This window comes from Nasonia vitripennis, chromosome 1 (genome assembly GCF_009193385.2).
Source record: "Nasonia vitripennis strain AsymCx chromosome 1, Nvit_psr_1.1, whole genome shotgun sequence".
NCBI classification, from domain to species: domain Eukaryota; kingdom Metazoa; phylum Arthropoda; class Insecta; order Hymenoptera; family Pteromalidae; genus Nasonia; species Nasonia vitripennis.
The window spans coordinates 18,129,041-18,357,349 of NC_045757.1; the positions used below are offsets into that span (position 1 = coordinate 18,129,041).

Consider the following 228,309-nt stretch of genomic DNA (forward strand, 5'->3'; position numbering starts at 1 on the left):
AATACTCCAGCTCACCTCTTCCAACGTAAAAACAAAAAAAAACTCGTACGCTGCTAAAATCGATCGCGAAAAGACGAGACGAAACGCGCGATAAGCTAGTGCACGCGCGCAGAACTTCGGCAAAAGGAAAAGCGAAGATTCGAAGATCCGCAGGAGGCGATAGGACGTACGCGGCGTCGCAAGCCGTAAATATAAGGATCGGGATAATCGATCTCGATGAGAGCAGCTGCGTTGATTTATCGGCGCTCATAACGCGAGCTCGCGCGGGCGACATATATCGCGCATCGATCGCATTGTTATGCAAATGAGCTGCGGTGTGAGTGTGAGGGCTCGTGTGGGCAGAGGCAGGAAACTTTCAATTTGGAAATTTTCCAAAGTGGAATTTTTCGTTCATCGTGGTTCCATGGTAAAAATATATAGTTATTTTTATACGTATCATTTGATTTTTTTGCATTAACAAATATTTTAACGCAAGTCTTTCACGCTAACGTTTTAAAATACAACGAAGCAAAACAACAGCGACAGCAGCCAGGTGAAATCAGCATATTCTTTCGTATACGGATGCTGTCACCCAATCAGCCGGCAATTTCACGATCGCGCGACAAACAACCACCTAGCCCGAGAAAGTGTTCGAAAGCTGGACGACATATAATTTGTCCGATACAAAGTCCAGGAGAGGGAAGAGCAGGCATGTGTGGAGACAAGAAAAGGGTACAAATTTAGGCTCGTCAATGTGTATACACATCCCCATGGCGGTGGCCCGCGCGCGCGAGCACATACACAGAGCACAAGCATTCAGGAGAGGTGATTGCTGCGGGAGACTAGCCTGTCATTATCGCTAATAACGGCCGCGTGGATCGGGTGGCGCCTAGGGACATACGGACGAGCCGAGTCCGTGGGAAACGTGCTCTTCGAATGCGTGTAATGCGCTCTTATACTTGCACATGTCTCGTCGAGTTTCGTTCGTTCTTTCTTGATCTGGGATGTTCGGGCTTGTCCGCGCGATGGCCGAAGCTTTGGAATTGCTAGAAAGATGAGTTAATTTGCCGCGGAGGACGATGGTATACGCATGAATATGCTGAATTTTTTGCGCGTTATGGTATTTTGACTTGGAAATTACGTTCGATGCTTTCCGGCATAAAAGCTAGTTGTAGATGTTCATTGTTTGAAAGTTTATTCACATTCAACGATGAATAGCGTTCCGAAAACAGATTTTGAATATTTCGACCGGGGAACCTAACTTTTGTCCCAGCTGCGTGAGGTACCAATTTATCGCGGACCCATTAATGGACCGGATCTGCTCGATTTGCCGCGTGCTACAGTCCCGGTCACGCGTTGTCAAAGAATTTACGGAAAAACTTCATCTTATAATTCCCGCCGGCTGGCTGGCAATAAACGTAAATGCCGCGTTTAAGGTGTAACTGCGACATGTCGTAAAGAATAAGTCGCCGGAGTGCGAGACGCTGCAGTTTTTCCACCCCGAAGTAGAGGAAAAAAGGAGATAAAGAAAAGGATATAGAAAGAGAGTCAACGGCGGCAAGCGGAGAAAGAGCCGGAATAAGTAAAAAGAGACTAAAAACGGATGTGGAAGGTTAAAAAAAGTGGTGAAGAAAGTGCGGCCGGGAGGGGAAGTCGTGCAGTCCCGCTGCCGCTCTGGAATTTACCAATGCCCGTAAAAAAGCCGAGGGCAATAAAAAGGACTATAAAGGACAGCAATTTCCAGCGAGATTGTTTGCGACGTGTGTAATTCACTCATGCGACTCTCTCCCGGCAAAAGTGAAACGCCGGTCCGCGCTTGACGTGTGTTCAACTTTTCCTGTCACGGCCCTGTGCGAGCCTAATGAGCCGTGCCAACGCGACCGAAGGACTTTCGCAAAATCGTCCCCACTATACAACCGGGGCGTAAAACAAACTTTTATTTATTTTTCCCTAGCCCTAATACTTTTTCCTGACTCTGTGATTGTTCGAATTGCATCGACAGCTGCTTAAAATATAGATACGTTACGTCTATACCTACACTGAGAAATATTTGATAGTAGAAATTACTATTTAGGATAGTAATTTTTACTGCTTTTCATAATAAATTAGTAACAGACTTTTAAGGTATTAGATTTTACTATCCAAAGATAGTAATTTTACACCTCTTAGGTACTTCGCGCTGTTAATACTTTATTATTTATTATTTTTATTGATTATTATTATGATGTCTGTTACAATGCCGCTACGCTAAGCGGGTCTTGGGCGTTGTCGTCCAGATCGGACGGATGGGTGCCTATCACCACTACACAGTGCGTCCTTAGGTTGCGGATAGAGGAACAGCCCCTGAGAAAGAGGTTAGCTGCGAATAAATTGAATAAGCAGCCGCGGACAGCCGATAGGAACAGGCGTGGGTGTGATGAGCCCACATTGTCGAACGCATTCATCTAGAAACACTACGCAAGCACCACAACAACAAAAACACTTCACATTATCTCTTATCTCTCAATCAATCTCTTTCATCACACATTACAAAAATGGGCAAAAATCCTGCTGCCGAGGAGGATGCGGGAGCGATGACAACTGCCCCGAAAGGGGATGTGTAGAATGATTCGTCACCTGGTCTTATGCGGTAACGATGCCAGCGAAGGCGCGCTGTCTTGCAGGGGGGCGTTAGGATGCGAGAATGAAACCGTAGTGTGTCTGACGACGAATTGACACTGTCCTCGTCAAAGTCGGAAAGCTCTCATACTTAGTTCTAGAGAGGTATGGGGGTTATCACCTCTAGAACGGTGGACTCACCTGCGATCGGAACAGGATCCAAAGCGCGCGGGTTTAACATAACATCATGGCTCAAAAAAATCAAATCCGAACCAAAAGGGACTTAAGGGTCGGAACTTGGAATGTTCGCAGTCTATACAGAGCAGGTGCGTTTAAAGAACTCGTAAAGGAAGCTGATAGGTACAATCTAGATTTGGTAGCAATACAAGAATCGCGGTGGCCAGATGGCGGAGTACTAGCATCGGGTAACTTCACGTACCTGTATATGGGACCGGGATTGGGGGATCTCTAGGCACCGGATTTCTCGTAAGCAAAAGCATCATACATTCGGTTAAAAGTTTCAAATCCGTCAATGATAGGCTCTCGTACATCATTATCGAAGGGGAATGGTATAGATATGTATTTATTAATGTACACTGTCCTACGGAGGACAAAGAAGAAGAAGCTAAGGATCTCTATTACGAAACTTTAGAGCAGGTAATCGACCAGTTCGCGTCTTACGACACAAGAATAGTATTAGGCGATTTCAATGCTAAAATAGGTAGGGAGGAAATGTTTAGGCCTACTATAGGTAAGGAAAGCCTGCACGAAGCCAGCAATGATAACGGTATTAGGGTCATAAATTTCGCGGCGGCAAAAGATCTTATAATCAAAACTACGTGTTTTAAGCACAAGAACATACACAAGGCAACGTGGACATCGCCGGACGGGGCCACACAGAACCAAATTGATCATTTCCTCATTGAAAAAAGACGTCATACTAATGTTCTTGACGTAAGGGCTTACAGAGGGGCAGATAGCGACTCAGATCACTTCCTAGTAGTAGCCAAATTAAGAGCTAGACTAGTAGCGAATCAAAATAGTAAGCGAGCAAACAAGGTAGAAAGCTTCGATATTGAGAAACTACGAGATAGAACAGAGCGAATTAGGTACCAGATAGAAATTAATAACAGGATTCAGGCACTTGAAGAAGCAAACACATCGCCGGAGGGGAATGACGAACCGAATAGCTTATGGGGGGACATCGATAAAACGGTAAAAGAGGCCGCGAACAAAGTACTGGGTAAAAAGAAAAAGCCAAAGAGCAAACCATGGTTTGACGAAGAGTGCGAACTCTGGTTTGAAAGGCGCAAAAAGGCTAAATTAGATAGCTTACAAAATAGAAGCGATAGGACCGTAAAAGAGTATTCTATCTTAAGGAAACAGACGAGCGCAATCTACAGAAATAAGAAGCGGGAGTATCAAAAGAATCTTATTAGGAGAATAGAAACTAACAGTAAGGAAAATAACCCCCGCGAAATGTACAGAGGGATTAACACCATCAGAAAGGGTTTTAGGAGTAGAGCGCAATTGATGAAGGACGAAAACGGGGACCTCGTAACAAATGACAACGAATTACTGTCGCTGTGGAAAAATTATTTCGATAAATTATTAAACGTGCACGAAAATAGCGAAGAATTAGGGGACGAAATTCACACTGCTGAACCCCACGTGGAGGAACCGAGCTACCAAGAAGTAGAGGCCGCGATTAAAAAACTAAAAAACAATAAAGCCGCGGGAAATGACTCTATACCAGCTGAGTTACTCAAATATGGGGGCGTCGAGCTCACTTTCAAAATCTATAAACTAGTATGTGCCATCTGGAAAAATGAAACAATACCCGAAAATTGGCGACGGGAATCGATCCTGGAGCTGTGGCATGAGAGTCGAGTGCGCTGACCATTTACCTAAACAGATCTGTTAGGTACAAAATTTTAGATCTAGCTGATGTATTAATTGACGTACGAACTAAAGTTAATAACAATTAACGACGATTAATAAATAATAAAGTTAATTCAATAGACACAGAAACTCATTATAATAAAATAAACGTAAAATGTCAACTAAAATACTGATTAGCGCAGAAAAAAAAATTAAATTTAAACCTTACCGTCTGGGAATATTATTATTTTTCCCACATTTGATAGTACATTTTACCATCTTAGGCAGTAACTAGCGCGCCACGCGCGGCCGTACGGCCGCGTTAGCTTGCCGCCTTGCATCGCGAAGCGATGCAAGGCACGCAAAACGCGAAGCGATAAGACACGACGCTGGCGCTCACGCTTCGCGTTCGTAATGCCTGTCGGTGCTTATACTGTATTATCCTGTTTTTTTTTCAATATTGTTGTCAAAGTTTTGATTGGTATTCTTCTGGCGGTCATCAACACTATCATCAAAACTACTGGAAAATTAATAACTTATTTGTATTTGTATCAATTATTTATTTTTGTTTGTAGATATTCTTAAAATATATCTTATTTTAATTTTATTCTATTTTAATTTCAGATAAATAATACAGCACTTTTGTATCGCAGTTTTCAAGAGGAAGTAAACAAAAGGATGATATTTCGTTTGTAGGATTTCAATTAGAAAATTGATTGTTTAGGTATTTAGCATAGTTTAGAGGGATGTAGAAAGCTACTTAGAGTTTTTCTTCAATCTCAGCAATTTTCTTTACTGAGTTTAGATTTTTCTTGTTCAGTATATACACTTGAATTTTGAAAGTGAATTGTACTGATTCAGCTTAAAAGATTTAATTAATATAGCGTACGCCGTTATATGATGCCAAGTTACACGGATTGTATTCGGCGATTACGTATTTCCTAAATTATGCATTTTTTATAATTTAATTTAAAAAGTGGTTTAATTTTGTATATATGTATGAGATAAAGGCCAAAATATAACTTTCAGCTTTTAATAATATAGGAAAATTGCTGAAAATAATTGGGTTAGATGGGGCATGTTGCACCGAAGTTATTATTGAATTTATGTATCAAAAAATCGCTTTTATGGTTGTGTATGTCAAAAAGTGTTTTAAAAAATGTTTGCCAAGGTAAAAAGTTGTATTTTGAAAATGTTTACAACTTTTACATTTAACATTTTCATATAAAACGTAAATCCGTAATGTTTTATGGCAAATAATCTGAGATAGTGAAAATTAATATCTCTTATAGTGAATTTTACTATAAAAGATAGTAATAATTACTAGCTTCCAAGTCTGTTAGCAAATTATTATCCGAGGTGGTAATTTTTACTGTCAAATTTTTCTCAGTGTAATAGTTTAAATACTGAAAATAAATTTCATGAACAAACTGCGCTTTATGAATAAATGTCGTCAATTTCCAATATTGACACGACAAAAAGAACACGAACGCATAGCACCGTTAAATGCATCGAGCCTGCATGTCCGTGTGGCAAAATTTATAAACGTCATCGATTTCCAATACTGCGTACAAAAGCTTTAACACCTACTACTCCCGTCAATATAATTCGTTCGCACATCCAGCCACTCAGAGTACAGCTCGCTCTCGAACTGCGCGATCACCTCTTCGAATTCAGCGCGTACGATAACTCCGCGATAAACCAATTTGGCGTAGGGCCTATGTGCGCACGTACACGCCAGGACGAATCGAACAGCTATACACATAATCCAGCCAAAATATGGCTCTTCCATCAAAAAGCTCGGCTCCTCGTCGTCCCGGCATTACATCGACTACTCTGCTCTCGCGAGCTGAAAAAAGACCGAGAACGTGAAAATGGAAAAAAGAAGGGGCGACGTTGTGCACGTCTATCATACCGGATTGGCACGTCATTCTGTACTTTTGATTCGCGGGATGGATTTGCGAGCGCGAGAGCGGATTGGCGTCTATCCACTTCATTGAGATCAATGGCGAGATCAATGCCTTTTGAAAACGCCCCACCGCCGACTAGTGCACCACTGTACGGCGAGCCGCTCTTTTATCTAGACCCTGATGTAGACTGGTTGCCTATATCCAAGCTTTCTCTCCGAGCTTCGAAGAACCTTTTCAAACTTACAAAAATGTAAAAATAGCATGAAATTCAATTCCACTTAATACGCTCACAGTAAACGTTTTCAAAGTTTCTTCTAGAAAGAGCATAAACATCAACCCTGTACACTCTACGATTTTCTTATTGCTCCATTTCCCAACTCCTGCAACTCTTCTCTCTCATACTTCGTCGCTCTCTTTCTCGGCTCCCTCGTCGCTTTGTCCTCCCTTATTGCTTCTGTAATATTTGCCTCTCTGTCGAGATTCGATTTGAAAAGCTTCCCTCCCTGGCGCAGCTTTTCTCTTTAGGTGACTGCTCTCGAATACTTGCGCCCTCGCGCGCGCGTGCTCGCACTCCTATTGGCATCTCCGCAAAGGAAAGGCGCCATTTTAATTAAACCGCGCTTTGTGTACGGAAAGAGACAGAGGGAAAGAGCCGCCGCGGCTCTATAGACGCGCGCACCTATAAGCCTGTCGTCGTCGTCGCCTTCCACTAGAAGGGGTGAGCCTGGATAGTATAGCGAGAGAGGCGATATTGAGCTCATTAACGAGTTTCAAATTGGTTATTGATCGGGCCTTAACGACTCGGGCGCGCGACCGGAACGGTAACTAAATATTGCCCTGCAGGGGAAAACTTGGGAACTGCTCTGTTCGTCTTGTTTTCCTTTTTTTGTGCGCGTGCGCGCGCGTCGAAGTTTTGAGGGATTCCTCTGTGCGCGAGTTCGTTCGCGGAGGATATTGCTTTTTTCCTTTGGGAATGAGACAAGCGACGAGATGAGACTACGTTCGCGGATTCGTAATTGGAGGAGAAATTTTAATTATTGCAAGGCGAGAGTTTGATTGTTTTTGTTGGGACAATGCCGGATGTAATATACATTGCCAAGCGCATTAACAGGGATTCGAGGAGGCGCTGCTGATGTGCTGATAAGTTTCATTCGAGTGCGCGGAATAATGGAAATTCAATACTATAGGAACAACTCGTATGTGTTGTGTGTATATATATATATATATATATATATTGAAATGCGCCTTTCCATATTTTACGTTGAGAATGATTTTTCCGATTTTAATTGTTTTTTCTCGTGATAAAGGAGGGTATTTGAAGCCAATTAACAAATACATGGGTTGAATCAGGACAAAAGGTTTCATAAAATCCAGCCGATGATTAGTATTTATAAAATAATTTTATCAATAAGATACTTTCATACAAACCCATTTCTACGCTGACATTTCCAACTTTCACCAGTCCATAATATAAGATTCTTTTATCGTTTTCTACATCGCTTAGTCTCATTCGAAAAACTCCGTAAAAATTCAAGCACTTCTATACGCTCCACAGTTCAGGATTAGATCGTTAAAAGTGACAGGCCAACGAGTAAAGGGCAAAATTTCAGACGACGGTGCGCGCACGTGCGTGTTTCTCCGCACGTATGAGAAATTGGTACGCACGCTGGATCAGCTCTGACAAAAGTCGACGCGGCTCTTTCCAGACAGTCACTCGCGCACACACTCACACGTACACTTATACGGAGACACAGTTTGGCCTATGCGAATCTCACAAGTTTAGTTCTCGTCGATCCGGCCCGTTTCTGAGGATGGAAATCCGGGCGGCTCGTCGCCGGATAAGGGCCAGGAAGCATTCGTCTTTCTGCCACGTGCACTCTATACCTCGCGAAATCTCTGGAAAATCTCCCCTACTACTCCATCCTTCTCGTCTATTATACGCTTTTCGCACCTCATTCATAAACTTATTTTTAAAGGGGCGATGCGAGATCGAGGGGGAGGTCGTTACTGCAGAAACGTTTTCTATTATTCAAGTGCCTGTAACGCTTTTTAAGGTTGACTTTTGAAAGTTGGAGAAACATTAGAACCGTCAATGATATATAATACATGCTCAGCTCGCGTACTATTCTTCAATTTTACCGATTGTTGTCGCAAACAATGTACAAAACTTTCTTCATGTCCTCTGGCAGGGGACAGAAACACCATGGCTCTCGCAAACTTGTGGTTGTTCGGAAATGCGCATAGCGAAGCACGAGGGCACACGTGCCCGTCGCGCACATACGCATTATATGCAAATACTCTATTGCGTGCACACAGTCTCGGCCGTGCCCCTTTCTTTCTACGCCCCAGGCCTAGCTGCAACGGAGTTTGTACGTATAACTGAGTATGTGCGCGAAGAGTTAACGCGTACCAGTTTCCGAATTTTCATAATTAAACGTGCTGAACAAAGTGCTACGCGCACTTGGTCAGAATCACAGCAACGACGTAATGAAAATAAAAAAAATTACTTTCTGCTCATTCATTTACTTGAAAAATGTCATTAAAAATAATGAGATTTTTTTGTTTTTGAAAAAAAAATTCTAATATTTCTCACGCGATTCGCCGCGAAATAAAGCACAGAGCTCGCAGCTTCGCGTCTAATTTCACGGCAGCCAAGGCAGTTATGAAATTGCGCACCATCTTGCGCGCAAGCTGCGCTCATTTGGCGTTCTGGCTGCAAAATCCAGAAAATAAATTTATAAAAATCCAGCCAGCCGTAGATACGAGCCGCGCATGTACATGTTTGCATTAGGGGAATGTATGCAAAGCGCGCACCGGTCGGATGTATAGTTGAGAAAAGGCGGCAAGTTGTTGAAGAATGAAACGGGGGGCGGAGAAGTTAACTTGGAAATGGCAGTAGAGAGAGAGAGAGAGAGAGGAGAGACAGAGCAAGAGAGAAAGGAAGGAAGAAAGAAAGAAAGTACGCGAGCCGGCGTGCGGGGGAGAGTAAATCTTGAAATAACGTATAAAGGCACACCGGGGGCTTTTATTTGCGCATAACACGCGCCGACGGAGACGAATGGCATTGCCGTGAGCTCGACGGATAATAATTCGTCGCCGGCCCCTCTCCTCCCTCATAACTCGCGCTGCTCCCGATGAGTTATGGATTTCTTTTCAGCCATCCTATACACTGTCACCTCTTTCGCGTAATGTCTTATCAAAAATATAACGACTCTCTGGCTTGCGGAGATACAGTTCACATCGAGGCAGGAGAGTTTTCCTTGTTTTGAAGAACGAAAATAATTAGAAAATAAAGGAGAGTTTTCCTTGTTTTGAAGAATGAAAATAATTCACACTGTTTGCAGGTATTTTGTTAACCTTATCTGAAAATAATTTTAGGTTGTGCACGGGACGTGTGCTCGAAGCTCTGATGGATCGTTTAAATTTTAGCGGCGTGCTCTTAAACGAGATTTTGTTGTTAATAAAAATTGAGTTAAAAACTTTATCGCAAACTTTTTAAAAGTTGATAACTTCGTGAAAATATCGGCGCTAGAGATTCCTAATTGTGCTCTTGTCGTAATCTGATAAAGTAGCTTCCATCATCATTTACTTGCCTGACGTTTACTTTCCCGCTGCGTAAAATTACATCTTGATCATAAAAAAGTCAGTTTTTCATCTTACTGCACCTCGCGAATTAAAAGTTAAAGCAGGTCATGTCTGAATTTTATATGGAGAAAAATCGAAGTATGAAAATTACCTCATTAAAAGTTACGTTTAACAATGCATGTTTGCGAGAATATTTTATTTCTGTACATCGCAAATCAAAATCGTTGCTTTTCAGTCGTTCTCGCACTTCCCAACGGCAAAATGAACTTAATTTATATCAACCCTTTTATATGCAGAAAGCTCGCCCCCTATACCCTCCAAAACATAATTGCGTTTCTCCGACCTCTGTCATCCTCTCGATAAATGATATAGCAGTCCGAGTTGGATGATTTAGTTAGCGCCTTGGCAATAATCTTTCATCACGGCATTCGGAAAAGCTCTCTCCCCGTGTATATAGGTATACTCGTTCCTCTGCGTTATTCGTTCGCTCGCACTTTCCTTTCGCTCGAGCCCACTCCGCAGTCTTGTGTATTATTCAGACTTGATCTTTCTCGTGTCAACTATTTCGCGTGAGATACTTGCAACGTGATTGCTATACCTGTACGTATATGTTCAAAGAGTTGAGGTGTTTACGTTTGTTTTATTACACTTTGCAAGGTATACATTTTCCATTGAACATAGTTAATGTATGAGGCCCGGATTATCGAGGGATCGATCGGTTGTCAATTTGAAAGTTAAGTAAAGTATCGGCGATAGATAGTCAGGAAAGAGAGTGTGAGGCGGAGGGGAATCTGCAAAGCATTTGGCGCCTTTTGGACGGTTTCCCGATGAAACTTGTATCGCTCTTAAGAGCTTACAGGAGGAGGCGCGGAACTTTTAATGGGCTTGAAGCTTCGGCTTACGGTCTATAACCATCCAGCTTCCATACCCTTTCTATCTTTAGCAGACAATGTCCGATAATGTCGCTACGTTTAAAGTCACTTGCCTCGCTTGCTCGTGGAATGACGCGGTGTATGTATATAGAACGTCCCTGCACTTGCGATGTTGTAATCACCTTTAAATGTCCTGAGACGCTCAACACTTCTGATAATTACAACATTTACTTGATTATGAGTCGCTAATGGAGTCGAATGGAGTTGAGTTCTGTCAAGTGCTGGGATGTAAGATGAAAGCACGGACGATTGTTCTCTTGCGATCGCCCGTGCAATTCTCCGTGCAAGACGTGCCTCGTTGACGATACAAGATTACAGGGAAATAGTTGAAATGATTTTTGCATAAAAATAACGTGAGCCAGCTCATGGTAGAAGATGCGGGCGGGTATGCTTTGTACCAGAAATTAAAACTCCCCATTTAGTCCAGCGTTGAACGCAAAAAGCTCGCAAGCTCTGCGCTAAGCGATTCTCTAGTGAAAAAAAGAAAGTGTGAGCAGGTACCTGCGAGAGTGGCCGCGAATTATTATGCAAATTCGCGTCGCTCAAAGCGAAAATTCCAGCGCTAGCGCGTACTGGCAAATCGCGAAACAAAAGCGCGTTGAGAATGCAGCTGAGGCAAGCGGAAGTTCGCGAGCTTTCATTCGCGAATGCAGCCGGCAGGCGGAACTGCATCGTTCGCTGAATTCGTCGCGGCAGCTGCGCGACTAAACGAAAGGACGACGAGAATATAAAATTCATCAATTAGAATATTCGTCATAAACTTATTACCCCTTATTCGACGATATTCGTTGAAAAATTTCGCCGTTTTGCCGGGAATTGTATAGCAAAGGGATTATGTATTTGCAGGCTTTCCAGGTATTAGTTATCATGCTAAAAATTTTGCTTCTCGTAAAATGTTCCTCGAAAAATCAAATTTATACGTTTGCAATACAATACGGCTTATGTATTTTTAAGCAATTTTCTGCACTGTTTTCAATTATTCATGAAGTTTAATAAAAGCTGTAGATTTCAACGAATCTCGGCCAAATCATTGCTAAAAATTAAAATAAAAGTAAAGAACGCATACGTGTTATTACGTTCCCAGTGTTATAGTTAATTAGAGTACGTCTCATACTTTTTTCTCAACTGCTCCGCGCGTATAAGACAACATCGTTATCGGCATATCGAACTTCTTTATTTAGTGCGTAATAAATAACATTTTGCTCGTTTAATTTGTAACGACGGGTTTTCTCGGTTTCTTGTTCATCGCTCAATATCTACATCTTTCCGTTACAGCGTCTTCCTATCTTATTTCTAGTTTAAGGTCTTGTTATATTTGAGCTGAGGCCTCATGTTAAAAAAGTTATTATTGATTAACATATACATAGATACGAAAACACCCAACTTTGTTGCCACATAAATAACATATTATATGTTTTCATTTAAATAGTATAGTCGTGCAATGGCCATTTCCGATAAGCTACCGGTCTCTTAGATTAATTTAAAGCAACTATTTCATCAATATTCTCCGTCGTCGTCTTGATATCTCGAGCCACAGTCTTATGCGCGCGAATCTCGAGAGGATGAAGCTGCAGCAATGAGAAGAAGGGAGGAAGGGGATGGTAGACTGCCAGAGGTAGACGGGCCAGGGTACCAAAAACGCCTAATCCAGCCACCTTCTTGCACGTTTCTCAGAAATCTAACCTCTATAAGCTTAAAGAGGACCGAGAAGAGCGCAAAATTACATAGGCGAGAACTGCAGACGACAGCTACTGCTGAGAGTTGAAAAATCACTTCATACGGAACCATATAAAACGCGTACCTCTTCGAATCCAGCCACCTTTTCGTATCTTCGAAACTCTGTTTATTCGGTCTTTGTCAAATCCACTTCATCTTCCCTTCTCCCTTTATACACGCAGTCTTCCTCACCTCCCTCCCTTCTTCTCATTGCTGCAGCTTCATCCTCTCGGGATTCGCGCGCATAAGACTGTAGCACGAGCTTCCGCCGCGAGAGCTCGGTAAATTACTTCGTATCTCGATGCTCGGCTCGTGCTCTGCTGCTCTGCAGTGCCACAGTAAGTTAGTAATGCGCTTCTCGCAGAGTGACTGGGCTTGCGCGCGCGCGAGCGAGTCGGAAAAAATGAGGAAAAGAGATAAATAGGACTTTTTAAAACGATCAAGCTCGCGCGTCTCAGATTTCTTTATTCGATAGCTGGCAAAAAGTTGCCTCTCGCTCTTTTGTATACAGCTATAGTAGTGACAAGGAGCGCTTGATTCATCGCTGCAATTACGCATGGCGCTTTCTTCGTTGGTACCTACTTTCGCGCGCAACTGTGCGCGCGTGCGCAGAGGATTTATGAGCGCTCCACTTTTTCGATCTTGTTTCGTCTCTCGAGCACTGCTCCTGCTTTGCATTCAAAGACAAAATGTATCGGTGATAGCGCGTCCGTTGGCCGAGTGATTAAGCTTTCTAATTCAACCTTCTCCTGAGCTCTGAAGAATCGCAGCGGCGTAAAAGAAATAGATTAGAAAAACCAACAGACGCTAGAGTCAGAAGCTATCGAGAGTCACCCGATTTATACCCAGGTCTCACGGTATACAGCCGATGCTATTGCGCGCAGCCTCTCGCGAGCGTTTTCCAGCAGACTGACCTTTCGAAAATTGTTTTGTCCTCCAGGAGGCGACAGCCGATGTGTCAGTGCCATGCAACGCGAGACAGAGTGCGAGTAGTCGCAAGGGAGACGTTCTTTACGGCCGAGGACTCGCTCGCGGAAAACGAGTTTACCGCCGGCTCAGCGAGATATCGCACCGCTGAGAAAACGTCGCCGCGTTTTCTCAACTGTGCAGGCGGCGGGATATTTGGCACTGCGCTCTCTGCTGCAGTCGACGTTTTATCGCTCTGCGGCGATGTCTCGTCGGCTCCGATCGAGCACAGGTGATGAGCGCTCTAGAAGAATACCACGCGTGTTCATGCTTCACAGCTCTTTATCGAATCCGTCTGGAAAAATTTAATTCAGTTTTACGAGGCCAGTCATTTCCAAGCAGTCGCAAATTAGCCGGTATACAGGAGCGTAAACCGAGCGCGAAATTCGGCCGCAGCAGGCGCCGTCGCGAGTTGCACTCGTTGCGGATTCACGAGAAAGATAGAAAGAGCCAGGGCCCAGCCTGTGTATAACGCAGGTAAATTGCCGTGTGTTTAACTATCGACCCAGGAGAGAGAAATAGTTGGAAAGTTCACGGTACAGCGAGGGAGAGTGAGAGAGAAAGACGGAGTCTAAACTGCACTTGCCGCTGCTACTGCTGTTTCTGTTCTGCCGCTGCTACGTCCCGTATTCTCTCTCTCTCTCGCTCTCTCTCTCTCTCTCTCTCTCTCTCTCTCTCTCTCTCTCTCTCTCCCTTGGCTCTTTCCAGCTCGAACAGCGCGCGCTGCGGCCGCCGTCTGTTGAAGTTTGCGCTACGCTAAGCTAACTACTGATCTAATTAGTTGCTGTAATTAGTATTATCAGCGACGGTTATATAACTTTCGCTCGCGTCTTGCGTGATATTCCTGTTTGCCTTGGCTTGTTGAAGCGGAACATCGCGCGGATGTGTTCTTGATTCTGTAACTTTGTTTTTTCCCCCTTTCGACGCTTGTAGAGGGGCTGAAAAGTGTTGGGACTATAGACACAGGGAACGTCTGAGATGTGTTTGAGGTGATACGCAACACCGTAGAATAACGTTAACTAATAGCGATTTTTCGACTCGAAAGATCTACAGTGTGTATGGGTATGAAGTGTCTTCTCGCTTATTTCTGCGGTTCGACGATAAATCAAAGACAGGCGGAGGTTGTATAACTCCTTGAGCACTAGCGTTTGCGATAAGAAGAAACTTCCGGCAATTTATAGACGACCAAGTTTTCGTCGCTGACGTTTATTACTTCGCACCGCGCGCCGGACGAAGCCTATACTCATCCGAGACGCTATGCACATGAGACGGGCAATGGCGAGTATGCGGTGTAAATTTACAGGCTTCTTCCTGTGTTTATGTGTATAGAGCGATATCTAGTAGCATAATTATGTGAACTGCGTGTAACATTTATTTAAGTTTTTACTACGAGAATACCTTGGCTATTCGTTTGCACACGTTCTTAATGATATCATACGGTCATGCATGAGAAGTTATTTTTATCTTGGAAGGCTGATCAAAATAAAAATAGACTCATCGCAACAGTATAGTTTAGTAAAAAAATAGCCTAGAGCTTGAGTACGTAATTTTTTTATTTTTGCATTTTCATTACGAAAAATGCAAATCATTATAATTTTTAATGGTATTTTTCGCGCGATTTTGAAATATGAGTTGTGCAGGCGCTTTAACTTTGCAGATTTCCAACATGAAAACGACAAGTGCTGAAAACTGTACTGCTAGCGCCATCTGTTGCGTAGAGCGTGAACTTGGCCGAATATCTTGTGAGCTCGAAAGTAAAAGTAACTCGCTCAGTCGCTTTCGCTTACCAAAAATAATCACTACATTCGAGATCGTACAATTTTAAAATTGTTCTTGCAATACCGAGTGTCAAATATAAAATCAGGCTATAAGTATAAGTAAAATATTTACAGTTTTTAAGCATGCATAGTTTATACAAAAATGTTCCGTTTCATAAAGACACGTTAATGATTTATGAGACCGAAGGTACCCTGAGATTTCTCGCCCCGTCTAAAGAAAAAGAAAATCGAGAACCCGTCTTGTTTTGAGAAAAATATTAATGATTACAACAGTCAATTATCAAACGCGAATCTCTACTGCATCAGATTTTTCGACGAATTTTAGTAAAACAGATTTAGAAGGCAGGCCACTTGGAAATAAATGCAGCAATGTACTTTGGCGTATCGCGTAGACTTTTAATTTCATTATGCCGAAACACGGCTACCTATTGTTGATTCGCTGTCGAAGAATTTCGACCGTATTATTTTTCTGTTGATTATGTTTCTCGTTTCTCTGGATTATGAGCTTTTGGGTCGTTCGTATCTTATCTTTAAAAAAATTTTAAGTCCTTTGCGAAACCCGAGGCAAAAACACTACGTGAGACTAACAATTTTTCAGCTAGACCAAAACGTATTTTTAAATATCGTACGCACGCTTTGATATTTTGAAATTATATTATTTCACTTTATCTTTTCAGATATACCGAAGCTTTCAATTATACGAAATTCTTCGACGGGATCTCGCTCATCTCGAAAAAATTGTCGATATAAATCTCGATTCATCTCGAACCTGGTCTCGCACACCCTTATCGCAAAGAGTCTATCGTAGAGCTTAACAAGTACAAACATTCATCAATCGACACGAAATGCGTAAAAATTTGAATCCGCAGCAGCCAATAACGTCGCAAGTGCGTGCAAGCACATATCTCGCGTGCATTATCCAAATAAGCTCGAGCAGGTAAAATTCCCTCAATGCGGATCTGCGAAAGCGCCTTCGCTTACAGGCATGCATAACGCACACATTCGAAGGGGAGATTGCGCAGCGAGGCACCAGGGGAGATTCTCGCGGAGAAGAAGAAGGAGCGGGTGAGCTTATACGTTCTAGCTTATAGGCGCGGAGCGCACATCCCGTTCCGGTATGCCGTCGCCGGCTGCTGCCGCCGCTGCTGCAGTCGCTCCAAGAAGTTTCGAGACTCTATCTCTCGCTCAGCTTGGCCGCGCGTCTATACATATAGCTAGACGCACATGGAGGTGCCGGGCTCGTATCTCGCGCAAGCCGCGGAGAATTATGTCGGCCGGGCGAGCTAAGGGTGTGCGGCGCAGCCGCTCCCTCGGGAAGCGAGTATACCGTCCCGTCTGTACCTACACTTCCCAGTAGCAGCCCTCTCCCCGGAACGCGTATGTATATACCTATATAGAGAGCGCGTGTATTTGCCCTCCCGCGTCTGCTTCATCACACTGATGCACGCGCGCCTGTTGACAGTCTTATAGTCAAATACGCAATCACACCTGCGCGCAGCTTGCGGAAGAGTCAATATCCGCGTGCATCGGAAAACGCGCAATCGCGCTCGAATGCAGTATGTATCAATTATAATATGTACCTTCAAATCGATGTTTTGTCGTTGTAATACCGGCGAACTTTTCCTCTTCGTCCTGATACATACCATACGTCTACGCGCTGTGCATTATACACACGCATGAATAAACATCCTTATATAAATACAGCGCTGTATGTCAACGGCTCGTTTGAGCGTGTGTGCATACGTCGCCGGAATGCATAATCACAAATAAACAAGCCGCTATATGCAGATACATTCGAATGGCGCACGGGAGACAGATGGCAATCGATCCTGTCCGACTGTCGGCCGACGAGGGGGTGCAGGCCATCGGAAATCAGACGCTTCCGAGCAATGCTTTGACCCTACGCACTCGAGCTGCAAGTAGTGGATCTGCATCGCTAGAGGAGAACAGTGTAGAGGCTCCGTTGCATCAATCAGTAGAACAGAAATAAGATAATCCTCTCTAGCTCGTCTCTTTCGATAACTATATACAAGGGTGCGACTTGCTCTTTGAAAATTACGACGGTTCGAAGCAGTCCATGCCAGCCTTGCCACGATTCTTTTGCACTTAAGCGCTCGTCGCTAATTCTATCTATTGTTCTCTCTTCACGTCGCCCCCATCCCTTTGTGCGCAGCTCCGGCGACAGTCTTGAACTACCCATTAGAGCCCGGCTCTCTGTGCGCTCGATTTTACGTAAAATTGCAGATAAAACGCTTTTCTACTAATTATCGCTGCTTTAGCGCCCTCGCTTTACGCTCTTTATTTCGAAGTGAAATTCGAGCTGGTAAAAAGTCGCGATAAATGTAACATTAACAACTTTTGGAAAGTCGCGCGATCGTAAAAAGCGTCGCCTTAGAGAAGGACAAAGTAAATAATGCGTTATTACCCTGAAATAGAAATTCTTATAACTTCGCCGTAAAACATAAGTTTAGAAAAAGGTATGTGTGAGGAAGCAAGTCCGTGAAAAATGTGAACAAAGTAGAAACTCTCCTTACGAAGTATCGCGTTCGAGCAAGTGTTAGAGCCGTAAAAACTTTTCATTATTCAGTAACGTTTTAAGAAACGCACGGACTGCAGAGTTTTCGCTGCATTTAAATTTTCCCTCTCACCATACAGCAGCGGTCAAATTTTAAATAACTCGATTTCACGACGCTTATTATTAACCTCACGCGGTTTGCAGACGTAATTACGTACGAGATTTTACGCGTGAATATTTCATTTTGCAGTCGTGTTAATTTGCATGATAAGTACGAAAGAGAATAAACTCTCTTTCTCGTCGCCTTCGGCGAAACAGACATTCGATTTTCCCTCGTTCGCTACAATTAATTTCGACTCCGCTCTAAACAGGTAGTCCTCAATGAAGAACCAATTATAATAAAGAAAAACCTGCGAGTACCCACCTGGAAAAGCAGCCAACGTCGTACAAAGCTCGAAAGAGAGAGAGAGAGAGAGAGAGAGAGAGAGAGAGAGAGAGAGAGAGAGAGAGAGAGAGAGAGAGAGAGAGAGAGAGAGAGAGAGAGAGAGAGAGAGAGAGAGAGAGAGAGAGAGAGAGAGAGAGAGAAAGAGACACAGACAGAGCGAAAGAGAAGATATTTGCCGCCGCGGATGGCGCAGCTCGTAATAGAGTCTTTAATGAGTTTTCCGACTGTTCACTAGCAATGTTATCGCGAGCCTTAAAGCCCATTGTGACAAGAGTTATTATCGTATTTGCCCGAGAAATTGCGCGAGACGAACGCTGCCCGTGCTTTCTTGCACACCTTCGCGCGCGGGCGCGATAACCAGGAGTGGTGGGGGCACACGGGAAATTCGGGAGACTATATGCTATGTAGACGCTGCGCGCTGCCGAGCTGGCGCACGTGGAGAGGGAACCCGACGGGATAAACGCAATTACGAGATAAGCGCACCGCCGCCGCTGCGCAGCCCCGTATATAAGGAGAACTTTGCATGAATTATTCAGAAAAATGCTGTGTTTATTTTACCGGAGTCTTTTCGGCGCTCGGTACGGCTGGAATGTTTTCGAGTTGAGGGCAAGTCGCTCGATGGGTCGTGTGTGGGAGGTAATTGTTTTCGGACGCGGAATAATAGATTTTTTTTAAAGGTACGGGTCTGAAACTAAGGAGGAAAGTCATAATACCTCGTTGAATCGCTAATATGCGGAAGATTCATTCGTCAAAGATTGAGCGAGCAGTCATTTTCTGCTTGAGAAGCAATTAATTTTAAAGCGCGTTAATAAGTGTGCTCATCTTAATCCGCACCGCAGCTTTTGTGCGCTCGAAACGCTATAATACAGGGTTCCACGAGAAGAAAAGATTATAGATTATTTACGTACCATTCACTATGAAATTTCCATTCGGAGATAAATGTATATAGGAATTAGGAAGAGTGAACTCTCCAGTTTTCTATAGTCTCTGGCCAGTGTCGTTAGACGGTGCATAGGGTCTTTCGCCTAAACTTTTATCAAAATCTGCACGTACCAGTGCATAACATAGCGGTTTGCCAACCATAAGTCGAAACTGCCTTGATAGACCTGCTCAAGCCACTCATGCTGTAACTTCATGGTTCTAAATACTTGTCAGTATAACTCTATAGCATACAGTTCTGAATGACTTAACGCAAATATCAAGTACACACGACCCTGTAAAAATAGAATAGCAAGTCGGTCACGTATAATTAAGCGACGGATAGAAACCTATAAGACCGAGAGATAGCAGAAACCGACGAATGAATGCTCGGGTAGTGCCGAAGGATTACGACCGGGTTCTCTTTCTTTGCCGATTCTTCCTCGTCGATTTGAGTTTTGCATAATAAGCGACGTCTCGCTTCTCGTTCTTCGTCTGCAGACGTTCGTTATAATTGTCGCGGAGGCAAAGGATTTTCGGGGATTCGATTATTTTCGGATCCCTTGCTCTCTGATTGCGGACAAACGAATCAGCGATGCGTGCGGGGGTGGAGTCGACACGGCGAGACCCTTGTAATGAAATCATTTTTGAAAGTCAAATATTTTTTAAGACGTAGATTGACGTTTGCCTACAGTCGCTTGGATTCTTGGATTCTGGAAACTGCAATTGATGGGGATGAATCTTTAATGAGAGGTTTGTGTATTTAGCGAATCGTCAAATTGAATCAGCGATTCGCGTATTTACGCGTGAATCGAACCGGAGAATTCATTTGTTGCTTGGGATTCTTGTGTGGTTATTCCTGATGCTTGTTTTAGCGCTTATGGTTAAAAAATTAATGTCTCAATGAAGTAGTATATGTAATTCAATCAAATTATCTACAATATTTTGCCAATTCACTTAAAACCTGGCAGCCCTTCCTTCGATTTCCACGGAAATACGAAGCTTCTCGTTATTCATTCGCTAATTAAGCATTCATCAGATTGATACCAATCAGAGCGCAGACAAAACTGCAGGATATAATGGCATGTGGAAGGGTTGCAGCCGCATCTTCCGCCCCCCAACGCCAACGGGGGTAACGGATAAGAAAAGAAGATGTGTGCATGGTGTGCATTTACGCGCAGTCCTCGAAGGCATCAAGTTGCCCCGTGTATATCAAGGGGTTCAGCTCGAGACATCGGACATTGAATAATGCAGTCTGCTGCATTCATGGGACTAGCGAGTGCAACCCCTTCGGTGCATCGGCCCGACAACGCTTGCATTGTAACTCCCTTGCGTCTATGTATGGCTTGTTCCGTGTCTTTTGCGGTTCTAAACAAATACTGTAAGCTTATGAATTTCTTTGTGAATAACGTTTTTTGTACATAATTTTGTAATTTGATTTTATTTTCTTTCGTTGCTTATGTTATGTATTCTCAATTAAGCAGTTCTTCATACACCACGTTACAAATAAAGCAGTTGAATTATGTTCAAGAGGCACATTATTAAAACAATTTCATTTATACCTTTTGCCCTTTCACTTCTTTTCTTCGCATTTTCTCCCCATAACGAGGAGGTATAATATAAATGATTCTGCAGTGAAAGAAGGGCTTTCGCGAGCGTAAGGAGAAAAGTGACGTTTTCTGCAATTATGATCCGAGGGTAAGACGGAGGGATGACAGTCTACGTGAGAGCTGAGCACAGAGACGCGACAATTAGCAGGCCGCGCAGCGCTACGTCATGTGAAGGTGGTCGGCGAGGAGCCGCCACAGAGGGCATTTTTGTTCTCGTAGGCTTGATGATTTCTTTATTGAATTCTTGATTAATCACAAAAGTCGCAGCGAAGCAGCAGAGAGGCCGGCAAACCAGAGAAACATTCGAATTTCAACGCTAATAGTCGAGCGCGGTTCGCGGCTCTCTAACCAAATAAAGGACGGCTGAAATTCCCCTCGTCGTTTCCGCCTATATTGATTAAGCGTCTCCATTATTCTGTCGACGCACAATCCGATCGAGGCTTGACTAAACTCAGAAAATAAAAAAATACCCATAGCTAGCGTCCATTGAGCGCGCATTCTGGCACAAGTGCGAAAAAGCAGGAAAATCGACGAGCTGTTGATCCAATGGATTTTCCCCCCTTTCGGACATAGCTCTATATTTGTGCTAGTGCCAAAACATGAAATAGCGAAACGTCACTTCACTCGGATTTTTTTTCGCGATTTTTCGAATTGTTTGGTCCTTATGTAGTCCCGGAAACATTCAGAGCTTTTTTTACAGTGGGCCTTCGCTCAAGCGCATGTCCAGTGCTGTTTTATGACATGTGCATATGCGTACTGCCGCGCCGGTGACGGGAAATGGGAAAGTCACTCGACCGTTGACAAAGTCGTTATTGCAGAAAATTCATGAGACGTTGATTAAACGGTCGCTTTTAATTCCGAGGCGATTGTGCACGTTTTTGCACGCTAAAGGGTAAAGTAAGGGATTAGAAGATCATTTCCCACGCACTGACTCTTCCTTTTTAATGAACTTTTGCATCAACATCACGAATGTATAAATAATCGAACTTTAAATCAACTTATCCCTTGGTAACTTATTCGCAAAACTGTGTATGCATGGGCCGTGGCAAATGAGCCCTTTCCGAATAGACTCAACAATCGCTGCAATTTCACGACAAAAAAAATAGACCAGCAAAAATAACATTAGAGCACGCGGAAGCAGGGGGGAAATAGTTTCGCTGAAACACGCGTAATCTCCGGCGGGACAAAGTGTTTTGAAGGAAGCCTAGCCTCGTCCAACGTCCGTCTTGATCAACAAGAGCTTAGCCGTGTGTAGGTCGTTGTCCGTTAAAATTAGCGCGTGTTTCGCTTTCCCCGGCGTACAGACGAGCCAGCAGCGGCGGCGGCAGCGGCGGCTGGATTTGCAACTTCGTCAATGTACAGAGCTATACATAGAGCAAGAGAAGCGGGAGCGCGGAGACGGGAAACGAAGGGCAAGCTATATACGGTTCTCTCTATTTGCATGTAATCCCATCGATCGTCGAAGCCGTCGCCCGGCTTACATGGACGCTCTCGCAAATTATGCAGTATTCGTCGGGCACACGCGTCGCCTTGCTCGTCGGTCGTCTCGTTCTGAGATCGAGGGAAAGCGACTATAAGCGAGAAGCCGACATAGGATAATCGCTTGGAAAAAGAAACTACTGACTAGTCGCGAATAACACAGACGTTCCGCGCGATAAAACGAACGAACGGAAAATCGTTCGACTCACACGTAGAGCTCGATAAACCAATGTTATTGGAAAGCTGTCTTCTGTATAACACATTATCATGCCCTGGTATTTAAAATGATAATCCGATTATATGGCGTACGTATAGCTGATACGCGATGATGACGAAGTAACAATCATTAATGAAGCGTTAATTTCAAGCTATACGGCTTATCGCTTATTAAATCCGCTTATAGAGTTTGAGCTGGAAAGAGCAACAACCTTATAAGTTAAACAAATACATCGGCCTGTACTCGCATCGATTCGGGTCAGCTACTCGAGAGTCACCAGGCGGAAAGCTCATAAAGACCGCGACACTTAGCGCCGACCACACGTTATACCCTATTCTTCCTCTTGCGAAAAGCCTCCTTACACGATTCGTATGTACGGCGCTGCACGTGACACTGAACATCCTGCCAAAGGTCATTATGCCAACTTTAGTGCGACGTTACTGCGTTCATTAGGAAGCTCAAAAAGGAAAAGGAAAGCATACGCTTCCTAGGTGTATGCGTGGTGGGACAGGCTTAAGTGCCTACATCGACGGCTTTCTCTTAGACTAATAGGATTTTCAGAGGGCTTTGAGCTTAACAAGGTTTATTCGCGACATTTTGTCGTTTTCTTTTTTTTTGGAGAAAATGTTGGTCCATCGTCATTGATGAGATTTCGCTCACTAACAAATCGTTCGGTTCAATGCAGCGAAGATGTTTGTTTTTAAGTTTGTTTTTAAGATCTGAGAGGCGAAATGAAAAAGTCATACCCGCGGTCCCAAAGAAGTAGTGGGTGCAGTTCGCACTATGGCATTTTGTTAAAGTAGAGATTCACAGCGGGTCTTGTTGGCAGTCGTAAAGTGAGAAACGTTCATATAAATGCAGTTTGAAAAAGGAATCGATAGTACGACCTCGTACATTTTATATTTTCATGCGTGCTTCGCTTTCCAGAAGATTAAGCATCGGAAGCTCATGCCGTTCGTGTACCAAATCTTATTTTATTTAAAAAATCTTTAAGTTTATAATAACCATAAGAAACCAACAAAACGAAAACAGCATTCTCTTCGATGAAATACCATCACATCCATTGCTTATCTAGATCGCGAGCATTAAAAGGCAGAACCATATTTGGCTACCAATTTCGCCGAACAATGAGTATTCCTCAGAAAAATTGCTCAACACAGCGAGGTGGCCTCTGATTACGAGCGGCGCAATCGCGCTAATTTCCACAGAATAAAGTACCGTGCCATTATCCCCCGGCGATAAGAATCGGCGCCGGCCCCACACGAGAAGCTTTTTGCGATCGCAGCGCGACAACGCACACGATGAACAATACATACGTCGGGGCTCGCGTGCAGCCCCATATAAGACCAGGTTATTCGGACAATCGCATATACGCGCGTTATGAGAAGAGAAATTATGTTAATGCGCGCAGGCAGAAATGGACTTGCGGGCGGGAAGAAACAAATAGACCAAGGGGCAGAGGAGTTACAGCTGATATTTGCGGAAGACAAATGTTTAGTATGTATTATACGTAGGCAATTATTGGACTGATGTACGTGTATAAGCAAATAATCGCAACTCGTGCAGTACCTCTTTATGATGATTATAAATTGTCGGTCAAGATTTTTTCCCTCATACCAAACCTTCTATTAATATACTTATAATCTATAATAACCATTGCTTGACATTAAATTGGAGGCGCGAACAGAACGGGTTTCACGCAGTGGTCTATATTTAATTGAAATTGACGTATTTGGGCATCGACGCGAGGAGCTTAATATTTCTGCTTTGCGCGGATGCGTGTCCACGCAAATCGATAGTGAGAAGCTTATAGTAATTATTAAGTTATGATGAATTTATCGCGATACGCTTAACTTAGTAATGCTTGTTAATGAAGACATGCTAATAATGCATCCTATATACAACTTCGTATACAAATTATACCGAACGAAAATTCATACATAACCGCACTTAATTTATTCGTTATTATAATAACGAATAAATTAAGTGCGGTTATGTATGAATTTTATTATAATCATCTAATCAACTCGCATGAAATGTCAAAGAGCATATACACGGCAGCGGACGCTCCCCTTGAAAATTGCCGCGATGATCGATAATCACCTCGTCGAGCTGAAATGGTAGCACTTCAGCAAGAGGAAGTGTTCGCATTACCGGCGGGCGATTAGTCCTCGCGCGAGCACAGTTCAAATTTCAAATCAAGATAATTGAATGCATTCTATCTGTGCAAGCCGGGTCATCTATAACCCAATTTGCAAATAATTATATGCGACGCGCGCCGCATAGAAAGCGATGATTAGAATCAGCATCCTTCTCGGAATATGTCATGGCTGCGTCCCGTTCAATTTCCCGAAGATCTTTCCTGGAACAATTTCAGCGTCAACTATTTGACATGCCAGCACTTCTGCAGAGGACATGTTTCTCGCACGAGAGAAACAGAAGTTTGACATACTAGTTCGGAAATACAGGTACAGCGCGTCGGCAAGTCATAAAGATATATACCCATCAGTTATAATTGCTGATGTGCGGTATTATGTGTTTAGAGCTATTATATCTATTGCGTTTGTGCATGATTATATCCATACTACTGTATGGGAATCTATATAATAACATTATACAGGTTCGCCCGCACTAGCTACTGCGAATAGTATAATGCGACCAGTAATACGGAACTCTTCTATACAATGGTAATTATTTATATATAATAAAGCGTAAGTGCATTTTATGGGTACGCAATGATGACATCCGCGAATATTGTTTGTAATATGCAGGTCGATGCGCACTTTCGCGGAGAGATACGTATTCAAATGTGTACATAAGATATAGGTGCACCTTTGCTCAATGCGTTACTCCGTTAGTGCAGCCGACGCTGCACATAAATGTATGGCGCTTATGCAAATACATAGTTATTAATACGAGTACATGCTCATATCTATGTATAATTCATCCTCGGACTTGTAAATGCAATGCACTCTGCTTCTGATATTCGAATTCTCTCTGGCTCTCTTACTTTTCATCTCCATCGCTTGATATTTATGCGTTTAAATTTATCTACCTAGCCCCTTTGCTCCTGGCTATGCATTAATACATGTATATTATTAATCTCTTCGCAATGTACGTATATAAACTGCAATAAGTGGAGTTTTTAATTAACCTTACTTCACGAAAAATTATCATGTTTTCTTTAAAACTTGTTTCCCTCTATTATCCGAACAACCATTCCAACATTTCATTACAATGCTGAAGGCAAGCTTGTAAGCGATTACACCGAGGGCAGGGTCAAAAGTTATAGCGCACAACAAGGCAGCAGCAGGCGTAACACCGCTTAAGATTCATACTTTACAGCAGCGCGTCCCCCTTTACCTTCCGCGAGGCCTATGCTTGCGTCTCTGGTATAAACGTGTTCCAAATTTTGCGCATTTAGGAGCCAGTTAGGAGCTCGCTTTTTCGCCTTAGCGCCTCTCTGCTTTGTGTACTTCCTGTACACGTGCGACTGCAAACGCACGTATACCACAAGCAACAGCTGCGCGAGAAACACTGCATCCTCCGCCCGAATAGGAAATCGCTTCGCGGCCTGGTTTATCTCTTAATGCCGCGCGCAACTAGGTAGGTGTCGCCAATGGAATAATTTAGTAGCTGGAGATTCCGCGAGCTTTTTAAGGACTTCCCTTTAGCTCGTTCGCGTTGTCGGCAAAGTTTCGTGGAATGAGCGTTTGTTTGGTAATTTCATGGAAAATCTACGATCTGTGCGAAAAGGGTAGGAGATAGACGATGCGAGCTGAGGCTGTCGATTGTCGAGTAAGTGTGCAGTTGCTCGGAGATGGAGTTGCATACGCTAATATGGGTATTTGGTTTAGCAACGTTTAAGACGTTCGGGATACATTATGTTTTTTTTTATCGACGTTAAAGACAATCTTATAAGTATACAGTTGAGGGACGTCCCAAAGCTCAAAGCCGGCTCTTTCATACAGACAGAACATGCCGCACGCGCGCATTGTTCACGAGATCGAGCGGCGCGATAGTCGGTATATTTATGCCATGCAAATCCGCGCGATTTATGCCCGTGAATTCTAATTCGAGCGTCGCGGCTCCTTATCTTCAGTATATACCCACACGAGCTTCTCTCTCTAGAGGCTTAATTGCAAGCGTCCCAAAAGGGTCTCGCAATGTTACAGGGCGAGATGCCCTTTCTAGAAAGATATAATGCGCGAGAAGTTGCCGTCATTTTCGTCCCCCTATGGGCTCGGATACTGCTGCGTGGACTACAATCTTGTTGACTCTTTATAGATTTGCTTTTGGTGCGAGAATAAACTTTGTGTGCGTGTGCTTGTGCGTGTTCGATGGATTAATGACATTTTCAGATTGGTTATTAAATCAGAATTCAAGCATGTCCAAAGTGTTATAATTTATTCTTGTTCGTGAACCAATAAATATCATATATTGAACATTAGCATGACTGTTTCTAATATATTCACTAAGATTTCAAAGAATTAATTTAAGTTTTTAAATTAGATAAATAAAATCTGCCCAAAACCTTAGCCTGTTCTTCATTAAATTCTTCAAAACCATCATTTTTCATGACTTTTTTGCAGAGATTATACCATGCTACAATTTGATCGTATTGAGCAATTTCGAAACCAAATCCCTGAAATGAAATTGTTTTTTAAAAGTATAGATTAAGACTTAATAGGGTATTGAAAAGATGAGAAACTCACCATCAATGTGCAAATATTAACTACAATGTAATAATCAGCAATAGTCGATCGATCGCCAGCAACGTATTTTCCATTTTTAAGAAAGTCGTTAAGCAATTTCAAAGCCTTTTCCAAGGCTGGCAACTGTTCCTTAGGTGGTTCCTCCGTCTGGCCTAATAGTACTGGAGACTGTGTTTTTACCAAAAATAGCAAAGATGAAAGTAAAATACGTGGCTGAATTGGTGGTTTAACTGATTAAAATTGGCTCTTCTTATTTACTTACGAAATAAGACACGATGCTTTTATACAATACATCAATATCGTAGTACAAACGTTGATCTACAGTTGCACGCTTTTTCAGATCCTTGGGATAGAGGGCATCATTTTTTCCGTATTTTGATACTATGTATGGAAGTATAACACGACTTAAATAATTAAAATATACTGCTAAAGTATTTCAAAAACATTTATCAAATGATGAATATTTTTCAGAATATTACCTTTCCCATAGTATGAAACCATCATCATCCATGGTTGGTACTGTATGTTGCGGATTCATCTAATAAGAGATGATATAATTTGCTATCATTTGCTTCGTTTTATAATTTTTTCTACAAATAGGATTCTAAACATGTTTAAAACTCTATTTTTATTAACGCAATAAATCGTATTACCTCGAGAAAAGAAGGCTTTAATTGTTCCAATTGTGGTATGCTGATGAACTTCAAATTCAACTGCACTCCAAGATGTTTCGCTACCATCATTACGGAACGACATGATGGACTATGCGGCTTGTAATATAGCACAACCGTCATGCTTTTCTATGAGTGCTGAGAATAAATTTACTATGAGTAAACCGGAATTTTTTAAGTTTTTACGGATTTTTGTTCGATTAGAAAAAGATCTTATGACTCAAATTGTTCGGAAAGAGCTTAAGTCAAGTTAGATTGATTATACCTTGTTGTTAGCTTTTTCTTTCAATGCATATATTTTAAAATATATTCAAATATAGTTGGGAATGTATTGCAAATATAGCTTTTACATTCCAAGCTGTTGACGATGTTGTTCAGTAAAAGGATCTTTCTGTTGTGTAGTAATTTCCAAAACTTAGCAGTAGATGCCTTCAGTAAAAAGTCAATACGATGATGGTGAGTATGCATAGCAAACAATAATATGTAACGGAGACTAACTAATTATTTCAAAATATAAGGTTATATGCTTTATGTAGAAAACTGATAGCTTTATAATTACTGTTCTAGATTAATATTTTAATCCTGGTCATTAGGCTGTAGTGAACCAATACTCTTCTTATAGAAGTAGAGTAAAAATCAATTACTTACGTTTTCATTTTTAAATTACTTCTTTAAATATAAACTTAAATTGGAATCCCTGTACTTAATTCGATTTGAATTGAGAAACTTATAATATAAAAGTTTCGATCACCCTTTTCTCTGTTTTTATAAACTACTATTATTCATAAAAATAAAAAGTACGCTCTTGGTTGAGCTATAAATATTTCCAAAAAAAGAAAAAGAATTTTTCATTTGTGAAAGTCGCTCAATAAAACATGTATCTGAATTTGATATTCCATTATATGCTTGTGAAAAAAATTGTTTGTCATATTCATAAAGCTTTTAATATTCATAGATATTTTACACGATCCAAAGTTTAATCTAGAAAGCCGAAAAGTACAGGTATTTCATTTCATGCAAGACTGCGATTAACTTGAGACTCGCGTGTGAATTCCAAGAGTTTCCACCATGATTAAGAAATTATTATTTAATGTTTCGTAATTTTTTGTTTGAATCTTCTGTGAAAACTTAAAATTGTTTGCAAGATTAAGGTTCGCCTCGTGACTTCGAAAAAACTTCATTCTCTTTGGGTAAAACTGAAGCAACTTGAATTGAAACCCTCGTTTACTTTAATTTTCTATGCGAAATAACGTATAATACTAGCAGCCCAGAGACGGGGAAGCAAAGTACGTGACTTCTACAAGAGAAGACAGTCTATCTATATCTTTATTCTCGTGTTTCAAATAGGGAGGAAAATGTAAAAGGGGTAAAGAAAAAGAGAGTCGCAGGCGCCCTCGATCCCGACTCGCTTTTCTACCCTTAGTTCCACAATTGTATACTATTAGAATTGTATATTTATACTCATAGTCGTTGACAAGCTGAATGATACAAGTATTCGTAAAATGCCTTCGAATTCGCGCAGCTATACAATCGCGTGGAATGAAGTAAAAGGAAAAGCCGTGTAGAAAGAAACGGAATTCTGAGTTGGGTCTTTTGAAGTCAAGCTGTAATTATAACATCAGAGACCTTTCAGAAACTTAATTCGATCCATTAGTCCTGCCCGTTACGGTACAGCCGAAGAAGCTCCCGTTGGACCAAAGAAGACACTATATATATATATATATATATATATATATATATATATATATATATATATATATATATATCAGCTTTATGCTTTCCTTCTAGCTATCTACTCTTAAATCAACGAATCCTTTGCTCCGCACTGCTTATATAATTATATATTTCACTATTATAAATGTGTATTGTATGTTCCTTCAGCTTTTTGTCCTGTAAAAAAATATAATATTCTCTTTTTATCAATCGTTAGCTTCTCTTTATTAAATTTTTTTTCTTGAAATAGTTAAACGGATTTGGACCAATTTCATTACATGGAGTAAATGGAGAAACAAAAGAAAGATAGAAGTAGATAGATGGATCCAATCCGTCAAAAGGAGATTCCTCACTTAGGTACAATTAGCTACGTTGTCTAATGGCCAGAAAGTAAAGTACAGAATCATATTTATGTATAATTATTTGTATGGAGAAATAAGTTCAAGCCACTTTTGTCTTTCTCAACATATTTATTTTATATACTTCCCTCGTTAAATTTCTTTACAATTCTACACGCTCTTCGCGAAATGTACAGTCTTGTATCGGCAACGCCACTCATTCATGTATCTATAATATATTATCATGTTTTGTATCTTATTTACAATAATAATGACCTTGAAATATCAACTCATTTAACTGACAAAATCTTGAATTCGCGTTAAGCTTATATTTTCACATTTTTTTTGCTATAATTAGATTTGTATATTAATCTGATTCATGTTATAATATTTATATCAGGGTAGAATCATGATATTCCTGAAGTTTGCATTACAATTGTTTCGGTTTAATGATTTAATAATTTATTATTTTGCATAAGGCATAATAGTACATTACGATACGTGTGACTTAAATGGTACTTTTTTACACGGCGCAGTTAGCACCCGAGCGTAGCGAGGGCACTAAGCGCCGTGTAAAACTGAACCATTTAAGCCAAGAGTATCGTATAAAATTTTATAGCACAGACTGCTAAAGTCCGCAAGTCTCGCCTATTCGTGACTAAAGTAGTCCTTATTTGCACCGTGAGGTACGAGCGTAGCGAGTGTGATAAACACGGTGCAAAAAAGGACTACTTTAGTCACAGATAGGCGTGACTTAACAGCGGATTTTAGCCACACTGTACTATAAAAAATAATACTAAACCGAACTAAGAAAAAATCAAAGTTCTTGCGCCTATATTTTTAAAAATTATCTGAATACTGTATATTGCTTATATTTAATTGTCTTAACAACTTTTTATTATAAATAGCGTAACTATATCCATTATCGTTAAATGGATATAAATGTGCGAAAAATTCCATAGTTTGTCATACACTCAACATATTAAACTTAAATGTCTTAAAATCTAAAACGGCACATGTTATATTTGCATATTAATATATTAATATAAGCTATACAGGATAATTCAATTTTAAAAAGTATTCAAGTAAAACACTAAACCGAAACATTTTGTTGTGCAAACTTTGCTTCAATACAAGCGACTTTAGTGTCGCGATACTTTCATCATATGATTTCCAACTTGAAATGTCGATCAAACGGAAAGAAACAGGAAAGTGCAAGTATTATTAAATGTGCATTTTAAGGTGATGTATATAATATTCAACGTACATATGGCTAGAAAGAGTAATTGCATTTTATGTTTTTAAAAAGACTCCGATGTTTCGTTCCTATTCCTCATTTCGACGTTTGCGTTCATTTACTTATTGTCGGATACAAAAATTACAAAACTTTGTTCAAAACAAACGCACCTGTTATTTATAAATTGCACGCAAACCACTAGTAACTTCTGCTTTATTGAAGCTCTATACATGATGACACAAGATTATAATTATTTTATGTCGAAGTAGATTTTAATGGAATAAATCTGTAGAATATACACACAGTCTCAATGAAAGAATATTTATAATATTTCACAAAGTGAGCGAGAGCCTAACATTTTCGTTTCAGTGACAAATGTTTGAATATGTGATATTTCAAAAATATACACAAAATAACATTTTTACAAGTAAAAGCACAAGATTTTTTATATCGTCGAATCCATTTATGTTACGATAGTATGTATATCATATTTATTCCACGACAATCACTGAGAACTGAACATTTGCATTTTTACCAATTGAACGAGAAAAAATTCTAAACTGTATGAAATATCGATGGATGAGAAAAATGATGAAAATTAAACCAAAAAATATTACGAATGTACAAAATTGTAGATTTTACAGCAACTTCATGGCTTCCGATCGAACAAGTATTGATTTTCTATTGACTGATAAATAAAGTATTTACATTGTCAAACTGAATTTTACAATCTTTTGCACTATCGTATTATCGGGTGTACAATTTTTGTATAAGCGTTGATTTATTTTATAAATAAGCGAACATGTAGCGATTTTAAAAATCCATTTATGTAAAGTATTAAAAGTTTACTTTTAACGTTTATATCCTAAAAATTCATTTTGTGAAAATCGGTTTTTGCTATGCATCAAATCAAGAATAGCTTGGTGAAGCTTGGGGCATGAGATTAGAGGTAGTATAAAAGATACTATTAAGTCTTTGCGAACTAGAGATATTTCTTATTGGTTTTGATCAAGCAAATAAAGCCTAAATGACTGAAGAAAAGCTCAGGGACGATTCAGCCTCTAAAATTCATACATATTTTTCCCCCAATGAGTTGAAAATTAAGTCATTACAATTAGTAATATCTAAAAATATTTCATTCTATTATCATTATTATTTACAATTTCAAATGCAATATCATAAACTCACTAGAATAGTTCGCCCCTGACTTTCTGTATCTATAAATAATATTCATAGTGCATGAATATTAATTTACCCTCATTCAAACAAGTAAGATATCTCGTACTCATTTCAATACTTAGTTCTACGAACCTGACAACAACATATGAATTCTTCTGACATTCATTCTTCATTTAACAATCCTTTACAACAATTTAGGCCCATGTCTACAACGTTGACTAACAAAAGATATTATTTAAGAATTCGTATTAAAAATAATTCGCAATGACTTATTATAGTACTTTAGATTTTATCTCAAAATGTATGTACACGCTCTTATGTAAGTTCATATTAAACTTTTTACGAATTATTTTTAATGTGATTTAAATCAAAAAAGTATGCATTGATTCGGTTTCAAATTTCAATCTATAAATGCCGCGATTGCTCTAAAGCTTTAACAATCACTATTTTTGTAATTTTAACGGAATTGTATATAGCTGTTTCTGACAATTGCAAAAAAATAGGCTCTCATACAAGCAATAGCAACACACGCAATTGTCTGCGTTTTATATAAAAAAATGACATTGTCGATAGTTTTTCTTATAACTTCGTGCGTTACAAAGCATAAAGAAATACCATTTCCTCTAAATAGAGTTGCAGTAGGTCAATATGTGAGGAAAAAATTGAATCTCCGTAGTTGTGCTTTCTTCGCTTGAATTTAAAGTTATTACTATAACATATTATAGAACTAAGACCGCTTTGACTGAGCCGAATTAGTTGGCGAATACAATCCCAACTTCAAGCCAAGCTCCTTAGGCTTCCTTTGAGCGTTTCTTACTGGAAAAGGACTAAATCCAAGCGACTTTGGACTTGGACTGCCATCGAATGTACACTTCATGTCAGTGTTACCCACTTGTTTAGTTTCTCCAACATTTCCAAGGACCAGTGTTGTCTTCTTGTAACTCATGGTATCTGTAGGCGTCACATCTGCGTAAGTGTTCTTTAATTTCGGTACCGACGTTGCCGATGTCAGCGAATTATCAAAACTGGGTGAAACTGTCGTATACGAACTGGCTACTGGTTTTGTATAATCGCTCGGCTGATAATGGGGTGAGAGTGCATACGTATCTCGATGTCGACTTGATGATGTAACCGTACTATTTGTTAAATATGTAAATATTTCTGACGATTCAGGCTCTAAAGTTGTTACCTTGTAAGGCTGTCGAGGAACGTCGTAATTCGTGCTATAAGCAGGATATTTATCCGCTGGGGAAACATTGTCGTATTTTCTGCGTTGGTATGTTGGCTCATATGCACTATGTTCCAAAGCCAAATTCATAGACACCTTATCATCCTTATTTGACGCGTATTTGTTCGTTGGAGTGATGGCTGTCTTGTTAGAGTAATAAGAGGCACCCTTGTCTAATTCAACGATGTCAGTTTGAAATGGACTTAGTTTCAGACTGATGTCCCGTGTTGCTGGCTTAGCGGGTCCCATTAATTCACCTTCTTGATCATACTTGACGCGAAATTCTAAGTGTTCCTTTGATAAGATATGTTTTTTAGGTCCGTATTCATAATTGAGGGTTGTAGGTACAATTGCTGTCTTTGCTGTCAATTCAAAGGTAGAATTTTCAAAACCAGTATCTAGAGTGCTTTTAGTATCATAAGATCTAACTGAGTATGGATTGCTTGGAGTTTTTCTCGGTGATATCCTGGACTTGTAATCGTAAGATGGTTGTAAAATCGTAGAAGAATAAGGGCTATCGTAAGGACTTTTTAAAGGGGATATATCGTAGGTGGGCTGTTTTTCAATAACTATACTGGAATAATCAATTTTCGGTGATCGTATTACGTCAGATATGTACGGAATCGATGGCTGAATGATTTCTGGATGTACTACTTCTGCGCTAACTGCAGGTAAAGCTTGCGCATATGAGATCTGATCTAATTTCTCTAATTCTCTATATATGTCGACGTCACTCTTTGCTGAGATATCACGCGGTGCTGTATAGTTGTTGCGAGGAACGTATGGAATCGGTTTTTCTGGATAAGTGAGAGAATGCACGGGATCCTTTGAGCTGTGGTCGCTCTTCATGTCTAAAGAATCGTTGGATGACTTGTAGGAGTAGACGTTCGTTGAACACGTTGACAAATCATCGCTGGCGTTAAGACTAGACGAGCCTTTCTGAAGAGTCATAGGCGACTCTTGTTCGTAGTTGGCGAGTAGTTTTGATAATTCCTCGTTTATCTGTCGATCGATAAATGCATCCCTCGCAACCAAGTAGTCAGAGGATATGTCATCTACGTCAGGTAGATAAGCCACTTCTTCGTTATCACCAATTAAAGAAAGTTTTGACAGTTCGTCATTGATCTTGGCGTCGAATTCCGAGGCGGTGGTAGTGGTGGTATTACGATCAAGATCCTTGAAATTTATCCTAGCCAGCTCCTCGTTGATTTCGTGCTCGTTGAGTCCCATTTTCTCGAGAATAGGACTGAAGATTTTTGATATTTCCTCATTTATAGGACTGATTGTAATTTCTTTCGAGATCTCTTCCAAATCCGGTAATCGCTTCCTAGCTTGACAGGTCAAAATCTTCTGAAGTATTGCCGAATTTTCCTGGATTATTTTCAAAGCCCTATCGCTACTTCTGCGGCCACTATCATTGCGTTTGCGCGGTTTAACTTTCGTCCAGACTCCAAGCTTTGATTCCGAGCCATCGTCATCGTCATCATGGTTTATGCCATTTGAACTTTTGTAGGTGACACATTTCAGTATACTGTCACTGTTTTCGTCGATATTAATTTTGGGCTCAACGATATACGTTTTCCGACCTTCTGACGAGATACTGATACCTGGAACGTCTATTCTTTGTCTGGAGAAACCACTAGCCGAATCGCTGAATGTGTCCTGTCTACGGGCTTCTAAGCTCTTCAGATCTTCCCAAATGAAGCTTGTCTTTCTCGTAAGCATACTAGGGTCTATTTCTCCATCTGTTGTTTTTGCTTCCAGGTGCCTTAAATCTTCCAAAACGTCGCTCGATCGCTTCTTGACGCTATTAGCAAAATCTTCCATTGACGGCGATAGCAGCATATCCGGAAATCGTTTCTCCAAGCTACTGCTACTGCGTTCATGGGACTTTCCTGTAATCTCTAGAGTATCAAGCTTGCCGTCTAGTGATTTTCCTCGAGTGCGTTCGAAGACGTCGTTGCGGGTTTCGAATTGACCATGTGGTAACGGTGAAAGCATATCAGTTTCTTGAAGTTCATCGTCCAATTTATTTTTATGATAAAGTTCAAATGCTGAAATTGATAATTTAGCAATAATCACGTACAGATATACAAATAGCGTAGTGTAAATTTAGCTACAAAGATTTATGCTATTCATTTACCTGATGTGCGACCCTTGTCCTTATCGCTAATTCCGTCGTTTACTACGGCCGATTCCTCCTCTGGTTCATAAGAGTATAATTTTCTCAAACTACCTTTAAAAGAGTCATTGTCCGATGACAATTTAATACTTATGTTTTCTTCTGACGTACTAATTTGCGATACGTCAAATGCGTTAGTAGGAGTTTTCGATTCAATGTAGATATTTTCATGTAGTTCTTGAACGTCTCGAAATTCATCAATTCCGATCCCGTCCCGGTTTGTTCTACTCTTATCTTTACTATATGGTGACGGGGTTTTTTGATTAGGATACAAAATCGGATAAAATGGCGATGTAACAGGGCCAATTTCTAAAAACACCAAAAAAGTAATTGATTAGTGAGACTGTACACATAAGGAATTAACATATATATTTTTTTATTTTTCAAATAAATTAATTAATTCACTTTCAAGTAGAACTATCAGCTGTAAAAAACTTACCCGTCGATGGCTTCTGCAAATCGTCATCTAACTTGTAACTATAATTCGCGGTGAACTTAATCGAGTTGGCACTGACGGGTGACTGCAAATCTGAGCTAAAAGACCTCTCGGAAGACTTGAGCTTGCTGGGGCTGCAGAAAGACTCGGTTGAACTGCAAGGCGGCTCCGTCGATTTGAGCTGCACGAGTGAGTCCGTCGAGGGCGTCACTGACTTGTCGCCTGGCGTCTCGCACGGCTTCTTCGCCGCCTCCGACTCAACCGAACGCATCGTGAGCGTCTTCGAATCCGAGCTTGCGGACGAAGCGACAGACTTATCGCTGAGGACGAAATCACGCGAGTCCGAGCGCATGGGCGTTTTTGGACTGACGGCGAGGCTTGATGTTATCGAGTCGGGGCCCATCGTCTCGCCCGAACTGAAGGACTTGGTGCTTTCCGGTGTCTTCGGACTGCGTTTATCCTCCAGCTGAAATATTTTTTATTCCAATTAATGTCGAGTCTTAGGTAAAGTCTCATATCAGGTCAGAAAAAAAATTTGTATCTGAGTTATTAAGTAAGGACAGCGTTATGTCATTGGTATTCAAAAGCTTAATTATACAAGATCACGAAGTTACCTATATTTTTTATTCATGGCTGGAAGCAAATAAACTAGTCTATAATTAAACTATCCAAAAATATTAAAACACAATTTCATACTCTAACGAAAAAGGATTCAACTCATTTGAATACTCACCTGTATCTTAAAACTACTGAATTTCGTGTCAGGATTGATGATGGAAGCATCGAGACTGCTCGCAAAATTATCTCGGGCTAATCTGTCCCTCAATGAGACGCCGACTTCATCTCTAGAAACAAGAACTTCCGGCGACGAAGCTATCCTGCTCACAGCTTTTCTCGTTTCGAAGTTCATCGGTGCGATGGGCAGGTGTCCTATCACATAGGACGTCTTCTTTAAGCCGCCGTCGCCATCGCCTCTCGCGACAATAGGAACTGATACGTCAACATCCGCACTACTCCTGTCCGCGAGTAAGTTTGTTGTATCGATCCCCACTCTATTCGCACTTGAAGCTAAAAACTCATCGGCGCTCAAAGTCGCACTTGTATCAGTCTCGTCTTTAGTTCGTGCGTCCTCGAGATTCGCGGGCATGTTGCAACTCGTTAACACTGTACTATTGTCATCAAAGGACCGATTTGTCTCGAATTGAGTTAACTTATCGTTGATGTCGAACGAGCTCAGAAGGCTCGATTTGTTTACGCCAACGTCACACGGTTCCAGAATCGTCGGTTTGCTCTTCTCCTCATTGGGGCGGCCGATGTCGAGGAAGGCAGCTGACGTCGTCGTCTTTTTGTCGTCGAGGGAGAGAGCGCTGTTTAACGAGGTCTTAAAATCTGCGTCATCGGCTGATAGTCTCCGTATCTGATCCGTAATCTCGGCGATTGATGTCTCCTCCCTGGAGACTTTGAGGTGGTCGCTAAAATCGAGTTTACCGAGTTTAGAAATGAGTTGTTGAGAGTATTGGTATAGTGTTTACTAATTTACGTGGAGGATCTTTTTTACGTTGAGAGAGATTTTATGATGAATGAGAGATTGTACGTATTAAAAAAATGCAGATCTTTACGTAAATTCTACTTACACTAAAAAAAAAACTCAGCCATTTTAACTGAAATCGCACCAGTAATCCGTCATTGTACGAAGACTCCCCAAAATTACTGTAGAGTTCAGTAGTCTTAAAGAATCAGTTCGGTCGTTTTTGATGGTGTCCCGCGTAAGCGACCAATTTTACGAGTCGCGACTCGCCAAAACTACCAGTGGCACACCGTTGTTCTTACTGAACAGTCGTTACGGTGGTAGAACGGTTAAAACTACCGGACTTTACGGCAGAAATGACTGTGTTTTTTTTCAGTGTATTTAAAGGGTTAAGTACGGTTTTTAAGAATTGATGACAACATTGAGGGAAGTTTTGTATAGGATGGTTAAAGATAATCTAGCTTAGTCTCGCTGTGAAGCAGTTAAAATTTATGCTCAACCAGATTATTTTCAACTTGGGTGTAACAGAGAAATGCGGCATAGCTTATTTCTAACATTCGTAATCCTAGATGATTTCTAAAACAAATGACAGGTTTCACCAAAACAAACGGATCTCACACTTTAAATATTTATCTCATTGGTTGTAGATTACATTTTTGTTAGTTCCCGCAGTTGATAATTTTGTGATGAATGTTTTTGGGCATCAAAAATAATTTTTTTTTTCTATTGAAACTCCAAGGTTTTTTTGGTTACACTCTACTTGCAAACTTTTATCGCATACCGTCACCTTTCTTCGGATGAAGTTTTCTACTTTCAATACATTCAGTGCAGTTTCTACTCGCAAAGATTATAAAAAATTAAAATATATAATATTCTGCAAAAGCAGGCGAAGATACATCGTAAGTACTGATTGCATTGAAATCTAGATGTTTTCATTCTATCTAATTATCATTATCAAATGGTTCCACTTACAATCGTCAATTATCTTTCGAGTCGATCTTCAACGATTCTAACTCATAACTGAAAAATTGATTGAAAATGACTTTATCGACTTAGTCTTTCAGTCACGGCATTATTCAAGTTTTAATTTATATTCATCAGTCATAACATCTTTTTTATATTTCACAGTAAGATCTCACTTTAACAGAGTGCTTAAAGGACTGTCATCAAGTTCTAAGTGATAAATAAGTGAAATTTTACACAGAGAATAAAGTATCGAAAAAACACAAACTGAACACAATAATTAATAATCAAAAAAGACATTTCAAACAGCATTGATGTTTTTACCCATTCAGACGAACAAGCTTTCTAATGCTCAGTATAACCAAGCAAAAACAAACGCTCGTCATCCAATGGGCGAAGACATAAACAACACATCGAGCCATCAAGCTCCCGAGCGCTATCTCACCTCGTACTCGCAACGCTCTTCTCAGCTGCTTTCGTAGCCCCAGCGGCCGTAGCGGGCGCCGTCCCGTCCTCATCGGCACTCGCCATGACGTAGCACTCGGAGGTCGAGGTCAGCTCCTCGCTGTCGACGTCGCTGAGCCGGTCCGGCTCGTCGCACAGCTCGGTCGAGGTACTGTCGCTGTCGCTGTCGAAGGCGGCCGCGCCGCCGGAGGATCCCAAGGAGGCGCGCCTCGTCGACGCAACGACCGCCGCCGTCGTCATCCCCTCGGCCGCTGGCGCTACTGACCTGCTGCTGGCGCCGTCGACCTCGGACTCCGCCGACGCCGCCACCGCCAGTGCTGCTTCAGCTGCTGCTGCTGATGGGGAGAACAGAAAACAGATCGATAGGTGCGAGAGCGAGCGAGACGCAGCGAGAGGAGGTGAATGGCCCGCGCATGCCGAGACCCTTCTTTGCTCGGGAATGGTGGGGGCCTGGATTTTTTCTCCCGAGGACGAGGGGAAAGACGATGGAAATGTAGGCCGATTTTCGAGCAAGCGGAAGGAGGGAGAAGTCTGTGTGGGTGTGCGTGTCACAGGGAATTGTTACGTTTTTGAGCTTTGAAAGGAAGGCCGATGAAAGCTGCATGACTGTTGCATATATACGACGCTCGAATATTCGGGTCGAGCGTAGAATGCGGAGGAAGAGCACTTCGGGAGGGATGAGCTTGTAAAAATGCTGATTAAATGAGTTATTCAAGTTGGAAGATTCGTAGGGCCAACGTATGCTCCAGTTCTATTTTTTGTGGGAGACACAGTACTGCTCTCTAAATCTGAAAGAGTGAAAAATGACTCATTTCGGGTCAAAATTGAGTCTCTCTTTGCAAAGAGTGACTCAATTTTGCCTCTAATTCGAGTGATTTTTCATTCTTTAGAGTCATTTTTCACTCTTTCAGATTTAGAGAGTGTACGATTAAATCTAGTTGTGATACTTTCATCTGAATTGACGAGTCTTGCGAACGTTAATTTTCGATTTCATGTTAACGGATTAATCTTTGGGGAAAATAGTGAATTTAAAAACGGGAGAATAATAAAAAACCGTATAGTAAGTTGCAGCGACGTACAGATCCATTCAAAGCGCTATTATCATCGCAAGCGCATTAAGTCGTATGAATCTATTATAGTAAGACAAGCTTGTTAGAAAGTTTTACGTTATTCATTAAACTGTCAACCTCGTTCACGTATAAACTTCATCTTCGCGTAGGACGAGAGAGAGAGAGAGAGAGAGAGAGAGAGAGAGAGAGAGAGAGAGAGAGAGAGAGAGAGAGCGAGAGCGAAGCTTTTTATCAAAACTATTGACTTTTTACGCTCTACATAACGTTATTCATTACAATAGCTTTCTTTTAATCTCATTGTATATACTTGAAATATCCGACTTTCTTTGCATATCAAAACGAAAAACTCACTGCATTAACTATATAGTATCGACGGTACGCACGTAATTCACCGCAAATTAACACCGCAACAGATGAATAATAAAAGCAAACGAACTTGGCAAAGGTCATCATTGATTTCACATCAGTCCAGTACGCTCGCTGCGCAAACTGCAGAGCAAAGTCTTACACCAGCAGTGGCAAAAATCAAGTAACAGCGAGCACGCGATTCCAACGGAAACTTCACCTACATCCGAACTTCGCCTAATCCAGATCCACTGAATCGACGTTAGCATACGGATCTCACCTCTCGCATATCGATGAACTGCACTTTTTAAAAATTAACAGCAACAGCGACGAGCATCTTCAACAGCACGACCACTGCAGCAGACTGACGAGGACTCGCAGTCGGGTTTTACACGAGACTAGGCTCTACTGGAAGGAGCTGCTGCAGCAGAGGGTGGGAAGCCTTTGTGGGTAATCAGGACGATCCGAGCGGAGGGAGAGAAAGGACGCACGCAGCGGAGCGTCGGATATTGACCCTCGCGCAAGCCAACACCGAGCTATAGGCCACACCTGCGTCAATACTCGAGCGCGAGCCGATGTGTGTATACCTGCTGGACTACTGAGTAAAGCAACAGGTGGTTTGAAGCTAGCACGAGGCGAGAACGCACGAGCCTAACCGAAGGTAAGGTGAGCGTGCGGGTCAATATTTTCCAGGCTCGAACGAAGTCAAACAGGGAGAGGAGAAGGGATGACTGTTGAAGCTTCGAGGGCTTGCTTTATCGGTCGATGGTATTATAGTGCGCGCTGGATAACACAGCGCTGAATATGAATTTGCAACTTTGTTAGGTTTGATTTGCAACAGTTTGGCTTGTAATTGTGAAAAAGTGAATTGATAAGAAAATATGGGTAGTCTACTATGTAGCGCATGCCTGACAGTGTTCGACCTTTTCTACTTGGAGCATCGATCGATTTAGCCAACTGAATACTTACATTCTGGAACCTCTCGCTCGTCCTTCCGCTTCTTCATGTCTTTCCAATGGATGGTGACACCCTGTTGCTGACGTTCCTTGCGAACCGGGGTCCTCGGACTGGGATGCATTACAGTGATAGTCTTGGCTCGCGCTGCTGGGACAATCGTCCTATTCTTGCCGCTTACCAGTGCGCTCTTACCCACTAGCAGATGGTTCATAGCCAGACTTGTCGATGGAGTTGGCACTGCCGACTGTCTTGCGCAGGCGGCTTTTTTTGGAAGAACATAAGATGAGTTATAGAGGCCGAAAATTAAAAAAAAAATGAAACGAATTTTCTAACGATCATACCTGAAAGGATGATGTGAGCTTGTCTCTGGCGTTCTCGTAATTTTGCGTAATGCTGTTTCAATGTACTTATATCCAAGGCTAGCCTTTCTCGATCATTAGCTGGTTGAACGGACAAAGCGTTTGTGGACGAAGAATTTCGGTCTAAAGAATTTTCAAGACACACAAATTAGATTTTATTAAATATTTGGTTCTATCGAACAATGGTTCTGTCACTAAAAATTTTTTGTTATAAGGTACCAGATTTTTTCATACGAGGCATCGCAAATATTGCTGCGGCTGCTGCCACCGCAAGTCTTTCATCGTCTTCTGTATCAGAATCGTCATCATCGCTCAACCTTCTGGCCCAAGGTGTTATGTTGAAACGGTGCTTTTCCCTCAAACTCGTAACTCCATTAAGAGGTCCCATACTCACAATAGTCTGTAATAGAGTTGACAAAATTGATAATTTTATTTTGTTTCACTTAAAAAAAGGTTTTTATAACAAGCATTTTAGCCCTCACCTTTACGAGATGATTAGTGTCTGTGAATTCAAGCATTTCCCTCGTCAACACTCCCATTATACTATAAAACTCATCAGCAGATGTGACCGTCATGATGCGACTATAAAACAATGAATGAAATGTTTATTGCAGTTGTAGAATACACCTGCTCATAATGATTATTTTTCACTATAACTATACACACTCTGATAATCCTTCCCAGATGGCAAGAGCGGTGCGTAACAGTACGTCGTCACCCTCGAGGAAAATCAAATCCCAAACTCGAAGTACAGCGTCCTGAGGCAGACAGTGGCAAAAAAGGGTGAGAAACCATTGCATTGTAAAAACGTTCGTGAGCGGGGGTTCGTAACTGCTTCCTGAAAGAACTATTAAAACCATAATTAATTCAATGAAACAAGTACATACATTAACTTATTTAAATGTATTGAATAGATTAAGTGGTATTCCAGCCAACCTGTAGCCTTATCCTTCGCGTCGTTTTGGAGGGACTCGAGATGCCTGGACAGCCTCGGTAATCGCATGCGTAGTAAATCACGAAAGACAGCCATGTCGATGGAGAGACCCCTGAGACTGTCTGCGAAATAGCCTTCAGGTAGGACGCCCTCTATCAGATAGATCATCACTTTGACAGCGGCAGCCTCGTCTCGGTCGACTACCTGGAGGATGAGCGCCGCAAGAACGTTCAAACCCTGGCAGTAGCCGACCGACTTGTTCCAGCGGGCGAAGCCCAGGAGCACGCGGCGCAGCACTGCCTGATTGTCCCGGCCGGCAGCACCGCAGAACAGACTGCATCCTGTTCGATGAAGATCCTGAAAAGATTTCATTTGTTATAGTTTCGTTACATAATCATCGTCGCTGAAGATTTCTAATAATCTCATAGGATAATAAGTTTTCATGAGAATTTATGTCATTTATTGAGTGTAAAAAACAAAACAATAGACATCTTCACGAAATAGTAGAAAAAGAGAGTAAGACACACACACGCGCGCGCGCGCGCGCGTAATATTATCAAGGGCGAGGGTTACACGTATACCTTGACGATCTGAATGCCGAGTTCCTCGTCATCAGGATTGCTCCACTCGTTGAAGCAGAGCTTCTCCGCTTGCTTCCAGTCGACGCCGCGCTGCTCCAGATGCCTTTCCGCTAGAGTCAACCACAGCTGCTCGTGCCGTAATCAGCGGCACCCGAGAACACAATGAGAGAAAAAAAGAGATCACAAAAGGCGCTCGAGAAAAATGGGCCGAGGCGCACGCAAGGCAGAGAGCTCGACTAAGAGAGCGAGAGACCGAGAGAATACAGTAACAAAAGGAGAATCTGCTTTTTTTCAAATTTGTGTCATGACTCCCTTTTTTCTTCTTCCGCGCTCGGCTGCTGCTGACGACCGACGAGAATTATTTAGTTACTGTTCACTGACTTCTCTCGCTCGCTTTTACATACGTCTTGACGTGAAGCTGCTATCGCGGTCATATTCATTGGCTGATCGCAAAAGACAATGCTCGCAATCATACTTATTCACGACGCTGGAAATCTCGACCACGCCATCGGCCACCTATGCGAGCGTTTAATGGAAAATCTGATAGGAGAACTATAGCTGGCTCGGCGCCAGGAGACGACACCGATGTAAAAACAATTCCGGAGCTTCAGCGCGTCGCTGCACAATCTCCCGTGTGCGCTGCTACGTTTCCGGTTTTACGCTGATTCGATTTCCGCGACTTCGGCTTGAGCGTAACTCGATCAGAGAATTCGAAGAGCTCGCGACGATGTCGCTTCGATGCATTCAATTTATTGATTTTATTCCGAGTTTGTTGAGGCTCGCTTATTGAACATGCAGTTTAAGCAATGGGAAACGAGCACGAGGAAAAGCTTCAAGAAAGTTACGCCGTGGCTGTTTCATAATTGTGGTAAAAGCTGGTAAAAACAGAAAAGTGGATACGATCAAGTTGGCTGGATTATTACTGCTCGATCGAGGAGATAAATTGAAGTTTTCAGGAATTTATGCAAGGCTTTCATAATTAAAGGCAACAGGGCTTATTATTGGCAATCAATGCCGGTAATCAAAGCCAATCACAAAGCTGTGTGCATAATCAATGATACGAAATATTATGAATTCCTTGTGGATATAGTATAAATTTTGATGTAAAGCATCGAAAGTCAGCGCAAATATTATTTAACGGAGCATTATAATTTAACTGCAGGTGTTTATCCGAACCTTTCTGCGAAATTCAGCTGGAATGCCACCCTGTAGTTTGGCCACCATTTTCATAGCATCAAGCCACTGTATAAAACCACTTTCTCCCGGTTGAGGAGTCAGGCTGAATTTCATCCTCGTGTCTTCACCTGTAAAGATACATTGTTTTGTTATTATAATCGCAGTTCGTCTTTGTAAATGAAAATCAAACGATGCATGTACTTTTAAAAAAATGCAAAAAGTTAAAAATATTAACCTTTTTTTATTTTATCATTTTTCTCTGGAGTTTTCTTTTTCCAAAAAATGTTAAAAAATGTCCTGAGTATAATAGTGAATAATTATTTTGGGAGAATTCAACGGGTGGGAGTCAAAATTTCATATAACATTTTATCCATACAGATATTCTTGCTATGTGTCTAATTTGAAAGAAAGTCTAGTAAAAATATTTCAGACCTTACGCTTTTTCTTGACAAGAGACTAAATTTTGAATACAAATAAAGTATACGTATCTTTTGAACTTTGGCATTCTATTGCGTCAGTTTAAAAACTACTTTTTGAACATATCGTGAAAGCATCTTATACGTCTATCGCTATAACTCTGTTCTTTAAATTAAAGATTACTTCATACACTAAACAAAAATGCTACACTGCGTCAACGTAACAACTTTACAGAAGCAAAAAACAAGCAATCAGAAACTTTAAACGATTCCACAATAATCCCAACGCAAAACGCATCGGAACTACATAGACAAACAAATGTATTCACGAGAGACCGCGACTAATGTTCCCAACAGTCTCCTTCGTTCTCCTAATCTGCGATTGTCCTAATGCACCGAGAGAAGGGCTTGAATAGCGAATTTCGGCGAGGCGAATATAGAAGCCTGCAAACAAACGGGTCGCGTGTATAATACAGTGTGTTTTCAACCAGTCCTCGGCAAATAATAGAACTCGCCATGTGAGTCACGATGGAGGTATCTACACGTGTACGTATGGGTAGGCGATAAATCGCGAGACCCCGTTTCCGAAGTGTGTTTACGCGCGCATACGTGCACGACAAACTGGCTGTGATTAAATATCAATTATACGAAGCGACCAAATAAGGAGTTGAGGTAAACGCGTCCGTATGAAGGTATGTTGTATACGTTTATTTGCAAAATTGGATTACTCTGTGGTGGTATGGCATCACGATATAATATTTTGTCGATTACAAATGGGGTTAATGCGTAGGGAGCAAGATCATCAGAATAGCTTTACATCAAAATGTAAAAAAAGGAAGCTGGTATAAATTTTTAAGCGTACATCTTGTACGTGTGTGTATAAAAATAGGGAGAATATCGAGGAACAACGTCTTGAAGGAATGTGTCATCAATCGCTATAAAAGTAATTGAGACAAAGTTTCAAATTGATTTATTCCAGTTACTTTTATAGAAGGTGTTGAAATATTTACTCGAAAGTATCTTTGAAAATTGTATGTAAACTGTATGTAAACGTTAGCAAGAACGTCTCAGATAACTTTCGGTGATTTAAGTTTTAAAAATGTCATCGACCTATGCTGCTATTAAATTAATCCAAACGCGTTTGGATTATGTACTCTGCTGTTTTAAATTTATAATCGAGAGTCAGCGTTCTTAACCCACTAAAAAAGCTTCAAAATGTCCCTTATCACAGAGCGATAATGGTGCCTAACTTGTTTTAGTACCGGAAAGTGATATTCTCATGCGTTCGTTTTTGTCAGGCTAAAGTTAATTTTATGATAGCTACAATCCAAACAAATTTTAAAACCAAACAATCTTTATAAATGCAATTTTTATGTAGATACAGCAGATTTTGAAATAAAGCAAAAGCAGACTAGCAGTATAGCAATGAATAATGCAGAAAAACTCAACTGGTTCAATTTACGCGATCTACGACAGAACAAATACGTGGTCACTTTTTATCAAACAATATACGCGATACATACATAATAAAGGCTGCCCATTGGAGGTACCAACAAGAGCCGACAATAAATAAAAGAGGGCCCCAACTCTCCCCCCGTCCCTGGACAATCAGCTTGACATAACAAATAACGCGTTTCATTGAAAGTAACGTACGTCAGTTACGCAGACGCGAATTACCTTTTCGAAAGATGTCAGGGTACCGACATGTTAGAGAATCCGTCGATCGTGAAATTGGAAGCATTGTGCTTCGCCGGCTTTATCTACTTAACGCGAAGACAAAGCGAACGTGTACCGTATACCGACGTAATACAATGATTTCATCTGCTTCGAGCAACATAATCCTTTTTTCTCGTTAAACGCGAGACACGCGCTCGGATTGATCCGCAACTCTGTGCACACGCGAGAGCTGAGCTTACAGTAGGTCAAACTAATCTGTTTCATAATTAAAATTAAATAGCTTTTTTTACACGTACTTGCTATCGTCGTAAAAAGTGCAGTTTCCTCGAGCAAAGGTACGTGGGTGTTTAGATACGTTATCGCGATTCTGTTGGGTAAGGCTTTAAGTCAAGAGAAATTGTTATTATAATCGATTTAACAACTGTCACTACTTTAGCGAGCTATAAATAAGTATATAAAAAGCATGTTTATAAAGTTTAAAAGCCTATCAGGGAGTATGATTCAAGATAAGTTGTGTAGACTTATGCTGCTAAATAATCGATAGCATAATTGTTATCATCTATTTTCAAACCATGCAAAGAAAACATCGTAAAAGGACTAATTTTAGCAAATTTAACTGATTTGTCTACGTCGTATTCGGATCTTATTTTCTATAATTATTACACTTGTGATGTAATTCATAATTCTGTCACACCCCAGACATGTCACTGAGATGAGCTTTTATCCGTTTTCTCCAAGTCACGGATCATGTCGTTTGATTGATGGGTGTACGTCTGGGATTATAGCAGAGCTCAAATTACTCATAATTGATGTCGTTTTGAGATAAGGCCATTTAAATTATGTGCAAGACGCACTCAGTCCTACGCTTTCTCGGTGTCTCGTTTCTAATTGTAAGCTTATATAGTTGAGCGACGTTTACGTACTAACTCGGTGCATCCTACACAATACGCATGCATAACATACTATGCGCTTTCGAAAAGTGAACGAACACAGCATTGATGACAGAAATGTACCAGCTCCAAAAGTAAAATCGTTACATTTGTATGACATCGAAATCAAAATGAAAATAATGTTTGCAAACTTTCTAGAGATGCCATCAAAACCCTCCAGCAAGCCATGCTTTTCTTCAGACATATATAGCCTATCTAAACCCCACAAAGGACTCCTTTCACTGCGGACGTTGAAAAACGTCCAACAGCTAGACACAAAAACTGTCTCGCATCATTCACTCGCGTCGCTCAAACCGCAAAGCTACACTCCTCCTAAATAATTTACTCAGCTGCATCCTCTGCGTGCTTTTCATTGACCGCGCTTGCGCAGCTGTAACACGCCGAGAAAGGGTTCAAGAGCGAGATCAAAGAAGACACACCGTCGGGTGTAGTGGCGCTTTTCAGGCGAATCGATTTTTCGTCTCCTAAAGCGGAAAGTACCTCGCACGTATTTTGTCGAACTTTTCTCCGAATTATAACTTTGTCTGCACGTGTGCTTATGCAGATGTACACGTGGACTCGTTTGAATATCTAGAAATATAATTGTTTTAAAAAAGATCGAGGATTATTCTCTGATATGATAATTCAACCTTGCAGTACGTGGAAGTCGAAAATCATGAATCTCCGAAGAAAACAAAGAAAAATCCGATATGCAGTTACAGACAGCAAACGTATAAAGCTGCCCACACATTTCACTAGTCCACCGCGCCATTTCGCACGCTCGTAAATTTGATTGCCTCGGAACCGCGCGTGACTGAAGCATACTTAACTATACGCGCTCGCAGCAAATTAACAATGAATCTTTTATCTTCCGAACGTTGTTGTATAACAGCGGTATCGTTCTAAAAATAACGGGGTTTCTTTTACGCGTCCGAGCCCAACCCTCGTAATGGTTACTGATTGATTTACAGCGCTGGCTCGTGGTACATTATTATTAGAGACTCTAAATTTTTTCTGGATATTGCTTCCTTGAGACATTGTCAAGATAATGATATTAAATAGCTCATTTGCACCTGAGTTTTTTTTTTAATGTTTTTTATTCGTACGAAAAAACACGCGTTTTATTAAAATTTCTGCATTTACGCATGAATATACCATTGATTTAAAAAGTGGAGCTTTATTTATAAATATTCAAATGATCGAGTCAATGTTTCATAAAGGCTATGAGTGTATACGAAGCATCAAATTTAAATATACGCAGTACATGCGCAGTAAAAGTGAATCATATATAGGCACTATCAGCTTTACGCAAATTTATTCCTTCAGCGATACGAGACTATATTTATATACTTAAAACCAGAATAATATCATTGTTTTACCAGTATTTATTCAGCTTTCTCGCTATTTTTATAAATAAGAAAATGCTTTGTAATTTTATAATCAATAATGAACACAACAACGAAAATAAAAGAGTAACACACGTTCGCCTCTGCGATACGTTTTCCAAGAATATTGCGATTACTTTTTATTCATTCTCTGCGATAATCCTATGACAGGCTTTTCGATACTAATACACGACTGTTCTATCCAATTTGTCAAAGCGTATATCGAATAAAAAAAATGAAAATTCATCGTCCCAGCATATCGAGTGACTTTTCATCCTTTGAAAAACCACCACGGACAAGTCTCGATCACTTTGGGTGAGCTTTTACGATTAAATTCCCTTTACTGCGATTTCTTGGTATACAAAATTTAACGACTCAAATTGCCCACTTCAAAAATCAAGAAGGCAAAGTTGCTTTTTCAAGTTTTATCCTTACGGAACTCCATTGCTCTTTCGTCATGTCTAATTGAGCTCAAGATGCCGTATAAGCACCGGTAAACTTTAAGAAGTGCTTGAAAACTGGCTTTTGGCGGTCAGTTATGCCTGCATCATACAACAGAAAAGAATTCAAAAACCAGCTGCGGGGACACTTTGCTCAAATGTCGAGATACATCTGCCAAAGAGCTGCTAATGGATTTCGACTGAAGAATATGTCGCCCACTCGAGGATTCCGTCCCGCACAATACCGCAAGCTCGAGCTTTAGCTTCGGCAGACACTCGCATGGAACTTTCCGTGTGTCCGTCTGATTTTTTGTTCAGATTTGCAAAGGATCAGTATTCGATTAGATTAGGGATTAGCGGGACTCTGAGAGATTTATAGTTTTACTTTGCGCCTGTTTCAGAGCGGAAAGTCAGCGGATACCTTCTTTGTAAACCTAGGTTCAGTGAAACTCGAATACAATCTTTTTTCCGAGTAATATTACACAAATGCGTAAGCATGAACTAGATATTTTAACGCGGCAAACTGCCCACTTGAGCTACTTTATTCAAATTACTGGTGTTTCTTACTTCAATGTATAATTGAATAGTAACTTTTTACGTAAATTATAGCCACAGTTCTAAATTTGATATAAGCTGATATTGAAAAATACGCAAACGAAGATTGCGACTTCAGACTCATGAAATTTCATTATCTATATGTGGAAGCTCAAAAAGTAAAATAAGATAACTGATAAAACAAATATTTTCTATTTTTAAATTCCATTACGACATTTTTTGGTTCATGCAATTTTTTAGCTAATCCACTTTTAAATATTTTGCTACGTTATTCTACTATTGTGAATATATTGTTCACAGTGTAGATAAATGAACTCGTATTCCCTCCTAATAACTGTTTAGCAAATTATCGTGATTTAAATTCTTGAGACTAATTCAACAGCTTAAAAATTAAATTGATCTAAACTTAGGCACAACAAAGTATATAAGCAAATAAAGGGGATGCGAACGCTAATGTACATAAAACATATTCTGTGCTGTTATCAATCTTTCACAGCAAAAATCGTTATCATTTATTCCGTTATAATACAACATCAACAACCACATATTGTGACTCGGCGTTTACAAATAAACATGCCAGTACATTGACGAACAAAACGAGAAAATATAAGTAAACGCAGTAACGTATCATCAATAAAAGACTTCACAACTCGATCAGCAACAAAAAATTTCGACAAAACACTACACGTTTTGTCAGCACAGTAGTATACACGAGAAGCCAAACAAAGAGAAAATAGTCCGGTAGAGCAAAGCACTTGAACATGAGCACATCGCGACAGCGAGTCATCGTCACCTTCATCGTCATCGAATCTCGAAGCAGCATTGCCGGCAGCGTTGGCGGCTCCAGACGCGAGGTTCCTCAGCGAGTTGAAAAATCCGCTCATCCTCTGATTATGGCTGCTGTCATCCTGGGCGTAGTTCGCTCACTGGCGCGGCTCTTCCTCTACCTCTATCCGTTTTCGAACCTCATTTTCACCGACTCATCTTTGTCCTGGGCTCGATTTGTTACGCAAGCTCCTCACAAGACTCGATGCAGCTGATGCTAAGGCCGAGTTAGAAAGAGTCTTTGAGAATTAGAAACTCATCACTTGGTCGAAAAGGCTCAGGTTTTAAGGTGGTATTCAAGGAGTATCAAAGGCAATTATTATTATTTTATTAGAATATCGTTGATCCAATATATATTTACCTATAATACCTTTCTCGCGATTAAAGACATTTACGATGAATCAATATTATACCATCTCCCTTTTTTCGCATTTAACTATAATTATAGGCATAAAAATTATGTATATTGAATAAAGGGGAAATTAAGCAGCTTATCCCTTTTCTCATGCAGTCCCTTCCCCATACAAGGCGGGATCAGCGCATCGCTACCGCGTATATTTAGGTTCCGTCATCGATTTTCGATAGCTCTCGATACGTCGCCAAGTGCCCATCACCTTTGGCAAAACGTCGTGTACAGCTGCCGCACGCGCTCGCGTATTCTGCATATTCAGCTCATCTCGCAGCGCTTTAATACAGCACGCGCCTTGCAGACATTGAGTATCTTTTTCAGTTCTGATGCGCAATTGTAACGTGAAAGTAAATACTGGCGGCTGTTTTCAGTTCGAACTTTGAAATAAAGAGTTGCTAAACGAAGGTACAATAATAATAAGGATTTTCTCATTAATCTAAAAATATAAAAGACCGCTTTTTTAAACAAGTATATTAATAAAGTGCAAACGTCAAGTTAGTTCCACTCATTGAAATTCTATGCTTATATAAGATGAAAGCTGTTGTTTTAAACGAATTTTATTATAGCCTCGCCTTTAATTACAAACATTGTCTTTGATGTGAATCTTGTCTTTCTTTTAAAAACGTCTTTCAAATGAATATAAAAAGGAAACTTAAAGTTCCTCATAAAAAAGTTTATATAGCTCTCACAAAGCATTTTAGTTAATTTGATTCATGAATGAACGGAGCTCGTGCATCAATATTCAGAGTGACGATCAAATCATGTCACAACAGGATTCGATTCTCGGTTTTTTCCTTCGACACTAAAATTTAAAGTATTTTTATTTCTGTTCCAAGAGGAGCAAGGAAAATACTTGAGAAGGAAAATCGTTTTGTTATAGAAAGGGATTTGCCCACGTGTATAAACGTGATACACACATATACGTGTGGGTAGGAAAGTCTGACGCGGATCGGACGTGTCCTTAGAAGATGAAGTGGCTACTCGTACCGCCCACCATTTTCCATCTCCTTTTTTTTGTACCTTCGTGTCACTGGTATATACATAGACGTTTATACAATAATCTCCGCGGACAATAGGAATACCTAAATACTTGAACAAATGGATTTTTTCACAACGAATAGGTTATTACTATCAATGATGGTGATACGTATTTTAAGGCTTTGTACGCAGGATTGAAGCTTTTCTTCTCTGAAAGAGGCATAATGGTAAATGTACGAACAACGAAAATTGAAAAAATATGATAGCATGGGGTGTAATTTAAAACTTTTGAATCTGGTATAATAAGATAGGTATGTACAGAAATACTCCTCAATTTTCTAGTCTCCCAACAATACTATATAATTTGTGGATAGCAATACATAAAAGAATGCAACAGTAGAATACTTTGAATGCGCATAAGTAATAAGATATAAGATTGATTTTACATATTTAATGCATACTCGTGATTCAGTACTTATGAATATTCTTGAGAGTAATTGAAGAATGCTCAAGTCTTTTAACTGTACCTGTTTGCGAGCATGTTGCTTAAGGCAAAATATTAATGATTCTTGAATAATTATTCCATATTTATAAGTTTGAAGAAAAATCTGATTTTCATCGTTTTTGATTCGAGAAATTTTTAATGAGAAATGTTTAATGATTGTACATTTTGGTCTTATAATATATTTTAACTTCAAGAGATGTTGCAGAAGTAATTCTTCCAATCACTATATGGAAAAACACCCAAATTGTTGATACAAATCAATTAACGTAATAATTACATTATGATATTTAAAGGTCTGATTTCTAATAAAAAAAATTGAAGGTTCCAATGTTTTCAACTGTATCTTATCTGCATTTTATAGCATACAGAAATCTTATCAATTTGTAGCGTTAAAAATTACTATACTGAACAGTAAAATTTACTCCTATATTAAAGTAAAATGACGCTCTATAAACTATTTTAAATGCTACTTTCGACTTTATATCCCGAAGCAATCTGTGCCGGTAAAAAAGATACATACTCGGCGTATCAAGCATGGTATCCCTAACTCAATTAGCCTAAAAAATGAGCTTAGCCGGGCTTGAACACAGAGCCAACGCACTGTCTAGAGCGTATACCTTCTCGCTATACGTCCAGATAACTCGCCAACTATGAGTCTACAACCGGTGAAATTCAGTTCCTCGCCAACTGGTTGCCTATACACATATACACTCATCTATAGCACCAGCCCACACGTATACCTACATTCACTCGCACGCGTATGAGATTTCACACAGCGTGTATACGAGTGCAGACGCAAGCTGGCAAGTGAGACGGGGGCATGTGGGGAGCTGCGGACCTTAGAGCGGCGGCAAGTCTGGCATACCTTGCTCGCTAACTGAAAATCCATAAGCCGAGCGGGTGATCAGCAGCTGCGGCAGTAGTGATCGGCGCGCTCGGGGCCGTCGCTGCATCGTCCCCGGCGTCGCTGGATGATGTGCAAGCCGCCACACTTCATCCCTCGCACTAGCCGTCCGCGCACACAGCCCTTCCTGCTGCTGCGCTATATTCTTAGTTAGGACTCGCGAGCGAACCCGAGACGGCACACAGCTCTCGCGCACTCCAGCACGATTCGCGCTATTTGTTCTCTTTGGACGCGCACACCGTCGACACCACCGGAGGAACCGAGAGAAACGAGTCACCGCAGCTCTTCGCTGGAGGCACGAGAGAGTCGCTACTGAGCCCGACACGACTCGGGCGAGACAGAGGCGGCCAGCACGGGGCACGCGCACTGTCCGGACTGGCGGCGCGCGCATCCCCCGACGACGATCAGCTGAGCCCGGAAGCTCGCAAGCCTCAAAGCTCCGATCTGCGCGCGCAGCCCACGCATGCGGCTGCTGCGGTGTGCGGGCTACCCTTGAAACTAGAGCCGCACGCATTCGCTTGTGTGTCTATGTAGGTATACGAGAGAATAACCCACCGACTGCGTGGCACTGCAGCCTCTACTGTGTATGTACGTGTCGATACCCGGAATCCATTATTTTTTCCCTCTTTTTCATTTTCATCGGGTTCGTAGAAATTGATGAATGAATGAATTTACGATCGACTGCTGAATTTGAAATTTTTTAGCCTCGGGGATGAAGCGTCGTTGCGTATGCTATTGCTTCGTGATGAATTGCGATTCAGCTGCACTTTTTCTGGGTTATTTTTAACTGTATGGAAATAAAAATTGAATGATTACTATTACACTGGCCTTGAATTCTTTATATGGGTGAAACGGCAAGCGCTCGAAGTAGACCCACGCAAAATTTTCGCATCAAAAAGTAAAAATATCGCAGAGAGGGCTATCTTATTGACTCAGCAAAGTCAACCATAATATCGTCGTGAAACTTTAAGCACTTCACCCTTATCAGTCACCGCTAATCAAAATCGATAGAAATCCTCGAAAAACTCGGTTCGGCCAGAAGCACATCGAAGCTTGCTCTCTTCTTCAAAGTCGTGCCTTCGGGTGTGAGAGCACGTATGCGTCGACAGTAGCGCGTCTGACAAAAGAGCGGATGGGGTGTCGTTTTTGAGAATGCACGCCCCTGGCCTAGACGCAGCGCACGCGATTCAGCTACACGAGAGATTGTACCTCGTTTAGGGGAAGGGAGTGTCGCATGTCCCCTTGGGTATAACAACGTGGTTTCTGTCGCTGTTAGGGTACTTTTGAAGTTATGTCTCTCGTTTCCCCTGTGCTCTGTGCTGCGCAAACGAACAATTGGGGCCGATTCCGGATGCCTGCCACGAGAGAATTCGACGGGTGACTTGGGAAAAATTTGTAAACCCTAATGAATCCAAAATGACGTCGCTGTGCAGTACGTTCCGTTTTCGTGCTGAAAGTGTATAGAGTTAAAGACAACCGACGATTTTACCCAACGAATTTGTTTTTAGTCTATGTGAGGACTCTATGCGTATAGCCATTCTATACTAGGAAATTAAGTATGAATAATAACACAGCGATGACTTTCGTCGCACAATTAACTAGACAAACGTCATAAAAGCTTGCTCCACGCAAACATCATCAGTAAAGTCATATCAAGCGGAGCGACACGTATTGCGAAAGAATAAAATTTAAGCGGTTCTGCGTCACGCCTCACCACACTGTTACCGTTTCCGCTTCTATCTATATATATATATATATATATATATATATATATATATATCTGAGTTAACTCAATCAAATCAAGCAACGCTTTCGAAACTCGCCCTGGTCGCCTCTGTATCGCGTACGCATTTTCACGACGCGTCGTGTTACAATTGCCCGAAAAGTAAACACTTCCTCTTACGTATTGTCGCGAGTTCCCATTGTTTGCGCGAAGTCATTATCTACTTTGTGCGCACCGGCAGATCGGTATAATGGCACCCTTGGCGCGATAGATGCTCGATCCGATAATTTGCGCTTTGCCAAGGTGAGGTATTTTGTACATTTTCACGCGTTTGTTAGAAAGCGATACCGATCGCGAGGATCAGTCGAGCATTAAATCGTCGAGCTATCTTTAAAGGTTGGAATTATTTAAAACGTTTTGTGATTTTACATCTATGTTTGCAAAAGAGACGGGTAATTAGTTCAAGGACAGGTGGACTAATTAAAATATACTGCGACTGTTTCATACATCACGGCGGGTCAGAGCTGGAGTAGTGCTTATATACACTCCACATCTGTTATAGAATTTTTAACAAGCAGATTGAAAATAAAAATGTACATCAGAGAAAGGTATAAATTCAGAATGTACAAATTAAAACAACGAAAAGCAAACTATAACGTTAAATGTCAGCTAAGGGATTATAGTTAGGGCTAAGTCGCAGTGTAAAATAAAATTGCACAATAAGCGACGTGAGCGAGTAAATGCGAATGCTGCGTTGGTATTTTTTTTTTATTTTCAGGCTATCCTCGTAGTACGTAGTTAAAGAAAGAGCCTCGTTGGCTGTCGAATTACACATCCGGAATTAGTCCAGGTAATTCGTAAAATAACGTTCTGGAAAAAATCCAACTCATCTCGAATTTGCCGAAAGATCTGAAATTTATGTAGAAAGTTAGCGCGATCTCAACTAAAGAAATCTTTCTAGCTTTTAAAGTCACGATCGAATAAAAACTTCCCACCCGTACCTGACTCACGACTTCTCTATAAACTTCAAACTTCGAACTGTTTCAGTAGCACGCTCGCGCAATAGTCGGACGCGCTCCGAGGGCGGTGATGATGAGCGGCAGTTTCCTGCCCACGGAGCAATATCACTGCGAAGCACATATCACCCTATAAATTAGCGGGACACTCGCTTTATTATAGCACGAAGACGTGAAATCCACGTACAACTTGCGACTGTAATCTCGAGCTAATGCACTTTCTGCTTCACTTGAAGCGTCAAATGATGGAGTATGACGCACGTTACGTAATAATATAAACGTAACGTCTCGAAGTGCATTATTATTTAGATTTAGCTTCAAATTGTAGTTTAAACGTATATCTATATAAGAATCGAGTGCATTATTCAATGCTGAAAATCCATCTCGAGCCGCTTTGTTAAAGCAGCAATTTCATATTTTAATTTTAAGATTGTTCCAGTTTCGTTTTATTTCCCAAAGAGTACGAGATGTTTCTTTTCGAAGTTATAAAGTAGAGGTCAAGATAGTAAAACTTTATTGCCTAGCTAGGACTCTCTCTCTCTCTCTCTCTCTCTCTCTCTCTCTCTCTCTCTCTCTCTCTCTCTCTCTCTCTCTCTCTCTCTCTCTTACTCGGTGCATGCGGCGCGGCTAGATGCCGCACACGTGAGAGGTAGAAATGTTTCAATCGTAAACTTAGGCTATAAGGCTCAACGAAATTGTACTTATTCTGCCATTCAATGTTTAACTCTGCTTATTCACTTTATTTTTGCTCAATTTATATTATCATTGATCAAAAAATTCCAGTAAATTCAGTTCGAAATAAGGCTTGATTATTCATCGAAATTACACTAGGTCACATTTGCGAAGATCTCTTTTTGAAAAATATTTATTTTCGATCGTCGTCCCTTAATTAAGGATGAAGCATAAAGGCGCAGCGAAGTACTAGTTCGACCCTGGGCTATGAGCAAGCGCACTAGCCGGCATCGTGCCAGAGCGGCATCGCATAGCGACTCTATTATTGATCAAAGTCCCCCGCTCTCCCGACACCGAGAGCGCCGGTGATTTCTCCAAACTGTCGATCGCTACGTACGATTTCATTATTGCAAATCGAATTAGGCGGGGGGTGGTACGCGATGCCTCAACGTTGTTTTCATCTCGATCCAAGCTAATTTGATCGAGGGAAACTTCAATAAAAGTTGTACGCGTCTGGTATACAGAAATATCTTATACCTTGGTGTGTGCATTTGATCGATTTTGCGATCTAAAGCAAAGAGGGATCGTGTATTTCAGTAATTTTGAAACAAACTAAGTTTACGACAGTTGTATGTTAATTAATTGAATAAAATAATTTAAGTGAGGTAAAAATAAGTAGGGAAACTGTTTTTCAAATTAGCCTTATACTTATAGAATTCCAGAAGACTTATCGTTTAATTACTTACTGCGTTTGCTACTATGCGCCTGCAGGTGAGCAGTAATAACATTGTAGAGCTTCTCGCGTCTTGCCAGCAAGTAATCCCGTCGTCGCAACTGGCGTACCAGCAGACTGCCCGTGTGACTCACGTGGTCGCGCAGCGTTCCGAGCACTACTCGAAGCTCGCCCTTGCCTGTGCAGAAATATACAAATTTAAAAAGCATACTTTTAATTTCTATTCTAATAAAATACATAGTCCATCAATTATTGCTAGTCGCATGTGTGCGCAAACGCAGAGACACACCTGTTTGCATCTGCGTGAAAGTTCAACCCATATTTTTATCTTTTTCAATAAAAACGAAATAACGTCATGCAGTTAAAACCAAACGCGGCAAAAGTAAAGCACAGCTTTACTTCTGGAATGCCGGACAAGAACGAGCCTCGCAATCAGAAAAACGGAGACACAAGCGATTCGAGCAGTCCTGGTGTTCCGTTTTTGATTAGGAAAAAAAAACTAGCGCGGGAGGGCACGAGAGTTGCGTAATTACACGATCGTAGCAGAATGTGTAATTCTGATTTCCCCCGGCGGCACCGAAGAAGCTCGTGGTGCTTGTTTGAACAGGTGCGCGATGTTGAAAGGGGAGTAGATTCCCGTGCGCTGAATAAATGTCGCTCGGCTATAGCTTACAGGCATCGAATGAACGTTGTGCAAATTTACTTAATTAGCGAAGCGCCGTGTAAATATTTAGTCCGAGCGTCGGATTGGTGTCGAAGTGAAGAAGGCGCATAGATAGCTGCCAAATTGAAACTGAGCATACAGACCGTTATGAAGACCGTTAAAGAGGTATTGGAGCCGTCTCGTCTGTACAGGAAGGAACAGCAATCCTGACGACGGTGGGTTTGAAAAACAGGTGATTAAAACTTAATGGCAGTAGAGTATCCAATTTTTCGGAGCTAATAAAATTGTCGAAATGCACAAGTTGGTACAAATGACTATTCCTGAATACTCAGTGAGTCACGCGCCTAACCGGTCTTTGACCTATCAGAGTAATCGCTGTGTGTTTAATACATCAACGTCCATTCGGTTCGTTCATCTTCGTCCACGCGAGAATCGCCTGGCCGTTTCGCGCTGTTTTACCGAAGAAATCGTAACAAACGACAGATAAGTCTGTGCAGTTGCTCAAAATGCCAATTTACCTTAGGTTATTTATTCCCATTAAGCTGTTTCGCAGAAAAAAAATATTTTACATAACAACTGCAACCGTCGTTTGTCTTCCGAAAGCTGCCAGTATAAACTTCAGGAAATACACGTGAGAGGATAAATAAAGAGCCACGTGATAAAAGCCTAGCTGAACCACACACTAGCATCATCGTCTTCTACGTTGAGCAAGAAAAGCGTGTGCAAGCACTGCGTCGCCGCATCGTCAGATGAAGAAAATGAAGAAGGCCGCATGACCTCGTTGACTCTGCCGGCGGCGCTTGCAGCGAGTTTTCCGACGTCTCGGCCGGAAGCTCTTGCTTTATCTCGTCTCACGAGCGCCGAACCACTTCAATTTGCCGACGGGGATGTATAGACGCTGCCGCAAGGGGCGTCTATCATTTTTTTTACACCGGCCTCAAATGTGCTGAGGTGCTTTTCGGGTGAAGCTGAGCGCTTTGCTTTTTTTACGCGAGAACGTGCGTGTGTATCGAGAGCCTGATCGTCTTTTCAGGGAAGTTTTGCTATCTTTTGGCTGAATTGATTTTGCGACGAGAGGAGAATTGCTGTAGCGGTTCGTGTTTCTTTTATAATTTATAATTGTTATCACGAAGATATAGAACTCGATTGCGTAAGCGTTCGATATCCACGTTTCATTAATTAAGCCGAAGCCTTCGACGCTCGGTACGTGTATGATATCGTGAAAAGCGATTCATTCGATCACAATTAGCCTCGCAATGACGAAAATAATGCCTGCCACGCTCGACATCGCGTTATATCACTTGCTCCGATAGAAATCCGTGCCAGCACATGATTGCCGCGGGCTAATGAAGTTTATTGTCATCCCAGTAACGAATGATGCCGCAGGTACTTTGAAAATGACATCCCGACAAAGCAGCTCTCGTACGCGGTAAGCAATTCTAATACGTCGATATATAGCTGCGCTTCTCTTTGCCGTCAAACGCACTCGAAACGTGACGCAATCGGTCGCCTTGACGATAGTTCACTGTACATTATGGATGCCGAGAGTGGAAAAATATTCAAGAAGAAATATCGCGGAGTTGCTAATAAATGTTAGATTAGATTACCCTGTCTGCCCAGTATAATATACGATGCCAAGATGAAAGAAATACGACGAGCGTAGTATTATTGCATTACACCGCAAAGCGCGGATAAAGAATAAAGTGCCTTAACAACGGCAATAAACATCGGAGATGATTTAAAAATCACCATCGTGACGAGCAGCGCCCAATCCGAAAAGCATAGAGCAGCTCGATTAAGGTCTCTTCGAGACCAAAAACGCCCTCTTATATTGCATTCACAAACGAGGACAAGCTTCTTTTGGCGGCCGATGAAGCCGAGTAGTCCAAACATCTCTTGCATCAATTATGAATTCTGCGAGATATCTATAAAGGCGAGGGAATACACGTGCGGACCGGGTATAATACATGACGTGCGTGAGCGGACCACTTTGGATTTTCGACTCAGATACTTTCGCATTTCTCCAGGGGCTCGTGCTACTGCCGATCTTATATTCCTCTCGAGAAATATCCCTTGTACAAGATTTCCGGCGACGCGATCTTCTCGAGATTTTTTTGTACCTGGATTCGCGTGTGAAGCGTGCGATTTTTTTCATAAAGCTGAAAGCACGACCTTCGCCAATTCCCGCATCTGTTTTGTTTCCAAAAAATAGCAGAAAACACTTCGCTATGCGATTCCCCAAAAGCGTCTCGTTTGTCTTATCAACAACATCACTCAAAACATCCCGCCCGTAAAGCCCTTACTCACGAAGAAAAAATATTATCCCCCAACTCCATTAGCAAACATCCGCCATCATGACTGCACATAATTTCCAACTTGTTCCCGCCTGCTTACTCCCTGGCGGCTATAACAAGGCAGCAAAGCTTACAGAGAAAGTCAAACAGCGTTGTTCTTACTTTTCAGCTCGAGCCGCGTCCTCTGCAAATAAGGCCGCTGATGTTGGCGCGACTTCCAGGACGAGTTGGTCGACTCGCTCTCGGACCTGGTGCGCCATTCGCTTCCACAAAGGCTCGCCGCGGCCGGTCCGTAGATGTCCACCAGCAGCTGGTCCACCAGAGAGGATACCACAATTTCCTTAGTAGCCGGATATTGAGGTGGTAGAGGTGCAGCTGGGTACGTCTGTGTGGAATGCAATGGCTGTGTTGGTGTGCGAGCGTTTGCTGAATTATTCCGTTGGATATAGGGATACGACTGGAGTTCGAGCAATTGATTTGCATTCTTGCTTCTCTCAATCTATGTTTGTATGACGCATCGTAAAGTTTGAAGCTTAATGAGCTTAATGATGTTTCCGGTGCTCCTCGTCAAATTTACGCACCGTTAGGCTGACTCGGCTATATTATCGCGATTCCCGACTCGTTTTTCTGGGTTATAAACTGTATACGCTTATCATGCTTGTTTGGAGTTAATTTATGGAACACTATTAGTTTTGCGGAAAAAAGAAGATTGAAACAAAGAGGTTTACCGTGTTTGCGTAGATTGCCATAGGCTTTTGAAATTGCTTTGGTAAACTTATTCGTCTTATTCATTCATTGAAAAAAAAAAGAATTGAATACCTTTAGGGTCCTGTCGTGCTCAGTCAGATCGGGACCAAGCCACGTGCCTTGCAAATTCAGCGACTTGGACCTGGTGCTCCTAGCGACCAACTTGAGTTCGGAATCCCGCTTGCCTTCCTCTGCAACAGCAGCGCTCTGTCTTCTCATCGGCCGCCGTCGGTTCAGCTCGAGGAAGTTCGGACCCTCGAGGTACTGCTGCACGAGGTTCTGCCGGCTACGTTGATAGGCAGCCGGTAGCTCGGCAGCACTGCTGCGACGAGTCACCACCACATCGCCGAAGACTCGCTCGCTCTCCACTGCTACGCATTTCACGCAGTAGCTGAGCTCCGCTGCCGGGAGCACTTGGCACTTCATTTCGCTGAGAATCTCACTTCATTAAGTTGAACGAGATTTTTGTGCGGCAGTTGATTCATGCTGAAAGCCCTGATGCGTATTAAAACGTTCAGTTATGTTTTTTCGTGTGGGGATCAGAAAAAAAATCGTTGATTTTATAATAAGAATACTCACGATGTGTGGCTGCGATCGACTGTTTCTACTCGGGAATAAATAGATCATTGAAAGAAAAATTATTGTAGATTAACGAAGATAAATTTTACTGTATTTATGGTGGACTTACTTCTTAAAATACGCGTGGTTCTTGCGATACATTTCTTATCCCATAATTTTGAATTATTTTATTGCCGTTGCACGAAATATCTCTTCATATTTGTTAGAAACTGTAGTTTCTTTAGCCATTCAAATGATCTTATGCGTTCCAATTCTTCTTGACATAGTTCAGTAAAGTGCACTTATATACTGGTTCAAGCAAATCTTCTTGGGACATCGTTAATTCTTGAAATACCCAATAAAATTTTCATGGTTGCTTTTGTTATGTGTGTTGATAGAACGATGATAAGTATTTCCTGAAAATAAAAAAAAGCTATAATAATTGTTGTAATTCATAGCGTAAGCACTATGCTTTTCATATCTTATGTAAAGTTAATATAGTTATAATAGATCATCATAGTTCGAGAATAAAAATCAAATAATTCATCGTTATCTTCTGGGTTTGCATTAATTTTATAACAGTATTTTTTAAATTCAAAACTTCCGAAGTTTACCTTATGATTATCTGTATGTTCTGTGTGTATTTACTATTTATTTTAATTTTATTGGCCTTTTTCATTATCAAAAATAGTAAAATAAATTATAAAAAATAACACATAGAAATCTAAATAAGCTGTTAAAAAGCCATAAAAAATAAAAGAAAAGTTTATTTAAAGGTTACGAGGACCAGGAGCTTGTATGTACAAAACCAACTACCTTCACGCTATGGCTTTACGACATTATTTAAGAACGTAATCTATATCTTATATGATATTGTTATATAAGAATTTCAAAGTAAAAAGTTAATGTAAAACTTTTTTTAGAAATAGCATAAGTACGAATTATAATAACTCCTAAATAGCAAGAGTTCCATACAATGACACATTCCGTAATTAAGTGGGTGCTGATAAAAACAATCAATTGTCGTGTTAATTAATCGACATTAGATGAGCATATTGTCAGATCACGGATCAATATGGGATTTTTTCATGACTTTTTGTAATCGTGAGTCTAACAGTACACAATTTTGTGTAAAATTTGATTATATAGTTATCAAAACTAATTATTAAATGTATACGTTGCTTTTTTCTTACAACGTTATTTCTATTTCTTGAAATTGCAATATTTATTTTATTATTTTACTCGATTCTAGAAACAACAAGCGTCTTCTTTACACTTCTCTTATCAGTTATCAATTAGTAGTTACCTAGAAATAGACATATAATTATGCGCTGGAATATGCACACAGTTGTATTTGCTTTTTCGCTTACCAGGTATTTGTGCCGAGACGCATTTCCAACGTTAATGTTTTTCATGTGCATATGCATTATTCGCAGTTATTGCATGGTTATGCAGCGGTTGCTCTTAGATATTTTCATACTTTTTCCGAAATATTAATGGACTTTTTTGCAATTGAAACTCAAACTTTTCAATTCTCGTCAATTATTCATGGACTTTTGATGTTAAGAGATATCTAATTTTTCAGAAATCGCTTCTCGACCATAATTATTCTGCGTGAATTATATGCACATACACCAATATATAATAATCTTTGTTACTCACATTCTGTATTTAGATATGTATTGTTGTTGGCCTTAATTTTTCAATCATTTGTCCTATAAAATTCTAAAAACGAGAAATCCTAACAATCCACAGTATCACACAGTCACTCAAAAAATTTAACGATATAAATTTATGTGGAGGACAAGCTTAAACAGCCGGATTTAAATTCAGCGCACGAAATAACACAAGGACTTATCACTGAGCTAATTTCACAAAAAATCAACATACATGTACAGCGTGCATCAACGCGGAACCGCAACAAGAAGGTCTGCGAGCACTCCCGGCCGTTACTTACAAAAGTCGTTATCGTGCGAGCGGTAATGCCCTTGCGTCGCGCTGCGCCGTTGGCGAACCTCAAACTGGAACCGCCGGTGATGATAATACATTTTATTGAGCCCGCTGTACACACACACATCGTTGACTAGTTCGAAAAGAAATAGTGGGGGACGACGCTGCGTGTACTCGGCGTCTATAGAGCGCGTATGCCAGGACTTATCGTAGAGTCGGGTGATTAACAAGTCTTTCTTGCTCTCTGTTAGGCAGGAAATTATATTTTTTTTCAGAGTATGTGTTCATAATAAAAAAAAGTATTGTAAGATAATAAAATAAGTTGTGACTAATCTAAACAAGCAGAATTTTTCAAATTATGCGAAAGTGAATAACTTTAATTTTTTATTAAAAATAGCGAATAACATTTGGTTTTAAATTGAAAGATCATAGCAAGCACATAATGACCTTAAAATAAACACAAATAAAACAGTTTATAGAAGCCCCTATATGAATAAAGTCAAACGCCAACTCGAACACATAGAAAAGCAGGTTCTTTAGATTTTTACCACTAACTAGTTTATCGACAAGTTTGTTCCACTTATACATTTGAAAGTAAAACTGTGTGATCTTTCTAAAAATCTTTATTTGATAAAGACAGAAATAATTTCAAAACGTGAAATGAAAATTATATGTATAGCTCGTTCTGATTACATATTGCCTTTTTTCGACGAGTAATGATCATTTGCAATCTTCATAGAGAAATGGAGATTTATATTAAAACGTTGGTCTAAACTGTTTGAAATTATGACATCAAATCAAAATTAAGGAATGCATTTGAATAGAACCTATTATTTTCATAGATCATCTTTGATTTGTTAAAAGAAAAAACAAAATGATACCATTATGAACAAAGTAGAGAAAGATATACAGAAATCGAAGAAACAAACTATGTTGCAACGCATTATTACAAATATAGATATCATTGAGTAAACCTAAACAAACAATTTATTAAGAATAATCTTTGTTAAAATAAATGGGTATCCTACTTAAATACGACGTAACTATATGACTATGCTTCCTTTGTATGATCCTCGCTCGTCTTATTTCGTATAATTCATCTTCTCATTTACGTTAAATTTTTTTTTTAAAATGATAACAGTAACAATGTCTTATACTTTGTACAAAATATAAATAAGTCTTCCCGACGCCGTCGCAGTATTTTGACTGCTGCAGCTCCGGCGTTGGAGAGACGATTGTATGTATCGTTATTATATTGTAATCTTTGTCTGCTGCTATAGCGCTTTACGCTGAACATGTCGACTAAGGACGGAATTGCAAATCTTTCTTCTATCAGGTGAGCTCGGTGTACTCGGTAAAACCATGATTTGGCGGCCCGAGCAAAAGCACTCCAACGCTTCGATCTTTTGAAGCGGTTACAATATCTAGTCGAACTATTATTAAGGAATAAATGCTTCTAATCATAAGCCTTTAACCTTTACGAAATCATATGGTTATCTTCAGAGTTTTTGAAAACGCAAGTAAAATCTACAGTAATCATTACTGAAGATTTAAAATCAAAAATAATTTCATAAAAAAGGATACATTCATCATAAGGTGAAATGTCCAAGTCTTGAATGTCGCCTTTATGTCGGTATACCTCACCAAGGTATTCATGCCTATCAGGATATCGCCTATATCTTCTTAAAATACCGCCGTCGCACACGGAATACAAAGTGCTACCATTTGAAGTGTAGCGGAGTTTCCATACCGGAGAGTCCTTGTGTTCTTTTAAAAGTTCCTGAATCCCGGAGTCTGGGACATAGGCCGAAACAAGATCGCCTCCACTCATGATCAAACCTAGTACAAGAAAAATTAAAGTGTAAATACATGTATATGGTTACTTTTTGTATGGGATAACTGATAAAACACCAAAATAGCACCCCATCACGATTAATTAGAGATAATTCATTTAATGAAGATGAATTAAATTGATTCAAAAGAAATATATTTAGAAAATAGAGGGTGATACCTAGATTGATTTTAATGACCGAAGTACAGGTGCATACGGCGGCTTTAAAAAAAATATAAACCTAAGATATTCAAGAATTATTTACTGTAAAACCCATCTTCGGCACTTCGGCAGTATGGTTCAGGAGTTATACAGACTGAGTTCACAGAGTGTCCAGTTTGAAAAGCATACAGAACTCGACCGTCTGGTGAAGAGATTTTACAAGTACCATCAGTTCCCCCTGTCAGTATCGAGTTTTGCCAGGGCCATGTTGCAGGTAAAAAACAAATGTCTCTGATAATGGATCCATGTAACTAAAACCACACAAAATGACAACTTTTTAGTGTCGTGTATACATGCACGAAGTTTTACCAGTATCAGATTTAATTGTAAATTTTTATTTATACACGCACGTCATAAACAAAATCTAAAGGCAGTGGCATCCGTAGGTCGATGAGAGTCAAACCTTTACCATTGGCAGCTACAGAGACAGCTAGATTTGGTCCAGAAGGATCAGTCGCCAGACCCGTTCTGTCCCTTCCTCCAAACGCGCAGTTGTCGTAGGACAAAAGCTGTTCGCCTCGTTCCACGTCAACCACGACCAGCCTCCGAGTGTTCGTCGCTGCTAATATCTTCAAGATTTTAAAAATTTTGTATTTATAGCAAACTATTTATAGTTTAATCAAACTAATTCGCAAAAAATAATATAATTTGAAAATCATTACCCTTGAACCATCCGAGGTGAAACGCACAGCGTTAACATTCTTAACTTGTGTCATCGGTGTTATTTGATAGCACATAAGCAATTCCATACGAAGTGCCGAGTATAAGTTGACTTTTCCATCGTAGCCGCCCGAGCAGAAGAGGTATCTATCCTGTATAATAAAATCGGATATCAATTTAGATGCATTGCTTTTTGTACGGAGAGCGTTTATGCTATGTGTGCTTAAAAAAATGGAGTAAAATGTTTTGAATATAAGAATATTAAAAAAGAATCAAGTTTGGTTTTACTTTGATACGTATTATATGCACAATAGTTAATCCAACAAACAAAAAATTCACCCGTATAAAAATCTTGCATAACATTTTTCATAGATAATCGCATCAATTGAAACAATTGAATTTACAACGCCATCGATTTTCAATTTCTTTGAAAAACAGCATACAACGACGTAAACAAAGACGATTATAACTCCTTCGTTATTATTTAATACAACGTCGTTATAATATATCTATATAACGCGTAACGTAAAAAAAGCTTCCGCAGAGCAGCGCGTGCAGTATATATAGTGTAATTGTCTCTCCGCTGCATAAGTATTACCGAAGGCCGGCGCATCATAGCGCTCTTGAGAAAAAAAAAGAGAACGCGCTCTCGTGACATAACACTCGCCGAGTGCAGGAGCGTTGATATATAAACGTATCTGCGCTATATATGCGTAAATGTAAAGTCACATAAGTATACCCGGGGACTGAACGCAACGCCCCTGACGCTGCCCTGGTGAAACTTGAGGAACTTCGGAGTTCCTTCCTGTTGCATGTTGCGGCAGGCCTGCTGTGGCGGCGCTCACTCGGTTCTGCATCAAGCGAGTACTTCTCAGCTGTGGATATCCCCAGAAAACGAAGCGTGTGCAGCTGGATGGCCGAGCCCTGATGCAAGTGACTCTAGCCTTTAGAGCCGTCGAGGCTGCTGCTGCTGCTACGGTTGGCTCTGAAAAATGGGACAATGTACTTATTAGCTTTTCAGTTTTATTTTTTTAATCTGAATTCTGGGCATCACTATAGTATTTTCAGCATGTTTTATTAACGGTTTTAAAAAAGAATCATTTTTATACCCAAATTTTAAGCAACAAATAAACCATTTCGCGTTTTCCTATTAAAATCTCATTCAAAGTCAAACTCTTTTAACTGAGTAGAAGAATCTAAACATAATAAAACTTGGATGATACTTAGATAGTATATCAATAAAGCTCGAATAATAGGACGATCTACCATTATCTGATAAAAACTTTTGATGCGACATTCGTTAAATAGACTGCGGTAATGTATGTGCGAAAACGTGTATTGTCTCATAATAAATTAATTTTTGAAAGTTTTGGTAAGAAACTATAAAGGGTGCTTGAATCATAGAAATCATCAATATAGAAAATCGGCATACAAATTAATACTATCTAAATAAGGTATTGGCCACAGTTTCTGTTATAATACAGGTACGTTAATTTCGCGGCCTGCCAAAACAATTGACTGATCTGGTCTAACCCCAAACTCACACGTAGAAATTCGTATACTTATAAATATCTATCTTTATGAGTCTGTAAAGATAGTACGGAAATTACAATTTGTAACTTTTTGAGTGTCAGAAAAGTAGCCGATTTTCTCTACAATTGAAATAAAGAGGGGGCAAATTTATCGTTTTTATAGAAGATCTGCGTATAAAAAGTCATAGTTGATCTTCAAATTTTACTGTATTTGTTTGTTTTCCACGTACATACTTATAAAACACTATATGCGTAATATTTAGTCTCTCTCAGAAAATTAGCTAAAAGAAACAAGCTAATTATCGAGCAATTAACCTCATTGAGAATTGCTTGATCCTATGTAATATGAATTAAAAGCAAAAACAACAACTTTTTCATAACTTCCGCAATAACTAGCCATACATAAAAATATACACGGTCGAAAACGTAGGCATGAAAACAACCTCATCGCGGAGATTTTCCTCTTCGTCTTCGTCTTGGCGCGGATCTTCTTCAGCGTGCATTCGACCCTTGGCTGCATATAGCAATTAAGCAATACGCATACAGTGCAAAATTCTGGAAATCCAGGAAAAAGAACGACTCGCAAGACCGTGCAAGAAACAGCAAAACACCTCTGCTTCACAATGCGTTTTTAGCGACCTTCTTCTCACTCAGCCGTTTCCTCCACCTCCACCACCCGCTGCGCTATTGCTGTACAGCCAACTATACAGCTATATTCTTCCTCTCCACGCGCATTTCCCGCACTGTTTACATCGCCTTTTCTGTTTCGGAGGCGCTGTCTTCTTCCTTTTTTCGCACTGTTTTCACTGATGGACAAGTGAGTAGGTAGCTTGTACAGATATACGCAAGCATCAGTCTGTGTATATATGTGTGTGTGTGTGTGTGTGTGTGTGTGTACACGAGAACGGCTGATATGCTTGTTCGACTGCGCGCGCGCGCGACGTGCGCAGCTGAGCTGCTCCGGATGTGTTTTTCTCCCGACTGTTGCGGCTTGGCCCTGGGGGGATACTTATTTTGTTTTGCCTTTTAATCCCCTCTTCGACGTTGCTCTGAATTACAGTCGTCAGGATTACATGGGTGACGGTCAGAGTGGAAAGGACCGATATATATATGCTTATAGTGAGTATCTGTGACGGTTTTCAAGACGGTTTTATGAGTTACAAATTACAATCACACACAAACAGTCATGCATGCGCTGACTTTATAGATACTTCAAATTTTGTAAAATAAATGATAGACTTATTGGAAAATTGAATCATGATGTATTAATGTGTAGCCGAAGTATTGCTACCTTTGATAGGTATTATTGTTTTAAAACATGTAAGTATAGTTTTTTGAAAAAATCAATTTATTGTTGAAAATATATTTCCTTTTCAACGACGCTGCTTTTGAGATCCAATTAACAATATTTATAAATATAGAGTGATTTGCACGCATAATCTTGCGATTCGATACAAATTTTAACAGAGAAATTTTAGCAACATTTTTGTATAAAATTATTTCAATACTTTGAGTGCTATAAAATCAAATAACTTGTACCGGATGCTGAAGTAAAAATAGTGCATTTTGAATAAAATATTCAATTCATTATGTAAGCTGCACGTTTGAACTCTGTTCTATATTATAATATTTTTGTCATTTTTATATTTTGTTGTTAATAAACATCGCGTATCTTACCGGCAGATCATATTTACACGGTTGCTTATTAAAATCAATGACCCGTAGATGGGTAATGTAGCACTCAAAGTGTTAAAGCCAATATTTGTATAAAATTAATTATGGTAATAATTCGATATTACTTTGTACAATGCTCCGACATTGATTAATGTAAAAACTTGCCTTTGCTGTATAAAAATATTATGCCAAGCATATAAATAACAGTATAAAAAATACTTTACGATAATATCCTATAATATCCTATCTTTTTTTACAATATCTAACGACGATTTACTTTTTACTTCTGTTTGAGTTTTATTTTGCTGATTTTCTACTTCCAATTTTTCTATTTTATTCAATTTTCTATCACTAAGCTCGTTCATCTCATCTTCAAGTTTCTCCTTGGATATTTTTTCAAACTCTCGTGTTTCTGGACATTCATCGCTGTTTGTGTCACTGTCTTGCTCGGGTTTGTCAGCCTTTTTAGTTTCAACTTTTGCACTTTGAACAGTTTCTTTGACTTTTTGCGGTGAATTCTTTTTATCAGTTAGGGCTGGCTTTACTTCAGCTAAGGTGGAGGAAACTTCCCGAATTTCCTACAAATCAATATTAATGTTTAACATTTTATTTAAAACTATTTTTTGTTTGTAAACGAAATGATTAATGACAAATAACGTACGGATCGAAGGATTTCAATTGCCTGTCTGTCACTGTTAGCTAAAGACTCAGGTGGTGTTGCTGATTGTCTTCCATGGAGATATAAATGAAGAAAAGGTCCTAATCTGATTCCCATTGATCCTCCAATAGAAACAAAAAGTAGTGTAGCCAGAATACATGGCATGAATAAAACTAGTAATAGTTTTGCAATATGATTGACTGGGAAAGGCAATGGACCTATAATTTTCAAAAGAAAATTAATGTTAAAATTAAATAATTTTAAATTAATTTCTTTTCCATTAATGTTAACATCTTTTAAAACTTACGAGTAATATTTTCAATAAAGTCAGATAAGTAATGACCAGCCATAGCGAGTGGATGGAAGAAAAATTTAGTAGCCATTACAGAAAAAGCATGTAATGGCATGACTTTTAAATTTGGATCAGTCATGACTGCTTCAAGGTGTTTAAGGCAATCGCCTTTACCAAAGCCTGAAATATATTATGTCATGTTTTAAATTGAATTAAACTTCTTTGCTTTGCAAAAATATTATTGTGGAAATTCATATTAATAATACTCACCAAAAAATAACCATACCGAATTCAAAAATCCAATTTCGTTTTGACGACATTCATCAGGAATCGCTGAATATACACGTTGTTGAGCTGCTAATTTAATTTCAGCTTCCTAAAGATGAAAGTCAAACATTTAGTAAATGTTCATAATAAAACTGTACATAATTAGAAATAAGATATATTGCTACCTGAAGAAGTTCCCACCAGGTAAGCATAAAGCTTATTGTAATTATGATGTCAAATAGTAAGACCATTATTCTGAGTCGTGTCCATCGCACTTTCAGAGCAATAATTGTGACAAATATAATTAAAAGTATTGATGCAAATATTATCCTCTGAAAAAACCAATAAACATGTGAATAGAAGATTATTATTTTGGATGAAATATAGTAAACAAATGTACAATTTGTTTAAACCTACATGTTGATAAAAGTATATGGCAATTTTGTCTGTAAAGTTCATAGCCTCATCAAATAAGCTTATTTGTGGGGCTCGTATGGCATTAGCAATGATAGCGTCGACTTTTCTGATTGAACAATAGCCCTCTCCAAAGCTTCTAAGAAGTTCTAATTCTTCAACAGTTGCTTCTATGTCTAATTGTCCAATAGCCATACCATTCTCTATCTATGAATAAAAATATATTTAAAACCTTGTTATCAAAAAATATTGTTTATATTTAGCGTAGAAGGGATTACCTTTAAATTAGCTTTTGAGATCAGTATATTTATAATTCTTCTAGCAAAAACTTGATAAGACCTATCTTCACAGTGACGATAGTGATCATCTGTGCTCCTTACAACTCTAGATATTGCATAAATAGATTCATAAATATGCATAAACTAACATTTATTCCTGGCTTTTAATGTATCTTTGGTACTCACATTTCATTTTCATGACTGTGTCCATGGCTCAAATGATGCATTTTTGGTGCTTTAACAGTTTGTGATTGTCTGTCATAGTACAATGAACTTGGATCAACGTACTCTGAATCTTGTCTGTATTTAAATAGATAGATGCATACAAATAAGAGGGTATATAATTAGAAGAAACTATTTATATAGAGCTATTTGTGTAACTCAATATAAAAACGTTATATGGAACTTCAAAATCAACATAAATGCAGAAAGATACTCACACATAGCTTGAGATTTGTTCGTAAACATTGTCAGTGCACAGGACACCACTAATCACATGTAAAAAGTAAAATAAACTAAAGCACCCATGCAGACTAAAATACTTCATGATGTAAAGCTGTTCCTCTTTCAATTAGCTCCTTATTGTCAACTACTTCATAGCGTTCTAAAAAAGAAATCCAGCAAAGAAAACAGTCTTCTGATGCAATTTTAGTGATTCCCACCTTTGCAAATACTCTGCGGCACGTCAGGACCGTCTGAGATTTTTCGCCAACAAGTATTTTCAGCACATAGTGTATCTGCACTGTTTTATCTTCGTCTTTGTCAGATGCACGAAATTAACGCAATATTTTTGTCTCTCTCCTCTGACACTTCATTGAGAATCCACCTTCAGCGTTGAATATTGCGCGCCACCAGGCAGCAGCCAGCAAGGCGCACAGCTATGTCTATACATATACAGACGTACATACATATATATATATATATATATATATATATATATATGTGTGTGTGTGTGTGTATATATATATATATATATATAGCGCACAAGAACAAAATAAGTTCGCTGCATTATGTCCAAATACTTAGTCCAAAAGCCATTGACGCTATCGGACCAATGGCGGACGAGCATCATATGCTGCTACGTCATTGGCTCATGAAAACTGACTTTACTCCGGCCCCCGGCGGCGGCGCCGGAGAACCCAAATGGACTCTCGAAAGGATTCTCGTCAGTCGTCACTCGTCAGTCAGTTCCCGATGTGTTTATATCTAGTACACGCTATGCAGTAAGACCTTGGCAATATTGAAGTTATTTAGTCGAAAAAGCATCATCTCGAGCGAGAAGTATTGAGCAACTCGAATCATTCCACGTGATTGTTATAAGCAATTTGAACTCGTGTATATATTCGCTGTGTGCACGAAAAGTGCAGCAACACTGTCGGCTTTATCGATTGGTCCCGCCAAGCGTCGCCCCCATATAACAACTCGGCGGCTTCCACGAAGTGACCAGTTGTCTTGTGTGATTGTTTGTTCTCGAGGAGCGGAGGAGAACCGTGTGCTTCTTTCTTCTACTTATCGTGCAGACGCACAAGTGCATATTCTCGAGGAGTCATACTTTGTTTTGAATACAAGGTAGTCAAAGTTTATCTGAAGGCTCAAAAGAATAATTGTCAGAATGGCTGATTCGTCGTACGAGAAAAATTTGACCGAGCTTTCTAAAATGAAGGTGAGTTTATGGGCTTCTTTTCGGAGCTAACCTCAAAATTCGATGCATGTGCTTAGCGGCTTACGGCGATTGATAGTTTGTTGTTGCAGTAGCATGGAAATGTTGTTTTAGAATAATGAATTATTATATGCTTGATTATAAAACTGTAAGCATCATTGTTATTCCGTAGGTGGCTGATCTGAAAGCTGAATTGAAACAAAGGGGACTGCCAATTACTGGAAACAAGAATGAGTTAGTAGAACGTCTTCAGTTAGCAATTCATGGTATGTATTTTATATACTCTGTATATTTATAGCATAATCTGTCAAAGTCAATTTTTGAGACCGTGTTGCTTTCTAGATTCATCACTTTCTCTTGATGAAACAACCGATGAAATCTTGGATGAAGATGCAGTATTGGGGGTGAGTTTATTCAAATGCTTGAATTTATGTCATTTATTCCAAGAAATCCTTAACCATTAAAAGCATGAATTCCAATTTTTAGGATGAAGAAATAGAGACTGAAGAACTGGCTACAAAACCCGATTCACAAGCTACTCCAGAGAAGAGAAAACTATCCACTGATGAGAACAATACTGCTACAAAGAAAATTATACTAAACAGAAAGAATATCATCGAGGAGATCAAAGTTGATACGGAGAAAAAAATTGAAGCAAGTAAAGAAGAAACTGAAAAAGAAGAACCTGAGAAAAAGGTTATAAAATTATCTGAACTTAGCACCAATGAGGTAATATAGATTTTTTCAATTTTGAATAATATAAATATTCACTTAAGAATTTTTAATAATTTGTATTATTAATTCTGTTTAGCGGTTAGAAATGAGGGCAAAAAAATTTGGTGTACCCTTGTCAGAAACTGCAAAGAAGGAAGCTCGCGCAGCAAGATTTAACATTACTTCAGATAATACAACTAATAATAGCAGTAAGTCAGCAGCATCAATCAAAAGCGCACCAGTACATACATCCTATGAAGTACTGAAGAAAAGAGCAGAAAGGTTTGGTACTAATGTTTCAACAATTTTGGACAAGGTAATATATGTTAATTGTTAAAATATTTTAAATAAATTAAGATGAATGTTCTAAATATATTAACTATATTGTATTTAATTTTTAGGCGGAACTAGAAGACAAAATTGAAAAGCGCAAACAGAGATTTGGAGAAGTGAAACCTATTGAGAAAGTAGTTCCAACGAAAATCAAACTTGTTAAATGATACTCAGTTATATACACTAAGTCAGTACTTTAGATTATGATCCATTTACGTTTAAGTTGTTCATTTTTTTTTTTTTTTCAATAAATTGACACATGATATGTACATATTACAATTTTTATGTAATAAGAGACCAAAAAGGCATAAGGTACAAAATACAATACGTAAAACAACTTTCATTTAAAAAATCATAAGACTTTTATTTCATCATCAAATAATTCTTGTTTGTCGGCATTTAAAATACATAAATTAATTCATCGCAATATTTTGTTTTATCAAAAGACGCAAAAGCTGAAGAGTGTACGAACTAAAAAAATAATAAATTAGATCATAAACATCACGATTTCTAAATAATAAAATATAACAACGCGATCGTTTTTCTCGAACTACAATTAGAATGAACAGAATATTTCCGAGTTCCTAAACAAATAAAAATTGTTATGCATACTTGTAAAACTATCAACGACCTAACGCTTTATTCAATTTTTATACGCAAATTTTGTGTGCAAAACAGTTTTTAAGATCTTGAAAAATATCCCGATAGACTCAAACACCAAACTTTTCAAAAGTACTGGAATTATTCTGTATCATTAAAATTATTACACTATTTAAGTATAAATGCAATTACTGCACGTGATATTTTTTATGTGGAATTTGAAAATTTAGAAACTCATTCAATTTTTCAAGATTTTAAAAGTATTTGTTTTATATTTAATTTCTTAAGATACTTTGCAAATATTAATTGTACATTTTTGGCTTCATTATTATTTTTCAACGATTCCCATCATATCGACGTGCTATTTTCGAAAGAGCAATCGTCCACTCTCCGTTCTAAAACTAATATCCTTTTTATTATTATTATTTTTTTTTTGATTCTCACGACACCAGTGACAGTCCGCCAGCGACGTGCTATATCTTCACAGCTTCCGAAAGGCTCATTGCACCGATTGTGACGTTATCAAGAAGTGCAATGTTCTGAACTTTAGCTCAGTGCGATCACTTCCTCATATAAATGATATATATATATATATTTTTATATTTATACGATATTTTAATATATTATGCGACCACATGCAGGATCAACCCTGGATAGAATATTTGACTGAAAACCATTTATTATCCAATCAAAGATTAATTACTTAATAGAAGTTTTTGGTTAGTGCTAACAGGTATTGTTACACACCATGGTAGCTATATTGTTAATAATAAAAATAAAAAAATTTTGCTTTGAGATAGCATTTAGATTATAGTCTGCTGTTTTAATGTAAAATCTATTTCAATCAAATTTAAAACTGCCTATGTTAGATACTGTTCAATTCAACCATGCGTAATGGATGGTCTAAAAAAATGTAAGTTAACATTCTCTTAACAATTGATTAATTTTTAAATTTCTCATTTATATAATAGGTATAATTTAACTTTACCAGAAAACAATCAAAAAAGCTAAAAAAATTAATTATACAAATTTCTTGACTGTTCTCAATAGAATTTTCTAACTAGGGAAGACCATTATCGTCATTATAATAAATTTCGGGTGACACAGAGTTTATAAAAAGGAATAAAATCTTTTTCCATCCTCTTCATATAACATTCGAATTTCTTGTTTTTCATTATTTAAAAAAAGGCATTTCGTACGTAAGTTTTTCACAAGATTTTTGTCTTACACGCTTTCCTTAAATAGAAGAAACGTACGTAAAAGCTCATTAAATTAGCTAATATCTTTGAGTATCAAAAGGAAATAACTTATCACTTGAAGACAACTTAGGCCTGTGTTCCCTTGAAACCAGAGTTTTAGGACTGGCAGACATTTTTCGATACGCAGTTATTGTGCCTCTACGGGTTAGGTTTAGGCCTAAGAAAAGCGCATAGCTAAGAATAGTCGTAGAGGATTCTCACTTTTGGAACGACGCACGCGCACACAAACATACACAGTTGACAGTTCAATTACTTCGGCCTCATGCCGCTAACCGGTGCGGGGAGAGTGAAGCTTGTTGAAATTGCAGCTGGATTCGGCGTTGAGAGTGGAGTCTCACTTGAGTTGATAGCTTCACTCTTGTACCGAATGTTGGTGTACTCTCGTCCCATTTGAAGAGATTTCTGGGATAGGAAAAGACTTGGTTTTGTATACATATTGAAAATAAATTACTTATGATTTAGAAATCAATAAATCTACCTGTTCAGCTTGCATCCGCTGTGAGACAGTTTCTATGTAGTGCAAAACAGCTAAATAGACAAATTTATACTGTGCTTCAGTCTGTACCATTCCTGATCTCTGGGATCGTACCCTTTGGATTGTTCTTTGAATATCAATTTCACAATCTAGCCCTGGAATTTAAACGATTATAATAAATCAGAGTTTAGCTTCAACCAGCTGTATTTTGACAACAAACTAGATTATTACCGTGTCTCTTGATCTGATCGAGGATCATGTCTATAACTATAAATGTACCAGTTCTACCAATGCCAGCACTGCAGTGAACAAGTATGGGACCGACACTAGATGAATTTTGACCACCAGGTGAGGTAGCTCCCGAGATGGATTCTTGCCTTGCATTAACGTCGTGCAGGAAATTCAAAACACAACCGGGATCAGCAGGTACTCCGTGGTCGGGCCACGCCTAGAAGAATCACATATTTATTACATTGAAATGAAGTCTTGCGCTGAAGCACGAAACTCAACAAATTAATTCTCACTTGAAAATGATAATGGTATATCCGCCTAGGCTCCATAACACTGGGTTTAGTTCCTTGCAATAAGAATTCTCTCAAAGTGTAATCGGCTGTTGATGTGCGTCCCAGTGCGCGTACCTTCCATTCACCTCCGTATTCGCTAACTTCTCCCTCTTCAGGCCAATACCGTGCACATTTGTTCTACAATAAATATTAGTCACGAAAATTAATAATATAACAGAACGTACAAAATGATCGCAGCATAATCTGATTATTTATCGTCTTACTTTTCCCCTCTCCATTTCTTTTGTGGTCATGACAATTACTCGAGTATTTTCTTGATAAACCATGTGCCAGAAGTCAGCTATGGTATTTTGTAAACATCCTTGTGTAGCGATATAGCATTTGTTAAACAGACCATTGTCTGTGCTGCCTACTGAGTTCGTCTCCTCTTCATTCTGCAAAAATTTAAATTTACATTTGTTTAAGTAGAGTATAATTTTGAGCTATATCAAAACTACGTTGCCATGTAATACCTTGATATAATTGGCATTTATGTAATCAGATCCCGGAATGCTGGGATTGACGTCTTTCAATTTTACCCTCGTGTGGTCGACTGTAAATTTTTTGAACGAACGTGTTAAAATCCTGGATTGTGAAATAATGCAGTGATAGGTGTAATAACGAGTTTTCTTTTCATCTTACAAGGTAAAATATTCTTATATCGATTCTTGGCTCGGTTTTCGGGCCGAAGACCCTCTTTCCTCGAGAACAAATGCCGGCACTCCAACTGCTGAAGCGATTCGAATTCCTCCCAAAATCCAGCTTTTCCCTTTCCTCGACCGGCTTCTTCGTCATCCACACCATTCACCCCGTTCCAGCAGAGCCATCCATTCGAACAGCCGTTTTCCTTGTGCAATTGCCTAACTCTACTTTCTATGCCGCTCGCGTTTATTCTGGTGGCATTGAATGGTTGCCTGCAGTAATAACTTTAAATTAATCGACAACATTTTGACGTTCTTACAAATTGAATGAGCGATTATACCGACCTCAAGTGCACCACGCTTCCGCTTGTCTCAACCATTGGATTTCTTTTGTAATACTCAATCAGGTCACTTAAGCTGTCGAATTTATCTCCTCCGCCGACGTCGTACTTACTGTCCTGCGAATAAGGAAGAAAATAGCTTGCATTCGCGAAGAGAATACCGAGCGAGGAACCGATTCATCGTACACTGGAAAGCTCACCTGAAATCTAATTATCACATGCGTGACGCGATCTTCAGTGCGCACCGACAGAACAAAGTCTCCAGGTTTGCTTTGGGATTCACGAACGAGAAACGAGCCGTTCTTGCCACGCTCCAGCATCAGTCTTTCTGCATCTTTAGCCGATAAGTGGCCATGAAACCATCTGGAAAGAAGCAGTATATCCGCTTGTTAAACACCAGAGAAACTTTTCCTCAGCAGCTAGCGTCATCGTTTGAAAATGTCTGACGATGGATATACATCGCTCGACTCACCTCTCTGTCGTCGGGTCGGCGCAGTTCAGGGGGTACTTCAACTCGATGACTTCGCCGTTCTTTTCGCGCAGTTGTCCGCCGTTTTCCATATAAAATTGCACCAGTTCCGAGAGCGTCGCGAACTTCTCGCCCCCATAAAGGTCGTAGAAGTCTCCTGTGTTTTGAATCTTTATGTGCGTCACTTCACCATTGCGTCTGCGAACAGCAACAAAGGATGAGTCATGCGTATACGTGCTCTTTTATAATATACGCGAGAATAATATAACACAATGGATATGCGGCTGCTGGCTGCTACTCACCTGACGGACAGGGTAAAGTCGCCGGGATTAGAAGAACTAGGCCGTGCGAGGAACGAGCTGTCGTATCCTCGTTCCAACAAAAGACGCTCCGCTTCCAAGCCCGTGATGTTTGGGTGAAACCATCTGAAAAAGAGACGCCGAGAGTTTTCATATACAACAGTTAATCATGTGCACTGCCGACACTTGAACAATTAATATTATTACGACGCCGTTGTCAATAGAGCGCATTTTATAACTCGGGAAACTCATTTAGCGCGCGGCGGCAGACGGAAGTGTCGTTATTATCCGCAACTGCGTCCCGCACGAGTGTGTATACACTCCAAAGAGTTATCGGCGTGTCGCTAAAAAAAAACGCGAAAACGGCCAATTTATTTCTCAAGGTAACTCTTCCCGGAAATCTCCGCACCGCATCAGCGCAAAAAAAATAAATTCATCTTCACCAAAAGCCGGAGGAGAGGGAGAAGGAAAAAAATTAGAAAAAATAAAAGAAAAACAGGCGGCAGCAATCATCATTTGATGCATGTGCATGCCATCAGCCGTTACATAAAAAAAATTATACACTGTATTACGCGCATTGCAAATACCTATGTACATATACGTATTCGATCCATCAACGCATCGGTCGACCAGTTTTCTAATCAGGCGCGTGAATCGTCGACTCGCGCTCGAAATAATAAGAATCGCGCGCGCGCGTGTATGACACTGAAAAATGGAAATCCAGCGCCGAGTCCTTTTGCAGCTGCGGCGGCGGCTCAATGTCACACACGCACGCGCGACTGTATACACACTTGTAAGTATATATATATATATATATATATATATATATATATATATATATATATATGCGTGTGCGTGTGTGTGTGTGTGTGTGTGTGCCCGTGCCGCGCCCAGTAAAAACCGAGAGCGAGTACATAGAGGGAAATTTTGTTTTTCGATCTCGAAATCCCGGAGAAGCGAGCGAGTGACCAACACCTATAGTCGAGCTGTGTATTATGCGCAGAGGACAAGAAAGGGACGAGCTGCGTGGGATTTGCGCGCTGCTGCTCGTACGTTTTGTAGGTAAACAGCCGGATTGGAATATTGATTGACGTCTCCGGAGCCGCGCGGAGAGTTGGCCGTGGCTTATGGACTGATTGCCGCCGCCGTATAATGAAAAAGCAATGAGATCCTTTGTGCGATTCGATACTGTTGTATTATTATGTATCTATAGCTAGGTATACAGTACACTATGCGCATCGATTGTGCGGATAGCGTTGTATGAGATGCGACGTTCGCGCTTTGTAATGTTATTTAGACGCGTTTTGAGAAGGAGAATCGCTGCGCTTCTTTCGGGTACTCAAAATATGGCACTGTCGCCGAAAAACTCACGCTGACAGAAAAAGAAAAATGCGAGGCCAGGAGAAAAGAAAGGGATAAGTTCGCAAACCTTCGCTTCACGGATACAGGAGGCCAGAGAAAAGTCGTCTATCTATAACGCAGAGCGAGTTCCAATCAGAGATGAACCTGCAGAGATGCGCCAGCAGAAATCATCCGTCCGCAGCAGCAACAGCCCGCGACTGGAGCATCGATTAGGACTATCGCCTGCGTGTGCACACCACACGCACACCTATACACAAACTGCGCACGAGGTCAGAGGGAGCGCGAAAAGCAGCAGTAGCAACAGCAGAGAATGCTGGTGTAGTATATAGGTATACGTCACTCGCGAAGAGCCGTAAAAGGCTGGGTCAGCTCAGAGAGCTGTCCGAACTCGGCGAGCGCACTGCGGCAAAGGAAGAGAGATTTTCCGCGCGCAGAGACGAGAGAGAAAAATCTCCAGCACTCACAGACTGCCGCGCGCGCGAAAGTGGAACTGCTATGCGCGCGCGGAGATGGGCATGTGTGTGCTGCTGCTGCGCGAGGAGCCTTCGCGCGCGTCCGCCGAATGAAAGGAGTATGAGTGCGCAGGTATATATGGATGGGATACCGCGCGTGGTTTCGCGGAAGGAAGGAGAAGGAGGCGCGCACATCATCGCGAGTATGTAGGTGGACTGATGCGATGTGCGCCTCTGTCCAAGGGCGCACGCGAGAGCGAGGAAATCATTGCTCGCTTATTGTTGGTTCGGCGATCGTTTCATTCGATGTACTTAGTTATGCGCGCGATGGACTTGTAGACGTATTATTATTACGCCCCGAGCGTCATCGGATCTGGAATTTTTTTTACTCTATTACGCGCGTTCCGACGTTTAGTCATTCGCGGAGAATGGGAGATTTTTATTTATTAGATACTTTTCCGATGGTTGAAACTATGCTGTGATTCGTGGATAAAATTACGAGGAGAAAGAAAGGAAGAGTAGAAATCTGATTTACAACACTTGGAATTGTTATATTCTATAACCGCGAAACGTGAAAAAATCGCGATGATCTCTAGACTTTTTCTCATCGTAAAAGCAGTGAGAAGCCGTAAATAGCATTAATTATGATTAACGCGAGAAAGTGTATTTATTAAGTAGAAAAAGTACCGCGTATAAACCTTATCAAACATTTATACAATATTTATATACCAAAGTGACGGGTTCGGTAGCGCCGCGTGGCAGACGCGTAGGCAACTACAATTTCCAGATAGCTCACCATTGGTCGGTGCGTTGACATTTTGGAGCCACGAGAGGAACCGGTCCTTTTAAAACACAATGTTACGCGCGCCATTAAGAGTGCTCCACGATTATTTCGGAAGTCAGAATCGAGTGCAGCGCTTTGCAGACAAAATGTGCAAAATATTGAAAAATGAGTTACATTGAGCCGGATAACTATGGGACAAGTGTCTCCTAACGCTGAGTGAAAATAAGCGCGCTCTACTGGCATATACTAAAATTAAAAACCGAAAATATTCTTTCTGATTTTGCTTGACAGATTGTAGTTTTTAGAATAATTATACAAATCGGAATTGAGTTTTAATCGATTCATTATTTCATACTACACGTGGGGAAACTTTGTTTTAGTATAAATTTTTATATAACTAGTCCTAATAAACCGTTTTCTCTGAGTAACTCACAAACAGCTGATTTTATGCCGAGCATACGACAATTGAGGTCTCATTTTCTTTCTATTTTTTAACAAACTTGTAAATTGATGAACACTATAAGGAGAGTTTCCCCACGTGAACAACGGCTTAAACTTTTGTTTCCAAACTTTTTGTTTTATCTCAATCATATTATAAACCCGTATTTTGTCAAGCAAATTTGATCAAAATCACTTCCGGTCTGATAGTTTGGAGTGGCGCGTCGATCGAGGTGTGGAGCACTCTTAATACGAGTACTTACATCAAGAGGATGAGAATCTAGTTTTGTTGCGCTGCTGCATCACCGTAATAAAGTGTAACCAGAAAGTTGGTGTTATGTATACAGTATTGAAGACGTAACAAAGTTATTTAACAATTCTCGCGATTCTTTTCCCATGGGAACGCATTGTACTCATTGTTTATTGTTGAGTGGGAAAGATGTACAATTTTACTCGATAAGGTTTGGAAAAATTAATCCTTTCATTGGGAAGTATACTTGTTGCTAAAATTTCTATCCTTTTACTTGACTTTATAGTTTTAAATCTGTATGGGCTAATAAAGAATTTCGCGGGGAGTTGCATATCAACGCGTGTTTACAAAACCGCTCGCTGGCATAACACGTCCAGGTTCGCATTTCGACCACATGGCTCACGTGCTGTTACCTGGTAGAATTCGCCAGCCATGTTGAACTGATTGTCCTACAGGACTGGGGCCTTATATATACTTATTCTCTCCTGCATCGAGCATGTTGCGCGCGATATACACTAGTTTGGAATATATAAAACTTACTGACCAAACTAAAAATATCAGCCCGCGCATGCGCATCGCTGACCATTTGAGCCGATATCACAGTCGTGTGTGTGTCACTTATCTATACCTGCTATATAAGTATAGTGTCGCGTGCGACACGCTCAAAGAATAAGAAAGTCCCAAACTCCGCGGTATACATGTATACACAAACCTAACCACTCTCGCGGCTGCTCTCTGCGCGAGCCCGATCACCGCCGAGCACATGAGAGAGTATCAGTAGGATGAGGAAAGCCGCGACTCTGTTCCCTCGACTTCCGAGAAATCCCACGAACGATTCTCGTCGAGCAAAGCTCTGCCTCGCGAGTCCCAATACGAAAAAAAGCACGAGCGAAGCTCACTCACCTGCGAGATGCCATGTTGCGGCCGAGAGCAACGCTGCTGCTGCGAGCAGACACACGCACTGAACTCGACGATGTACACTGATGGGAGCCGACCGGAGAAAGCACCTAAAGTTGACTTCGTCCGAGGAGATGATCCTCCTGTAGCACTCGGAGGGGCAGTTCTTCGGCCGAATCAATAATTCATCGTGCCACGCAGAGAGCCGCGAGAGAAAGCTGATCGAGAGAGAGAGAGAGAGAACAGGTCAGCTCAGCGGCGAGACATTGGACACAAAACCGTCGTCCGCGCGCACCAGACACTCGTCCACGGCGCCGCTGTTGTCCGTACGCCTTCGCGTCCGCCTGCCGGAATTCGGGCTCCGTGCAGATGTTGCACGAGGAGGCTCCCCCGAGACCGCCGCGGTGTTTATTGTGAGAGAGAGAGAGAGAACACCACCTTGGAGAGAACCGTCGGTGTGTTCTCCTTCTATCTCTCTCTCTCTTCTGCTCTGTCTGTCTCTTTCGCACAGTCCGCGCTCCTCTCGGCGAAGGCTCGCGGAAGCAACTGCGTGGAGTGCCAGGGGTGCGCGAGGGGGAGGAAAGAGCGTTGTCCAGGAAATGACGGTCATTTTGCGCGCTGGTACGGAGACGCGTTATTCGCGAGTGAGGTTGCTCGCGAAATTGCTGGTATCTGGTCACGACAGGTTCTTCTCTGTGACTCACGTGTTGACGTGTGTGCGATTCTGTTCTCGCGCTACTCGATCGATCCATCAGAGCGCTGTGATGTCGCTGTAATCTGTAGGCCAGAGTCACGTGGTGTGTGGAGGCAAGTTTAAACTGGGTATTTATCCGATTGGGTTTTATAACAAACTGTGCTTCTGCTTGGAAATTTTGAGCATGAGTATTTCTGAAGTGATGAGTTATAAATTATATTGAATATGGTTGTAATGTAGAATACGTATTCTGTGATCCATTACAATTACAATGTCTAAAAAATTATCTTCATTCCGTTCTCGTTTCGGATCAATACAACTTGAAAATAGTCCTCGAAATTATTGTCGCCATGCATGTAACGAGCTGGATAAATAATTAGGAAATATATAGTAAAATGACAGCACAAATTTTTGCACAGTAACTGTGGCGTCTATTTACCGTCAGCACGAAGGTTTATTACGTTCTGCTAAGCGAATGTTCTCGCTTTATCAGTTCGCTTATCGACTGATGGTGGAAACAAAGAGCAGGATTTTCGAATAAATATTATATTTGAAAACGGCTGATGTATTTTAACATTTGATATAGTTCCACAACAAGGCCTTGCTGATATGATTATAGAATATTAGAAATTGGAAAACCGTTTTGAATTGCATAATAATTACATGAGAATGAAATTATAAAATTATGCATGTTTCCATTAATGAAATGTAATTCGTCATATTATTTCTTGTCTATATTATACAGTCAACCTTTACTAAATTTTAAATTTAATTGACTTATACTTATAGAAAAACTGGTTTTCGCTCAATGTATCCGGATAGAGTCCTAAATAGTAACGCAAAGCTGTATCATTTTATTACAGTATCTCTAATTTCGCTAATAGAATACTCAAAATTATTGCCGTACATGCACGACAGTATTTAAGGAGATAAGTACATAGACGCATAGATATAGGTATACTCAATTCGTCATATATTCAGTACATTAGAGGGACCGTGACCTTGTTGGATTTTCAAAACGTCACGAGGTATCATTTATGCTTTCGATTTTCAGGTTTGAACTTGCTATTAGCGATTGCTGTTGGATGTCAGTGTAACAGTATCAGTGTTTAAACACGGTTTTGTGGAATAATATGTATGTTATTGAAAATAGCACAAATAAAGTTTCTTTGTCGTGTTTTTTTTACACCAGTAAGGTACCATCAAAATAGTAAGATCACGACTTTCAAGTAAAAAAAATTCTTCGTTTTCAGAAGAGAAATTCTTCACTATATTTACTAATACAATTTGGAAAAATAGCAACAAATCCATAAAAAAGTCAGAAATTCAAGTTAATATTCGTAAACATTACTCGGAAACCCTATTAAAATATTATAACGATCAAGATAAAAGAAAAAACTGTATGAGCATCTCAATGATCGATGAACCATTACTAATTTCGATTGTCCATCCTATAACTTTCTAGCCGCTCCAACAAATAAAATTTCTCAAATCATCTTCCCAAATCGAATCAGATAGAAACAGAAGAGAGTCGCGAAGTGGTCACGGCAGCTTCGCGACGCCAATGTTTCTAACCCGCGCCCATTTCCACGGGCAGCATTTAAAACCGAGGAGAGAGTGTCGCGGATTTGTCCTTCTCCGTTTCTCTATCTAAAGAGACACGCGATCGGGTCGTTAGAAAAATGCTCCACTTGGACTCGCCACCGCTGAGCAGCAGAGAGATGCAGCAGCAGCGAATGCAGCAGGCAGCCGACGATTTCCAGGTTGGTCGAGTGGGTCTCGAGGGATGGCTGACTTCGCCCGACGATGCTAAGGAAAAGAAGATTTTTCGTAGGAACCGTATTTTCGACGCTGTTTACAAGGTTACCACAGTTGACGGGTGAGTCGGTGATTTTTCAGAAAATCGATGACTTACATGCGTCTTTTGAATACTTATCCTTATCTGGAAATCAGGTATATCGTATGCGATACATAAGTTATAATTGTTTACGGGTTTAACCTCTCTCTACAACAATGTCGGATGTTTTGATTCGATATATCAGGTAACACACTTGTGTAGCACCCGTCCCATTAAACTGTAAATGACGATCAATGGCTTGCTCAAAAAGTGTACCAAACGCGCTCTGCTACGTATTACACACAGGCGTTCGCGAACCCAAGTAAAAGTACACGTCGTCCGGTAAAAGTGCTCCATAAGCCTTCATAAACCTCCTAATACCTCCATAAACCGGCACCGCGCGGTTAAGTAATAATTCTCCTGCGAGTCGATGCCCCTTCGCGTAAAATATGCGCGCGGCAAACCCGACTAAAGAGAGCACATGCATGCGTAAATTACAAAAAGCCCGCGTGCTCTTTTTCCCTCATGCTAAGCGCGCACACCATGCCTCCGCCTCTTATATTGGGGCCCATATAACGGAACAGTCGCGCGGCTATACGGCTTATATCCATACATTTCTTATGCGCTCAATGCTTTCCTCGACTCTCCTTGCCTCTTTCCACTATCTCTAGGCATTTGTCTCTGCAGCTCGTAAAAATCTGCGAGGCGCTTTGCGGCACTACGTGCTCGGAATAGTGATATGACCTTGCGAGGTCAGTATGGAGCGCACTTGGCGGATATGGAGCCGTCGTTCTGGGATCGTTCGCGGGGATCCGATTTTTTCATGGAAATATGCCTGGCACGCCGCGGATGTTTGACTGTGGAGATCTTGTTTTATTATGTTCTGCACTTTGAACTTATGGGCGATTGCGTGATAAAGGTTATTATGTGGGTGATTTTCCTATTTTGGTGCAGATGCAAGGTTCTGGATTACCTATTATGCATTATTCTTGGACAGTAGAAATTATGGCTTGATTATCTATGTAAATGCTTTGAAAGTTCACTTATGAGTGCTCGAAAGTATTTCGAGTTCATAAAACGGCGAGAGTGGAAAAAATTCGAAATAATACATTTTTGCCAGTATTACGTGGGTGAAAACAAGGAAATTTCGTAGAAAACCACTTAACTAACCTGGACCTCGGAAGTAATTATTAGGGTATTGTGGATGGAAAATACGCCTGTTATTACCGAAGGCGGTTTCGAATGAAAGTTGTTTATTTTGTATGGTGCAAAAACGTATTTTTTTTTGTGAACAACTCAGGTACAACAAACGATTATTTTTATTGGAGTAAAAGTTAATTTAATTCAAATCTGAGAAAAAAACCTGCATTTCGCGATAATGTGCGGTTCCAGCTCAACATTCACGGCTAATTTTAATGGTCTGGGAGACAATTTACCAAACATGTTGGGAGATTTCAAGTTACCTTATGTTTGGACTTTCGAAGATTTCTAACAACAATTTCTAAATTTCTCTCAAAAATACTTTCCATACCGATGTGTCAATGCGTTAAAAATACAATCGAAAATAAATGTAAACATCAGTTGATGAGGTATACCCGCACGTGTAGCAAGTTACTTTTGAATTTTTATTTCCTGTTTTGATATGATGCAAAAGGAAGCTGCAATCATTTTCAAAGCTTCCAAATCCACATACGCCTGAAAAAAAAAACGAATAAAATCTCTCCAAAATAAAATTTGAAATTCAAGCCAAATACGTCTAATGAAAAGCGTCAAAAGTAAAGTAAAAAGAAAACTGGCGTCAAACCGCTTTCACCGCGGGCACAACGTTAGCCTCTCAATGTACGATTCAGCTATCGACGCGGTGTGCTTTTTTTCACCCGGCGCAATTCGCAAGGCAGTTTAAGCGTCTCTCCTGCAGTAACTACAGTGTTACATAGGTATATACACTTTAGAAAGTCCCCGCGGCGTTACAGCGGAGACTCTCGTATCTATACACGTTCCTCGTTAGCCTATTCTCTAGCCATCGGTTTTGCGTGAAACGTTTAATTGTCATCGTTACCAGGAATGCGTGATTCGAGCTTTGTCTTCATATACTGGAGCTGTATAATAGCATGGGATACTCTTTTGTTAATTTTGTTTATTGAGGAATGTCCATTTAAACGAATGAAACGCATGTATAGCTCTTCTCACAAGGTTAGACTAGTCGTGGATTCATAGTTCCGAAGGGGAAGAATTCTTGGATTTTCTATTTTCTACATTGTCTATGTTATTTTTAGTAACTCGAGTGTAGAGCTATGGTGGACCGAATTAAGAGCGGCGTCAATCATAAAATCGGCGACTGGTTGCGAGTAGCGAAAGCGAAAGATCGGTCGGGTGACGCGTAACGACGAAAGTGAATCAAGCGCGAAACCGGCGCAACCCGACGATTCGATGCAGTTAATCAATCGCCTCTCTATGCATACATATAGCTCATTGTTAATCATATCGCGAGATTTTTATAATTTTCACTTCTTCAGAGGAGAAGTTTAAACTGCCTTTTCGTTGAAGGAAATTGAGCGACAGATGTGCTTGCGAGGGATTTCATTGTTTTATTTCATACGGGTCGTTAATTAATTGTGTCCCTCGTTGATTGTCCAGACGGATTTATTAAAACAATGAGCAGCTGCTCTTTCAATGTCGGCGGCACAACTCCTTTTCTCGAACTGCTTATCAAACGTCAGTTTTACAAGTAGGATGATTTGAAAGGAGCACTGTAGTGGACATCTGGGACATCCTGGCTATTGTCGTCGTTTTATCGGTTCCAGTGCTAATTAGACACGTGTTTAAGTATATAATAGATTAGCCTGTATACTTATAGATAACTTAATTCATGAATAGCGTATATTTTGCTGGGTTCGCAAACAAAAGTGGCACCATGCAAAATACACGTACCTTATGGCATATTTGTCCTTTCATAATTCATTTACAGTCTGTTATTTATAACTTCATACATATATTCCGTAGCAATTATTGACTCAGAAGATTCGTATATTAAGTATGACGTTCGTCATCGGACGGCTATTTTCGTCAATTAGTTAATGTAGATAGGGATGAAGATAAATTTGAATAATTGTATTGAATAAGTGCGTCCTCGAATGTCACTGTCCACATTATTGAAATAAAAATACATTTAAAATGATCCGATATATGTGAAAAGCCTTAAGACATAAATTATTTGTGTCAAATTAGAAGTCGTTATGCGAAGATTAATCGAACGAGGAAAGAGATCTTTATCGTACGGTGAGAAAACTGTAAAAGCTACACTAAGAAGAATTCATGGTTGATGCTTCGGCAAAAAAAATTACAGCACAATTTTTCAGTGTGGTGTTATTTGTCGTTAAACATAAATCTTTGTACTTAGACTATTATTGGTTTACTGTGTCATAACTGCAAGAGAATTCTGAGACAGTATAAAAGTTTTACTTTCTTTTTAGTGTACTAAATAACATATGAATCATTTGCCGATGCAATATCTGCTTGTACAACATTTCATAATACATCTGTTGTATATACTGTTCATATTCTATATTAAAGTAGGGAGGTATTTGACATTACCATATTCGTTAAAAAATATACATGGTAAAAAACGTTTTTCATTAAAAACAAAAGTGTAAGAAATATATGTTAAAAGAGTTTGATAAGCATGCTCAGTTGTAACTGTATCAGTCTTCATTTGACTTTCATACATTCAAGATCGGAAATTCAGAAGACGTTATTTTATTTACGTTTTAATCACATAATAAATCTTTTAATAGTGTAAAGTCCCATTAATGAGTGAGAGATATCGTCGATAAGCTGTAATATAACGGTATACTATTATGGACCCAATAAGAAGCATTATCGGATGCAGTATAAATTTTCATCATACAAGTTATAAACTTCAGCTCCAAAACAATAGCAGTTTTTAAAGATTCATACATTATCAGTCTATTTGTATTACAAAATGTGTTTATTGTGACCTATAACCTGTAATCTTATATTACAAATTAATAGAAAGGTGATGAAACTCTATACTGTGACAAAATATTCCCCGTTGAATCGCTTTATAAACCGGTTAAGTGTGTTAATGAACTTGAATGCGAATGTATCGCTTGAAATAAAGCTTGTCTGACCCAATTTCTAATTTTCGTTAAAATTCATTAAATACAAACCATAGCAGGAGTTTAAACAAGTAACCTTTTTTTTTAAACGTATATTTATGTGGATTCTAGTTCACAGTTTTTGTACTATGCGTACCGTTTACTTGTATAACTGTTAAGAATGAAAAATACACGTATGCATACAACATATTCTTCCTAGGTCGCAAGAGACTATAAATTTCTATGATAACAAGTAGTATTTAGCTAGATAATATATGAGCAATCAATACGCAGGTATAGAAAGCAAATATAAGATAAGAATAAATTTTAGTATATACTGAAAAAATCGACAATTAAAAGATAAAACATATAAAAATGTTTGTCTCTTATTCACACTTATAGAGAAAAACTATCTCGCAGTTTTGATACACAGATCAGCTGCAAAATAACACTGCCATATCCGGAGTCAACGTTCGAACTCGCTGGCACATAAACTTACTGACCACTTCAGTGTGTCTTCCGATGTCTCGTACTACACTCCGGAACTGGACGTGTATGTGTACGTCCTTATTATCGATATATAGCCTCGCCGAAAGCAAAGCAGAAATTATAATATACAAGTACCCGGAGATCTAGTTCATCCCCACCGATATCGAGGATCGAAAACGTAAACAAACGGAAGAACCGTGATACGGCCGTCGATGCTGTATCTTTTTACCTTTCTTCTTGGCTGCTGCTCTTTTCTGCTATTTGCACGGTAAGAGCAGTGGCTATTTCCCTAATTAGTATACTGACTGACACACTTTGAATCGTTCGTCGACGTTGGTTCGTTAAACTGTGACTATAGTTCGGAGATCGACTGTACAGTGTTATTTAATTGATCTCTTTTTTTTTGTTTGATTTTCCAATTCGTAAAATAAAACCAACCATTTCTCTCTTATAAATATTCGAATTTTATTTTCCCTGGTTCATTCAACTGTTCCAGTTCTCTCAACAACTTTTTGCATTACATAAGTTTCTTGTTTGCATCTCCCCGTATCATTTGTTTCTTATTTTCAACAATGGCACACTTACGGTCGTCCGAGTGAGTTCGCCGACCTCTAGATCGCGAGAAAATCGCTTATCACAGTATAACACGGAGGCAGTTTTACGTCAAGAGCTCAAGGTTGAGCACTTTGCCTCGAGCATTTGTGCATCGCCGCTGAGCGAAAGGTCTCCTCTTTTTGTTCTTTAGAATCATCGTTCTCTAGAAGTAAGCGCGATCTCCTTGTTTATAGAAAATTGCTTCTGAAAAATATACTGTACTGACAGTTTTGGCAGCCAAGCGCAGTTATAATAACAACATTTGGGCGACCTATTGTCTAGTTTCTATATTTAGCAGTCGGAAGATTCCTTGAGAGTTTTGTTTTGTTTTCTCGGTGTACTCTATATTATTTTACGAGACAGAACGAGATCGTTACTTGGGATATTTATGTGGATTTTAAAATATGCGAGGTCGCTTCAAATAATGAGAAAAGGGTAATATTTTTAAAATATATATCTACAGGCAGGTTGTAGTGAAACAATTATGATTTTCAATTGGGAAACTTTGTTAGAAGGGCAATTTATGAAATCTGGTAATTAATAAAATCTAAAGTATCCTATATTGTTTATTATGTCTGTCAGAATATCAATAAAGTATATACTCTCAGAGGATACGGTATAGGAAGCGTCAATATTTAAATAGTGCAACGACCATTTATAATTGCAGTTACAATTTACACATGAGCACGTATTTACCTGCAGAGTCGAAGTATACAATTTTCTTCTAAAATGTACTATACTGTATATTCAAACTCGCAATTACATCTCCCAGGCACGTTCGATGAGCAAAGAATATACAAGACATAGAACTCAACCGCGAGTGTAAAAGTCCTTCGGCAGTTGTACTATACACAACCGTCATTTTGTTACGTACGTTGTACATAACTAGTGCAATTACACATTCTAGAGATTTCCTGTGATTTCAAATGAACTCCTGTGCTCCTCCTTTGCGACACAGGCTTTTTTTATGGGAGACTGCTCTTTGCAAAAGGTAACGATGCCGAGTATTAATAAACTCTTTGTGGTCTGGCTCAAGCAGGAATGAAATGTTGTTTTTATAAAATTTTAATTGCCCGATGACGCGCACTAATTGTCGAATTCCATTGTTGGCGGTTTTTATTGTACGTTCTTTGAATCTAGTATGATAGATTTTTACACACAATCATGAATCATGCGTTTCCGTATTTAAAGTAACTTTGAATCTAATTCCGATTCTGAACAATGACAAACCACACTCAAGTAACTATTGAATTTTATACTAATATCGCTGAAACTGTATCTTTAGCTATAATCGATTTTACTGTATCCGTCATATCGGAGTATCCACCAAATATATTCTCAGAAGGGTCAATGGATTGAAATACGAAGTTACAAAATAAAAATTAGCGCAAAAAGCAGAGGACGACAAAATAATCAGGTTGCTTTTTTTTATTCCTTCTTACTTGTCCTCTGGCACTTTTATGTTACAATCGCTGATGAGCATCGCTAAGTAATTATCGCTTGAATTACTCGATTCAACTATTGTGTGCTTGCTCGAGGTCTCTTTTCTTATTGCAGTGTCTTTCACGCGCTGAACTCTATATACATACATATATAGAGCATATCGACTTTCATCGATCGGTATTGAATTTGATCGTGATCGCGCCTTATCTGAGTGTGCTAAACCTTCATTTCTCGGCTAAATGAAAGTGCGAAGGCGAGGGAGATTGCAAGCGAGAAAATCCGTCTGGCCTTTTTGCGCAAGATTTTCTTTGTCCGATTGTTTCGGTCCGTTTATATAGACGCGATCGAAGCTGGTCTGTTTGGTATCTACCGTTCATTCAAGTACCTCCTATATTTGAAACATGATTTCACGTTCTATCATAGTACACCAGTGAATAATCCTCGCAGGAGTTGAATTGTCATGATTTTGGCGTGCGCAGTACAATGAACATTTTTGGAACAAAAAATTATCAATTTGTATATTTGGTTGTCCGTCAAGCCTTAAGAGACACTCTACTGTTATAACATTATAATAACCAGCTCATTTCCTTACTCACTATTTATTCTTTTCATCGAGCAATGCATCATCTATACCCGAGAATTTTCTCTATGAGCTCGCAAGCAAACACTCCAAAGAATTCCATACACCAAAAAAGGGAGCGTGGGAGACTTCAAGTAACATTCGCACGCGGTGTTAACAGGCTCGTGATAAAGCTGTTTTGCATGCGGTACTCAAGTGCCTACAGGCCAAATAAAGCTCTCTTCAAGCTACATCTATATGGCAACTTTAATCGATACTTTTCTTGAATCTCTATAGGAGAGCTATCGCATGGACTTAAACGAACCGCGATTCTTTGTCAGTTTATTGAAATTGATTTCGTAATAATAATATTCCTATGATAAACTTATGCGAGAATCTTGTCGAATCTTTGCAGCTTGTTTTTAGAAGAACCTTCGTAATAGCGAAAACCGGATAAAAACTTGTTTTGAGAAGATTGGATATTCAAAATCTTGATGTGTTTTTAGAAAAAATCTGTAAGAGTGTGTGCGCGCGCTTACTGTGATATCCCAGTGAAATTTAGACTTTAGCATATTTCAAAATGATAACTCTATTAATATTAGTGGGAATATCCCAAAACGACAAATACTTACGCTGCCGCGAGTCCGTGTTCAATCTTCAATATTCAAAAGTTTTATCATCATAAGTTTCCAGAAGATTTAGCATATTGTTTTTAAAATGGACAAAACTGTACAATAAACATCACTATTAAGAAGAGAGAGAAATATACGCATTCAGAGCGTGTGCACCCCATGGTGCCTCTTTCGGTTAGTCCGGTTTCTCATTTATCGTAGCCGTTGTCACATACCGAGATATCGGCGTCTCTTTCCATTATAGCTGTTTAACTTATCCACGCACTGAAAAAACACAGTCGTTTCTGCTATAAAGTCCGGTAGTTTTAACCGTCCTGCCACCGTAACGACTGTTCAGTAAGAACAACTGGCCACTGGTAGTTTTGGCGAGTCGGGACTCGTAAAATTGATCGCTTACGCGGGACACCAGCAAAAACGACCGAACTGATTCTTTAAAACTGCTGAACTCTACGGTAATTTTGGCGAGTCTTCGTACAATGACGGATTACTGGTGCGAGTTCAGTTAAAATGGCTGTGTTTTTTTTAGTGCGGGTGATCTGTTCTGCCCTCAGGACAAGATATTAGTCGAGACTGGCCGAGACCAGCTTCTCTATAGCGAGCAAGAGCAGTTCTGCTAAGACGAACGCATCGCTTACATTTATCTTTCTATTATCTATATTTGGGGGTGAGGTGGCGCAGGAGAGTGAAGGAGAATGTGAGGTGAAGAAATCGTGAATAACGCAGAACTTGATGTTTCGGAGTGGTCGTTTATTCGTCGTTGATATTCGGGTGACAAAGGACTGGGTGTGATGCGCCTCGTGTCGTGTCTACAGTTGAACTGTACTTTTGGTCGGCTCCAGCGTCGACCGTCGAAGGTCTCGATCGTTCCGCCTTCTGTACCGAACACCAATCGGATTCGCAGGAACGGAGCGTGCGCGGTCCGGATAGCGCGTTGGTGGCGAGGGCGGCTGGCCCAAACGGCCGGCCGTTTACTGTTTTATGACGCCAGGGATTCCCCGCGCCGGCGAGCTTTAGCCGCCCGCATCGAGGTGCGGATGACCGCAATAAAAGGGTTCGAGCGCGGGCCCGAGCGTTTTACTGCTTTCTCGATGCGGAGGACTTAATTGTCCTAATGCGCTCGGCCGGGCCGGAAAAACCGAGTCCTAATCCGGGCCGCGTCATTCGAGGCACGAACGCTGGAGTCTTCGCGTGTGCGTGCGAATAAGGTTTGTATGTGTGTGCGCGCGTGCGAGTGTGTGAGCGCGCGTGTTTCTGTCTGTGTGTGCGAGTGGGTGCTGTGTGGCCACCACATATATGATCTTTTTACTTTTCAAAAAAAGACTTTGTTCATATTTTGTCTTGCTTTATACTTTTTCATAATATATTTGCAAATAGTTGCGTTAAGAATTACACAAACGTCGCAAATCGTCAAGACGAACGCAAAGTTGGTTCACGCAGCTATAAGAAATGACATACAGCATCGATATAATATGTCTTCCGTTCTACTAACAAGTTCAATGTCGCGGGCTTGACAACTGCACCCTACAAGTAAATCACAATTGAAGTATAAGATTGTGCAGAGGAGTACAGTACATCGAGAGGCTCACGTGCGCTTTTCACGTGGCAGCAGCATGAATGATGATATCCGTGTTCGTCGCTCTCGATTGGTCGTCGTTTAAGCTGCACGAGTGCACTTGTTTGCCTGTTTTCGATGTCGATCGTCGCGTGGAAAAGTTGCACAACCCGATCAGCTTCGCACTTTCGTTGTTGTCGGTTCGAAACATTTATTGTGTCTTCCTTGGTGGTCAGTCGCATCCGCGAAAGTTCCGCCTTAAACACGCGGAAGTGCAGAAGATTTTTGGGCGTTGATCTATTGCTCCGAGGCGAAACTTCCTTATCCTCGCAAAGTAAAGTTTACGGAGACGTCGAAAATGTTTTATTTTCACCCGCTTATGCCTCGGACACACTTTCTCCTGAGAAAGCAAAACTGACTAAGTGACTTAAGTCGTTGCTCTGTTTTTGAAATAAGATTATTTGATTAAATTCTATTTTTATGTAGAATCTCTTTGAGCTATCAATCGAAATTTTTTACTTCTGATTGCTATCGGAATAATTTACTGCGTATGAAAAATCGTAATGACCCATATCTATTGATGCTGCTGACAATTCCGTAAAATTATTATGCTTCAGAATTTCGAGGAAACCGCAAGAATAATACTCAGCGCATTTCATAGACTCAGATTAGTTAGCTTGATTTCACCAGCGGATGTTAATAACGCAGATCGTATACTGCCGACGAGAATTAAGAAGCTACTTAAAGCTAGTAAAAGTTAGTGCAAACGATCGCCATTATAAGTTCCCCTACGTTTTGCGTATGCTTTCCATTTCTTTATATGGATATGCGCAGTGTTAGGAACTTTTACGATGTTTATTTTAGAGAAACGCAATTAGCCAACTGGACGAATAAAGTAAATTTTTCAGATCAAAATGTTTGCAATTGTCATATAAGTAGAAAGTGTAAATAGTTTCGGGAATGTACTGAATGCTTTATTACTCTGACACATATTTTCATAGAAATTTTATATACTCTAGATATATTTGCTCACTAAATCACTACTCGAGCAATCAGATGAAGTTATGTCACAGCATGGATACAGCTATAATGTCTTAAAAATCGAATCAACTTTCTTGATGCCAAGGACCTCGCGGATAAAAAATTGACCTCTGTAAAAATTAAATTTCTAAGGCCTTTGTATTGTCGGTACGCAGGTAATGTTATTTTAAGAAAACCTTGAACGAGTCTTCAATGAACTAGACGTTAACCTGGTCAATTTTCCTGTGAAATCAAAACAATAAATTGCGGAATATCTTAAACTTTATAGAGTAAATTCGTCAAGAGCAACTTTCTTGCATACCGATAAGATCGTCTAAAGTTTAGAGTTGACGTTCAGCACCGATAGTCCACGTTTCTCTTCAAGACACAAAAAAAAGCAGAAAACAGAAAATCTACATACGAAGTCCAAGTTTCTCGAGCAACTGCTCGTATACGGCAACCTCACACACTATACACTCTCTATAAACTGAATTGACACATGCGCACAGCAGCACAATTCCATCGCGTACATTACAGCTTCCATACAGCTCTATACTATAACTCCGCAGTCATTGCGCATTTTTCTCAGCACTCGCATATAGGCGGATCTAGCAGAGAAGAGTATAGAAACGCGTGCAGCGTGACTGCTCGTTATACGCACACGCTCGGCCGCGCGTAAACTGTCCGGCTTATGATTCCGGACACACTCGCGTTTTCTGGGCTACCGCGCGCGCATACGAATATTATAGGTGCGGGTCGACAATCCCTCTGTCTTTTTTCGTCCACCGATATCGCGCTGTACGAATATCGGTCGTTCGATAGTCCGTGTCGTGCAGTTTTTTTCCTGCTTTTTTCTCCCCCTGATCGATCGGCGATATATTCCAGAGACAAGTTATACAGCCGCGAGGGAAATCGCGCAAAGGATACGTACAAGTGTCCTTTGTGGCGAGCATCGCCGGCGCGTGACTTAGCTATGAGGACTTGTTATGGAGAGGAGAGCTTGATGGTTGACCGAAGGCTGCAGTGCTCTACGCGAGGAGAATTTTTTCGCTTTGAGATTTACATTGACCCGTGCGGCAAGTGCTGCGCGTAACGAGGGAGTCACTCGTTGGTGTACATTATAGTATGTGACACTGATGCAGCCCCGGCTTAGCGAAAAACTTCGAAGGTCTGCTGTCGTCGGGCAATTGTGTCGATGTTTTCAAACGAAGTCAATGAGCAGTATAATTAATCTAGAAATGTAAAAACTGAAATTTCACAAGAAGTATAGAACTACAGCCAAAGGTCCAACCAACAGCATGCTTGTGCATCGTCAAAACGCTCGGAAAATCCAGTGAAATTCCGAGCTTTTAACTCGCAGGGCAGCCCACTACCCCAGAGTGCCAGATAGCGTGCACTTGAATCTCAGCCATCCTGCCGCATAGTTCAGACAGCAATACAACCCCGTCTACCCACCTGCGGACAGGAGAATTTATCGAGAAAGAGACGCGGCTGTATCATCGCGGAGAGTAGACGAGCTCGTCCGGAAAAGGAGGGAGAAGTAGGCGCCAGCCGCACGGCGCGCCGCGCGCGCGAAGAGAGTAGGTATACGCGTAGCTACCTCCAGCGGCGGCACTACTATACGAGAGGGCGAGAGAAAGAGGCTCACGCCGCTGCAGACACGGAGAGGGAGAGCGAGAGAGAGAGAGAGAGAGAGAGAGAGAGAGAGAGAGAGAGAGAGAGAGAGAGAGAGAGAGAGAGCGACGAGACGAGCGGCAGTCCGAGAGGGAGAGCCCGTTTAAATACGACGAGAAGCTCGCGCGCTCCTTCAGTCCGGCAGCAACAGTCCAACCGATTCCTCCGGACCGAAGACCGATTTTTTCTCTCGCTGCTTTTCCTCCCTGCTGCTCTCGATACGCACAGAGCCAAACTCATCCCCTCTCCCCCCACTCGCTCTGCTGACTCTATCTCAGGGCGTGTGCGCGAGCGCGACGCGACGCATTTGCCCTCGCGCGACAGCCGTGGCTGCTTTTGAAAAGCCCGCCGAAACTTCGATTGGCCGAGCAGTGCGCGCTTTTCTCTGTGATATGTGCTCTCAGCAGTGATCCCCGGAGGTAAACACAGAGCAAGAGAGAGAGAGAGAGAGAGAGAGAGAGAGAGAGAGAGAGAGAGAGAGAGAGAGAGAGAGACAGAGAGAGAGAGAGAGAGAGAAAGCTGGAAGAGGCTCGCTGAGACGCCGGACGGATAGACTCGCGATAAGGCTTTCGTCGGAGATACGCAAGCCGGCAGGATGACCAACAGCATGAAGCAGACTGTTATCAAGTGAGTTTCGGACTTCTTTTTTAACGAAATATCTTTTTGGTTTTCGATTTGGGACTTTTCGATGGCGCACGGGATGTGGCTTTTTTTGTCGTTAATTAAGTCCTCGTATCTTGTGCTCCTGGTTTGAGTTGCTAAAAAGTTGCACGAGTCTCGCGAGGCGTGCGCAACTGTCTGTATAAAAAGTGCGGATTTTTCTGCCGTTGCGAAACGTGTTTCTTGCTACTCTATACTCGTAGCTATTAGTAACCCGGTTGCAAAATGCGTAGGATGTAATTGTTTTACGGCTGTTTTTGCATTCTCGGAGCGCGTAATAAATTCGATTGAAAAGTATGAGAGCTATCGTCTTGTCACGATGAAAATTGCGCTATTGTCATTTGGCAGGTAAACGACTCGGGCTTGAGTGTGAAGCTTTTTTTCTTGCGACGTGATTAAATAACGATACTGCGTTGTATATTACATAAACTTTGGGAATAATTTAAATTTGGAAGACGAGTTGTGTAAATTGATCCAAGTTCTTGAATCTCCATTCGAGATTGTCAGCCGGCTGAAGTTTCCGGAATCAATATACCTGCATAAAAACACTTTGAATCATCGAGTAACTTTTTAAATTCTAAACTTCAACGTGCACAAAGCACTGAAAAATGTAAACAATGTTCCAAAGCAGCGTTTCACTGAAATCACAATTAAGTTGTCGTTCTCATTAATCACAGAAACTGCAATCACAGTAGTGCTCAGTCACTGCACTGTTACGTTCACTTTTAATGAAAACTCTCTGTCAAATCTGATTATCCTGTCAAAGCATAAATCAGGAACAATCAGACGTTGAAAAAATGCTAATGTCCTCATTCAGCCTTAAATTTTCATGCATTAAACTTTCTCACAAAGTACCACCATTAACGACGTTCGCTCTGAAATATTTTTTCTAATCATCATGTGAAAAAAAAGGAAATCACGGCGTCGAGCTTGCAATCCCGCAAATCACTGTGCAATCGCTGCAGTAAATCTCTGCGCCAACTCCCATGATATAAATCATCGCATTATGCATACACGTACACCTGAAATTCCCAAACAAATTCGTCTACCCCAATAACAACGCTTGCGCACACCCATTCGAAGAATCCGATCCCAAACCCGCACAATACGTAGTCCACTCCTTTCACCAAGCCCACATGGGGATCCTGTGTATAAGTAGTGCTTCAAACCCATAAGTATAATATCTTCGGCGAATCGACCGCCGTCGTGGGAAGATTCGCGATCAGACACGAGTGCAGCAGGTTTCGCGGGTGCGTCACGATCGGTCTCTATTTTTTTTCTAATCCGCCCGGGTTTCGCTTTTATACTTTTGCGCCGCGCACGATCGTGTATAGGTATATATAGATCCCAAAGAGAGAATTGCTCCTGCGCGTCGGTTTCACCGATAACGCGTGCGGTTGTTCGATATTCCCTTGGTAGTTTGCATATAGTTGGTACAGAACAACGACGTATAAGAGGCCAATTAAGTTTCTTGTATTGGGTACATGAGTGTTGTGTAATTCGGGGTAAGTCTTGGGAATGGAAATATTGTACGAATAGTTGTTAGCATTGTTTATCTGATGAGTTCTTTTATTTTGAATTTTGATGATTATAACATTTTTGAACGATTGCACTCGCGTGAAGTTTAAATAAAAAATCTTTCTAACATTGAAAAGCTTCTTATTCCGTACGTGAGTCTGTTTAATTTTGGGTATGACATATTTTACGAAAATTTTATTAGGTATCGTTATAAAATACATTGGAGTTATTTTTTAACATAAAAAACAATGTGACTTCAACGCGTGTAATATATATTTTAAGTGTATTTCGTCCAGGCATTGATGTTCCGAAAAATTTTAACAAAAGATCTTATATTATGTTAACATCGTAATTGATTCTTTGCAATTAGTCCTTCGCTCGTGCGAAACTCGTGAAATTAGTTTGTGTCGATATTGCATTGCGAAAACCGTATGATAGAAATCACCGCAAAATTCGCGGCAATTTTGTGTCGAAAGTCCTTGATCGGAAATATTCAAATCCGGAATTGATTGAATATTGCGCAAACATTTTCGATCATGGACTATCGTCTATATGATCACCGCAAAATGCAAAGTATCATCAAAATAACTAAGTTATTGATCACGAGAACAGGTGCAGAGTTTATTAGCGAATCTGTATTAAACTGAGCGTCGCCAACCACAGCTTCATATAATAAGCATTCCTAATCTCGGATGGGTTGTAAAATATGCAATATAAAACGATAACGATTATTCTGAAAAGCTACTAAAAATTTCATTTTACTTTTCGTCAACAGCTTTAGTTGTCAAACGATTGTATCTTTCAAGGCAATGCGCTGTTACTGTGTTGTAATTATTCCTGTAAAATCATTCTACAGTTAAATTTTAAAAAGAGGATCGCCATTTCGAGTTGGTCACAAAGCCGAGCGTAATTTTTCCACGTGTCCACACTACGATGCATATAGAGTCTGTGTGATGTATACTTGTAATTACCTACCATATAGCCTCAGACCACATAGAGTAGGAAAAATAATGACCCGTTGCGCAACTTAAACGAACTCGACAGTTTCCTCGCTCAATTCCCCGAATAGCCGTGGCCACGACAAAACAGCCGAAATATAATAAATGAAGGACGTGCTAAACCACTTTTCTGATGCTCGGTTATAATAAATGTATTCCCTATCGTAATATGTACCCATTCCGACATAAAATCTGCGGAGGCAGCGCAGGTTGATCCACTGTACCTTAAAGGGCTGCAGTTTAGAACCAGAGTAATGGAGGTGCTCGGTAGAACCAAAGCCGCTGTAGGGTTATTAATGAAAGCGTCCGTCGAGTTCACGATGCATTTTTACGAACGACAGAGAGGATAATAAATGCGTGGATACGAGCTTTACGTGCCTGAGCTTTTTTGTGCCCCATAACGTCTAGATATAGGGCTGCAGTTATGTACAATATTTATTGAGTCTGATGATTGAAAGATATTGCACGGAAGGGATTTTGCTGCTTTACGTTTAAGTGAAAATGAATGAGTGTACTAGCGAGTTGTTTTACAAAAATGAATGAATATAATCTGCAAAAGAAAAGCTGATGCGAGATTCTGTAAGCTTCTTGTGATTTAGCACGTAATCGTGGGAATTTTACACAGACTAAGGGAATTGATTTCGAGCAAGCGCGAAATCCCTATAATTCGGATTAATTGCTCGTCGTGAATAGCACATTTTATCGTGTCAAGGTTTGAGTTACATAGGTAGTTCTTAATAATGAATCTTTATCGGCACCAATCGAAATTTAAAACCGACGTACTCATACCTATTTGTGTTATATTATGAGGAAATAATTATTACGAATATAGATGCGTGTATACGTATTTAAATAAGTTCATTAGTAAACGGAAAGTACACGGTTTTAAAACAGCAGACAGACAAATACTCGCAAACCTTATAACCCAAGATAGATACACCACTTCCGTAATTAATCGCTAACGAACTGCGCACCGACCAGACAAAAACACGAAACGCGCGACCAATCGCCGAAAATATTTTTTTTCAGCGTATGACGTACAAACTCACTCAGCTACATGGCCATCACTCTAGAATTAAAAGTTTTACGTATTGCGGATATTAAAATTTCTTCATCAGTAGAAAAATAGAATAGTAAATTATTAGGAATGTTGCAGATTCTATCTAAACAAATATCATCGACCGCCAAGCAAAAAGTGGCGTAAAATTAAAAAAAATATCCAAGCTTCCTGTACGTACAATAAAATGAAAAATATGACTTTCAATTAAGCGGAAGCCTTTACTGTCGTTCCGAAAACTACCAGCCCGCTAATTACGAACCCGTAAAAAATCATCCTTAATTTCGAGCCTTCTTTTTCGTTCAAACGAGTTTGGGTTTGCGGTACAAGCCAAGTCATTTTCACTCTCAGACCGCTAACCCACAAAAGTTTCCCGCCCGGCATCGTTTACGTGCAAAAAAAGTGGGTCAACCTGCAGCAGCGCACAGCCGAATTGACTAAGGTCGTGCCGCACATACACACGTGCGTCTCTACATCTTTTTCTCAAAGATCCGGAAAGCTCAATGCCCGCGTGTAATTAATGGCGGCGACGCTCATGTGAACGGGAGAGAGAACAAATATCGAAAGCCCGCCTCGTCGTTTACCGTTACGCACTTTCCCGGCGTGATTCGCGTAAATAACGGTGTGTCTTATGGGTCCGTATAAAGTATACGCATACACCGAGAGAAAAGAGCTGATAAAACGAGGAGAGCGTCTCTCCCAGTGATGGAGTGGAGCTGAGAGAGAAAGGGAGAGAGGCGAGTCGATGTCCCTCTTCTCGTACGGCGTCGAGGTGCGTGTCACTGTATAATGCTTTTTGAATTTTTCGGCGGTCAACGCACGCTCGTAACCTCCTAGGAACTTGTTTGGCTTTTGAGTAATCGACTTGATAAATACAATGCTGTATAGCTACGGATTCTGTATTCAACGGTACAAGCCGAACAATTCGTAAACTTATAATTTTTCATCAATTCTTGAATTGAAGATGAAGATGTATCCTCAATAAGTTTGCAACCATCAGATATTCTTTTTGATTCATCAATACCACTTTGATCCCCGAAGGATCGTCAAGAGTTCACCCAGTGAGAGAGAGAGAGAGAGAGAGAGAGAGAGAGAGAGAGAGAGAGAGAGAGAGAGAGAGACAAGAATTATCAGCAACTGTGTCGCTGTGGCGTTATCATCATTAATCGGGCGCCTAAGTGCATTAAGCGGCGTAATCGAGCCTCGCGCGTGCCCCTCGCGTGTCTGGATCTCTCATCTTGAAAATGAGATAGAGAGGAAGCGCACGCGCGGATCATCAGCCCGTTGCAGCTGGGAAACCGATTGTGCAACGCGCTAACAGATTTTCGCACGCGACCAACGAGACTTGCCAGACGTACGCCTATATTATGAGATTCTTTCGTAGAATTATGAGTGCTATTACGCGACGAGACTTTCAGTGACCCGTCGTCCGCGAGGTAATGGCTTACTTAGGAGGTAGACGGATATAATTGGTGGGAAACGGAGATGATTTCTGGTTATGGCCCGTTTTTCGAGTGAACTGGAAATTTCGCTGAGACACGTGTGCGAAGTTTGAATTGGAGCTTGTAATTGGTCAATGCTTGGGAATCACTGAATTTTCAAGTGGATTGGCAGGATTAATTTTCTCGAATTGTGACAGATCTTACGGCGGTAAACATTTATCCGTGTTTGAGCGCGAGAAGCATACTGATGTGGCTCTGATGTCCTGTAATTCTCAGAGTCCTTACTAATTCAATCATGAGAATGAAGTTGTTAAAGAAGAATGTTTCAATAATTCGATTCACGTTACTAGACACTCAATCAGTAAGTACTTAACCGGTTCTAACTGGTTATAGTTTTCAAAACTGAACAATCTGGAATCACGTAGCTCTTCTGATTCCTATTTCATAACTATTTCAATGATTCAACATAAATTTAATTTCGAGACCTTGAGAAATGTGATTTAACCAAACAATGTCTGAATCAGCTTCCATTAAACTCTACAACCCAACTTACTCTCTCGAAAGTAGAGAAAAAAACCGCTTCTCGTCTATAAAACGATGCTTTCGATCCACTCAGCGAGAGTGGAAATTTTGCTAGAGTAATAAATCGAGCTCCCGCGTATACTACGAACTCGTGTCATCGTCGCGGGCAATTGCACAGCCTCGCGCGAGCGCTTCCTCACTGTTTGCCTGCGAAACACGTGAGGTAAACAGGCGTGTATACGCGCGCGGCGAGGTTGCGCAAAAGGGAAAAAGGAGGCCGCTGTTCTCGTTTCTGACGCCGTTTATTATGCAAAATCTTTCAAAACTCTTTCGAAAAACAAGCCGCGATGAGCCGTGGAATCGGAAAGAGATGTGGCGTCTGGCGCTTCCTCTGTTGCTACCGCTTCATTTCGACTTTTTTTTTCGAGTGTTTGACTTGTATTTGGCGCAGGTGGGTATTCATCGTGGTGTTCCATGTTCGTACACGAGAAGATTCGGGTCATTGCACAATTGCGCGGAATTATTACCGATGATCCGCGTCTGCTTTCTTTTTTGGGAAAGTTCAGATTGTTAGGGATCGTCCAATTATTTGTACAAGTCTATTATAGTGTTAGCTTTTCGTTTTCAACCTATAGGTCGATTCGTAAATACTACCTTCGAGGCTTAATTTTAATATTTGCTTACGTATATTCACCACATAATCATTTATAATACTCGAACTGTGTTGGTTGTCATTATTCAAGCCTCATAATTTACTGGTTATATGGGTAACCGAGCTAATGGCATAGTACACGGTCGCATTAACTACGTAAATAGGGAGAAATATCCGCGCAATTTTTTCTTCTCGTTCTCGCGAAAAAAAAGGAATTGATACCTCCATACGATGTGTTTTTATTCCTCTTCACAATTTCCACCGTAGAGGTATTTTGAAATTCAAAAAGTACATACAACTACAAAGTACTACTACGAGCTGCGGAATTCCTTTCTATTAATATTCCTGTTTCTAGAGAATCCTGTTCCTCGCTATTCCGACTTATCAGCTGTGAAACGTGGCTTTGGATCATCAGCCACGAGAGTATCACAGCGTCACTAATAGATACCGATTCGAATCATCGTTCAATCCTGCCTCCGAAACTTTTAACGAGTCAACTCGATCCTGTGCGGAAAAAAATCACGACCGCGAGAACAAAGGCTATCCTGCGCGTCCCGTTGCACCTGGTACCGATAGATAACACTGACAATATGCGAAGGCACAAAGCACCGCGAGAAATAAAAGAGGAAAGGGGAACATTTTTACTTTGTTTGTCTAGCTTCGATGCTTGCATATTTCGCAAATTGGGTTATCCGTCGCGCTATGGGCTTATTGAGAGTCGATCTCGAACTTCCGGCCACAAAGCCAATGGCCAATTATCATTCCGTACTGTTAGGCAGGAAGCGGATTCAACAAATCAGCTGGCTTCGTTCGTCAGAAGAATAACTCACACAGGATCGCGAAAGAGAGAATGCGCAGAGAAACCATGAGAACGTTAGCATTGAATTTTGCGTGCTTGGTTTGACGACGCATTCATCAGCCTACTTGATTAACAACTTTGGTTATACGCTCGCTGTGAAAATTGAAAAATGTTGACTAACACACTTGATACTCTCCGATAATCGATTTCACGGAGATCTCGTACTCTGCAAACTCTGCTGTGCAGCAAAACTCGTTATTATAATCCAAAATCGTATACGGCGAGGGAACACTTTCGAATGTTCATACTCTATGGATAATGTTGATAGGTTGTAGCACGGCTGATAGCAAACTCGATTAAAACACGTTGCACTGATAAAGTGATTATACTCACTATAACTACATAATCTAAAATCGATCACGCACTCGATCATTGTCGAGGAATAAATTTCCCTATGAAACGTTCGAAATTTTTTCTACCAAAAAATCCGGATCTCCCAACGAGCGCGTATAATTCAATCACCCCTCCCCTCGCGCACGAAAACAGTAATTAGTCGGGTCTCGCGGCGCTAATCCCGTCAATTGGCGGAAAGAAGCGCTTTCGAGATGATAACGTCGGGAGAGCTCGCCTATACATGATTCCCGGAAATGAGACGAGAGCCGCATGCGTGGGAGGATGCGCAGGCCGTCGATGAAGAGAGATATAAGTTTCGAATCCTTTATCGCGATCCTCCGCGCGACTCGAGGGCGAGAAGCATCGAACAATGGACTCGAGGCTGATGCGGCGTATACAAGAGGAAGTATGGCTGTTTTGCAGATGAGGAGGCTGGCGCACGCCAAAGCAATGCTTAATCATAAGATGGGAGGAATTGAGATTTTAAGCGCGAGCCGAGATTCGCGCAAGCGCAAGCGTGACTAAATTGATTGCTCGAGGTTTTTCCGGATTCGTCGCTCGAGCTAGCTCTGAGTTATTAAATTTGCATAGAAATGGCTCGGCTCGCCGTGGAGCGGTTTTGCTTCTTTCTTTATTGTATAACTGCGAGAGAGGATGATAGAAAAGCTGCTGCTGCTGCGCACGACGAAATCATTGCATTTGATATACTCTGCATAATAAATGCGCCTGCTGTGTCTCATCCAGTGGAATAATAACGTAACGTCGGTACTACCCGTGTGTGATAGTTTTTGTAATGCCCGTTTTGCAGCACTTTTTAAAATTTTAACGATTCTTAAAACCGAGAGGCAATAAAAAGTCGACGGATGAAAGTACATCCCCCCGTATGCTTACAATATACTTGTAACGTTTATATCTCGCCGCGCTACTCTCGCTGTATTTTATACACCTCCTTCGAATTATACCGTGCGCGCACGTGCAGCACTTTCCCCGTCCAATTTCCAACGGTATTCATAAAGCTAATTAACGAAAAATTATACACCTCATCGAACGCAAAAAGGCGAGCGCAAAAGAGAAAACGAGGTGACCGCGACGAAAGTAAAAGTTGACGGGGTGTGTGTGTGTGTGTGTGTGTAGGATAATAATATGAAGCTTTTCGGACGACTCGTACACCGCGCAATTAGAATGCAGCTCACGAAGAGGCGTCGAGGAGGAGCCATACGGCAACACAGTTTCGACTGACACGCTTTTCACAAAGATTCGGTGGGGCCGAACACGACGACATCCAGAGAAAAAAAAACAACGTGTCACGTATCGTGGATGTGTAGCTCATTGCCTTTCAAACGCTTCTGTTTAGCTGTGATTTTTTTGGCTATATAAGTAATATTGACCAAATTTGGGATTCGCGCAGACCTCTTTTGTGACATTATTTTTCAATATTTTTCAAAGATAACAGTATCGCTGTTCATTATTAGTATATCGAATGAATACACTTTTTTTTCTTCTAACAAATAGACCACTAATCGAAGTGAATCAAGTTAATTGACGAATTTGCATGATGATAATTTCTAGTTGTAGAATAGGTTTCGTTTATTTATTAACGTGTTAAGAGAAAAAAATGACACTTATATCCATACTAAGTCCACGTGAGAAGGACCGCTTCACATGTTTATTTCATAAAGCTCCGCGCGATGCATCGATATTTCTCATTGGACTTGATGCGATTGGTGGATCAATGAAGCGATAAACTCGAAAATGGACGTGATCTGGGGGCAAAGTGATTTCCCGGCAGAACGTAAACAACGCGTCTCGACGCGAATGCGATCAGCGACCTCGCAACTCGCTATACCGCAGGAATTTCGCCCTCGACCGCCATAATCCAATTCGAAAGTTATTTCGCGCGTTATGGGAATTTCATTGTAACGTTTTTCAACGAAATATGCATCGAATACAATTTTTTATACAACCTTCATTTTCAATTAGGTACTCTTCTTTGTTTCCAACCTAATCGAAATGGTATAAGCTTACTCCGGCGCGATTACAACCATACACACCGTTACTATCAGTTGTTTGCAAACAAAACGCCTCCGGCGAATCTCCACCTACTCCAGCGCCGGCATCGCGATATAATTCGCCTCCAGCGTTCGGCATTATCATTCCCAGCAATTCAAATCTCCTCTCTCCGCTCGGTCGCTCTTTCTCTCGCGTTGCACTCTCGCCTCGAAACGACATCAATATCTTTGTCACGCGTACAGCTCAGTCGCCACAATAACGAGCTTTTGATACTGCACGAGCTGTGTGTACGAGCGAGAGGTAGTATAATAGAAATCCTCGGCTGTACAGGTACTGGAAACGGCTGTAGTCTGTATACGTTGGTGTATTGACCTCAAAGAGGAGCATCGTGGTGCGTGTGCACTGTTGCAGAGGTTTCCATGTTGATGGCGAGAGCTCGCATCAGGAGCTTTGGATCGAAGAACGGAGGAGGTCTCCGCGACAGCTGCGCGAATTGTGTCCAGAGCGATAGAATTGCACGTATATAGCCTTTGCTAGTGTGACTTTTGTATGAATTTGAGGACGATATAGGAATTTTGAAAAATATAGTCTTTATTGTCAGACGCCTGCTATAGCATGAATTTCTAATAATACCTGTTCGTTTGAATAATTTCGTTAAAGGTATACTGCACAACAACAAGGATCGCGTAGCTAATCAAATCACCGGCTTCGTCCTTTTCAGAATCATCTTGCATTATACTCTCCGAAATTGCTCAAGCGCGAATTCACGCAATATTTGCCCGTATCCATCACAGAGATACCGCAAATAAATAAACACGTCCTTCGAATTTTCGAATGTGCAATTCTTTCAGAGCGTCGCGATTGTTTACTCAAGTACATATTATAACGGTAAACAAGCTTCATCGCCTCGACCTTTTGTCTGGCGCATGCAAACAGCGTACGTGAGTTTGTATAGACTGACCGCACGACTTTCTGTATATAGGTGCGCATTCATATAGATATCTCCTCTCGTATTATATTACGTATTATATAGACACAGCACAAGAGAGAGAGAGAGAGAGAGAGAGAGAGAGAGAGAGAGAGAGAGAGAGAGAGAGAGAGAGAGAGAGAGAGAGAGAGAGAGAGAGAGAGAGAGAGAGAGAGAGAGAGAGAGAGAGAGAGAGAGAGAGAGAGACTAGGATCAACTGCGAGCATACGCTGCATATTAGAAAGTCAAAGATCGATGCATGTGTACTGTATACGCACACTTTGCGTCCTCTAAGATTCGAAAGGCTGGATCTCTGTATTATATACTCGTGCGTTTTCTCTCGCGCGGATTGATACGCAATGGGCTTTGCTCGATGATCACTCGCACGCATATAGCAAAGTTCTATCGTTTTGTTTACAATGGATTTCCAAGCGATGCGCTTTTATTGAATCGAATGATCAATAATTAAGAGCACTTACTCTTCGATTGCTCCTCTCACCAGAGTAAAATAAGCTATAAATAGGATACAGCGGGTAAAGACACTCGTGGCTCAAAGGTTAATCGCCCACGCCGATTTCATTCGATCTCCCTCGCTTCGATTAAAATCCAGAAAGGGCAACTCGCCTCTCTATACTATCAGTTCCTCGAGCACATAATCGACGAACGATTTCGATCTCGCACAGGTGCATCGACGCGTCGCGCCGATAAATATCGCATACGCGCTACTTTTATACCAGATAGCCGACCCAGTTACACGTGTCGCAGACGCTGCAGTATGCCATTTCAATGAAGCCCTATCACGTGAGAAATCTCGATGCGAGCGCCGCGCTGCATTATGGATCTGAGAGCTGTATTGAGAAGTTGCGCGCGCGCATACACTCGACTCGATATACCTATATATGATATATGTATACAACAAGCATAGACACTACCTCTTCTCGTGCTGCGCTGCAGGCGCATGTCTGTTGCCTGTCTGAGGGAACAAAAACGAGGTAAACGTCCCGGGGCTTCACGAAATGAAGCGGTGATATACTCTGCATAGAAGCGGATAATGCAGATTCGTATACATTCTATAAGAGAACAATACCGAGGAGTATACTTGAAAGGACGTCGTGTGCCGGCTATGTCCACGTGATTGAATTAGTGGAGTATAATAATTATGAGTTTGAATTTGATTTAAAAAATTAAAGGCAAGATGGCAATGAAGCTGTTGATATTGGTAGTCGTGGCGATTTTCTCCGCGATCAAAACAATGACGACCAAGACAAAAATGAAGCTGATGATTGCGTCGGTTAAATTATTGCTCAAAAAGATAAGAAAGCCAGTTTTAACAACGCTAATAATAACGCTGCTGGCTGCGATAATCGTGAAAGCTCTCTGACGTACAGCTGGTAAATCGCGCTCGAATCACTACAAAAAGCTTATCGATTTCCCAATTACCGGTCAACGACTCGCAGCCAGCGGGACGCGACGAAATCGAAAGTGGAGTGGCGCAAAAAGCCGATCGACCCGCGGGCGTGAAATTATGCGACTGTTTACGAATGTGTGTAACCAGGTACGTATGTTTTGTGGAAGTTTATATAGGAATAAGTGAACTCTGGGGTTACAATCGCGTGGAATCGTTATGCTTTATTTTTGCGACGATAGCGCCGTGTATATATATATATATATATATATATCAAGAGTATTGCGTGAGCTCTGACTCGTAGCTTTTTGCCAATCGGCTATTGACATGGAATTGAGTTAGGTCGTGGTATACATGCGAGTATGTATTATATTTGATTGTGCGCGGGAGATGAATGAATAAAAAAGCCATCTATCTTGGCTCGATCGGAGTCGCCAGTTGAGGTAACGAAATGGATGCTGCAGCGAGTTATTGGATAGACTCGTTTGTTGTCGTTCATTGTGCGCTATTTATGAGTGGACGTAGGCGTTACGAACGTGCATGGGTGTTTACGAGTCGTACACGTATAGAGCTTGATGATTGTACAGCCGCGTGATTTATCGTTGCTTATGTAATTTTTGTTGACGATTAGCGAGAAAAATATATTAATTTTACCGCCACTATCCGAGTATCCAAAGTATCTTTCAAAACGTGCGAGAAAAGAAATCTCATATCGTTCTGTAGGAACACGTGGTAAACAAGATACGGCCGTGCTTGAATCCAAGTCGGAGAGAATATAATGAAAAGCAATTGAAAATAAAGCTCGCTCCCCGCAGTCCAGTAAAACCAGCTCTCGCAACGATATATGAAAAGTCAATTCGCGATTCTATAAACGCGCGGCACGTGCTCCTCTGCTACAACCGGGAAGTTATCCGGGAAGGTCACATGACCGCTATAGCGATTCGCGCCGGAAACGAGCGGTCCATAAATTTTCCAGCGAGCCACATATGAACTCGGCTGCGCCCCGGAGTAGCCGACTTTTACTACCCGAAGCGCGAGTGGGACGCGATAACGCGAGGAAAGTATCGCGCCCCTGCAGTGCGCGATAACGCGCCGGATATGGGAGGAAGAAAGAGAGAGAGAGAGAGAGAGAGAGAGAGAGAGAGAGAGAGAGAGAGAGAGAGAGAGAGGGACGATCGATCGCGCGCGCGGACCATCAGGCAAGGTCGTCGCGCGACTGCGTCGCACCTTGGAGAACGCAGTTTCCTTCGGAGCAATTGGATGGGCTGTTTAGTTAGATTGAGGGGTAGAGAGATTGGCTTGGTTTTTATCAGGGCCTTCTAAATTTAGTTCATTTTTTCTTTAATCAAAGGTCGGAGCGATCAATCCTCGCAGTGTTAGAAAGTCGAAGGGTGTATGGTTTGAAATTATTTAGAGTGCACTAAAAACATGAATTATAAAAATTCATCAGCGTTTTCCTCAATCGCCGCGTCGCCGGGAAAAAGGAAGATCGTTATCGAGGATCGCGTAAATTTGTATTTGTCCGAAGTCCCGAACAAGTTTACGACAAAAAACGCAAATGAATATTTATCGTCGCATAAATCAACGTCAAAATGTAGTCATTTATACTGTTTAGTCGTACAGTGCTTACGTTAATTTCCAATTCTGCGTATCGCAGAAAGGTGAAAATTAACGACCACGATAAGATCGCTGTTTTCAAAATCATTTCGATAAAGTCCAGTCAACTTTGAGAACTAGAAATGATTTTCAACTGCTTCGTCTTCGAAAAGTTGCTGATCAATGATTTTATTCTGTTTCAGAAATCCAACTTGGTGGAAGAGACGCTCGGCACTGGAACGCGGGCTGACAATCATTGCGGTATGTTCAGTCTTGGTCGCCATAGCCCTTGCCATTGGTCTTGGGGTTCTCGCGCGCAATGCCGAACCTTGCGAGTCAAGCCTCATGAGCGGTAAGCTTTTATGAATTCAATGTGGGCTTTGATAGAATTTTGTATACGAGTAGCGAAACTTTTATGTTGCGTTGTTGCGTACCATCATATTGCTAACGTAGTGCTCTCTCGTAAATCATTCATTAAATTTCAAAAATATAATTTCGCTAGTATGAAGCATTTATTTTAAATAACTATAAGTCTGAAATATTTAACTCATTCATTTCGATGCACAGCCACATTTAGTATAATATCATACCACATTATTATTGCCAATACCTCATTAAAATAACATCACATTGTTGCACTCATTGAAAAATGTTGAATCGCCGCACGTAAACCATTCACGTTCTGCTCGCCCCGATCACAACCACCACTGCCACCACTGCACGGTTTACCATTCGCACTTGTCACCGTAACGCTGCATCGCTGGCATATAAAGCTCCGGCTAATGCGGAAATGCTACCGTCCACAGCGGAAGCCCTCATCGGTGCGCCGCTTGCCAAGAAGGTGCCTCAAGTTGTCGAGAAGTCGCCGGAAGGAGATATTTGCTTGTCGCCCGGCTGCATCCACACAGGTACGTCCTCGAGTTTCTTATTTTATTCGTCTGACGATATCGCCCTCCATATCTATCTCTCACGCTCTCAATCTTTTTCCACGTTGGTTACTCGATTTGCCTTGAGCGAATAGCTGAGCGGGAAATCGTTTCTCGTTCTGTTACTTTTATTTCTGGTTATTCCTCAGATTTCCATTTCCGACCGTGCGGTTATTTCAGGAATCGAAATCTGTGAACGAAAGAGTTAACATGTAACATATTTCAAAAGGTACGAAGTGAGCGATCACGTTTGCGGTTAATACACAGTTCTTGATACCTCTATTGTCGCCTGATAATCATGTTATGAAATAGAGAAAGTAGACCTTCTAGGGGAATCCCGTCCATTATGGCACTGACTTTTTTTGCGTTTCTTAATTTTGGTTTCACGTAATTTTCCGCCGTGATGTAACACTTGTTGTACAGTTGTTGATTGGAGGTATATTATTGTCTAGCTTCCTCGATTTTGGAAAATATGGACCAGAACGTGGAGCCGTGCGATGACTTTTATCGATTCGCTTGCGGTAGTTTTCTGAAGAACACGATAATCCCCGATGACAAGACGAGCGTCAACACGTTCAGTATCATCAGTGACAAGCTGCAGAAGCAGCTCAGGAGCAGCATCGAAGAGGAGAGCAAACCCAACGACCCAAGGCCATTTAGGCTATTGAAGACTCTGTATAAGACATGCATGAACAAGAGTAAGTTTACGAATAATGATCATTAAATATTCGTATTAAAACACGTGAGTAAATAATATAACAATCATTAAATTTTAAAGCTCTTATCGAAGAGGAGGGTCTGAATCCACTCCATAAGATCCTCAAAGAGCTGGGTGGATGGCCAGTTTTGGTAGGAGACAAATGGAGCGATGGCGACTTCAACTGGAAAGAATCTGTTTACAAATTCGGTAAAAAAGGTTATTCCGTGGACTATTTCATCGATTTCAGTATTGGAGTTGATCTGAAAAACAGTACCAAGCGTGTTATCGATGTAAGTTAACGAAGCGCTAAACGTACTATTAATTTACTGTATGGCAAAAATTATTCGAATAATTCATTTGAACGATTTATAATTGACTGATCAATTTGTTCTTCTAGTTGGACCAAGCCTCCTTGGGTCTGTCGCGTGAATACTTGTCGAAAGGAATGGACGACAAAATCGTGAGCGCATATTACAACTACATGGTGGACATTGCTGAGATTCTGGGCGCGGACAGAGAACAAGCTAAGATCGAGCTTAAGGAATCGCTCGAGTTTGAAATCAAACTCGCCAACGTAAGTGAATCGAAAATCAATATCAAAATTTAACATTCAAAATGTCAAGCGTGTTCATTTTCGTATAATAATTTCAGATTTCTCTACCGAGCGAAAAGAGGCGAAACGCCACAGCTCTGTACAATCCCATGACGGTACGCCAGCTGACGCAAAAGTTTCCGACGATTCCCTGGCTGGAGTACTTCAGCACTCTTCTGCCATCGAGTATCACCGTAACCGAGGATGAGATGGTCATCGTCAATGTACCGAGCTTCATTACCGATCTCGAGAAATTGCTCGAGCAGACTCCCAAGCGCATACAGGCCAACTATGTTATGTGGAGGGCGGCAGCGACATCCGTCAGCTATCTCAACGATGAAATCCGCAAGCGTCAGCTCGCTTACTCGACCGTCATTAGTGGTGAGTATTTGATTGTATACATAAGACTTGTCGCATTAAAGCTGAAATCTTAAAGCTCTGCGAAAATCAACTTGTATAATTCCATGTAGGAACGTTTTTTGACTTTAATGATTCAGAATGAAATTTGGCAATCGACGAATAATTGTATGAAAATATTCAAATTTCAGGTAGGACGGAGCGAGAGCCAAGGTGGAAGGAATGCGTGGACATTGTTTCCGGTAGTTTCTCGATCAGCGTAGGCGCACTCTACGTCAGAAAATACTTCAACGAAGACGCTAAAAAGAACGCCGTCGAAATGGTTTCAAATATCAGGGGTGAATTCAAGAAAATTCTGGACCAGGTGAGGATTCATTTATGCAAATAATTTGACATATACATTACTGTGATTCTTAGATTTTAAAGTTAAACAAATGAGCACTGCCGTGAGAAATTGATTACATTGAACTGAATAATGCAAATACTGGTCTCTCTTATTCATCGAAGGTCGACTGGATGGACGACGAGACAAGGAAAGCCGCGCTGGACAAGGCCGACTCGATGAGCACGCACATCGCATATCCAGATGAGTTGCTCGACGACACAAAGCTCGAGCAGTTCTACGAAAAACTGGAGATCACGCCGGGCAACTATCTCGAGAGTATCCTGAACCTTACGCTCTTCGGTACCCAGTACTCGTTTGAGAAGCTCAGAAAGCCGGTAAACAAGAGCGACTGGGTAACTCACGGCAGACCCGCCATCGTTAACGCCTTCTACTCGTCTATAGAGAACAGCATTCGTAAGTTGACAAATTGACTGGTTTTCCACGTATCTTGTATGAAAAAAGTCACGATGCTTTTGTCATTGTAGAAATTTAGATCATGCGTATGGGTATGAATATGAATACGTAAATTAAATTTTAACTGATTACATTTTTCGTTTCCAGAATTCCCAGCTGGAATCCTGCAGGGTGCGTTCTTTAGTAATGATAGGCCCAAGTATATGAACTACGGTGCCATCGGCTTTGTCATGGGTCACGAGATCACCCACGGATTCGATGATCAAGGTCGGCAGTTCGACAAGAACGGTAATCTCGTCGAATGGTGGGCCGCTGAAACCAAAGAGAAGTACCTGAAGAGAGCGCAATGCATTATCAATCAGTACGGCAACTATACCGCACCGGAAGTATCACTGAACGTAAGTCACAAATTCGTGATAACGTGAATATCAATTAATTTTCAAAACTCTTTTTTTTAGTTGAACGGCATCAACACGCAGGGTGAAAACATCGCGGACAACGGTGGAATCAAGGAGGCCTACTTGGCTTACAACGAGTGGGTTCGTCGTAACGGAGCCGAACCGCGACTGCCAGGTCTCGATTACAGTGGCCAGCAAATGTTCTGGATCAGCGCAGCCAACACCTGGTGCAGCAAGTACCGACCAGAGACCCTCAAGTTGCGCATCACCACCGGTGTCCACAGTCCTGGCGAGTTCCGTGTCCTGGGACCTCTTTCGAACATGGATGAATTCGCCAAGGACTTCAAATGCCCTGTCGGCTCCAGGATGAACCCGGAAAAGAAGTGCGCCGTCTGGTAGACAACAGCAGCAAACATAGTCTGCTGAAAGAACCTTTATTTGAAGGAAAGCGACTACTTTTTTTTTTTAATTTTGATGCAGGGGACTGAATAGATCATCCGAGCAGAAGGTTGATGTTTATGAGGATATAGGATACTTTCATTTTTATTCGAAACTGATATATCTTACTTTTGAACTTTCTTCAAGCATTTCGACAAAGCTTGCCCTAATGCTATGTATAGCTGACTTTGACTTGAATGTGCATTTTGGTGAGCGACAAAAAACTTCTGCTCGGACCATAACGAATATGTAAATCGTTCGGTGATGGGTTTCCGGTGATTATCTTTTCAAGGGAGATGTAGGTCGAAAACCGGAAGTGCCTTGATCCGTAAAAAAAACGACTAATTCGACCAGGTAAAAAATTAATGTTAGCCAATCGGAAAAATATGATGCGACGCGAAAAGAAAAAAAAACTTGAACATTAAATGACTATGAAACTCATTTAACTATAAAATTTGAGAATAAATGAAGCTTACACACTCTTCGAACATAGTGAATGTATGTACGACTATATTGTACGAAAAGTAGGGAATTAAGTAACTTATTAAGAAACTTTGATAACCCATTCTTCGCAACTGTTCTCCGAATATTGTAAATGTTCGGCGTTGCACAGGAAAACTAATTGTCACTTGTTTGTGATGTCAAGATCTGAAATAATTTTGCACATTGCAGACATGGACTGTTGCGTACTGCAACAAAAAGACGCTACGTGCTTTACTCACGCGAACGCACGTCTGCGCTTGCGCGAACGCGATTTTCAGAAATATCAACGCGATTTCGGCATCGTATGATTTCGTCGACGTGTCAATTTTTTGTGATAATAATAAACATTCGATGCGAAGATTTAAAATCTATTAAGTGTAGAAGTAAGACCTACCGTGTATATTACATTCTTATTAATCATCACATTCGACACGAGTAAATTGCCGTTATTGTGTGTGCTAATATGGATTCAAAAATTGACTTGTCCCATATTCTGGATTGACCTATTGTTCATGACTGTAAGATATAATACATTGATGCGCTCGCGTGAAATTACTTTTTCGTATGCGAAAATACTGCACAATTAGGCAGACGTGATATACCTTTAAGATGTTATCGGTATACGAGATTATCATTATTATAATATTATTCGTGGCTTATTTCCGTTACTTGAAAAACTTGCTTAAAATCAATAACTCTCGGTATAATAATGTTTTTGAGTTGGTTTTTCAAGTATAGCTTGCTTTGTCAATAAGAGCAAAAATAATTGATTTTTTACAACATAGCTGTAGAGTCCGGTGCTTAGATTTTTTTTCATCGAAAATTGGAATAACAATTCGTATGGTTCAGCTGCCAACTTATAGATTTTCTTGCGACGTATAATCTATGTAGGATTTATAAATCAATGATGTTAGCCATAAGCCCCATTCGTAAAATATACAGGAGGTGGTTTGACAAGACAAAAGCGAGAACAGATAACAACACTTTGATGTTTATGAATAGAGCGACCGTGTGGAAGTACTTGTAGGAATAGCCTCCTTTCTAGTATTAATCGTTAGTAGTTCGTTATACCGTGTACATTTGACAGAATAATCTCGCTTCATTGATGAGCTCCATCACTTATGCTTTGCCATAGACAAGCAAGCCACAACTGCGATTCGTAATTTATTATTGATATTGTGTAATTACATAGGTAGTAAAAGTTGACGTATTGTTTTACAAGTTATTTTTTTAAGGAGGCGACTAAGAATCTTACATGTTTAATCATAATATATTTGTTGAACGTCAAATTTTAATATTAAACAGATAATAGTACTTTTCGGCTATTCACTTGTTCAACTTTATCTGATCCTGTATTAGGTATTGAGAAGTCTTGTAAAATGTAAAGCTTGCTCGCAGTGATGATTTTGACTTGCACTTTCGAGTACAGGTATTATTAAAAACTTGTTTTTAAAACTGCAGCGTAAGAATGAAACTACCTGCAATTTTCTGTATTAAAAATAAATTCTGAGAATTTTCCGAATCATCGGCTTAAATTAATGCATGGGTAATAGATCAGATGGAATCTGTTAAATTTAGCATCTCGACGATATGCAATATAATATAGTTAAGGTAAAATTTTATTCAATCCGAGATTATTTCCTCAGCGAAAAAATTCACTCAAACAGCAGCCGTACCCAACTACGCTTACCTGTATCGCACTGCAAAGACGTACTCTCATCTCAGTTGCGAGCATCTCGCACGGGAATCCTTCCCCTCCTGCGCGTGTCACCAGCTCTCCGGCAGAGATTCAATGACTTTCATAGTACAGTGACCGCGCGGGCGGCGCGAGGCTCATAGAGATGACAATGCATAGTGCGCGCGCGCGCGCCCACGTCAAGTCCAAACTGCACTCGGGCAGTTTCTGATGCGACTACGACGGAGACAACAGCGGTAGCAACACCATAGGTTTGCATTCTCCGACTAGTTGCTGCCGCGATTATAACGCGCCAGCGTTATTCCGGCCGTTGGACTTCAAGAGATTACTTCAATCAAGTAAGACAAGGCGCTGTGTGATCTTACACGGCTCGCGTAAGTATGAGTTTCGTGTGTTTTTGTTTTAGTTCTAGAAGTTCGGAATTGCGTAGTTTAAAGTTTTCTTTGTTTTAGCTTTGCTTTGAGGCATGTGTATAGTTTGACTTAATTGAAGTCGCTAATATGTATGTTTTCTCATTTCTTTTGAATAATATAAGTCCTATATACAAAGCTTTTTTGATTGAAAATATCTTATGTCAAATGCCACTTTGATGGATTCGTGTTTCATTTTTTTCAACATCAGTTATTAATGTGTATTGTGAGAGTATAACATATTCTTTCCTAGATACTTCGGAAAATACTTTGAATAATAATGACGTGTTCTTTAGTATTGTTTGGTATACAAGAACCAAGGATTGCCTTGATAGCCAAGGCATGAAAAGAAATTGAGCGTTGGTTGGTTTTCACTTTTAAACTATAGTTAGCTAATGACACAAAAACAAATTTTTCAAACGCTGAAATTTTCACTTATTATAGGTAATTTTTGAATGTTTATAAAATAGCAGCTATTTATAATATTAAAACTTTTAGCCTAGTTTGAATATATTCAAAAGTACTTTTGATATACGATAAGCACGAAAAACTAAAATTCTCAGAAAACAAAGTTGTCAAGTATCTGGTAATTCATCAAATTGTATGATCAATATTCGGAAGAATACGGAAAAATACTCCAGTGAGGACGGTATATCACAGTACTAATAGACGCTTTTTATTACATCAATCAACGACCGCATCATTTTTAATAATTTTATACTTTTTAACCAATAATTTTTCGACTTTTGTTAAGTAATTTTTGACACGCTTAAAGTCAATAAATAATTTTTCTCATCTTTTTTTCGATTCACTACCCTGAATGACCCTAAAAATAATTACATTAAACCTATAACGATCCACCAACCGTCGAATCTATACAAAATGACGCTTTGAAAAATAACAAATAAGACTCCAGCGCCGCGACGCTCAATTGCGGCTTTAGCCAGGAGAAGGAGTACCTTATAGTTATACATATATAGAAGTTGCGGCCGGCGTTTTAAATACTGAGAGATACGCGCGCGGGCTTTCAGTCTCGCCGCGATGATGCCGACGTCGCGAACGCGCTCCTGCTCGCGTCGCAAAGCTTCGCGTTGAGATTCGCAACACACGTCAGCCTGGTTCATAGCTGATTGGCTGTGTCTTGTGAAAACTGCAAAATGACGACGAGCGCTCATCAGATCATCAGCAAGTTAGTTATAGTATATTATTGTTTATGTTTACTGACTGCTTGCATTCGTTGTATTTTTTTAAAATTAATTTGCCATAAGCCAATCTTCAAAGAATCGATGGGTATTATTTTTAATTAATTATAAATGTAGGTTATTATAATTCTTCAAGATCAACATTTATTAAAGGATCTTATTTTAATTATTCGCTTAGCTCCCTTATCATTTGCTAAATGCAGACATTCATATCTGTACAGCAGGTTTTTTTCTTCAAGTAAAACTAATAAAACTTAATGAGCTCCAAGTACAGTTTTCAATTAAACACTATGAAGTAGAATTCTACATTAAACCGCCAGGTTTTTTTTTTAATTAGTAGAATACAGTTTATCTTTTAAAGTTTTATGATAAATTCATTATTATAAATTACAATACCATTGGGGCAAATCATATAATAGAAACTCAACTTGGTGGAAAAGACGAACCTCCTTGGAACGAGCTCTGGCGGTCATGTCCGTATGCGGCGTCCTTTTATCCATTGGTCTCATTATCGGGATCGAAGTCATTGCCACCAAAATCAGGACCTGCGACAGGGCGTTGGCTGATGGTGAGGAACTTTATGAACTTGTATTACTTGATTTCTGTGTGTGTTTAATAAAAGCGAAAATGATTTGAGACAACTATTCGACTGATAAGCGCGGAGAACGATGTATACCAATTCATTCTTATTCGCAGCTAACGGATGTGTATGTGGCGATGTCTAGTGTGCAGATAAAGCAAGCTGAAGGCAATTATGGCAACACATATGTGTGTCAATTTTCTGTTTGAATATTGTTCGTTCCGTCAGTATTTTATTTAACGCAAAATAGCGAATTCTAATGCGATTACAATTATTAAATGTATCTGTATTACCGAATCGGTTGAAAGGTAGTTATAATCTTTAAAATGTCGATTTTTTATTGACTATAACTTTTCATTATAAGACTTGGATCGTTGAGGATTTAAAAGTGGAAAAATAAAAACTAGAATAGAACGATACAAATTATAAAGTTTTTAAACTCAGTTGTTAATTTTTTGCTCGGAAAATAAACGTTGACTATAGGATGAGGAAACTAACTATTAATGAATCGTTAAAAAACTAAAGTTTACATTTCTCAATGCCTTAGTATAATATTAAAAGTATAAATTGCTCGAGAAGTCATTATTGTTTTGTAACCAAAATTATTAGGCTTTTCTCCAAGCGTATGCAATTAATTATAATTGTTTTCGTCATGCATGGCGTATACATTACACGTAATAACTTGCCTTTTTTGAATGTCACGATAGTCAATGAGCAAGCAGAAATTTCAATTACTTGTTATTGTATTGTAATTCGAAAAACGATTCGACTCATAGTTTCATAAATTCACAAGTTTAATAGATTGAAATTTGTTCTTGCATTTGTACTACCTTGGAGTACAAACATTTTTGTACATGCTAATAAAACAATAACCTATAAATTGAATAAGCGATTTCACTTTATAAAGATAAACAGGCGATAATGGTAATATCGCTGCTAGTAGCCATTGATGTATAGATGATTTTTATTAAACTTATCCAAGAACTTGTTAACAAAATACAAGTATGCTCTGCTACCTAAGCATTTTATAAATTTTGTGTTATGATTTTGGAATTAATTTGTGCTCACAACTTTACAAATTCAGTAAAAAACGTATAAGTAGTATTCCATCGCGATTGTTCAATAACCAGAAGATGAGCCAAACAATAGCTCAAATAGCTTCACAATATAGCAAATACAAACCAGCACGCGCTGCCATCCTCCGCAGTTTTGCGGAAAAGGGCGCTGGCATTGTCAACTGGGCAAGCCTGACATTATACATCGCGGCAACACACGACCACGCGAAATTGCACGTGTGCTCTACCGGCGCTTACGTAAGTACGAGCGCGCGCATAGATACGCGCAGGCGGACGTGTACCGGACGATCCCGAGGTTTTCGAGCACCGAGACTAGATACTGTAGACATTAATTACGCGCTAGCGTGTCTAAGTAGTTTGCGGCTGTAGCCGCAAAATTTGCATTGTTTTGTGATCAAGCGCCGTCAAGCTGTTCTTTCTGAAGAGTAGCAATCACTTTTCTTTCTTGCATGATACAAGAGCTTGATTTTTTCTCAGATTTATTTTTGTTGTCGGTTAGAAAAGAGACTCAGGTGTATTGCCTTGAACTGCACCTCTGAACTGAAAAATTGAGGCCGGATTAGATTGGTTTGACAAAGGAGATAGAGATTTCCTTCGACGAGGCCTTGGAGAAGTCTGTAATTGTCTGTCATGCACTTTATGTTTTTCAGTAAATTGATCATGCTGATGAAAAACAAATGGTTTGGAAAGGCAGCGCGTACTTTGTCTGTCAATAAATCCATTTAAGATCATGGTATTATAATTTTCAATATTTCGTATCGAAGAGTATATTATAATAAAAACTACATGTATGCATAAGGAATAATTTTTAATTCATCGTTATTATTTTTAAACTATTAATAATGATTCACGTCCAGAATTTTTTTTTTCAAGTTACATCAAATAGTGACAGGTCTCGGGGCGGAAAGGCTTCTAAACTAGTCGGAAAAGATAGTATTTGTTTATCATCGGAATGCGTACATACGGGTTGGTATTCTTACAACATATGTTATATAAATTAGGTCTTTTAGTAATGTACATACGCTGACACGATAATTTTTGTTGTATGCAATATTCTGTAGCATCGGCAATCTTGGGAAACATGGACCCGGACGTCGACCCCTGTCACAACTTCTACGAGTTCGCATGCGGGAGCTTCGTAAAGAACACAGCCATACCCGATGACCAGCCAAGCGTTGACACTTTCAGCATGATTGACGACGACTTGCAAATGCAGCTAAGATCCAGCATAGAAGAAGGAATAAAACCCAATGAAAAAATTCCTTTTAGATTGACGAAAAACCTTTATCAAAGCTGCATGAATAAATGTCAGTAATTTGTGCAGCACAAATTTATTATTACGAATTTTTAATATTTTTGTATACGTCGTGTCCAAATTAGGAAGCTAATATCAATTTGCATGAACGTACTTACAGTGCATGTAAATATGCACTAATCAGTAATCTTGGGACAAAGTGCTATGACATAAAAATTCACAGAACTTTACTTGTTTTAAAATTACTGGAAATTCAGTCGTAACTTTTATATCAGTACAGTTTTTTAAGTGTAGAAGAAAAGATGAATCAAAATAAAATTCAATAACAAAAATGAACAACCGGAAAATGTAATTTTAAACCAAGTATATTTCAGCCCTGATTGAAGAGATGGGCCTGGAGCCATTATTCAAAATTTTACGAAAATTACGAGGTTGGCCTGTCCTTACATCCTCTTGGAATGACGAAGATTTTGACTGGAAGGAGGCTGTCTATCGAAACCGAAAGATAGGCTTCTCAGTCGATCATTTCATAAGTTTCGATATCGACGTGGATCCAAAAAATAGTTCGCAACGCATGATCACTGTAAGTAAAGGAATGCGAGCATTTTTCTCAACTGGCTTTTGAAATGCAAATTTTGTCACGCTAGATCAACTATGCAATTCATTCGCAAGTTATATAAAGATGCTTCTCAAAGCTCTCGTGTTACATGCTATTAAGACTGTAGAATCTGATATAATATTTCATACTAGTATAGCGTAGCGTTTAATTTACTAAACGCTTGATCCGATAATTCAACTACATGCAGATATTTAATTATTTTTGACTTATTGCTAATGATTCGAATTGATTTTTTCCAGTTGGATCAGGCTTGGCTGGCGCTTCCGCGAGAATATCTGTCCAAAGGTTTGGGAAACGATGTTGTAAGGTCTTACTACAATTACATGGTTGATATCTCCGTAATTCTCGGGGGAGATAGAGATCGCGTAACCAAAGAACTTCGAGAGTCTCTTGATTTTGAAATTAGCCTCGCCAACGTGAGTACACAATTTCACTGTTCGACAACGCTGCAATTGCAGTGAACTTCTCTTCATAATTTGTATCTAATTTAGTGCACATAAATGCTGAGATAATTTGTTTTTTCCTTAGTTTTTTCCATATATATACTTCAAATAACTGTGACATAATTCGATTTTGAGTATGCTATTAAGCCAGAATTAGACAAGATCATAATTACGGAAATAAGTATATTATTTTTAATATCGAAAATAAAGGTCTTGATTGTATAGCTTCATTACAAGCCTTCCATGAATTTTCTTTTAAATTTGAATTTCAATTAACTCAATTGTTTGAGATGACTTCAGACATACCCATAGTGAACTACAATATAATTCGCAAGTAGGTTAGAACGTATAGCTAAATGATGAATAGAGCTTGTCTAAAAACTATTCCAAAAACTATACGATGAGAACTAATAACTCATTCATCTAGAATTAATTCAACATATATTGTCTAGTTAATTTTTTTACTGGTAGAAATGACTGTTAATATCATATAATAAATACATGTATTTTCTTTTTACCGAAGATATCAATGCCAAGCGAAAAACGTCGCAACGCCTCGGAGCTGTACAATCCGATGACCATCGAGGACCTCTCGAGGGTTTACCCGAGTATCCCTTGGCTAACTTACTTAAACCGCATAATGGAACCATTCGTACGGCTAGAACCAAACGAGATGATCAATGTCAAGGAGCCCAAGTTCATCGCTGCACTGGAGAAGCTGATGCGCGTCACACCAAAGCGCGTCCAAGCGAATTACGCTATCTGGAGGGTAGTACGTGACTCCGTCGATTACTTGGATGAAGAGATCAGGAAGCGACAACTTACTTACTGGACTGAAGTCACCGGTGAGACCGAGAGAGAACCCAGGTAGATATTAATGTTATTTAAATTATAAAATAAAGTATGATAAATAGATAGTTGACAGTTTGGTTCAGTAATTTGTCAAAGCAAATAGCAAATTGTAATAAGAATATTGCAACAGGTGGCAGGAATGTGTGGGTGTTGTCTCGGGTGGGCTGTCCTTGAGCGTTGGCGCACTCTACGTACGAAAGTACTTCGATGAGGAGGCTAAGAAAAACGTCGTTGAGATGGTCTCGGATATTCGCCGAGAGTTTAGGAAGATTATAGAGAAGGTCAGTTGATTGTCATAACTCTACTGTTTCCGCTGCAAATTGGCAGTGTTCCACATATTGAGCCAAGAATGGATGTCTATAGACACCTATCGTCTATATTTCTTGATAAATTAATAAATAAAATGATTCTATTAGGTCGATTGGATGGACGAAGAAACGAGGCGAGCCGCGTTGGACAAGGCCGACGCGATGAGTAGCTTCATTGCTTATCCAGACGAGCTGCTGGATGATTCAAAGCTCGAGAGCTTTTACGCGCCGCTTGAAATAACGCCAGGAAATTACCTTGAAAGTGTTCTTAATCTTACGCTATTCTCCACTGAGTATTCCCTTAGCCAGCTTAGACTGCCGGTCAACAAGAGCGATTGGATCACCTACGGAGATTCGGCAGTAGTCAATGCATATTACTCGCCGAACGATAATAGCATACGTAAGGGGGTTTCCGTACGAGTTATATCGAGATTCTTAAGATGTGTACGAATATTAATCTATTTTTTATTGTAGAATTCCCAGCTGGCATACTACAGGGCGAATTCTTCAGTAAAGATAGGCCACAGTACATGAATTATGGTGCTATTGGTTTTGTCATGGGCCACGAAATTACTCACGGATTCGACGATCAAGGCAGTCAATACGATAAGTATGGAAACCTAGTTGAGTGGTGGAAAGAGGAAACGAAAGAAAAGTTTCTTCAGAAAGCACAATGCATTATAAATCAGTATGGAAACTACACGGACAAAGAAGTCGGACTTAACGTAAGTATTGCTATTAATTTTGAATTTTAAGTTTGTCGGTGATCTAACAATCTACCATGTCGACACTGAATACTCCACATTTTCATCTGTTTCCAGTTAAACGGCATCAACACGCAGGGTGAGAACATCGCAGACAACGGTGGTATCAAAGAAGCCTACCTAGCCTACAACGAGTGGGTGCACCGGAACGGACCAGAGCCGCTGCTACCAGGTCTCGACTACACAGCCCAGCAGATGTTCTGGATCAGTGCAGCCAACACTTGGTGCAGCAAGCAGCGCGCCGAGATGCTCAGGCTTGATATACTAACGGATGAACACAGTCCTGGTGAATTTAGAGTTATCGGACCGTTTTCCAATATGCCCGAGTTTGCAAAGGATTTCAAGTGCCCCCTCGGCTCGAAAATGAACCCAGAAAAGAAGTGCGTGATCTGGTGAAAAAAGTGAAATGAGGCTAAGCAATGTGGTTGTTATTACTTATCGTCCGATTCGCATGTTTTAAGAGATACTGATAATTTAACATTGACGACTGAGTAGAGGCTTGTATTTGAGTGTTAGGCTGATGTATACAGTAGACCTTGACAATTAGACAGAACCAGTGACAAATTATCAATTTATTTTATAGCTCTACGACAAAAAAATGTTATTATTTTATAGATTTTAAGACAAATTTTGTTTAATAAGTTTTATACAAAATTTATATTTTGTTGATATAATAAAATATGATTTGCACGTGTGCTCCAGGTCCATCTCCCATACCTAAGCGATTAAATTTATATCTGCAAATAAGTAAAGCCTTTATTCAAGGTAGAATTATACTACAAAAATGAAACGCAAAAATTGCTATTGTGCGCATCTTTATTTATTTATGTTCCTTATTTAATGATATTTACGCGTTTTGTTGGGAGTGATTGTTAACTAAACGATACTTGCAGAGTTACAAGCTTTGAGTGAAACATGTATATTTTTTTCCAAGCAACAACTTGATTTTAAAATAAAAGTTTGCATGTTATAAACTGAATGTTATATTGGATAGGTTTTGTACAGATGATGCGATATGTATGATAAAAAAATGTAAATGCGACGATAACTTGTTGAGATACTTATAGTTTGCACACAGATAAAAGTAATGAGTTGTGAATTGATCAAAGAGCTATGTATGAGAATGAAGTCTGTAAAAGGAATTTGGGTAACATTTTATAAAATGCATTCTTATATTAAAATATGAATATATTTATAATGTTTCCGTCCTAAAAGACGAGTAAAAGAAAGATAGTTTACCTTATTTTTTATCAAGTTTCGAGGTGGCCAACATACTAAAGATACGCCAATAAATTTTTATTTTAATAATACTATAGGTATATTTATGCGCGCTCCTCACGCGTTGTACTGTAAGGACTTTTAAAATTTAGTGCCATTTCAGAGACGACCAATCATATCTCGTTTTGGTTTTAGTTGGCTTCTCTTTTCATAGATCACTTTTCATCTTTGAAGAAAAATAAATAAAAAATAAATAAAAGAAAATAAAAAAGAAAAATTAAACTATATATTACTTTATAGAGTAAATTAAAATTTATGATCGACTCAAAAGTTGCTAGACTTGTTTTTAGTACTTTTATTATTATTCCTATAGATCTTCAAAGCCTTATTTTTGTGTACTCCTAGGTACCATCCTTGCTGAAAATATTCATGCATTTTTAAACCGTGCCTTAGAGTATTAATGAACATTGTTTTTCAATTACAACACGCATATCATATTTGACACGTGCTTTAGTAATAAATATTGTTGTGACCGAGCCTGAACGTTGCGCGCTTCGACCACCAAGAATCGCGCATAGCGACCTTAGCAACGAGATCAACGACGTCGCGGATGTTGTTGTTTATGTTTAGTCTGGTTCTGTCAGCTGTTGAGAACAGTTGTGTTTACGTTCGAATAAAGAGTCCTAGTTAAAGAGTGATTTTCTATAAATAACGTGTTGTTATTTTTATTACCCGAACCCGATCATAACATTTTGGGGGCTCGTCCGGAATACTAGTGTTTTTTTTTTGAGTGATTATTTTATGCATCTTCGATCTGGCAAGATTCTTCCAAGAACACCACACAAGCCGGACGCACCAGCACAATCCATTGATGATTCACGAGAAGTGGATTTATTGAATGCGCTTATCTCAACGTTCTGTGGAAGAAGTAAACCTTTCCGACCAGCTTCGACGACGGGATCAGGATTTTCTATCCGAGAGACGGCTTCGCGAGAACTATGAGGAGAAAATGAAGCATCTGGTTGAAGACAACGAGAGACTGCAACGGTCAAACGAGGCATTACTCGCAGAACGGTCAGAGTGGACAAGTAAACAACAGGATCTCGAACGTCGATTAATTGAGCTAAGTCGTTCAAATATTTCTAACACAAACATGAACACAAATTCTGCTATAGCAGCTGGTACATCCGATAGGTTAAGGTTTAATAACGTAGACCCACTGGACACTACACAATCAACACAAAGTATTAATTTAGGTTATAATCTCAAACCGGATACTTATGATGGTACCTGCGTGATTTTGAATCAATTTCAATTAATTGCTAGAACAAATAATTGGGATAGTGCTAAGATGATGGTTGCTTTAGCTGCTTCTTTACGGGGAAAAGCTAAATCTGTTCTTGATAGCTATAAAGATACTGATCCAATAGATTTTGATAAGTTAAAATCAAGTTTAGAGTTACGTTTTGGTGATGTACATTTTGCACCAATGTATTATTTCCAATTTCCGAACAGGCGTCAACAACGGGGTGAAGATTTTCCAACATTAGCTGTTGATCTTATGAGATTAGCTGGTTTAATTTATCCTGATTGTCCTTTTAAAACTCAAGATAAAATCGCCTGTGCTCAATTTGTAATTGCTATTTTCAACAATTCAATTCGGAAAATTCTTAAATTAGAAAGAATTGATTCGCTTCAAATTGCTCTGGCAAGAGCTATGGAAGTTAAAGTTATCGAAGATCAGGACAAACGACTTCAAGATCTAGCTCAGAGAAATAATTATACCTCTTCATCATTTCCAAAGAGTGTTAGTTCATCTAAGCCGTCATCTCAGCCGTCAGACAGACAGAATTTTCAAGATTTTGTAAAAGGAATAGAGTGTTGGAATTGTGGTAAAAAAGGACATTTCAAGTCTAATTGTCCGACTTTGTCAACACATCAGGGAAACTAGATTATGTTAAACTTTCTGGAGCGAGTTTAACTGAACTTGACAAGACTCCAACAAACTCTCACTCTTATCGGATTGATTGCCATGTTGGAAGAATTAATAGGAACTCTAATAAATTTTATTTTGATGGTTTAATTAATGACAAAGGTTGTATTTTTAAAGTAGATTCTGGTTCTGATGTGACTATTATATCCAAAATTTGTTGAATCAAAAGATATGGGAATTCCTATTAATTTTACAACACTTAAGTATCCAACTGGATAAAAGGTACCAGTTGAATTTTTGATTTCAGCGTCGTTAAAATTGGGTGATCATGTAGCTAATTTAGATGTTTTTGTCGGAAATATTATTGATGATTGTATACTTGGAAGTGATTTTCTTGATGCAACTGCTATTACAGATTTAATTACTAATATTATTTTAAATACTCCAAGTTCAATCATTAATAAACAAATTTCAAGAATAGTCGATTCTAGTAAGGTTCTACCAGACTCATTACAAGACATTTTTGACAAGAACTCTGAGAACTTGGATCAAGATCAACGTCGGGAGTTTGCGGATCTTCTACACGAATTTGAAGAAATTTTTCAAGACGATGACGTTACTGGAAAATGTAATTTGGGTGAACACAGAATTCAATTACTCCATAATCAACCAATTAAACAACCTTTTCGAAGACCCCCTATTCATCAAATTAAGGAATTAGATGAATGTATTACTGAGATGCATTCTCAAGGAGTCATTGAAGAATCAAATAGTTCGTATTGCTCACCTGTAGTTCCCAAGAAGAAGAAGGATGGAAAAATTCGTTTTTGTATTAACTTCCAAAAAATTAATGCAATTACGATTAAAGATTCGTACCCTTTACCAAGAGTTGATGATACTCTTGATAAACTTACAGGATATTCGTGGTTTTGTACATTGGACTTGAAGAGTGGATACTGGCAGATCAAGATTCGGGAAGAGGATAGGAAAATCACGGCTTTCTCAATTGGAAAAGATTTATGGCAATTTAAGATTATGCCATTCGGATTATGCAATGCATCGGCGACTTTTCAACGTTTGATGGAAAAGTTACTCAGAGATTATCTCTCAAAATTCTGTTTAGTTTATTTAGATGATGTCATGGTATTAGGAAAGTCATTTAATGAGATGATATCCAATTTAAAAAAGGTATTTGTTCGTTTTCAAGAAGCAAGTTTACGTCTAAATAAGAAGAAATGTGTTTTCTTCAGCAGGCAAGTCGAATATTTAGGATATATTATTTCTGAAAAAGGAAAATATAGCAAAACCTTTATATAAATTAACTGAAAAATCGACTAAGTTCTTATGGTCAGAAGATTGTCAAAAAGCCTTATCAAAATTAAAAGAGGTTCTTACAAAACCTCCAATTTTGGCATTTCCTTCTCTTTATTCTGAATTTATTTTAGATACTGATGCTTCTGATCATGGAATTGGGTCGGTTCTTTCTCAGAAGCAAGATGGAATCTAACGAGTCATAGGTTATTATAGTAGAGTCCTTTCTAAACCGGAGAGAAATTATTGCGTCACTCGACGTGAACTCCTCGCTATTATAGAATCGTTAAAACATTTTTATTATTACCTTATCGGTAAACCTTTCATCATTAAGACTGATCATTCCTCTTTGACTTGGTTATTATCGTTTAAAGAACTAGATGGACAATTAGCTCATTGGTTAGGGAAATTAGATCAGTATGACTACAAAATTATTCACAGGAAAGGTGATTTACATGGAAATGCTGATGGACGCCCTTATGAAGATTTTTTATGTAAATATTGTTCCAGACTAGAAGGAAAATTCAATGAAGACACTATTTGCCGTATTATTTTTGAAAAAAATACATCGGAAGATTGGAAGAAGAGTCAAGCTAAAGATGAGGCTATTTCTTTTATTTGTCAAACGAAGGGATTACAGAAAACAGTTTCTGACTCGGGCATTGCTTATTATTCTGTTTATAATATTGGATTTCATTTTTGTTCTCAAGATATTTGATAATCATTATTTCGAATTGATTTCCAAATTTTGTATCAATTCATTTCACAAGAATGCATTTATATTTAATATCAGTAGAATATTTGCATGTGTACTGAATCAGTCTGTATGTGCTTCTTTACATAAAGAATAGAGTAAGAAAATAGAATATTGATCTCTTTTTCTTAACTAAATAATTCTATTTTAATCTCACAAATAATCAAAATAAGCAAGAAAGAAATGCTAACAAACGGCGGGGAGAGGGGGCGGTTAAAAACTACCTGCGTATAACACAAGAAGTCCAAGATTTACTCCCACTTTACGATAGGTTAAAAATAGTCTAAAAGCAGCGTTCGAACGTAGAATTCTGTATGGGCTATACAAATCTCAAGTTCGAAGCATGAGGCACGCACAAAAACCTATTTTAAAATCCAGTCCGACAAGAGTCGAAAGAGCTAAGAGATATCTGATTATTGCGGGAATACCAAAACGCCGGTGGCGCCTGAAAGTTCCCGTGGCCTTGTGTTTCTTTTTCTTTTGGTGCGATTCTTTGTCGAGCCGTCAATTTCTCAGTACTCTCTCTCTCTCTCTCTCTCTCTTTCGCGAAATTTCTAACGAGTTTGAGGTCGAGTGTGGATTTTTTCTACAGCTTGAACGATTGTGTGATAAAGTTAGTAATGATGCAGCGTGAGCAAAGACCAATAATTTGTGTAGTGTATTAGATAAAGTACTTGGTAAAATTAACGTAAGCTATAGGCAAGAACACTGCATTAAGTATAAGCGTTAATTACCATACATTTATCATCTAATCTTATATGATTTAAATAACGAGTTAAAGTTAAACTTAATGCTCGAATTAATTATTTTTTGTGAACATTTACCATAAACTGCCTAGAATTATTGAAACAATGGCTAATTCTGAACATGAATCGGATCACAAGGAGATAAGGTAAGTTTTTTATTCGTTATTTATACTTCTATGCATGCATAGAATTATATCAATCATTCAAATAAATTATATTTTCCATTCGTAATCGTGCAAATGAGCACATTGTTTGGTAGATACAAGTTTTATTGTAATATCACCTAGATAAATTTGTATATTTTATAGCATAAAGAATTTCTATTTAAATGCGCATTTAGAATACTATTTTTTATACCCGCAAAGTTTATTTAGTACAAATCTTTTCTCATTTTAACTTCTAGGAAATCATCAGGGTGGAGAAGGTTTACGACTGCAGAAAAACTGCTATTAGTTGTGGTCGTATGCGGCTTTGTAGCTTGTGTTACTCTTCTTATTGGCCTCGGAATATTGGTTAGCCATCACACAAGTTGCAACAAAACTACTTCTGGTAAATATAATATTATCTTTTTATTTTAAAATATTTGAAAGAAATTGAGAAAAATGTTTTTATAGATAATTTAAAAAAGAGAGAGATTTCAGTTGCTCCCATCGCAGGTATGTCTGCTTCTATTTTTAAGTAGTAAATATAAAGCCAATCATATGAGTATGTAAATAAAAAACGATATTTTATTACCCACTCGTAGTAAAACCAGATGATGCGTTAACTCAGGACAATAACACAAGAAACCAGAATGCGTGCCATGAATTCTGTTCATCTTTGAGCTGCCAAAATGAAGGTTACTTATAAACGAAATTTCACCCCATAAATATATTTTGTAGATGACATGCAAGGCATCATGAATATAAAATTCATATCTATAGATCGATTTCAATTTTCAAAATTAAAGAAATTCAGATTGCTTTAGTTTTTATAATTATTTGAAATATTTAAAAAAATAATAATTTAGATATAAAAACTTAAATTAATATATTTGAAATATCTTTTGCAGCATCTTTTTTCATTAATAATATTGATCAAAATATTGATCCCTGTGAGGATTTCTATCAGTTTGCATGCGGAAATTTTATAAAAAATGCAATCATCCCTGATGATGAAAACAAAATTGATATGATGAGTATTACTCAAAAAAAGGTATTGTCCGAATTAGTTGATGAAATAAAGAAAGAAATACAACCTAATGAAATAAGTGCTTTTAAAAAATTGAAAATTTACTATCACAATTGCATGAATAAATGTAAGTACAACAATTATAATATAACAATACATATGATTATAACTAATTATTTCAACTAATGTTAACGACACGATTGCAGCTCGAATTCAAGAAGAGGGTACATACACATTGTTACGTATATTAGATGAACTTGGTGATTGGCCAGTCTTACTAGGTGAAAGCTGGACAGACAATAATTATAATTGGCCTGAAATAGTTTTTAGAATTAAAGATCATGGTTATCCCGTTCTGTTTCCGGTTACATTTTATGTTGGAATTGATCCAAAAAATACTACTAAAAATATTTTAAAAGTATGAAATTAACGTTATAGTTCCTCGCTTTGAATGTTTTTCCACTGATAGCATTTTATGGTGTTTTGATATATTTTCTTCACAAAGATTTTAGGTGCTACTACCAGAGTAAGTCCAACGTATTTATTAGATGGTCCGTCCGGTAAGATCCCGAATGCTTACTATGATTACATGGTTGATATTGCAGTAATGCTAGGCGCAGACAAAGATTTTGCAACTAAAGATATGCAAAAGTGTCTTGATTTTGAAGTTGAACTTTTTAATGTATGTTTAATAATTCAATTTTTATAAATTTTAGTGGATTTATATATTTTCCATACATTTACGAAACTATAAATATAATTAATAAATACAAAAATTATTTTAATAGATACAAAGCTCTTTAGAAATACTAATGAATATAACGGCAACTCATAACCCAATCACCATTATAGGGCTGTCAGAAAAATATCCTAGTATCCCATGGTTGGAACTTATCAGCGAGGTTCTAAATCTGAGCAACGTGTCAGTTGATGAGAATGAGGTCGTAATTGTCAATGACCTCAACTTTTTCTCCAAAATAGAAAAACTTATCGCTCGAACCCCTAAACGAGTGATTGCAAACTATCTGATATGGCAGGTAGTCTATGACTCCATAGACTATTTGCCGGATGCCTTTCTTGATAGAAAATTGATGTTCTCAAGAGTCGTCCGTGGGGTCAAGGAGCGCAAACATAGATCCTACTCCTGTATTCAAGATGTTATGGAAGGTTTTTCTATCAGTCTCAGCGCACTGTATGTGCGTAGGTATTTCAACAAGGAGATCCAAGAGAATGTGCTGGCACTGGTGCAGAATGTAAAAAATCAATTCAGGAAGATGTTAGAGGAGGTTTGAATTCATTATTGCATGCAATCGTATGCCAGTATTATACTCATAATCATTGTTCATATAAATTGAAAAAAAAACAATGGCTTATAATTAATAAAGCTTTAATTGAATTTTAGGTTGATTGGATGGATAATGACACTAAAGAAACTGCACTTGATAAAATTGACGCAATGGATGTATTTGTGGGATACTCTGACGAACTTTTTGATGATCTAAAAATTGACAAGTATTATGAGGATCTTGACATCAATTATGGGAGTTATTTGAAAAGTGCCTTTAATATTTCATTATTTTTTACAAAACAATATTATGCAAGTTTGAGGGGTCCTGTAAACAAGAAAGACTGGAAAGATAATAAAAACGCAGCTATAATAAATGCATATTATTATTTACAGAAGAACACTTTCGGTATTTCATATTTGAAGCTTTGATCTCATAAAATATGATTATCACAAGCCATGTTTTTTTCAGAGATACCAGCTGGCTTTTTGAGAGGATCTTTCTATCGCTATGATAGGCCGAAATATTTGAATTACGGCGCGATTGGCTCCATAATCGGCCATGAGATCACACATGGCTTTGACAGTGAAGGACGGAAAAGTGATAAAAATGGTAACCAAATTGACTGGTGGCAAGCGAGTACCAAGATTAAATATCTGGAGAAAGCAAATTGTTTTGTACAACAGTATAACAATTACACTGTTAAAGAAACAAGTCTCAAAGTAAGTAACCATCAATATTTTTGAATCCTATCAATTTATATTATTAAAAGAAGAATAATGCCTTAATTAATAAATTGGTTTTTATCAGATAAACGGCGAGCGTACACAAAGCGAGAATATTGCAGACAATGGTGGCTTCAAGGCTGCTTACTATGCGTACAACGCATGGATAAATCACACAGCTGTCTTCGAGCCCTGCTTGCCTGGACTAAATTACACAGCGCAACAAATGTTTTGGATTAGCGCAGCCAATAACTGGTGCCGTAAGCAGAATCCCGAGAAGATTAGGGATGCAATCGCTCGAGACTGGCATAGTCCACCAGTGGCCCGGATCAACGTGCCATTCTCTAATATTCACGAGTTTGCAGAGGACTTTATGTGTCCAATTGGCACAAATATGAATCCTGAGAAGAAATGTATTATCTGGTAGACTGTACAAAATTTTAAAAGTTAATAAAATCAAATTCGTTAAATACAATGTCTTATTAATTAGATGATTGCTTATGATTTTGGATAAGTGCTACAAGTAACTGGTGTACTAAAATCAAAGATAAATCTTTGCATGCAGTTTATCACAGTCCAATTAAACTCCGAATAACAGTGGCCTTTTCATATATTTATGAATTTACTAATTATTTCAAATGTAAAGTCGGTTCTGAACTTAATCGAATAAGTAAGTGTAATGTGTGGTTATTAAAAATGAATAACTTTATATTAATATATCTTCCTATATTATATAGTTATTATATTATTATACTATACTTATTATATTATTATACTATACTCCCCCTGTACAAATCACACGCAAAAATTCTACATTATTACAACAACCCACGTAAAAAACTATGTATTGATTATATATAAGTTATATATAATCAAATAAAAAAAAGAATTTGATATATAATTGATATATAAATTATATAAAGTTTATATATTTATTACTTGAATATACACATTTTTTTTTGTATACCATATTTACATACGGTATTTAATCTCGCCATATTGATCTGTTGTTGTTGCACTTAGCCGCGCCTTAGGCGATTAGCGGGAGAGGCCGAAAAGACAATAATGTATCAAAGACAGAAGAAAAAGAAAAATTTGATCATAAGTTAGGATAGAAGATCTTTTTATGGAGAGATTTGGTTTTTTATTGTAGTTGATAATAATGTGCTTCATTTAGTGCGCCAATTAATTTGTAATTCGACTGAATTGCAAATTTGCAAATACAGACTGCAATAACTATAGGGGTATTTCACTTTTAGCAACGTGCTACAAAGTTCTGTCAAACGTAATACAAGCTAGACTCACTCCATTCGCAGAAGATATAGTAGGAGATTATCAGTGCGGATTTCGGCGCAATAGATCGACGAGCGATCAAATGTTTACCATGAGACAGTTGTTAGAGAAAAAGTGAGAATTTTGCGAAACCATACACCAACTATTTATAGATTTTAAAAAAGCGTACGACTCTATTAAGCGAAGCAAAATGTATCAAATTCTAGTACTTCTCGGTGTATCAAAAAAACTCGTGAGATTAATGCAAATATGTCTGAATGGAAGCACGGGAAAGGTCCGAGTAGGCGGTAATGTATCAGAACCCTTCACGATACGCGATATGGTTTAAAACAAGGGGATGGGCTCTCTACGGTGCTATTCAGCTTAACATTAGAGTATATATGTCGTTAGAAAAATGCAGGTTAGCCAGCTGGGCGCAACGCTTAATGGAACAACGCAGATACTAGGCTACGCAGATGTTTGGGATATACTGGGGGATTGTAGGGAAACAGTAGCAAGAAACACGGAAATTCTCATAAAAGCGGCGGAATATACAGGGTTAGAAGTGAGTGAATCAAAAACAAAGTACATTATTGTGGATAAACTAGGCATCTGCAGAGGGGAGGGAGATCTCAGAGTTGGAAATTTTACTTTTGAAAAGGTTAGCGAATTCAGGTATCTGGGTACGACCATAAATGATAGAAACGAGACTAATGTCGAAATAAATAAGAGATTCCATTCGGGTAATACTTGCTTCTACGCCGTGAGTAATTTACTTAAGTCAAGGCTGTTATCTAAAAACGTTAAAATAAGAATATACAGGACAATAATACTGCCGGTGGTTCTGTACGGGTGCGAAACGTAGGCTCTCACTAAACATGCGGATAACCGTTTTAGGGTATTTGAAAATAAAGTCTTGCGAAAAATATACGGGCCGAAGAAAGATGAGGAAACCGGGGAATGGAGGAGACTACATAATGATAAGTTGCACAATCTGTACGCGTCACCAAATATTAACAGAATAATAAAATCACGCAGATTGGGATGGGCAGGGCACGTAGAGAGAATGGGAGATGACCGTACGGCAGCGTGTGTCATGAAGGGCAGGCCTATGGTAACGCTACCTCTAGGTAGACCTAGACTTAGATGGGAGGACAACGTAAAAGCGGATCTAGTAGAAATAGGGCGGGTGGGTGTCGATCGGAGGGGTTTTTATTACTTTGATTAAAAATATTATTTATAGCATAGTGTGGCTAAAATCCGCTGACAAGTCATACCTATCTGTGACTAAAGTAGTCCTTTTTTGCACCGTGTTTATCACACTCGCTACGCTCGTGCGCTAACCTCACGGTGCAAATAAGGACTAATTTAGTCACGAATAGGCAAGACTTGCGGATTTTAGCTGTTTATGCTATAAAATTTTATACGATACTCTTGACAAATGGTTCAGTGTTACACGGCGCTTAGCGCCCTCGCTGCGCTCGGCTGCTAACTGCGCCGTTTAAAAAAGAACCATTTAAGTCACACGTATCGTAATGTACTATTATAGCACAGTGTGGCTAAAATCCGTCATGTGCATCAGGGCATGGACAGAAATATTAGTTAGGTTTCCCCTTCATAAAACATTTTTTTTAATTTTAACTTCGGGATTTTTCAATACAGAGGATTGGTTCAAAATTTATTTATCTACAATGTTACCGCAGAATATAAATGAAAAAATCTTTCTATCAATAATGGCATTACAATAATTGGAAAAAAGCATGTTCGTGATCAAATATATTTTCCAAAAAATCACACAGAAACTAAAATGGGAGGTTGGCGAGCGAAGCGAGCAGGAGGGCGTAACCCCGTTAGTAATAATATATGTGTAAATCCAGAAAAAAACCTGACACTTTTGGGGGTCTGAGTGAACGAAATTGAAATTTGAGGGCACCTCCCAGACCAACTTTTTTGGGTTCCTTAGGCCCCCCAGAACCCGAAAAACCTTGGGTTCCCTGCGATTACGAAATACTTATTCTTTTGGCGGGCACTTTAAATTCTCTTATGGGAATTTAACATGGGAAAAATAAACGAAAATTAGCCATGGTTCAACTTTGCCCACTCAGCGTCTGAAGGTATACCTATATATATATATATATATATATATATATATATATATATATATATATATATATATATACTGATCAGACAATTAAAAGGTTGATCTAAATTTTTAAAACAAAAGTAGAAGTAATAAGCTTTAATTTGAGTCCAGATGGTTGAAATTGACGGCTGGGATCAAAAGTTATAAGGATTTTAAAAATGGGAAAAATCGCTGATTTTCGTAAAAAATCCAAGTTTTCATGATTTTTCGCCATTTTTAAGCCTAGACAACTTTTTACCTAGGCAATTATTTTTAACTCACCAGCCCTCAAATTAAAGCTCTCTTCTAATACTTCGTTCCTAGTAATACACATTTTTGGATTGCACCTTCAGAGTGGGCAAAGTTGAAGTACCTGGTGCCCAAGGTGGACATTATCAACGTCCTTTTCTGCAATTATCTTGAGTATTACCATTTTTACCTCAATTAAAGTATGTTATTCTTAATTATTTATTTAAATATGGTAAGAAAGGTGTGAAGTGAAACAATGTTTTGAAAAATAATGTAAAAAAGTTTAAGTATATTTTCAATCTTTTTACATATTTTATTGTTTAAACAAATATCAAAAACTTGTAACAAAAGTATTCTCAATCGATATGTGTTTTCTGCTCTCAGTTATCGGTCTCTTCTTCGGTCTCTTCCTCTGTGCATTCAGTTTCAGCTGCTGATGGTTTTTCCGAATAATTTTCAATATTAAAGGCGCCAAATTAAAAAAAAAATTAACTCCAGAAGACAAAGTCTATACTTCTTGTCACCACAATCTACACAATTCTTATAATATTTCAATAAATAATTAAGAACAACATACTTTAATTGAGGTAAAAATGATAATGCTCAAGATAATTCCAGAAAAAGACGTTGATACGTCCACCCTGGGCACCAGGTACCTCGGAGACGGTTGCCGTGGCGATATTCGTGTTCAGAGACTCCAAAAACCACCGAGTAACGAGTTTCGACTGATGCGATCACAATTTTCGCCAAAACTGTAGGAGAAGATGTTGATAATGTCCACCCTGGGCCCCAGGTACCTCGGAGACGGTTGCCGTGGCGATTTTCGTGTGCAGCAACCCCGAAAACCCCCGAGTAACGAGTTTCGACTCATTCGGTCACAATTTACGCCAAAACTCTAGGAGAAGACGTTGATAATGTCCACTCTGGGCACCAGGTACCCCGGAGACTGTTGCCGTCGCTATATTCGTATTCAGCGACCTCAAAAACCCTCGAGTAGCAAAATTGGACTCATTTCCATCAATATTTACCGAGTTGCAAATTTTTTATTTAGTGTCTCTTGGAAGTGCACTTCCAAAATGCATATTATTAATGCAATAATGCATTTAAAAAAAATTCATTAATCAATTTAGTTCACAAAGTTTGTAGGCGCTCTCACGAATCGAATGCAAAAAACCGCATTAAAATCCGTCTTACTGCGCAAAAAATCGACAGCTGGGTCGTTTTCAGTGCTTTATTTCCTCGACTAAATCGTTAATAGAAAACGCAGCAGACAATGGAGGTCTGAAATTAGCTTATTACGCATACCAAGAATGGGACAAGCATAACAGTAAAGTGTAGCGTCTTCCTGGTGTAAACTATAAGCTGCAGCAGATGTTCTAGATCAGTGCAGCAAGTACTTTTTGTTCCAAAAGGACTGATCGATGATTGAAAGGTATTTCTAGTTCTGCAGAAGTTAAAGTAAAAGTTGCTTTCTACTGTAACATTGGTTTTAAAATGCATCCCCATCAGACTAAATATAATGTTTGTTAATATTCCTAATAAAAGTTTGTTTATACACTAATTAATTATAAAATGTGTTTCTGATTTAAAAATAAAAATTTCAAGTTACTAATTTATCATTGTTTATTATTGATAATATTACCAAGTTTCATTTAATCATGTCGCAATATAACACTATTTATAAAGTTATAGTTTAATGACGTACTGATAAATAACGAATCGCATTTTTTTATTTGATTTCAACGATACTTTCTCTGGTTTATTAAACGTTACTAAGACCAGTTCAATTTACTCTATGGCTTGTGTAATATAATAGCATATTTGATTTCATAAGAGGTGGAACTCGATAATTAACATGGAAATGGCATTTGCTGATAAAGTCAGTGCGATGCTGCTTCAACGATTCCAGTTTGAATTCAACCAAGTTTGATTCATGATTCAGTACCCTTCTTCCGAGTATATGTATTATCATTGTCTATAATTTACTAAGGCAAGTGTCTGCGGTGAATTTATTCTGTCTGCATTCGTACTCGGTATTTATATCAAATAAGTTCTATGGATCGCGTAATCTCAACACTTACTGATTTAAATTAATTTGACTTGACTTAAATGTTATCATTTTTTCATTACGAAGTTGTATTCGTTTACAGTAAAAGAGGAATATTTTCTAACAAACTTCAGTAATCGTGTAGTACGATAAAAAGATCAATTTTTAGGTATAATTTGCATGCTCAAGTCAAAAATGATTAATTTTAAGAGCAAAAAATTTGAGTAAGTTTTCTATTTTTGACTTAGTATGGTTTACAATTATAATTATTAAATAAATGTGGAAATGTAAACAGAAATATGATACAAGCAATAATATTTTGTATTAACTTAATACTATCTTTACAATGTAATTTGGCTAAAGGAGCAACCATAAACTTTCGTAAGTAGAAATAATTTATAACTATTTGTATCTAAAATAAAAAAGAATTCAGAGCAAAATTCTTTGTACAAAAATAGATAAAGCCAGTTTAAATGTTGATCAAACATGTCAAGATGCATGTACAACAAGCAGTTGCGCTTTAGAAGGTATTTAATATTTAATTATGTCAACAATAACTTTATAATTTTTTTTAACTGTGATCACTGAAATAATAATGTTCAATGATTTTCTAAAATTATCATCAGCAAACCATTTTTTAAGTATCATGAATCAAAATATAAACCCATGTGATGATTTTTATCAATTTGTATGTGGAAATTTTATCAAAGAAAAAAGTATTATTGACGAAGCAACGATCATAAACACATTTAGCATTGCACAGAGAGAGGTATCTACTCAAATATACAATGAAATTAGAACGAACGTAAATTCGAAAGATCTGTCAGCGTTTGCCAAACCGAAAATTTATTATCAGAATTGCATGAATGAATGTGAGTTCAATAATAAAAACTATATTATAATATTGTTAATGCATACCTAGTTGATAATACAAATCATACATTTTCCTGCAGCTCGTATAGAAAATGAAGGAACAAAACCTCTTTTTGAGATATTAAACAAAATTGGCGGTTGGCCCGTATTAGATGGTCAAAAATGGAATGAAAGTATCTTTAGTTGGGAAAATACAACATATCAAATTAGAGATCAGAATTTTTTGATTACTTTTCCAGTAATTGCCACGGTTCATATTGATAGTAAAAATACTTCAAAGCATATTATAAAGGTGAACAAGGATTAATACGTATTTAAAACATTAATTGGCATCAAGTGTCTATGTTTCACATTTATCTATTCATATTATTTATTTGATATTCAAATTATTATTGTTATTATATAGATTGATAATGGTTTTACTACTATCAGTCGAACTTTTTTATTGGATGGCCTTAATAGTAAACTGCTTAAAGCCTATTATGAAGAAATGATAAATGTTACTGTAGCACTTGGAGCGGATCGAGAGGCAGCATTAAAAGAAATGAGGAAAGTTCTTGAATTTGAAATTAATCTTTATAAGGTGTGTATAAAAATGATAAAAAAAGTTATAAAATTAAAAAATCAGCAATCTATACTTCTAGTCAAAATCTGTATTTATGACCTGACAAAGAACTTTGATTATATTACTTTGATAATACATAGTAAACATAAACTTACAGATAAAAACACCACCAGAAAAAATGTTAGATGTTCCAAAAATCAATACTCAAATCACAATCGAAGAACTATCTAAAAAATATCCTCGAATTCCCTGGTTAAAATTAATAAACAAAGTATTTAATTTGAGTAGTATACTTATCAATAATAATGAGACAGTTACTGTTGTTGATTTAAATTATCTATCAGCCGTAGAAAAATTAATACAAACAACACCAAAAAGAGATCTCGCTAACTTTTTGTCATGGAAACTGGTTGAGCAAGCTCTTGCGTACATGCCTCGAACATTACGACAAATAGCATCAGCATTTACTAAAGAAGTGTCAGGAACTACTAGAATAATGAATAGAGAATCTTGGTGTTTAAATGAAATAATGGAAGCTTTTCCTATTAGCTTAAGTGCTATGTATGTTAGAAAATATTTTAACAACGATATAAATGAGAAGGTTACTGAAATTCTGCATAATGTTAAAAATCAAATAAAAAAAAATTTAGAACAGGTATATGAAAATTTTGAATGAATAATGTATACATTTTGTCTAATATGCATGTAATTATAATATTTGGTGAAACTCCATACATAGATTGATTGGATGGATAATACAACGCGAACAGCTGCAATAGAAAAATTACAGGCAATGGAAGCTTCAATTGGCCATGCTGATGAATTATTGGACAATGAAAAAATCAATGATTACTACAGTGAACTTGAAATAAATGTAGGAAATTACTTAGAAAGTGCATTTAATATAACAAGATTTTTGGAAAATAAAAATTACAGAGCTCTACGAAAATCAGCTGGTATAGGCGATTGGATATTTAGCAAAAATGCAGCCATTATTAATGCATTTTATATTCTACAAAAAAATACTTTGGGTAAGAGATTTAAATTTTGATAAATTTCGAGCAAATATTGAAAAACTCATATTTTCAGAGATACCAGCTGGTTTTTTAAGATCTTTTTTTCGGTCTGCTAGCCCCCAATACATAAATTATGGCATTATTGGTTCTATCATCGGTCATGAAATCACGCACGCTTTTGATAATCAGGGTCGAAGATATGATAAAAATGGAAATGAAAATAATTGGTGGTTACCTTCAACGGAAGAAAAATTTTTTCAAAAATCAAGATGTATTATAGACCAGTATAATAATTTTACTGTCGCGGAAATTGGACTGCAAGTGAGACGAACTCTAAAATCAGAATCATGATAATTTATATTTTATAAAAGTTATGCATAATGATATTAATGGTGATAATTTAACAGGTGAATGGCATTCTTACACAAGGCGAAAATATTGCTGACAATGGAGGCTTTAAGATAGCTTATCATGCCTACAATGAATGGATAAAAAATAAGAATGCCACTGAGCCTTGTCTTTCATCTCTTTCTTACACCCCACGTCAAATGTTCTGGATTAGTGCCGCAAGTGCTTGGTGCAGTAAGCAACGACCAGAATATTTAAAAGATTTAATTTCTACTGACGAACATAGCCCCGAAAACGCTCGAGTTACAATTTCTTTCTCAAATATACCGGAGTTCGCAAAAGATTTTAATTGTCAAATTGGTTCTAAAATGAATCCGAAAAATAAATGTACAGTATGGTAATTAAATATAAGACAGAAATAAAAATATGTATTATTATATTGTGCGGTAAACGTAATAAGATGTCTATTCAGCTTACTATTGCTACAAACTCAAATAAAATAGATACTTTAGACGTAAGTCTTTATAGTTTCACGCTCATTTAGAAATCGTATGATAATATTCGATTCCATCGGCCGTTCTTTTATTTGTGAGATTTGATGAATGTCAAACCATCTAAATATTAATCATTCATTCATTGAGTTCAAATTTATTCTTAACAGTTTTTAATAATCTGCTTTATTTCATTGTACAGAAATACCTGCGTATTCATATACATTTGCATAATGTTCACATATTGCCGCTAAAAGTAAATTATGTTTTAAAATAATCATACGCATCGCTATTTAGATTAAATTTTATGAGGTACGGAATGTACTACAAAATTTTCCAAATAAAAAAATTAGCATTTCAAATAACTTACTTTATAAAGTAAATTTTAAGCTTAATTATTCAGTTAAAACTTTCTTGTCCTACATAAAGATTTAAGATCTAGAAATAATTATTATAATTATTCTTTTGAGTGGAATATCATTTATTTGTAATAACCTATTATTTTCAAACTAAAATATTGATCATTTTCGCAGTTGCTGCGCAAGGATATCATTATATTTTGGTTGTAAAGTATTACTGATAAAACATTCAAATATAATTGATGAACACTTTATTCTATTGAAACAGTTATGTCTACATGACTTTCTTGTAATTATGCGTCAGTTAAAGTTCTAATTAACATAATTTTGAATTTGACTGATAACAAAATAGTTAAAAACACGGATGTAGATTGATACACTTTACAATGTGAAAAACATCTACTGGAGGCAAGGCTGGTGCACAAATTTTATCATTTTGTAAAGACTTATTTTAAGAATACATACTTTTTGTGATATTCAAAAGATCATCACAATGAGTATAAGTTGCCAAAACGTCAGGTAAATTCAATAGCATAACGAAGGTCTTTAATGATACAATCATTAACTTACATTTATTCCATAGATTTTCAACACTCAAAATATCAGTGATTTTAATTAGTCTGATTGTTCTGCAACAATGTGACTTTTCAAAAACAGCAACTTTATATAAATCGCGTACGTTCAAAAACAGTTTAAAGAAAACAATGTGTATATCGAATGAAATATAATTAATGTATATTTCGCCTTTTTCTTTTATAGAAGGTGCAAGTGAATCTTGTCAAAATGTTTGCACATCGCTGAGTTGCTTTCAAAATGGTAATATAACAAAAGTTTTAAATTAATATTTCAAATCGTAAATTATATGTATTTCTTACCATGAATCTCTTTTCAGCTGCGTTTTACCGTGAAATTATGAAGCCTTCTCTAGATCCTTGTGATGATTTTTATCAATTCGTTTGTGGTAACTTTATGGACAATGTAAATATTTCAAAGCAGGCGAATTCAATCAACATTTTTGCTTTGGCACAATCTCAGATTTCAGTAAAATTATATTTAATGATCAAAGAGAATGTTAAACCCAATGATATAAGCGCTGTCAGAAAATTGAAAAACTACTATCAGAACTGTATAGATGAAAGTGAGTCTAAATTAGTTTAAAGATGCGAACCTTATTCATTAGAATTCGATTTTTTTTTTGATTTCATACTAATTTTTTTAATGATAATTTTTTTATAAACTTAAATTAATTGTTGGTTATATTAACTTTTCATGTAATATGGATTAAAGTAAAATTTTGTTAGAAATGATATACTTTTCTAATATTTTAATAAATTTAAAATGTTATCAGCTCGTATGGAAGCAGACGGCACAGAACCTGTTTTAAAAATCTTGGAAAATATCGGTGGCTGGCCCTTATTGAATGGTGATGATTGGGATGAAAATGATTTTGATTGGATAGATACTGTTTACAAAATTCACAATGAAAAATTCCCGGTCTTTTTCCCGACTATAAGTGTCACTCTTGATAAAGATAACTCTACAAAAGTTTTACCTAAAGTAAACTAAAGACTATTTTATTGTATATTAGTACCTAATATTCCTCTAAATTTTTATCAAATTGATATTATAGATACTGACTGCTGCGACGGAAATAGAAAAAACGTTCTTTTTGGTCGATTCGGGGAAAAAGTTGAAAAAAGCTTATTTTAACTTCATAGTCAATATCGCTGCAACACTAGGTGTAGATAAAGATCAAATTTACGAGGAAGTAAAAGATATCTTCGATTTTGAAATTAATTTATATAAGGTCAGTTGAAATATGTATAGATTAAGAATTATTAAATCAGTTGAACTAAAATTTTACTAAAATGAGAAGTGCTACATGAATCCGTTTGCAACATAGATCGAAACAGAAGATTCGCAGAAGCAATCGCAAGAACAAACTAAAATGACACTCAAGGAATTATCTAAAAATTATCCAAGTATTCCATGGCTGGAATTATTAAATCATGTTTTTAATCCAAGTGGTGTTATTATCGATGAAACTGAGGTTGTTATTATTGAAGATCTTGAGTACATCACAAAACTTGAGAAATTGATAGAAATTACACCTAAACGCGTAATAGCAAACTATTTGGTGTGGAAAGTAGTTCAGTCTAGTCTTGGATATATGCCAAGCGAATTCCGAGTATTAGAAGCAGATTATTTAAACCAAGTAAATGGAAGAACGCAAACACCTGATAGAGCTAGTAAATGTTTAACTGATGTTATGAAGGCCTTTCCTATTGCTGTTAGTGCAATGTATGTAAGAGAAAATTTCGATCAAAGCATCAAAGATGATGTAAGCGAAATTGTCAGTAATATTAAAAAACAAACTAAAAGAAATTTAGAAAAGGTATAAAATTATTGGTTAATTTTTTTTCACTACAATAACAAAATAATATAATATATTAGAAATAATAATGAAATTTATTAAAAACATTTTAGATAAGCTGGATGGACGATCAAACTCGGAAATCTGCAATTGAAAAATTAGAGGCTATGGGCGTTACGGTTGGTCATGCTGACGAGTTAATGGAAGACGATAAAGTTGATGGATACTACAAAGATCTTGTGATTAACCCAGGAAGTTATTTTCACAGTGCTTTTAATCTTAGTATGTTTCTCCAAAATGAAAATTACAAAATGTTAAGAAAACCTCTAAATTTGAGTGATTGGACTATGCGTCAAAGTGCTGTTATTATAAATGCGTATTATATGTTACAAAAAAATTCTATAGGTGAGTTATTTGAATAAAACTATTTTAAAAATTCATCATTATTATCTAGTATAAAATAATATTTTGTTTTTCTAGAAATACCAGCTGGATTTTTGCAAGGAACGTTTTTCCAAAGACATAGGCCACAGTATTTAAATTATGGCGCAATGGGAACAATAATCGGTCACGAAGTTACTCACGCATTTGATAGCAATGGAAGAAAATTTGACAAAAATGGCAACCTAAAGAATTGGTGGAAATCTAACACTGAAAAGGAATTCTTGAAAAAAGCTCAATGCATAATCGATCAATATAGCAATTTTACTGTTAACCAAATTCAGCTTCATGTAAGCACAGGCAGTTATTTATTTTTAATAACTATGTATATGAAAAAAAAAAAACATTTTATATATTTTGTCTGTTTGAATTTTTTTAAGGTAAATGGAGATAAGACGCAGAGTGAAAATATTGCTGACAACGGAGGCTTCAAAGCTGCTTACCTAGCGTACAAGGAATGGGCAAAAACTCAAAGAGTTTCTGAAGGCTGTCTTCCGGCTCTCAATTATACTCCAGAACAGATGTTCTGGATAAGCGCTGCCAGCTCTTGGTGTAGCAAACACAGTTCTGAATATTTGAAAAATCTCGTAACGACTGATGTACATAGTCCTGATATGTCTCGTGTCATTATTTCATTTTCAAACATTAAGGAGTTTGCAGAGGACTTTCAGTGTAAACCAAACTCAAGAATGAATCCTAAAGAGAAATGTGTTTTGTGGTAAATCCAAAATAAAATAATTAGAATTATAATTGTAAGAATGCGAAACAAGGACGGTCGATTTATTTTTCATATATTACTAAAGAAATAAGATATATTCATTTTTACAATTATATTTTGTTTCTATTAATTGTAGCTTAGGTATATTGCAAAATATGTATCATAACATCATCAATAAATATGAACATCTTAACATGAAATAAAGCATAAACAATTTTATGTTTTTTTCATGATTTAATTAATATTGATATTTTCCGCCCCGCGGTTCTTCTTATGCTAAGAAAGTACATAACTTATATGAAAAACTGAATAATAAATTACAGAATTTACACATTTTCAATTTAATTTATCTTTCTTTACAAATACTTGTGGTTTACATTTTAGAATAATTAGCAGTAAAAGAAATTTGATTTCTTGTAGAAGCGTGTACGCATTTTCACTTTGAACACATGTAATCTCAACGTAGAAACTTGTTAATTAGAAAATATACAATACAACTCAAAAGTAGAATAAATATTACAACAGCTTTTTTCAATGATAGAATCAGCTCTTTAAATATTGATTTATGCCCGGAAAACTATGATTATACGTCAATGAATATTATCGTAGACACATGCTTCATCAGATACAGCTTCTCGTACATTTACTACCTCCTGTCACATTCTAAACGCGTTTTTAGTTTCTTGATAATTTTATGTTTTATATGTTTGATGTATTTATATAGCTAATTTTTTCGTGATGACATAAAAACGTTATTTTTAATCTTAAAAAAATATATATGTGTATTAAAAACCGCTGCCAATTCATTGGCACGTAGCTTCCTCCAACTAAATTTATAAGTCCAATAAATAAAATATTGTTTTAATATATCTATATCTGCTTGCTATTGTATGAGGCGATTTTTATACACAATTTAATAAAAGTTTTGGATAGTTCATTGTCCAAAAGTTTGCAGACCCCTCTGTTTTCTTATTATAGAATACGAACACTGTCGTCTTTTTTTTCAAAGAAATTATCGCATGTTTACATGTGTTCGTAACCAACCTAACCATCAAAACAGCAGGTTATTCATTAGATAGATCGCTCAGGCAATTTTCAAGAAAACGATTTTTACATTTTAGCTCTTTAGTTAAAAACCGCTGGATGGAATCGTTTAAAATTTTATCAGCAGATAGCTTATTTTATAGTGAATCACCAAATAAAATTTTGAAGCATTTGACTACATAGGTTTAGAGATATAAGAAATCAAAAAATTAAAAAAAAAATTTAAACCTTGATATCTTACGAACCATAGGGGTTTGAAAGCTGTGCAATAAACTTAGCCAAAACACATAAAATATCTACTTTTTCCCGAATTCTCAAGTGCAATAAGGTCTTTATGCGTCCGTAATCGAGGCACAAAAAAAACTCATTATTTTCGATTTATTACTGAAAAAATAAGTAGTCAAATCACTTAGGTAATTTTATTCTCTTTCAAATGCATTATAGCTGAATTGTTTGTAACAATGGGATGATTGAAAAAAAACGCAAAATAGTGTTTTTTAAAAATCAAAAAATGGCCATAAAAAATATAGTTAAGAAATTAAAAAATAACTATTTCCCCGAATTCAGAATCCAAAAATATATATGCATGTCAAATTTTATTGATATTGACGGAGTAGTTCCAGAAATATTACGGTATACATACACACATACATCCATACGGACATTTTCTAAAAACACTTGATTTAAACTTCTAACACACGAAAAAGTATTTTCTAGAAGTTTTGAAAAAACTCTAAATTTTACTATTACAAAGCTTCCTCTACGAGGAAGCAAAAAAAAAATTAAAAATTATACGAGTTTTTGAAATTGTCATATTTTTATTACTACAGCACGTTTAAAAGGATTTATTCTATGCGCGAACTACACTGCACATAAATATTATCCATACAAAATATATTTCGAACATCAGAAATATTCAGAACATCAGAATGTATAGCTCGAGGTAAGTTTTAAGTAAAAAAACTAATACAAATAATACAAAAAAGTATCAACTTTATCATAAATTTTACAACAGTTATTTCATTTAATTATATACTAAACAAAATACAACATTATAGATGTATAAGATGTCCAATCAAATTAAATTGCGGTTTCATAATAACCGTAATATTATTAATCAACTATTTGGCACTATCTGTTCAATCTTCACAAGATATTTCACCAATGGAAGTAGATTATGAAGATTCATCTAAAATGGACATTGATGGTAAAGAAATATAAATCTTATCTTTAAATAAAAAAGCCATATTATATTAAAAATAAAATTTATTTTTTATTTATTTTAGATAGTTCGGCTCTTGATGATATTTGTTTAACAGAGGGATGCTATAATGCAGGTGTGCGTACGATTTTGTATTCTTAGAAGTTTCAAAGTTTTACCATTTTAAAGTATATTGCGATACAAGTGTTGCTGTACAAGTGTAAATGCTAGTGTATGACATAGAAAGTTAAGCGCTTCCGCTTTGACAGAAAATAAGCATTACTTAAGACATCTCGGAAACGCGGCTTAAATCCGGATTTAAGTCATGGAGTACTGCACATATAATTTGTAAAAGTTTACATATTGTTTATTGTTGATTTCTATTTGATTTTTAGCGCAATTGATTCGTAATAATATAAATGAAACAGCTGATCCGTGTAACAACTTTTTTGACTTCGCCTGCGGTGGCTTCGTTAGCAAAGCAGTAGTATCGGATAGTAAGCCGGCAACAGGGTATTTGCATGTAGTTCAAGAAAAAGTTATGAAGGAAGTTTCAGAACTTCTTCAGGAAATAATTGATTTAACAGAACCCAGAATCTTTGAGTTAGCTAAACAATATTTTAAAACCTGTTTAGATCAAAGTAAGTTGATATAAGGTATTTATTTATCTAATATATTAGAATAAATACACTGCGTAACGATTTTTTTTATTTGTACATAAAAATGCTTTAGAATCTAGGATTGTACCTTAATTTCCGCTAATGAAATAAATTTTTTTCAAATATATATTTTTTATTTATTTTGCAAGCATCCAATGAAAATATTGGATTATTGTCTCTAAGTGAGATTGTTGGACAACAAGGCGGTTGGCCTCTAATACTCGGGGACAGTTGGCAAGAAAACGAATTCGATTGGGCAGAAACGGATATTAAGCTTCGACGAATTGGGTTTATTTCACAATACCTAATGAAATTTTATGTATTCAACGACCTCTATAATAGTTCGAGAAATCTTTTGCATGTAACATTTTTTATTTTACTCATAAATTTACACCAATTTCTTATTTTTTAAAAACTATAAGTTGTATTCTCGTTGATACATTATTAACTCAATTTTATACAGCTGCATATTTTATTTTATTTAGATTGCTCCAGCTACTCTGGAATTTCATCCTATCTTTTTAAAACTTGGCTTTAATCACCAAAGTATACAAATATTCTACAACTTTATGGTAAACGTTGCTGTTTACTTGGGTGCCCATAGAGTACGGGCAGCGGCAGAGTTAGCTGATGTCCTTACTTTTGAAATGCAACTTGCCAACGTAAGTAGAACATTACTATCGACAATTATGCATTTACGCATACTTAGTTATAATGAAGTAAGATCTTACGTCAATATTTTTAATTTTAAAATTATTTACGTAGGCAGCATCTACAACATATTCAGAACCTACTAACAATTTCACTATTCAAAATTTAGAAACCCACATACCCATTGTATCATGGCTTAAATACTTAAATGGATTAATCGAGCCAGCTGCCCATCTTGAAATAAATGATATAGTCCACGTTGAAAATCCCAACTATCTGAATCAGTTGGCTTTTCTTATGACAACAACGCGTAAAAGAACAATAGCAAATTACATAATTTGGAGAATAACCTACGAATCTATACCCCACTTAAACACCGTACTTCGTGATATGTATACACAATTCTTAACAGTGTTTAATGGCAAAAACCTGAGCCGATACCAAGATGGAAGGAATGTGCTGCCTTGCTAGTCGACAAAACCAAGGGCATACCTGTAGGTGTTAGTTCTCTTTACATCAGAAGATTTTTTAACGAGGAAACAAGAAGAGATGTAAGGGATATTGTGCATGCTATCGGAGATGAATTCAAACTTGTGGTTCTGAAGGTACCGTTTGAACTCACATAATCATATTTATTCATGCAGCACATATATGATAATTACTTGCTTATTTGTAATATTCAATTTTTACAATAATTATTGTTAACATTTTAGCTTCCATGGTTGGACGATGCCGCGAAAATCAATGCTATTAAAAAAAGTTTATTTATGAAACAAATCGTTGGCTATCCCGATCAGTTGAAAAACAACAAAATGATTGAAGATTACAGCCGTAGTTTGGAAATATTTTCAGATCATTTTTTAAAAAACATTCTGAATGTACAAAGATTTCATTACGAACACTCAATGTTAGGATTTAAAGAATCAATCGATAAGAGAGCATGGCTTTCGTTTACAGACTCAACAACGATTAATGCATATTACTATTCCGTTTTTAATTCATTTGGTAATAATTATATTTTGATATTCTATAACAAGGTATTTAATATTTATTTATTTTCGATATCGATCCTTAATTAACAAAACATATTCGATATTTAGTGTTGTTAGCTGCCTTTCTACAACCACCATTATTCAATCACAATTGGCCCACTTATGTAAAATATGGAAGCATTGGATTTATAATTGGTCATGAAACTATGCATGCTTATGATGCAGGAATAATTTTTTATGATGAAACAGGAAGTTTTAACCCACAATTGTCACGTGCCCATCAAATGGAATATGCCAAGAGGATTACTTGCTACATACAACAATATGAACAATTTAAAGATGATGAGCTTGGTTTACATGTTAGTTTGATGTTGAATATTAAAACTGACCAATTCAATAAGATAATTAATTTCTGTGTGCTCTTCACAGGTGGACGGAAAGCTTACTATAAATGAAAATTTAGCTGATAATGTTGGAATAAAAGTTGCATATAATGCCTATAAGAAATGGGAACAGGAGCACATAGTTGAAGAAAAACTTCCTGGTCTCAACTACACACAAGAGCAAATTTTCTGGATCAGTTCTGTCAATTTTCTTTGCAGCAAAGATACACCGGAATATCGTATGAATCTTTTATTAACTGAAGAGCATACGCCAGATAAATTTCGAGCCCAAGGGCATGTATCAAATTTAGAAGAGTTTGCTAAGGCCTTTAACTGTCCGAAAAACTCACCGATGAATCCTACGCTGAAGTGTAATCTTTCATAAAGTTTACTCATTATTTATCAAGTTATGACAATTGTTTCTATCTCAAATATTATATTTTTACCCATTTTTTAAATACAGAATAAAGAACTAAACATGATAAATTTATGATTATTATGCGTTCCAAAAATTAGTTTTTCACCCTTGGTTTTAGATATCTATTCTAGAGTAGTGAAAAATGTTTCTTCCCTTCTATTTCGAAAAGTTTATATTAATAGCTGTAATAGATAGATTATACAGTTAGTTGAAATTAATCATTTTGCATAAAACGAAGATAAGTATAAAATATATAAGTATATAATCCAGCGAAATTCTCATTTCACCAAAAATAACCACCAGAAACAAAATAATATTGAAATTTTGTTTATTTTGTAGCATTTTAAGCATTAGTTGCGAACATTTATGTTTGTTAACATATCGTGAATAGTAAAATATTAAGTATTAATAAAAATGCAAGGAAAATGGCTAGAGCTTTGACACTTAAGTTTGCAAAAATCATGTTAGAAGCGGATGTATGTTTTCTTTACTTGCATACAAGGAGAAGTCACTAACAGTTATATACTTTAATACGTAGGCGGATAAATAAATATGCATTTTTATGGTGTTTCGTATACAATTTCATCAACTATAACTGAACTTTTATTTTCAGCTATTATGAATTAAAAACCGCTGCTTTGGCACGTAGCTTCCTCCAACAAAATGTATAGTTCCAATAGAGAAAATATTGTTCAAATATACAGTACTTATATAAATGATTTTTAAAATACTTTCAATCTTAATTATTTTACTGAACCCGTCACAATATCAAATCATAAAATTTTCATTAAAAAATTTAAACCTCATTATTTTAAATACCATAGGGTCCTCATAACCTCATAAAATCATAAATTTTCTCAAAACATTCTGAACTTTAGTTAGCAAGTTATAAGGTTTAACAAAAATAGTAATTTTCAGTTATACAGGGTATACAGGGTGAGATACAAAGAATTTGAATCCTGATATCTTTTAAACTAAACGGTTTAATAAGCTGCAAAATGAACCTAGCCGAGGTGATCAAAAGATCGATATTTTCCAAAATTTCAACTTAATTAAAGTATTTTTAATCCCATAATCGTACGACACAGAAAACCAATTTTTTCGATTTTTAGCTTGAATACTAGTGATCCAAATGGCTTACAATTTTTACAGCAAATAGATATAATCATTTTTTATTGCCATACATTTTTTCTAAACGTTTAACGATTTAGTTTTAGAGTTATTGAATTTTTTTTAAAAATCATAGGGAAAAACTGGCAATAAAATGGTCAGGGTTATAAAAAAAAATTTTCCCGAATTTATAATCAAAAAACATATATGCATGTCAAATTTTAATAGGATTAGGCGCGTGGTTCCAGCACTAAAGAGTAAATTCCACTCGAAAGAGTAAATTAATGCGGCAAATAGTTGGATATCCTTATGAATTTTTAAACGACAAAAAACTTGATTTTTACAGTTCTAATTTAAGGGGATGTGGGAGCTAAAAACCCTGTTTTTTTACTTCATGTAACTTTTTAAATAAAGCTTGCCACGAAAAACCAAGACCAGAGCGCCATAGTGTTGAGTTTAATGAATCATTCTACCGAAAGAAAATGTCAATCGGACTTTTAGATTTTCTAGATGTTGTGAAATACGAGCAGGTGCTTACGTGTGTTTACGCGATTGCAGCGTCAACCTCAAACCCCAATTTTACTTTAATAAGTTAATACTTTTTTTAATTTGAAATTTCATCAACATAATGAGTGCAGCGCCATAGGGTTAAGATCAGTGAATCATTCTACTGAAAGAAAAGGGCAGTTCGACTTTTAGTTTTTTTTGGCATTTGAAATACTAAATACCCCGTGTGGCGCATCTGCGAAGCTTTAGCTCCCACTCCCCCTTAACATACACCCAAAAACTTGCAAAATTTTTTTAACTGAGCGCGGTTTAATTATGACTATTCTTTAACTGGTTTCAGAGAATCGAACGACAAAAGAATGTGGGTTACATTTTCAGATTCTACATCAGTGAATGCATATTATTATAGTTTAGCTAACACTTTTGAAAAGATTCGTATATTTTATTGCCTTCTCTACGTATTATTTTTATCACGCTTCTTACTTATTAATATTATAAATTAATTTTTGTTAGTAATATTGGCAGCTATATTACAGCTACAAATATTTATTCATAATTGGCCATGTTACGCAAAATATGGTAGTGTGGATTATTATTGGACATGAAATGATGCATGCCTTTGATACAGAAATGTTTATTTTTGATGAAATGGGTAGTTTAAATATTGGTAAAAATCAAAGTGCAAACGAATATGCTACTTTTGCTGAATTCTATATAAAGCAATATCAAAATTTTTCAGATCAGCAACTCCGATTACACGTAGGTATAAACAATAAACTAGAATTTTAAATAATTGAAATGGTAACATTTTTGCGCAGTTTGTTTTTACTGAAAAGTCAACGCATTCTCTTGGAGGATTCTCACATTTATATTTTTACATTTATGTTGATAATTCATTATGTTTACTTCTTCTAAACTAATATAGTAATATTTTTATGTGAAAGGTTGACGAAGAACTAACCCTTGATGAAAATCTAGCTGATAACGTAGGTTTACAGATTGCTTATTCCAGCTTTAAAAACTGGGCCAAAGAAAATAAAAAAGAATTCCGACTCCCAGGACTAAAATAAACGCTGGATCAAATCTTTTGGATAAGTTTGGTTAATGTTTTGTGTAGTAAATCAATCGATGACTTTCAAAAAATAATGTTATTAACTGCAAAACATACACTAGATAATTTTCGAGTACTTGGTATGATGTCTAACTCTCAGGATTTTCGAAAGCTTTTAACTGTTCTGTGGGTTCACCGATGAATCCAAAAAATTAATGTAGAAAATTATTTTTCTGTAGAAAATTATTTTTCATAAAACAATAAATAATATGTTCAAATGCTAGAACTATTAAATAAGTGTAAAGTTGCTATTCTAGTTCGATACCTTTGTATTTATAATTAATTGTTTAAAAGCAATATGTACGAGGAAATTATAAATGACCTACTTCTCTCTACATGACGAAGGATGCTAGTAAACGCAATAAAAATAAAAGTAGGTATTATTACAATTATTCAAATTTACTAGTTTTTAAATTTTTAATCACATCTACAGTCAATAAGGTAGATAGCTACTATTACCTCTGTTGATATATTATCTATTGTCACACTTCCAACATATGTACCGGCTATGGATAAATGATTACGGCATCATATCAGTATCTTATTAGAAAACACGCGGCCAGTGGAGCAGCACTAAGCTTCATTCAGGAAGCGCATGCGCATCAAGTAGATTCGGACGGTATCGAGCCAGCCACAGCTGGCAGTCTTGCCGAGGCAAAGCGCGCATTGACGCCGTTGGCGACGACTTCACAGAGTGGAGGTTTACGTCTTGTTTTTGATCTGACGTCATGCATCAGTCGAGCATAGTTCTGCAAGCGGATAAGTCCAACAATTGGTGTCTCCTCGTTTTGTTGTTAGCAGCAATCAATTGTGTGTGATCGAAACAGCTAGCAGATAATTAACAATTAAAGGGGGTGGGGGGGGGGGGATCAAACTCGAGAGTCTCGGCTACTAGTGTATGTGAGCAACTTTGTCGAAGATGCGATAACGAAGAACTGAGAAGAGCGGCCAGGCCGGTAAGTTTGCTTTTGTGTATTAAATGTTGTCTTGGAAGGGTGAGCTGTTATTTGGCGTGATGCACGTCACGTTGTGCAGGACGTGTAGTATGGGTAGTCAGGATCGTAGTTGCTAAACTGTACTGGGTACTCAGTGTCTTATTAATGGTGCTACTGAGGATGCTCAAACGATTATACGGATACAAGTTTGTTAGTTTTTTTTAGAAAATTGCAATTAAAATTCAAAATTCATTTATTTCTATCTCGAGTTTTATACGTTACTTCTCTAGCGTATACTTATGAATAGAAATAAATAATAGAATACTTATAAATGGATAAAGGAATACGTATGAAGATAAATGGATAAATAAAGAGACAATGAAATATCGATGTATGTAAATGTGAATCTATTGATTTTTCAAGTATTCGACTCTCTATATAATACAATAAGAAAACAGATTTGTAAGAAAAATAAAAAATATGTGTATTGCCATTAATATATGAAGTCTTACGTATTTCAGTTTTGTACTAACATATTATCGTTCTTTATCAAGTTGTAAACAAATCAAAGTTTAAATACAAATACATACTATTTGCTTATAAACAAAGTCTTATAATATATAGATTATAAATTTAAAATATATGGTATTGAGTTATGAGTTTATAATATTAAGATTACCCCCTCCCCCCACTCACACACACACGCACACACACGCACATTATGATAGTACATTCACAAATTTATTTATAAGCATAACTACAGTAATAATTAAAGCTATTTTTCATTTAATTTGTGTAATATAATTTTTTTAAACATGCAATAAAGTTTCGGAAATAAACGTATTTTCATTCTGTATTCTGTACTACTGTAAAATATGATTATTTCCTGATATTTCAAGGATGTTATGCGCTGATAGCATCTTGCTATTTGAAAATTACTTAGGGTACATTGGATTTTCAGCAGTTCCACCAAGCGTTACTGAAAATTCGGTCAAAATTATTTTTAGGATCCTATCAACATACTGTACGAACATGTATACACACATGATGTGTAAGCATGCTGAAATACGGATTTCCGCAAGCCGATTGGAAAAAGGGAATAAAAGGGAATAAAAGGGAATCAATTGTAACAAAAAGTAACATGGTTTTATTATCTTCAAAATAAATAATTAATACATCTATAAAAAAATAGAAAAAAGAATGTTATTGCTCTAAATACATAATAATTGGCGTTATAGCAGTTTATATATTTACTAGATACCAACTTTTATGGCAAAAAAACTTTGCTATGAAAGTTTGAATATTTTAAATTAATGTAATTATTATTTAAGGTTGTCTAAACTTTAAATTCATTAAAAAAGGTTCACAGATAAAATAAATATACACAGTAATGTATTTTTAGTGCTCTTTAAGTTCTTTAAATTATGTATTGGATTCAAAATGCACACACATAATTACACGCAATTAGACATTTTAAATTATATATTACCACCATTTAGAGAAAAAAGAAAAATATAAATTCAATACACTGTAAAATTAGCGGTATCAAAACTTTATACAATCGCACGTAGCTGGAAGCGCACAGGCATTTAATACCAGGCGATTTATTAATTGAGAGAGCCGTGATAATAATCAGACAACACGCTCTCTCGGTCAACTAACTCAAGCAAATTACGAATATGAATACAGTTAGGGTGGGGCTATTACTGCAATGCATTCAAGAATTAAAGTTTAAGACTATTTTATTACAAAACAATGCATTGTTTAAACACTTGGTTAAATTAGATTTCAGAGTAGAATGTAACTAGCGCGCTCGATTCTTGATATGAAATATGTAAGTATTCAATCAATCTTTTCTTAATTGGTCTTTTGACTATTTAATCAGTTCGGTTATAAATAATTTAAACTCTAACTATATGAAACCTTATGAAAGTAAGAAAAAAAAACGGCTACCAATTCATTGGCACGTAGCTTCCTCTAATTAAATGTATAGGTCCAATAAATAAAATATTGTTTGAATATATCTATATATCTGCTTGCTAATGTATGAATCGGTTTTTGATACATAATTTAATGTAAGTTTTGGATGGTTCATTGTCCAAAAGTTTGCAGATCCCTCTGTTTTTTTATGATAGAATATGAACCCTAACCAACCTAACAATCAAAACAACAGGCTATTCGTTAGATAGGTCGCTCGCGCAATTTTCAAGAAAACGATTTTTACATTTTAGCTCTTTAGTTGAAAACCGCTTGATGGAATCGTTTAAAATTTTATCAGCAGATAGCTTTTTTTATAGTGAATCACCAAATAAAATTTTGAAGCATTTGACTACATAGGTTTAGAGATATAAGAAATCAAAAAATTAAAAAAAAAATTTAAACCTTGATATCTTACGAACCATAGGGGTTTGAAAGCTGTGCAATAAACTTAGCCAAAACACATAAAATATCTACTTTTTCCCGAATTCTCAAGTGCAATAAGGCCTTTATGCGTCTCAAAATACTTATTTTTTTCAGTTTTCGATTTATTACTGAAAAAATAAGTAGTCAAATCACTTAAAATTTTAATCAAATATAGTTTGACACGTGACCCATTGACGTAATTTTTTTCGTGAGGTTATGATGTTTAGTTTCAGAGATATGAATTTAAAAAAAAATAGCCTTTTTCATTTTATCTGCCGAACAAGGCGGTCGATCCCGAGCACCAAATGAGGAAAAGTAGGCAATTTTATTCTCTTTCAAATGCATTATAGCTGAATTGTTTGTAACAATGAGATGATTGAAAAAAACGCAAAATAGTGTTTTTAAAAAATAAAAAAATGTCCATAAAAAATATAGTTGGGAAAATAAAAAAAAAATGTTTTTCCCGAATTCAGAATTCAAAAATATATATGCATGTCAAATTTTATTAATATTGACGAAGTAGTTCCAGAAATATTACGGTATACATACACACACATCCATACGGACATTTTCTAAAAACACTTGATTTAAACTTCTAACACACCAAAAAGTATTTTCTAGAAGTTTTGAAAAAACTCAAAATTTTACTATTACAAAGCTTCCTCTACGAGGAAGCAATTTTTGCTGGAATAGCAAAAACTTTGTTATTCCATTATGAAAGTTACTTTCAATGAATTTTTTGTTCGTAACAAACTTACAACGAAACTCCAAGTTGGGTTTTATTAATTTTTTACGGAATTCCTTTTTTCTTGTTCTGACTACAAGCTATGATATTTTGTTTACAAATTGAAGAACCTTCTTATCAATGGTAGCGGTGGCGCCTTGATGGCAAGTGCGTGTGTATTAGAACACATACACATACATGTACGCGCATACATCGATACCTAATTATTAATAATTTATAATTACAAATAATTTTTATATTTAAAATAAGCATGATAAACGGTATAGCATTCCAAATATGCGTGAACATTTTTTATCATGACTTTTTATGCCAAGGATATTCAAAAATTTTGCTATTATTCTTATACCATACAGTTTTCTCACTTAATTAACAATTTCAAGCATACTCATTATGATAATATTTTTGATACTCGTAACGGGACATCCGCGTTAAATACGAATAATGCGGATGTCCCGTCAGCACGTAACAGAAGTTAAAATACAATACGATTTAAATAATGAGTTTGGGTCATAAATTGAAAATATTTGAAAATTTTGAATTTTTTTGAATTTTGATCAATTGTGTGATTTTAGTTGTTGACTTTATTTATATACATTTCAATTCTCAGTGGTATAAATATATTTTTTTCCGTGGTCGAACAATTCCTATTCTAAACAATTAAAACTAAATGTGTGACCCGTAGGGCGTGGATTCTTCTTGTAAGTTGTTATGTTACACACCTAATTTAATTCCCTTGCTGCCTCATTAACCTGGGAGCTCCCACAAATGAACTCTAATGACTATATCCAAGCACGCACGAGGAATTGCATACACACATATTATGAATCATGCATAAAGAATTTTTTTATTTTATAGCACCCTTAAATACTCACAACTAAATGGGGAATTCATTGCTAACGTGATTTCTTCAGTATACATTTAATACACGCATATGCGAAGAGAATAAACGAACGTGTGCATACAGTTCGTGACCTTCACTTCTCTCCATCGCGCACAGCGTTAGAGCTCTAGTCTACGTGTATACACGTATTTCGCAGTCGCATTAAAGCTTATTCGCTGTTAGGCTATTTCGATCGTAATGGTCAGTTAGAAACGACGTACTTTGTACAGTTTTTTTGGTCATTATTATCTTCTCATCTTTTTTTATCCGTTCGCGCTCTTTGTATATGCGTATAGCTAGGTTACGAGACTTTGCTATGTTAGTAGATATTCATGTTTATATTTATTTCTCATATGCGTGCTTATATAGCAAAGGCATTAAGTATTTATTTAATTTTTTTATACATTCGCTTTTCTTAGAATGTGCGAACATAAGATGGAACGGATTCTCTTAAATTTTAATTGCTCATATTCTTATTCATTTTCAATCAGCACTGAAGCCGTATTCAAAAAAGGAAAATAGGATAAAGAGGCAACCGAACAAACACGTACAAATATTACATGAATAATTTCAAATAACTATTGAATGAAGTTATTTATTTTAATGCTCTGATAAGAATTTCGTGCTTTTTCTTAACTGCACTACGTGATACAGAGATAAAAAAGTCGCAACAGAACTCATTCATACATTGTTATTACGTTGCAAAGATACGATATTTTAGAACAATTTTCTGGCATTCTTAAGCGCCATGACTGCAGTGAGCATCTATCGAAATATTTCTACAAACCGAACTTACCGAAACGCGGTGATAAAGCAATAGTGAATAGGAAGCCTAGAAAATTGAGAGGGTAAGAAAATCGTAACGTTTCCTTGAGCCGACCTTAGTCTGGGACGGGCCAAGGAAAGCTTCGCAGCAACAGCTATAAGCTGGTGGTGATCAAAGTTTATAACAACCGTGTGCAGGTATCCTACCCTAAGTGAGAATTTTTGTGAATGTGGGTCGAGTCGGTCAAGAATACAATGCGTGGGCCAATGCGCGCCACACTGTTGTCGACATCGAGCGGTGCGTCAACCCATCGCGCTCTGAAAAAGGAACAGAAATTGTGTTTTTCTCTTGCTTCGTCCGAGACGACTTTTATCGGGATTCCTCGTCAACGTAATCCCTCTTCCGCATTTCTCGCGGCTGGCTGACTATAGGGAACGTTTGTTCCCGTGTGTATGTGTGTGATATACTCGAAGGCCTGCAGGGAAGCAGCCAAGCATGTACACAGATCCACGTTGTATGGCATACTTTACTCTTGCGCGAACTTACCGTGGGTTAATGCCCGATTGGCTGACTAGAAGCGGTCAAGCCTATTAGGGGATACTCCAAGACTGCTGTACCATGAGGCAAATTAAATAATATCGGACTAAGAAGTAACAACCTTCATTTCTCAGAATTATACGCCTATATCATACGTCTTGTCTTTGCGCCTATATGTTATTTTTCTATTGTGTGAGTTGCTTTATATTCTTGAATAGATCACTCAATTGATCGATCACTTATGAAACAGGTGGATGAAAACGTTATATAAAGCTAATGTTAGATAACGAGTATTCATTTGAAAATAAAAATTTATTGCAGGTTCTGAAACGATCAAATACTTCAAATAATATCAATAATAATAATAGTAATAATAATAATGCGTTGTGAAAGTACTTTCTTTGAAGTCATAATGACAGAGTATTTGCGTAGCTTATCGATGCAATATTGTGTGCGTGATAGAGACCAAAAGTTAGATACTGGGTTAGGACGAGCTTTTACAAATGCATCGATGTGTCTTTTCACTGTGAAGTAACTCTATTGGCACATGTTCTAGCATATCATGACATTTTTATCTGTTTCCAACATACGATATAATGTTCGAGGTACTGCAAGAAACTGTTCTGTTAGTGTTATTAGGATATTGGTACTTACAATGTGTTAATTCTTTACTTTCTGTAACGGTTATCCCTTGAAATTATCAGAAGTAGAATGATTGGTACTCGTGCATTTTATTCTTCTCACTAAGTTTCTCCCCTAAAAAAAAGGATAAATAAAATAATCAGCCTATGACGTTTAATGATGAACACTTTTGTTTCAAATTGCAGCGAGTGTCAGAAGCCATAGCCGAAAGAATAATCGCGTCGACCCTGGCAGCAGCAGCTACAACAGCCGCAGCTGAAAATGACGAAGCGGTTCGAGTTCAACTGGCAAATCGAGGTGCCGGAGGCGCTTCGGGCCGGATGCGTCTTCGATCGATGGACCGAGGAGAAGGATAACACGGAAATTGAGTTAAACTGCGTGTTCAAGGTCGACGAGTACGGTTTCTTTATCTATTGGCAGAGCGAGGGAAAGGTAATTATTAATTTCTTTGATGCTCGATTTTACTAGTATAGTGGTATGCAATAGTCCCTCAGGAATACCTACTATACAAGTTCGGGTATACTTGGGGTGACTGATTAGAGTAGTGCTGCCATTGGGTTTGATCTAGTTTTGAAATGAGGGTTCCAATTCTCGAGGGAAAAAGGTGAAACGATAAAAAATATGATAGTACGCCAAAAGTATTGTTGAGATTATACATTTTTATGGTTACACAAAAAAATGGAATTTACCTACTATTTAGTACGTAACTTCCATTATCTTGAATAATACTTAATACGTATATATGTGTGGATATGTGTGTATTGGAGAGCGTGTAATGGGTATTTGCAACTGGTCTGTGCAGTTTTCCAAAATACTATTTCAACATCATCCTTAGAATTTATTATCTAAGTGAAGTTGAAGTGCCTGAAAGAACGAAGATAAAGAAGAAAAGCTGCTTGGTAGCATATCATTTACACTTTTTACGCGAGTCAGATTTTCTATTATTTTCTCATTGTTGAGCTATTGTCTTACAATAAAGAGTTAAAAAGCATTTTTAATGAAACGCATTTATTTAGACTGATGCTCCCAGTTTCCTGTACTTTCTTCGGTCGGGGAAATTTTTTGCTGAATACAGTGAAGAATCTCTTTTCAACTAGCTAAATTTTTCTCTCGGTCTGGCTTTGAAAGCTATACGTAAAACTCTCCATTATCAATGTGACCGATCGATTAACTCTCGGTTCACTGACGGGCCATCAGCTTCGCCTATAGTATGTGTACATACACGCGGGCTACATTTTGTCTATTGTTTTGTTGAATAATTGAAATGCATAAAAAGGAAGAGAGCACAAGAGAGGAGAGAAAAGCTTTCGTAGAGAAAACCGAAATCAATATTGACCAGTATTATGTTGGAGTGTGTTTATTCTGTAATTGTTTTATTGATCAACGTTGATTTATTCATTAAATGAACAGTCGTACGGGTTATGTAAGTTATAATTTACTGAATTATTTATTCATAATAGATGAATAATTAGTACTGATAAATGAAGTTTATTGTTTTTATATTACTGTCAATATCACGACTGAAACATATGAATGAAAACGACCTCACTTCATTACGTAATCTTCTTACATAGACTGATTAAAAGCAAACACTCAATGAAATTGGATAACGTGCGACATTTTCTCTGTCGTATTCCTCTTCTTTTTTCACTTTTCTTGCTGTTAAAGATTTGACCTAGTGACCTGTATATTTAGTAGCTTTGCGAAAATAAATCTCAATCCCAAAATTAAAGAAGAACGTTAAAAATAACTACGTGAGTTTACCATGTAGTAAACTAATATGGTTTTTGTATAGCAACCAGAGATCAACAATAGTACATTTCGATACGGGTTTGGGGGGTGGATCTTTACCTCATGTGACGTTTTTCGCTCCAGCGAAGCAAATAAGAGAACTATCACGTAAGGTAAAGATCACCTTAATTGTCAGTATTTCTTTCCCTACTTACATGCAGTAAATTCACAGCCCAATTTTTCCACGTTAGTGTAGAATACTTGGGATACGTACTAATTTTCTCTTGTGTGCATTCAATACTCTGGTTTAGAAGATTTACTTCAAGCCAATATTTTACTATTACTTTTTCTCTTTCTGATGATCTACTAATGAAAAAAAAAAAAAAAAAAAAAAAAAAACTGAGATGCTAATCTGTTACTTTGCTTTTTTTTCTCTTAGGATGGTGACGTAATTGAGTTGTGTCAAGTGAGTGACATACGCGCTGGCGGAATACCCAAGGTAATTTAATAACTTATAGCATGCTTATACTAAAAAATGGTAGGACGCGAAAAATAATGGACGAATTAAAGAAGAAATTGTGATGTTCTTTCATAAAATATAAATTCTTTCTTTCTACCACCACGTGGTTCTACTTTTTTCCTCTAATAAAGCAATTTTAAATTGTTGTTTTTTTTTCAAAGATAAAACAAACGCTGATATTTTTTGTGTATTAGGACTTAAAGCTGTACGATAAACTGTGTACAAAAGATGGCGAGCAGCTGGAAGAAAGGAGCCTAACGATATGCTCCGGCGTGGACTACACCAATATCAATTATCAGCACGTCGTCTGTCCAGATGCCGTCACCGCCAAGGTTTGTGATTGTATCAATAAACTGTCATATCCAGAGTTGTCAATTTCATTTACTAGTTTTTTTGGAGGATACATTTGGCCTGGTTGTCAGATGCGCTCAACGGACATAATATTAACGCTACAGGTGTTTCTAAAATACATTCTTTTTCCGTAAATCGCGTTTGTAGTCTCGCAATATCCTTTATGCATTACCTACTAATTAATGTGAATGAGGCTAACTTAATAAATTAATAATAATACGAGTTAGTTAGTTTACTTAATCTTAAATAACTTTTAGTTCAAGAGCTTTCAAATTGAAAGCTTTTATTAAAAGAATCAATACTTTCGTATCGATATCAATATTAGTATTTATTTTGAAATTTCTAGACGGGAAGTTTATAAGTAATTAGTTTAAATGCCTTTCCATCATAAAATATTCACGTATGTATCTATAGTTATGCTGTTACATAAAGCAGTGCACTTTTAAAATTTAAACAATTTTTCAAAGCCGTTGTATAACAAGTTCATTACAAAAGAATTATATAATATTTTATTATATTTAAAATTATATTACTCTAAATGTGACTAGTGGGCGTAAGTTAATAATATATACATTCTTTTGCCATTTAAAACCATCGAGTTAACTTATTATTCACTATTAATTATTTTGTATAAATATTGAGTATACCCTTGGTAGAAAATTGGTAGACTGGCCAGTACGAAGTACATGTCACTGGCTAAGAACTGCCAAGTATAATTTATACAGATCTATTATACGAATAAACTGGTATAATAAGAAAAATCAAAACATATTTAATAACGATAATTATATTTATGACGATAATCTACTTAAATCTACCGTTTACCCAAATAATTGTTATAATTTTTCAAATGTACGTGTTAAAGAGGCAAAAAGTAACAACTTAACATAGTATGCTACGTAGTGTATACTACAGGTGGTACAGGCTGTCTGCTTATATCTTCCTTATATTTATATAGCAGCACAATCAGTACCTAACCATACACACATACATATAAGAGTATATTCCAGATATAGTATACAGGTTGTATATGTTGTCTACTATGTTATACAGCAGAATAACAGATAACATCACACACAGTTCTCACATTCTCAGTCAATGTTAAAAATGATATGGTATTCACTGACTCAATCATTGATGATTAAGTGTAAATTATAAAAAAGTGTCATCTATGTGCCCAAAGTCACCAATGATGAAGTCTGCAAAGTGAATTGAACAGATATTTTTATCTCATCAGTATGCGAGCCAGTTACTGTGAATGTCCAAATCTGTCATTATCATGCTAAATCCATGGTATTAAAGTTAGATGTCTGTTCTTTTGTGTGAAGACTTGTTAAATTATTTAAAAATTGACTGTCATGTTAGTTTTTACTTAACTATCTTGGTTCGGCTTTTGATCTTGAACCCTTGGCTTTGACGGCAAAATATACAGGTGGGTCTATACATGAAAGACAAATTCGTATCAGCTAGAATGAATTCAACTAAATATGTTGTTTCAACATGCCAATACAAATTAATATGCCAATTTTTAGTTCAATTCAATTCAATAAAATACCCGTAAAAATATTAAGCCCATTACTCTTTTTTATGGTAACGAACTATTTTATTGTCAAATGATCTACGGAGTGGATTACGCTTCCGCTTCTCCGATGTTGATGGTAGATCTCTTTTTAACGACCAACAGTAATCTGCTAACATATTTACGTCCCATCTTCCTTGGTAACTGCGCTCCATTTCCTTGATATCTTGGTGAAATCTCTCTCCCTGCTCTTCGCTGTAATCACCTAGGTTTTCTGGAAAATCATCAACATGCGAATATAAAAAGTGTAATTTTAGATTCATTAGGCAGTCTTCATTATCGGGTGTCTCTCTCAATGTAAGTCCCAAGACGATTGATGTTGACTATCTTGGGTTTGTGTTAAGGTCTTCTTTCCCAAAAGGTTTCCAAAGTCATGTTACAGTAATCTTCATCTCACTTGTATCACTTGTATTTCCTACTTGATACAAACGGATATGAATATGCTGTTTGTTTGCCCCCAGGGTACTTCCACGTAGTGGCGGTGGGAAACGACCGATTCTTTTTTTCGGTCGGCTAAACCCCTGGTGAAGGCTTTAGAGCCGTCATGGCAGACAAACAGCAAAAAATTACGATGCAGGGATTCGGAACCCCAGTATTGGCGGCTGGTCAGGGTGAGCAAGCGGGCCCGCAGGCGTCGTCATCGAGCGACCGCAGCTCTTTGTTAGTGGGAAACTTGGCTTTCGAAGAGTATAATACTACAAGAATTTATCACTTGAGGTCTGGTGACCAAGAATGCCTTATAGCAAAACGGGATAGTTTTTGTTACATTTGTGGCAAGTATGAGACCCCAAAAAATAGAAGAAAAATCAATCAAAATATTAAAGAGCAGTACAAGAACATGTTTGACTTAGAAATGAAAATTGACGAATTTGATTGGGTTCCTAAAATCATATGCGGAATATGTAGAAAAATGCTACAGAAAGGCAAAAATGGTAAAACTGATGTAAAAATGAAAGTGCCTACGATATGGAAGGAACCTTTAAGGAAAGAAGACTGTTATTTTTGTAATACGAATTTGCATGGAGTTAATAGTAACATCAAGTCGCACATTAATTACGCTAACGTTGAAAGTGTCACGAAACCTATATATGAATCGTCAATTGATAAAAGAGAAGATCCACTGGGTACGTACGTAAGTGGAAGTATGGATCTTGAGGAAAATTGAGAAAGACATGATAAATATGAAATTATAGAAGAAGAAATGGAGGAAGGAGATGTTATTGCGGAAGAAGAAAAATCGCCTCATGAAGACAACGACGTTGCTAGTACAAGTGATACAAGTGACGAGGAATACATCCCCTATAATGCTAAGAAGGAGAAAGGTCCACTTACACAAGAAAAAGTGAATGATCTCATACACGATTTGGGCCTACCAAAGGATGGGGCGGAGTACTTGGCTTCATGGCTAAAAGAAAATACTAATGAAGCTGGAAAAATTCAAATTTCTTACTACCGAGACAGAGATAAGAAATATCGTGATTATTTCGCTAAAGATGAAGAATTTTCCTTAGTTTACTGCAAAGATATAGTTGGGTTGATGAATTGCTTTAAACATGGATGTTACAACCCCAACGAGTGGAGATTGTTCATCGATTCGTCGACGAGAAGTTTAAAAGCCGTTCTGTTACACAATACAAATGTTTATGCAGCCATTCCCATAGGATATTTGGTAATACTGAATGAAGAGTACTGTAACATGAAAGTAATATTAGACCGAATAAAATACAATGATCATAAATGGCAAATATGTGGGGATCTTAAAATCATAACAATACTTCTGGGGCAACAATTGGGATTCACGAAATATCCTTGCTATTTATGTGAATGGGATAGTAGGGATAGAAAGAATCATTACATAAAGAGTGTCTGGCCCCCTAGAAAAAGTTCGAACCGGGTTCTAAGAATATAAAAGAAAAGCCACTTGTTGATCCATCAAAAATTCTTATACCACCTCTGCACATTAAATTGGGACTTATGAAACAATGGGTAAAATCTTTAGACAAAGATGGTAGCTGGTTTATGTATCTGCGAAATCAGTTTCCCAAATTAAGTAATGCTAAAGTAAATCAAGGAATTTTCGATGTCCCTCAGATTCGTAAGATGATAAATGATGAAATTTTTGTTACGAAAATGAATAATACAGAGAGAGAAGCATGGTTATGTTTAGAGGACGTAATTACAAATTTTCTTGGAAATCATAAGAGCCCAAATTACGAACAAATAGTTTTAAATTTGGTAAATAGTTACAAAAATCAAGACTGCCTAATGAATCTAAAATTACACTTTTTATATTCACATGTTGATGAGTTTCCAGAAAACCTAGGTGATTACAGCGAAGAGCAGGGAGAGAGATTTCACCAAGATATCAAGGAAATGGAGCGCAGGTACCAAGGAAGATGGGACGTAAATATGTTAGCAGATTACTGTTGGTCGTTAAAAAGAGATCTACCATCAACATCGGAGAAGCGGAAGCGTAATCCACTCCGTAGATCATTTGACAATAAAATAGTTCGTTACCATAAAAAAGAGTAATGGGCTTAATATTTTTACGGGTATTTTATTGAATTGCATATACTTCTAACAAATTTAAAGTAAATGAAGGAGCAGCAAACTATGATATAGTTTTAAAGGATACGATTGTACTTGCATATATATTGTTCTTTGCTTTATGGTTTACATTACCTTTTGCATTGTTTCAGTTTATAACTATTTTTTTCACTCTCTTTACGTCCATGACCTTGAACTAACTTTGAACTGACCATAAATATAACCTTATGGGACTATACTGACCCTGGATTCGGATTCAGCGACCCCAAAAACCCCTAAATGTCATGGTTTGATTTTACTTTTTATGAATCTTTATGATTTGACCTTCAACTGACCTTGACCATGACCTGATAGGGTTGTAATAAGCCCGGATTCGGATTCAGCGAACCCAAAAATCCCAAGATACCATGGTTTTAGTGTATTTTTCATGTATTTCGATAATTTGACCTTCAACTGACCTTGAGAAAGTTCTGATGGGGTTAAACTGACCCCGGATTCGCATTCAGCGACCCCAAAAACCCCAAGATACCATGGTTTAGTCTTTTCTTAATGTATTTCGATAATTTGACTTTCAACTGACCTTGAGAAAGTTCTGATGGGGTTAAACTGACCTCGGATTCGCATTCAGCGACCCCAAAAACCCCAAGATACCATGGTTTAGTCTTTTCTTAATGTATTTTGATAATTTGACCCCTATTTGACCTTGACTTAAGATCTGATGGGGTTAAAATGATCCTGGATTCGGATTTAGCGATCCCAAAAACATATAAGTACCGTGGTCACGTTTTTGGGACTTACAATTTTTTTTTATTGTGGGGCTGTGTAATTTAACAAGTCTTCACACAAAAGAACAAACATCCAACTTTAATATCATGGATTTAGCATGATAATGATAGTACTTGGACATTGACAGAAACTGGCTCGCATACTGATGAGGTTGAAATATCTGTTCAAACCTCATCGTTGGTGACTTTGAGCACATTGATGACACTTTTTACACAGTACTTGCACTTACACAACACAAAGTCAGTCAGTACTGCATACTTGTACATACTTTCATGTATGAGTGTATGCATCTGTAGGGTTAGGTTGATCCTTTTGACACATACTTTTTATACTAAAAGTTGACATTGAAAAATTGTCAAAAAACATATTTTTAATTATTTCTTTTGATTCTAAGTCATTTTTATTAATTTCCAATGCTAAAAATAGTAAGAAACGCACAATTGTTATTAGTTCTATTTTCAAGTCTGATTCCCCAGTCTTTGGCCAGTGACTGTGTAAAAAATCTGACGAAATAGGTACAGCGACTGGCGAGTCACTGCTGAATGCACTGGTCAGTTCAATCTGAACTGGGCAGTGACTGCTAATAAACTGCTGAACATTTCTACCAGGGACAATATAATTGTTATTATAATTTTGCGCGGCATTGATAACCTAGAGCTCTTTAGCCTTTTCATGATGACCATCGACCAGGTAGACCATCGACTTATTTTCGAAATTTATTGGAAGTTATAAACATATACAGAAACTATCAGCTTGTAAGAATAAATAATTAATGATGTAAATTCTGAATATTGCTATCAGAAATGTGTTAATATTGACGATTAAGAATAAGATGAGAGCAACTTATCATGTTTATTAGTAGTCCTATTTAGACTAATAAATATAATAAACTGCTCTTTACTTTATAATAACGTGACTACGTTATTGCAGACGTGGCTGGATGGCATACGATCTATTACGCATAATGTGAAAGCCAACAATGTCTGCCCGCTGACGTGCCTAAAGAAACAGTGAGTTTACATACGTAATCCAATTTATTATCCACGTGCACGCACGATGCTATTCCCTTCCTTTTTCGCTTTTGTCTTTTTGTCCCTCCTCCCTATGTAACCACACCTGTGTATATCTCCTTCTCGCCTGTAGTTCGTTTCTATATAGAGAGCTGTCTTTCTATACATCTACCTTTTACGTATTTCCCATATATCACTTTATTTAGAAAGAGGGAGGAGCATATGTATATTTATACACAGTTATTTTTAAGAAGTACTTTATTATTTCGTTTGATTATTGTGAGCTTGCAGTTGTATAATCCTTACACTTAAATATTTATAAAATAATAAAAGGCATAGCGTAAATGAGGTAATACTAGGATTGAAATCCTTAATAGCTTTTATTGGAAGTTTTTTATAAATTAAATACTTAGATTTTGCTTGTGAATAAATCTAATTTTACATGCTCGTTAAAATAAAAGTTTACTGCCCTAATAAATGAAAGAAAAATTGTAATAAAATTCAAAACACTTGCGCATCTATAAGCATATTGTCTAAAACGACTATTATAAATTTTATACGCGTGTCAAGACAAATTTCTAATATTTTAAACTGCTTCAAATATAAGATGATACCCGGATAGCTGTGTTTTAGTGTAATCTTGTATATAACTTGGTTTTAATCTCGTTTATGTCTTAATTTCGTTTAATGTAACAAACTTTCAATAGTCAAAATTAGAAAATTATATTTCGTAAATATTGATTAGTTCATTGTGAAGATACTGCTATAGAATAAGATTTTGTAATTTTATTTAACACGCCCCATCGTAAAGTGCATACCTTTATCGCTGCCACGCGGAAAAATAGATTGGCTTTTAAAAATAAATATTTAGTACAAACTTTACAGCGGGCATGTTAAAAAATCCCGTACTGCACCCGGGAATAAAGGTGGTATGTATCCCTGCGTGTATATTGCCCTTGCTTCGCTCGGGACAACTCATTCACTCGCAGGGTAGCAGCTTGCTTCATACCTTAAGTTTAGAAGATAATAAAATTACAATTCGTTTCATTATAATTAAATTATTTTGATTATACTTACATCAAATAAATACCATTTCCTTATTTCTTAGTTGGATGCGACTTCGGATGCTGGTCGATCCAAATGGAAAAGTTCCCGTTAAGGTGGTAGCAAGGACATTTGCATCAGGGAAAACGGAGAAATTGGTTTATCAGTGCCTTTCTGATCTGGGCCTACCGAGTGGCAAGGTAATTTTTTGATTATAACGAAGCATTAGAACAAATAATTTAGAAGAAAAAAGAATAAACATATATCAATATTTCTAATATTTATATATCAATTGCATTTTTAGAATGATGTGATAGAGCCGGATGATTTCACGTTTGATGCATTTTATGCGCTGTATCATAAGATCTGCCCGAGAAACGATATCGAGGAGCTTTTTCAATCAATGTACGTAATTTTGAATCATTTATAAACATCATGTTCTTATTTTATCTATTTATTAACATTATTTACATTATATATTTATTTTACAGAACACAAGGCAAAGCCGATACTATTAATTTGGATCAATTGATAACCTTTTTGAATGAAAAGCAACGTGATCCAACGTTGAATGAAATCTTATATCCTTTGTACGATGAAAAGAGGGCGACAGAAATAATTAACGATTATGAACGAAATGAAAAAGTTAGAAATCAAAGTAAGCAGTACAAATTATTGATTTATCCGAATTAGAAAATATATAGTTTAATAATGCATCGTACAACTGGAGGTGAAAGCGTTTATTTACGTTACTTGTCATTTCTGATGGCCCGAGAGCGTTATTATCGTTCTACTATATGGAAGCTAATAACGGATTTTATTTATACATTGTTATGCGCGTATTATGAATATTTTCTTTTATTTATGAAGTTCACGGAAAGTTCTATTTTTGTTTGAATTTATAGGCATTACTTTTTAGATTTATTTTGTAAATTTCGTATTATTATTTTAAGGGCGAATGAGCAAAGATGGATTTATAAGGTACCTGATGTCTGATGAAAATGCGCCAGTATTTTTGGATCGTTTGGATGTTTATATGGACATGGATCAACCATTAGCGCATTATTATATAAATTCAAGTCACAATACATACCTCAGTGGGCGGCAATTTGGAGGAAAAAGCAGTGTAGAAATGTATAGACAAGTGCTGTTAGCGGGTTGCAGGTTTTTATACAATAATTTGATACTATTTTTTACTAAATAATTCTGTTTTACAACTTTCTATCATTTTACAAAATTCAAAGTTTATATAGTTAGCGATATTTGGTTTAATTCTTTAGTGATATTGTGGAATATAACATGTGGTATAGTTATATAATTTTATATTTATCCATTATTTTTTATTCTCATAAGGTGTATCGAATTAGATTGTTGGGACGGTAAAGGAGAAGATGAAGAACCAATTATTACTCATGGCAAAGCTATGTGTACTGTTATTTTATTCAAAGATGTCATTTATGCTATACGAGATACTGCGTTTGTAACAACGGATTTTCCACTGATTTTGAGTTTCGAAAATCATTGCAGTAAAGCTCAACAGTACAAACTTGCTAAATACTGTGACGAAGTACTTGGGGATTTGCTTTTGAAAGAACCTTTAAAAGATTATCCGGTAATACCTTTTTTTTCAAAAAATTCAAATAGATATATGTGGGCATGTATAAAACTTTTATACGTAATTTTAGTTGGAACCAGGTGTACCACTTCCACCGCCTAGTGCTTTGAAGAGAAAAATTTTAATAAAGAACAAGCGTCTAAAACTTGAAGTTGAAAAACAAGAATTAGAACTTTTTAAACAAGGCCAATTCGTAATAGAAGATGATTTTAAGGAAGATGCAAGTGCACCTCCAACTATTACACCAATAGTCGAACAGCAATCGGTAAAGGTAGCCTTTAAGTCACTCCCTAGCATGGTGACCCTTTTAATCTCACGTATATAACAAACATTACTAGGATTACAAGACACAGTTCAAATGTTCGAAAGCATATCGATATATTTTATTTAAAATAAAAGAATCAATTGTTTTAAAGACTCTTAGTTCTGGATAATCATTGAAACCTTATTTATGCTTTTGAAGTCTGAAGAGTATCTTGGCTCCTACATTGAATATTTTTATTAAAATTTTTGTAACAATTGAATTGTATAGGACGATGTAGCTAATGATCCGGTGGCTGCTGTAGCTACGGGTCAATTAAAACTGTCCCAGCAAGGCGAAAGTCTGGAACTGGCAGCCGTGCAACCATACACAGGTAGTACGACAAACGTACATCCTTGGCTTTCCTCTATGGTGAATTACGCACAGCCCATAAAATTTCAAGGTTTCGACGTCGCAGAACGTAAGTTTTATACGGAACTGATTTAGTTGTTAGAGAGCTTAGGAAATTCATTGATTATCCTTGTTTTTTATTTTTTCACTACATTACATTATTATTTTGATCGCGACAGTAGCTGCCTTTATTTATACACAAAGTAAATTTTTATATTTCAGAAAAAAATATTCACTACAACATGTCTTCCTTCTCGGAAGCTACTGGACTAAATCATTTAAAAACTTCAGCCATAGAATTTGTCAATTACAATAAACGCCAAATGAGTCGAATTTATCCAAAAGGTACAAGAGCTGATTCATCAAATTATATGCCACAAGTACGTCTAATATCATAGTTTAATTTTTCAATATTAATAAATATCTGTATAATATATAATCGTGAAAGCGTCCTAATGGCAAGTATAAGTGTTGTACACTGTGTTGCCGGGAGCGCGCCGCGACCTATATACTTTGAATATAATGTAAGCATTTTCATTACTAATTTTATTGGTAATATCGCAGGTGTTTTGGAATGCTGGTTGTCAAATGGTTTCGTTAAACTTTCAAACTTCTGACTTACCAATGCAACTAAACCAAGGGAAATTTGAATACAATGGGTCTTCAGGTTATTTATTAAAACCAGATTTTATGAGAAGGTCTGACAGAAGTTTTGATCCTTTTGCGGAAAGTCCTGTCGATGGAGTAATAGCAACGCAATGTAGTGTACAAGTAAGTATAGTTTAGATCATGCGATACTATTGCTACGATTCTGTGAATGCAGGACACAACAAAATTTCGTTTTTATAGGTTATAGCTGGACAGTTTTTGTCAGACAAAAAAGTTGGCACATACGTGGAAGTAGAAATGTACGGACTTCCAACAGATACCATTCGTAAAGAGTTTCGTACTCGTACTGTTCCGGCAAACGGGTTAAATCCTGTTTATAATGAAGAACCATTTTTGTTCCGAAAAGTAGTACTACCAGATCTTGCAGCTTTACGATTTGCGGTGTACGACGAATCAAATGGAAAGCTTCTTGGTCAGAGGATCGTACCTTTGGATGGACTTCAGTCTGGCTATCGACACATTTCGCTTAGAACTGAGGCCAATTTTCCCATGTCTCTACCTATGCTTTTCTGCAATATTGACATCAAGATTTATGTTCCTGATGGATTTGAAGGTGTGAGACTACTGCTACGAATGTTATGAACCATTCATTTAATAATTTCATCAAAGGGCAAAATAAATCGATGCAACAAATTTATCAACTAGCCGAATAAACTCATGCAATACATTTATTAACAACTTCTAAAATAAAAAGAGCTTGACATGTGCTATATATCTATTTGCAGAACTGATGGATGCATTATCAGCGCCAAGAGCTTCAAGAAAAACCGAAACGCCTCAGCAAACGAAAATGCGAGGTCTAGGCATAGAAGAAAGTGATCTCAAAATGAATACTGAATCCGCACCTTCTCGTTTTCCTGAAGCGGTTAAACCTAGAGGTAAAGCATAGAAGTCAGGAATTTAGATTTGATTTTGATTTGTATAATATATTAATTTTGATATTTACACCTGCAGAGGAATTAAATTTTGAACCAATAACAATCGAAGTACTGCGCCATGAAAAAGGATATGTGAAAGTTACAAGGAAGCAGCAAAAAGAATTGGAATCCTTAAAGAAAAAACACCAGAAAGAACGATTCTCAATTCAAAAACAACAATGCGGAGCAATAGAAAAACTTATAAAAGGCAAAAAGTGAGTATGCGAGTATAATTTTCATTATATTTTAGAACATATAAGATTTCAAGAAATATTTTTTCGATAACTGTACTTATATTATTATTTAAAGTAATAATACTAATAATAATAATAATGATAGTATTACAATAGAACATTAGCTCTTTAGCACGCCCCTTTAGGACATAAATTTATTGCACTGACCATTATAATATAACAAAAATAAATAAGCAAAGGCCATTAAAGTTCACTGTCGAACCACTAATGTATGAAGCCTTCGGCATTGCAGTCAGACGGAGCTTTCGCGAGATCCGACCGTCCGGCAAGCAGTATCGGAACAAACATCACAGTGGTCTCGTCTGGCAGAACGTCAACGCCGTGAAGAGCGCGATCTCATGCAGGCACATCTTGAGGAGCGCAAATCTCAACTCCGCAAGCTATGTACCTTAGCACAGCTAGCGCAACAAAAGCAGCTGAATATAAGACACGAGAAAGAGATTAAAGAAATGAATGCAAGGCAGGCAAGACTATCAGTTGAGAGTATGAGAGAAGTAATGAATGATAAAACATTGAAGACACGTGGTATCAAAGAAGGCAGACTCAGAGAGAAGCAACAGAACAACACTAAAAAGTTTATGGAGGAAAGAAAGGTAGCACAGATGGTACAAAATAGAGAAAAGGAAAAACTCAAGCTTATACATGAGAAGCAGCTGGAAGAAGTACAAAAAGAAATGAACGGGGTACATACATATTTTGGTTATAAACTTTATCGTGTAATTTTATGCACTAACATAAAATGATGTTATTATTTTTTTCTTCAGATTATGGATATGTATAAAAATGAAGAAATGGAGTACGAATTAGGACCAAAAAAAGAGTTCTATGCATAATGCTGCAATGTTTTATATTTATACAACAAAACATCAAAATTTTCTTTTCTAGAGAAATTAATTATATAAATAAATGTTGGTTTATAACGTAATGGGATCAAGATTTCTGGGAACCTATAAAAAATGTGCATTTTAAAGATGCGCAATGCGAGGAGCCAAACCAGTCGAAGTACCTACGAACACTTATATTTGTTCCACGTACTATTTTTTATAAAACTTTCTTTCTTCGATTCTGGTAGAGGAGAAACATAGAAAATTAAAGGACATAAATCAATTATAAAAAGTCGTTTCCATAAGCGAAATAATTGGACGGCTATAAAAGATATATTAAAGTGATCTAGTCAAGTGTTATTTTCTCAGATGAAGTCGTACGTAAATTAGCATATAGAAAATCGATATTTCAATACTATAAGAAATATATTATATATTAAAATGTATATAGTATATTTCTACGTATCAGATTAGTTATAGTAATAAACATTCTATATTAACGGTTTAAATCTCAATCGCCTTATCGACGATTACAGCGTATGTTTCTCGATTTTTTATGGTATTGACGATTGCTTCGGCGTATTTCTTATACAAATTTTATGCCTGTAAAGTCGCCTGGGGTAGGAAAATGGTATAAGAAGGAATTCCGCTAAGTGTTTTTGCGACTATCAGGATAAGTTTATAGACTCCATATATGTAGCTAGCTATTAAATTTTGTTAATACGTTTCCATTTTAGTGTTTACTGTTCAGATTGACTCGATATGTATGGTTGACTTGACCTCGGTTATTCTATGATTAGATATGGGCACTTTTTGTGATTTTAAAATAAGCTTATGATCTTTGCATATGTATATACGACTTTGTTCTGGTGTCAAACATAAATATTTGTTTAAGTTGATGAAAAAAAAAAAAAAAACGGTGAATCAATTGTCATGCGAAATTTAAAAAAAGTATGTTTACTAATCACAAGCGCGAGATTATTCCACATTTAGCAGAGATATATGAAGCTTCAGGTTGCATTTTTCTTTTAAATAAAATTTGTTATTCCAAGATGCTATGCGAACGAAATAAATTAATCATTGAGTATATGCATCTAATATAATTAAAATTACGCCGTACTTAAGTTAGTTGAAGGAATAACAGACAATGTCTTAATTTAAGCATCATTTGCTAAAAATTATAATTTATTAGGAAGTGCTCATGTCTACCTGCTATTGATGTAAGTGAAATCTACGTGTATGTGATTTTTAATAGAAAGAGTATAGCTCAAAAATGCCAAACTTTTAAAATTAAATTTAAATCTTAGCATTTTTTCAAATATAAAAATTTATCAATGTAGATTCATTCAATATTGTTGATATTTACTTCACATTTTTTAAAAGATGCTCTTTTATGAAGTTCGAAATAAAGAAATTCGTAGTATTTCAAATTGATAACATGTCATACCTTAGAACATCCATGTTAGTTGTTATAACTTTTATGAAAATCGGTATAGATTATATTATGTATACTACTGCTTAATATTCAACTTTCATTATGAACATTGCTTTTCCTTTATTATACAAAATAGTTAACAATCAAGTAGAAACGTCGCAATCCTGTGAATTAAGAAATCCACTACAAATTCGTTGAGCGTTTTTGAAAAAAAAAAAAAAAATAAAAATGTTAACAAGTTATAACGAGTATTTGGATTTTGTCTGTTTACAAATGTGTCAAATGAATTTCTATTTATTTTACAAAAGCTTAAGTAAAAATGTTAAATGTATAATTATTTTTACTACATTATCTAAAAACTTATTTTAATGTAACTATACACAAATGCAAAATTAACCTACTCCATGCACTTGTGACGCAATATATCATTATATATTATGCAGTTTTGTGTCTTAGAATGGACTTTTGTTTATGCGGCTCGCTTTTTTATTCATATATAAGACGATGACTTTTTTATAAAACAATATATATTCTAAATTATTAGATATATATACAACGCTTAAAGATGAAAACAAATTAAATAAGTACATAATTTAACTTAAGAAAATCATCCTAAGTTTTATTAGTTGAAGACTATAGTTAATCTTAACCTGTCTGTGTCAAAATAGTTCACGATGAAGCGAGCTGCAACGAGAAATAAAAAAAAGTTGAAATGTGTATTCTTGTAATTTACTATACCTTTCCTAAATGCGTCAATAAATTACTATATATAGGCCTTTGAAAATTACGATATATATCATAGCCTATATTTCCGTGCCGTATTTTTCAGATTTGTTAGTTGAACTACTTGGAAGCTTATATTTTGTTCTCACTTCGAAAATTTCAAAAGAATTATTATTTTTGAAACGTAAAATAAATGTTAATACTATAAATATAGTTATTTTGTAGTTCAAATCATTTTTGCATCTTAAATTTGAACTTATTTTATATTATCTGAGGTCATCAAGTTATTGACAAGATGGCATTAAAAATATTGTCAAAGTAAAGAAATTAAATGTAAAATAGTACAAATTATATAAATATACTTCGTCACTATGATGTGACTCTTGTGCGAGATCTTGTTCATAGATATCCGATATGTTCATATTGAGGATGCTGCTCTATGTCTTGTTGTGCGGTTTCGCGATATTCATCACCTGGATATGGAACTGAAAAATATTAATCAAATACTATGACGACCTCACATAATGAATATATAAATTTTTTATTTGAATTATCAGAAGCAATTTAAAAACACTAAAATATATTAGAGAATTAAGGGACGGTCGGAGGAAAACAAACTTTTTAAAAAATCTTTAGCTATACTACGAATAGGTATATCTGGTATGTTAAAAATAAACACAAAAATAACAACCTTCTTTCAAAATGTAATATTGTAAGTTGTCATAATTTTCATCCGTGGAATGGATCTTATATGGATCTATAATATAATACATAAATATTTAGATAACAAAATACAGGATTATAATAAAATTTAGCTAAATACTAGACATCTATTCTATACATAGTTTGTTGTAAAAGAGTAGGTTCGTATTGATTATCGTGATTCTCAGTAGCAAGAAGAGTATTTTCAGCATGTTCATCATTATTATCTGTTAAATAAATGATTATAATAGAAATTATTTCATAGAGCATTATTGTAAGTATACAAAGGATATATTACAATAATTTGTTACTCGGTGCAAGATTCTTTTTAGTTGTTAATTACTAATAACATTTTGCCAACTACTCACTCTATTATTGATAGTAATGTTTGAAACTTTGCATGAACTTGATATTATGCTACTGATGACGATCGATATAAATTAATCGACTTATTTTCAGTTAGAGCTTAAAGATTTTTTGGAAGTATAAATATATAAATACCTTCTTTGTTATGATGATTTAAATCTTCGTGATGTTTATTATGATCCTTAAGAAGAATAGGAACAGAACCATAACTCTCCATGTGCACATTTTGATAGCTTATTGCACCATGCCCATGATATACAGTGTGAAAATTTGGAAAATGATCGACACCTCCTCGGGGTATCCTGGCAGATTCGCTCAGAAACACTGTCGCCGAGAGACACAATTTAAAAAAAAAAGGAAAGAGACGGAGTTACGTGAAATTATTTGCCAAGCTCATGGATAGACGCATTTTTCCAAGAGTTTGCGACGCAATCTTTTGCAATACGTGAGAAAAAAAGAGTTAGAAAAGCTATGCAACAGCGATAGAGATCTCGTTAGTGGCTTGGTTTTGGTCTACTACTGCCTTCGTCAAAGTACAATTAATTATTTTCCCGACGCTGGGTAACGAATACTCTCAATTATACCTATGTGGTGCAACAATCTATTATAAATGTATTTGACAATAATGCAGATTTACATAACAAGATTTTTAATGTTAAATAATCTATCACCATACTATGATTAACAAAACATATTTAGCTTTGATTTTGGTATCAACAAAACGAATTGAACTTTGCGACATAAAAGATGAAATAAAAAAATGCATAAAAATATTGTAGTTAAAAGTTAAAAGTAAAAATCACTTTTATCCTATACAATCTTCATCGTATATTCGAAATTGAGTATCCATATTGGTTGAAAATTTTCAATCACACTTCGAAAAATATTATAGCTGATTATAAATTCACTCAATACACTATAAAGAATACTCACTAATAGCCTCATGGCGTGCTCTATCCTATTGTGCACTTCAACTGAATCATGCGTCCCAAAGATTAGTAGTTATATAGCCTACGTACATTCATCCAGCTCCTACTTTCTTCATGTCATGGGAACGATAAGGAGAAGGATGGATACATGTTGGGGATCCACTAACAATCAAGAATTATGAGACTCACGCGTATAATATATCTTACATAGAATATACAGGCCCAGCAATAATCTCACCTTCCTCTTAAAAATGCGGATGGGAAAAAGTCACTCGTCCGAGTAGTAAGAATTCAGATGTGAATACACTTTTTTGCGCAACTATGCCATATATGCATCAAGTTAAGACGTGAAACTAGTTTGGTTCATTGACGTAATGATATTATAGGATCTATGTTTGTTACGGTTCAGTTATAGAACTTCAAAAATATGTGTGAATTGTGCTCGCCATACTATATAATAAATCCTTTAAAAGAGTCATTATTTATAAAACCATTTAATTTACGAATTTTTATTCAAGATTTTCAAATATTTGAGCTTGTGTTTTATGATTCTCATGCATGTCTAATTTCTTAAAAATCTTGTATTACTTAAGTTGTTCATTAACTGCATATTAACTTTAGATATTTAGATAAGCCAAATCATTATCATTACTAATATATTTTGAGAAATTGGTAGGATTCATAAAAAATCATTGTATCTGCTTCTAATGCAGAAGTAAATATTAAGAAATAAAAATATTCTTCGATATAAAAAACAGGTCTATTTCAAAGATTGTCTAATTTTATTTACAAAATTATATGTGTACAGCAAACCACGTGTATAAAAAATGTCACAAACGTAATTGAATAAATGATTTTACAAAAGTTACATCGTAATCACAAGTCAATGATATTCTATTCGAAATTTCTTTAAGCTGCTCTTCGCACGAATTACTTGTCGCAAATCTCAACTTTTGGTACATGTACTGGGTGATACGAAGGTACACTGTGATGATTATATACAGGCGCGGGGTGATGATAAGCCGGTGCTGGGCGATGATACACCGGTGCTGGTTGATGATAAACTGGTGTTGGGTGATGATAAACTGGTGCTGGGTGATGATAATCTGGCTTTACCACTTTTACGATTTGCGGCTGATGATGCTGATGTTGAGGAGCATAAATGATTCCTGTGTGATGGGGATTATGGTGTTGGTAAGGTGGACAATCAGGTTTTACTACAACGGCTGGCTTGAATATAGGGTGATGATAGCTGGGTACATGATAAGCGGGTTTATGATATTGTGGTGCATAGGAGTAGACTGGCTTTTGGACCACAACTTTGGGTTGCCAGCCAGGAGATTGCCAACCCGAAGACATGGGCCATCCATAAGATGGTTTGTTCCAGCCATATTTATTCCAACCAATGTTTTGTTGCCAAGGGTCCGGAGAATGCCAGCTCTGCAAATAATAAACAAGAATATTGGTTTAGAAGCCGTAGTATTACATGGTAGATTTACAAGACCAAGCGGGGTGAATCATTCACCCCGCCGCTAAACTTCACTTTTGTCATTCATGAATGAAGATCGATAATTTTATTCAGAGGTATTAAATTAACATATAATCTTTTAAAGAAATTCGCACATAAGAATAATACTATTATATTGTAAAATGTAAAGTGTATTTTTGTAAACAATTTTATCATGGCATAACACAAAATTAGTCTTTTTTAAATTGATTGGTTGTAAAGTAGGAAAATAAATGTACAAAGGCAAATTATATAGGTGTTAAGAATAATTTTAATTGATTATCGATGCCGGTACTCAAAATTACGTTAAAATGCATGATACTTAGGTTAAAACTAAAGTTATTACGTTATCGCTCAACAATAATCTAGTAATAAGAGCAATGATACAACAAAAAGTTATGCTTTTAATTACTGCTACTATCACCATATCGTCGCTCCCTAGGAAGAGTATCACTGTTCAAATTTTGCAGCGAAAAGTAGCACAATTCAGATTCTTTTTATAAAAAAAGATTCTTTATTAAGAAAAAAAAAAAAATATTATTAAGGCAAAAATAATAAAATGGCAAGATTAATGAAATTGCTGAAAATTTTTTCAAAATTTTAACATTTTAAAAATGTTTATAGGAAATACAATTTTTTAATTTCTTAATTAATTTAAACTTCTTATAAAAATGCCATTATTAGTTTTACCTCAATAATATTTATTTTTATTTAAAAAATAACAACATTTTTCTTATAAAAAGAGTCTGAATTGTGCTAGTCTTCGCGGCAAATCTGAATTGTGCTACTTTTCGCTGGAAAATTTGAACAGTGTTACTCTTCGTAGGGAGCGACGATATTGCGTTGTTCCCAACTAATATAATTCTTTAATGTTTAAAAATCGAAAAATTACATCTGTCTATTTTGTTTATTTAACAGAATCTCTGCGTGTTAATTGACTAGAATAATGAAGAGCTTTTAGTGCCTGTTAGTATTCTATTACAGTTATAAAAAAAAACTTAACTTACATTATGGTAAGAGGGCGCATGTGGCTTAACGACGGTGACTGCCGGTTTATGAACGTAGCTTGGTTGGTGCACTAACTGAACCTTCGGATGCTCGGGTATCCAACCCTTTTGATAATGTGGCCAAGAAGGTGGGCATGGTGTTGAGTGAACTGGCCACGAATCTCTTTTTAGCTTTGCCGATTCTACCATTGTTGCATCTTCCATTGGCTTCGATAATATATCTGTCTTTATCTCAGTGTCCGCCCAGACACTCGAGAGATAAAGAAAGAAAATCATCTGAAAATAATTATTGTAGACGTAATTTGAATATTTAACATTCATTTTTAAATTAGAAAAGAATAATAAAAATGTTAAGTAATAAGTAAGTTGCATAAATCATTCGCATTAGCAAGCCTTATAAGGTCCTAAAAATATTTAAGATTACTTACAAACATTTTAGCCATGATTGAAAATTTATCTTCGTCTTATTGACGAAGCTATGGAGTTAAATAAACTAGCCTAGCGATGTTACAAACGCACCACGGATGGATAATGATAAAAGAGTCAACAGCAAAAAACTATACAGTAAGTCGACTCGGGCGCGTTGACAACCCGGGCGAAAACTAAGAACGCATCTAACACATCACTCGGTTTTATAAACTTCTGCCCCAGTTGTAGGCTTCGCAAGTGAGTTTTACCTAACTTAAACGAGTAAGCGCACCACATAGGCCCGAAGAGAGGAGAGAGAAAAAATGTGCGCAGCAAACGCCAGAACGAATAAGATTCCCTTAAGCGGCGCAAAAACCAGCAGTAGTTGGCATTGCGCTCCGAGCGATCTTGCAATTGCGGGTCTCGCCCAGATATTTTCACAATATATGCGACCGCGCTAGCGAAGCTGAGGGGTGAAGTAAGGAGTTCATCAAAAAAGGAGACAATATAAGTGGAAAATATTAATGTCACTCAGAAAATTATTTACGAGCATGTGCTCTAAAATATGCACGATATCTTAATAAATGCTTTTAACGTTAAATGATCTTTTAAAAAACGCATTTAAATTCAAACATTAATTCAATCACATATTTTATAAATAAAAATAAACCCTCGATAAAACAACTTTCTTTTCGATTTCATACAATATGTATATATATATGTTATATTGTTGCAATCAATCTCGTCGACAACCTTCCACCACATTCCAAAGCTGGTTGCAGGGCTGTCCAAACTAGCTAACTTTGCGGGTAAGTTAATAGGCTTGTAATCGCCCCAGGAATACCAATTGAACTCGTAGTGAACGTGCAATAATCTAAATTTGGTAGCAAACGTTGTCGCAAAACATTGAATCCCACTATCGTGTTCAGATCTTGGAGGGATAATTACTGCTAGGAACGGATATTTTTTGTTGCATACAATAATTGACAAGCTATTGATTCTTTCAAGTTTTTTTTTCGTATAAATCATTCTACGTAATACAAAAACTGCATTTTTGTTTTAAAAGGTTTGCGTGATCGTTAATGACAACCTTAATCTACACAATTGCAAAAATACATTTGTTCATAGAACTACATATTTTTTTAAATTGGCATCAGAATAAATTTAATTTATATATAAGGTACACATTGGATATAAGAAAATCAGTATAGGATTTTATGTATAGCTATTAAGTAGATTAAATGAATCTTTTATTCGCAACACTGCTTTAGTTGCGATTAAATAATATCATCAAAACATAATGTGCGACACTAAGAAGTAAATAATCTAGTTCGCAAGTTCATGTCACAGAAACAATAGATAAATGAGCAAAGTTTGTTATGGACTTTGCGTCAGATTATACACTTGAAAGTTCGATAATACAAAATTATAAAGTTAAGCCTTTTTTCTGCTTATCAAATTCTGTCAGAGTCCTCTGCTTTTACGGATGTCATTAGGCGTTATATGTGTACTCTCTGTTGAACACTACCTCGTGGTCAAACCGTTTTAATTTTTTGCAATTATTACTCACAGATACAAATGTTGCTTTTTTTATACTAGTCGAGTATCAGCTTCAAACATTTGGATTCTTTTTCTCTTTTCTATTAAGTTAGATGCAGTCATAACAAACACTTTTTGTGCTTAAAGAATTTTTATAAAATATGTAGGCATGTTTCAATGATTATAGATATAATTTTAAACATGCGTAATTTTTTGGCAATTGGCCTAATAGATAATTGTTTAATATAAATAATCATTCTAAGGACTTTGAACAGCATCGAGTATATAAATAAATACACTAAAAACTATATTATAAGAAGAAATATTTATTTATCATTATCTCTTAGTTGTGTCCAATTTCAGCGATCTCAACCTTTACTTTGATGATGGAATACGTGTTTATAAATAGGTACGTGCACTGGGTACGGTTTTGGAATGGGCACTGGAAAGTGTTTTTCTACGGTCACAGCGTAAGGCTTCTCGACTACGTATGGCACCTACAACACATGTGAAAATACAGATAATTATTTTTCTAACATATCAATAGAATCGACAATTAATATACGTATTTAAGTTTTATTCGAAATATTTAATTTATTTAATATGCTTTTTATGGTCTTATGAACTGCGATGTCACATAGAATTGATTCGATTAAATTATCTTGCTATAGGTTGAGTATTGATATACAAAGCTTGAGTAGATATTTAATTTGTTCACATTCTTAATCTTAATTTCTATGTTACAATAAAGTTGTTATTTATACATACCTTTTTCTCAACAACATAGGGTTCATGTTTTTCTACAGGGATCTCAACGTGTTTTACAACTTCAACTGGTACCGGATGAGGCACTGGAACCTGCACCTGGTAAGGCTGGGGAATTGGCACTTTGATTTGTTGGGCCACTGATACTGGGATTGGATGCGGAATAGGAATAGCGTACTTCTTATAAATTGGGATTTCTACTGGCTTTTGAGTTTCATGATATGTTGAATCTCCGTGATTTTCTTCGTAGCTTGCTGCTACCATGCCGATGGCTGCAATTAAAATCTACAAAAAATAGGATTCGGATTTATGAATGTTCTTTCATATATGATTTGTAAATACGTAACATGCCTTTTTTTATTAAAAGCACAAGTTAACTTAAAAATTAAACAAACTTAATTGTTTTGAATAATCATTATTTTCATGTATAACTGATATTAATTTAGATTTCAAATTAAACTATAAATTATTTATATATTTTATTATATGGAGTAACTATTGAATCAAACTTGTGAAGCAAGTAGTAATTGCAGTATTCGTAAAAAGACTGTGCACGTAAATATATTGGTATTGGTATAAATATATTGCACGTAAACGTATTGGTACTAAAATGCAAAAAAATAAAATATTAACAGATTCAAACTTACGATAATATGCATTGCAACGGTTTAAGTTTCAAACTGCATATGAGTTTAAGTGATTGTTTTCATCCGGATTAGAATAATCTGCAAGCCTGTGTTACCTGACGTTGTGACGCTCTCAAAGTCACGGTCATGTCTTTTATATACCGATGCTAAACTTTCTCCCTTCCTCCGGTAAAATTGCGGAGCAACGCCGACGTTCTCTTCAGTCATTCGTCTGTATATCCATCGGTCAACAGCCTATTCTTGTTCTATTTTCTATAGTACTACTGTCATCTTGAAAACAATATTACTACAGCTATTCCTAATAATATGCTTAAGACGGTATATTAAAGCCAATTACCTTTGCGTTAAACAGCGCTGTATATAAGAGGGTCTTTTATTTTACGTATGGGAATATGTTAGTCGTCATTCTAAAAGAGTTAACCCCGTGAATACAATTTTGTACAATTAATTAGTTAGCTAGAAACTTTGCGAATACATATCATTTCTCGTTGTGTGATCCTGTCGATCTAAAAAGAGACAAGCAATCAAGAGACGTACAAAAAATGTACAAATTTGAAACCAAATATTCAAGAAGAAGTGATTGTGGTCTTTGCAATGGAAATGTTTCAGTGTGCATTTTACTTCTCGAAACAAACTAGATCAGTTTTTTAGTTAGACTGCCAATTCAGTTTCATGTTTCGAAAGCGTATACTCCTAAAAGGGTATTTTCCTCAAAGAATCTTTACTTTCGATCAATACGCTTTAAGCATTATGCTACCCAATGCATCATTACAACGACGACACTTCGATGTTAGCGGGCATCGGTCAAGAGCCGTCGTTTCGCGTTTAGACCTTGCAATTTTAATCTCTAATAGTCTTGCGCACAGTGAAAGTGCACGCTCACGGGTAAAAGTGGTTGCAAACGGCCGCAAGAGCGCGGTTCTGGCTGATTATGGTGAATCGAGATCGCGACCGAACGAATCATGACGCGCGCGTTCGCCCAGTTGTCATACGATAAACTTTATAAGAGGTCTATGTACGATGCTGACGCTAACCGAAGCAAGAAATAAAACAATACTTATAGCTTGTCTGTTGTCTACACGATAAAAATTGAATAGAGGATTGACTAGCGTTCGGTAGCATACAATGCAATTTTGCTTTCTCAAGTGAAAGTTTTATTATCTTTTTGAGATATATACCTTACCTGCTATTGCAGGTTTGTAGTTTTTACTTTTTTACGCATGCAGCATTCATGTATAACTGCATTAAAGCATACACACTTACTAAAATTTCGAATCAATAAACTTTTCTACAAATGTATTTAACGAAATAATTTTGATGGTTAATGGGATATTTCTTGGTTTAATATACCTATTATATTTATGAAAAAATAAACGTTTAACAGCTAGTGTTAGGTCGATTTAAAATTGTTCACTTAAGCTAGTCTTATTAAATGATTTTCGTATTAAAATCTGATCAATTCTAGAATTCTATTCTATTAGCATTTAGATTTCTCCAAATAGAATTGGCTCCGGATTGAGTAATATATTGTTCGCATAAAAAGTACACTATGCATTTTTTCAATACGTCTATTTTGTCATAATAATACATTGCGCCAGTATAATACGCAGAGGAGATTATTCCTAATGAGGCAATGTTTGTTGTCCAAACGAAGCGAGGGTCATATTAATCATGCGAGTTGAGATAACCCGACATACATATTAAATACCTTATTTTGTTATAGGTAATATGCGTGCTTCGAATCAAATTCTTCGAACACTATGTTACGTATATCGTTTGTTTTTAAATTTAGTTTTAGAATATGTAGGTATGCCAGCTGACACTTATAGTTTCAGCAATTAAAACTACAATCTTGACTCAGTAAATAAATTTATTAAACATTAACATAGAAAAATTAGTATTAGATTAGCTAATAATACAAATAAATAGAAAAATAAAAAACGCATGAAATATAACAAACAATGTCTTCTTATATTATTGGAAACTGCTATCGTTTTCTTTTTTATGAAACGATTATCAGCAGTAGCAAATTTATGATGAAATTGCATTAACAATAAACATACAAGTAATTTAACAAAAAATAAGTAAACATCAAGTATATACAAAATTAATCTCATCCTGTACGGTGTGTTACGAATAAAACACTTATTTACATTTAAAAACCCTACAAATAATTATGGCAGCTAATTAGTGCAAAAAACGAGCATCGTTATTTTAATTATTCAAAAGCAAACATAAATTTTTGATTTTTAATTAAGACCTGACTTTTTTAAATATTCATAATACATGGCATCATGTTTTAGTATATTGATCTTGATTAAAGCTAAGAAATTCAACATTATTATTCAACAATAAAAAGGCAGCAAAATATTTAAGTAACGAGAAAAGTTAAATATATGAACTAAAGCTTACGAGTTCTGATATACAATTTACTAAAAATTGATAAAAAACCGCTTTCAATTAAAAGCTTGATCACACATCGTACACCCCTACGCCAACAGTTAAGTCAATGTTTCCGGTGTTTATCCAAACAAAGCTTAGTGCCATCCCTTTCCTTTAGAGCTGTGGACGATTACGTGCTTATAGACAGGTACATGGACCGGATACGGTTTTGCAACTGGAACGGGAAACTTCTTTTCTACATAGACAGGATAAGGCTTTTCCACTACGAAAGGCACCTGCGGACATAATGAAAAAAAACGGCATTAATCAATTTACGCAATATGACGACTTCTTTCTACAGTAGTTAATCAAGCTTGCTTGTAGAGTCTCGACTTTTTTAACTGACTCGGGTAGTGCTCATGAAACTGAATCAGAGCCTGCGCACTGCCGTCATAATTGCCGCTGGCGTATAGTGGGTTGCCACCTGTTTAGGCAAACTTTTGTCATCAACTTCTATTTTTGTTGCTTTTTTATATTGGCGTAGCGTAAACACAAACTTCTTGTTTATACGCTACTGCCACTAAAAACGACTCAGTACTGGATAATTTAAGTAAAATTTTTACTTAATTGCAAGTTGTTTCATAACATTCATCAATTCATACAAATAAGGTACTATATTTAATGATGTAGGAATCACCAAACAGTTTATCACTTGCAAGCTGCTGTATCTATGATTGCTAAAATTCACCACAAAAGGGAGCCTTTAATTTAAATAAACACAAGATAGGTAGTTAAAATTTTGAATTAAACACAGAAATACTTCTTGAATCGCAAATGGACAATAAATAAAGAAATAAAGTTAACAACCTACGCAGTCATACCTTATGGTTGCATCGTTTTAGTTTTTATAACAGCTTTCTGCTAGAATTTGTATCATTTTTACTTGGAAACGAAGCAATACTTATGGTAAGATGAAAGGGGACTCTCCGATATTTCTCGCGCAATCATATAGTTAATTAAATAGAATCTATATTATAGAATAATTAATAAATTTACCTGCTTTTCCACAAAATATGGCTCTGGTTTTTCTACTGGTATTTCAATGTGTTTAATAACCTCAACAGGATGAGGGTGAGGAATTTTTATTGGCACTTGGTATGGCTGTGGTATCGGAATTCTAATTTCTTGTGGCACTTTTACGGGTACGGGATGCGGAATCGGTATTGCTATAAAATATAAAACACATTAGCTTGATGTATGACATCGTGTATATGAATTCTACAAAAGTAAAATACAAATTGTACGTAATATAAAATTAACGCTCAATTTGGAAAGTCAAGAGTTTGAAAAGTGGTAATTTCCTTAATTCTTGCAATGCTCAAAGTAAAACAACAACGACAAATGTTTTTTTTTTCAAATTTGAAAGCTTACGTTTTTATTCAAACTTATTTTATTATACTTAATTCATTTTCTAATAAATTAAAATAAACAAGATGTATTCTACAATAAAAATTCATTGATAATAATACTTTGCATGCATCAAATTTGTAACGACATTAATGAATTAATTTCAATAAAAGATTAAAGCCAATTTTAGAAAAAAATATATTTAGCTCACCATATTTTTTGTAAATTGGTATTTCTACGGTATGTGTTTTTTCTTCATATGTATGATGATCGTGGCCTCCATAGTCGCTTGCCATTACTAAGGTTAAGCAAGCTCCCAGATTCAAAACCCATATCTGAAAATTAATATTTGGTTACAGTTTAGTTTGAGTTTAAATAGTATTTTTTTTTATTTTTATTATTATTTTTGATAGTTTGTTGCAAAAAAGGTAGCAGCATACTCAAGATAATTATGAAGCAAACTTTAGATACGAATTTTCGAGGCAAGTTTAAAATACCTCTTGTTAAAGATACAATTATACAGTGGCTTATACAATATTTAAAATCTGTAATTATCAGTAAGCACAACATGAACAGATATAAAAAAAATTATGTAAAAAATATAAAAAATCATACGATTATTGCTTACAGTTTTATACATGGTGACAAGCATCGCTAAATATTTAACAATGCGGAAGAAGGACGTGTGTTTGAGTGTTCTGAGCTAGTCGTGCCAGAAGCTTATATACTTTCAACGTTTCCACCACCTTTCTCTTAGATCTACTTTTGTAATCGCTTCTCCTACTCCAAATGTTTTGTTGATTATCCGTTACCGGAAATAAAATGATGCTAGAATGTTTTTTACTATTTTTAAATGTATTATGCTAATTATGTAAACTGACTTAAATCATTATTTTGTTTTAGCTGTTCATTTAATACAAATAAATATTTTGTAAATTTGTGCTTAATTTTTTCCATTAAATAAATTTTTATGCACTCGTACGTTTTGCTTACATGAAATAAATTTATAAGTTCTGTCGGCATAACTTGTGTATAAATTTGAATGCTATAACTTTTCTTATATTGTAAAATTATTCAATATGCTATAAATTAGCGTATCAAAGAATTGATATTGTATATATTACCTAAGCGTAGGTATTCTGGATTATTCGTATTCCTGCAAAAATTATTTCATGCTTCTTGTTGCATAATGTACTAATATATTATTAATGTTTCATTTGAGCATTACTATACAATTTTAAATTTTATAATCATAGTTATTTGTTTCAGAAATATCGTGTAATTCTATGGGGATTTCAGTTACTACTTGTTTTCTAAATTTCTCGCACAACTTCCTACAATTCGCAAGAAACGATCAATTAAGCTTTATCTATATAACTGTGTGTTGCGATACCTATAGGTGTTTTTACATGTTTTCTCTACTTTTTTGTGCACCCCAATGTTTTAGGAACGGAAGTAGGATCAAGTCGAATTGGTATAATTTCGGCGTATGAGGTAGTGAAAAAGATATCCATTAAAAACGCCCCAAATCTCATAAAAACAGTTTTGAGGAACATTCTCCTAACTTTTACATTTACCGGAAGCGGATCACCTTTCTTTCTTAGGACCAAATGTTGATTAATTACGATTGCATAATATGTAATCTGTTATTTGAAAATCTTCAATCATCATCAGCATTAAATTTTATAATAATAGTAAAATAATATTACTTTTTTTATTGCCTAATATGTTCACCACATATACTCGAATTGATTAATATACAAACTGTTTTATTGTAGATTCAAGTATACATTATTATCTTAACTAAACGGAAATACGTTATTCTACTAAAAAACATTTCTAATTTACTTTTTTGATTCATTAAAAAAATTAAATTTAATGTAAATGAAATTTTATGATATTTTTTCGAGTATTAATCCTGACTTTGTTTAAAATGCTGCAATCAAACATTATCTTCCGCACAATCAACCTTCGTTTTTGTAAGAAATTGCCATGAAAGTGTTCGATGCATTCCCTTTCAAGAAAACCGATTGTCATGCCGGTTACTTATGCCATCAGTATATAGATACCTTTTGTCTTTCTCTGTGGGAAGCGGAAAAGACCAAACTCCTTAATACCTCAAACAATAGTTGATCCTTAGTACCCTTTTCTCCGTTTCTCTTCTTTCCTCTATACTTTGATATCCAACGATAGACTTTCGCTATTTCCTTTTTATTTAACATCTCCCTCAACCGATGATATACGTCCAAGATTAGCAACTCAGAGCTCCAGGCCCTCTCACCTACCTATTTCGTATTTATGCGTATATCCATCAATTACGGCCGTTCACCTATACAAGGCATGTTTTCGTGTAAAAATTTAACCAGCATTTCCGGTGTTTATTGTACGCGGGACTTTCGTATTTGATTTTCTCATTATGCGGCAGGCGAAATTAATAACGTTTTTATTAAAAGATCAACGGTCTCGTGATGAATTGCGGAAAGACTACACGGAAAAAAATGGTTAGTAACAGTAACAAACCGCTTGGCAAAATACGTACCAACTATTTTTTTGGTTAACCTTACCAAGTACTTGGTAAGTATAATAAAATAATTGATAAGTTACCTGCTTTTTTAGTAACATTTATCAAGTTATTGGTTAGGTTAACCAAAAAAATAGTTGGTGCATATTTTGCCAAGCGATTTGTTACCGTTACCAACTATTTTTTTCCATGTAATTTTAAAATAGTTGATAAATTATTATCTTGTGGTGATGTTAATTTTTTAGATGTTCAGAGAGAAAAATGTTGATAATCAGACGATGAAGTAATCTAGAAAAATTATATTAGTATTATATTCTTAAGAAAGTAATATAGTGAAAGTTAAGCAAGAAGCATTAAGAGATGCAAATGCAATTTGATTGACTCATGGGTTCCTAGATATCAAATTTGTATGGCATCAAAATTAATTTTTTTTTCTAATAACTCAACATCTTTATTCGAACATCAAACAAATCAGAACTTGTTCAATTTAATTAGCTGGGCATAACTTGAAAAGATAGTTACTAACTTCAAAGTAAAAAGTCATAATCCATTGTTAGTTATAATTCTTTATTAAATTACACTTTGATTTCATAATCTTTAATGACAAATATTTTATTAAGATTTCGATCTCTTAATAGAATACAGTAATATATATGTATATATTAGACAAAATTGTATATTATATTTCTACTATAATGAAATAAACAAACTTATTCTTAAATAGAATTTCTATTTTTAATAAAATGTCATCATAACTATACAACCATTGATCTCTATATTTTAATTAAATACAAAAATATAATACATACAAATCTATACGTTTAATTGTACACCTTATGATGTATCGTCTTGTAGACTGGAATTTTTATGGGGATTTTCTTTTCGACGAACATTGGAATATGCTTAACTACTTCATACGGTACTGGTTTTTCTACTGGCACAGGAACTATTTTCTCGACTGGCGTTGGAACCTTTTTTTCGACGGTTTTGACGACCGTCTTAATGACCTATAATATTTATATGTATATAGTATTTTCTGAAATTTTGTATTATAAATGTAATTATTTGAAACTTATATATTCTTCTATGTTATTTACTTTTTCTTCATGTATATAATTTTTATATATTATTATTAAATTTAGAATAATCACACAAATATTTTTATTGTACTTGAAGTATATGAATGTATCACCTCATATGGAACTGGATGTAACATCGGAACTAATACAGGATATGGTTGATTTACTTGTTGAACTTGTGGATAAGGAATTTTGATTTCAACATTTTTATATACTGGATATGCTGTAAATACATTATTGAATTTTATTATTCACTTTTTATTTAATATATAAGTAAGCTCTGAATTAACAAAAAGAAAAAAAGAGTGAATAAGGGCAATTTCAAAGTTAAAAGAAAGTTAAATGTTACAAAAAATAAAGTATTCATATAATCGGTCTCTGCGCATTAGAGAACAATGGAAAATGTTTGAGGATGCTAACGAAAATGTTATGCAACTAAACGTTTCTAACGTTCTTTCTCACAAGAACTGCTTAAATCTGACCACTTTTTCTCTGGGTTTTTACTTAGGATTCGTTTTTAAAATACTTTTTAAAATTTTCCTTCGCGTCCCGACGTGTTAAGTGTTTTTAAATGACTTCTTTTTGTCAATTTCCCTGAGAAATTTCTACAAGAATCTGATTAGCCGTGACAGCAAGATATTCAGATTAATTTTACAAAAAAATCATATTGTTTCCTGCTCTGCATAAGCATGGGAAAAAACACTGACTAATAGATATACTTTTGTAGAACTTCTCACAGACACACATTTTTTTCACTTTACTCTTACCTATTTCTTTTATAATTGGTTTTACAAGGCCCTTATGATCTTTGCCAATAACAACATCTTGCAACCATGCTTCTAATCCAGAAATAGGTTTCTTGTTGTCAGATAAATCATGGATTTGATTCCAACCGTGTAGATCTAGATTACAGTGTATACATTTAACACATTTTTCTTGCATAGGTAAAATTGAATGGCAGATTTATATTATCTAATAAGCTTAATAAAAAATTTTTTTTTCCATTAAATGAAGCTTGATTTACTGCAGCTAATTCTTTAATAGCAAATAAGATAATTCATTTATTACCATGACTTATTGAATTGTGATCCAAAGAAATTTCACCAAAACTATGACCTTCGCCATATCCATATCCTAACCCCCATCCAGAAGCTTGACAAGTTTTTGTGATGCCTAAAATCAATAACTATCCAAAAGGTTGGTTCTAGATTTCAATTTTATTTTGCGCTCTTATCAAAGATAGCTAAAATTGATTAATCATTATAATTACTGATAATAATATTTTTATAAATAATGTAAAATCGAAAAATGTATTTTTTTAATAAGTTGACAACACTTATATATTACAAGTTTTTAATACGCAAACTGATTTTATCAATTGAGTTTAAATTGTAGTGCTGCTGCTAAACCATAATCAATACTACTTCACAATTACTAAACGATATAAGCCGCTATATTATAAATAAATATGCAAAATTATTTGTTAACATACAAAGTAAATCATAGTTATGTATACGTTTACGCGCATGAGGCACTCTGATGACTAAAGCAATTTTCGACATTTCCGCTTTTATATCGGATTGCAGAGAGGGAAAGAGCCCCACTCCGTTGCTCTTAATAGTGCAGTAAACTTCTATTTTTATTATTATCCTGGCTTGCGTAATCATAGTTTAGTTTACTTGAAGCACATTTTCAGCAATCCTATCAACTGGAAAACATATCATTTACACATCTAAATAATGAGGTTTATCCACGTAGATTCCTCGATTAATCTTTTCAGTAAAAATTTGAAATCCTTTAAGCATGCTAATAACACTGTGTAATTCGCTTTGCTTTAATAAAATTCTCATCATTAAGTGGACATATATTGGGTATTTATAATTTCAATTCAACAAGACATTTGATTTAGATATCTTATAGTTTCCGAACTCAGATTTTTACATCGATTGTATAGGAAAAATTATTGTATTATTACTACTAATGATTATCAAATCATGCATTGTAAATTTCAGATACTTTATTTTTTTTTTTTTTTTAATAACACTATAAAACATTACACAGTAAAAATTAAGTTTTCGAATCAAATTTCGTTAAAGTTGCAGAGTTTAGTAGAAATTATTCTTAATCAAGCGTTCTGATGAAAATCATTTTGGAAGCTTGAAAGATAAAAAACACTTTGTGCACACTTAACAGCTATTATACTCTAGATTAACTCACGAACGATCAGCCTTCTTGACCGATATAAACCTCTTCATGATCCAATTACACTTTTATCTAATCTTGCTAATCTCTACTTTCTACGGCGATTTACGAACTACTTATATTGAAAATCGTGGCGAAAGCCTCGTACACTTTGTAATTATGAGTCGTAAATACATATACGTTTTCCACTTGAAACCCGTATGTAGAAGTAGATGCATGCAATGTTTCGTTATGCACAATTAGCAAATAATTCCCTGACCGTGAACACCAAAAGCATTACGCGAACACGCATTTTTCTTGGTTACTTAAATATGCAAGTAAATTCAGATTACCAGTGGCCAAGGTATATCATAGATATTTTTTTTAAATATAATAAAAATGTTTTTTTATAGCACAGTGTGGCTTAAATCCGCGTTTAAGTCACGCCTATCCGTGACCCTTGGCAGACTTTAGCAGCTGTGCTATAAAATTGTATACGATACTTGTGAACTATAAGCAGCCCATTAGCGCACGGCGTTTCATCACCCTCGCTGCGCTCGGGCGCTAATACATGCCGTACAATGACCGGCTACTTAGGTCACTTTATATACTAGTTAATCAGCTATAAAACATTTCAACTACGCTTGAATTACATTTCAAGATTATTTTATAATGCCTTTTTCATTAAATTTGTTAATACAATTTTTTAAAGCTTTGTAATTTATTTATTTGACTGTAAGCATTTTATATCAACTATTTTTTGTATTAAAATTAAATTTTCTTTGCTTCAAACACTTCATGTTTTGCAATAAATAATGCTGCTTTGCAATTCCACGAACCATCAAAGCTTTGTTCTGCTTTTCATTGAAAACTTTCAGCATCGTTTAGTTTTATGCTGGAATTACAGATTAGTTTATGGAAGCTACATGCCAATATTATATTAACTTTGTATTAAAGTATTATCTTTTATTCAAAGAACTATCTACGATATTTTTCGGTAATATATTTTTTTAAATGACATCGAAATATAGTTTTTCTTACATATTACTATATTTCTTAGAATTCTTGTGCATTTGATAGAAAATAATTTATCCTATTAGTTGGCAAACAGAATATAGGGCTTGTTGTTCATTTTTAAAATGCCAGAAGAGCAATGTTTTGTAATAATATATTATGCCACGTATACGCGTAAATAAGTAGAAATCAGTGTCACCCAGTTATGCTATTTAGCATCACTGAATACTTATAACGTGTACACGTTCATTGTTAGATTAAATATAAATTAAAAATTATAGAAAAAATTTTAACATATATCATGTTTGTGATCAGGTCAATTATTTTACATACTATTCAAGAACATTTTTAAGGATAGATGAGTTGCAGTGTGCATACTTTCTCTATGAACAGGATAATAAAACATTTATTTAGAGTTTTTTTTATTTCGTTTATTGCAAAATATGTTTAGGTACAAAAAACAACAGCTTAATAAGGTGACTACCGCAGTACGTAAATACTTATATATTATTTACAAGTTTAAACGTACTAAAGATTTTAAACTACGTACAGCGATTCATGCAAATCCGAAGAGTCATGACTTCTTTTGCATCGGATATAGAATACTTTCTCCCGTTGACCGATTCGCTTCAACTTACTTAGGTTTTGTGTACAAATATTTCTTCCCGATACTATGAGAAGCATTAGCTATTCGGTTATTTATATTTTATAAGCTTTTTTGCTTGTTCATACGAGGTTCAAGTCATGGTATGTTATTTTACTTTTTGATACAATATAACTTGCTGAAAATCGATGTGTCTATCAATCATTTTTTGATGTATACTAGTTAGTGATATTTACACATTTTTTCAAATTTATAAGTTTCTATCAAGAGTATTTAAAATATGAGTCTTTTTTATGATTAATGCTTGATCAGAGAATTTTCTGGTAATATTAGATATTGTTTAAATTCATTTTAAAACCGAACAACATAATACAAAATTAGATTTTTTGTAGTAGACAAATTTTTCTCCAATAAAACGTTATAGAAACTTAAATTAAAAGAAATGATTTATTAAATTACGACTAGTGATTCAATTTGGACGGTTCTTAATAATGTACGAAATTTTGATTATTATTTAAAAATTGTTATAAAATGATATTTTTCCACGCAACAATCTGCTTAACTAAAAAATGTTCAAGCTCCAGTTATCGCTTAAATTTTTGTTAATTTATCTGATAATAACAGTAACTTCTATCTCGCTTTATTTTCGATTATTACGCACGAGATGTTAATAGCCATGACCATGACCATGACCATAGCTGTGGTGATGACCATGACTGTGACCACCGCCATGTCCTTTAGCATGATGGTAAATAGTTTTGTACACAGGGATCTTAATAGGATACGGCTTGTAAACAGGCACTGGTATGTGCTTTTCAATAGTAATCGGTACGGGCTTTTCCACTGGAACTGGCACATGTTTCTCCACTGGATAAGGAACCTTTTTTTCAACTGGTACAGCAATAGTTTTTATAATTTGTATAGGCACGGGCTGTGACACGGGAACTGCTACTGGATATGGCTGAGGCACACCTACTGTCACTGGATGTGGCACGTTAATTTTTACTGGATGTGGTACTGGGATTCCTGAAAATTATTCATTTTTACTCATGTATTACTACTAATGAAATTGCTTCGATTCTTATGAAGTCTATAACTCTAGCGGTCTCTTCTGGTCAATTAATAGTCTTAAGCCCTTATGTTGAATTGAGAAATCAATGCATGACCCATATTCCATCAAAAAACTGAATCTGAAGCTTAAATGACGCGTCGCTGCGCTAGTCTACCTTACAAAACAAGCTCTTTGAATTACCAATTTCCTTGTAAACGGGTACAGCAACTGGCCTTGTCACTTCGACGTGCTCGGACACTGGTACGCTATGTACGTAATGTGGCTGGTGGTGATGCTGCGGCTCGAACCCGGAGTCGTGTCGGCCTTCAGGATTGCTTTCAATCTCATGACTACCACCACCGTTAAAATCTCCAAAAGAAGAGTAATCATGCTGTTGATGTTGTTCGCCAAAGTTATGATTGCCTTGACTCTCTTCCTCGTGAGGTACGTCATTTTGAGAATTGTCTTGTCCATCATAAGCACTGTTATAGTTGCCATAGTCAGAGCCATTGTTCTGGTGTTGAATCTCTTGGTCAGAGCGCTCGACTGCTTGGTCTTGGGGCTGTTGGTAGAATTGTTGCTGCTGTTGGTTGTATTGTTGAGCTCGAAAAAACGGAAAATATATTTGCCCGTGGAAATTCGGCACGATAATAGGGTTTGCTGTTGTCAGCGACAACAGAGCCGAAAGCAGGATCTGAAATTTTAATTTGCTAATAATAACCGTATCTTCAGGAACCTTCAGTAAAGTAAAGAGAAACTGAATTAAACGATCAAGATACAGTACTTCTATTGCAAAAATGTCTCTATTTTTAAATTAAAAAAATAGTTTTATGCAAAAATACTACTAAAGTGTGCTATCAAAATTATATGATAAATAATGTTCTTTTATAACTTTTTACAAATGATTTCAATAAAACACAAACTTTTAATTGGTTGGTTGATATTGATTTATAATTAAAATCATAAATATTTTAACATGAAACGAACGCTTATTTGTATTTGTATTAAATCATTAATTGATTAACATCTAATCTCAAAGTAACCATTTAATTTCGCCTTTTCAATAATTTATCAATATAAGCACTCACAAACTTAGCCATGGCTATTAAACCGCGTATGAAATTTTCGGCTTGAGCACAGAAGGCTCCACTATGTATTGTGATACCCCGGCGTACCCAAGCTCTGTCTAGGACGGAGCTAACAAGACTGATACATCTTCTACCGTTCCACTTCTTAAATATAGCGTTCAACGAGGCTTATAACGTCCGGTCTCCCTTTCACTGCCAACACTTTGATATTGTCCGTGAACCTTTCGCTAGGAGTGCAACTAGGAACCTCTCAATTGTTTGCTTGCAACAATCGGTGGCACCGGTCGACTAGCCATCCATGATTTGGGAAAAGCGGAAAGTATGACACCATTAATTATCTGTACGAGATTCAAATGTGCATTGAGTCATACGGAAATGATGCATGGCAAATCGATATAGCAGTTTTTCGTTAAGAACCGCACAAACGTTCGTGATTGGAAACAATACGCCTAGTTTGCTTTCACCTTACAAGTATGCAGCTTATAAGTTTGTATACCTATATGAGAAAGAGTAAAGTTATAGATGGATTTGGTGTTCAATAACTGTATAGTGCTTAAATTAGTTCGATTCTTCATAAATAACACATAGTTATAGTGTGGATGGTACAAATTACAGTAATTTATTTCAAATTATTCAAATAATTTTTAGATACAAAGAATCATATACAAAGGTATTTAAATGAAAGTAAAAGCCATTCTATGATTTTTGTATCATCCATATCATGACACGTTCAAAATAAAATAGCTACTGAGTTCCTATTTCATGAGAGATCGTATGAACTTTTCATACGAATATTTTATCAATACCGTGTAACCAAATTGCCACACAATTCAATTTTTTTTATTCCAAAGGAAAGCTCTCACTTCTGATTATAGGCTGTATAACTTCCTGCTTTGAAAACTAAAAAAGTTACTTCCCACGAAGTGAGTTACGTGGAAAAAAGGACAATATTCTTTGTAACGGTCACGAGCTATATTAACGTATTCAAAATAAAATCTGCTGTATATATGTATACAGCGTAAATCATTTTCGCGTACATAAGGGTGTATACTTATCTACAGAGTATATCAGAATATATGAAAATAAACCTCAAACTTACTACATTTTACATTTCTCATACATTTATTATATAATAATAATAATAATAATAATAATAAGAATTAAAATAATAATAAAATAATTCGTAAAAAATAAAACATTACAGAATCACATATAAAGTTCTTTATATGTGTAAGATATGTATATATAAAGTTTATATTTACATTAAAAAATATTTACAAATTATTTACGTATATTAGTATAATACAAAGCTATCATAACATAATTCTTTACGCTTGGCAAATATCTATCTATGAAAATAGCTTGTACGTAATAATATTATCCTAACAACGTAATAATATAATTTTACAACTATTTAACAAACACTAGAAAGTCTTATGGATACAATTTGAAAAGCAATAAAAAATGTCAATTTTTAGTAAAAGAGTAATTTGTTGGTAGTTTTTGAATCGAAGGAAAATTATTGGTTAGAAATAATTAAGCTTATTCATTACTCTTGTTCGGATTACTAAAGCTAAGCTTCCGGAATCAGTGATCAGCTTTTTGTTTTGTTGACTTTCCTTCTCGGTCAAATACTCTTCCTGAACTTTTTCAGGTAGACTTCAGTGAGATTATAGCTCTAGCGACGCCAACCATGACTCTTGCGATGATGGAAAACGTGTTTGTAAACAGGCACATGCACTGGGTAAGGTTTTTCTACTGGTACAGGGATATGTTTTTCGATGTGGATTGGTATCGGTTTTTCTACTGGGACGGGTATAACTTTTTCTATTGGGTATGGAACCTTTTTCGCAATTATTGTAGCCACAGTTTTTATTACAGGTATAGCAACCGGATGAGCTATTGGCACGTGAATAGGATAGGGCTGTGGAACTCCAACTGCTGTGACGTGAGCAACAGGAATGCCGATTGGTTGGGCTAAAGGAATACCTATTAAATTAAAACATTTTATCTTTTATTATTTTGGTATCATTTTGTTATTATACTATTTATTTTATACTTGGAGATGATCAACTTATTATTTACGTTTTACATATCACTTACCGATGTTTTTAATGACAGGAATAGCTATTGGCTTCGTTATTTCAATATGTTCTCCAATTGGAATCCCAGCTGTATGGTGATCATTATGCTGATTGTGATTCCAACCGGAACTACTAATGCCGATGTGACCATTCCATCCTCCAGCGCCACTCCAACCTCCACCATTGTGCCAACCTCCTCCATGTGACCCTAGAATACTGAAATCCTGCCTCTGTCCTCCATAGTTTAAGTCGTTTCTACCAAAGTTACTGATGCCTTGCGATGCATATTGTCTAAGAACGATTTATGAACTGATAAATAATTGTTTATATATGCATGTGTATATTAAAATTTATTTTATAATTACGATATAATAAGGTTGGTAGATTATTGATTTAAGTTTAAATAATGTCATTTGTTAGAGAATTAATAAACATCCTCTTGCATCGCTTTAAAGTAAAATGTTATTTTATCTATGTACAGTTATTTCAATTGATTGATTGGAGTTTTAAGAATTACAATGAGTAAATACATTCAGTTTTTCACTTAGTTACAAACAATAAGAGCGACTTACTGCCACCCTGAATTTGCACTACTTCCATATTCTGCTGATATGCATTTCAATAGTAGAAGCGTGATGGTAGCCTAGAAAAGAAAAAAGGTTTGATAATCATTCGCTCTTGTACTTAAACGTATGATTTTATGACTATACTTTATACTGTGGTATATTATACACTTTATACTACGGTATAAAAAATAATATTATTATATATTTATAAACTTCCGATTTATGTTGGATATAAACTTCCGATTTTGTTAGATTAACTGAAAATTTGGTTGTGGGTTTTGAACAGATTTAAGGCTTTCATGAATATTCCAGTAAAACGTGTAGTTAGGAAAAAAGTTAAAAGCAACATTATTTTATAAATTCAGTACATATTATGCAGAACGTAATTTATCGCAAGGTTGACCTTCAAACTTCAAGCTCTCGTGTAATTTATCTATATTATCACGCTGTCTCTATAAAATCTTGGGCCGTAAAAGAAAATTAAAAATCCTTTCTGCCTCTTTAATCCTGCTACCGAACTTTGCGATACAAATTTCCATTTTATATTGTAGGCTCCTATATCTTACTTACACACAATATCATTGTACGACTTAGCAACTCAGCAACCGATTAAATCGTTCAACGAGTCACCGTACACTACGCGAAACCATGAGGTACCGGTACGTTTTTATAGGGTCGACCAACCGACGAACTTACACATGGCTACGCCAACGTCCTGCCCACTCCTTCGATTACTCCAAACAACCTTCTAGATTTGCCGTACATGGAAAACCGGAAGATCCGACGCACCAAACGAGTTAGTTAGCCATAGACGAGGTACATAGGTACTTGGAGCATGTTACGTATACAAGGGTTGTATTTAGCGATTAGCGAATAGTTCGTGTAAATTTGCGCACGCGATCGAAGGGGAGGAGACGGAAGGACGGAGTCACGGGCAATTTGAACGAAGAACTGATGAACCGTATAAGCTGATTGATCAATACACTCGTCCCCCCTTCCTTAAAGGGGAAACGACTCAGTATGCACCTATACTCGACTGGTTGTATTTGTGCGTAAACTGGTTGACAGCACGATTCACTTACATTTCTTCATTCATATGAATATTTTGTGTTTAAACTTTCATTGCTTTGTCAAATATAATAATTAAATCAACTTAATAAAACTCTTCTTTTACCATACCAAATTTATTCACGACGTATCGTATGAAAAGTTAACTTAATCGGAGTTACTTTAATCGGAGAGAAGGTATCTGTCGGTGTTTTAATAATTCATTTGATGACTCGAAATTGTCATAATTTTGCTATCGGGAAAGTGACTAGACTCGCGCATTTTTTATTTTAGTTTATATACAGTTTTAGTAAATGTAAATTGATATTATAATTTTGTCGTTTTATCTATCTACTAATAGCTTAGTCTACGTAAAAGTTGTATTCATTTTTCAAATCAAATGAATTGAAGTGAGGAACAAATAGACTAAGTGAAAGGTTTCCGGCTTACATATTTATCGCTTTCGTTTGCTATTATATTGGAACGATATATCTAACTAGATTTTTACCTTGACATACGTATTTTTTATCTCTAAATATTGAACAATCGATGTGGCGAGCTGACTTTAGCCGTTGTTGTTAATTTTTCGCGAAAACGATAAAGTCATTGTATGTAATTTAGACAGCTAATATTTTTGATTAATGAAACTTCTACTTGAGTTTGTTATCATCGACATGAACTAGTGGTTCGAAAAATGCATTTCGAGATTTAATATTAATACAAGTTTTGAATCGAATATCAAAGCACGGATGGTTCATAACATGTATTTATATTACAATAATTTATTAGTATCGTCCTATACAAAGGCTTCATAATATATAGTTGTAGAATGAAGGCGAACACTTTTTAATTAATGCAGAACTTTTTATTAATGTTAACTTTTACAAGGTCTTCACCGTATGCAAGTCAAAAGTAATCTCCCAGACCGTGCACGCCAATCACACGATATTTTTTCAAAACAAATGAAATTTGTTATTTTACGCTTGCTCCTTAACGACCTGTCGAGCATCGCGAGAATCCCGTGTTTTCTAGCTCCTTCGGCCCCAGAGACACCCTTGTATCTCTGCACACGAGGCGACCGGCCCCGAAATAGTATTTACTATACTAAATCGTGCACGGGGCAGCACAAATCGACAAAGAGCAATTAATAATTAATAAGGAATGTTAGAAGTCTTGCACATGGCTTACATAGGTTTAACTCATACAATAGTGTTTTATAAATTTGAGAAGAACAGTCGTCACTAATGTAAAGAATTTTATTTATTAATGTTTTAGTAAGTACAGTTTAACTCTTAAAAAATATTTATTATTGCATTTAAGAAGCATCGCCTCATAATATTACATTTACAAAAAATGTTTGAATAACAATTAACGACGGTTTGTTTTATACCAACACCGAGTATATCATTTTATGACAATTCACTCCGCTTCTTTTCAAATAATTTTAGACATTTTAGATTTCTGCTGAACTATGGTTATTATGCTGATGTGTCTATACTAATAGAAGAATTCAATGCGTGAACGTCAACTCCATGGATGGTGAGCAGGAGCTTGCTTTTGAACAGCGTTATTGTGTAATGCTTGCGAGATAGCATTTTCTTTCGCAGCAACCAAATCCCTTGCCTAAAAACAACACAAAATATAAATTTATTTATATATTTAAATTGTTTAAAATAAAGTGAAGTTTGAAAATATTTAAGAAAATTCAAAATTCAAGCTTTTAACGCTTGCAAAGCTAATAAATTAACTTTTTATCCTATTTATCATTTTTTAAAATTTTGGTGTTTATTTGCTTGCGAAATAGGTACAACAAAATCAACTTGAAATTATAATTATATTTTTATAGTATATTGTGTACCAAGGGCGTAAAGTGGGCTTTTTTAGGCCGAGTGTGGAGTTTGCAGTACGAGTCAAGGCGAGTTAGCCCGAGCCGAAGGCGGGGGCGTTTATGAGCCGCAGACGAGTACTGTAACCACACCAGGCCAAAAAGCCCGCTTAGCCCTTGGTGCACACCATATTTTTTGTAACGCATGTACTGATTTTCGCATTTTTAGAAGATTTGCTAATGAATTGAGTAGCGGGCGCAAAAGTACTTTTACGCCCACTACTCGAAATTAATGGGCGTAAAAATACTTTTGCGCCCGCTGCTGCATTTTTTCGCCCGCTGGTCGGAAAACGACTACTTTAGTCCCTAATTTTAGGTCAAAAAAAACGCGAAAATCGTGCATGTGTTACGAAAAGTATTTTATTATACCTATTCCATAATAATGAAATAAGATCTGTTTTCATAGATCGATGCCCAATACTTATATGATAAAAATGAAAGAAAAGTGCACAAACCCTAGCTTCACGCTCGCTCTGGGTAATTTGCTTGTCGACGTCCTGCTTTCGAAGTTCAGCCGCGGTATCGGCAGCACTGCGCTGTATAGCAGCGGCAGCCGCCGTTTCCCGAGCTGCGGCTACCCTTTGTGCTGCTGCAACGGCATCCTTCAAAGTGGCTAGTCGTTGCTGCAGTGCGACCAGATGCTTGGCTGAAGCCCTTGCCTCTGCCTCTGCGTGAGCCGCTATTTCCGCTGATCTGCACAGAGAACAGTTGAGATTTCGTTAGTTGCCGGAAATAAAGACTATTAAACGCTTTTCTAGAACTAAGCTTACAAAGGAAACTACATGCTTGTCATCAAATTCACAGGAGATTGTTCGCAGCCCACGGAAACGCGATGTGACAGAACACAGATTGCCGCAAAATTGGGCGGATGAGAATTATTCTGAAAAATGTATGGGTCGTTCATAGAACTAAGAAGACTCTACTAAGAAAAAATCATGGTTAAAATAATGTGTTATTATTGCTAAGTAATAGTAGTGGGTTTGCAGAACATCAAAATATGAACATCAGGCAATTTCGATTTCTAAGCTAATAATAGTTCCAAATTTCTGAAATATGTTTATTCTAACAAATTAGTAATATGTATGAATATAGCCATGCGCGGTAATGCACGCGGTCGAGCGTGGTGACCACGTGATAAAACCTCATACTATATGTCATGTAGTTATTTGTGATAGGAACAGCTACCTGTGTGCAGCTTCGCGGGCAGCTGCTTCCTTTGCTAGAGCAATTCTCTGTTGAAGAATCGCAGCTTGTTTAGCTTCATCAACCCGATGCTGGGCTAAATGTACGTGATGATTGGCTTCTTTAGCATGTTGTATAGCTCTTAATACTTCAGGCGAATATGCTATACTTGGAGTTCCTTGATGATGATCTTGCAAAGTCTAGAAAAATTGATTCTTTGCATTAATTTGTTTCAGTTTAACGTTATACTTTTAATGTAGATTATATTGTGGTATTTACGAAAACTAATTAAACAAATTATTTAATACAAATTTTTATTCAATCTTTATTAAATTCACATTTTGTTTTATTTGAACTATCTTACTATTCGATTCGCCATAATTTAAAGATTTACCTGGAGAGCAAGATTATGTGTAGCCTGCAGCTGCACTCGTCCAAGAGCAAGATCAGACGTAATGGCTGAGTCCCAGATAGGGTGTGCAATGTTGACTGGATTCCAGAGTGAAGCATCATAGCTCGATAATCCATTAAAAGGATCTAAATTAAGAGGGTTCGATCCATAATTACTGATGCCTCGCTTGTCTTTGTGAGATTGCTTTTCCCTTGCGTTTTCAGCCAAAACGACGGACACTGTGAAAATTATCTTTCCGTGCATAGATTATTAATAAAAGTTTCTTAGAATGTTATTATCTTGAATAAAGATTAAAAAAGTATAAAGTAGCATAGTATATAAATGAAATATATTTTACTGTTATTATAAATTTAAAAGTTACTTATTTATAATCTGATTCATTTGTATAACATCGGCTTTTGAAAGTAACACTTTCAATATTAGTTATTTCAAAATTTGAAATCTTCCCATTATTATTATTATTATTATTAGAAAATAATTAAGTTTTATTTTACACTTTTTGTCTATACTCATAGCAAATTTCAATAAATGAATATAAATAGCGTTACATACAGATATTTTTAAAATAAGTAATATATTGACTTACAGCTATAAAAGCCTTCATGTTGTCTCGTTCGTATAAGTTTCAACTGTACCTTCCAAGATTTTGGAAGCCGTTATATATCTGAAAAGCATCAAGTGAAGTGATACGGTATCATTATTATTAGAGATGAAGAGGACAATCACATAATTAAACCCATAATACTGATACATTACAATATAACAAAAGAAATTGGATAGATTGACGACGTAACCATAATTTATCTAATCGAAAAGGTAAACTCACGGAAGTAATCATTTCATACATCAGTACTTTATATCTAAAAAGTTTTCCGGCTCTATTGTATTCTACAGAAAGAAATTTTGCTATCCAGTGAAAACACACAAAATGAAAATATATAGGTATAAAGAAAGACTCCTATTATAGAACACTGCTCTCTTTTTTCTAAGGTCCCGATGTATTTTTCGTTATCATATTAAAAATAATAACATTAACATATCCAATTAATATAAACACTCAAGAATATGATTGTAGTTGAATTAGAGAGTAGATGCAAGGATATGCGATTGATTGCATGATTAACATAACGTGTGAATAAGGGAAAAAGGATGCAAAAATATAATTAAGAATACAAACAATCTAGTTATAAGTGATCTGAAAAACTTCAAATGCCGACTGTGAAGCAACATCGCACGTCGGCAAATAGTAAAAGTGATTTTCCGTCGGACATTCAATTAATATATACCGTTTTTGGGTTTTATACAGCCCGATTTAGTAAATTAATAGCTAACGATTTGCTTTTGATACGTCACTTACGCCGAGTGATTTGATGGAAACAGATTTTGGTTGTGATGAACGAAAGTTATAATAAATTTGACAGAATGTGCATATCAGAGTAGTACAAAATAACAAAGTAAAAAATACCCTGAAATTGGAAATTTTCGTCTTCTACAATTATATTCTGAAATAATAATTCAAATATATTAGAGACATATTAAATTTTACATTCCATGAAAATATTATTTTTATAACTTTGAAGTTTAAAAAATGTTTAACTACTTTTAACTATCTTTTATAATATAATTTCAGTGTATTTTCGTCTTTTAACTATAAAAGCGTAGAAAATAATATGTTTAATTACACATATTACATAATTAATTTTAATTTTCTCACAGTACTAACTTAATAACAAAGATTACAACATTGTAAGATACAAAAATATAAGTTTCAACAATGTAACATAAAATATCGGTATCAAAACTTCGAATTACTTATAACTAAATTCAAGCTCTAAAATTCTACAACAATACAATGACAAGTATAAACGTTGAGATTTTTTCTACCTATTTATAAAAAATAGTTTTTTTTAATATAACTTATTTTTGCAACTAAGCTCTTGTTCTTGAAACATAATATTTTACAAGAAAGATTTTACTGCGCAACAACTCAACTAATCGCAATCAACAGATATTTAATATTTCAATATTTTCAAATAAGATGACACGCTTGTTACAATAAATAACTATCATGTCTTCTGTTTAAAATTTGTATTTATCAAAATTCTAATGATTTTTAATGCTAAATTTTATTTGTGGTATTATTCTATTATTTATAGCTTATTTATATTTTTTCAAACTCGAAGTATATAAAAATATAAAAAATAATTTTATACAATTATAACCTTTACTTTTACTAATTTTTAATCATTATGTGATTTCATTTTTAACTTTCCAAATTTATACTTTTGATCGTAATAAACATGTACATGAATAAGCTTATCACTTATAATTGTATTGTGTTTCTTTTAAATACTTTTTTGTCAAAAATCTAAATTAAATGATACTTTGAAGTTAGGCTTGAGTTTGATTTAATATAGACATACAAGTGATAAATTTATCTGCAAGAATCATTTGCTAGACTATGTATTATTTAATATTAACATATGATTTGATATTTTAAAACAATTCTAATTTTTCTTCTGTTTTTCTTTGAGAAAATATCTTTATGAAGTATTTTATCTACTGAAAATATAAATTAGCAGATATTAAAATTGTTGATCTATTAACGTTCATACTTTTTAGAAAAATATAGTTTATGTAAAACAGCTAAAACTTATTGTATAAGAGTGATCTGGTAGCGCACTCCACTGAAAGTTAAGATAGTACATTTTTTACTCTCATCACTGTGAGGTTTACCTATATATTCTCATAGTCCACTTTAATAAATTTACGAAACTTTGAATACTCTGTGAATAATTAAATAAACACGTCATACACCTTTAAGAGTACGAAAAATCTCTCCTCGACCAAGAAGCGGACTGAAGTAATTTTGCTTTGGGTTTACAAGAGCTTTCAATCCTGATCCTGATGGTTTGCTGTAGCTTTCGTTAGAAATCGGCTTGATTTTTATTCCTGCAGATTTCCAACTACCACGTCTACTGAACGTTGAGGAACCAAGTTTATCATCATTTTGGGAAGGCAGTGTTGTACTTTTGTGCGGTAGTTTTGTTGTTAATTCTTGGCTGGAAGTTGTGGATGGCTTTCTCGTACTTCCATAACTGTCGATCACTAAGACAGTGAAGTATAATCAATTAAAGTATAAGTAGTAAATAAAGCTATACAAAATTGAATTTAAAATGGATTAAAAAAAAGTGAAAAGTTAATTGAAAGGAATAAGGTATGTTAAACTCAGTTATTAGCATAGCATAGAATAACAAAGTATTTTGAAAAATTTTATTTGTAATTTTTTATGAAAAATATAAAAAAAAAATAGTCGATAAAATACAAAACTGATAATACATTCGTGCAGGCTGTTTATGCAGTATCAACGTCTATATATTAACAAGTACTTTCGAAATATCTGCAAATACGCCTGCATGATAAAATAAATTTATTAAACTAACTACTTTACTTCTTAATAATCAAACAGTTCAAGATTATCAAAGATGTGTCGTTCTGCAGATTCCTCACCAGCAGCTTCTTCCTTTGAATAACTGGAACGTAACGCTTCGTCCTCAGGATTGTTCACTCTCATTCCATAGGAATCTTGCCAAACAACCTGTGGTAAAGTTTTTCTGTTAATGTCCTTCTTAGGCTTATCAGATTCTTCCAATCTATAATCTCTTTTAAATGTTTGTCTTGTCGGTCCTGACAGAGATGATGGCCGACTAGATGGTTCACCACTTTCATCGCGGTAAGCACGATGACGATTTTTTTTCAGCGATGCTGATGCAGAGTAACTTGCAGATATTCGAGGTCTTTCGTTGGATTCTTTTGAGGCTTTGGAACCTTTTGAACGACGATGAGAATGTTCTGAAAATGAAAGTATAAAAATAAAAAAAAGTAACAGTTTTAAAAATGCATGTAACTTAGTCTTAATTTGTGGTTTTTATAATAAACATATAATGATACCAATTTTGAAAATTATTCGTCGACACTTTCAAATATTTGTGATGATAAAAAAAATTAATAATTTCATGATAAATAATTAAATAATGAAATGATATTGCTGGTAAGACAAACAATTTAATTGAAGCGATTCAATTTCATAGTTTTAATCATATTCTTCTATAATATTAGGTAATATTACTAAAAGTTTTTGGTATAATACTAATTCTTACTAAGTTTGTTAGGTTTCCTTCTAAATGTTTCTTCAAATTCATCAGCATAACTCTTACTACGTCCCTTATGACCTTTACTTTTCCTTCGGCCATGCTGTTCACGATCCAGAATTTTTTCTCGTTTCTCTTGTTTCTGAGTTTCTTCTTCATCTTCGTCATCTTCAATGTTTTTATTTTTACGGAAGTTTTTATGCAAAGGATAAACTTTATACTTAGATTTGGGTTTATCTTCTGCACTTGCATTCTCGTCATTATCGTCATCATCGTCGTCGTCTTCTGATTTAGCTAGATATCGATATTTAGCGGCTAGATTTACATTCGCATCGTCGTCATCGTCATCGTCGTCATCTTCATCATTAATATTTACTTTTTTTTGCTTGCCAAATTTACCATCATATTCATCAAATGGATAAGATTTGGAAGGCTGGAAGTCGCCTTCCAATTCTGACTGTTTAAAGTATTTTTTCGGTAACGTTTCGACGTCATCATCGTCATCGTTTTTAGGGAAATAACTGTCGGTCTTTTTGAAACCTGAATCATACGGTAATATTGAAAATCTTTATGCGTGTTTTAGTTATTATAGTACAAAGTCTTGAAAATGTATAATTTTATACATTATTTGAAAGATAATTAATAAAGTTTTTTTCATAAGAATGAAATGAAAAATTTATGCAAAAATAAATCAGCTATTCAAGCAAATTTTTTTTAATTATGTACACTTTATGAACAAAACGTCCAAGAAGAACAATTTAAAAATTTGTAAGTTTAATGCGGCCTTTTCGCAGGTTAGGTTAGGCTAACATCGGTTTCTACTTGCTTACCTTTTGGCAGCCAAACTTACCTTATGTAAAAGCCGTATTACTCCTTCTTAGATTTTTTGACGGTTAAGTGTACCAAATAATAAACGATGTGACTTTAAATAATATATAATGTAATACTAACCTTCTCCACTATCATCATCAGCAGTTTCATCATCATCATCATCTGTTTTAGGTAGAGGGGGAATAGGCTTTATTTTGTCTATAACCTCCACGTCAGTTCTAATTTCTTCTAATGGTTTCGTATAAAATGCAGACTGATGATAGCTTTTTGGATTAGTATTTGCATTTGCATTAAAGTGTAACTGTGGCTGTGATTTAAATTCCTGATAATCATTTGGTATCTTTGAAAAACCTCTACTAGGGAACTGCCCAATACTAGCTCCTTTGAATTTCGGAAATTGAGCAGTACTACTAGCAGTTTGTACAGGCAAAACTTGAATTGGGCTTGCAACACCTAAGAATGGCGAATTAGTACCAGATCTTTGATTAGGATGATTATGTTTTGGTTTGGCGAATTCATAAGATAGTCTAAACCCTGGATCTGCTTTGTACTGTAGACCGGTTTCACTACTAAAAATCAGTGGTGTTGTTTCTAGCGTTTGTATATAACCTGGATAATTCTGTGCTGTTTGTAATTGTATGACTGGAAGCTCAAGTTTTTTATTACTTATTTCTAGTCCTGGAGTAGTAGTGTACTGAACATTATCATAAGGATTATGTGCATAATTTTGAAATTGAGGGTCATATTGCTGCTGTTGATTATGAGCATGCAATGGGGCATAGACTTTGGTCGTAGGGTGAATATTCTTAAAATTGTGAGCTATTGGTGCCTTGTAGGCAGTATTTTGTGAAGCCGATTGTTGAACCTGATGATGATTATTTGGGACAATAGAATGTAATGAAACTTGAGCGATTGGACCGTAGACGGGAACATTAGGTGCAAGTTCAGACAATGTAGGATAAGAGTTAAATTGTACCTTAGCTGGGACTTTATACTGGTTTTCACTTGGAAAAGCGCTAGACTTAGTCGCAGCATACTTCGGATGAGTAACATAACTATCAATGTACAATGGTGTTGTTACTTGATTATTATATGATGTCTCAGTTTGGCGTACCTGACTTAATGCTTCTGAATCTTCATTAGAGTAGAGATTGGCTTGGGAATTAGTTGCTTGCGAAGCTACTTGTGGAGAAGAATGATAATTTGGAGCAGGAGGATTAGGAGACTCATAATTTTCCCCATGCGTACCAAGACTTTCAGAGTTGCTTCGTGTAACTTTAAACGAGGCGGAAGGTATAAATCCACTAATATCTTCGATTTCATCATCATTAAAAGTACTTAGACTGGTGATTTCTTTAGCGGGAAATATACTCGGTAAATCGTCGAATGTACTTGAATCAAAGTCAAACTCGTCGAGCTGGCGTTTGGGCTTAATACTTTGCTGTAAATCGTTATTCAGTGTTGACAAATTCGTTGTACTATTCTGGGGCGTGGCAGTAGAATTATTTTCCAGCGTCAGACATGATCCTACACTTACTCCGAAGAGAACGATTATCCATCGAATCTGCAATTATAATATAGCTATTTTTATTTGTAGCTTGATTAAATAAGTTGTTTGTAATTTAAAAATCTATCAATCGTTTTAAGGAGGATAAAAAGCTTTTTTTTTAACAGGCCGTATTATCATTAGTCAAGAATTGATCATTGACTTACTGAACAGATTGGCTTGATTTTGTCATGTACTTAAATTCTGGAATTAGTATAAGAAAGCTGTTCAAGTACGTCATTTAGATGTTAAAGTACGAAGAAAGCTGTTAAAGTATGTCATTTAGATTCATTGAAAAATCATTGCAAATGTTTCACAACATTTAACTATACAATTTATATTTAGTTTTATCTATTATCTCATTTAATACCTTGAGCAATTTTCAATAAAACATTAAACTCGCTATCAGTTTCACAAAAAAAAAAACTTTTTAAAAAGCAATACTTATTAGTAAAGCATCGCACAATAAAAATGCATATTATATTCGTAAAACATAATCATCAACGTATTTACAAGTCAAATAAATTATAGATCTGAAAATATCGAACACTCAATTTTTTAGAAAAAGTTTGTATTAAAAATAAATAAACTAAGTTATAAGAAGATTAGATGGTACAGTTATACTTAAATCATTTAAAATTACTCAAAATTTTATATTTATAGGAATAAGACTTGGATTTGTAACTATTTATCTGTTAAAATTTGTATAATAGTACAAGAACAAAGATTTCCACTAATCACTGGAACACTGAACACATTTTCACAAAAATTGTAATTATGTTACTGTATTTAAGTTTTATTATTTTATTTATTATGTTGGTTAAACATTAACAAATGAGTTTAGTTATTTAAAATCGATCCCCACGTACCAGCATGATATCCATCTGACAGACGCCAGATTATGAACTGCCGCGGCAGCGGTATTCCAGCCTCTTTTATATTCTGCGTTAAGCGGTGCGAGACAACGGAACGGATTACACTTTTCTAAAAGCGATAAAAAGCGCGCTAAGAAAAAGCAAGTTAAATCTCTTCGCTATCCCGCGATACCGTCGCCCACCACTACTCACCTCTGATGTTGTAGCGACGTGGTTCAGCGCGTCATTGACATTCTTACCAATAGTGCTGACTTGCTACAAGTGTCCGAATTTCTTCTTTCTTTACTGTAAGTTCACGACTGCCAAGGTTTTTGATAGACATTTATTTAGCAAAAACGCGTCTTCTTCATCACTCCGTTTCTTTTATTTTATTATTCTTGATTGAAGCTTTATACTTTTAATAGATTTTTATATTTATTTGAAGATGATTTTAAAGTTGTAATACTGTGATTTTTAATTCTGATTAGGAAAGTAAACGAGCACACATAAGCATCTATGCAAATATTTTAACTCATCTTTATCGCAATGAATCAATACCTAAATTTTGATTAATGTTCTGCGTAGACAAAAGTAAACTAATATTTCTTTCTATACTTTCATTCATAGCATATAACGTTATAAATTATCTGATCCTTGTTCCGAATCGTTTATACTTACATATAGTATGCACTTATTTAAAAAATATATTTTAATACACGAATGATGAATTTCATATCATTGTATTATCGCAAAAATCTCAACTCGATGTTCAATATTTTTCAGATACTTTTTGCTTTTCCACTAACTATAGGATCTCGATGAATGGCTTTTATACTTAGTAAAAAGATCTATGCTGTAGCTTGTACGATTTCACATTTATCTTTTCATTGTATATGAAAGTAAGCATAAACAAAACATAATAAGAGTTCACCATAGGTAAGTAAGAACTTAAATATAAGTTTGTTCCGGTAACATAACAAAAAAAGTTAACAATTTAATATGGTGAAGCAATAAAATATTTTTAAATCTTGTTATATTTTTCATTGTTCATTTTTAATTTATTAAATACAAATCAAAACAAGTTGTTTTCAAGTAATTAGATGTTTTATTTTCTACTGTAATGCGGAATTGCATTAATTTAAATATTAATTTGCTTTAAAAAAAAACAAATAGTATTACTGATGCTCTCGTCATATTGGAAATATGGTTTCAAGTAATATGGATTGTAAGATATTTACATTTATATATTTTCCTTTTTAGTATAGAAATCAGTAAGTTACACAATAGTTAGAACTAATTATATCTTACAATCTTTAATGGAAAATACTAAAATTGACAATAAATCTTTACTCTTACAAAACAGAGAAAATACATCCGACGAGTTTAGAAACCTTTGCATAATCCTTTATAGTCGTTACATTTCATTAATTTTTCCATAACAATAACCTTTATGCCTAGGCATATAATGTATAAATACATAAACTTAAAGTTAAGAAGTATATTTTGATATTATACGTAAATAACATTTATGTATTTAATAAGTGAAATAAAACATGCAATATATAAAATAATGTATATATTTTTCTATCTTGTTTTTATTTACAGTACAATATTCATCAACCAGTTTTTTACTCTAAAATACTAATTTGTCAGTCATAATCAAATTTATTACGCAAATATGCGTTGCTTTTAACAAATAAATTTCTCAATATTTTCTATTATATGCTCACATTAATAATTAATGATATTATATAAAATATTGTATTTGATTGCGATAAAAGTATTCTACAAAATGAACTCAAAATTAAGCTCTTTAGCAACCCATACTTTATAACGTATTTCAAAACTTGTTATCACGCAAATGAATTATATTTAATTCATTGCATAAAATTAATGTATAAATAACGAAAAAATATTATAAGATATAATAAAATAATATAACATAGCATATCAATCTCTTTAAATATTACATATTTGGTGAATTTAGCATAGTTAAAATCACACTGCTAATGACTAATATCAACTCATTGATTTTATATTTATATTCTGTATTTGTTGGACGGAACTTTCCTTGAAACCAAAGAATGTGTGATTAATTTAACTTGTCCATCTGATCTTTTTCCAAAGTTCCTTAATGCATCTTCGTACGCCTGCGATTGCATTCGTTGGTTTTCTTCGTGAAAAGCTTTATTAATTGCTTGACTGTCACTGTAATAGTTTCCTTGTGTACCTGGAGGTAGTTGTTTATTCTTCATGAGGAGACCCATTAAATTATGAGTTCTTTGGTGATTAATGTCATAAAAGTCTCCCTCTGAGGATCTATATTCAGCCGAAGATCTAAAGTGATCACTCTCCGGCAGCGAAGTGGTGAATGTGGGATAATTATAAGATTGACCACTTTGGTAATCTGGTTGATTATGATGTTGTCTGATAGAATATCTATAATCTACAATTGTGCTTGCTTGTGGTTCTTCACCTTTTGATTTTGTTGACACTATCCCCTGTCTTGGGCGTAATCGAGAATTTTCATGACTAAAATTTGGGTGTGGGCCATGCCCTTGCCCATGACTCTGATTTGGTCTTTTTTTTGGCGGTTTGTCATGGAACGGACTTTTCGAAATAAAAGAGTTTAATCTAGGTGGCGTTAAAAAATCGCTTATTTCAGGTTTATGCCTCTGATGATGTGAATGATGGTGATGATGAAGATGATGATGCTGTCCTTTTGAATGTTGTTTATGATTTTTAAAATTTTGCTCAATAGATGAGTCTGGCCTAACCGTTCGAAATTTATTTTCTGTATGATGAGCTTCTAATACATCTTTTGGTATTTTGGAATCTCGTATATTATTTTTAATTCTAAGTAATTCGTTTCTTAATTTAGCAAGATCAGAATTATCGACAAGACTTATGTTTCCTGGCGATCGAGGATCATTGTTCCATTTGTGTGAGTTATATATTGTTCTCAAAGATTCTTTAAACATTTCTTCAGCATATTTTTCAAGATCTGAACTTAGTTTTGGTTTATTTGCTAAATCAATTTGTGCTCCTTGCGAATGTTTGTAAAAGTTTCCTCCTGGAACTACTGGTACCAAATTAAGATTTTGTTGAACAAATTGATTATTTGGCACAACATTGCTATTTAAAACTGACTGACTTTTAATAAGGTCATAGTTTGGAACAAAGTTTATTGGATTAAACAATGCTCTATCAGCGCCCTGAATATTGAAAAAAACTTGCATTATTAAATTATGCTTAACTATATTTTATTTCAATAATTTATTGCTAAGTTAAATGAAAATGTTCTTACCAATGGTTCCTGAGTTGTTGATGTAAAAGCTTGTTTTGAAGCAATAAACCCAGTAGTCGTAAATATTGGTATTGGGGTTGTTACTAAAGTAGCTGGTACCTGATTAATAGCATAAGCATTTGCATTAAGATTAGGATTTACAATTTCAACATTTGTCGCTTCAAGTAGTGGTAGTTGAGCTTTTTGAATAGGATCAATAAGATTGTTGATAGCATTGACATTATTACTTGCACCTCCTGCATTATCAATGCTTGAAATACTGGTAAGTTGATATCGATTGTTTTTTATATTGTACTGTAATTGCTTCATAGAATTATCCAAACCTTCATTAGTTCCTTTAAAAATAGGTGTATTCGATTGAGAATTTGCTATAAATAGTGGGTTTTGTACAAGTTGTGAATTTTGGTTGCGATATAAACCTATACCTGTATGTAAAATTGCTGGAACAACTGTTGGTTGAACAAAATTACTGGAACCTTGCCCTTTTTTCTGTTGATTTCTTTGTATATTATCATTATTATTTTTATTTTGATTCTGATTATTGCTTCGATAATTGTTTCTTTTGATAGCATTTTTATTTCTCGTTTGGCTATGTTGGTTATTTCCTACTGATAAACTAGCTGATGCAACGAATTGTCCGTTATTAACATTAAATTTTTTATGCTGTGATTCATTACTTTCAGAATTAGATGTTGAAGTTGCAGATTGTGAGTTTTTGAATTGATAAAAATTTTGCCCCTGATCACTATTGGCATTTACATATATTTGATTGTTCGCATTTGAATGGATTGGCTGAAGTAAATTTGCGTATGTCTGTTGCGTTGGTTGTGCGTTAAAAATATGTTGGTTAATTGGAATAGAAGATTGTACTTGATTTAAAATTTGTTGAAGGCTTGGAGATATAGTAGATGACGCTAAAAAGCCTGGACGAGGAGTTACCGCAAAAAGTGTAGGGGAAACGGTACTTTGCATGTACTGATTTAACATATTTTGCTGAAGTTTATTAGGCATTAATACGGCCTGAATAGGATTATTAAATGAGCTTTGACCAACAATAACATCGGGAACTGGTGTAGATATGCTCGTAGAAGATTTTGAAGTACTAGATGGTATTGAATTTCGATTTAGATAATTCGGTGATGAACTGATTAGAGGAGTAGCTGTGCTAACGAGTGGTGCTTCATGCACAAAACCCGTAAACATTGCATTTGTGATATCAAATCCTTGACTATTATCTAAAGCTGTTGCATGATCGAAATTGGACAAAATATTTACGGGTACAATGTGAAGCTTAGGTTTTTCAATTTGATCGATTTCGTAACCATTAGAATGTGATACCTCTACATTCGGTGCGACTTGATTCCAAGTATTACCACCGTTAAAATGTTGCTGATTATTACGGTTATTTTCATCACCTTCAAATTGTTCTTCCTTCTCGTAAGGATCATCTTCATTCACAACTTCTATAGGTTTAGATTTTTGTTTTTGCCTTGATTTTGGTTTATTTGCGCGTTTTCTTCCTTGATCATCGTAGGAATCGCCGTATATCTCTCGATGTTCTTTTGGTAGTTTTCTAGATGAATCAAACCGATACGGTCGCCTTTTACTTGTTTTCTGTACTCGTCGAGGTTTATCCATTTCTTCCATATAATCGAGATTTTCATCTGAAAAATCTCTGAAATTCGCTGAATCATAATTTCTGCTTGTTCCTTCAATCTGTGATAATGATTCAGACTCTCTATTTTCTAAAGTAGCTCTATCAAATTTATCTTTCTTATCGCCGTTATGATTTGAGGTAAACGCAGTTGACGGCAATGACTGTCCCCTAAACTTTTCATTAACCATTATTGGATTATTAAATCTGTACGCTTCATTTTTATCTACCTTTGGAGTGAAAGCTTTAATACTTGACATTGTAGAAGTCATTGTACCATAATTAGTTTGAGGTGATATTTTCTGAGTCCCATAACTTGTAGTACTAGCTTCACTGTAATGATGATTTTTTTCTTGTTGATACAAAGCTTTTTTATTATTTTTATCAACTTCGCTATGTGTATATTGTCGGCCATCTTCGCTTGCCACATCATAACTATCCATATAATTTTGGATCCGTTTTCCTCGTTCCCTGTCTTTAGTTCTAAGCGATTTTCCATAATTAATTTCCGAATTAGATCGATCGGATTTATAATTATTTCGAGAGTGATCAATAAATGAGTTGTAGGTAGCCACAGCTGGTGTATCATTATTTACTTTGAGTAATTCGAATTCATTTTGGTTGTCATCTATTTGAAACAATCTTCGATTTTCGCCTGTATTAGGTGTAGTGAAAAAAATTCTGGTTTCTTCAGGAAATGTAGAATTTTTTTTAATAATTTTAGGTGTATTCTTTTTTGTTTTATTTATTGCATCATATTGTATAAGATTTCTTCTGTTATGCTTTAATTCGTATGGCTGCGTAGAAACTATTAGAGGCACGAAACCATTTGCATTCTCATAATGAATCGTTGAACTCTCAACTTCTTCGTTTGCAACATATTTCTTCGACGGTAAATTTCTAACGGGTTTTTGTAAAAATTCATTTATAATTTTTGTAGGTATAGCCACTTGATCTAGAACTGACTCAATAGATATGTTCTCCAAATTTTCTCCGCCGATGCATTGCCAGTAAAATAAAAATAATATTACCTAAAAAAAAAAAAATTAAACTGAACATGAAAACAATCAAAATGTTCTTTATTTATTTTATTCGTATTATAATTTGAGAAAGTTAACGGATAATGTAAAGATATCATTTTAAAATTAAGTAAAGTAATCAAAATAATTAATAATTTATATAAATCAATTAATGAATTGTTTAAAAGCGAATTAAAGAATCATAAAAAGAGACTGTTTGAAAGTCAAAGAATGACCTAGAAGAGAAAAGCAGAATAGAAAAGTAAAATGTGAGCAAACACGCACATTATACGAATAAGGACTGGATGTGCACAGAACCAAAACTTCATGGACTTTCTCACTAGTTCACGGTCATTGCTGATGCGCATACTTGCTGATTAAAATATATCTTAGCAAACTTAGTACATGTTAATAATTTCTATTTTTAACTTTAAAGAAACTTGTGATCCAAAAACGTATACAATCATTTATTCATTTAACTTGATATTGATTTTTAATTATGATCGCATGAGTTTTACTATATGCTGAAATTATATGGAATTAACTTTCTCCTAATCTATAAGCATAAATATTACTTAGCATAATTTTCATATTAAAAATATAACAATGGAAAAGATTTTCACAAGTAAACTTGAATAATTTCTTATGACATAAATAGTTTTTCAACAAAATTTTAATGGTTTGATTAATTATTTTATTACGATAAAAAACTACCATATATTTAAAAATTTAACTCTCTAATGCGTAAGTCCTCGTATAAATCTGAGTGTCATAATGATTTGTTCAAGCATTTTAATTAGTTAGAATATTTGCAGCTTCATTTGATATTAATTCTATTTTTTATCAAGCTTCTATTTTTACTATGTAAAGAAGATATATTTGTCTACTTCCACTGACTTCAACATCTCGGTTGAATCAAAGCGTTCCAAATTAGAATTAGATACTAAGTACTTGCAATCGTCCTTTATACTATATATGGTCGGCTACCGTAATATAGATATCGATTTGTAATTAATATTATGAAAAATAATATCCGATACCTTTTCGAAAGACGTATATCTACTCGTGTAATTGACACCCTGGCTTCACTCGGATACTTACGCTCGTACTAAAATCGGCTTTACAGCACTAGTATACAAAACTACTAATAACAAATTTTGATTGGCCTACTTATACATAGTATTGAAATTCTCTTTTGCTATTAATTATGATAGATGTAAAAACAATTCCTTTCATAAGAATCTAGACAATACATTAAAATCACAGTATCGAACACTTACACGGTGAAAAATCATTGTTCTCAGAAACTACAGTTAGTTTCTTCTGCACTGGCAATTCCTTTACTTATTCGGCGAAAATGCGTCCCCACAGTTATACGGGTACATTGGGCACGAGAGCTTAAAAAAATAAGCAGTAGAACTGAAGATCAACCGGTACCATGCGCGCGCTTCTATGTTACTAATACACTAGAGAGGAACGCCTGTTGCATGGCGTGCCTCCGCGCAAGAACTGAGCCACATAGTGGATGCACGATTTTCTTTATACACTCTGGTAACCAAGTGAAAAATATCGTTCTAAATATTATCCCGTAGTCTGGGGAAGAGAGACACGACGCACAGGATACTTTCATTCACGACACGCGAGTTTCTGTGCGCGGCCGGATAAGTGTTGTCCACAAGGATGCTTGAGTATACACGTGTATGTGGCCATTAGATATTGTGGAATTTCAGCGAAATGAAAACTGCTACCAACCGGAGAAGAAGAAGGAGGCGCATTAAACAAAAAAGGAACGAAGATCCTCATACGTGCATGCGTATGCACAGCATTACCTACTTTTCTTGTCACACTCAGGAGAACTGATTATGGGGATACGTGGGTTTCTTTCGTCTTGCGTCGAAGACGGATAATTTCGACTTTCCATTTTCATTTGTCGTAAGGAAACCGCATGCATGTGCTCTTTTATTGGTCGTGTACTTGCTGCTCTCATTTAAGTCGCCTACTACAGAATATCTCTTTCTGCTTTTCTTTCTCTTTCTCTGATCTTGATCTTTGCAAAGTAGAGCTAGTAAGAGTGAATAACTTGCTTGGCAAGTAAACTACAACAAACCAATTCTTATTTTTAGCGCAAAGTAAAAACGAAATTCTTTGCTAAGATGACTTAATTATTGTTTTGCTATGAAACTCATCATGTTTTTTAAAATACACAATATATTTAACTAATGTTGAATGCAGTTTTGAAATCGTAACTGTTATGGTATAATTATTATGGTATAATTATTAGACAACTAACTCTTCTTAGGTTCTTTAAATAATTTCTCACGTATATTAATTATCATTAACTTAATTCATTTACATTTATAAATATTATCATAAAATGTTACTGTTACAATGCCGCTACCCTAAGCGGGTCTTGGGCGTTGTCGTCCAGATCGGACGGGTGGGTGCCTATCACCACTACACAGCGCGTCCTTAGGTTGCGGATAGAGGAACAGCCCCTGAGAAAGAGGTTAGCTGCGAATAAATTGAATAAGCAGCCGCGGACAGCCGATAGGAACAGGCGTGGGTGTGATGAGCCCACACTGTCGAACGCATTCATCTAGAAACACTACGCAAGCACCACAACAACAAAAACACTTCACATTATCTCTTATCTCTCAATCTATCTCTTTCATCACACATTACAAAAATGTGCAAAAATCCTGCTGCCGAGGAGGATGCGGGAGCGATGACAACTGCCCCGAAAGGGGATGTGTAGAATGATTCGTCACCTGGTCTTACGCGGTAACGATGCCAGCGAAGGCGCGCTGCCTTGCAGGGGGGCGTTAGGATGCGAGAATGAAACCGTAGTGTGTCTGACGACGAATTGACACTGTCCTCGTCAAAGTCGGAAAGCTCTCATACTTAGTTCTAGAGAGGTATGGGGGTTATCACCTCTAGAACGGTGGACTCACCTGCGATCGGAACAGGATCCGAAGCGCGCGGGTTTTAACATAACATCATGGCTCAAAAAAATCAAATCCGAACCAAAAGGGACTTAAGGGTTGGAACTTGGAATGTTCGCAGTCTATACAGAGCAGGTGCGTTTAAAGAACTCGTAAAGGAAGCTGATAGGTACAATCTAGATTTGGTAGCAATACAGGAATCGCGGTGGCCAGATGGAGGAGTACTAGCATCGGGTAACTTCACATACCTGTATGGGGCCGGGAGTGGGGGATCTCTAGGCACCGGATTTCTCGTAAGCAAAAGCATCATACATTCGGTTAAAAGTTTCAAATCCGTCAATGATAGGCTCTCGTACATCATTATCGAAGGTGAATGGTATAGATATGTATTCGAAACTTTAGAGCAGGTAATCGACCAGTTCGCGTCTTACGACACAAGAATAGTATTAGGCGATTTCAATGCTAAAATAGGTAGGGAGGAAATGTTTAGGCCTACTATAGGTAAGGAAAGCCTGCACGAAGCCAGCAATGATAACGGTATTAGGGTCATAAACTTCGCGGCGGCAAAAGATCTTATAATCAAAACTACGTGTTTTAAGCACAAGAACATACACAAGGCAACGTGAACATCGCCGGACGGGGCCACACAGAACCAAATTGATCATTTCCTCATTGAAAAAAGACGTCATACTAACGTTCTTGACGTAAGGGCTTACAGAGGGGCAGATAGCGACTCGGACCACTTCCTAGTAGTAGCCAAATTAAGAGCTAGACTAGTAGCGAATCAAAATAGTAAACGAGCAAACAAGGTAGAAAGCTTCGATATTGAGAAACTACGAGATAGAACAGAGCGAATTAGGTACCAGATAGAAATTAATAACAGGTTTCAGGCACTTGAAGAAGCAAACACATCGACGGAGGGGAATGACGAACCGAATAGCTTATGGGGGGACATCGAAAAAACGGTAAAAGAGGCCGCGAACAAAGTACTGGGTAAAAAGAAAAAGCCAAAGGGCAAACCATGGTTTGACGAAGAGTGCGAACTCTGGTTTGAAAGGCGCCAAAAGGCTAAATTAGATAGCTTACAAAATAGAAGCGATAGGACCGTAGAAGAGTATTCTAAAGTAAGGAAACTGACGAGCGCGATCTACAGAAATAAGAAGCGTGAGTATCAAAAGAATCTTACTAGGAGAATAGAAACTAACAGTAAGGAAAATAACCCCCGCGAAATGTACAGAGGGATTAACGCCATCAGAAAGAGTTTTAGGAGTAGAGCGCAATTGATGAAGGACGAAAACGGGGACCTCGTAACAAATGACAACGAATTACTCTCGCTGTGGAAAAATTATTTCGATAAATTATTAAACATGCACGAAAATAGCGAAGAATTAGGGGACGAAATTCACACTGCTGAACCCCACGTGGAGGAACCGAGCTACCAAGAAGTAGAGGCCGCGATTAAAAAACTAAAAAACAATAAAGCCGCGGGAAATGACTCTATACCAGCTGAGTTACTCAAATATGGGGGCGTCGAGCTCACTTTCAAAATCTATAAACTAGTATGTGCCATCTGGAAAAATGAAACAATACCCGAAAATTGGAAGGAATCTATCATTATACCGATTTTTAAAAAGGGGGATAAGACAGAGTACAATAACTATAGGGGTATTTCACTTTTAGCAACGTGCTACAAAGTTCTGTCAAACGTAATACAAGCTAGACTCACTCCATTCGCGGAAGATATAGTAGGAGATTATCAGTGCGGATTTCGGCGCAACAGATCGACGAGCGATCAAATGTTTACCATAAGACAGTTGTTAGAGAAAAAGTGGGAATTTTGCGAAACCATACACCAACTATTTATAGATTTTAAAAAAGCGTACGACTCTATTAAGCGAAGCAAAATGTATCAAATTCTAGTACTTCTCGGTGTACCGAAAAAACTCGTGAGATTAATTCAAATATGTCTGAAGGGAAGCACGGGTAAGGTCCGAGTAGGCGGTAATGTATCAGAACCCTGTACGCGATGGTTTAAAACAAGGGGATGGGCTCTCTACGGTGCTGTTCAACTTAACGTTAGAGTATGCCGTTAGAAAAATGCAGGTTAGCCAGCTGGGCGCAACGCTTAATGGAACAACGCAGATACTAGGCTACGCAGATGATTTGGATATACTGGGGGATTGTAGGGAAACGGTAACAAGAAACGCGGAAATCCTCATAAAAGCGGTGGAGTATACAGGGTTAGAAGTGAGTGAATCAAAAACAAAGTACATGATTGTGGATAAGCTAGGCATATGCAGAGGGGAGGAAGATCTCAGAGTTGGGAATTTTACTTTTGAAAAGGTTAGCGAATTCAGGTATCTGGGTACGACCATAAATGATAGAAACGAGATTAATGTCGAAATAAATAAGAGACTCCATTCGGGTAATGCTTGCTTCTACGCCGTGAGTAATTTACTTAAGTCGAGGCTGTTGTCTAAAAACGTTAAAATAAGAATATACAGGACGATAATACTGCCGGTGGTTCTGTACGGGTGCGAAACGTGGGCTCTCACTAAGCAGGCGGACAACCGTTTTAGGGTATTTGAAAATAAAGTCTTGCGAAAAATATACGGGCTGAAGAAAGATGAGGAAACCGGGGAATGGAGGAGGCTACACAATGATGAGTTACACAATCTGTACGCGTCACCAAATATTAACAGAATAATAAAATCGCGCAGATTGGGATGGGCAGGGCATGTAGCGAGAATGGGAGACGACCGTACGGCAGCGCGTGTCATGAAGGGCAGGCCGATGGTAACGCGACCTCTAGGTAGACCTAGACGTAGATGGGAGGACAACGTAAAAGCGGATCTAGTAGAAATAGGACGGGTGGGTGTCGATCGGAGAGGTGCATCTTGGGTGGGGTTGACACAAGATAGGGCAGCGTGGAAGGCTTGCGTAGATGAGGCGATGAACTTTCGAGTTCCAAATGCCATGTAAAAAAAAAAAAAATCATAAAATGTTATTAAAAACACTTTATAAAAGTGGCTGAAAATAATTGTGTTTCAAAAAACTGTTTCCTATCCGTAATGATTTAAAATGGAAAATGAGTTGAAGCTTATGGAATCTGTAAAAAGCATTTCGAACAATGAATTGCTGTCAATCCGACATTATTTTCTCGATCGTTGTGTCTACGCGCTCTAAAACACACGCATTGCGTTCTATGTGGGTATTCTGTCTATCACAGTGGGAGAAAAGCATCTTTCTTGAGATGTTATTATATGAACGTCCACAATAATACATTACTAGATAACTATTGGATTTGTAAAATAGCAAATTTAAAGAGTGTTATTGCAACGCATAACAGTAACACGAAACTATATAGTCATACGCACGTACAGCAGACTCTTTAAAGATATTATCAAAAATTGTTTGTGAAAAGCTTAGTACAGATATCTAAACCAAATTCCTTGCTGACTGTCTTACACTATCTTGCTTCGCCTGGTCAAACGTTTATATTGCGCGCAATTAATTTTAATTAACTGGGATAATGATAAGTATATGATTTAAATTTTAAATCATTTTATAATGGCTACTCCAAATTGGTTTAGAGATCTTTATCCTGTAGGAGTGCATGAATAAATTCCTAATTTGACTCTGTCGAAATTCTTTGTCTTGAGATACATTACCTTTATTAGTTTCGCTACACCTTACTGTATATTTAACTCAATTACTTATATTGTTGCGTATTTACTCATTATAGGCGTTGTATATTTTATACATATGCAGCATTTCAGGTTAGCACAGCTCAAATATTATCGAGGCTACGTTGTATTTCAACGAGTTTTAACCACGAATTCATTTAAATGTCTAATTTTGGATTGAATTCTGCACAACGAATTCAGCAAGTAGTTAGAATACTGACTAGAACTAAAAAACTAAAGTAAGGTGATATTATGTATCTTTTAAACCGACCAAAAGGATCTTCTGACATTTAATTTCCGAGTTATCTTAATGTAGGAAATCGTAGGCCTCCACGATCACGTGTGCTCCAGGATATAGGCGCGATCAACACTCTCTTTATACTGCGAAAAGGGGGAAACCATGCACA

General features: G+C 36.8%; 22 protein-coding genes and 1 long non-coding RNA gene across 40 annotated transcripts; 8 read left to right on the plus strand and 15 right to left on the minus strand.

Annotated features, from left to right (window-relative positions):
* Nucleotides 1-26,962: 26,962 nt before the first annotated feature.
* On the minus strand, nucleotides 26,963-28,655 carry LOC100115473 (glutathione S-transferase D7). The gene is made up of 5 exons (XM_001600137.4): nucleotides 27,898-28,655; nucleotides 27,724-27,782; nucleotides 27,507-27,648; nucleotides 27,245-27,412; nucleotides 26,963-27,174 (listed from the first exon to the last, which is right to left on the minus strand). Exons 1-5 carry the CDS (start codon nucleotides 28,036-28,038, stop codon nucleotides 27,025-27,027), a joined length of 660 nt encoding a protein of 219 aa, XP_001600187.1. The 5' UTR covers nucleotides 28,039-28,655; the 3' UTR covers nucleotides 26,963-27,024.
* Nucleotides 28,656-30,078: 1,423 nt separating this feature from the next.
* LOC100678809 lies at nucleotides 30,079-64,059 on the minus strand. Of its 6 annotated transcripts, XM_032602281.1 has the most exons (20): nucleotides 62,651-62,791; nucleotides 62,167-62,452; nucleotides 62,058-62,082; nucleotides 61,551-61,973; nucleotides 60,894-61,116; nucleotides 57,787-57,951; nucleotides 50,802-51,050; nucleotides 44,607-44,734; nucleotides 43,431-43,556; nucleotides 42,852-43,206; nucleotides 42,582-42,762; nucleotides 42,398-42,497; nucleotides 42,135-42,315; nucleotides 41,898-42,038; nucleotides 41,569-41,817; nucleotides 39,165-39,519; nucleotides 36,962-37,700; nucleotides 36,232-36,694; nucleotides 35,754-36,101; nucleotides 30,079-35,664 (listed from the first exon to the last, which is right to left on the minus strand). In XM_032602281.1, exons 7-20 carry the CDS (start codon nucleotides 50,890-50,892, stop codon nucleotides 33,110-33,112), a joined length of 6,012 nt encoding a protein of 2,003 aa, XP_032458172.1. In that variant the 5' UTR covers nucleotides 50,893-51,050; nucleotides 57,787-57,951; nucleotides 60,894-61,116; nucleotides 61,551-61,973; nucleotides 62,058-62,082; nucleotides 62,167-62,452; nucleotides 62,651-62,791; the 3' UTR covers nucleotides 30,079-33,109. The 6 variants fall into 6 exon arrangements, with proteins under 6 accessions (XP_032458172.1, XP_016845650.1, XP_031785889.1 ...); XM_016990161.3 differs by lacking the exons at nucleotides 50,802-51,050; nucleotides 62,651-62,791 and adding an exon at nucleotides 63,699-64,059; XM_031930029.2 differs by lacking the exons at nucleotides 50,802-51,050; nucleotides 62,651-62,791 and adding an exon at nucleotides 63,407-63,633.
* A 298-nt stretch (nucleotides 64,060-64,357) lies between these two features.
* LOC100679621 lies at nucleotides 64,358-69,458 on the minus strand. The gene is made up of 7 exons (XM_003426803.5): nucleotides 68,675-69,458; nucleotides 67,439-67,684; nucleotides 66,702-66,851; nucleotides 66,390-66,608; nucleotides 66,083-66,290; nucleotides 65,571-65,825; nucleotides 64,358-65,410 (listed from the first exon to the last, which is right to left on the minus strand). Exons 2-7 carry the CDS (start codon nucleotides 67,511-67,513, stop codon nucleotides 65,319-65,321), a joined length of 999 nt encoding a protein of 332 aa, XP_003426851.1. The 5' UTR covers nucleotides 67,514-67,684; nucleotides 68,675-69,458; the 3' UTR covers nucleotides 64,358-65,318.
* A 98-nt stretch (nucleotides 69,459-69,556) lies between these two features.
* LOC100679587 lies at nucleotides 69,557-72,635 on the minus strand. The gene is made up of 10 exons (XM_016990165.3): nucleotides 72,477-72,635; nucleotides 72,255-72,418; nucleotides 72,001-72,114; nucleotides 71,815-71,920; nucleotides 71,540-71,743; nucleotides 71,308-71,454; nucleotides 71,126-71,231; nucleotides 70,871-71,035; nucleotides 70,567-70,781; nucleotides 69,557-70,483 (listed from the first exon to the last, which is right to left on the minus strand). Exons 2-10 carry the CDS (start codon nucleotides 72,359-72,361, stop codon nucleotides 70,139-70,141), a joined length of 1,509 nt encoding a protein of 502 aa, XP_016845654.1. The 5' UTR covers nucleotides 72,362-72,418; nucleotides 72,477-72,635; the 3' UTR covers nucleotides 69,557-70,138.
* A 212-nt stretch (nucleotides 72,636-72,847) lies between these two features.
* LOC100114158 (SAP domain-containing ribonucleoprotein) lies at nucleotides 72,848-74,874 on the plus strand. Its single transcript, XM_001600730.6, has 6 exons — nucleotides 72,848-73,477; nucleotides 73,647-73,740; nucleotides 73,817-73,878; nucleotides 73,961-74,203; nucleotides 74,286-74,504; nucleotides 74,590-74,874. Exons 1-6 carry the CDS (start codon nucleotides 73,427-73,429, stop codon nucleotides 74,686-74,688), a joined length of 768 nt encoding a protein of 255 aa, XP_001600780.1. The 5' UTR covers nucleotides 72,848-73,426; the 3' UTR covers nucleotides 74,689-74,874.
* Nucleotides 74,860-83,896, minus strand: LOC100115335 (tyrosine-protein phosphatase corkscrew). 3 transcript variants are annotated; one of them, XM_031930049.2, is made up of 12 exons: nucleotides 83,358-83,896; nucleotides 79,172-79,294; nucleotides 78,873-79,067; nucleotides 78,601-78,763; nucleotides 78,405-78,517; nucleotides 78,061-78,332; nucleotides 77,892-77,971; nucleotides 77,643-77,813; nucleotides 77,380-77,556; nucleotides 77,087-77,303; nucleotides 76,859-77,010; nucleotides 74,860-76,782 (listed from the first exon to the last, which is right to left on the minus strand). In XM_031930049.2, exons 1-12 carry the CDS (start codon nucleotides 83,369-83,371, stop codon nucleotides 76,630-76,632), a joined length of 1,830 nt encoding a protein of 609 aa, XP_031785909.1. In that variant the 5' UTR covers nucleotides 83,372-83,896; the 3' UTR covers nucleotides 74,860-76,629. The 3 variants fall into 3 exon arrangements, with proteins under 3 accessions (XP_031785909.1, XP_032458173.1, XP_032458174.1); XM_032602282.1 differs by lacking the exon at nucleotides 83,358-83,896 and adding an exon at nucleotides 80,598-81,100; XM_032602283.1 differs by lacking the exon at nucleotides 83,358-83,896 and adding an exon at nucleotides 79,756-79,870.
* Nucleotides 83,897-85,579: 1,683 nt separating this feature from the next.
* On the plus strand, nucleotides 85,580-118,197 carry LOC100115299 (neprilysin-2-like). Of its 4 annotated transcripts, none has more exons than XM_008209937.4 (11): nucleotides 85,580-85,924; nucleotides 112,186-112,334; nucleotides 112,756-112,890; nucleotides 113,361-113,606; nucleotides 113,687-113,898; nucleotides 114,006-114,182; nucleotides 114,260-114,581; nucleotides 114,749-114,921; nucleotides 115,065-115,356; nucleotides 115,504-115,754; nucleotides 115,815-118,197. In XM_008209937.4, exons 1-11 carry the CDS (start codon nucleotides 85,728-85,730, stop codon nucleotides 116,151-116,153), a joined length of 2,493 nt encoding a protein of 830 aa, XP_008208159.3. In that variant the 5' UTR covers nucleotides 85,580-85,727; the 3' UTR covers nucleotides 116,154-118,197. The 4 variants fall into 4 exon arrangements, with proteins under 4 accessions (XP_008208159.3, XP_008208160.3, XP_008208161.1 ...); XM_008209938.4 differs by having other exon boundaries at nucleotides 112,789-112,890; XM_008209939.4 differs by lacking the exon at nucleotides 85,580-85,924 and adding an exon at nucleotides 97,881-98,590.
* On the minus strand, nucleotides 112,476-113,365 carry LOC116417645. Its single transcript, XR_004227892.2, has 2 exons — nucleotides 113,186-113,365; nucleotides 112,476-113,098 (listed from the first exon to the last, which is right to left on the minus strand). It is a non-coding gene; the product is annotated as an uncharacterized LOC116417645 (long non-coding RNA).
* A 1,595-nt stretch (nucleotides 118,198-119,792) lies between the features above and the next one.
* On the plus strand, nucleotides 119,793-127,807 carry LOC100115264 (neprilysin-2). Of its 3 annotated transcripts, none has more exons than XM_001599985.6 (11): nucleotides 119,793-119,970; nucleotides 120,403-120,551; nucleotides 122,513-122,605; nucleotides 122,701-122,946; nucleotides 123,269-123,477; nucleotides 123,753-123,929; nucleotides 124,480-124,823; nucleotides 124,939-125,089; nucleotides 125,225-125,516; nucleotides 125,591-125,841; nucleotides 125,938-127,807. In XM_001599985.6, the coding sequence occupies exons 1-11, from the start codon at nucleotides 119,939-119,941 to the stop codon at nucleotides 126,274-126,276; spliced, it is 2,283 nt and encodes a 760-aa protein (XP_001600035.1). In that variant the 5' UTR covers nucleotides 119,793-119,938; the 3' UTR covers nucleotides 126,277-127,807. The 3 variants fall into 3 exon arrangements, with proteins under 3 accessions (XP_001600035.1, XP_016836497.1, XP_031787658.1); XM_016981008.3 differs by having other exon boundaries at nucleotides 119,797-119,970; nucleotides 120,424-120,551; XM_031931798.2 differs by lacking the exon at nucleotides 119,793-119,970 and having other exon boundaries at nucleotides 120,448-120,551; nucleotides 122,497-122,605.
* Nucleotides 127,808-131,429: 3,622 nt separating this feature from the next.
* Nucleotides 131,430-135,495, plus strand: LOC100115186 (neprilysin-2). The gene is made up of 11 exons (XM_016981436.3): nucleotides 131,430-131,988; nucleotides 132,246-132,391; nucleotides 132,457-132,498; nucleotides 132,588-132,680; nucleotides 132,894-133,139; nucleotides 133,219-133,430; nucleotides 133,518-133,694; nucleotides 133,801-134,298; nucleotides 134,415-134,706; nucleotides 134,770-135,020; nucleotides 135,109-135,495. The coding sequence occupies exons 1-11, from the start codon at nucleotides 131,948-131,950 to the stop codon at nucleotides 135,448-135,450; spliced, it is 2,340 nt and encodes a 779-aa protein (XP_016836925.1). The 5' UTR covers nucleotides 131,430-131,947; the 3' UTR covers nucleotides 135,451-135,495.
* A 5,038-nt stretch (nucleotides 135,496-140,533) lies between these two features.
* Nucleotides 140,534-144,368, plus strand: LOC116416955 (neprilysin-2). Its single transcript, XM_031927638.2, has 9 exons — nucleotides 140,534-141,094; nucleotides 141,172-141,240; nucleotides 141,340-141,585; nucleotides 141,667-141,878; nucleotides 141,993-142,169; nucleotides 142,309-142,806; nucleotides 142,891-143,182; nucleotides 143,241-143,488; nucleotides 143,575-144,368. Exons 1-9 carry the CDS (start codon nucleotides 141,013-141,015, stop codon nucleotides 143,914-143,916), a joined length of 2,166 nt encoding a protein of 721 aa, XP_031783498.1. The 5' UTR covers nucleotides 140,534-141,012; the 3' UTR covers nucleotides 143,917-144,368.
* A 490-nt stretch (nucleotides 144,369-144,858) lies between these two features.
* LOC100115118 (neprilysin-2) lies at nucleotides 144,859-153,318 on the plus strand. Its single transcript, XM_031925534.1, has 20 exons — nucleotides 144,859-144,884; nucleotides 144,949-145,040; nucleotides 145,125-145,181; nucleotides 145,258-145,503; nucleotides 145,714-145,922; nucleotides 145,996-146,172; nucleotides 146,269-146,760; nucleotides 146,853-147,144; nucleotides 147,220-147,470; nucleotides 147,561-147,899; nucleotides 148,035-148,039; nucleotides 150,001-150,149; nucleotides 150,229-150,279; nucleotides 150,539-150,784; nucleotides 151,298-151,464; nucleotides 151,568-151,831; nucleotides 151,888-152,058; nucleotides 152,167-152,458; nucleotides 152,554-152,804; nucleotides 152,875-153,318. The coding sequence occupies exons 1-20, from the start codon at nucleotides 144,859-144,861 to the stop codon at nucleotides 153,211-153,213; spliced, it is 4,116 nt and encodes a 1,371-aa protein (XP_031781394.1). The 3' UTR covers nucleotides 153,214-153,318.
* Nucleotides 149,804-151,768, plus strand: LOC100115088 (neprilysin-2-like). Its single transcript, XM_031926606.1, has 7 exons — nucleotides 149,804-149,885; nucleotides 150,001-150,149; nucleotides 150,229-150,279; nucleotides 150,539-150,784; nucleotides 150,952-151,163; nucleotides 151,288-151,464; nucleotides 151,623-151,768. Exons 1-7 carry the CDS (start codon nucleotides 149,872-149,874, stop codon nucleotides 151,659-151,661), a joined length of 888 nt encoding a protein of 295 aa, XP_031782466.1. The 5' UTR covers nucleotides 149,804-149,871; the 3' UTR covers nucleotides 151,662-151,768.
* A 3,288-nt stretch (nucleotides 153,319-156,606) lies between the features above and the next one.
* Nucleotides 156,607-179,533, plus strand: LOC100115054 (1-phosphatidylinositol 4,5-bisphosphate phosphodiesterase). 5 transcript variants are annotated; one of them, XM_008209933.4, is made up of 19 exons: nucleotides 156,607-156,930; nucleotides 163,068-163,314; nucleotides 165,053-165,112; nucleotides 165,328-165,465; nucleotides 171,327-171,406; nucleotides 172,515-172,650; nucleotides 172,755-172,855; nucleotides 172,942-173,108; nucleotides 173,404-173,614; nucleotides 173,804-174,062; nucleotides 174,136-174,336; nucleotides 174,598-174,787; nucleotides 174,940-175,097; nucleotides 175,282-175,488; nucleotides 175,567-175,939; nucleotides 176,112-176,264; nucleotides 176,341-176,518; nucleotides 176,775-177,240; nucleotides 177,322-179,533. In XM_008209933.4, exons 2-19 carry the CDS (start codon nucleotides 163,144-163,146, stop codon nucleotides 177,388-177,390), a joined length of 3,318 nt encoding a protein of 1,105 aa, XP_008208155.1. In that variant the 5' UTR covers nucleotides 156,607-156,930; nucleotides 163,068-163,143; the 3' UTR covers nucleotides 177,391-179,533. The 5 variants fall into 5 exon arrangements, with proteins under 5 accessions (XP_008208155.1, XP_032458176.1, XP_031779007.1 ...); XM_031923147.2 differs by having other exon boundaries at nucleotides 156,611-156,930; nucleotides 176,790-177,240; XM_031923142.2 differs by having other exon boundaries at nucleotides 156,611-156,930; nucleotides 174,136-174,330.
* Nucleotides 179,534-182,466: 2,933 nt separating this feature from the next.
* On the minus strand, nucleotides 182,467-184,239 carry LOC107980663 (proline-rich 33 kDa extensin-related protein-like). The gene is made up of 2 exons (XM_016981734.1): nucleotides 184,051-184,239; nucleotides 182,467-182,976 (listed from the first exon to the last, which is right to left on the minus strand). The coding sequence occupies exons 1-2, from the start codon at nucleotides 184,237-184,239 to the stop codon at nucleotides 182,467-182,469; spliced, it is 699 nt and encodes a 232-aa protein (XP_016837223.1).
* A 1,228-nt stretch (nucleotides 184,240-185,467) lies between these two features.
* LOC100114089 (mantle protein-like) lies at nucleotides 185,468-187,645 on the minus strand. The gene is made up of 3 exons (XM_001599854.6): nucleotides 187,410-187,645; nucleotides 186,766-187,047; nucleotides 185,468-186,494 (listed from the first exon to the last, which is right to left on the minus strand). The coding sequence occupies exons 1-3, from the start codon at nucleotides 187,419-187,421 to the stop codon at nucleotides 186,366-186,368; spliced, it is 423 nt and encodes a 140-aa protein (XP_001599904.1). The 5' UTR covers nucleotides 187,422-187,645; the 3' UTR covers nucleotides 185,468-186,365.
* A 1,616-nt stretch (nucleotides 187,646-189,261) lies between these two features.
* LOC100679281 (MAGE-like protein 2) lies at nucleotides 189,262-191,968 on the minus strand. Its single transcript, XM_003426798.5, has 4 exons — nucleotides 191,827-191,968; nucleotides 191,410-191,533; nucleotides 190,848-191,017; nucleotides 189,262-190,087 (listed from the first exon to the last, which is right to left on the minus strand). The coding sequence occupies exons 1-4, from the start codon at nucleotides 191,848-191,850 to the stop codon at nucleotides 189,947-189,949; spliced, it is 459 nt and encodes a 152-aa protein (XP_003426846.1). The 5' UTR covers nucleotides 191,851-191,968; the 3' UTR covers nucleotides 189,262-189,946.
* Nucleotides 191,969-194,415: 2,447 nt separating this feature from the next.
* Nucleotides 194,416-196,337, minus strand: LOC100679224. The gene is made up of 5 exons (XM_003426797.3): nucleotides 196,291-196,337; nucleotides 195,867-195,984; nucleotides 195,566-195,700; nucleotides 194,912-195,021; nucleotides 194,416-194,726 (listed from the first exon to the last, which is right to left on the minus strand). Exons 1-5 carry the CDS (start codon nucleotides 196,324-196,326, stop codon nucleotides 194,541-194,543), a joined length of 585 nt encoding a protein of 194 aa, XP_003426845.3. The 5' UTR covers nucleotides 196,327-196,337; the 3' UTR covers nucleotides 194,416-194,540.
* Nucleotides 196,338-199,148: 2,811 nt separating this feature from the next.
* Nucleotides 199,149-200,748, minus strand: LOC116416587. Its single transcript, XM_031925524.1, has 3 exons — nucleotides 200,737-200,748; nucleotides 199,850-200,405; nucleotides 199,149-199,623 (listed from the first exon to the last, which is right to left on the minus strand). Exons 1-3 carry the CDS (start codon nucleotides 200,746-200,748, stop codon nucleotides 199,265-199,267), a joined length of 927 nt encoding a protein of 308 aa, XP_031781384.1. The 3' UTR covers nucleotides 199,149-199,264.
* A 1,229-nt stretch (nucleotides 200,749-201,977) lies between these two features.
* Nucleotides 201,978-205,841, minus strand: LOC100679183 (zinc finger protein 512B-like). The gene is made up of 4 exons (XM_016981728.3): nucleotides 205,824-205,841; nucleotides 203,393-203,463; nucleotides 202,840-203,111; nucleotides 201,978-202,725 (listed from the first exon to the last, which is right to left on the minus strand). Exons 1-4 carry the CDS (start codon nucleotides 205,839-205,841, stop codon nucleotides 202,415-202,417), a joined length of 672 nt encoding a protein of 223 aa, XP_016837217.1. The 3' UTR covers nucleotides 201,978-202,414.
* LOC100679145 lies at nucleotides 205,676-208,516 on the minus strand. The gene is made up of 5 exons (XM_003426795.3): nucleotides 208,499-208,516; nucleotides 207,895-208,143; nucleotides 207,504-207,700; nucleotides 206,774-207,011; nucleotides 205,676-206,056 (listed from the first exon to the last, which is right to left on the minus strand). Exons 1-5 carry the CDS (start codon nucleotides 208,514-208,516, stop codon nucleotides 205,958-205,960), a joined length of 801 nt encoding a protein of 266 aa, XP_003426843.1. The 3' UTR covers nucleotides 205,676-205,957.
* Nucleotides 208,517-210,517: 2,001 nt separating this feature from the next.
* LOC103316425 lies at nucleotides 210,518-215,324 on the minus strand. The gene is made up of 5 exons (XM_016983661.2): nucleotides 215,310-215,324; nucleotides 213,015-214,458; nucleotides 212,073-212,603; nucleotides 211,423-211,764; nucleotides 210,518-211,020 (listed from the first exon to the last, which is right to left on the minus strand). Exons 1-5 carry the CDS (start codon nucleotides 215,322-215,324, stop codon nucleotides 210,722-210,724), a joined length of 2,631 nt encoding a protein of 876 aa, XP_016839150.1. The 3' UTR covers nucleotides 210,518-210,721.
* Nucleotides 215,325-217,243: 1,919 nt separating this feature from the next.
* Nucleotides 217,244-222,788, minus strand: LOC107980551 (putative uncharacterized protein DDB_G0277255). 2 transcript variants are annotated; one of them, XM_016981465.3, is made up of 4 exons: nucleotides 222,555-222,788; nucleotides 219,027-221,286; nucleotides 218,602-218,936; nucleotides 217,244-218,509 (listed from the first exon to the last, which is right to left on the minus strand). In XM_016981465.3, exons 1-4 carry the CDS (start codon nucleotides 222,567-222,569, stop codon nucleotides 217,334-217,336), a joined length of 3,786 nt encoding a protein of 1,261 aa, XP_016836954.1. In that variant the 5' UTR covers nucleotides 222,570-222,788; the 3' UTR covers nucleotides 217,244-217,333. The 2 variants fall into 2 exon arrangements, with proteins under 2 accessions (XP_016836954.1, XP_016836953.1); XM_016981464.3 differs by having other exon boundaries at nucleotides 218,602-221,286.
* Nucleotides 222,789-228,309: the final 5,521 nt, after the last annotated feature.

What these genes read in the sequence shown, in the direction of transcription:
- LOC116416587 (XM_031925524.1), bottom strand. An exon ending in ACCCGTTTACAAGGAAATTG is followed by an intron (nt 199,624 to 199,849) that starts GTAATTCAAAGA and finishes AATAATTTTCAG; the next exon opens with GAATCCCAGTACCACATCCA.
- LOC100115264 (XM_001599985.6), top strand. Translation starts at nt 119,939, where the DNA reads ATGACGACGAGCGCTCATCAGATCATCAGCAA. An exon ending in ATCGGAATGCGTACATACGG is followed by an intron (nt 122,606 to 122,700) that starts GTTGGTATTCTT and finishes AATATTCTGTAG; the next exon opens with CATCGGCAATCTTGGGAAAC. An exon ending in TTAGGAAGATTATAGAGAAG is followed by an intron (nt 125,090 to 125,224) that starts GTCAGTTGATTG and finishes TGATTCTATTAG; the next exon opens with GTCGATTGGATGGACGAAGA.
- LOC100114089 (XM_001599854.6), bottom strand. An exon ending in CCTATGTTGTTGAGAAAAAG is followed by an intron (nt 186,495 to 186,765) that starts GTATGTATAAAT and finishes CATGTGTTGTAG; the next exon opens with GTGCCATACGTAGTCGAGAA.
- LOC103316425 (XM_016983661.2), bottom strand. An exon ending in TGATGATGATAGTGGAGAAG is followed by an intron (nt 212,604 to 213,014) that starts GTTAGTATTACA and finishes CGTATGATTCAG; the next exon opens with GTTTCAAAAAGACCGACAGT. An exon ending in TTCAAAGGAAGAAGCTGCTG is followed by an intron (nt 211,021 to 211,422) that starts GTGAGGAATCTG and finishes TCACTGTCTTAG; the next exon opens with TGATCGACAGTTATGGAAGT.
- LOC100115473 (XM_001600137.4), bottom strand. Translation starts at nt 28,038, where the DNA reads ATGACGGTTGTGCTATATTACAAGCCGCATAGTCCATCATGTCGTTCC. An exon ending in TAAAGCCTTCTTTTCTCGAG is followed by an intron (nt 27,783 to 27,897) that starts GTAATACGATTT and finishes ATCTCTTATTAG; the next exon opens with ATGAATCCGCAACATACAGT. An exon ending in TTAATATTTGCACATTGATG is followed by an intron (nt 27,175 to 27,244) that starts GTGAGTTTCTCA and finishes ATTTCATTTCAG; the next exon opens with GGATTTGGTTTCGAAATTGC.
- LOC100115054 (XM_008209933.4), top strand. Translation starts at nt 163,144, where the DNA reads ATGACGAAGCGGTTCGAGTTCAACTGGCAAATCGAGGTGCCGGAGGCG. An exon ending in TCGAACAGCAATCGGTAAAG is followed by an intron (nt 174,337 to 174,597) that starts GTAGCCTTTAAG and finishes TGAATTGTATAG; the next exon opens with GACGATGTAGCTAATGATCC. An exon ending in TGTTCCTGATGGATTTGAAG is followed by an intron (nt 175,940 to 176,111) that starts GTGTGAGACTAC and finishes ATCTATTTGCAG; the next exon opens with AACTGATGGATGCATTATCA.
- LOC100679224 (XM_003426797.3), bottom strand. Translation starts at nt 196,326, where the DNA reads ATGCGCGTAAACGTATACATAACTATGATTTACTTT. An exon ending in TCACAATTCAATAAGTCATG is followed by an intron (nt 195,701 to 195,866) that starts GTAATAAATGAA and finishes ACTGTAATCTAG; the next exon opens with ATCTACACGGTTGGAATCAA. An exon ending in ACCAATTATAAAAGAAATAG is followed by an intron (nt 195,022 to 195,565) that starts GTAAGAGTAAAG and finishes ATGTATTTACAG; the next exon opens with CATATCCAGTATATAAAAAT.
- LOC100114158 (XM_001600730.6), top strand. Translation starts at nt 73,427, where the DNA reads ATGGCTGATTCGTCGTACGAGAAAAATTTGACCGAGCTTTCTAAAATG. An exon ending in TCTTCAGTTAGCAATTCATG is followed by an intron (nt 73,741 to 73,816) that starts GTATGTATTTTA and finishes GTTGCTTTCTAG; the next exon opens with ATTCATCACTTTCTCTTGAT. An exon ending in ATGAAGATGCAGTATTGGGG is followed by an intron (nt 73,879 to 73,960) that starts GTGAGTTTATTC and finishes TCCAATTTTTAG; the next exon opens with GATGAAGAAATAGAGACTGA.
- LOC107980551 (XM_016981464.3), bottom strand. An exon ending in CAACAACTCAGGAACCATTG is followed by an intron (nt 218,510 to 218,601) that starts GTAAGAACATTT and finishes TTCAATATTCAG; the next exon opens with GGCGCTGATAGAGCATTGTT.
- LOC100679621 (XM_003426803.5), bottom strand. Translation starts at nt 67,513, where the DNA reads ATGCAACAGGAAGGAACTCCGAAGTTCCTCAAGTTTCACCAGGGCAGC. An exon ending in TCACCTCGGATGGTTCAAGG is followed by an intron (nt 66,609 to 66,701) that starts GTAATGATTTTC and finishes AAAATCTTGAAG; the next exon opens with ATATTAGCAGCGACGAACAC. An exon ending in CTTTAGATTTTGTTTATGAC is followed by an intron (nt 66,291 to 66,389) that starts GTGCGTGTATAA and finishes GTGTGGTTTTAG; the next exon opens with TTACATGGATCCATTATCAG.
- LOC100679281 (XM_003426798.5), bottom strand. Translation starts at nt 191,850, where the DNA reads ATGCTTGTCACCATGTATAAAACT. An exon ending in TTGTCACCATGTATAAAACT is followed by an intron (nt 191,534 to 191,826) that starts GTAAGCAATAAT and finishes ATTAATTTTCAG; the next exon opens with ATATGGGTTTTGAATCTGGG. An exon ending in ACCAATTTACAAAAAATATG is followed by an intron (nt 191,018 to 191,409) that starts GTGAGCTAAATA and finishes TATATTTTATAG; the next exon opens with CAATACCGATTCCGCATCCC.
- LOC100115088 (XM_031926606.1), top strand. An exon ending in ATCTAAAATGGACATTGATG is followed by an intron (nt 150,150 to 150,228) that starts GTAAAGAAATAT and finishes TATTTATTTTAG; the next exon opens with ATAGTTCGGCTCTTGATGAT. An exon ending in TTGAAATGCAACTTGCCAAC is followed by an intron (nt 151,465 to 151,622) that starts GTAAGTAGAACA and finishes TTCAAAATTTAG; the next exon opens with AAACCCACATACCCATTGTA.
- LOC100679183 (XM_016981728.3), bottom strand. An exon ending in AGTGCAAATTCAGGGTGGCA is followed by an intron (nt 203,112 to 203,392) that starts GTAAGTCGCTCT and finishes AATCGTTCTTAG; the next exon opens with ACAATATGCATCGCAAGGCA. An exon ending in TCCTGTCATTAAAAACATCG is followed by an intron (nt 202,726 to 202,839) that starts GTAAGTGATATG and finishes TTAATTTAATAG; the next exon opens with GTATTCCTTTAGCCCAACCA.
- LOC100679145 (XM_003426795.3), bottom strand. An exon ending in CACATAATCTTGCTCTCCAG is followed by an intron (nt 207,701 to 207,894) that starts GTAAATCTTTAA and finishes CAATTTTTCTAG; the next exon opens with ACTTTGCAAGATCATCATCA. An exon ending in AGAGCGAGCGTGAAGCTAGG is followed by an intron (nt 206,057 to 206,773) that starts GTTTGTGCACTT and finishes TGTTGTTTTTAG; the next exon opens with GCAAGGGATTTGGTTGCTGC.
- LOC100115299 (XM_008209937.4), top strand. Translation starts at nt 85,728, where the DNA reads ATGCTCCACTTGGACTCGCCACCGCTGAGCAGCAGAGAGATGCAGCAG. An exon ending in AAGGTTACCACAGTTGACGG is followed by an intron (nt 85,925 to 112,185) that starts GTGAGTCGGTGA and finishes ATTCTGTTTCAG; the next exon opens with AAATCCAACTTGGTGGAAGA. An exon ending in CACCGGAAGTATCACTGAAC is followed by an intron (nt 115,755 to 115,814) that starts GTAAGTCACAAA and finishes TCTTTTTTTTAG; the next exon opens with TTGAACGGCATCAACACGCA.
- LOC107980663 (XM_016981734.1), bottom strand. Translation starts at nt 184,239, where the DNA reads ATGGTAGAATCGGCAAAGCTAAAAAGAGATTCGTGGCCAGTTCACTCA. An exon ending in ATGCGCCCTCTTACCATAAT is followed by an intron (nt 182,977 to 184,050) that starts GTAAGTTAAGTT and finishes TATTATTTGCAG; the next exon opens with AGCTGGCATTCTCCGGACCC.
- LOC100115118 (XM_031925534.1), top strand. Translation starts at nt 144,859, where the DNA reads ATGAGTATAAGTTGCCAAAACGTCAG. An exon ending in ATAAGTTGCCAAAACGTCAG is followed by an intron (nt 144,885 to 144,948) that starts GTAAATTCAATA and finishes TTTATTCCATAG; the next exon opens with ATTTTCAACACTCAAAATAT. An exon ending in TTCCGTTTTTAATTCATTTG is followed by an intron (nt 152,459 to 152,553) that starts GTAATAATTATA and finishes TTCGATATTTAG; the next exon opens with TGTTGTTAGCTGCCTTTCTA.
- LOC116416955 (XM_031927638.2), top strand. Translation starts at nt 141,013, where the DNA reads ATGATACAAGCAATAATATTTTGTATTAACTTAATACTATCTTTACAA. An exon ending in AAGCAGTTGCGCTTTAGAAG is followed by an intron (nt 141,241 to 141,339) that starts GTATTTAATATT and finishes AATTATCATCAG; the next exon opens with CAAACCATTTTTTAAGTATC. An exon ending in TCAGAATTGCATGAATGAAT is followed by an intron (nt 141,586 to 141,666) that starts GTGAGTTCAATA and finishes ATTTTCCTGCAG; the next exon opens with CTCGTATAGAAAATGAAGGA.
- LOC100115186 (XM_016981436.3), top strand. Translation starts at nt 131,948, where the DNA reads ATGGCTAATTCTGAACATGAATCGGATCACAAGGAGATAAG. An exon ending in CTACTAAAAATATTTTAAAA is followed by an intron (nt 133,431 to 133,517) that starts GTATGAAATTAA and finishes TTCTTCACAAAG; the next exon opens with ATTTTAGGTGCTACTACCAG. An exon ending in TTTACAGAAGAACACTTTCG is followed by an intron (nt 134,707 to 134,769) that starts GTATTTCATATT and finishes TGTTTTTTTCAG; the next exon opens with AGATACCAGCTGGCTTTTTG.
- LOC100679587 (XM_016990165.3), bottom strand. Translation starts at nt 72,361, where the DNA reads ATGAAGTATTTTAGTCTGCATGGGTGCTTTAGTTTATTTTACTTTTTA. An exon ending in TCTCAAAAGCTAATTTAAAG is followed by an intron (nt 71,744 to 71,814) that starts GTAATCCCTTCT and finishes TTTTATTCATAG; the next exon opens with ATAGAGAATGGTATGGCTAT. An exon ending in CTTTATTGAAAATATTACTC is followed by an intron (nt 70,782 to 70,870) that starts GTAAGTTTTAAA and finishes TGAAAATTATAG; the next exon opens with GTCCATTGCCTTTCCCAGTC.
- LOC100115335 (XM_031930049.2), bottom strand. An exon ending in AAGAAATGGAGAGGGGAAAA is followed by an intron (nt 77,557 to 77,642) that starts GTAAGACGATAA and finishes TATTTATTGTAG; the next exon opens with AACAAATGTGCACGGTATTG. An exon ending in TATACCATTATCATTTTCAA is followed by an intron (nt 77,304 to 77,379) that starts GTGAGAATTAAT and finishes TGATTCTTCTAG; the next exon opens with GCGTGGCCCGACCACGGAGT.
- LOC100678809 (XM_016990161.3), bottom strand. Translation starts at nt 61,904, where the DNA reads ATGAAGTGCCAAGTGCTCCCGGCAGCGGAGCTCAGCTACTGCGTGAAA. An exon ending in GGCGCATAGTAGCAAACGCA is followed by an intron (nt 44,735 to 57,786) that starts GTAAGTAATTAA and finishes GTATCTTTACAG; the next exon opens with GTGAAGACACGAGGATGAAA. An exon ending in GGACAAGGGTCGCACATCAG is followed by an intron (nt 35,665 to 35,753) that starts GTAAATGAATAG and finishes TATCAATTTCAG; the next exon opens with CATTTGAACTTTATCATAAA.